Here is a 260,291-nt window from a genome sequence, read left to right as displayed (position 1 = left end):
GTAGAGGTGAAAGCCACTATGCACCAATAGGGCTATTACCTCCAGTTTTGTTCTCATGGCCTGACGTAAAGCTACCTAAGTCAACGCTGATCAGTCACTTGAGCACACTCTGGATGAAGACATCCTTGCTCTGGGAGGTTTTCACAGGACTTCTTCAATGACATGCGGGATTTCACGTGATACCAAGAAATGTGGGTGAGAAGTGGAGGAACAGATCTTAGCCAGATAACTGATGCGTATCAATGTACCTGAGACAAGGCAAGACACACATACTTCTTCTTAGAGAGCTGCAAATGTTGTGCAACTCCAATCTGTTTCTATCACTCTATCACCTTCTAACAGTATGGTATAGAATAAGTTTGTGCACCCTCAGTTGATTTCATCCCCTACATTGATGCTAGGGGAACAGGGTGCTGGATTTGGGGACAGAGTGAAAAACTAAGCTCTTTTGTTCCACTACTGCCATTGTATCACTTTGCAGCAACAGACAAGCATATCCCACATCAGAAAAATGTGAGTGATAATATCTGCCTACCACCATGAGGAAGGAAAAAAAGACAGTTGGGGGAAGGCTTAGCCCATTAATATTTCATTGGATAAATCTGATAAAACTGCAGCTGTTGGCCCAAGGGCTTCATCTCCTACGAGTTACCAATTTAGCATATGAAGACTAAATTTTCTTTCTTTACCATCTCCCACTTGGGAAATAAAATCCTAATAACAACAAACCCGTTACTGAAAGCTGGTGAACAAACTGCAAATATAGATTGTAGATGGTCTTATACCTCTTAGATGCTATCAGCCTTAACTAGCGGTGGATGACTTTTTTATGACGACAGTGAACGAGAGCGTGTGCCTTCTCCTGCTCTCCTTTCGGCTGGGACAGTTTCTTACTCAGCGCCTCTAAGACTTGAGCAGCAGAGACACAGAGACAGTGCAAAGCACTCAAATGACGAGAGCTGCATTCACTGAGTCCTGACACTTGGAGGACATTATGCTAGGGTTCGATGTCCTGAATCCTCAAGGCAGTATGGAAGAAGGATGCTTATGCACAGCTGAAGCATCAAGCCTGGGATGAAGCCCCTTGGAAGCAGTCAGTGAGTAAGGGGAGAGACAGAAAACAAGACCGGTTGAGGGAGATTTCATGCCGCGTCCCTAAAGTGTTGCTGTCCTGTCTGAAAAACTTTAAACAGTATTACGATGCTGGGCCAACAGAACTGTTGTACTCTTTCAGTATCCAAGCCCTGAAAGTTTCAATCAGTATCATACACGCCTAGTGATAATGAACAGTTCTAGGAATCTTCTAGTCAGGGTTTGCCTACAACAACAAAACCTGCAGGATTTTCTTCTTTATTACTTCTTTCTTTATTTTTTTAATTATTCAGCTCACCTCACACTCAGGGCTGGAGTAGGACCACAGTCCTCTCACTTCCACTGTGTGACCAGGTGCAATCTGAGCCCAGAACTCAGGGCTGAAGCCCTGCCAAGGCAGTGCCCTGCACAGCCAGGCTTCCACAGACACTTGGCATTTGGCTCTCTGGAGCCAAATCTAAAAAACACTGGGAGCTGTGGGTGTTCAGGAGCCCTGAAAAAAAAAAAAAAAAATACTTATAGTCTCATCATACAACCTTGGAGAGCATTTGCAATGGGATTTTTAGCATTTTGATTCCAAGTGAATAGTTTTTGAGGTGGGTTTGCACATAATAAAGGAGCAGAAAGGAGTAGTTCTTTAATAGCTTTCCAGACTGATTAATTTTCTGTATCTCCTTTCCATTACAAATTCTTCCCCAAAAATGCATATGTTCAGATCTGATTGCTTGTTTTAAATAGACAGATGAGCAAGTTTAGCTCTTTTTCAGAATCAAATCTTTTGCAATCTGATCCTGAATTGTGCAAGCATGTTTTTTATTTTTAAATCTTTACTGAGTAGTCTGATGAACACTAATTAGTTTACAAGCTTTTATGATTCAGATGTTTGCTATTCATTTTCTACAGTGTCTCGAGGTTCACTTAAGTCTTGTAGCATATTTTCCCACTCTCTGGTTGAATGAGAAGCTTTTTTAAACAAAAGGATAATGAGGGAAAAAATAACAAATAATAAACTCTTACATATGCACTCTTGACCTGGATTATCTAAAAAAAAAGATTTTTTACAAGAATGGCCATGACTTAGATGTTGTTGCTGAACGAAAACCTGCTTCAGACCCGGACAGGTGTGAAGATAATCAAACCAAACAGGTACTAGAGATCAAACTGAGTGTTAGGGAGCTGCAGAATTCAATATCACAGTGTTCATCTGGCCCTGCTGATTAGCGATATCTGGTAACTGGCAGCTCAGAGACAATACCAGCTTATCCATAAAAACAGTTTGATACCATCTCAATTTGCGGCCATCCCCTCCCCCAGAAACTACGGCTAAGGGTGCCATCAGCAGTAGGGAATCAAACTTGGCTGACCCAGTAAAGTGTCTGATTCGAAGAAACTGATTCTTAATGTCGTTCAACCAGACTTCAGGATCCAGCTTGAATTCTTTGCGTCAGCTGTCAAAGCTTTGCCTTTCAAATCCAGTTGCTGTTGATCTTTTTCAGTAGAGATGCCTCAGCTAAAAAGAAAACCAGGAAACCACTCTGTAATACTAATAAAACCATGGGCAGGACAAGGAAGACAGACGAGCTCTGAGCTCTGGAGGACAGTGAAAACTACCAGAATGTGTGTATCTTCAGCAGGTGTCCAATGGCAGTTGTTACCACACATTGCTGCATGTTCTTCCTTGGTTCATCACACGTTGCTCACAGTTTTCGAGTAACCTGGAAATTGCACACACAAGGTCGTATTAAGCATAGGGTCTGGCCCGTGGCTCAAAGACAACGTTGCCTCTATGAGGGTCAGATGGAAGAGGTTGACGAGGCAAGTAGGTATCCGCTCAGCCTGCATGAACAGCCATCACACAGGTCTCTGTTCCCATCTATCTGCGCCTTTGTCAGAAGTTCCCGATGTAGGCTTTTCTGGAAGAGCAATAACTGCACACCCTGATAGCACAGCTGCTTCTTCTTACAGACAGCCATGGAACGGGTGGCTGCAGGACGTGACTTCATTGTGGACAAGATATGGGTGGTTTAATCTCTGCTCCACCGCTAGTTGTGATTTTTTTTTTCAACTCGTATTTGTAATACTCACTTGTTAAGCCTCTCGGTGCAGAGATCATTCATCAGGGGTCTCTAGGCATTTCACACACAGTTTTTGAAAACAGTGGACTTTTCTTTGATTGAACAGCCTTGGGTTAGTCTGCCCCTTGGGATGTAGGCCAACTTCATGTGTGTAGCATGAAGCACAAAGTGGCCTGCAGGAGCTCTAGAGGTGCAGACTTAGAGGGTCTCCTGCCCAGGGATGGTCCTAGTCTATCTCAGGCTGCAGGGAGGTATGTTTGGCAGTGAAGTTGGGGAGAACTGGTCTGTTCAGTGGCCCCATGGAAAACAGAAGATTCCAGAGTTGTCTATCTCAAGCCTTTCACAAATATGACCTGCAATTTGAAATACTACTAGTTATTTAGAGTAAGAATAATAATGACTAACACGCTCATGCTAAAGCTGAGAGGAAGTCTGCATAAGTTGAAAACAATTCTTCTGTTTTGTGTGCTGGGCAGGACACAATCTCTTTTATACTAAATAATATTGCAGTGCTGGCTGGCAATAACTTTCTGTCCTTAACTACAAAAAGAAAAGGGAAAGAAATTGGTTCCGAGAATTTTCCAAATTATTTCCTTTAGGGAAACCACCAAAGAAGGTGAAAGCCAACAGTATGCTACAGTATTAAACACTCACCTCCCCCAAATGTCTCTGTGATAATACAAATACAAGCTGCTGCAGTTGGATCAGCTAAGCTAGTGTACTGACAACTGGGCTTTACAGAAGAAACAATTTTAAACAGATTGCTGCCTATTCACTAAAATGAATATTACTGCTGGCACATATGTATTCTCTTTGGCTTATGTACTGGAGCCAGAAGTGGTGGTTTGTATTCCTATTCTGCCCATGTTTTTCTTCACTGCCCTGGGAAAACCTCTGCGCAATTCTGTTTTCCCATTCTGAAACATGGAGGGATGCTCTCTGCCTATCAATAGAAAGCATTTTGGAGTCTGTGCATAAAACAGATCAATATCAACTCTTTGTATTATTATTTAAGTGAAATAGCTGCTCTTATTTACACAGCTAGGGAGAGGACTCTTGTAAATTAGGGCTCTTTTACTCTCGGTTTGTCTTAGTTCTTTAGAGCTATTGAAACAGAATGCACTGCGCTTCTGTAAAGACATCTCGGACAGAAGATGAGATGACAGTGCAAATGTTAAAGTATTTATTTAAGAGCTAGCTAGTAATTGTGGCATTCACACCAACACCTCCTCTTTTTTTTCTATTGGAAATAAGCAGTTATGAGGAAGGGCACAAAATACCATTCATTGGTTCAACTTTTTTGGCCAAACCTGCAAACAAATCCCTACGTACCAATTAAGTGAGCTGCTGTGTGAAGGCACAAAGACGCATCCGTGGCAAATGTTGGGTCAACTCACTGCCAAGCGATGGAAACAGGCAACCACATGCCTGGGATCAATGGGCTCCAAAGGGGAACTCCAGGTTTTCTGGAGAATCTGCGATCCTGTAGAGAAGATTCACTCCCAGAAAAGAAACTTTTCAAGCAGTGCTGGATGACAAATGTGTTTTCCTTTCTCATCACCCCACACGCAGCTGTTAGATATGTTTACTAGCAAGCGCAAACAAGTTACGTTTCATGTGTATTGAATGCGGTCTCCCTTAATTGCATTTCTTTTAAACACTGGACACTCTTCTAAAAGACTTAACGTTTTAGCCTTTTGAAGGTGAAAGTTGTAAAAACTTTATTTTGTGTTTCTGAGCAATGTAGATAGACCTAAAGATTTCATGAACTATCATGTGGTTGCCCATATCCGACTAATAATTAAATTGTAAAATTGCAGTTTCATATTAGGGTTAGTCTTTTCACCTGCTTTAAAATTTAAAAGTCATATTTGGTATATCAACACACAGAGAATATCCTGATTGAATTTCAAGAGCATATCCAGGATTAAATGTTTTTAAGCACTTCTAACACTGTAGTCTATAAGAGGAGCAGACACTTCTAAAGCAATGTTAAAAGTTGTCTTTCATAACTGAGTCAACAGATCATTTTTGTAATAAATTAAAGCAAATGTTCTCAATTAGAAGAGCTAGTGGCTGTTGGTATTGTACAAAAAAAAAAAATCATTCTAGTATCCAAAGGGTTAGGGGTGGGGAGGGTCTGTTTGGTTTTGTTTCTCTTTACAGGGAGTTCTTTAACATTGTTTGATGAAACTAGTTTCATTTTGAGATTGTTACTGAAGATAAAGGCTTCTGTGTTCTATGGCTGCTTGGATTCTTCGTACATAATGTCCTAGTAATGTCACAGTGCTGCTGTATCTAGATCAAACCACTGTTTTGATTGTTTTTTTGGCTTTGTTTTTTTTTTTTTTTTAATAAATTCCTTAATTTAAATACATGAAAACTATACGTTTTGCTTTAATGAGGCATGTAATCAAACGGATCTTCCTCAAGTCCTTGGGATCTTGAAGCTGATGCAGCCCATATCTTTTAGATGCCTTTGTGGCTTCCTATGTTTTAATATTACTGTCTCTTGTATTTTCTGTCCCATCACACCTTCGTAGAGATTGAGGGAACTGAAAACCAAACCGAGGTTGTATCTCCCTTTGTGGAGGTTCAGATTCTCATCTGAAAAGGGGTTGTGTTTCCCCTGAGATGTCCTTCCTCTGCCTTCCATCCTCACATCCCCAGCCTCCCTCCGCACTGCAAACTGTCAGCCAACACAACCCTTTATGACCTTAAAAATCAGTTCAAGGAAAGGCTGACAAAATCACTAGTAGGGACACAGGCTTCAGAAGACATGGATTATTTTTGTAAGTTGAGCACTCTCTGATTTACGAGGCCCCACAGAGGACTTTGCCTAAGCTCCAATTAGGCAGAGAGAAAGCGGTTAGAGAAGGAAAACAACAACAGCAACCAACCAAGTGTGCTCTTCAGTATTCCGTGCAGAAAGATCTAAAACAAAGTAAAGACTAGCTGCAAAAGCACCAGAAGGAAAAGGGTGCAGTGCTTTTTCTTTAAGAGGAGAAAGAAGAATTTTTCCAAGAGGCATAAAGAATATTTTTATGAGACTGCTAATGGCAAACAGTGTTTGTGTCGAGTTTCGTGAAAGAACATTGTGAAAACAGATTATCTGCACGAAAGCAACAGCTACGTCCAACAGCTAAACTCAGTAAAACCTAAGGTAATAGACTACATAAATTCAAGTCATGCATATTACCATTTTCCAAACAAACCCAAGCCATTTTTCACAAGATTTTAACAGTCTGAGAGGATGTGAGATGAAATTTTATTCCTTCTCTAACAGTTTTTGGTGGTTTTGTTCTCTCTGTAACTTGATGTCCTTTCTGTACAGCAACATCTAGATATGTTCCCTCTTGGGAGATGTAATCTTCCTTAGACTTTGCCACTATCTCTGGCATAAGATACACAGCTTCTCAGAGGAAAGTCATTAAACTATTTTGAAAGAAATCTGATTAAAAAAAAAAAACATGTCAGCTTTTAAAATCCCTCAGAGTGTTTTACACATGAAAAATACCATAAATGGGCCTGACTCTGCAATTTCAGGTCTATGGGGTGCTTCTAGGGGAGGAGACAATAGAAGTTTCTGCCAAGTCAGAGTCTAATTTGTTGGGGTTTGTAATTCTATTTCATATTTGGTAAAAGTAAAAAATAAACTTAAAATAGGGCCTATTAAAAATTGGTGCTCTGACTTGTCCTGAGTGGAGAAGGTTAGCTCTGCCACAGAGGCTGAGCAGCTGGAATATCCCATTTACAGATGCTTGGGTAAAGTTTACCTGATGTTCAATTATTTTTTTTTTTTTAATTACAGTTTATCACTGCTACATTTTTTATTAATTCAAGAAAAGTTTGTTCCTCTGCTGCCAGCAAACATCAGTAGCACCCTAACAGTGCAAGGATCCATGTACCTCTGTTATACGGCAGATGTCTGCAGAGAGAGGCTCAGGATGCTCCAGACCTGCTAATCTGGGGTCATGGCAGTGTGATAACGATTAAAATACCAGGAGCAGGAAGGCAGGCAGTTTGCCTTCTTTAAAAAGCTTGTAGGCGGGAAGTGACTTGCAAAACTAAACTTCAAAAGCACACGTTCATGGGTGCAAAGCCACATGCTTAAGACAAGGAAGAATGAAGGTTGCCTGTGTTCCATTAATATTGTTCCCTTGTCCTTATGCACTGTTATTATTAGGCCCTCACATAATAGTATATTATTATGCAGTCATTCCTAGAGGAGAAACTAACCTCCGGCAGATTTACAATGAAAACCAGATGCATCCCCTCTATGGCATCTGCTAATACATTATGTGTTTCAGACTTTCATTTAAATCTGAAAAAAAAAATATTTTCCTTCAGGGAAAATCTCACCTAATTGGCTGCTCCCCTCCATTTGCAGCAGAAAGGCAACTGTGAATTCTGAAAAATTCGTTTAGCCTAGGTATATAACGCTTTCTTCCCGACACAAAGGACTGAGAGCGCTCAGTATCCCATCCCAGTTCCCTTGGATCCCATTGATCCCAGGATTGGGGAAGGGATGTGAAATGAGTCTTGTTTCCCTTCCCTTTTTGGGGGGGAACTCTTGGTTGTCTCCTGAGGGGGCTGGCAGGAGGTATGTGAGAGATTCCTTAATCTGCCCTCTCCTCTCTGCGTGTATTCACTCATGCACGCTGAAAGAGAGAAACGCAACGCCCAAGACTGAGGAGGCAGTGCAGTAGGAGAAGTGTTCCTGCAAATAGGTGGGTATTGGGAAGAGGGAAAGTATGAACTGCAGAAGGGACAAGACACGCCTTGTGGCAAGTTTCACCAGGGCTGAAGAAACGGGAGGAGCAAGGAGGTAAAAGTGCCGGAGAGAAGCCAGCACTGGAGGGGATGAGGTCTTGCCAGGGGCACGGCTTACTTGTTAACTCACATTGAAACAAGTCTGAAAGCAAAGAAAGAAACATCAACTCAAACCAACGCTGTAATGAGGAATTTATTGCCGATGATACCACAGGCAGTAATAGCTCTTTCTGGAAGCTTAATGAAATTGCCCTGCTTTGGGTCTGATATTCAGTCAGGGTACTGTGGAATTAAACAGTGACATTTCACATCATAAAAAGATTCAGCTGCAGCTGACATTGTGTACTTAGATGACCACGATAAACACTAAAATACAATAAACGATTTGAAGTTCAGATTACATTAGGAATTTGCTATGTTGTTCTCATATTTACAGTAGGGAAGAGGGAAGGAACCTTCTTTCATACTTAATTCCATCATTCTCGCTTAAACCTAGCATTTTTTCCTCTTTGCCCTTGTAGTGCTTTTTAAGTCAAAGGTTTTTGAGTCTGCAAATGAAACCATAATGGCAAATGACACTTAAAAGTAAAACTTAGATCTGTGTTTGGTTCTTCATGCGTCACTTACAATGATCCACCTGGTAGTTACATGTGGCAACGAGTGAAAATCAGTCATTTCTCACCAACTATTTGCCTCTGTGCAAAACATCACCACAAATGAGTTGGGCCAAAGTGACATGATAAAAAAACCAAGAGGCTTAAAACAAGCGAAGTAACTAGGCAGAACACAACAATCTTTCTTCAGATTAGCTAACACAGATTGCACAATAAGGGAACTAAACGGCTCCTCTGACACTATTACCTTTTTTAAGGCAACTTAAGAATTCAAGTAATATGTGCATGTATTTAGAATGCTGCTCTCTGTATATTGTAAGTCACAACTATGTCTCAGTTATATGGATTCTTTGCAGAAAATAACCAAAACCAAATTTATACAATGTTAATCAAAAACACAAAATGAGAGAATATTTTCTCCCACAAACAAGCACATTTCTGTGTCAGAGTGGACTGACATACACAAACTACTTAAGTCAGAATAGTACCGAAAAGAAACAATTCTTCCTGGCTTTCAGGACTGCACAGAAAGCTGTAACTAGCAGCAGTATCACTTTTTTTGCACAAATGCTTCTAGGGGAGCAGTGATGTGCGTTGTCAAAATGTCCAAGAAGTCACCCTTGTAGAGATCCAGGACATTCTGGATTACTTCTTGATGGCCGTGTTCCATCACTTTTTTGTGGTCTTGATTTGCCGAGCTGCAGGACTCTTCGCTCTCCGTGCCATGCCCAACCGGTACCACAGCACTGCAACTGCTTCTGCGCCGAGATAATCTCCGGGTGAGGAAGGGGTTCTGGTTCTTTTCAGCAAATACTTTTGTCTTCCTATTAGACCTCTTACTTTCATAGTTCCTGAGCTCCATTAGTCTCTCGTTGAAATACTCTTGCAACGGTTTGTCATTGAAGCCACTGCTGGTTGGCGGGTGGCCTTTCAAGTAGCCTCTTGAAGAGCCCCCCAAGCAATGGACTAATGAAGCTCTGTTTGGAAAATTATTCAACTGTGATGAGGAGCTCTTTCCTCTTTCCAAATCCTGGAAAAGTCGGTTAAAGGCTGGAGTTGCCGAATAATTCCTCGATAACTATTTAAAATAGTGGGGGGAGGGAGAAGCAGGATTGGAGACAGAAGGGAGAAGGAAATCTGAATTAAAATATGCTGGTTTAAGTAGCAAAAGGGTCTTAAGTATATGGTTCCATACAGTAAAAAGTCGTTGGGGAAGAGTTTAGGTTCTTAACCCAAATTCCCTGAAGATCTAGGAGTTTGGTACCAATCCCTCTCTGGAACAGAAGTCCGTTGGGCTGAGGTTAACAATGTTGAGTTTTTTACCTCCCACTGACATTCACCTACTGCAACAGCTTCATGTAGCCTCTCCAAAAATCTAATTTTCTGAAAGAATCTCTCACCTGTCTGTATTAACAGAACTTCATGTTTACCCTTTTCAAATCTCGTTAGCCTGTAGCTGCTGTTTCCCATGGTAAAACCAGATCCCACCTGCAAGAAATTTTGTTCTTTTTTTCCCTTTTCCTCACTCCCAGGTGATTCTGCTCTGAACTGCAGTGTATTATCACAAGAATTGCAATTTTCACAGACAATACATTTCAACATCTCAAAACTATGAAGTTTATTATTATTACCCCACCGCATATTGTAGACGCACATGAAGTTTTCTCCTCCTTTCCCATCACAGGATGCCTGTCTCCTTGCTAACCAACCAATTACTGAGTTACTTGAATAGTCAAACAAAGGTCTGACCCAGCCCCCACTGACAGCAGTGGGTGTCTTTAGGTTGATTTCAGGGGAGCATCCATGCTGCAAGTCATTTTATTGACTGCGAGAGAAAATTTTGCTATAAATCCACCATGTAAAAGTTGCCTTTCCATGTCCGCAGTTAAATGTCGCTGTGTTTTCAAAGTTAGTGCTCTACCATTTCCACCTTTCTCACAGGTATTCCAGGACACCCCAGCCTGTCTCAAGCTGTCAGGGGCAACAGCTGGTTTCTGTACACCAAGTTAGACTGGATTGCATTTTTATTCCTCTGAAAAGCTTTAGCAGTTCAGCTTGAAGGAAGAAATGTTTTATATTACATTACTGTTTCAAATCAATAAAAAGAAAGACTATACTGTATGTAGATGACAGCCACAGCAGGATCATGGAACATTTTGCAATCATTTATTATGCCTGACTATGCCTTTGGTATATATATAAAAAAAAAAAGCCATCATTCATGCAGTTTTTGACAATTGCTAATTAAGTCTAGATACTTGCTAAGCGTCCAGCCACAAAGCTGATTTCAGAACCCAGCAATGTCTCAGTAGGGCACTCCATCATCAGCGTTTGGCATGTTGCTTACTGGTAATGAATGAAAAACATTGAGTGCAAATGAGAAATAGCGGGTTGGACATGCCATGTAAACTGAAAAGTAATCAAGATTTTGATCTCTCACTATTCCATCACACTTCATTCTGGAAGCAACCCAGCAAACCTAGAGTGGTTGTGCTTTTGGAATAAGTTAGGTAATTGAAGAACACTAAAACTTGACTAAAAAGTAGTCTCTCCTTCCTACCTCAAAACTTAAAAAATCGTTTAAAAATTAATAATCAACTTTAAAATGAATAAACAACTTAATAATGTGGCAGAATAGAAGTCTTTCAAGTTAAGATTTTCTATACCAAAACACAGCCCAAAACATATGATCATATTAAATACCAACTTAGCAGGAAGTAGGGGAATTACTCTAACGGAAGAATAGATAATAGTTGTCATACATTGCGAAGAGAGTTTTTGCATACAAACCTTAATGTCCTGGAAGCCTGGATATTCTGGGATGATGGGCAAGGTGCATATGCTAATACTGTTTGACCGCCTTTGTTTCATTGCCCTACGAGAGCAACTGCAGCTCCTGGAGAGATGGGATTGTCCCAGCTCCGATGGATTTTCGGCAAAATGGAGTGGTTTACACTCTTTTATAAAGCAAGTTCTCAGGCAAATAATTGAGGCAGGTCCCTCCATTTCAGCACAATTCAGAAGAGTTTGGAAGCGGTGTGTATTCCAGAATAATTCTCTCTTCTAGTTTTCCTCTAACGCATAATCTTGTACTATGGAGCCCCTTGACAATCTGTAGTGTTGAGTGCCAGCAGACACAGCAGACACTCTAACACTCTGAGCAGCACAGCTCTTGCTAAACTGGATTCTCAGAGATCATAGGCAAGTGATGCCTTCCCTGAGGTCTGGAACCCTCAAACCATTAATGCCGCTTTTATCCTCTGAGAGCTCTTCACAGAAGGTTGGTAAATCCAAATCATGAACGCAAAGGGCTCACGTGAGGGGGGAATTTGCAGGGATTACAAAGTCTCATACCGTCATCTCAGACAGCCTAATGTGACTGCTGACGCGGCAGCAATTAGAGAAGATCAACTGCCTCCACGCAGGAGCTGTCACTCGGCTTACCTCGGAGCAGGCAGGCCACTGCCCTCCTGACTAGGGATCCCTGACAACAAAACGTTAAGTGCTTTTTTGCTCAGCGAGGCAAAAGGTGAGTAAGTCAACACGATGAACCAACAGGTCAAGAAAGACAGTGCAGAAAGCTGTAATAAAAAATTCCTTCCAAGAAATCCTATGCCACTAGGCTCTCTCAATGTGGCTGGAGTTGGGCTACAGCCCTGGAGAGCCGAGGAGATCCCAACTGCCTTGCTGTTTGTGTAGCCATGTCTGGAGAGGGATGCGCTGCCTTCAAACAGCCGGGCACCAGTGCAGGTTTGGCAAGAGGCCATGGCAAGCCAAAGTGAAAATGTTCACAGTAAGAAGCCATAGCTGCCCTGAACAGCTTGCAACCTAAACATCGTAGATGGAGGGCAGTCAAGGAAACAGCTGCACGGTTTTGATTTGAAGATACGTTAGTGGTATCATCTGCTAGAAACAGATAAATGTACGTAGTTGCAAGAGTGGATATGTCATGAACTTTGGCAGGACAGGGGCTCCTTGTTGTCCACAGTGACAGCAGACAACTCCTGCCATTTGGAGGTCAGCACCTCCATCCACTGCCCCACTGTGGCCAGTCTGCAAGCAGAGTGTTGGCACTGAGGGATGAACTGCCTCTTCCCCATCACATGCCATGGATTAATTACTGTGCTCACTGGTGCTTGTGGAAGGTAGACAGAAGGGATTTACAATCCCCTCAACCTCCAGGGCTTCTAGCTTATTCAGAGTGTCCATAAATATTTGCGTGCTCTGAATACGTGCATGCAAATATTTGTGGATGTCCTGGATGAGTTAGAAATCCATATCCATCCAGGGTATCCATCAATGTTTGCATGCACGTATTCAGAGAACTGACTGCGAGCTGTAAAGAGCTTTGGCTCTTATCCATGAGACCATCAGCTGGATTCAGGTTAGTGCTTTAGACTCTCTGGCAGATGGCAGCTTGGCAGGCTCAGGGCAGAACCCTCAATAGCAACACCCACCTGGCTGCTGGACAAAAGCAGGTCAGGCATAAGCGAAGCGCTCACGTGAGCAGTTACATCCAAATGCAAAGGCGCAACACCGCTCTTTCCCAGCTCTGGCTCTGGCATTTTTGATTTGAGGGTAAAACAATTCTCAGGCAGATAGCAGAGCTCTCGCTATGAGTGACCATTTCAGCTACCCCCACACCAATGTATCACGGATCAGGGTTGGTGTCCACAGCTCTGTATGAGCCACACACAAATTCAGACATGAAGCTGATGGTAAAAATTTGCATGCAGAGTTGTCACGATGCTCACAGAGGAATAGAACTATGAGTCATCCCTGACGCAGCCCTGATTATTTGCATTGCTGTTGTATACATAATGGTACCTTAATTCACAAGTACAACGTGGCCTTGAAAGTAGTACCTGAGAAAAATTACAAAGCATTAACAAGGCTTCTTGGCACCAGATTTCTCCCTGAAAGACTCTCCTGGTCCAGTTTAGCAGGAAAAAAAAAAAAAAAAAAAAAGTATTTTTCTTACTACTTCTTCCCAGATCTTTCAGATATTCTCCGAGCCAACGTTGTCCATGGGATATGTTCCATGCAAACCTGGACCAGTAAGCCACTGTGGACAGGCAGGAGGTGGGTTTTGTCTGTAAACCCTCAGGCCAAGTCACTACATCCAGGTCTCAATTGCTTCAGCCATGTGGAGACAAGTAGTGTGCAATCTGACTGGTGGCAGGATGTGCCTTGCCTCGTAAGGAGAAGGGGGTGAAAAAAACCACAGCAGCAGCAGGAGACAAACTAATTTCACCAGCAACAGAGAGATTTATTATTTCACAGATCAAGGTATTCATGGTACTGCCCGCAGTTGTCATCTGACTCAGAGAAATAAGAACTGTGCAAAATAGCTGCCATTGACAGAGCTGCTTTAGGAGATGTGATCTATTGTAGGTGTAGAGGCTTTGCAGGGGACCTGCAGATGTACCGTTATTGTCGACACAGTAAAGAGTTCCCTCTTTCCATTTAAACTTGCAGCCTGAAAAACTCTCATTATCAAAATTAATTCCCTCTTCTCCCCTGAAAGCATTTGCCTGGTTGAAGTGAGACACCAGCAGCTTTTAATCTGTAATTGCTCATTGTGCTTCATGAATACGCGAGGGCTGCCTACAATGTGTGACTTGCACGGAGCTTTAAAATAAAGGTTCCACGTTCCTGTTTTAATGGGAGGTTCTGATTCTACTCCTGCAGTTTAAAATCGGGCTCACGGCATCTGTTCATTATAATCCCATGTTCCTTCTTGTACCATATCATTACTGCGTACAGTGGGGCCAAGGTAATTCTCTCTTCAGCAAAGCTCTCCCTCCTGTTTAACATCAAACTTTACATTATCCTTTCATCCTCTGGTGAAAAGAAACATGACTTTCAGCAATGTGTAGGTTTCCTAAGTTACTCGCCTTGTATCCTAACCTTTACACTCTTTTAAAAAGGTCTAAAAGGTCTTTTTTTTTTTTTTTTTTTTTTTTAAATTAAGTCACATTATTATCCCATTCCTCAGGTCAGAAAAGCCAGCATTGCTTATAGCAGCTTGCATGAACAGGTTGTGGCCATGCATCTCTGGTCTTCTGCCTTAGGACTAAATCACTCAAAAAAAAAAAAATCATGCAAGGAAGTTTCTACAAGCCCTACTGTTGATAACCATTTGCATTTTCTCTGCTATCCCTTCAACAAATAAGAGCTGGTCTATTTTTATCCAACCTTTAAGTATCACAAGCAAGGTGAACGACTGATAACATCTCCAATTAATCACAAATCGCAAACCAGAAATGTTTTCTTTTTCAAAGTTGCACTGAATGACATAGACGCTAATAAAAGTCCAAATCCAAAACTGGATGTGGGGTCCAAAACCAGATCCAGAACCAAGTAATAAATACTTAGTGTCACACTCTTTATCTAAATTGTTAAATTCCTTGCAGTAAAAAGAAAAGCTATGCTCGTTTAATGATAATTTGTATCACATATGTAATGTGATTAATATTTCCTAGTTCAAGATATCCAACCTGTGTTATAAAAGCGTGGATTCGTTCCCGTAGTATTGGCTTCATGAAGCTATAACACTTTGACAGCTACATACTTTTGTGCAACAAATGAGAAGAACCTCCTTCCCCACTATCTACACTAGGGTGACTTCTGTGACTGTAATCTGCTGAGCTCTCACTGACGTCAAGGTATCGTCCACACAACCAGTCATTTTGTCGGAGTGGGCTCTCGGGCTGCTCAAACGTGGTTTGCCTTCTCTTAATGGTCAGAGTCCTAAACCTGCTGCTCGCTCTGGGTCCCTCTGGGTCTTGACTCCACCACCCCATAGTCATTGCAGCCAAGCTGTCATCTGTGACTGCACTTGCCACTAAATTGAGACTAAATTTTACTTGTATTTACTTGTATAATATTGCTACTAATATCTCAGTACCATTGGCATTCCCCCCATGCCTCACCCCTAGTTTGTCTCTGCACAGTATGGCCTTGCCGTCCTCTTCACCCTTCCATTCCCAACACAGGCTGCTTTGTCTTACAACAATCCCAAATCAGCTGAATACACTTTTTTTTTTACGCTAACCACAATCAAGGGACATTTCCTATTGTTTGTTTTTAAATGAAACCAGAGGTTCCCTTCTAACTCCTTTGCTCCAGGAGCTGCAGATTTAAAAGCTCCTACAACCTGCTTCAAAATCCAGAAGGATGCTCTCGTGTAAGACTGCGAGCATGAGCAAACTCACAAAGAGAGCAAAAAGTGAATTGCACAGCAAACCCCTTCTTCCTTGCTGTTAAAGGGATCTCACTGCTACAGCCCACTGTCCTGTACCAGAAACATGCCAGAGCCTGCCTGAGGACCAGCAACAGTCTTGCTGCAAGAGCCCACAGCTCAGCAAAACCTCTCTGAGCTGCCCCGTAAGCTACAGAACAGGCTGGTGCTCCCCAGCGGCCATCGATCTTGCACCAAGAGCACTCCAGTATTACGTGATATAAAGCCTTTTATGAAGAGTTTTTGTTAAACTGTAAAAAGTGCTGGTTTATAACGCTTAAGAACAGAGACGGGGAAGGCAGCCCCAAATCATCAGTAAGCCAGAGCCAGGTGGGATTGCAGGGGAGCGAAGCAGTGCTGAAGCTCCCGTGGCAACCTCAGGGCCTGAAGCGATGCCAAGAGGTGGGGAAGAGGAGAGGTGAGCGCACCAGCTCCATGACCTACCGACCGAGGAGGTGAACAGGCTTTGCTGGTAACTATGGGAGGAAAAGAGAAGCAATGAGCTGTTCCTCGCCCAGAGATGAGTGGCTGGGGGTGGGAGCAGAAGTAGAATTGCAAAAGGTTGAGTCAAAATTTTTGTCTCCTGAGGTTACTCGGTTCCTCATTTAGAAAAGGCTTCGGATTAGCCCTGAAAAGAAGCCTGGGTGTGTCACTGCCTCTGCTTCCAGGCTTCCCCCCAGTTGGGGTGGTATGACTTTGTGCCTGTTGCAAGTATCTCCCCTCCACTTGCAACAAAAAAGCGGGGGGGGGGGGGGGGGGGGGGGGGGGTATGTGTGTGTGAATCTATTCCATTTTACTTGGCAATCAAAACCCTGATCTCGCTCACGCTCTTTTGACCTCAGACCAAGTGTCGTGCAACTCTTTTCCTTTCTCGGGTGGCTAATACTCTTAAAAGAAGAAACAGATGGCACCCGTTTGCAGATGTCAGATGCTTGCCTCACGTGGCATGGTTACTATTGGATTTTCAGCAGAGACTCCTGGCCCAGATAGCGAGATTTTTGTCATAATCACCGGCTTTAAAACTGAGGCAAACATTCACTGAGTAGGTTGAGCCACAATTACATCTATATCTCTCAGCGCTTCTGATTCTTGTTTCAATTGACTGCAGTTTGGAGTACAGGGGAGGGATTAGGGATGCTTAGAGTTCAGGAAGTAGAGTATTAGAAGTGGAGGTTAAATAAGAGATGGAAAGAGAATAAAAAAATTTATCTGCTGCACCCCTGGGAGGGGAAGTGCAATCTAAGAGCAGAGCTACAAGAGGAGAAGACCCCCATTTCTCGGTACATGTGAAGCTGACTTGGGAGCAATGCTATGGGTGTTTCTGATGAATGCTCTGATTTATACTCTGCTGTCCTTCTGCACAAACTTTCCCACGTGAGCATCTCAAGCGGGGCAGGCAGGTGTGACCCTTTGTGTCACAGAATAAAGCAGCAATGAAGCTGTGAGGTTTGCCACTGTGCTCCCCAGAACAAGGCTCTCCGGGCTATTCTTTCTTTGTTTCTTTTCCTGTTTTTGAATACAGGTTGCTGAGCTTCCTGGCAGGGTGACTGAAAGGACAGGGAAAGTGCTGGTCTCTCTGGGACGGCAAGGTTCAGCATGGGACATCCTTGTCTCTACTTGCAGCTAGTCTGTGCTAAGAATGAATTGCTCTGAACCTGTTGACAGTTTTGTAGCACATTTACAACATCGCACATCTTCAAGAAAAGCACTCTAAAAGGTACAAAAGCAGGCTCCTCCTTCTATAAGGGATTAATTCTGGAAACTAAAGGTGACACTTAATGACAGCGCTGACACAGCCAGGTGCTTCAGATGCATTAAGCTAATGTGCTTATTCCACAAGCCCAAAGTGCCTCATCTCCCCACCTTCACCCCATGGCAACTTCTAAAGCACAAGGAGGCATTAGCAAATCTACAGCTGAGTAAAATCCAGGGTAGAGGAAAAACAGAGGAAAAGTCATATTAAAAATAATAAACAAGGTAACTGCTTGTCACAAAGACAGATCCGGTCTGGTCTGCTCCACCAGATACGTTCTCTTTGTCTGTGTTCGGTACCTGAACTGTGTTGAGCTACAAACTCATCATCCCTGGCAGTGCTCAAGGCCAGGCTGGATGGGGCTTGGAGTAACCTGGTCTGGTGGGAGGTGTCCCTGCCCATGGCAGGGGGGTTGGAACTAGAGGATCTTTGAGGTCCCTTCCAACCCAAACCACTCTGTGATTCTGTGCTTCTATGAAAAGCAGATTAACCGCGCTGAAGCACAGTGTCAGTAAGGGACCCTCCCACACTCATTTGGGAATTTGGTTCAGGAATACCAAATTTCTGTCCTTCTGCCCTCATCAAGTGTTGCTTCTTCGAGCTGCAAAAGCATGAGAGCAGAGTTGACAGGTTTATCAGCTGCACCGAGCGATATCAGCAATACAGAGCCAAAGGAGGGGGGAAGGTGTACGTCCCGGGGTCCCTGCATCTTCAGCTGTGGCAACTTCTCCTCTTTTGAGGAAGTACATAATAACCCCCAAAACACAGGTGATTTCTTGTCTCACCTGCTCAAAGATGTTCTGATTCCCTGTCTGCTTTTTCTCTCAGTGGTATTTACTTGATATTTCCTGACACTTGCATGCGGAGCTTGATAACAGGTCTACATATGAACGCATCACCTTCCTTCCTCCCATCAGCTCTGTTCCCATTAACTTCTCCTCCGCCTTCCCTCCACACTCTTCCCTCGATTTCCTCTCTCTTCACACAGAGACAAGCAAACTGGCCTTCCCACCTCGTTTTCTGCTGCTCTCACAACCGCTCCATCTCGTACGTCTTTGCCACAGTTGGCCAAGACACCTGTAGAAATGGTGGCAGACAAAGAAGTTGATAGTACATGAGCTTTAGCTCTCCACCTCAGTGTGGCTGGCTGTGGCAATTGCTTTTACAGAGAGGAAAGCAAAGACAGAGAAGTATTGATGCATGTCACATCAGTGATAACAGTTCAATATCCTAACAAGTGATGCCCTTTGCCTTCATGCAGTGAGTCCCTGGCATTCTGACCATCTGTGCTTTCTGGAAACAGCTCTGTTTACAAGTCTATCTCTTTTCAGATAGAAGCAATCTCCAGTATCAGGACAGTATTTGAAAGTCAATGAAAAGCCCATCCATGATGTCAGCTTTTGTCAGTGCTACCAAAAATACTACAGGCAGAGAATAAGAGTCAAGAGCACGATTAGAAAGCCCAGGTCGCTGCTCCTTTGGTGGCCAGAAAAAATGTCATTGCTGGGACAGCATTGCTGCAACTGCTTCCTGCTGAAGAAGGAAGGTATGGGTTATGTCTGCTTCCCCTGTCAGTGAGAGGGAGGGCAGTTTCAGAGAAGACCCTCAGGACTGTTATCTCTCTTCATTTCCCAGGAGACTCTAAGCTCTTCATATAATTTTCCATGGAAAGTGGAAGATCTCCTGTGATAAATCATCTGGGAAAGAAGGAGTGATAAAAAGGCAGTTTGAAGTTAGCAAAGGAATGTTAAAAATCAGGCAGCTCCTCAAATCCACATGGATTCTGTTCAGTTTGAGGCCTGTGAGACTGTGTGGCTAATACCTGAACACAGGCAAAAATCCTCCAGAAATACCCTGTCTTGGTCTACTGCTTTCCTTCCAGCCTTCCCTGCACTGCTAAGTCACCTTGCCTTATCTCTTGCGACCTCAGTGTCACTGTGGGATCCTTCTACCAGCTACAAGCCTTGAAATGGGGGCACTGGGAAGGTGGTGTTTCCTACTCCAAAGCTCCAGCATGCCTGAGCTATAACCCCTTGCCCTCACAAGCAACCTCCGTGCACCCTCCACTGTCCCCATCAGCCAGAGGTGAAGCTCTGCCTGCAACTCCCAGGGCTAAAAGCACTTTCAGACATCACCTCCTGAGAGCCAGCAACTAAGCAAGCCTTTCCTCATGGCTGACAAGCAGCCCTGTGCAGGCAGGCGGGAATGTAGCAGCTCACTCGGTGTCTACCTGTTGGGGGAAATCGGTCCAGATCCGACAGCCCGGGAGAGGCAGGGCTGCCACAGCCCCATGCCCTCAGGTCCAACCAGGAGCATGTTCTCCCTGGGGGTAGGCACACACAGAGCACATATATACACCATGTGTATACACAGATGCATATAAAAATATGTAAATGGCTGCCCATACAGATCCCTAGACCCCATGGTCTCTCTGGCAGCGGCTGGGACTCCCCTTGTCCCTCCAACAGCCAGCTTCTCCCATGGGCTCACCCTTAGAGACTCGCGCATCCCCCCGGCTCAAAGGCAGCCACCCCCACTTGCCAGCTGGACCTGCACTAGCCCTCGCTCGCCCGCTCACATCGCTCCAGCCGCTGGCCCACAGGCACATGAGCTCCCCTGACCCTTGGTCCCACTCCAGTTGCTGGCACTTGGGTCCATTCGCTCCGTTGTCGCCAGTTGCTGCCACCACAGACGCACAGGGCCTCCGCCCAGTGCTGACTGGGCACAGCGCACGGCCAGCCCGACACGGGGCACGGCCAGCGTACCAAAAAAAAAACAATTTAGATGGAGCCAGACCGTTTTATCCCCTTATCCCTCTATTTTCCCACACTTGTGGGAAATGACCTACATCCCCTCCATTTCCCTGCCTTTGGGTCCTCCCCTGGGCATCCCATAAAGTAACTCCCTTCAGTCCAGTGCTCTGGCATCGACTCGTCCAGCGGATTTCCCGCTTGAACCGTGGGGCCGACGGCTCCCCCAGCACAGACCCGAGAAGGTGGCCCTTCCACTGAGCCCTTACTTGGCGTCCCCACCTGCCATTCTGCCCCTGAGCTCCTCTGGGCTGGTGGAGATGGACCTTTGATGTGCTGGTGGCTCCTGGGAGGGGCAGGGTGGGATTTGGCCATCTCGCCCCCCCCCCCCCCCCCCCCTTGTCCCTCTGCGCTCCATTGCGCTGGTGACCCCACCTCACACCGCCCCGTAACAACACGCAGCAACCCCTAAACCCCAAATAACACAGACATCCCCACACACACCCACACCACACCCCCCCAGAAGCCAAGCGCTGCCCGCAGCCGCGGAGCTGCCCGCACGCTGCCCGCACACGGCACCAGGGCGCCCCCTGCCGGCCCCGCCGAAGCGGGGAAGGGGCTTGGAGGAGGGGGGGGGGGGGGGGGGGGGCGGTGTGTTGTGAGGGGGTCGATGCTGTTTAAACCTCTGGAAATCCCAGGATTCGTGGAATGGAGGAGGTCGCATCGCTGGCTTCTGTCAGTTGGGGCATCTAAGGCGGGTCCCCAAAACGCCAGTCTGCTGCTGGTGCTGACTGAGTGAAACCCGCCGCAGAGGGAACGGCTGCCGCCCCGTTAAATCAGAGCTGCTGTCTGTAGAAATAAACCGGTTTGCAGTCGGGGTGGAACACGCTTTTGGAGAGCGTACCTAGCAAATTTAGCCAGGACAGTGACGACCTGCGGCACGTCCCAGTAAACGGTTCGCTGCGAGGTGTAGCCAAAGGCACTTCTGCCGTAGCCCCACCTGTACCAGTGCAGCTACAACAGAATAGACCAAAACCCTTGGTGTCCGGTCTCGTTGGCAAAAAAAAAAAATAAAGCAAACCAAAACAATACCCACAAGCAGAATATCCTTCTCTTTATTTGTAAAGAAGCTCTCTTCTCAAGGCAACAGTCACTCTATGAGCCCCAGGGCCTGCCCCAGCCTCGCTGCCGCAATTCCCCAGGCGCTCACCAGCACCAGGCGTGATTCACACGCTTCCCGCGAAGCCTCCCTTGTTGTTGAAGCTCTGACCAGTATCTTCCACTCCGTAAGACAGCGTTCCTCTTGTGCTGCGATGGGAAGCTGGAGGTCCACCAGTCTCGTTTGGCAGTGCCTCTGGCTGAGACGAGCAGGCTCTGACAGCGGCTCTGCTGGGTGACCCCCCTTTCACAGCGGTTTTTCTCAGGGGTGGCTGAGGTTCAGCACTGCCCAGCTTGAACCAAATGGATTTGATGAGCTAAGGGAGCTGGACAAGCAACTATAGGATGTGGGGGCACCCTTTTAAATTTGAGGGTGTGGTGTGACCCACCTGTTCTGACTGCGCTTTAGCTTCTTGATCTCTGAAGGACTGTTTTGAAAAATAAGTTTTCTGTACAGCTTCCGTGTATTGCAAGACAGAAAAAACGGTCATGCCCTGGTAAAGGGGGTTGTAATTTTCTCCTACGTGCCCCTGTTCACGCTCCACATTGCCACGTGCCTCTTCTGAGAGCCTGGGGGTGGCTAGCAAAAGCCCCGCTGCTGGCGACCGCAGAGGTGCAGGAATACACCAGAGCTGTGTAACACTCCCAAGTGTTAGGGAAAAATAATGATCATAGAACATGTTATGGAAGAGGTTACATCTTCTAACAAGTTAAGATACTTTTCAGTGGAAAACAGTGATGCTCAGGTTACTTTGAGCCATGATTTTCCTTCTGAGAAGCTCAGTAACGTTTACTTCTTTTCCCCATCGCTGTCTTTTTTCCCATGATGAAAACCGGTGATTTTTACAGGGTATTTAGGAGGGCTTGTGATCCATCAGCCCTCCAGAGGTACAACCACCCCTACCCACTGTGTTTATAAGCTTTGAAGGAGAGACTACAAAGGTGGGGCGGAAAGTGGTAATCCTGGTGTGGATTTTGCCTACGCAAAATTGGAGGGGTGAAGGAGCAGGGTGGAGACCACAAAGAGCGAAGCGAGGGGGAGTGTGAGGGCTGCGCATCCTCTTGGCGGTGGGTGCTTTGTTGTGCTGCAGCCCAGATGCTCGTAAATCTCCCAACCTGGTGAAGCAACAAGTGCCTTGAAGTAAAACGCTGCTTTATACGAGATTGCTGCCACGTAAGTAAAATTAAATTGGGCAAGACGTACCCATGTGGTGCTTTTGGAGACCTTGGTTCTCAGCTGAACTCATCCAGGGGCGAACTAAGAAATGATGGTGAAGGGAATAACGGGTTTGTGTGTCGCTACAGCTACCCTGCTCCAACGGTCTTGGTCCCGCTTCAGCCATTTCATACGGGAAAAAACCCCAAAACCAGTCTGAATGCAGACTAATGCCCTTTTTCTTCATTTACATGACTTCGGTCACTGCTTTGGCTATCTCGGTTTTATTTAGCACACCACGAAGGCTTCTTTGCATATCGACTGTTGTTCCCCACCCCCCTTTTCCTATCCAGTTTGAGAGCTCTGCTGGGACACCAGTGACATACACAAGGCCAGCAGGGTAACCTTGAACACAGGCGACTCTTGGGAGGACTCAGCTCTCCGGCTTTCCCTTTCCATCCACCCCCCACCCTATCCTGCTGGGGGTCGGTCGCATCCTTGGGCATCCTTCTTTGAAAATGCTGAGCCCTGGAAAAACTCGTCACTTCCAAGTTCTGTTTTTCTAGCTTGTAGCCTCTCTTCTGAAGTGGAGGGAAAAAATGAAGAAGAAAAGACTGCTTCAAGGTTTTGGCAGCCCTCCTCTCACAGAATAACATTCCACACTTGCACATGAAAGGGATTTCTTAGCGAACCAGAGCGAGGAGTCAAAACAACAAACACAAACAATTACCACAAAATTGCCACACTCAGTAGTTTTTCTGACTGCTCTAGTGGCTTAGTGAGAGGTTGGTTCATTGCCTAATCTTGAGCTCAGAAAAAGACAGTTCATCTGCAAGTTTACAGTGTTATTGGCCCAACTACAGAGGATAAGATTTCCCTTAAGTCTTTGCCCAAGGCCTAATGATGACTCCAAAAATAACAAGTCGCCTCGAGGCTGGAAATTTTGCTTCAGAGAGATTTTGTTCATGTTCCGTAAATGATACACAAATACTCATCCGAGGGGATGGAAAATGCTTAAAAGCTACATAACGTAGTGAACGAGACCAATCCCGAGATGGGAATAATTTACTTAATTCTTTGCAGCACCGCTGTCCCTCCCAGCCATCTGTTAGCCGGGGCACGGCTGATGATCTATTAAGCAGCTTGGGAGAGGAAACCTTCCGAAAGCAGAGATCACAAAGAGTTCACTTCTTTCTCTGCAGTAGAAAAGGAAGTGGGTGGGGAAAAGGGATGAAAGGATGAAACACACAGCTCCAACTCTTCTGGCTTCAGGATGAAAGCTTTGCTCTAAAAACCCCGGGTAATTTCATACTTCCTTAACGAGAAATGGTGTCAAAGATGCGGAGCGAGCAGCAGTCGGAGGTGTTCTGTGAGCCCGATTACCTTCATTACATGGTAGCCTGTAATCTTAATCCAAGAGGTCTTCTCTAGGCCTGTGGATTTCCCAAGCAGCCTGGTCGGGATGTTGAGAATCCTGGTTTTTAATGGTGGCTAACAGAACAGTGCCAGAAAAGAGGCAGAAATGGATTTCCCTCTCATTTAGGGAGCGACTTGCCCCCGCAGGAACCATCAAAACTCTGCCCCTGCAATTTGGTCACGTACCAAGGTACTCAGTCTAGTGACAGCCGGAGCAGCTTTGCCTTTTTTCCTTCAGTTTTGGGGGTTTCATACCATTCAGTGTCTCTTTGCAGACTAAAAGAGGGGCATCAAGCTCGTCCTCTACGCTCTTTGCTATCAGGGCCATCTCTGCAGCACCTCAGTTATGCAAAAAGGATATTTTATGTTGTGTGCACTGCGGATGTGAAAGAATGTCTAAACCTAGTATTCAAACCATGGAAAAATTATGAAGTCAGTAAATACAGAACAGGAACTGAGAAAAATTTATGTCAGGCTGTTCCTCCGGATTGTAGCTTGAGAAAGGACGCAAAAGATTCTAACTTACCTCCAAGTTAGTTTATTTTTGGTAACACTGGGAGAGCTTTAGTGCTGCACTTGTTAGCTTAACTTATTCAAATATTTCAAGTTCCCACCACGTCTTGTTAATGACATGGAAAAACACTTGAAATCTATCTAATCAAATGCTCACGAGCAGTCATATCCCACAGGCAGCTGAGATAGGGCTGATGAAAATGGAAACCGCGTTTGTTAAAGCTGATACAGCTTTAGCTCTGCTCCTGCCAGCTGAGCTGCATGCTGGCACGTCGCTCTGTTGGAGCCCCGGTGCCCACCACCATTTCCCCCGGGCGGAGGGGTCCGGCCAGGTGGAACAGCTCGCAGCCAAACCTGGGCTTCCTTCGGGAAAACCCCCACTGAGGGGCTGCTGCAGCCGCGGTGCAGTACGGCCACAAACTGCCAGGCTCTGCTGTAATTTATATCGCCAAGAGAACGGGAAGCCCCCGCGCGTTGCTCACGCAGCGTCGGGACACCCCGTTGGCGGCACTTTCGGCGTTCGCCCGAGACATGAGACGGTGGGTAACCCTCCCCCTTCCCTGCCCCTGCCCACACAGGCGTGCTCTCCCCAGCCAACCTTTTTTCCTGGTTTTCAGGTTTCTGTGTGAAGTGAAGCAAACTTCACAGGCCAAGATTAACGCAGGAATACAGACCGGCCGTGGCTTTGAGTTTGAGGTATGTTACCTCGGGAAAAGCTGAAGCAACAGAACAGTATGGTAGAAACAAGTGTGTAACAGCATCTGGGCTACAATACCCAGCGTGCTGGTCACTGCTCCCTTTAGGAAACGTCTTTGAGCGACTGAGATGAGCTCAGCCCAAGGCAGGGTCAGCAGAGGGGGAAGAGACAACTGCTGGCCCTTCGCTGAAGTTGTTTTGTAGCATGAAGTACGCTCGGGAGGTCATTATCTGCTCTGTAATGCCAGCTTGCACAGCAGTTCTCATCAGTTTTCTTATACACAGGGATCCCCTCAAGTTTTGGTCGTTGATCAAAGCAACGGCAACTGCCTTTAATGAAAACCAGAGCCATTTTAGTATTTTAGTGCCATATTTTACCCTAGCTGCATTCATTACCTACAGGAAGTTCAGCAAGTCCACCGCATTAGAGGGAACAAGCAGCTGTGACCTTCCTGTATTAGGAGCCCGACTCCAAGATCAGTGTCCCTACGTGTTACTCTGCCAAGAACCAGGAGAGGGTGCTGTTAAATTTGGCTATCGTTTCCTTTACCCGGAGAGCGACCCCATTCTGTAAAGCGCCTTTCCCTGCTTCTTCCCCCACCATCCCAAACCCCTTAGCGCTTTCTAACCCGACTGAAACGGACTTGCCACACCGCCCAGCCAAGATACAACAGCAGGGATGAAAAGGGTCTTTTGCTTAATTATAGTCAAGCTCCTAAACCGGAGTGATGAAAGTCATGAGGAGGCTGCTGAGCACTCGAATGGCAACACAGCAAAGCTACGCAGATCCTCTGGATAAAGGAGGCCCCGCCGCTCGCTTTTGACCGTGGCTCTGCCAAAAGAGCCCTTGAAGCCCCTGGACATCAGCTGTGTGGGATTTGAAGCAGGAGGGTCCGCCTCTGGGACACGGGAAGGAGCACGTTCACGTAAACACCCGTTCTGGCAGGTCAGGGGCAGACGTTTGGCAAAGCTGGGTGACTTTGTAAGACTTGCTGCTCTGGTTTAGGATGAAAAAAGTTGTAAACAATTTATAAAAGGGGGAATATATCCCTTGTCAGCTTTGAACCACAGTCATAGAACCACAGAACGATTTGGGACCTCTCTCTGCACCACAGACCTAGTTGGTTTTTAACCCAGATGCCAATGCTACCCGCTGAAAATCAATCTGAATCTTCAATAAAAAATATAGGCACATTCCAAACTGTCATCCAAACCTGAATATTCCAACCTTTTTCTCTCCCTCCCTATGGTTTTTCAAACCCTCCTTTTCCACGTCAATGGGTTAGCGACTTGAAGGGAGGGCGATGGAAGAAATGCAACGGGAACGGAGAAACGAGAGGAGATGGAGGGACAAGAAACATCTTCTGCTGTTCAAGGGACTTTCTGCAATCTGCTCAGACAACGGCTCGCTCGGAACTGAAACCCACCGTGTCATCCCATCTTCCAAGAGAAACAACATCCTATGACAGAACATAAGCACCTGCATTAACAGGGACTGAAAGCAGAAAATGGGATAACTACGGGATATGAAGTGATCTCGGCCCAAACCGTGTTCTAAGCATGAAACAACTGTCAGCACACAGATCTGGTGTTATTTGTAGAATATTTTAATTTTTAGCTGAGAAACACACAACAGGGTAGAGTTTAAGGCATGCAATCAGGCATGAAAGTTCTCTTGCTTGCTTTTTGTGCTCATACCTTCAGCGTAAGTTCTGTGAAAAGGAGTAGATCCATCTTTAATCTCTACCTAAAGCAACTCTGAGTACCCACGTACAGCCTGAGGTTCGATGCAAAGTTTACAGTTGCTCCTCGAACGCAGGATTTAGTTCTAGGGAAACTCAGTTCTTTTTCTGTCTGTGAGATTTGTTCTATGCCACATAGAGAAAAGGTCATATATTTCACAGAGTAAGCTTGATCAGTGACGATATCAACAGAAGCAAAACAACCTTCTCCACATATATACACGCTGCAATTACAGACATCTGCTTGCACGGTTTTACTTTGATTGCTCTTTTACTGGAAAATACACATAATCTAGTGGATTGATTTCTGCACCTTGCAAGTCTAGTTGTTGGTTTTCTTCTAAAAAACAACAAACCAAAACCAGAGACCACAAATAAGACAGCCAATGGGGCAATGAACTTCTTACTGCTGAGGCAAATGAGCAATTCAAAGATTAACGGTTTTGTGGATTTAGGCACATTATCTTAGAAACATCACAGGTATTGAAACAGACATCACAGGGGGCACTGAGATGCTGCTAAAAAAATACCTTTCCATTTGGGTAGCTTTTGGCTAGTGGTAGTGTAAAGCACCTTTGTGTCCACTCTTATGGGGCATCTGCTCTTAACAAGCAAATAAGACAGTACCTGATAGGGAGCACATTGCCAAGGAAAATGTGGTTTATAAGCAGCTACAAATGAGTATTTTCTCTCGTTAATGCCCTACCATTGCTCATACAGATTCTGGTTTTATTTTTTGTTATTATTATACAACATGATAGTCAAGACCCTTCTCCCTCACTTAGGCATTTTTAAAATCAATATGATTAAAAATGAATCTACTGTGCATCCACATGACGAATGTGGTAAGAGCTCATTCTGCATCTTTCCCATGAAGGTCCCCACCCTGCATTTTTTGATATCCCTAAGACTTCCGCTGTAATTACTGGGAAGAGACAAATCCCAACTCCTAAATGTGTTTAAGGACTTCAACGGTATCAGAAGTTCCATCCTCTGCTGCAGCAGGCATTAAGAGTTCGTAACCACAGTGAGGTTTCAAAAGAGGTAATCCTGAGATTACAAACAGTTGGCAAATCCAGAACTGGATGGTCCCATTTCCTAGGCCCCGTCACCACAAAAGGATTCGTGCACGTGTTCACTTCGTTCCCATTCGGCAAAACGCTGAAACACAACTGCAGCGTGAGGCCAAATACCACTGAAAGCGCCTGAAGCAAGATTATGTCTTCATTATTAAATCTTTTGAGAGCATAAAAGGAAGATGAACTCAGTGCGTAAGAATTACATCTTAAAACATGCATACAGAGGCACTGACCTCTTCTTTGATTTTCTAAAAATGAACAGGCCGTTTAGCTCTGGGGGAAGTCAGAACTCCCGTCCTGCTCTTACCTCTAACTAGGGAAGAGCCCATGGAAACAATTTTCTTTACACATTACCTGCAAGAGTGGCTCAGAGTTAAAAGAAATAATCAAGTCTACCAAGTGAGCTTGCATCCTTAAAATTTATACTCTAGACTTCATTTTAAAACATGGATAGCAACAACAATGTATAAAACATATCTGGCCTCCCTGACAAAAAAGGAACTATAAAACGATCAAAAGCTAACTGTGCGTGTAGATTAGCCAGCACATAAACAAAAGTTCAAGAAAAGCAGCGCAAAAAATGAAAGAGTAAATAATGTCTGTGAAACAGCTAGACTACACACTGTGAAGCTTGTAAATAGAGCACGTAGCCAATATGCCTTCCCAACTTAAACTGCAATTTAGTAACACTGCAGTGAGTTAATTAAAAAAAATAGAGGAACAAGCGGAAAATTGCATGCCAAAACGTACTTTGCAGCTCTGACACAGTCCCGGGATGATATGGAAGGCTCAGTGAGAGCATCTTCCTTTACCACCCTGACATTTCGTCTTTGATGGCTCTGGGCAGAAATAAATTCCCCTTCCTCTCAAGCTTGATGTGAGAAGGGTTAAACTACGATGTCAACCCCCTGTCCCACTGCAGCTTTCAAAAGTTACAATTAGGAAACCCTGAAATACTTCTCTGGGGCCAATAAACTCACGCCGGGTGATTTTAGTAGAAAGGTTTTAGTAACGCGAAGCCAGACTTTGTTGGCTGGTCCTTTGCCAAAGTCTCCTTGCTGCACAGAGCAGGACTGCTCAAGGAGACCTAGAAGAGACCAGATGCTTCCCGACACCAGCATCTGGCACTGATGGGATGCTGACGTGCAGGACATGCCCCGGTCAAGCTTTGCTGAAATCAGTAAATGCCCAGAGTGGGATATTAACTGTCAGGTTTCCTAACGGCTGTTAGAAGTTCTTCAGAGATTCTATCTTAGAGCTTTTGTTCCCAAGGGAATACAGGTTATTCCATCCTCTGCAGAAGGTGATTGTCTACTGCAAAAAAATGGGGGACATTTAAGAAATATAGAAATTACAACGATGACCAGAGAAGTGTTTTGATTCAACAATAAAGGCAAAGCAAATGAGATACCACCTTGAAAGAACAAAATTACATAGGAAGGAGCTGGATTCTGTTGAGCTTACCCTGAAAGATGCTGTCCCTTCATGATTAAGTTTGCTGTGAGTGACTCATCCACAAAGTAACATGAAATGTACTCCTCAATACCTTCTCCCAGCAGTTCCGGACGTAAAAGCCAGTCACAAATAAAAGTTAAGGCAAAAATAAAAAAACCAACCACCCTCTTTCTCATTTCTCATCATGATGACACCTCACAAAAGAAATTACAAATGAAAGCATTTTAACTTGTGAAATACGAAATGCAATTCATGCTATGGAGGAATACCTCAGCCTTTTAGCTAGGAAACAGTCTTTCCATGGGGGCTTGGTTAATAGCTATCATGCAAAAACAATTAGTCGTTCAAGCAATTAAGAAGGTAAGTATCTCCTAAAAAGGCTTCGAGCTTTTCAAGCCCTAAATGCAACTGCTATAAACCTAGACTGTTCCTGAGTGTAATTTAGTTATTGTATTGCCTCTCCTGAAGAGATCCGTTGTATCATGTGTTGTAAATTCTTGATGCTCTTTTTGCTGCAGTCTGGGCCTCTGGTGAATTCTCCTCTTGCTCCTCACACTTCTTATGGTTTAGGAATATGTCTGACTTTAAGAAGCGGCTGTAGCTGTCATATTTCATGAGATTGAATATCTGGTAAAAGGGGGGAAAAACACAAACACAATGACCTAAGTAAAACTAGATTTTAAATAAGAAGGACAGTACATGAATTCTAATGTATTGTTGTTCTGTTTGTACTAAAGAATTACTAAAAAGCATGACACATAAAAGCACGATAAAACACACTTCAGACTCTCAAAAGGGGCTGCACGTAGCAAACAATATTGTGGGTTCCATGGTCACTGTTTTGCAATAATGTCCATATTGCTTTAAGAATCAGACGATGGTTTTCACAATACCAGCTTTGAAAACCTAACACTGAAGGTGGGAGGTCACATGCCATGGCCACTAGGTAGGATTTTACAGCTGATGATCACGTAACTGCACGTGTGGTCAAGCCAGGACATTACCTGGTCCCCTCCCACAGCAGCCTTAGGCCTGCAGAGCCACCAGGAGTAAAACCTAGCGAGGGTGTCCTTCTGGCAGGGTAGGTGCAAGATGTTCAGAGGGACGAAGCAGAGATGAAGAAAAAGAGGTACCTTTTGGGCACCCTTCTGACTGCAGTTACTCTTGAACATTACAGAACAGCTCATTATACCTGCAGAGCACTGGGTAATTAAGAAGAGCCTCTAAATAGTTTACACAAATACTGAAACTGCAAACTGAATCCAGACTGAGAACAACTGGTTTAACCAATATTTCTTAAACTTATGCCCATCTTCCTACCCTTTTTTAGATGACTACACAACTGAACGCCAAGACTGGTCTCGGGCTGGATCAGAAACGTTGCAGGTACCCGCCACAAAGAGCTGATCGGGTATAGATGTAATTTCCCAGTTAAAATGTGGTTTAAAAAACTGGTGATGGATTAAATTTGTGCCATTAGGCTTTTCACTAGTCCAAAACTTGCTCTCCTTCTCATGGCCAGTATACAGCCAGCATGGAAGCACGAAGTCAGGGCTGAGTATAGCTCTTCTCTCCCAGGGCTTGCGTTTAGGCTCGTCCCTCAACAGAACTGCTTTCTCTTCTATTTATAGCCATTTCAGACAAGAAAGCTAGAGCTCGTTTGGAGTTTTCTGAAAACAAAAGGGCTTGGGAGAGGAGCCTGGAATCAGTTCAGGTGTCAAGGTCAGGACTATGTTTTTCTTGGTCTTGAAACAGAGGGAAAGGCAAAAAGTAAACCTCAAAACCATAACTGAGGCAAAACCAAAGCCTACATCACCCTCTGCCTCTTATTTCACTGGCGGAGTCTCTCTGAGTCATGCTTCAGGACTGATTACATTTAATGGTACTCAGAGTAACTACATTTCCAAGACGAATTTCTGGATAATCCACGTGTGGATAACTGGAGCTTTACGTTTACGGGACTCATTTCTAACTGATGGTACAACTGGGTAATACAACTGTTTGTTAGGAGGAAAAAAAAAAAAATCATAATCTCAAACTGCTTTTTCATGTCACATCCTCGAGGAACCCAGACAGATAAAGGCAAACACACAAAACTTGACTCTTCTTGTCTATGCAGTTGCTGAAATATCCCCCGTGCAAATAAATGACATGAAGCATTTTAATAACCACTGTTTGTTTACATATTTAAATATTTAAATTCATGTTTAAAACAGTAGAAATCTTGCTTTATAAGCTACCCTCTCGATGTAGGCCCAAATCCAATATAGTTAAGCAAAGTCAAATTACACCTCCTGGTGCTGGCTAACTAAAATGTAATTAAATTTATGCAGCTAGGTCAAGGGAAAAAAAAATTGTAAGGAAGATACCGCCTGTTAAAATGTCATAAGCCAGTGTTAAGAACTTAGACCCCTCTTGTTCCTGGTATCATTTAAAGCATCTCCCAGAGAGAAAGAACACTGTAAGATCAGAATCTTCTGGAGTCTGGTCGGCCAAATGCGCAGAACAGACAGATCTGATAATCATGTGCAAAAGCAGAATTCTCTTTTTCCCTCCCCTCCTCTCATCGCCTCCGTGGAGCAGGAACATTTACCCTGTAAGTATTCTGAAATCTGCAGATTTCTATGAACCGCTCTGACACCACTTCATTCAGCAAGAACAACTGCCTCCAAGCTATTTGTTTAAGGCCATCCCATGAGCACACCACCACACCCCACAAGTAGCCCCATCTAAATCAGCAGGTCTCTGGAGAGCTGAAGTGATAGTTACCAACAGACTAGACTGTGGCTTTCAAGCTCTGCCTTTTTATACTTCAGACACACAGTGCCAGCAGTAGTTAACACTGTTCTTCAGAGAACAGATTATACCACTCTTCGTAACTTTATAAGGATTGAAAACCAGAGAAGACCATAACTCTTCCTGAACTATTATCTCACAGCAATAAACAGAAGCTTCAAGCAGTGGAAACCTGCAACAACTCATAAATGCTCTGCACTTTAATTTGGTTTTAAAAGTTCACAGACTTTCTTCCCACACTAGTGGGATTCCTCTACCACTGGTCTAGCATATTTCTAGTTCAGGTATTACTAATCCTAGGCTGTTCATGTGCATGCTCATGTGTAACACCACAAAACATTTTAACTCCAGTAATCTCTCCAGCTCCAGTCTCACAATCACCCACCCTGAACTGCAGTGCTCAGAATTACCAGAACATTTTCTTTCCCTTCCCCCCAAGTCAGAAGTTCTTCCATGAAAAACTTTACTTCTTCACATGGAAACTGAGTTTCAGACATTTCCACTGCTAATGCCTTGGAACCTGCTTGTGAGACAGCAGAGCCTCTCCTCAGACCGCTTCAATTGATCCAGCCAGTGCCCAACTAACGTATTCAATACCTGAGGTGAAATGAGTTGAAAACGCTATTTAAATCAGCGTGCTGTTTCCAGAAAAGAAAAGAGCCAAATGGAAAAAACAGGTAGTCCTGAGGATGGTACAGAAATTAAAAATAGTACAGACTGCAAGTCCTGGAAAGATAAGAATGACTCACTTCGTAACTTATGTTTTAAAATAAGCTACATAGCAAGAAAATTTACCACCAAAAGACATGCCTGCAAAATGTCACCTAATTTCTACCAGACCTCCCAAGTTCTATAGGAAAAGGCAAAGCAGATAGCAGCTTTAAGTTTTGTGTGTTACCTAAGAGGAGGCTTTTCAGGAAATCATATTATATTCATATCGATATAAATACCAAAACAAAGCAAAGTGAAGAATCTTGAGCTCTCAAGGAAACCAGCGGCAACTACGGAAACAAACATCAGCAATGACTCAGCGCAAGTGCATACACAGGAAAACGTAGGCACAAAGTTAGTCAGCTGGGTGATTCTCAAGCTACCAGCAAAGGAACCCAGGAAAAAACTTCATCCAATTTTCCAGGAAAGTCCTGAACTGGAATCAGCATGGTTGCGCTGAGTCCTTAACCAACTGGCCCCAGTTAGATGGGGCCAAGTACCTGGCACGGTGCATCCACGCTCGGAGCGGCTGCGTGAATACCCCCAACACGGAAGCAACCCAGCTTCATGCCCACTTAATCCATGCCACAGGCAGCAGCAAGCAGATTCCCAACTTTTCTACACTAGCATGTGCTTAGAAAACACAGTCCATTAAAAGCAGACAAAACCTAAAGAAACTGTGTTGTTGAAGCAAATAACTTTACCTGGTCCTGGAGCTTCTGAAACATGAGAGGGTGAGGTGTCTCCAAAATGGTCTCGTTCAAACGGGACTGTCCTTCAACATTGACTTGGGAGGAAGCTTTACTGGACAGGAAAGTCATGTAAATTTCTTTAGCTTTTTCTTGCATCTACAAAAGGACATATTTATTGAAAGAATTATTTGCTGTGGGAATACTCTCTGTATTTGTTAATGTTTTGTTGGAGGCTGCTCTAGGACACCGACTTCTGGAGGTTCACATCCTAAAACCAGAACGTACTCTTAAAATTTAAAAGAAAACAAGTTTTAGCTTATTTGTGTACATTCACTTGTACTGGAGGAAAAATCTCTGCAGGCCAACTCCTGCGCTGACATCAGTGGAAGCTACGAGTATTCGGCACTTAGGTTAAACAGCAGGTTGTGACGCTTGAACCTCAGTATCCAGTGTAAAACTGCCCAGCATCATCAACTAGGCCTTGTCTTCACTATTTAGAAGACTATTTTCACCAACAGATAACCAGCACACACAAGGAAGCCAGAGGGAAAAAGCACTGTGGAACCTTACTCTTACTGCAAGGCAAAAACTAAGCAAAGTTAGCGTATCATCCGTGCTACGGATAGACAACCCTGTCATGCTACATGCCTTGTCGTAACTACGTTTTACCTCAGGGCAGCTCAAGTGCAACACTGGCTACACGATTAAAAAACCCCAAGTATTTTTTTGGCTAATGGTAAAGACAGAACTCTCAAGAGCCTCTGAAAGCTGATAAATAAGGGTAGGTGTGACTTGCATAAAGCAGTTTGTTAACATTTGCTCTGATTTCAGCAATCCTGTTTCAGTGGTCTTCTCTTGATAAAGCAGTAACAGCGATAACATTTTGACCCAACCCAGCACCTTTAAGCTTCAAAGCAGTAAAAGAGTGGTCGCAATCCTCTGAAATTCAATGCAAGCTCCCCCTTGACCAGAAGGTTGAATAAGAGAAAGCCAGTGCGGGGAGAAGAGAGCCAAGCCAGGCAGGAGGCAAGCGTCCCCGCTGCAAGCTGAGCTCTGCACGCTGAACGCCGTGGGTACTCGTCAGTGGTCCCCGTTGTACAGCTGATGAGCAGCCACACCTCCAGACCAGCACCAGCTAAAGGGCTGTGTCTTTGATGGGAAGTAGGCTTGAAGAAGGAAGCATTTAAACTCTTGCCCATGAAGAAGTCACAGAATTTCTTTCACGTTTTACAGCTGAGAATCAACATTTGGGGATAATTAGAGGAAAAGCTACATGTGTTTGACAATTCACAAGGCCTAAAGAGTTAACTCTCTCACTGCTGCAGGGGACACACATTTTCCAGGAGTATTCCTTTTAAATACAGAGTATTCATCTGGTGGGTAAAATATCACGTGCCAGGCGCAGCGGGTCACGTGTTTTACAACAATTTCCCCTCTTTCCAGTTTCACAGATCAGGGAGAATTGGTTCAGCCACATCATTCTAAATGAGCACAATACAATCGATCAGAGGTGTGACTGCTTTAACTGGTGAAGTCAATACCCTAAGGCAGACACAGTAAAACCACATAAGTGATCGTACTGACTGTCAGTCCCACCCAAATAACTTTTGAACCTGCTGTCCAATTTCAATCATAATTAAGAGAGGGGCAAAGGACTGAGAAATAATTACCCTCCTACTGATTCAATGGAAAAGAGTGGCACGAGAAAGGAAAGGGAGGGAAAAAGCAACACGTGCACCAAGGGAAAAGCTGCAGCCTATGTTCAAAAGTTATCTACTCTACTCGAACTGCCAGCACGCAGTTAATGGCCGGCTAATCAACGCACACATAGCTCCACGTCAGCCACCACCCAAGGTGCTGCTTGCCCAAGGAACACAGGAGCGAGCCAGGCACTGTGGAGAAAGAGCAGAGCAAGGCTTGAGGGGAAACATGAAACTAGAAGTACTGTGAGGAAGTTTAAAGAACGCGGGGGGAGAACAAGAGGATTGTGCGTGAGGTTAGCGAGATGGGGAGGATCTCTGGATTTCGTGGGAAGAATGACAAAGAAAGGAAGCGAGAGCACTGTGGTTGGGAGAGAGGGCTCGTTGGAGAGGTGCAGGGGACCTGACTTTATAGTAATGGGTACGCGCAGCTAAACACTACAGGTTCTGCTGCACGTGGAACAGCTGCTACGCTACGTCTATGCTTCAGTAAGAGAGCAGCAGTTTAACTACTACTTTTTTTTTTTTTTTTTCCACAAAGAAAATACAGTCAAAGCTGCCAATATGTTTACACATCCCCCAAACGACATTCAGGGAGAGCCAGGTTCAGGCGGAGGAGACAGCGATGTTCCCCATTCAGTGGGTGGCATTCTTTGTTCTGCGTCAGCCTGAAACTAATGCCTCAGCGCAGGGGACTCTACTCTGGAATTTAAACAACACTTAAACTGGGATCTTGTTCACAGGTGGTTATTAAAGTATTTCTGGCACTTTCCAGTTACATCTGTGAGCTCGCCCCAGCATCCGTGCCAAATTCCCATTTGGAGTACAAAGATCTGTCTACAGAAATCCCCCTCACTATTTCAAGTGGATACAATATTCTTTCCCACTTCCTTTCCTAAGGTCAAATTCAGCTCTCAAGCATGTGTGGTTCCCAAATGAGGTGAATGGAAGTCCCAGATGCTCATCAGAACAGACTCCAGCAGTTAGCAGCTGTGCAACGTCACCCAGCCCTGCTTAACCATTGCCACATTCCACACGCGGAGCAGCAGAAGAAACTCTTGAATAGGTACACTTTGTTCTGAAATTGTTCTCTACAAAACTTCTCGAGTTGGGTATTTTGGTGGGTTTTAGCAATAGCTGAAAAGATTCCCTGTTGTTTGAAGCATTTGTTACAATCTGCAATTTATTTTTGAAGCTCAGCTGCAAGAGAAGGAACATTTAAACCTTGGGAAGTAGCACAATGGACGTGTTGTTTTTTTCATTAACAGTCACAAATGCAACAGCATATGACTAACTCCAATAAAATATTTAAAGTTAAATTTTATTCACTTATCCCCACCACTCCCATTTCAATAATTAAATGTGTCCCAAGATGAGGACCATATGGGTGGCAGCAGAGCTCACTGCTACAAGTGGACTTGACCTAATTCCTTGCTCAATCTGTGCTAAAAATTACATTTCTATTTTAACTTCAATTTTAAAGGAATGAGAAAGAAAGACTATCCTTGTTTTAAAACTACAGAGATGTGTCTTGAGCTGAGGGGAGGAGTTTGTGCTTTCACACTGCAAGAAAATTGGCTAAATCCAGTCCATCTAAAACCTGCCTAGACCAGTAACATAGTCTGCTTGCTGTCTAGCTCTGCAGATGCTGAAAACCTCCCCTGCTCCCTGAAACATGCATGGATTCTGTATTAGTTCACCCAAACAGGAAAACAAACACAACCTTGTGGAGCAGTCTGGTCTGAACTCTATTTCTGCCTTCTCCTGACTAAGCACTCCTACCACTAGTCTAGAGCCAACACAGCCAAGAGTCCGGCTGCTTCTTGCCAGCGCTCCCTCTGGTCCCGTGATCTAGCAAATCTGCTGCTGGGTGGTTCACATTCAAGAGGAAGGGGACAGAGAAGATGTATCTGCACAGCATCTTGCAAGATCTGCCTGTGTTGGCTTGATATAAGCCAGCTTCTAGGCAGAGCCCACGTGACTGTGGTTAGAGTAACAACTGAACCAAATTTAACAAGCTTTGAGGAAAGGCCCAGGATATTTTCTCAGAATGGCACTAACACAGCTAGACAGTTTGCAACCAAGAGAAAGCGGGAGCAGAGTGAGCCTGCATCTACCTGTGAAGACCAGAAAGGACACGAGGGAAGGACAGCACATTTACTGAGCCACCCATCCTAACGGTATACCAGCCTATCCAAAACCAAACACTGCTCCAGGCTGACGCTGAAGGGGTGACAACAACTAGGCACAACAGATAATCCACTGACCAGGTGGTGACCTTTGTCCAAGTTTAAACTGACCAAGAAAAACCTCACACTAACATGCTCATGTCAAGTAAGGAAAAGTTTATCTTATACTTTAAGAATAGGGAAAATAATATCCCATTTGATCTGGGTTAAATCAAAATCAGCTTCATCTGACCAAAAGTCTAAGTGTCTATGAGCTAGTTTTTGTGGTAAACCAGTTTTAACGAGAAGCAGGCTATAAAATAAGTAAAAAGTTGTTTTAGAATACTTTACTCACATTAGATAGATAGAAAGTGACTTCTGCAAGAGTCAGTTTCAGAAGACAAATTCATGCTTCATGCTATCATAAACACTGGAAAGATTTCTCAGTGCTTTTTCTAGTTTTGTAAATTATCCAAACAAAGCCACCCTTAAGCAGTAGCTATAAAAATTTACTATAAGTACGTGTCAGCGTAAAGCACATTTATGCTAGCCAGCCGTAGTAGCTTTAGCAGTACTGGACTCCAGATTGACCATTTTGTGTAATGATTGTTACTGAATAATTAAGCTAAACAGAACCTGGTTAAGGCTCTGTCCATTGACTTGGCAATTCATTCAAGAATTCACTAAGTTACTATCTGTCTACATCAGTTTACCATTTCCTGTATGAGCATGCACAACCCTGTAATACCTAAAAAGATGGAAATTATTTAGCAAGGGAAAATACAATTATTATCCCATTGCAAAACGTGGGACCTTACAGAAGGATTTTCCCCACGTTCATTTCCATTTTCAAATGCAGTTTGATACTTCTCCAAGGGGTATCAAGAAAAGGCTACATACCTCTTGGCAAGGACAAGAAAAAACATCTGCCCTGTACAAAGCAAAGGATTCTTCCCATTTGGCTGTGGACCGTGATGCTGGCTTCTGCTTCACCAGCTCAGAAAGCAAATTATTTTACTGGAGTAGGGAGAGAGATCAAGAATACCTAGATCCCCAGCCCAGCATACCGAACATACCAGGCAAGACACTGTATGGACATCTGGGGACAAAAGAGAGGAAATGCTCTGTCACAAAAAGCATTTGTCACCGTGCTCACCCAGATAGGAGGTGGCTTCCAGTGCAACCCAGCCAGGCTGAGCCTTACACACCAGGGGAGAAGAGGACTCCTGGCCTCACTCCGGCTACCGATACTGCTGCCATCACAGTGGCATCTAGCACAGCTCCCTCTTTTATCCCATCTCATTTACTTCATTTCTCTTCAGGCCTTGCATCTTACAGAAAAATAGTCTGATTAGCTGTTCCTTTCTGAAGACGACCTGCAGGCATGGACCTTAAGGAGGGGAGGGGAGCAGCTAAATACACAAAGCTGAAGTACTGCTAAATATCACAAAGTGCGTGGTCAAATCGGACATTTTCCTCTTCTTGCAAAAATTATTATTTTTGTATTTTTTCAGGATTTATCAACACTAAAAAATATTCACAACTAAACCAAGCAAATTGTTTTGAGGGGAACGCTTTTTCAGCACAAAATAGAGAATTTTTACCCAAAGTAGACTCCCCTTTCAAAAATACATTTTGTTGAAAATCCAGGGATCTTTTTTGTTGAAAATCTGCTGAGAAACAGTTTCAGCTGACAATATTTGACTGACCTTAAGAGACGAATCCTGCAGTCCAGACACACAGCTCTCTCACGCCTGCACTTTTTAATGCCCTGTTCCCCCACTCGATTCCTGTTCCCTGACGCTTCTGACATTACTTAAAGCACGCAGGGTCCCATCTGAAGCAGGTTTAAGTGGCATTTTCCCAGCCTCACCTCCTCAGGGAACTCTGCTTACTTTGGCCACAAAAGTGCAAAAGGGGCTGGACATGGGCACCCGTTGCCTGGTGGGATTTCCAAAAGAGGGCTTATGGGATTTAGGAGTCTGACTCTCCAGGATAGTGATGCTAAGTTGGAGTTCTTCATTTCATGCTCACAGAATCCGTGTCTCAAAGAGTAAATAAATTCGGAATTTCTCAAAAAACAAACAAAAAAAACCACAAAAACTTTTTCATGAACAAGCAAACAAAACACGGTACCTATTTTAGGCGTGACTATGGGCTTCAAAGCCTAAAGGTAGAAGTGGATCCTGTGTTCCTCAGATCTACATGTAGACTACGATCCAAGCAGTGGAAAAAAACTACTGGAGGGGGCTGGTTGAAAAAGTTTCAGTAGAATATTTTCTACTAGAAAAAATATAGCTTTCATGAAAATGAAAATGCTCTGCAGGTATACATCAATTTGAATAAATATTTAAACAAAAAAGTCTAAACGGACCCTCAGTTTCTTTTGGTTTGTAACTTGTAATTTGTTAGGGCAAAACTTTTCATTTTGGTGTTGTAAAACATTTTGTTTGCGCCGTTTGTTATTTTTCCGTTCCACTAAAATATCATAATGGTGTATATTTTCATGTAATAGCCGCTATGCTTTTAAAAAAGTTCTGAATGAAACTTCATATTTTCAAGCAAGATGATGCAACATCATTGAATTAAACCTTCTGCTACTCCCAAGCAACAATAAAAAGTTCAATGTTTTCAAAACATGGGAAATACCACAATTTCAGCATTTTGTTTTGATTTGAAATAGAACCAGCTTTGTTTCCAAACAATTCCACCACCACGATTTCAGTGCAATTCCTTCAGATACATTTATTTGCACTCCCATGAAGCATGATGTGCAACAGCAACACTACAGCTCCAGCTCTGCTATGGAAACTTTGTTGACAAGTAAAATTTATTTAGGAAACATACCTGTTTTTTTCCTTGTGTTTTCTTAAATTCTTCACATGCTAGCCAGAACAAAACGTTTTCTTCACTAAATTCTTTCTTTAAAAATTCCTAGGGAAAAGAAAAACAAACAAACAAACATTAGGATCCAATTTCTCCATTGTTTTTCTCTCTTCCTACTATAGCCATTAAAACTAGAAGCCGCCTACAGCTCGCGTTACCGCCATGAGTGCATCTGCACACTACCCAGACACCAACGAACAATCCCAGATTGAAAGCACATTCCAGGAGAATGATGAGCTACATTTAATCTCAGAGCACATCAGTAACTAACATGAAGATTTCCTCAGTCTCCCTTAAAAAACTCAAGCAATTTTACAGTCATTACTCAAAGGGAAATCCAAAAATATATGAATTCAATAGCAGGTGAGTATAATGAACTATTTTAATGAGAGTCATAGATCACCTGAGATTCTCATCAAGTATCTTTCTGATTTTTTAATTATTAAAATCTCTACAAATAAAAGTGTTTCTAAACTTGATCATCAGTGGCAATAAATTCACTTAAGTAAACTAAAGCAGAAGATGTATTTGCATTCTCCAGACAGTGTTTAAACAAAGCACATTCCTCCAAAAGTGAGGCATGTTTTAAAATGGGGAAAAATGTACATCAAATTTCTTTATGAAACATAATGACTGAAATATTTATAGCTCCGAGATCATCAGTTTTTGTTTTCAAGTGTTAAGAAAACAGAGATTAATTAATGCCAAGAATTAAATAGCACCAAGATAACTTTTTTTAAGAATTCTAAGTAACAGTGTTTTGTAATTCTAGTTTACATCACTTTTCAAACTAGCCTGGCAAGAAACCATTTTATCCCAGTGCATTTTATCAGTGCTTGGTGCAGCAAAACCACACTCAAGTAGGCAGTTCCTATTCCTATAGCTAACACGGCAGAAAGGCCTTGAAAAACCAACCCACCACCCTCACCTAATTAAGCACAAGCTCACACTTTGTAGTAAACTTTTTCTTTTCAGTACAGCAGCTGCAACACAGAATAAGAGCCACACAGAGCTACCAGGCTCAGGAGCTGTTAGTGGTAACTCCCTGCTTAAGCAAGGACAACAGATGAGAATAAAGAGCGCAGGATCAGTCCTCAGTGATAAATAATGCTTGGCAAGAGAGATCAGTGGCTCAAGGACTGTAGTTTATCCACAGTAACTTGTTAATCCTTGCAGCAGCTGACAGATCCGATTAGGAAGGTGCAACCAAAAGTCTTCCACATGCCTTACAAGAGCGAGCTGCAGTGGCAGTGGGCAAAAGGCACTACCTCAGGAGCTCAGCAAATGCCACAGCTCCAACTCTGCCACCTCTCCTCAGGGTACACAACTAGAAGGATAAGTGTCCCTGTGCTTACAGCACTGGCACAGCTGCACCATTTATGCCGAGACTCACTCAGCTTTAAACCCCAATTTTGGTTTATATAAATATCCATAGTCAATATAGCAACCCTAAATCGTTTCACTCCTTCTGGATCTTCGAGGAGGCTCTCCAGTGATGTAGCCCATTTTGAGGTTCCTTTCAAGGTTTGGTGGCTGCTGCTGGGGTGACCCTCGCTGTCATTTATCTCTGGAAAAAAATTGAAAAAACCACCATCTTCGTTAGAAGCGATGAATGTCACATGGATTTCTTCCCCATTGCCCTCTGCACCCTTGGATTACAGCTGCTCTCTTTAAAGGAAACACCATAAATGTGAGAATAAACACACACACATTTTTGAATTCTACTTTGCCTGTAAGGAGGCAAAAACGCCTTGCAGTTATACAATTCATGAGCACTTAAGTAGGCACCATCACTGTTTTATAAGGAGTTCAAGCACCTTTTGCATGTGGAACACAATGACAGCAGCCTGTGGAGTAAAAGGCCCGGTTGCCTTTTGTTCTGGCACTGCCAATGACATTGGCTTCCATAAAGCAAATCCTAGTCAGTCACATGCATGAAATTTATTTTTAAGAAAAGAATCATCACTGGAGGTTGGGAAAAGGCAAAGAGAGAAAGAAAAATAACGGTTTGTTTAGCAGGAGAACAAGTCTAACATGTTAACCCAGTCTAACAGGAGGAAAGACAGCTGGCAGAGGAGCCTCATTCCAGCTGAGTCAACCTGCTATTGGGCAAGTGGTATTTGGGTGGTTTTTTAATGTTTGCTTGTTTGTTCTCAAGTCCACTGAAATTCTGCTTTTACAAGGTGTACTGGACCGTGCCCACATCTTATCTGCCAGCCAGCCTTCTCGCAGACAGAAAAATTCAAAAATATATACCACCTCTCCTATCCCAGGGACAGATGCGTTACATCCAAGGTTGATGATGCCAAAAAAATTGTTTGCTGGCTACCCATCAGAAAACCTATTACTTGGGAAGACTCCAGGAATTTTACTGCTGATCTGAAAAACTCTAAACCAGACAAAGCACTTGGCCTCCTTTCCTCTCACACATGAAATGCCCAGGGAAGACAGCAAGAGTGCAAGCCACGAGAAATCAGGCTAAGAGCTCCACTTCAGGTCACTACACACCGCAAAGGTGCACAAAACTCTCACTGTAATCAACACAGCTTCTACTTATTTTTATAACCCCTTCATTTCTGCCTACTAACTTAATGGAAATATGAATCTTAGTAATTCTGCTTAAGCTCTGTTAAAAAACCCTTCCTCTACCATGAAACTAAACCTCAGCAAGTATCTCAAAACACTATCTATGCAGAGCTATACTATCAGATGCCCTTTTCAGCTGCTGGTAGCTAGAATGATAAATGCTAAGGTTAATGCCCTACAAAATATTGGCACAACAACCAAAACTCAGCAGGCTTTGCTGACAGTGACCTGTAGAGTCTATTTGCTTTTCTAACAGTGAGATGGACCACTGTTTTAAAGGAATTAACATCTCCTCTTCTCCTTTGATAGGAGGGGTTCTTTTATACAGGAGAAATTACAACACTGGAAAAGAGGTAAACTTTCTGGAGCTGTGGATTCCATAGCCATTGCCTAATACCGACAGATCTACACTCATGCCCCAAGTAAATACAGATGTAAAAGAAAGGAATGCATCTGAAATGACTGAGCGCATTTTTCATGTGTAAATCCTGTCCTGCTCTCACTCTGTGATGCAGTTACAGCACCAATCTGAAATTTCTTACATGGCAAATGCATGACTCTATGCCTGCACAAAACCTTCCAGGATCAAAGACCATAACCAGTTTGGATGAGGACTGAGGCAGACTGGTCTCCAAAGCAGCAAGTATACCTACAGCTCTGTGTAAGAAACACACAGTCTGCTAGATAGAGGTCAAGAGTTAGAACCTGAGGATTGTCTCCAAACCAATACTGCAGACGTCATACGTGACCCAAGAGCACAGCGAGTTAACTGTGCCTCGGTTTCCCCTGCCCTCACGCAGATGGATGTGGTTCTTAACTATCGCGTGCAGTATGCATTTTCGGAATGTGACTCAAAGTATCTGGGCATCTAATCTCAGTGAAATCCATGAGATTTAAGTGGGAATAGCCAAGTATGTTGGAGCAGAACACAATCAACTCTGAGGAGCTTGAATCTCTTGTTATGATCACTCTCACCTGCAAGTAGAATGGCAGCTCTGGGCGTACAGCTGCTAACGGCCTGAAGAACCAGGCCATTCCCTTATTTAATATATGATCGAGCACAGAATATGTGGGAGTGAGATCTTCTAGTGTGTTTCTTCTCCAGCCAAATGTTAAGTGGACATTAAGGATATGCTTTGAAAAGCATATATTTCAATAAGCCAATGCAACACAGGGCAGACTCAGCGCCATGAGAACCTAAAAAAAAAATTGCTGGTGAGCAGCCAAAGGCTGGAACAAGCGCTTCCACACACCCAGGATACATCGACCTGCTTCCCCTCAGCTGCTTTCCCTGGTCTCTCATTTTACAGCTGGCCATTCTCTGTCTTCCCTGATCACCATTCTCTCCAGCTTGTTCTCACTTCCAGCCTACCCAGCACAGCCCAACTCCATCCACTGTTTGTTTACCTTCCCCCTGCTCCTCCTTGTCACCCTCCAAACCCTGCGCTCGCCTGTGACCCTGCTCCCTCTCTCCCTACCTTCTCCTACAGCCTTAGTAGAGAAAAATTTGTTCTGAAGGGAAAATCTACATGACTTCTTCCTAATGTCCACTCTGCTGAGCCTTGTTGTATGTTCAGGACTCTGTTACTCAGCTTATTTCCTCACTTAACCAGCTCCCCACAACCCAAAAAGTACTGTGGTACCAAGATGAGGCTTGCCTGTCCATTGCTCGTACAACGCAGCCCTTTCATTTACCCCCTGCCTCACTGATTCAACCAGGAGTTCCCCAGAACAGAGGCTACGGGATGCCACAGGTGCCGGGCAGCTCTGCCGGGCCGGCGCAGGAGCTGCAACCCCAGCTCAGCCCGGGCCACAGCTCCCAGCATCGCTCCACACCGAGGCAGACCTCGGGCTGCTGGTCCATAATAAACCCAAGAGGCCAGAGAACACTCTTGGCTCCTGCCATCAGGTAGAGCAGCACAGCTGTTGTCCTGAGCAGTCCCCCAAAAAACACAGTAATTGCATCAAAACAGCCTGCTGGGGACATGGCCTGGGTGGTACCACCCTGCCAGATGTGCCGAGGGCAACACGGCTGGCAGGGGCCAAAGCCATGCCAGGGAACATGCCACCAGCTCTGGAGAGTTCAAGGCTGCGCGCTGGGCACGGCACTGATCAAGCTCTCTCCCTCCAGGCTGAGTACCATTAATCCCCACGTTCAGTGTTCCTGTGCAGCCGCCATAAAACATTAACATTCCCCTGCAGCGCAAATATAAATAGGCTGCACATGATACATGACAGTAGGAAACACCTTGAAATTTTATGAGGATATTAAAACAGCTGGGTATTTTTATTATACCCCATTAAGTACACCATCACAAACATTTTTTCTAATACAGAAGTGACTCCCCCAATTAGTATCATAACTTCCCACTCCACATGCTGGTTTCATTTAGCAGCCTTGACGTGTAATTTCTATAATTTTTTTAAGAGCTTGAAAGATAGGAAAAAGGGCTTCCTCACAAATGACTCAAGAAGCTAATCCCCAAATCCATATCCCATAACACATTACTAAATTAGCTTAAAAATGAAACTTCCACTGAAGTACAATGTAATGAAAGGCTGAAACAATTTATTTTAGAAGGCAATACCGCAATAAATGCAATTACATGAACGACTCTCTTGAAACCTATTTATTTTTCTTTGCTATTTATAAAGTTAACTTTCTCCTGTTAAAATCACCCAGTGACAAAGTTACCTAATATACACTCAGAAATAACAAGCTCAATACCAATGTTCAACAACCAAAACGTGTACATCAGGATGATCGTTTCAACGGGGAAGGCAGACATTGGCTGTTACTGAAAACTGGGAGATAATTCTGCGCATCGAAGCGGGTATCACGAAATGGCAGTTCTTCCGCCAATGTTTCTGTAAAAGCACCACCCGGCACGTACAACAGATGATCCATATGCTGACTACACCTCTTACCGTGGCAGGAGAGCGCTTGCTATCTTTTATACGGCTTGGAAACCAAGGGGCAGAGAAAGCCAACGCAGCACAGTGGAGCGCCGTTGCAGAGCCTCTGCCGAAGGAAACTTTCCACTGAGCGTACGACCATAACACAGCCGCTCGCACGATGTGCGGTGGCCAGCTGCTTCTCCAAATGCAGCAAATGATTACGTGCTTATTTTAACAGCACTTTGGAGACAAACCCTACCCTAACAAACAGGCAGCGACATTAGCTGGTGCGTTGTTTTAGAGAAGAATCTTACAGAAGCTGCCTCCCCCCACCGCACAATAGCACTGCTGCATTAGGCCACGGATAAAGGCTCTTTGTAAGCGAAAGATATAACATAAGTGCAGCACTAACAACACTGTAATTATCAGCTGAAGTGTGGTATCAAAAACGGCAAATATTTGCATTCTCCAAACAGGAAGTTGGACTGAAACCACAGAAAGTGCCAATAACACCAAAATACACAACTCTGCGGGTCAAAACTCGTAGGTCTGGCCCTTGCTTCCGACAAGCACCAAAAAAAAAAAAAAAATGTGGAAACCCATCAAACTTTTTGAGATTCAGACACAGCTAATTGAGTTAGACACGCTAATCTGTCTGCCTTCCAGAAGGGCTACGCGCTACAACGGTTTCCCAAGCTGCTCTCAAACTGTTGATACAGGGCCTGCGTGGCACCGTACCAAAGAGCACAGACTCACACCCTTCACAGAAGCCCACTGAACGCAGCCCCCCTTCCCTAAATGCCCACTTTAACTGCCTCTTTCCCACACCCACCTTTTGCAAAGTTGTTAACAGAAGATAACCAGCACACAAACAGTAAATATCACAAAAGCACCACGCAAATAGCATATTCCTTATTTTACATTTAAACATTAATGTACAATGTTAAGAAAACCCTTCTCGATTTCTTCTTGAAGAACTTTTGATCACAGCGCCTGCCTTTTCCCCTTTTTCACCTGGATCATAAAGCTGTGAGCTACAAACCTTTACAATTACTTTAAAAGTACTCTGAATACCTTGTCTTTTCCTACGGTCACCAGAAAGCCTATCCAGCAACAATCACCAATCTGGAATGAATAAATCCAAGGTTATGAAGCAGTGGGAAACTTTGTAAGCAGGCAGCTGAAAAGGGAAAATTCCCTTACTTTCCATGTATCCAAGCGCCACTGGATGAATCCTCACACAACAATTTTTTCCTAGTCGCAGCTGAATTTTAGACCTTTTCACTACAGAAGAGCTGTCCCTCACACGCTTTGGTTGTTCAAAGCACGAGCCTCAACATCCTCTTTTGACTGTCTCCAGCAACAGATGGCTACTGGATTCCACTTTTAACTATAAGGAAGGAAACTAAAGGGACGTTCCGCTTTTGTAGCATCTCTGGAAGCGTTCACCAGACATATACCCTTTAAAAAAAAAAAACAACACAACTCCAGACAAGCAACGTCTAGCTTTTATTAGAAAAACTGTAACTTCTTACTGCACGTTGTGAAACGCAGTATTATTTTCTAGGATTTTGTGTTTGCAACTTTCACTCCAACTGTTTCAGCACTGATATATATTGCCCCCTTTTGAATCGACGGACTTGGAGCCTCGGAGACACACGGCGCCATGAGGTCACAGCACAAACCCGTTCCAACGCCCGTCTGCAGAGGGAAGTCTCGCATTCATCGCGCCCTAGTAACTTCCATTCCAGATTAAGGCGCTCCCTTCCAAAGGCAAACTCTTCAAAGTCAATTTAGAGCTCGAACGATCGCGCTCTGATGTTCTGCGCTATTGCCTCGCTACCGCGAACAGCCACAGGCAGCAATTAAACAGCAGCTCGCAATTAAAACCCGGCTGATGAGGCACAAGCCCGCGCAGAAGCCAGTTCCCCCTTCCGTGCAGCGGGAGGAACGGCGCTGCTCCCCCCACCCCGCCTGGCTAACGCACCTCCGCGCCCCCGGGCGGCCCCGCCGCTGCCACAAGCCCGGGCAGAGCCACCCCACGCGGGATACGCCGTGACCACGAAGGGACGGGTCCAGCGCACGGCGACCCGCCCTGCGGATGAGCTTAAGCCCGCTCAAGCCCAGCTGGCCGCGGGTACCGGAGAGCCGGGCGGAGGAGCCGGCGCGGCCCAGGTAACGGACCTGAGCAACAAGCGCTGCCGGGTGCGGGCTCGCTCGGCTCCCCTCAGCCGCCCGCCCGCCTCGGGGAAAGCCCGGCGCGGCGCCGGGCCGCCGAAAGGGCGGGAGACCCGCTGCCGGCCAGCGCCCCCCCCCCCCTCCTCCTCCTCCTCCGCTCACCGCCCCCCGCCGGCGGGAGGGGGCCCGGCCGCGCTTTCCTTCCCCGACGCTCGGCCGGCAGAGAAGCGCAGCCCTTTCCCTGCGGCGGCACTTCCTCAGGCGGGAGCAGCTGCCGGCGGGTCGCCGTGGTGTGGCTCTCCCTCCGCTCCCGCCCGCCCCGTTACCTGACGGCGGGCGCTTCCTGCTGAGCCGGCTCACGGCCCGGTTAAACATCTCGGGGGCGCCCGCGCGGCCCCGCGCTGCCCGGAGCCGAGGGGGGCGGCGGCGGCGGCGGCGCCTTCCCCGCTCCCCTCCGGGGAGGCGGCCCGCGCCGCCCCGTCCCGCCCCGCTCCCCGCCGCCGCGCGCGGGGCGCCCCCTCAACCGCCGCCTCCTGGCAGGCGCCGCGGCCGCGCCCTGCCCGCCCCGCCAGCCCTGAGGGGGAGGCAGCCCTGCCCGCCCGCCCGCCCGCCCCGGGAAGGAGGGGGCCCGCAGGCCAGGCCGGCGCGGCGGGGGAGCGGCGGTGACAGAGACCCGGGGCCTGCGGAGGGGTCAGGCCCGGCTCCTCCACAACCCGCTCCCTCAGGGGAGCAGCAGCTGCATTTCCGCGCTACCGTGGGCCGCGCAGACCGCCAAAGGCACCGTGGCGATGGTGGACCGTCACTCCCCCTCCAGCGCCTGTAGCCGCCTTCCCAACCTCAGGCCCTTCGCTGTGGGCCCCCAGCTGTTCCGCTCCCAGCCTTCTCCCCTTTCACCCCCCTTCCCTGCCCTTCCGAACAGCGCTGCTACTTCAGTTCACCCACGTCCAGCTCGGCTCTCCCTCCTCCTCCTCCCTCTTCCCCAGCTCAAGCCTCCTGTTCTGCTCCTTTCACCGCGCCCTTGGGCATCGGGCAGCTGCCCCCACCGAGCACCCAGCCACCAGCCACCGTTATGTCTTTCCTGAGCAGGTGCAAGACACAAAACCCCTTCCCTAAGACGGGCACCTTTACGAATTTGTGCGCTTTCTTAGCAAAATAGAAGTGCCAAGTTTCTTGTGCTGGGGAGACTCCTTTGCTCTTCCAAGACACGGAACACTTGTTTCTCAACCGAAAGAGCACAACTACGATTTTTAACAAAAGTATTTTCACTTTCAGAAATAACTTTTAACCAAAATATTTAATCAAAAATCCAGCATGTAGCCAGTGTGAGAAATTGGTGTAGTTGTGACAAAATTGTAAGCCATCAACAATTACCTCAGGAAGCACAGAACAGTAGTGGGAGGCAATGGGAGTGCTTAAATCCCACTGGAGATAGCCAGACAAGGCAACACTTGTTTTGTTTCCACCTAAGCCAAACCCCATCCTGAACACACAGCCATGCATTTCTAACTCGCTCTGTTCACAGAGGGAACTTGGATGGGCTCCCCCTCTCACTGTAACGTATGGATATTTTCCACTTACATGCACAAGGCCAAGATTTCATTCCTGGGAACTGGTGACACCACAACACTGAACACAAGAATAAATTGCATCTGTGCTTCCAAAATAAACAGCAGCACAATACCTTCCAGCTGAAGTGATTTGGCCTGCACGCCCCTGGACTTCTGCCTTCAGTACCAAGGCCAAAAGCTGTGTTCACTGGTGAAGATCTCTTGGCTCTTGGTGTGGATTTAAAAATAAGTTTGCTACACTCCTGTATGAGCCGCCCGACAGCTGCACATGGCATTTCCCAGCAGAGGTGCGAGACGGGCACAACGATATTTACACCACAACTGGCATTTCTGTGCAAGCATCAGAAGAGGATGGGGTAGAACCCCCAGCAGCAGCGCCCAGGTGGCACAGCTGTGAGAGGCAAGGCACCTGGACAGGAACAAGGGAAAGGGACATACACAGTGTCAGTTTTGGGAGAAGACAGCTTGGACATGTGCTCCAAAAGATTTTTCATCCTTAACCATTAACGCCAGGTACTTCAGGACAGTACATTTACACCGAAGCAGTCCTGTATCACCAGACTTTATTTAAGAATCAGGTCACAAAGCCCAAAGGTTTCGATTTTAAACGTTAAGAACTAGTACTCCTACGACAAGTACATAATCTTCAAGCTCATGTGCTGACAACAGGTTATTGGAGTAGTTTTAAGACTTAACTTCATGGATTTGGAGGTGGGAGTACGTAAGGTAAGAAGTGCAAGAATTCTCGGAGACCAAAGGTTGCGTCCATGGTGCAAGTTCCTGTGCTGGTGTCTCCCAGAAGCCCCACGGAGCCCAATGTCCACACCATCCATGTGCTGCTAAACCTGACCTTCAGGTCTGCCGCACATTTACCTGTAGAAGCCAGGACATTTTCTGTTCCTTTCCCCCCCCTTGAGACAAAACTGTTTCCAAGATTCTTGTTTTCCCCACTTTTTCTTGAAAACAGCATTTGGGCTACTCCTGCCGAGACAGTACCCCGAGGCGGGCACACCAGTGCCTGCTCCCTCAGGGTTGCTGGTCCCAACGCCTGTTCCGTGTGTTCTGCTCTCATGTTCAAGACTCCGTCCTTCATTAGACACAATGACATGAGGGAATTTTCCTTCCAGGTGACACTCAGGCGTGGTTCATTTGCTGGGGATTTGTCTTTTTCCACGGACATGCTGCGATACCTGTACGTAGCCACATGCAGCTCTAATGATGCCAATTCACGCTGTGCCAGTGTCCATGTGCCAATCTATACGTTCTGATATTGATTTCAGACCTTGCATCGCAACTCTCACCAGCCTTTCCTTAATCTCACAGGGTAAAGCTTCCCTTAAAAATTATTAAGCTAACATAACCCACGAGTTTGTTTGATAACCTTTGGCTGTCAAACACACGTTCCCCAGACAGCAGGCCACAGCAGGTAATACACAGCAGAAGATGCTGAAATTAAGATGCACTTACCGAGTCGTTGCACTTACAGCTAAGGAACTGTGCACCATTAAAAAATGAAATGCACTGAGATCCTTAGTCAATGAAAACATCCGATTGTATCTTATGTCCAGCTTTTACTGCTGCTTTCAGCGCTACTCAATAATGTTCAAGCAGTAAAGTTTGCTTAAAACGGAACATAAAAGCTTCGTGAGCCTTCTATCTCCCGCTCCAGCCTGTACATGCATGACTTGTTGGCATGTTGTGTGGCAGCAACCTCGGCCTGCTCATTATCCTCAACGAGGGCAGGTTTAACGACTTGGATGAAGTTCAGCGGATTTCCCATTGACATCAGCAGGAACAGGCCGGGAGGGGAGAAAATGAGAATGTGCAAGACACCCAAAAAGGCAGAAACACACCTGAAACCCACTTGATCTCTCTGTGATTTCAGGCAAAGATATTAAAGATCCTATTTTAAAGTTTTACTTGTATCCTGAAGAGTAATTTGGTGGACTTTGATTTAAATAGCTGGTTTTGAAAAGAAATGGAAGCAGCTGTTGCCATTGCAAAAATGTATTCTGGAACGTACTGAACTATGAGTAACAACACCGCAGTAAAATGTGCGGCTCATTTCAACGCCAAACTGCAGCTGAAAAGACTCAAAACTGATCAACAGACTACGAGAAACCTGATGTATGACTTAAAGCCCTGATTTTACCTACACCAACACAACACAACTGATCTCAGCAGAGGTACTACTTATTTACGTGACTACAAGAACTTAAAATCGGAAACATTAACAACGAGAAGAAGCCTTCAAAGCAGGAAACTCCCATCTGCTACACAAAAAAACCCTTTTAGACTTGCAAAGTTTATTTCCCAGTTGCACTGCACGTGTTTCTCAAGCACAGACCACTGCATAGGGGTTACTACACACACTAAAGGCCAGATTCACAGCCTTGGTTCGCATTACCCTGCAGTCACCTGTGCTGGAGGGGACACTCCCACCAGTAAATAGTGTCTCTGCTGCCAAGTTTCCTTCAGACGGTTACCCAGGACAGCTCTAACGCCTACCAGAGCTGCAGAGGTAGGAGCGGCTGATTCGGCACGTTCTCCAGCTGCCCTGGCAGACCCTGTCCCACCTGGAGATGTCCTCTGGCTCCCGCAACTTAGCACAAGACTTACAGCACCACCGTCCCCAGCACCACCTGCTTTGCCAGGGCACGGGGTAGAACCGACGCGATGAGAACAGAGCTCCCACGAGATGTTCGACTCCACTAGCGCGATTCAAAAGCCCACGCGCCGGATTGCTACTGGAAGTTTCCTGCTTGTACTACGGAAGCCAGAGCATCCTCGTGAGAATAGGTTTGGTTTTTTTTCCTTCTAACAATCTTGGCTCATAAGTGGCAACGAGGTTTTACGAGCTGCAAAGACAGAGAACAAGATGTTTAACGTTCCTGAAAAATCTTTAAAGCAAATGAGCATGTTGTGACTGTATTAATTTCTAAGAAAATCCATTTTCACTTAAACCCAAGGACTAACCGCTTCATCCTCTCTTTTACAAGAGATTCAGAAAACAAACCCAAACATTGCTGTAACTTTGTAACTTCAAAGGACTTTCTGAATATGGCCAACAGTTCAGCACTTTGCCCAAATATGTTTTCACACAAATTTAAACAGAAGTGATCTGTTAATATACATGCTATAGATGGGCAAACCTGGCCTCGTATGACGTGACGTTCTAGGCAACAGCAGAAAATAAGACTAGATGCCACACTGCAAACTGTACTCTGGCCAGAAAACACAAGGCATTTTAATCCACGAGAATACATGTATAAAAATCATAGACTACTCAGAGTATCGTAGGTTCAATACATAAAACCAGGTTTCAGACTTCATGAACCTTCACCTTCGCGTTCGCAACGGGTTGGCAAACACAGCTTTCAAGTTTTTCCTTCCAAATCAGCCAAGGCTGAAACGCACACAGAGTACGTGAACCTGCAGGGATTCAGATTTATTTTTTTTAATCTAAATATTTTAGCTCCTATTGTTTTTACAGTTTAAACACAAACCAGTGACAGGCTCGCTGCTAGAATAACCTAGAGGGTGGTTAAGCCTACTCCTTTTGGAGAAAGCAAGGTGATTTCATGATGTTAAGATCTGGTTTGGTTTTTTTTTTTCAGTTCAAAGCCAAGAGTCACTTTTTAGTTATACTAACCTTAAAAACGCACAAGCCATTTTTAGTTTCAAATCAAGTTTCGGAAGTCTTAACTAAATGCATTGACTACCTGAAGATTCACAAATACTAGAGTAAAAAAGCAGGTAATAAACTGTGGTTTTAATCTTTTAGTAAGATACACACAGAGAAAATATGAATGTACCTTTCCTGTAACGCACACAGCGTAAAACAACTTTCAAGAGAAACCTGGCAGAAAAACATATTCTATTTCAGGCTTGTCCACGTAAATCAGGGGAATTTGTTCCACACTCCTGACTGAACTGAGAGAAAGCCCCAACTCACTCCTTTAATATATCCAGGTATAAGGAGGTTCACAGGGTCAACTTTTATCCCTGATCCTGTGGCACATCCCCAGCACCTCCAACTCCAGCAGCGTTAAGCATGCCGAAATGCAGACTGCAGCACTGTGGCAGCGACACTTCAACACACAGGAACCCAACTACAGGCTGAGTCATTCCAGTAGTGCTCCTACCTTCTATCAGTTATACCTAGACCTCTTCATAAATTGCACTGAGAAAAAAAAAAAAAACAAGACCACACGTTTCAAAGCTTGTAATTTATGTGGGTGATTTTTTTTTTAAAAAAACCAAAGTTTTATGTTCTTTGCATCTGACAGGGAAGAAGTAAAAATGTTTCATTAGGTTAGTGTTAAACACATACTGAAGTTTGATAGAAACCTGACTGCTAAACTACCCTTACTTATCAAGTTTCTCCAACTTCACTCTACAAAGAAGAATTGAGGTGAAGGAATTTTATTTTCCTTTTTTATTGCCTTTAAATTGAAAAAAAGGCAAATATAATTTTTTTTTTTTACCCTCCAGGGTACCTGCAGGATTTAAAAACAGCTTTCAGAAAATAAAGTACCGCCATGAATTAAAACTTGAGATGAAGAAATAGGGTTTTCAATAATCAATTTTACAGCAATAAAAACTGTGACTTCGTAAAACAATATTAATATATCCAACTAGAAATTAATTCAGAAATCATCATCAAAATCTTAAAAGCATTCTAAGTCCCTCTGGACTAAATGTAGTTTAGGACTGATGGGGGGGCACAGTGAAGAAGTCTCAGTTTTTGTGAATTATGTCCAGTCTGGTGTGAACCTGAAGATACAAAACAAACAAACAAACAAAAGGTACTTAACACATACTTCCAACATCCATCCGGTAAATATTAAAACGTGCATAAAGTATGGAAATCAGATTTCTGCAACACAGGAGGGGAACACTGAAAACGATACCTGAGGTCAGTGGGTGTTTCTGTTAAGAACGAGATGCAAATGCAACAGATTGGCTCCTTGTGCATGAAAAGCAAAGCGAAGCTCTGTTGACTAGAAACACACAGAATTAAAACTGAGGAAAACAGCAGAGTAGGGCATGAAAAATGAGATACAATAGCCTTAACAATAACTGAACCACAACCCACAATTTAAGTACCCATATCTATTTCCTACAGTGAAACAGTTACGGAGGAATGCCGGTTTCTACAGCCTCGGTAAGATCTGGACATACGTGGGTACTTCTAACGAGCCTGCATCTTGCCCGCCTTTGACTTGGAAGTCACACAAAGCCTCTGGCAACACCTTCCAGCAACGCTTTGCTGTAGAAGCGTTTCAATGCGACGTCAGTTTTCCAACCCTCGCAGCTTGTCAGACACTCGTTGCTAGATGCTGCAACCTTGCAAGATCCATTCGAAGCGCGGCATCGCACACCTTGCTGAATTTCCGTGCGTACACCTTGGAGGACAGGCTCTGTGTTGTTTCTTAAAAGGCCATACAGCAAAAAGATGCTGGAAGGAATCCTCGCAGAAGTCACCGTGAGCGCAGCATCACCTTGCACGCTGGCCTAACATCTTCTTCAAAACGCAACACTGATTCAGCAACGGGTGCTGGTCCTTTGAGCTCGGGTACTGACCATTCCAGAACACACGAGCAGTGCAGCAGAACAGCTGTTGCACTTCTAGAACTTCAACGTCCCTTTTGAGAGATTTGAGAGACATTCCATGCACTTCTGTGTCCTTATCCCACAGAGTACATAAATCCAAGTAGGAAGCAAGATTCATCTAAGAAGAGTAGCCTAGAAACATTCATATTTCATTTTTCTTCAGAGTCCGTCTGAAATTAGCCGTGTTTTTAAATAATTAGTCAGAAATACAACAGAAATTTCTCCTACAAACCCACAGCATCTACCTGTAAATGAAAGAAGCCCTAATTCATACTAAGACAGCAAGAGTTCACAAAAAAATGTTGGACCTCAGCCTTCTCTGAATGTTTGCAAGTATACAGGACAGATTTATTCTCTACAGAACACAAGCTCTGCACTTAAAACAAAGCAAGCAGCAAGGCATAAACGTTTCCAGCACTCGACTGTACAACAGCGATGCAGTACGGTGGCTGTAGCATGCAACAGCAGCTCCAAGAGGTTGATTCCATCTTTACAGTCTAAGGTGCATTCGTGTAGCCTCCTTGTGCTTTCAGGTGCAAGTGAAACTCCGGCAGAAATGGTTCCACAAAGGTATATTGCAAGATTAATATGGTCCTTTTAATAACCAAGAGGGTTATTTTCCCCACAGTCAGTACCTGAGTTGCGAGATTTGAAGCAATAAGTTGTATCGATTGCTCTTTCCCATCGTGCTTGATAACCAACATTGAAGGAAACACATCATTTGTGGAATGAAAAAGATCTGCTTCCTTGAAAGGACCCAAGAAACCACAAAGAGCATTTTTCATGGAACAGCACCCCAGTAATTCTTCTCCATTTATTAAGGTCAAAGAACTAGCTACTCTGACGGAGGGCGGCGGCTTTTCACCACCTGCAAGATTTAAACTTGTACAGAGCTGGCTCTAGTCACTCCATTTCTGTCTAGGAAATGGAAGCGTTATTTAGCCTTTCATGTGGTCGACTTGTGACTCATTCAATTCCCACCCACCCCTGCTCCAGAAATTATGCATTTATAGAATGGGAAGACATTCGACAGGCAGCTGTGCGTATCTCCAACTACTCCAACCCCACAAACAACAGGGTCAATACAGGCAAACACCAGAATGCCAAGCGAAGAGGTCTAAATTAAGCAAAGGTCTACAAATTCAGATGCTTAACGCAATTTGTTTAAATTTTCTTTATTTGTTTAGTCAGCTTAGGTATTCTAGCTTGGCTGTTTAATGTGCATCTGTTTTCCCAGGAACCAAAAAGAAAACAGCCAAAGGTTAGGAGTTTTCTATTTCTGTCATTTTAAAACAGCATTATTTTAAGCAAGGCGATAAAGCAGTCTGAACAGTCACAATCCTTTGGATACTGCTGTGGTATCTGTGTAAGCCTGTCATGATTTTAAATGTGTTTGACAACGTGACTTGGCACCGACGCTGCTGCATCATGCACACCACCTCGCCTCACCGTTCCTCCCTTCCCTCCTCCTCCCTTCCCTGCAAGCGGCTGAGTAGCCGGGATCAGTGACAACCTGGGTTCGTGCAAAGAGCAGCGACAGATCCCTCGTTTTCAAAGGGAAATACTCAAATACCTGTCACTACAGAAAAGTCAGCTCACACTGAATCCCCTGACAGAACTCCATGAAGTTTTTTTCCTCCAAACAAACAAAATACCATCTACGCCACTCCGCTGTCTTACTGACAGCTTGAACACTGAGATACGCGGTAAAGCGATGTTTCTTCCCACAGCAGATCAGGAACACCAAGAAGATTCAGATCAGCTTTAATCAAAGCATGAGGGGCTGGGTACTTCAGCAAGAACAACTTGTACTCAAATCATCATTACTGATGTCAAATTTAACTTTCCGAGTCGTTACCCTTTACACGTCAGTGCAGAGCCTGTCGTTCACATCCATGATCCACATCACCATACGTCCCCAAAGACGACAGAGCCAGTGTTCACTCATCAACAGAAAGTCCTGTTTCTTTTTAAAGTAAAACATTCAGTAAACATTTCAGCATTTCCTTTGATTTGAAGTGATGGTAAAGGTGAGGGCAGGATTTTATCCATGTGATACCAAAAACCCACAAATATCTTCTACGTTATTTTTTTAAACAATCCACTGGATTCACAAAAGTTGGCTGAAATGGAACACAACAAAGATGTTCCCAGCAGCTATCACCTTGCAATTGCCTTTTTACGGACAGGAACATTATTACCCAGTGAAACCCTTAAATCTAGCGCTGTTGAACAGGCACCATGTATGATCAGAACAAGTAAATCCTCACACAAGTTTCGGAACAACAACTGCCTTTTGCTATTACAGCAGCAATCCAGATCCCCAGCTGCACCTATGTATGAAGACTCACGTTGGAACAAGGCAGTGCTTTACAAACCCCATCCATTTTTTTTTTTTTAGGTATACTGAATAAAAGACTGCCTGTATCTTGCAGTGTAAGAACAGTGCAACAAAATCTTTTATTGCTGACCGGGAAACAGTTCCATGTGATTAACACAAAGACTGGCGCCCTTGTTCAGAAACAGTCAGATAATTAAGAAGTACCAGACACTAATCATGTCCATACAGTTAAGTCTGCTTCCTTGCGTACAAACACAAGAAAAACAATCGCTGATTTTCTGCAAAACTAAGCCCTATTCACTGAGAGACTTGTTTTGGCAAGTGAAATGAAGGAAACTGTTCTGACACAGCCTCATGAAGTTATCTTAGTAAGGAAAGAGGTTCTGCAGGAAGAGTTATGTCTGAAAACGTCACAAATATACACAAGGAAGCAGGACTGACGAAAAGCTACATGTAACCTTAGATTTACAGCCTTACCACTGCAACTCTGCAAAATACAAAACTGTTTCGTATGAAAAATTTTAAATAAAACATCTTTTACATGACTGCAAGTGCATAGTTTTACAAGTTCGGCCTTGTACGCCTGTTGTCAGTTTTACAGCAAAGAGGGACAATGTTTTGACAGATGACAATACAGGATAAGCCCTTTATCATGTTTCACTTTTATTGAACATTTTCTGCAAACGCAGTTTACAACCTTGCCTCAGGTTGCACGCATCAACTTAAGCCATGATAAATCAATACTTTTTTGAAACCCAAATCCTAGTGGTGTAAGGGGTTAGGTAGTGGTTGATTTGTGTAGTTAAATTACAACAGTGTAACGCTCACTCATAAAAGCAGTATGGTGCAAGAGGCTCTTTGGTGCCAAAAAACTGTCAGTGATGCATTTATGAACGCTACCGAGTACAAAGCAATCCAAATTACAACTCTTCCTCGCAGCGCTATAAAACATTAAAGGACACTGGAGACTCCCATATCTTGAGCAGTCTGCGAAGAAATGTCACCATTAAAGAAAAGCTGTATAAAAATCAACGACAAAAGACTTCAGTGAGAAAGTATATCCTATTTTTCATCCTGAAATACAGGTCAGGTGTGGCCCAGCTCTACAGCAGGCATATTAAATAATCAGATTTAAGGTGATCTACACGCTGAGACCTGAAAGATCACTGCCTTAATCTTACACCCATTTACATGGGCATTTATGTGGCAATGTACTTGCATCCTATAAATCTTCAGCAGCGCCTAAAGAACATACTGCTTACATACCAGCATGCATCCAGAACATAGTCAAGTCAAACACCTACAATTATGTAGAAACCCCGGATTTCAAGTGAAGTCTAAGAAATCCTAAAGTAACTTGCAGTTCAGGTATCTACTGACTCATGACTTTTTTTTTTTTTTTTAAACTGGATAGGTGTAACAAAAATGCAGACTTACTTGTGATTTTTTTTTTTCCAAACTACAATGTATAGGCCGATCCTCGCGTAGATATACACATATATACAAAATTTATAGAAAAACAAGAGTCCTGTAGACAAGATTCCTAACTTGAGCGGAAAAACACAACGTATACGATAAAGGAGAAACAGAGATAAAGGGCCAATTCCGTCATCACAAGCACTTCTGGTTCCACACGAACTTCAGTCATTATTGCATGCACTAGGTGCCCAGAGTTACAAGTATCCCTGGGTACAGTTGAGCCGACTGACTAAATTGCTCTTCCAGTATATCTCAACCTGATCTAAAAGTCAAGGTACTACTTAGCATGTCAAGTAGAAGAGGAGGAAAACACCTCGTGTGATTTGCTACAGCATTACGCGTAGTTATTTGCACGACCTGGCTGGGTTTAACAAAACTGCAAGTTTCCATTTCAAAACCTATTCTAACTTGCAACACCTGCACGGTAAGAAACAGAAAAGGTAAAATATGCAGTTTCTCAGACACTCCTTTAGAACTATCACCTCTAAAATCAAACACTCCGTTTCTTTTAAAATGCAAGTTTGCTTCACTGAACTATCACTGCAAATCCTACATTATTTTTTTTTTTAAATTGTGCCTGCCTCAGTGTATTTCAGTATACAGCTGAAACACGTGCACCCCCTAGCTGTCACAGGTAAGACACAGTACTTATATCTAACTTACATTCATTTTCAACTTCAAATTTATTGAGGCAGTTTATATCAATGTATCCATAAAATAATTCAGAAATAACCCAAGTATACCATTTAAACATCTTCATGATTTATCCATTTACACACTCAGTACACAAACAACCCAGCCTCTGTACAGGTTCATCACATGCAAACCACCCATAAAGACAAAAACTTTAATTAAAAATAAGTCACAACTCAGTGTACTGTTTCAACTGCATCTCCATTTACCAAATGGCACATTGAATATTCTCTAAAATAAGATGTTTTTAACAATCTTGTTAAAAAATTCTTGGGCAAAATATTTCTAGACTTAAAAAACATCAAGATTTTTCAAAACACTCAAGATACTATACAACTTATAATAACCTTGAAATAGGTTTACAAGGTTGTTAACCAAGGTATTTACATACCAAATAATGTAAAGCAAAAAATTTGTATTTCTAATGACAAAAAGGTGATGCATTAAAGATTTATGAAATTAAAATTAAGGCTCTTTGTTATAGTTCTTTATGTAACTTTACATAATAGCCAACTTTGGAAATGTCAGTCTTGCACATTCTTGTCAATCTACTGCATTTAAAGCAGTAGAGTATATTAAGTATTACTTTGAATAATTACATTGCTACTTCTATGTTTGAGCATGCTTTCGAAACACTGTAATTATGAAGTATTTACAATGTGTAGCCTTCAAACTTTATGTAAAAGCACAAGTATGACTGTCTGACTTGAATACAAACAACATACTTGCAAAAACGTTTTTACTTCTCAAAATTAAATGCAAATTACTACAGTCTTAATAAGCAAACCAGCTGGAAAAGTTTTAATGTGTGCCTGAATGTGGACAGTAAGGTATGTGAAATTACGCAGACAGTACTGTTTTTCATCTTAGACTGAACTATTCTTTGTATCAGACTGTTTTCTTTAAGCATGTAGAAAAATTAAATATTTTTTTAAAAAAATTATTCCAAGACCTACATATACTTTCTGAGCTATGCCCACTGGTTTCTTGAAAAATCAATACTGTCTAGCAGGGTGTCACGATTGGTCCACAGTTTATTTCAGGATGTGTGTTCAACTAAAAGCAACTCGCTGTTTTTCAACGTCATTTCTCCTAAAAAGCACAGTGATATAAAACACTGAAGACAGAACAAAAAAATGGAATGGTAACCTAAGGATCGAATTCATTAGCCATTTCCCCTACTATATCAAAATTTGTAGTCAGAATTGTCTTTATTGACTTTATTTTTAATTTTTGTACACAAAGAAAAACATGTTCATATCCATCATGAACAAAAACTTAAAAAGGCAGAACTAGAAGACATTTGTGTCCTTCACCAAAGCAAAGCTGTGCTAAAGGTTCCAAACATTTCCATTTTTAAAATAAATATTTTCTTTTTCATTGTCTACATTCCAGTCTTCAGAATGTCACTGGAAACTGCAGCCTATCATGAAATACACACTTTTAAACAGAGTCCCAGCTCACTGTGTTTGGTAGCTTGCCATACCATATCCAGCTTGGTTAGGTATTACAGGAGCACCTTGTCCCTGGGCAGGTTGAGCACCAAATCCACCCATCCAGGCAGCAGATGGAGATTGGCTTAAAAAGAAACAGGATGGTTAAAAAAGGAAATGGGTGGGGGAAAAAAAAAGTAAAAGAGAAAAATAATCACGTAAGTTATTTACAAGACAACAGACTTAAAAAGAAAATCAGCATAAAAACATAGTTCCTACACTACTATTCATACCAAAATAACACATTTCTTCTTTTCTTTAATGAGAAGAATTCCAGTTAAGTGCTACAACATTTGATTCTTGAAAATATCATCAGCTTTTTAAAGAACAAAGGAAAAAAAAAAAGCCCCACAAACCTTGGGTGTTAGTTGCACAGGACAACTGCCTCCACAGGCAGGTACATACGCAGGTGCCTGTCAATCAACATCAGTGACGCAGAAACACAAAAAATTCCCAACACCTAACTGGCATGAGTTCCAGTGATTAGTTTATCATATATGTAATTGGCAAGAGATAATAGTTTTTTAAAAGAAGTATGTTAAAACAAAAAGTTGAAGACTTCAGTCTTCAAGAGATCAAGTACGAGAAGCCCACCCGAATTCTGAAACTGCCCAAGTTCAGATGTCAGTATGTAGCTGCTTCTCTCCAGGATTAGGAACACTTTAGGCAAATACCGGGGCTCCCTGGCTCAGAGTCGCCAGCATTCACCACCTCAAGTCAGAAGTCAGGAAATTTTTAGGTATCACACAAGACCACCATCCGAAACTCTACCGCAGAAGACTGTCTTTGTGCCTTCAGTCTCAGAACCCCGTACACATCAAACGTCTGATCGAGCACAAGTCAGAGTGACTCACCCCGTTATCTGGTCCATGGACACCATTAACCATAAGCTTTAAGCACGTAAGGAGTCCAGCTAAGGCTCGAGACCTTGTGCAACCCTTGCCCCAAATGAGCCTGAAACTCAGATGTAACATTCTGGGAATACCGTAAAAAATTAAATACAATTACTCACTCTACTCCAAAACCCTGTTGATTCCACGCTTGGCCATACATTCCATACGATGGTACTTGCCACCCATTAGCCATATATTGCCCATACTGTTGTGGATTTCCATATACTTGGCTCCATTGCCCCCACTGACTGTAATCCACCTAAGGAGAGAATAGTTCACAGTACTTCAGGTTCTACAGATGGAGTATGTTCCTTTTGTGCTGCTGAAGGCAAAAATTTTGGTACACCAATCAGCGGGATAAAACGAGCAATGATGAGATCAGCTAAGTAAGATACCACCGTGACTTACTTAGATCCTTGTACCGAAAAACATATTTATGTGTGTTTGAAATACCAAAGAATACTTGGTTGGATAGTCATCTAGTCTGCAGTTAGTGAGCCAGCAAGAATCAGAATTACCTTAAAGTTTCTCCCTATCTTGAATCATATCCAGAGGACAGTAACAGATATTCCATCGAAATCACTAGCCCAATTTGATGAACAACTGGAACGTAACTGAGACAGAACATGGAATTCTACCACAGAATATAGCTATTGTAACTGGGAAGGCATTAAAGGTATATACACGATTGCTTTTGTAATGCAATGAAGAGATCGCAGTTACCTGTTGGAAGTTTTTAGTCATATCAGGGGACTCTTTACCCCAATAACATTTAACGACGTGTCCTTCAATTGTGGTTCCATTAACTGAAACGATAGCATGTGCTGCACTTTCATGGGTTGAAAATCTAAAGAATGTAAAAACAAACGAATGTTATGCTTTACAGTACTTCCACCTGATTGTTAAAAAACAGTGACTCTCTACATACAGGATATCCAGAGAAAAAGATCTGCTTTCACAGATATTCATCTTCTCAGGTAAAAAGATTGGTGGCCACTTTTTAAAGTTCCAAATATTTCTATGAACATATGGTGACAGCTTTTAATGTACCAGCAGAAGTTCAATCAAGTGAAATTACAGAAAGATTAAATGTTACCCTATGAACAAAATCACGGATTTTATTTTTCTCTGTCCATACCTGACAAACGAGTAACCTTTTTCTGGAAACACCCTTATTTCCATAATCTGTCCAAATGGTGAAAAAGTCTGTCTCATAAGTTGATCTACAACATACAATGTTTTTGAATTAGTAACCACCTTGGTGTCCAAAAAGCTTCAATAATAAAAAAAGCAATAAAACAAATCATACCTGTTAGCCCAGAGGCGATTCCTCCACAGTACACAGTACAATTTTTTGGACTTGACTGATTTACTACATCTTCAAATCTCAATTGTTTTGTATTATCTATAAAGAGAGAAGGCTGTTTTTAAGCAGTAGGCTAACAGGCTAACCACAGAGTCCCAGATACTTACCTCGTACACAAGTATGAATTACACATTTAACAGATATACTCAGTATTTTATGACAGACCAGTAGGGCCACCACTGCGTTGATACAAGGTATCATAAAAACCTATTCTTTAAGATCTGGAAGTCAAGCTAAATATGTAATTAAGTGACATGATCTTGGCAACATTATGTTTTAATCTTCCACCGAACAGTAAAGTGCGAGAGAGCAAACACAACACAGCATTACACGAAGGTCTTACTTTCTTGTGTACTTTTGGGGGCTGGTGGTTTCCGTGTTGCCCAGTTAGTTCTGATCTGACGGCCTCCTAACCACTGGCCTCCCATGTGTACAATAGCATTTTCCGCATCCTAAAGAGATTAAAATAGAGATTATAACACATCCAAAGCAGTATGTACAAATCTACTTCTAACAAAGACTTGGTTGTCAGTTAATTCTGTTGACAAAACCAGTAACAGCACTAACAAGCATATGAAATGCTGCGCAACCACAGCAAGCAGACACAAATGAAGTAACATGAGGCCAACCAGTTACAGAGAACATCCTCACAAGTGATTTGGTAAAAAACTTCCTCCCACCCCCATGTTCTACACACAGGTTAGAAGCAAACCACAATCACACATGCACTACTTTTACACAACAAGCATCTGTATTAGAATATTCGAAGGGTGCCCAAAAAAGTACAAAGGTCATACAGATGCCTGAAGCAACTACCAAAATAAAACCATCATAATTTTAACTATTAAAAAAACAAAACAAAAAATATTTTGCCAACTGACTGTATTAATATAATACACAGAAGTATATTTAAACAGTAACAGATGAAGAGTCAGGAAGGACTTTCTCATCATCAAAATCCCTCACTGAAAAGTTTCTCAGACATAATTCCAGTAACACACCATGCAGTAAGAGTTTGCAAAAGACGCTGTATAATAAGATCTGAATGTGTTTTTTCAGAATCTTAATATGCACTCAAGGTAACAGGCCAAGTTTAGGTAGAAAATCTGGAAGTTCTGGGAAGGCTGAATGGTAGTTACTAAGAAACTAATCATAAAACCACAGAATGGTGTGGGTTGGAAGGGACCTTAAAGACGTCCCATGGGCAGGGACATCTTCCACCAGGCCAGGCTGCTCAAAGCTGAGCAGGTACGTTTCCTTTTAGTTGTCACTTGCACGTGCTCCCTGCCCCATCCTCTCTTCTGCTCTCTGGAGGCATGCAATGGATGTCTGAGCATAGGTCTCTAAATATCATTGTATGAACACACACACAAAAGAGTCCATGGCCCATGTGGCTTAACTTCTTGAGCATGAATTAGAAGACAGTCTTTAAGTTCACATTTTAAGCAGAAACATCTAATAACCGAGGGATAGGCTAACACTTGCAAGAAGCAATTTCTTCCCCAACTCCTTTGAAAGAAGAGAGAGGCAGAGCAAATAGTACGTGTGCTTGAAATGCTTTTCCAAGGGCACAACGCTTAAGAAAGAGAGCGCCAAGCACAAGGGACACGGAGAACATATGGACAAGCTAAAGGTGAGCGGCTAGCACTGTCCCGCCTCACACTGAAGGCTTCCAGCTATAACAGACTTGTCTCAAACTCAAATCACTCAGGACCTTGATCCTCCTAAGGTTTAATTACACAGTGCTCATTCTGAAGACAATACATAATGATAAAAAAGAAATTATGAGAGATAACCAGTAAGAAAAAAAAAAACCAAATCACCAGACAATAAAAAAATCCCAACTTACTCAAGCACCCTCACTCCCAAAACGTAACGAGCAAGTTACAAACTGACTAGGAAAGGAAACTAGCTCTGATGAATCTTGCTGCCAGTCTTGAGGATCACAGCTATGACAAAACCAGAACAGAGCCCATGCCATAGCTGCTCCAGTTCGAAGTAGGAGTTTAATTTCTCACAACTGTGGAGCGCATTAAGCTCAGGCTGGTGCACCTCAAGTCTGGGAACCCATCCCACCTCCCCAGTCTAGCAGGACAACAATAATTTCTGAAAAACAGGCTTTAAACTCAGGATGGTCACGCCATAACCCAATAGGCACAGCTGCTGTTTGAAAGAACAGCAATCAGGACATAAGTTTTAGAAGTACTTTTTAGTATTACTTTTAGAATTCATCCATTAATTTTGCAGAATGAATATAGAATTTAAATTGGAGTTTTTATGGCTCGGTCTTAAAAGAATCCAGTAACTTGCCTCCGTGTTAGAACACTTCCCCTACAGGCACAGAACCCAAACACAACCGTATGGTAAGGGAAGTGGAGGGTACAAGGAAGTAAGACCTCTATTCCTCTTGTCTATTCCGCCCGCAGCACAAATAAATGGAAGTGTAAGTGGAAAAACTCACTAAATCAAGACATTCAATTGCAGTATCTTACAGCAAATCTGAAGAAAAGGAATTCCAACTTCTTCTGATTAAGATTCAGCTCCAGATGTTACAGAAGACAGAAAAAGTGTCTTGACTTGCAGGACTTCTGACTGCACAAACAGGCTTATATGCCTAAAATCCTTAACTGGGTGTGTTTTCCCAATATAAAATATTCAAGGAAAACAGTTTACACTGTTTCTTTCCCCATGTTGTCCTAAAAGTACCTCTAAACACATACAGCTCAATTTTCCAAATAATTTTCACAAATTTCTTATGCTGACAAGCATTTTTTTAACTTCCAAATTGCCAAGAATTATGTGTTGAGTCAACCGTATTGCTATAAACGGTAGGGCACAGCACAGCACTGTTTTTATCAGTACTACACTGACTAAATTCTACAAGTAACCTCTGTAATACCTGTATCAGAAAGGGATACTAGTCACTTGTTGGAAGCATTTTTCCCTAAGCATACATAATGTTATCTGTTATGTAACACCACCCAACACAAAACCAAAACAACCTTCAGTTACAACACGCCCAAGCAAAACGCTTTAGAAGCACAGAATCAACTCTTCGCTGCAAAGTAACTAACTCAATACAAAGAACCATCTTAGATTCCAAAGCATTCTAACCACCCAAGTGAAGGACCAACCTAGAACTTCATGGAGATGCAGAGCTCAAGCAAACAAATCCAGCGCATGACACACCTGGCTGCCTTGGATCCCCAGAACGCCTGAGCTTTGGCGAACACGTGAGCCTGGCAAACCCCAAACCCCGCTGCGCAGCGCGGCGCTGAGCTCCTCGGGAGCGGGCACTCCAGGACCTCCTTTTGCAGAGGCTCCTGCCTTCACAGGGGGAACGGCACCGGGCCTGGCGCAGAGCCTCAGCTGCGAGACCCAAAGCACTGCTGCTCAGCCCAGGCGCCCACCTCACTGCAGGAGAGATGGTTCCACAGACTAAGCTGAACTACCCTAACACACCCAAACGAGCTTCCTATGTTCAGGCATCCTCTCTCACGACGTTTTTGAATCTTTTTTCACAGTGTTCTCACAGCACCACTCTCATCTGAATCGTTTCAACCCTTAACCAGAAACACTGGAAGTTTTTGACTAAAGTAAGCGTCCCCCGTGCACACACATTTATTTCCCTTGGGAAAGCCTGATACACAGTGAATACAGACATATAAACAAAGAGGCAAAACTAGAAACGGAAAATAGGCAATTATTTTAAACCTGCATTGTGACTACTCACCAGTTTGTTATAAAAAGACACAAAACCATAGCCTTTTGACTTTCCAGTTGCCATATCTTTAACTACCCGTGCATCCCTGTGAAAAGAAGCACAGCTATATGAGGGTAATATTAATAACCTGCAAAATAAAAACTAAAAGGAACCACACACACTGTATTGTGAGCATAATTTTTTCTTATAAATTCAGTTAGCCCTAAAACTACAGTCATTCCTGAACTCTCCCTATTGCTTCTTTACCTGTTAGAAAAAAGCAGTAGGACAAAAAAAATAACATGTAATAAACATGCAACCTATCCACATAACCTATGCTGGCTAAAACTAGAATGTTCAAATTTGAAGTATAAGAGAAACAAAGTTTCCTTTTCTAATATTCTATTGGCTAGGGTCCTCTAAGGTTTACTGTTCTATAAATTACTGCAACAATTCTATCTAATTTACCATGCATTTTCTAAATAGTTAAATGTCTTCTGCCTAGTGATACAAAATATATGAAATATTAAAAAATCGAAAAAGAGGAAAAAATAGGAATTAAAAGGCATACATGGCCTGTTAACAGATTTCTTTATTTTTCTTGGTCAATTCTCTACCATCATTTTGGAGTTTGGGTAGCTGTAAATTTTGAAAAATTGACATTTTCAGAAATTTAAGAAAGGAGAATAAAACTAACAACAATGCTAAGCACACCAGTACGAAAACAACAAATTTACACAGAAATTTTAGTGAGTAAGTTAAAATGATTGGAAATATAGAACTGCACTGAATATAGAATGTTAAAATGTAAATACTAAAATATGTATATATAAATAATGTATAATAAGAATAAATAGAAATGAGAAAAAATCTACAACTGAGTTCCAGTGTGCACAGTTCCTTGCAGTTAGCCTTCAAGATCCTGTCCATTCTTATGAGCAATTCTGCAAAATAACCAGAATGCTATTACTTTTAATTGTGACTTGGACTTTAGAAAAACTGCAGGTCTCAGGTATAAATATAGATTGAGAAACAGAAACCTGAATTATTCTCTTTAAATTGATTTTTAAAACAGTACTACTTACCACATTAAGAGACAAAAAGCAAAGTAAACAAAATAGCAGAGGTAAGAAATAAGATTTATGATTCATTTAAAAATATGCGTACAGAACAAGAGAAAAATAAGAATTTTGTTCTTAGAAATATATTCCTGTAAAGTAGTACAAAAACGTTCAAGTGCAACTTTGAAAGATTTTTATAAAGATAAACCGATAGAAGATTAACATACTTTTTTGTAGCAGTACTCTTAAGGACATACATACTTTAGCACTCACAAGGATTCTTGTAACATTCAATATGTTCAATTAAAACACCAGGTGATTTAGTAGCACCTGAATTATCTATGAGAAGTTTAAAGAAACATTCTCTTAACTGGCAGAAATGTGCACATATTGTAAATCCACCCTTCTTTTGTTTAAATACTATAATCTTAATTCACCCCCTGTTATTATCCAAAAAAGTAGATTTCATTCTCATAAGTATCAGGTTTTGTCAAAATGTTCACAAGTTATTCAACTAGCTGCTTCAGAAAATTATATTCTAATTGCCCCATTCTACCCTGCCTAAGAAATACAGCATGAATGCACACAAAACACACTGAGGATGCATACACCAGTTCTCAAGTCACTACTCTATACACATTCTGAACAACAAAAGTCACACTTAGGTACAGTAATTAAATTTTAATAAAAAGTTGAAGGACATTAGCATATGAATTAGGTTAAAAGCACACTGCTTTCAGCAAAACCAGAGCACAATTACATTACTGTATTTACAATCATGACAGATACTGAGATGAAATAATAACCCGTTTTTACTGCCCACCCAACACGTAGTAATTAACATCAGAGAAATTATCTAAAAAGATAAGAAATAACATTTCAACTCAGAAACAAATTTTCACTGTCACATTTTCTAACTGATATTGGAAATGTTTATTGTGATACTTACGATATTTTACCAAAAGGAGCAAATGCTGACTTGATGTCTTCTGTTGTTATTTCTGGACTTAAATCCCCAACGAACACATGGAAGTGATCTGAAAATAAATAATTTACTAATCAAATATTTAACTGCTATCTAAAATTTCAACTCCTGAGAAACTGATGCTCTGCACACAGCACTGGGAACCAGGAACGCCCAGGATTCCATCTGATGAGCAGCAGCAATTTAATCTGTCCACTCCAGTTTCCCCAGTTGTAAAGCAGAAACAGAAGAATTAGTTTGCAAAATTCTATTAAACACAAGATGGAAAGGAAAAAAGTTATGTTTAAATGCATTTATGACACATTATTACCGCGTTGTGAATTATTTGTGTAGAAGCGATACTGTGCCATTACTTTACTTACTGGATGTATCTTTTTTCTGGCTACTTGGTGTTGTTGCCCAGTTTACTTTGACCTCCTGAAAATAAGTATAACATTTAGTATAAATTCACAAAATTCTTACGTTTTTTAAGTTAATTCAAGGGTGAGCTACAACTGTCAATGTTTACAAATCATCATTCAATACAAAACGCTGTCATAATTAAAACATCACAAATAACATGTTTCCTAAACAAGACTTGCTTTTTTAAAATCAATTATTTAAAAAATATTATTCTAACAATATTTAACATTGGTAAACATCTTCAACAAAATGAATGCCTCACAGTTTTACCAACATTTTTTACACAAACCTATATTCCTTAAGTCTAAAATTACAATGTAAGCAACTTACCTTTCCCAAAATTTTTCTCCCATTCATAGCAGCTAATGCAGCAGCTGCATCTCTGTGTTCATAAAATTCCACAAAGCAATAAGGGTCATTGCTTGTATGCTGCAAAACAGAAAATCCAACAGAAGAGTTGACCCTTCTGCTATCGGGTTGCTGAGAAGAAAATCCAGGAAAATATATTACTTATAGCTAGAAACTTTAAGAATGATTTGCATTAGATTTATGAAATAGCCTTTGACATTACACTTAAATGCAAGAATTATTAAGATGGACTTTTTATTAAAGGTCTAGCAATGTCTGAAGTACAGTTTACCTCATGTGAGGGCTCAGTACTTTAAAATTACTAAGCTAAAAATAATTCAACTACCAGAAAAGTGATCTGCAGACTGGATGGAAGGGGAGAAAAAAGGGGAAGAACGGAGAGAAGAGCAAAAATGGTCTTCTGCCTCACATATACACTCAAAGCTTGAAAGGTTTACTCCCCAGATACATTTTCACCAATTTTCTCTCTCCTCCTACTTAAGAAGTCTTTCCTTTTATTTAGCCTGAAAATCACTAGCAGACAGCAACCTAGTCTCAATTGAAAAATGTTATACCCAGCAATTGGGAAATATCCCTGTAAAAGGACTCAAAATGGTTTGACTGAGGGAAAAAGATACTAATAAATTGATTTTTACTCTGTTAAATCTTGGGTATAATCTGTTTTTGTAGGATGGCCTATTGAATCACCTTTAAAAATACTAACAGACAAACAAAGCTCACTGAAGTATTAAATGTAGCAGAGTATTAAGAGCAGAGAATGTAAAAGTTTCCAGAAACATTGATCAAGTGAAAACACTCATTAGAATGGCAACCTTAACATTGGATTTAACCTGCCTGAAAGATGTAATGAGCACAAAAACTAGAGCCTTACACCAAATTATCTACATTAGCTGCTCTGCACGTACTTAGACCAAAAGATGATACACACTAATATTAAACTCAACAAATTATTTCTTGCATGTACATGGAAGGGTCTAGCACGTAAAGACACTGCTTTGGCGGCAGTATTCTTGCCTATCAGCCTCCCCCAGTGTCAGGCAGAGCACAGGTCTAACACAAGACCAGGCCTTTGGCCTTTACCAGTTTTACTATTTAACTTCTGAAAAGTTGGACTTGCTTATATGGACAAACAAATTTCAATTCCGCCCCATAAAACTGGGCTGTACATCTTCAAACACAGTTCTGCCTACACCTGAACAAGGGGAGCTATTAAGATCTAACAGCTGAACTGATCACAGGGCCTTTAGATACCTCAAATGATCAAGCAGTCTGAGATCATCCTTCTAACCACTATCAGTATGAGGTGTCTCTAACTGATGCAAAATGAACAGACAAGAGAAAATATACCTGAGATCATAAAAAAAGAATTTAAGCCACAACAGATGTGAAGTGCCCTAAAAGCACATTCACCCCAGAACAGTAAGCTTTAATTCAGCCCCTCTTCCCAGACTACTTTCCTGCTGCAAGGAAAACAAGATTTGGGAAACCCATTTAAGGCCTTCGCACATTTAGTGCAGTTTATGCTTCAACTGAAGTGCAATTTTACTTTTAGATTGTGAGGAAGTCGTCTTTAGCACCAAGAGCTTGTCTGAACATAAGAACCACCTCTTTTGCAGATGCCCAGTTCTTTAGATGTTCGAGATACCTGTAAATGCTAGTCACACCAACCCCTGAGTATTATATACCCCCAAAATAAACACTTGAAATCTCTAAACACTTGACATGTTCATGTCATATTCTACAGATGAAAAAGAGAGCGAGCAGACAGCCGATACACCTGGCTAAAGAGCAGAAAAAAAAAAATCACCAAGGGTTTGAAAACATTCAGGTATGAACTTGACTGCTGATGGTAACAGCAACGGACAGGTAAGAAGCTCTGAAATGTAACTCAGTGCCTATGGAAAGTTTCCAACATGCTGATCCGAAGGATGGAGAGCACGGACAGGTACTCTGACAGTTAAAAGCGCTGTAGCTGCAGGCTGGTTCCAGCCTGGAGTCCAACCTGCCCTGGCTGACTGCTTGGTGACAGGTGCTAAGGTCAGCCAAGGGCATTCACCTCCGTACGACCGAATATAGCTGCAAGTAGCTTTTTGTTTATCTACTTATTTCACAGAGATGTCTCACTTGTTATTTCTATGGTTATGTAAAACCTTAAACCCACAAAGCCTAAATCAAGGTAAAATGAGTGTTGGAATTTCTCATCTGGTTCTCAAGAAATCAAACCGATGCTAAGGCCTCTCTCACAGCCGTGGGCTGGAGCAGCAGCACCGTATTTCTGAAGAGCCTATGACAATCCAACTGTTTCTTCAGAGAAAAACTAACAATTGTGCTCTGTTATCCTTCTGTTTAGTCATCTTTCTCCAATAAACTTAAGAAAATGTGGCAAAGCTCTTGTCTTCACCAGAAAGTTTTAATGAAATGCCACATGGGAAATTACCAGTTAAGACAGATGAGAGTGATTAAACAAGGATCAGGAGGATAATAAACAGCTAAAACCCAAAAAAGCAGTGTGTCACACAAAGGGAAAGACCACCATAGAGGAGTTAACAGTAGCATTCCTGAAGAAGTCTGGTTGCAAGATTTGCCTTTTAATACTTCCATTAACAAAATTAATCATGCAACTGTACTCAGGAAATCTGTAATTACAAGTTAGTAGAAAGCATAAGTAGTAAAAAGCAGGAAGAGCAAACAGAAGATCAGAGTTGAAGAACCAAAGATTAAACCTAGCAGAAGTTCTGATTAGTCCCTGCCTGCTTGAAGTTTATCAGTTATAAATGCAGAAGGAAGGAAAAGTATTAGGGAGCAAGAAGCTGCCTAGGATGTGTCAACAAGATCACAGAAACGGCTACCAACCCTAAGCGCGTCAGTATTTACAACGGATAGAAGAAAGTATTAGTACTTACCAACACTTTGTACAAAAGACCTTATCTGAAATACTATGGAAATTTTGTCACTGTTTCAAGAAAAAAATGATTTAAGGACAGACAGGTGCAGACAAGAGCTATTCGCACTGGCACAGAAGAGGCTCATGAACAGCAAAACTTATTTTGAAGGTTTTTTTAACTTTTCATCCATAGTGAAGAAGCATTTGCTCAAGATGGAAAAGAATTACTGAGACTTATGTTAAAATAAAGTGAAAAATGTACAAAATAGCCATGAAGAACACCGGAAAGGTTTCTGATTATCAGAACAAGGCGGTTCTGAGAAGAGGGAGTAACAATCTTTCAAATAAAAAGTGGAGTCTCATAATCAGCCGGTAAAAGGTACATCAGGGCCGCAGGCAAAAGTACAGGACTGTACACAACACGTCTCTTCTGCAAAAAGTTATCCCCAAAGCCAAACACAATCAACCTAAAAACCCCACTACCAGTCACGCTAAAAGAAGCCCCCAAGTCCATTTATTTTGCACAACTTAGGATAAAGTTACATTGCTACCCCCCTGCATGTGGAAGGCCTTACCTCTGTTATCATTTTACAGCTTTTGCATGGTCCAATCTGGCTGAACAACTGAAGTATAAGAACTTCAGTCACATCTCTGGAGAGGTTTCCTACATAGCTACACAAGGAAACAAAAAAACCCAACATTTTAAACCAGAAATTTCATCTTTTCAAATGTAATTACAATTTTAAAAATCTTATATGACTATGAAAAATCTCCCTTGAAATATCCCAGGTATCTTAAAGTCAGTATTTACAAATCATTTCATGATACAGTTTTAATGCAGCATTCATATGGTTTCTAAATTATAAAGCTGGCCACACAATCAAGAACACGAAGCTTGATTCAGAGATAATACTGGACACTGATACCCAGGGCCGATCATTTCTCTGGCAGAAAAATGTCAAAAGCAGGAAGAACACTGCTCAAGAACGTTGGGTGGAACAAGCAACCAACTGGGCAAAGATGTTTTCACTTCCCACCGAGCATCTAATCAAGACTATTTTGTAATTAAGGTACGAACCCACATCTAACCCCCATTAGTTCAGCAGCAGCTATTGGACATAAATTGTGCTGCCTTGCAAGCGACCAACTCGGTTTTTCTGTTTTATTGAACATTTGGAAAACCAGCCCACTCGCCAATACACAGGGCAATTTATGCAGCAATATGCCACAGGAATGCTCCACAGGGCATCCCTCAAGCTACCACCTTTGTAAAACTCCCCCAAATTTTGGCAGTGCTATTTTATTATCACCCATATTTCCTGATTTTTTTTTAAATTTATAAAACCTTAGAAATAATTCCAATTTTTAAAATACCTATCAAGTTTAGATGGAGTCCTAGATTTACCCAGATAGCCAGAAATCCAATAGCAGTTTTAGAACTACTTCTAAATACTGCTACATTTTACACTCACAAAAAGTAAAATCAGGTCATAGAGATGGCTGAGAAAGACTCATGCATGCAAAACCGATTTTTTTTTTTTAAAAAGTGACTAATTTGTAATCAAATTGTAAACAAAGTGATCAGTTAAGAGAAAGGCTTGTCACAGCAACAGAACTCAAAAGTCATCAGCACAGGGACATTCATTATCTTTCCAAGTGAGCCTGTCAAGACAAAGTATTCAAACGCAACCAGTAACATGAGTAGAACTTTCGTGATTTAGCTGCTGAAGCGACATACATTTCATTCATTTCACTCTGATCTGTTATAGAATGTTGTAATACAGCAAACTAAAGTCAGTCTGAGCGGTTAATACACTTCAGTAAATGTTAAGTGTGAACCAGCATTTCTTCAGTCTATGCATAAGCCACATTCTTTGGAGTACAGCAGTTTAAGTGCACCCTTCTTTTGCTTAATGGGCATCCCTTTATAATTCTTGAAAAGCAATTTCAGTGTTTGACATCTGGACTTTCATCTACCTTAAGCAAAATTAAAGTGGACACTTTGTTTTCATCTGAACACCACACAATGATATCAACAGATTTTTGTTCATGTTGTTATTCTTTCAACAACTATGAAACAGTTCTGCTCTTTCTCAGTCAGGATTTAAAACGCTATACAAGATCCTGAGTGAGTTTCTTATATATCACATCAACTGAATGATCCCTTCAACATCCATTAACAGCTTTCATGTACTCATTACTTTCTTACTAAATATGTATGAATTAATAGAATTCATTAAAAGAAGCTACATTTACAGCCTGTATTGTTATGAAGCATTTCAGTAAAAACGTTAAAAACTGCGGAATTCTGCAAGACCCATTACAGGACAAATTGCCCACCTCATTGACTTTTCAATTCTCTATTCTGAAAACTTAGCAGTTAAACATTTATCCACACCTTCCTTCAGAAACCTTAACTAAATTTTTGTTAATCATTCACCAAGATTAAATTGTCAAACACTAATAGTTTTAAATGGAAATATTAACCTTTGCAGATACTACTAAAAATCAGATGGAAAATAGAATTACCAGTAGGAATTCCCACATAAAGTGTCAGTACCGCTGTGAACTTATTACTAGTACTTCTTTCCTTTGTATGTTGTAGACATGAAATTAAATACAGTGAAGTCCTATTAACATTATCTCTACTGCAAAATCAGATACAGTAAGGAGTACAATTAACACCATAGAAAAACAAAATCTCAGCCTCTTCTGCATAATATTAATATGTATTTTGGAAACGCAAGAACTCTGAAAAGCAATCTGAGTAATTCCTCTTGTTCTGACAGAAAAAAAAAAGCCAGGAAAAGCCATTCCTTAGAAATCTACTCAATTGAGTTAAGATAAATTACACTAACTGCTAGAAGAGACACTAGGTGGTTTTCCAACACCGCTATGTCTTCATCAAGATACCTGTGAGAATGTTGCATCATAAACTTCAGCTATGAAACAGGTTGTCTGTTCATAAGTCAGCAGTGTAATTCTGGGCCACCTTACTGCTAGATTGAAATGGGATGTAAAGTCCTCATGGTCCACAAATTCTCTAAATGCATATGATCAAATACTGCCTCGATGTTCAATGTTACCACGGTCAGAAGGCATTAATGCCTTTCACAAGTCCCTTACACTCTGAAACTTGAGTAATACACACGCTGAGAAAACTTCCCAACAAAAGGTTCACCTAACAAGGACAACATCCAGAAAGACCCAAATCTCTTGAACTGTACGTAAAATATGGGAATACAAACCTCTACAAATTGCAAACAAAACACTAAAAAAATAAGACTTGATGGTTACTTTCGTATCTTTAACTTAAAGTAGGTGGCAGTAACATTACCCCCTTCAGTACAGTTTAAGATGACTTAAAGAAAACATACAAGCCAACATCTTCAGTGTACAATGTTTGAATACTGTAACACCAAGGAAAGAAATACATTCCAAAGGTTAGGAACAGAAACCTTACCTTTCTGGAAACACAAAGCTCCTCAGCTGATGCTAATGACCTGCCACACATGGCCAGCCTAACGGGGCAGTCAGTTTTCCCCTTTCTAGCTCAACTTACACATGGTACAACACTATTTTTTATTCTACTTTATGAAACCAAAGCAAGCAGAACCAGACCTAAAAAACCATACGGCTTTTAACATGCTATTGCATGGTATTTCAGTCTTTTTGTTTTTTTTACATTCTAGAGGATATATAATTCAAACTTACTTTAAAATTAAAAAACCCAACAGAGAAGCAGCACTTACTATACTTTTATAGGCTGTTGTCTTGGTTAATGTGACAGGACAGCAAAAGTTGTGGCTTTTTTGCATACAGGCAATAGTGTTCTGCAAGTTTGAAGCACTTAAATACCAATTAATAAGCACCCAAAAAAAACCCAAACCATGTACCTATATAACTATCTCCTAATATAAATTTCAATATATTGCACTTTTGAATGATGCTGACAACACAAAGAACAACAATCTGTATTTGAAATTCAGAGATCCTGTCGAATTATCTAAATCATAAAAGAAGCACGTATCAGCAAGTAATGAGTTTTAGAATTAAACTCTGGCTTGAACAGAAAAATCCTCTTTGTCACAGTAAACAGGTTTTTATTGTGTCCTAGATAGGTAGGGAGGAAAGGGACATCTACAGCCACTACTTTTGGGTCCACAAAAATCCCCTACATACTATTTGGAGGCAAGATAGTAAATGTTTCCACACTCATGCAGACAACATGCAAGAAACGGCACATTCCTTATTTAAATGAAGTATGATAAGCAATAATATAACTGATGTGGTAAAAAGCCCATAGAAATTCTAGCAGCATCTCTGCCTAATGCTAGCAAGCTAACAGATGATACCAAGAAAACGAGACCAAGAAAAATCCACTCTGTAGACTCCACTAGCAGACCATATTCCTCTACAAGAGAAATGAACTGAAGGGAAGTGTAAGAGAACTGAATCCAGCTCCTGGTTTGCAGTGGAAGTCTTACTTATGCTCCCTATCCAAATTCCATGACGCTAAGAATGTAACATGGCGAAGCTAACGATAGAACAACCTGTAGGTATTCAGTGACTGTTCAAGAAGTTTTTTCTAAAATCATTAACAAGAACAACATAATAACTTGGAACTTCTTTTCCAGTTATCAGCGACAGCTGAGAACATTAGCAACACATTAGGTTTCTGACAGTTTAGCTCCCACTTTAAAGGAGAAACAGGACTTTGATACAGCTTCTGATGGAAGAAGATCCAACAGTACTCAGAAAACAGAGCTTTCAAGTGTTCTGTAACAAAAAAAAACCAAAACAAAACAACAGAAGCCCACTGCTCATTTTAGGACCAGCTAAAAAATTACACATTGAGAATTCTCTGTATCACATCCAAATTGTGTCCTACAAAAAGGCCCTCCTCTTTCAAGTTATCTTAGAATTGTTTAAAGCAGTAAGGAAAACTTTTTGGCAGAAAATATTGCATGTTATTCTTCACATTTCTAAAAAAGCCCACTAGTTATCGCATGTGAGAAATAAAAATGCAAATAGTGTCTATTTTCTAGATTAAGCTTCAAAAAATATTTTGAATTCTTGGACGTTCACGACTGACCTATCATGACTGAAAATATAACAGCCTTCTAAGTACTGCAAATGGAAACAATTATTATTCCTGAGGTATTTAAGATGGGCAAAAATGTTCAGTGAACAGTTGTTAGGTGGGTTTTTCTTTTTATAATTAAAAAAATTGCTTTCAAGTGTTAAAAAAGAAAATCCCTTCCTAACCTACAAGTTTAGTTCTTCTTTCCTGAAGGAATAAATGAAATACCAAAGACATTCATAAAGTGTCACTTAAAACTATCAACCAAGTGCTTATGCACGTGGCCAAAGAGCTACCAAAACAATTTGTTCTTCACTTACTTCCCCTCCCTTCATAAAAACAAACAAACAAAAACAAGGAGTTCAACTTACAATATTATTAGTTGGTTTTGGGGGCCAGTGGCTTTTATTTATAGGAGAGATCCTAATGCTCTACATGAAAAGTATTACCCCGGATAATAATCTTTGAAACACAACTTGCAATTCTAAATTTGCAGATATTTCCAATAAAAGCAGGGACAAGAGGGAGATGTAAGAAATGCCACAGTGGAATTTTTGTGTTCCATGTAAAAAGCCCTCAAACAATTACAGGAAAGCAACCCTACATCACTGCGGTTACTACAAAACTACTAGGAAATGAATGTATATGGTCTTTATTGGTTTGACAAACAGGGAGTCAGATGTGTGCAATAAAACATCTTTGGCAACTGCAGAGATGCTAATTCAGACATCTTAGTACAACTGTAACTTGGATCTCATCAGTGACTACGGGCTAGGTCAGGTCATCGACGGATGCATTAGTAAGAAGAACCACTCCCAATTAGTACCAAAACTTGTCAGCAGCAAAAGAACATTTTAAAACTTAGTCTAGATATAGAAATTATTTATTAAAAAAAAAAAAAAGAGGAGCCAATCAGGAAGAGAGGAACCTTGAAAATAAACCCGAGTAAAATGCTGTGTAACTTTGCCCTTTTCCCTCCTCTCATCCTAAGGCAACATTCTGAAAACTATGTCCACTATCAGGGCCAAGCAAACTGAGACCATTTGGGTAGTCAACACAGAAAGTATTTAAGACATGCTTATTTAAACTATGCATCTCAGGGAGCAAGGACTAAGTTAAGTACTTATACTACACCACAAACAAGTTAAAAGAACTTTTGCAGACATAGGAAGGAGAAAAAACACAAACTGACTTGAAAAGCCTTAAATGCCAAGTCATCATTTTGGTAGTGGAAACAAAATTCAGAGATATTTTAATCTGCTTCAGTAGTTTTTTTTTAAAGCCGCCTTCAATCCACATTATCTTGGAAAGCCTTTCTGAAGGCTACTGTCCCAAAAACTAAATAGACAAAGATTTCATTTGCACTGTCTTGGGCTGCATTTCTCATATGGGCAGCCTGAATGTTGCACTGTTGACACTGCCTTTCTTATATGGACAGCCCGAACACTAAACTGTTCATACAGCACGTAACATCCCTTGGCCCCTGGAAACTGAAAACCTATGAACTAGTTAAAATATCAACAACAGAATTTCAAGTGCCTAACCATACCTACTAGCCCTCCTCAAGTAAGTCAGTAGGACAAAGAAAACCCAGCAACACCATACCTGCAGAGTTGAAAAGAACTCAACAGCAACCAAAAAAGCTCAAATTTACATTTTTAAACAGAAGCCAGCCACCAACTGATTACACACTGCCTAGAGAGACACGGCCAACATGTAGTTATTTCTTTTGCCAGGGCCCAAAAGACTGTTATTGAACCGCATTGCAAAACACTGGAGAGAAAAGCAATTTTTCCTATCTGCCCGCTAAAGAGAGTCTCGTTTTACGGCGTTCCCCATCACACCCACCGCAGAGAGAACACAAAGAACTTTCTTAACGCCGGGACGGCTGCGAAGGGGGACCCGAGGACGGGCGACCCGACCGGCTCCTCCCGGCGCCGGCCCCGGGAGCGGCTTGTGCCCGCAGGCCGGGCAGCGGCCCCCCCCGGGCACTGGGTGCAGACCTACTTAAGCGCCGAGTCCCCTCGCCGCCACCACGGTGGCAGCTCCGGTATCCCCCGTTTTCCCCGCGAACCGGTGCGGCGCCAGCCCGCGCCCTCCCGGTCTCCGCTGCCGGCAGCTGCGCTCTCCCGTGCCGCCCGCTCTCCCCTCCCCTCCCGCCGCTCCTCGGCCCACACCCGCTCCCCCTCCCCACGGCCCGCTCCGGACTCCGCTCCCCATCCCTCCCTCACACGCTCTCTCCTCAGGCGCCCTCCGCTCCTCTCCCGCCCGCCCGCCACCTCCCTCCGCTCCCCCGACACCCCTACGCCCTCCGCACCCCCCCGGCCCCGCTCTCCTCCGCCTCTCCACGCACCCGCCCGGCCCGGGCCTCCCCGCCCCCACCGCGGCCCGGCCACGCACGCCTCCGGGAGCGCATCCCCCTTCTCCCCGCCTCGCCCCGCCGCCGGCCCGGCCCTCTCCACCCCTCTCCGCCCAGGGCCCGCTGGGGCTCACTCCCCACCGCCGGGGCACCCCCGCCCCCCCCCGGCCCCGCGGTTCCCCCGCGGTCCCCTCCCCACTCACAGGGTCCTGGGCTGCCCGTCGTCTTCCATAATGGTGGGCGAGCGCCGCTCTCAGCCGCACCCGGGGGCAGCGCCGGAGGGGGGCTCCGCCGCGCAGGGAGGCGAAGGGAAGGTGAGGGTGAGGGCCCCGGCTCCCCCCGCTCCGTCTCGCCCCCTCGCCAGGTCCCGACACCGCAGCCCGAACAGGAGAGGGAAGAAGCACCACAAAATGGCCGCCGCCACCAGACACTCAGGAAGCCGCGCTCTGCGCAGCCGCGCCCCGCCGGCCCGCTCCCTCTCGCACCGGATTCTCCTTCCCGGTCCCCGCCGCCGCGCCGCGGAGCGCGCTGGGGATCGTAGGCACGGGCGGGGAAAGCGCGGCGGGACGGCCCGCGGGGCCCACCGGTCTTCTGGGCGCTGTAGTTCTCCCGCCGCCCACCGCGCCGCGGGCCCACACGGGGAGCCGGGCTGGGAAGAAACTACCACTCCCAGCACGACTGGCGGGAGCGGGTCGGCGGGCGGGGCGGGCGGCGCCGCGGCCCTCGTCCCTCCCCGCCGCGGGCGGCGAGCCCGTGCGGCGCGGATTGGCCGCCAGCAGCCCGGGAAGATTCGCGTGTCTGCGGGGCAGCCTCCCGCCAGCGCCGGGGCCGAGCGGGGCAGGGCCCGGCCCCAGGCCCAGCCCCAGCCCCAGGCCGGGTCCCCGCGGGGCGCCGCCAGCGCCGGCCTTCGGGAGTAGTTGGGGAAAGCCCGTGCTGAACCACAGGCCCCCGGGGGTTTCTGCCCGGCGGGGGGGGGGGGGCTGACGTTCGAAGGCTGCGCTGGAGCGTGGCGGTGGTGTGTGCATAAATGACGAATAAAGCGATCGGGTACACCTCAGGGGGCTCAAGCTGTAAATATTTGGTGTATTGCCGTGTGTTTGCCTGAGGGGAGCCTGGTTTGAGCTGGAATATGCTACTGCAGGTCGCGTTCACAAGCAAAGATCACGACCGTTGGCATATGCTACCAAAAAATACAGCCTGGCCACCTTCAGCTACCCCAGTGCGTGAGTACAGTATCGATTGTAGAGATCGTGATTGTTGCGAGATGTGTAACGCTGCAGGGGCTCACCAAGAGCAGAGAGGATGGGGAAAGAGGTCTGTCCATCTCATTTCTGTCCATATACGCCACAATGAGGTGTTTGAGAGGAAGCACACCGTAGGGCACCACTACTTGGGACCATGAAACCAACGTCTGTCATGGGCACAGAAGAAAGGACCATTCGTTAGCACTCAGAACCCCAAACAGAGGTGGTACTACAAAGTAGAACTCAGTGACTGGGACTCGGGACCAACGGCAATGGGGTGGCGGCGATGTCTCAGAGTAGTTTTGAAAGAAGAAGCCTTGTGCGTTACCACCCTTTGTCAGCAATTTCAGCAGAGGCATCGAGCAATGGTTTCTGGAAAGTCTTCTGGAAGTGCTTTCCTTTTTACATCAAACGTAAAAATCCTTGCTAACATCATTAGACTGTTCTCGCTACAGAAAAAGGTTTAATAGAAGAATTTTTATGGTAACTTTTCTTTATCTAGTGAGAAGTTAAGTTAGGAATGTCAGTGAGGAAATGGATCAGAATAGCTCTGCATAGGCGGAGCATGAGTATCCTCACGCGCAGTTACTGCAGAACAATCACAGCACTTTTACTCTGGAAGAAATTCCATTTGTATGCATATTGAATATTCAAGTAATCTTAAATACTCTCCCTTTTCCAAAATAGTAACATCAAGGACAAAACTGCCTATATACTTTTCAAACTGGATATTTTCATGCCTGCTGCTCACACAGTAATGTTTTCCTATCTTTAACTTAAACATGCGAGCCTGTTGCCAGGCATGTATTTCTGGAAGAAGCTATTCTAGCTCATAGCTGCAGATATAGGTGGCTCAAGTAAATTTTTAAGATATATTAAAACCGCAGGAGGTTGAATACATAAGGAGTTACTGGAATACACTAACCATGGGTTTTGAATAGCCAAAGATCTGCATATAAAGAATCTGCATATCCAGCAGGGATCAAACATGTTTTTTGTCAGATGCTGCCACTGGCAGCGGCAGTGGAAGGAGGCACGAGCAACAGTGGTGGGGGCAAACGCCAGCTGCACATCGCTTTGAAGTGGCCTGCTTAGCGCCCTGCTTGCACCCGAGTCTGAGACCTGAGCTAAACCGCAGGTTTCTATAGCACGGACAAAGTGACTCCGGATGCAAACCATCCGCGTGGCGTTCGGGCGCGCCTGCACGGGGAGCTGCGAATGAACTAACGGCACAGCAGGCGTGTGCACGGCTCCGTAGGCCCCACAAAATTCGCTACCGGATCTGTGTGATCCGTACCTGGCAGAGCGAAGCCTTGGCGCGGTATATGCGCGTTAGCGATGCCTCCTGGTAAAGTCCGTGGGCTAAAAGAGTGAATGAGACTAGAGTACACATCTATACAAATAAATTAATTCCATATGCTACTCTGAGAAGAGACATTTGATTTAGAGCAGTACTGTAAAACCGCCCTCTCTTTCAGAGACATGTAGTTCTGTAAAGATTGTTACCAAAGTATTTTAATATTCTGCCATATGCAAAATGACCAGCTGTCTCGAAAAAACAACCAAAACAGCACTAAATGTTATTCCCTGCTTCCCTTAAAAAAACATTGCACTAGCGCTTCAATAAAGCTTCACACAAACCCTCCTCATTTCATGCCCTTTAAACATTGTTTTTCCCTGCTTTTTTTTTTTTTTTTTTCCCAGCATTACCTGGGAAATTTTTAAAAAAGTAGCAAGTGAGAAAGGTCATGTCAGAAGACATACACGTCTGGAAATATATAGGTATATATGTATGTATTTCCAGATCAGTAAGTGAAATTATTTATTTCGGTTATTTGGCCTATAGGCAGTAATTCACAGGCATTTTCTGAGAGTTATGATGGTTTCCAGTGCTTATAGCTCCAAGAGACGATGCGGCGTCGCAGATGAGGTGCTGCGAGCCAGAATGGCATTATGGTGCCCATTACAGACTAGCATCAGTAACACACATCACTGTCGTAACTGCCAAGTCCCGGACAGTGCAAGTATTTTTGTTTAATGCAGCAATAAAAAATACTTTTTTTAAAGGCAGGAAAAAATATTTCCTGAGTTCAAGCTTCCCAGATTGTATTAATCAAAACTCACGGCACTGGTGCTTCTGTTTTATTTCGTTAGTCATTTGAGAGTGTCGGAACAGTATGGAGAGCTGATAACGGAGATAATTTGTGCCAAATGATTCCAAAATGAACGGCTGCAAAAAGTGCTTAAAAAGTTTTTTAAACCACATCGTGCTTTTCCATCCATGAAACCAAAGAGGCGTTTGGTAGGAACCCAGCGTTGGTTCCTCACATCAGTCCAAGGTCTGGCAGAAAACCTCAACCGAAGCTGAGAATAAGGTCGAGGAAGTGGCTGGACAATTTACTAGAAAATGGAACATCGGTTGACACAAAAATTGTCTTCTTGACATGAGTTTGAAAAGCAACTAAGGTTTGTTTCCGTTTCAGAGGTACGCAAGGTCCCTGCAGCTGTAGCCAAAAAAGCGAGTGTAGATTCAATTACATCAACATCCCAGGAGTGAAGCACTTTGTAAGGCAATTATACATAGACTTAGAAATCTCAAAGTACACACTGAAAGCTACGTTTTTCTACTAGGTTTGAAGACTGACAGATTTGCAGTATTCAAAGTGTTGGGTAGCATCGATTCCAGCAGAACTTCTCTGGAAACACCGCTATGCAATTATGTTTTCCCATTAGCAAGTTACCTTTCTGAGGTTTGTTAACTAGCACATCTTCATCTGTTTGATAGGTACCTTGATGCCTTTCTATAGCTCTCATTTGCTAAACGGAATATCATCTAGTGTTACGGAGAGACGATGTACAAAAGCACAATGGCCCATTTTGTGTTTGCAGATATTTTTACCAACTAAAGCAGCGATCTCCTTAAAAAATGCCGTAAGGACTATTGACTAGGTGTATGTTCCATACAACTGCTTTTTAGGCACTGACTCCTAAATGGCCCTTTTGTTCATTTATGTAAGCTGGTGAAGGTTACATGAGTAACTGGAGCACTGGAGCACTGGAACAGGCTGCCCAGGGGGGTTGTGGAGTCTCCTCTGGAGACATTCAAAACCCACCTGGCCGTGATCCCGTGCGACCTGCTGTAGGTGATCCTGCTTTAGCAGGACTAGAAGATCTTTAGTTGGACTAGAAGATCTCCAGATCAACCCTTCCGACCCTGGCCATTCTGTGATTCTGTGAATCATTGCAGGGGTTTTTTTTGGTTTGTTTTTTTTTTAATTTTGACAAAATATTTGTGTTTAATCCATTTTCTGCAATCTCCCTACTATTCCAGAATTTATTGTGAGTATTAGTGGGATGAGAAACTTCAGCCCTTGATGATCCTTGTGTAAAAATTGTTCAGGCTGACTGATTTTAAAATTTCTTTCAAATCAATATCCTACTTGTCCAAAAGACTGCCAATAAATTTGTCAGTTGTTTACAACCAGAGCTCCCCACTGATTGAAACATATCGTTCTACTTAAAAATCAGTGTCAGAGTATCGGCCGCAGGTGCTAGATCCCACCTGTCAGAGTTAAATGATTATTTTTGCTTAAGTGAGAAGCTTTGACAGTCCATCTGGACAGAGCGTAATGTGAGCTAAATGATACCTCGTAGCAGCTTTATTACCCGAGAATGAGGTCAAAATAACTGGATCTGATTTTTGGACAAACACAATCAAGACAGTTGACCTTGCGCTGTAGTGAAGGATCGGCTTTTCAGCTCTAATCGGTCGGTTCTCTCTACTGATACAGAGAGGCTTGAGGACGCTGCCTGATTGTGCAAGAGATTTTTTTCAAACAGCCACAGGTACCATTCAGCGAGAGCTAACACTTAACATTTGTGTTTTGCCTCTCTAAAGTACTGCTTTCCTGCTTTTTTTATGAAGCATTCCTTAATAACAAGAACCTTTAGCAAATTTGTCGTTCATTACATTTGTATTATAAGTGGAAAACAGAAACTTAACTCTACAGAGAAATTTAATGTCTCCCATCTCCTGACAAACCAGTGATATTTTCCAGTAAGATACAGCAATTCTCATCTGAAACTGCCGGCAAGCAGTCTCGGATGCTCCAAGCCCTCTGTTTCAACACACTTACGGCTGAAGAAGTTATCAAATGATAAAGGAGTTAAATGAGAAATTCAGACAACGTTTGTAATCTGTGGTCACCCAGTTATCTCTGTTTTCCAGCACCACTCTATTTATTCCAGTGGGCAGCCGATGGTACAACAACATCCCCTGCAAAGAGTTTTCGCTAACTATAGACTCTAGCGAAGGAGTTGTTTTGGCCTAGCGTCCCGATTTATCTCTTTGTCAGAGCAGCTTATCTAAGAGAACTCGTTAGCTTGCATACCTTATTCGTAATTACATACGGCACGTCTGGAAGCTGTGCTGTGGCAGAGAAGCTTTGCAGAGAGGGTTTGCTAACCTGCCTTCACCTCAGCTCTAAAATCAAAACACTTTTTAACTATTTTTTATTCTACACAACCTGCATTGTACAGATTTATGGAGGGAATCAAGATGCAGCAAAGGTTCAAGTTCCTAATCGTTACCTTAGAACCCTGCAGGTCTACCCGGAAGGCAGCGCAGGCTGCCCTGGGAGGGCAAGGTGGAATTGGGAATAGGGACACCCCGGGAGGCAGAAGCCAGTGCAGCCGCTGGCACCGCTGCTTTCCCAGAAGCGAGAAGGAAGGTACAGGGCAGGAGAGGAGAAATTTTGGGCGCAGCACACTGCTGTGAATTTGGTTTGTGAGAGCACCTCCAGCACAACGCAGAGCAGCAGTGACGCTGTAAGATGCAGGACAGCCAGGTCAGAGCCCTGCTGAGAAGCAGGGGGAAGGAAACAAGACTTAAATACAATCTTTTCTTGCTCTCTGTCATCCTCACTTCAACATCAAGAGGGTTAGTCTTGATATTCAGCCCCTTTTAAATCTAATTAGTTTAGTTTGTCTTCCTTTATGGATCAAATTATCCTTCCAAATAACAGCAGGTGCAGTGAGACTTAAAGTAACTGTTCAAATATGGACACTTTCAGATGTGCAATAGAAACACCTGGGGCAAAACTGGGATGTCTCCTCATGACTGTTACCCAGCCCTTGGTCAGGCTGGTCAGACTCCTATGAGCTAACTGGGATTTAGCACAGAATTATGGAGTTCAACAAGAAAAGGAGCCTCAACTTAAATCATGTCCTGAGAACATGCTTTCCACTCCTGATCTTGGGTGGGTTTTTTTATTTCTCCTCCTAAAAACCATTTGATTAATCTAAATCAAATGTATTTATGTTTTATCTGACTTATGGTTTAGCTGAGAGGTTGACATTCACAAGAAGACGGGGATAATAGTCTGAGCTATTTGAATTTTGGCACTGCTGAGCATACACATACAGCCATCCCCAACCTCTTTCCTCACAGCAGACAGGTAGGAGACCAGAGCTAGGTCAGGACGAGAGCTGAGCAGTGTGAACTAATTAACAGTAATGCATAAGTAAATGCAAAAGGAGTAGTGAAATGAGTGAAAATTTAAAAAATGAAAAAAGCACAAAGAAGGCTCAGTTTGATGCATTGAAATGTTCTTTTATTTTAACACCAGTTACCTTTTCCTAAGAGGGAGAAATCTTACCTACGGGTCAAAACCAGAAGAGTCAGTTCTGTTCTTTCGCGTGGCTCATCAACCCCGTCAGCTCTTCTAAAACATCTGGTTGTAATGACAGACAGCACTCGGAACTGCCACACAGAAAAAGCAAATTACATTTCAGCTTTATGCTTCAGGTAAATATGTGTATGTGTCTCCCCCCATCTGTCTTAAAATTTGAGCAGGAGGCTGTGAGAAAGCAGAAGACACCTTCATCAATTGTTCCCACATAATTCCTTTGAGCTGAAAGTGTTTTTCACATGGATGTATAACTTAATCAGGAAGCATCTAGGGCCTTTACACATTGAAAGGTCATTCCACCAAAAATAAACATAAAAGAGGCTGCCAGCTTAATGGAAGTTTAGTTCAGATGCCATCCAGAATTTGTCATCTATTTGTCAACTCTGAGTTTGCAACAAGAAAACACACGCGTACCCTAAAATAAAATAAACCCTTCTGTTATGTCACACTGTTCCTATTTGATCATAGTCTAAACTCTGAAAAAACACTGGATCTGATCCCACAGGGCTACCAGGAGCAAAATGTGATCTGACAAAATCACTGAGCTAAATACACAAATAGACTGATGCAGCTCTGCTTTCCCGAAGCTAATAAAAAGACACTTTGAAGACTGTATGTCTGTCTTAACTGGAGCTGCTTTCAAAAGCTAGGATGTGCGTAGTGTCTTCCTTTCTGTTGTTAAACTAGGCAAAAATAATCTGAGAGAATATGATTCTCTGGACATCTTAACAGAAGACATCTGCTCGATGAGCAGTGAATGGAAGATGGACCAGGTCCCAGTGTCCCTTTTGTTCATCTGCAGCTCTGGTGATCTTGACCAGAGGAGCCAACTCCAAAACTCTTTTTGACTCAGGACTTCACTGAACGTGAGGTTACAGGACTTAAGTTTCAACAAATTCTTGTCAGATGTACTGACAACTGTTATATTATTTTTCCAAACCAAACTATAAAACACATAGTTTCTGTAACTTCAGTCTGTTGAAAATTTCCCACTGCCTGGACTACATAATGATTTTCTTAAATCTGCTTATCACAATTACCCCAAGCTTTGATTCTTACAGTTCAAGAGTTTATTGTGCCAAAACTGTGATGCAGAACTGTATAAGATAAACATTTATTTGCCTGTTCAGACCGAAGAGGTTATTTCAAACTACTGACATGACTTATTTTTAAAAAATATATTTGTGTCCATTATGCATATTTCATAGTCACTCAACTTTTTTGTGTCATTATGATAAATGATGATGAACAAGAATGTTATACTTGGTTCCTGTGTCTTCTTTACACTCTCATTGACTGTGCAGTTAAACCATAACGTCCTGTCACATGAACACACCGTCCTGTGAATGTACAGCCTTGTATCAAAAACCCTTACAAAGATTTTGTTTCTAAGACTTTAGTCCTGGATCAGGCAAAAAGAGGAACCATGTGCACAGACAACGGTGTGTTATAAAAACAGGATGGGAATTCTGTGCAAAACTCACCTGGCTATTCTTTGACCTGCAACCTGAAATTCTCTTAGTGTATTTTCTTTTGGGAAATCTTCTAGCTGCAGTCATGCTAAAGAAGAAAGAAAACTATGTAAGATATATTTGTCCAGACACTATTAGTTTACAGTATCCCACGCTGTGTATTCAGCACAAGGGCTCAGTCATGCAGGAGTCTCTCTTAAAACTGTTCGTTACTCTACCGAGTCTTGCTGCCTGCTTGATATTAGTGCAAACTTCGTGTGCTCAGTTCCCTCTCTTACAAGTGTTTCCTGGATGTCCAGACTTGGCATTGCTCCCAGGGAAGCGGTGGAGCTAAAAAGCATGGTGAAACTTGCAGAACTTCAGTCTCAGACTTTGGTTCTGCTCCTGTTGATTAAAGCAGTGGAGGGTAAAGCCTTAATACATCATTTTCAAAGCAAAAATTTGTACCTAATGCAGGATGGACTTCAGCAAACACAGGTATGGAGCTAGCTTTTTGTGTGTATTGCCATGTTTTGATGTCTTGAAAAGAAACTCATCGAACACACACACGTGGAGCACACTCACCTTCTGACAGAAGATAACCTTTACAGACACCATTAACATTGAAAGTATGGCTGTGCCTGAGTTTATAATGAGAAGGATTATTTGGTCATTTCCAGTCTCTCTTCCTCTCCCAAGCTCCTGTTAACATCTCCACTGAGCAAAAACACCACAGTGGATGGCAGGGCTATGCCCATGCTGGTTAGCCAGCGACCAGCCGTTTGGCAGCTGGCTTCTACTCACCTTTCCTTTGCAGGAGATGTTCGCATGGGTTTCTCTCCTCTGCCCAGCTGATGATTTCCATGGAGTGTATTAGGATGCAACTGCTTTTGAAAACGTTCTTCCTGCTCAAACTTATGTGAAAGTGGCCATGGATTCAAAGGAGTGACTGACAGACACGGGACTGCATAAACACCTTGTGGTTGGGACCAGGCTAAAGAAAGAAAAAGAAGCTGCTACAAAGGGTCCAAGGAATTAAAAAAACTCCAACATTCTCATCAGAACCTGCTGACTCCTTGAAACTCAACTTTTCTCAGGACTATGAGCTTTGACAGTAAAGTTTTCAGACAAGAGAAAAGAGAGAAAAAGCAAATCCAATGATCTCGTGTATAGAGCTCGACGGGGCTGTAAGAAATAAAGGTTAAAGGACTCTGATGTGAGTAAGAGCCAAGAGACTCGAAGCACAATCCCGTGACTGCCCTAAGCGTGGTATTATTCTGCGATGATACTCTAATTTTTCTGTACAAAACCAAAAGAAGTAAAGATTTCCTTCTCAGTGAAGATCACCAACAATCACACCAAGCAATCTCAAAAGGTTTTGAGGGATGGAAGGAGAGAGCAGGGCAGCAGACTTGTTCTCTGGCTCGCTCACCTTGCCACGGCAGCCTATTTTGGCAGCTCAGGATTTTCTGAGGACTGGAAGTGATCTACTCCAGCTAACTGCCAGGCCACGTTCCCAGCACCAGGGAACAAAAAGAGGGCTGTGCTGTCGTAAGGCTTTGCAAGGACCTTTCCATGCCGGCAGAAACCTCTGGAAATCAGATCCATTGGTTTTGTGTTTTGCACCGTCTGTGATTTTTTTTTAATAGAGGTGATATTTGAACCACAGAAGTGCCCTGGACTATTACAAACACCGGCAAAGAAAAACAGCCTTGTTCTAGTTAAAATGAGCTGAAGATTGGAAACAATCTTTTTAGCTAACACAGACCAGAATTTAGGGGGGGAAAAGAAGATTGTTATCACCATTTATAACAACAGCAGTTCTGCAAATTTAAGCATCATCTAATCTTCTGTTTGAGAAAATTGGTTAAGTTTGGAAAGCATTCCCCAGCTGCTGCAATGAACTACAGGTTTTATGCATTATCCAGGTTTCATTCTTCCTCTGGACCTCTGAACCTCTGGAGAGGCAGTTCCGACTCAGACAGTCGAGCAGAAGTGGAGTCCCAGGTTTCCTACCTCTCTGCCGTATCAGACATTACTGACCCTCAAGCAGGGATGGCAGAAGAAGATAATATGCGATCAAGAGCTACAGATTAGAGCCCTCTGTTCTAATTTAAGAAGGAAATTAGTGACAGTTCAGATTAATCTGCAGGTTGTGGACTGCAGCGTAGCGGAGACATTTCATTCTGTGTCCCTGTTGCAGGGTAGGATGCTGCAGGAGATAAAGCTGCCAGGTACAAGCAGGAATCACTGAGCCATCCTGTTCAAATTCACATGTGAACATGACTCAGAGCCACTGCTAGAGATGGGATGTTTACCCAACTCCATTAGCATGGAAAATAGAGGAGAATTATTATAATGAGGGGGATTCTTTCCTCTGAGCAGGAGAATTTTATAAATGTCTCCTCTCAATGTTGTTTTGGTTTTTTTTTTTCAGGAGCATGCAGGCTAAGATTTTCTGCTTGGATTTCCTTACTGCTGAAGACTCTGTATTAAAATTCACCGTGGCAAAACTCACTTGTTCATGAGTATACCTATAAGCACGGTTTTGTATATAATTTCATCTTGTGAAGGTTATTGTGTAAGTGAAGATTTGCCCTGACTTCTTGGCTACTTCATTACAGGCAAGGTAATGTTCTCCATTAAAATAACGTGTACCATCTGTGCCACCCAGGAGTCGTAGTTTGACCCGCTCACGTGTCTGCAGCATTGAGTGGATGGTACATGCCCACGTGGATCAGACAGCTGATGTAACTAGTGATGCTGCCCAGAAACTCTCCACCTCACATCTGCCCATCCTGCCGACACAACCGTCGAACCCCTGAATGATGGATCTCCTACGTAGCTGAGCAGTACTAGTGGTAGTACAGCCGTGGTGTAGCTCTGGGGAGGGGCCTGGAGTGAGAGCCCCGCTGGAGGCAGCTCCCGAAAGAAAGGGGGGGAGGCACTAATAACGCTTCTTCCAACTCTTCTCAACTGCTCTTATCAGTGAGGCAGCCTTGAGCAGCCAACTACACTCCTAGAAGTGGAGGGGTTGCATTCCTGGCATGGACCCAAAGAGCTCTTTGTATGGCTGGGGAATGCTAGCACTCCCAAAGCTGAATTCCCAGGCAGAGAAGGAGAGCCAGAAGGAGCAGAGACTAAAGGACATGCCTGCCTTTCTCTTTCCCTTAGTCTGCTGCCTCCTTTGAGACTCATCTGCTGGGGCAGAGAGGCAGAGATGCTATCAGCTGTGCGTCTGCTTTTTCAGTTCAAGGGAATAAAAATATTTGGAAGGGATGATTAGGGACAGAGCACGGATATCATTAAATTACTTGCAGAACTCACAGAAACCGGAGGAATACTTCTGCCGCTACACGTGCCATATTCTGCTACTGCTTATAAAAGGATCAATTTACTCCTGAAAGAGGGCTTTCAAGTTCCCTTTTCAGTTGTTTTTTCCAGCCTCTGTACCGTGCCTGCTATTGGGCACACTCAGCTCTGGAAATAGTTCTGGTTTGGACCGAGATTTGCTAGTAAACCTTGAAAAAGTAACCCAGATATCCCCGTGTACGTTTGGGTCGCTGCAGCCTTCAGTACAGAAGAGCAGTTCATCCACTAGGTGGAAGCCTGTAAATGCTGATGGGTGATGACAATGCAGCAATTAAAAAAGCTGCCTGAGACTGACTCTAATTCATTCTCCCGATTTCTAACGAAGTAAGGCAAGGTTATCCTGCTCCCTGGGTAGACCCAGGCACCTCTTACACCAGAGAGCTGTCTGCTTGGGCTTCTGTCTGACTGACTCAGGAAGACCAGGGAATGATCAACCAACAGTGCCTATGTTGTAAATATTAATTCAGCCATTCATAACATATTAGGAAAATGAGGAGTTCTAAAAATCCAAGTTGTCTTCTGCTGCTTATGTTCTGGGTTGAATTTTGCTTTCTCCGCATACAGACCACAGAAATTAAAGTTGGTTTTGAGGTGTTCACAGCCAGCTTCTCTCCCTGATTTAAGGCAGGCTGCATTCCAGGTGGAAATAAAAAGGCAAAAGGAAAAAAAAAAAAAAAAAATTTTATACTGGAATTAGCTTCTGGAGCCTTCTCCAGGTTAAAAAAATCTGAAATTTGGAAATCTGTGTTTTGTGAACACCCAGGTTTAGTGTAGTTGAACTGTGACTGCAACAGGTACATTTAAAAAGCTTTTCTCCACTTAGACAGTACACTTAGCACTCTATTTTCTCATTAGTGCTTTGCATTTTCTATTAAAGTTCATAGGAACTATATTTATCTATCAAATAATTTGCATATTATTACTGTAACTCCAATAAGCGGGTGACACGATCAAGCTATACGAACCGTACAATGGCTGCACCAGTACAGCAGTCAGCGCGAGATCAGACCATTTGAGGATGGCTGCCTACTCCATCGGCAGTTACACTAAATTATGTACCCAACATTGCAAATAGAGTCAGAAGCAGTCTGTAGCGTAAGAGGCAGATTGGCGCAAGATTATCAATCACATTGCACCTTTAATTTTCTGAAAGACCAGGATCAATTGTATCGGTGGCTCTTTTTTTTTTTTGTACTGTTGATACGAACAAGTCCACAAGTCTGGACAAACCAGGAAGACAAGCATCTGCATTTCCCTGGTTATAGTTAGCAGAGAATCCGTAATTGAGACCTTTTTTGCTTTTAGCTGAAATGGCTCGGACACCTGGGGCAGGATATTAACAAATGCACCCAGTGGAGTTCTGGGCTCTTCAGTATTGGTACTCTGGATTTGGATGAAACATTAGGCGGTGGAAATCACGCTGGTTAAATTTATCATGTCTCTCGAATCTGAAGATTGAGACACTCTGCGTGCTTACTGCATTTATTAACAGAGCTTTTATTTGACTCAGTCTTAAATGCATCCAAGAGAACTTGGACCGACGCCTGCTTAGAAATACAGCACGAGGCACTGGCCATGCACATCCCTGACCCGCAGGTTCATCACTAACACCTCGCTGCCCTACCTGATCCTGCACCAGCGTTTTCACCGATGGTCCTGACGAACGGTGCCTTTTCTGTTCAGGTGATCTGCTAAATTGCCAGGGGAACGCAGGAGGTGGAAAACCAATTTAGAGCTTACCGCAAGGCACGCTGTTCCCTGACACACCAGCGAGATCTACTTGTTTAAGCAACATACAACAATGATATTGTTACAACATACAGCCTGAGCGAGAGCTGGAGTGCATCTAGGAGAGAGCTCTCTGCAGCAGGACAGCCCACACAACCATGCCTGACCATCTCGGGTGGATCTGTCCCCAGAAAGCCCGTGTGATGGAGCACATCACCTCTGCAGACATTTTCTGATCCATCCACCACGGGAGATGTGGCAGCATGTGGTGACTCCCCGGGGCGGTCTGTGCTCTCTCTAGCTAATACGTTGTCCTGAGGTTCTGGAAACTACATACAGGCTCAAGTAACCACAGGCCATCGTATAACTCAGCAGCTGAGGCCAATTCTTTCCGCAGTTCTAAGGTCAAAATTGAGAAATGATGCAATTAATGGCTTGAGGAAGGAACGCCTTTGCGTTGACTTGGGGTCCTGCGCTACTCCTTGGAAATCCAGCTGTGCATATAAGCCTAATCATTTTCTAGCTGGTTTACCAGCCGGTTTTCAAGACAAAGAAAGATGTGAAGACCCTGTAGATTTTATTAACTCTGGGTAATTACAATTACACAGTTTCTAGCTGTATCGGAACACCATGGAGCAAATGCTTACACCGGTACTCCCGTGTGTGCAAAGGACTGTTGCAGAGAGGCACCTGGAGAAGCCAGGAGTGCTGTGTTTACACCTATATGAAGAAGACAAAAAATAGCAAATGCTTCTTGATTGTTTTCCCTTCTGAAATGGAATATATAGAACTTGAGCCTGGAGCCTCGTCTGAGATTAGCGAGACACTACAGAGACTTACTTATCTTAATAACAAATTTTCCTGAACCCAAGATTTTTGCTTGGCAGTATTCCTTATACGAACATTTCCATAAATCATTCTGATCCAAAATAAGGCTAATGACAATATAAACTAGAAGCCATATTGACTCAGGGTTGCAGTTATGGCCCAGCGACAGCGCAGTACAAGAGGACAAAAGTGAACCCCTGTGCTGCTACCCCATATAACCTACCTAGCTGGGAGTCCTTTCACCTTCACAAGAAACCAGGCTAAAACCTACCTGCCAAGGAAAACAATTTAATTAACAGAAAAAAGCATGAGGCCTAGCCATCGAAATTCAATCACTAAAATGCTTTTACTTCTCAGCCCAGACTGTACTCTCTCCAGCTGGATGCTTCTCCACCCATGGGTTTCTTTCCCACAGCAGTTCGAGTGAATCCTGAACCACCAGCCCATGCTAATTTCTGTGAAATATAATCCCCTCTGGTTCTTAGCAGGGTGTGCCCTCACAAAAATATCTTAAGCCTGTTAGATACCCCTTTGAATTCTCCTTTTATTATTTTTTCACCTACTTGCTGACCTTATTCATTACCTCTGCTGAGTACAGGGTTAGCTGTCAGCTGCAGCAAAACAAAGAAACCCCATTCTTCACGTCTTTGTTTACACTCTCTCAGCGACAAAACGCATCTGTATCACTTCCTCAACTTGCAGGAGTAATTTTCCTGCAAGACCTTTTAACATCTGTGCCCCCTGCGTCTGAATGAGCTGCTTTTGTTGATTTGGCAAAGGCTCTGGCATACGCTACAGAGAACATATGGTCTGAGCATGCCTTTCTGCTACAAGACAGAGAGTGAAATCCCTCTGTGGATCTCTACAGATTGGAAGCAGAATAAATCCCTGATACTACGCCTTTTGAGGCAACTGCGGACATTAGTGAGGCTGAGCAGGGGTCTTCTGTCACTGAGAGAGCATGAGAGGGAGCAGAGGTAGGAGATACGTCCAGGGATGGGCACCACAGTCCCGGACGGATTGTGAGGTGCGCAAGTTATGTGACTTGTTACTGTGGGAAACAGGTAAGCCAGCAAGGGTGGTGGTAATACAGCCATCGGAAGGTAAATGCTCTGGGAAATAACCATCTGTTTACAGTACTTATGGGTCGAAGGCACACAACAACGAGGACAGAAAACCAGGTCCGGGATGGACCACAGCGTGGTTCTGAAGGTGGGGGGTGTGCAGGATGGAAGAGGCACAGGAATGAAGGAGCAAGTTCGAGCAGTTACGAGATTTGTCAGCATGATAAACCCCACGCTGTCAAAGGATGAATGACTATCCGCGCTAAGCAGTATCGAGAGATCTTTGATCCTGCCCCAAGCAGGAGGAGATCCTGACTGTCCCCAGGGGTGCGAACAGGTCGTTTTTTCTGAAGTAAGAGATACTTCAGTAATGAGCATCTATCTCGGAGGAATGCGTTATCTCGAATTTCTGGAAGCAAATAATTTTGCAGCAGGTAACGTCTGCACTTGAGGGTCACCGTGCATTGACTCTTCTACTTACAGTAACTATCAACAGGCATCTGTGGCTGTTCGTGTGACTGTCAGATGACTACAAGTGGTGTAACCGGGAAGTACAGTTGCCTCAAACTAAACGCACCGAGTACATGACAGGCTGATACAGCACCTGTGGAGAAAGAGATCATTTTAAAGCTCACAGACACTTTCTTTGCCTTCAGATGCACCTCTGAGTGAACTCGAGGACCGAGACACACATTTGCAAAGCGCTGAGAAAGTTCAAACCGGTTGAATCTTGACGAACAACGCCTGCCCACACCCTTATGGGGGAAGAAACATGATTTTTGTTAGTTGTCAGCTATAACCTGGAATTATCAGTCACGGGGCAAGGAGCTTTTGGGGAGGAGGTTTGTGCTCTCGCTCAGGCAGTAGGAGGGAGCCCCCGGGGGGGGTCGTGCCCCCGCCAAAGGAGCCTGTCGGAGGGCTGGGGAGCCCCCGGGACGCCGCTTGCCCAACGGGCGGGCTGCGAGGCACCGGCGTTGGCGCTGCAGCGGGGACCGGCCGCACCACCAGCAGCAGCAGCAGCAGCGGCAGCAGTAGCAGCGGCCCCGCGTTGCCCGTCTCCTTTCCTACGGCCGTTCCCGGAGCCTGCAGCCAGCCCTGCCCCGCCGAGCGGCCCTGCAGAGCCAGCGCAGAGCCAACACTGGGGACGCCCCTCCCGGGCCGCGGCCGGTGCCGCCGGGCTGCGGCTCTCGGGGCGGCACGACCCGGCCCCCGGGGAGACGTGTCCGGTGACCCCAGGATGGGCCGAGCCGCGCTGGAGACACCCAGAAGTTTCGACCCGGCCACCTCCTCCTCCGCGTCCCTCCTCCTCCTCCTCCGTCCGTCCGTCCCTCCCCCCGGCCCTCGTCCCTCCTCCGCCGCCGCCCCCCGCGCCCCGCGCCGCCGTTTCCAGACACTTCCAGCCCCGCGCCTCCCCCCCCCCCCCCCCCCCCCCCTCCCCGCGGCGGATAAAGCCGCCGGTCCGGCGCCCCCGCCCGACACTGGGCACCCGGCACGGCACGGCCCGGCCCCGGCCCGCCATGAGCGCCGCCGCGCACTCCCCGCCGCCACCTCCACCACCGCCTCAGCAGCAGATGGAGGGCAGCGCCGAGCCGCTGCCCCCGGGCTGGGAGATCAAGATCGACCCGCAGACGGGCTGGCCTTTCTTCGTGGATCACAACAGCCGCACCACCACCTGGAGCGACCCGCGGCTGCGGGCGGCGGCGCAGGTACGGCGGGGGGCACCGATCCCGCTCCCGCAGGGGCGGCCCGCGGGGAGGGGAGGGGAGGGGAGGGGGGTGGTGGGGGGTGTCCGGGGGCTGCCCCCCCCCCCCCCCCCCCCAGCGCATGGCAGTGCAGTGAGGGCAGGAGCCGCCTTTTGTCTCTGACGCACTGCAGTCCCTTTTTTGTGCATTAAATCATTTGATCCCTCGGCCCTGTAATGTTTATTTAAAGTTGGGTTAAGTCCGGCCGGCCTGCCTGGGAAGACGCCGACCTGGATTTATATTTCGGCTGGGAACACCTCAAAACAATGAACACCCTTAAAAAACGAAAAAAAACCAAAAAAACAAACAAAAAAAGAGAAACCTAGCCCGGACTTCTACTTGTCAAGTTTTCTTTTTTTTTTTTTCCTTTTCCCCCCTGCCCACAAGCTCTCCCAGTAGCCGTCTGGTCTGGTTTTGTTCTGGAGCACGCTCAGGGAAAAGCCGTATCTTAGTCCAAATATGTCCATGGAAGGAGAGGCGCGGAGGGGAGAACGGTTGTTTTATCGGGGCCCTCAGGAACGGCCCTTACGGGTCAAATTCTGTGGGTTTTGGGGAATTCAGCCCTTGGACCCGCGCGGGTATTTTTGCGCTGCGATGGCTGTCGGCAGAAAGTGCTGGAAACTTGAGCCGAAGTTGCCCGGAGGGAGAACCCGATTCCTCGGGGCTTTCCCTGCCCTTCTCCGCCGGCAGCACGGCTTCACCGCGGGCCCGCTCCCGGCGGAACGGCCCGCCTCGGCCTGGCTCCGGCCGTCCCCGCCTGGAAGGGGGTTCCGCCACGTCCCCGGGCGAGGCGGGGGCGGTTGGCCGGGGGCCCGGGGCCGGCTGCCGCCGGGGAGGGGCCCGGGGAGCCGGGGCTGGGGCAGGAGCCGCCGCACCGCGCCGGCGAGCGGCGGCGGGCGGGGGGCGCTGCGCGGGGCGGCGGGAGCCCCCGCGGTGCGTTCGGCGGTGCGCGGATCGTACGGCGGCTGGGAGGGACCGAAATGGGTCGTCGTGGGACTTTCTGTGCTGTCGCCTTACGTAAAACGCGAGGGGCAAAGCCCTGGGTCGGGGTTACTGTTTTAAGGAGTTAATGTTTTTTGAAACTCTCCCCTTCGTGAGCGCAGACTGGGAGCGCGGTGGGAGCAGCCTGGTGTGGAGCAGAAATGAATGGGACGTGCTTCTCCGTCACAAATTAATCCCCTCGTCCAAGGGCTAGCTCATGTGGTCTATAAACAACGTCGTTCTGGTAATAATACAGAGAGGTCTTAGGAAAATGTACTTTGGTAGTATGAATAACGAGACTGGCGTAGGAAAAAGTGTTTTGACTCCTCCTTGGAGGCACCACCTTCCTGCTGCAGTGAGGCACCTGTTAGCACTGGCTGTTACGGCGGTCAAAATAATAAATAGTATGGTTTTTATAGCCATAAAACATACTTGAGAAGAAAAGCGTGCTTTTTACTCAAAGGCTTTTGTTACAGAAATACCACTTGAAACTAACCCGTTTAGCAGAAAAGTCTCATTTAAGCTGCTTTTGATAATCGTGTGAAAAGAGAGTTTGAAGCGCTCTGACGGGTCAGTGCTCTGCCTGAGCGGGTGCCTGAAACGACACACATTTCCCCTCCTAGCTGATGTGACATCTGTGGTAATGAAAAAGTGCCTCTTCTGCCAACTTGAGAGGGTTATTACCGATCGAAAAAGCTGCACCTGCTTTTGAACGGCTTTTGTGGGATATGCTTTTTTCCAAAGAGGAAAATCTGCCCACTATAAGCAGGAATGTGTGTGTGCTTTGGGATCGTTCATTGACAGAGAGAGAGAAATGCCTCCAGAGGTGAATATGGAAAGCTGTTGACTTTTGGCAGTTCCTGCCTGATGTTGTTCAAAGAAGAAAACCCGTTCAGTTCCTGGTGATAGAAGTTCTGTGTAACTGATCTCATACAGCCATTTGTCAGAGCCTTGAGTTAAGAATATCTGCTGGAATTAATGGACAGCTTCTGAAATTGTTTGTTAAGTACCAGTGTATTTCATGAGGACAGGTACTATTTAGCAAAAGAATCTCAGAATCAAGCCCAAGGAAAGTATCTTACTAAATAATAATTTCTTAGCTAGACAATGCCAAAGAAGACAGACTTCCCACTGACACTGAATTTCAAAGCCAGCAGTGATTTTTGAAGGCATTAGACACTTTTTTATTGTTTGCCTAAACAGGTAGGAAGGGTGAAATCACAGATGTAGGCAGAAAGAGAGACTAGATACGAATGGCTTTCTGACTCCCCTCGTTCTCAGTCTAGCTCAAATGAGGACTTGGGGGTTTTAGAAGTGATCTGAGGATTGTGAAAGCTGACTGCCTGTGTCAGACTTGTGTACCTCTTCAAGGATGATTACGCAAAGACCAAGCTCGTACTGACCTTATTGCTGCCTTGCTTTCGTTGAAAGCAGCCAGTGAAACTAGCAATATTTTTTATAACCTTTACAATGGTCTTTGAATAACCCTTACGCTATATCAACATTCTCTTTCTGAATATTTGTTCCCTTTCTGAAGAGACCTGGGCAAGGAAATGAAGTATTACACAGCAAGTGGGCGATGCATGGAGCACAGGACTAAAGCTAACCGAGCTTTCCCAGCTAAGTAATGCAGCTGAGACAGTATTAATGATGAAGTCCCATTTTTCGCAAGTGGTTGATCTTGGTCTTGCTCCAGGCTTGACATCAGTGTAACTGTGCTGACTGCAGTAAACTGCACCAGGTATATAACCAGGTAAAGGGAGAAATGGCTCTTTAAAAACTTTAACCCGTGATAGAGCTATTTTAAATCAAGAGAACCAGACCTTGATTTCACATTAACTATGCATTTTAGATGCGTTCATCAATTCACGTGGCGCTCTCTTATGTTCTCATTCAGTCTGGCCTTTTTTTATCCACATGAAGGATGGGTGTCCTTCCTCTGCATGTTTAGCTCTGTTACTTGTATGAAATCGTTCGGTATAAGGCTGGACTAAGGAGCCCTTCCTGAGAAAGAACAGAAAATCTTTTACCGTACTGAGTGAGAAATAAGCCATGACTTTGCAAATGGCTGAAAAACGTTTATTAACAAAACCTCTTGGTAGACTAATGATTTTCTTCCAAGTGTCTAATTAGTTAATAGTCGGACATTCAAAGAATAAGGTACAATCAATATAATGAAGCATATATACGTGTACTTTTACTAAACAAGGGTGTACTAGCAATGTCACTTTTCTTCACTTTTCTTGTCTTTTCTTTGGTGGAATTATTGATCTCCTGTGCTCACCTGTTGTTGGTATTTTCTGTGTTAACTTGTGCCATGACAGCTCAGCATACTTTCTACAAGATTGTCTTAGAATGTTAAATTGTTTACTTGGTATTCCCCAAAGTGTTGATAAAACCAGATCACTTTTAAAGAAGAAAACAGAAATAAGGCTTGTGTAAGTATTTATTGATGCCCCTTCCGTATGTTGTTTCCACATGCAGTAAACCCAATGGGAAATAATGCAACTAAAAATAGACCAAAGGAATTGACTGTGCTGAGCTGCACTGAACTAACATTACAATGATCGATAGCTCACTAATGCCTCAGGTTTGAGATAAAAGCTGTACCAGCCAGCCACAAAGTCTGGGAGCAGCCATAAAAGTGGTATATTAATTGGTTGCGATGATGACTGCACAAGCCTGAACAAAGGAAGAAGAAGAAGCCATCTTACCCTCGTACTGGAGGCTTCGTTGGTATTTGGGGGACAACTAACTGCACCGAAGTTTCCATCCTCGCCCTTCGTGGCTGTTGCATCTCTTTTCTCTCTGCTTCCCCAAATAAGTTTTAAGTCACTCAATTCCCATCTCTTTAGCAGTGAACTTATTTTGGAGCACTGACTTCTCACGTTAGAGTTGACTGAAAAATTCTTGGTAGACCAAATTAGAAATTGGATTGGAAGTTCAATACAGCCTCTCTGAAATGGCGTCTTTTGCAGTGGTTCACATCAGTGGAAGGGAATGCAAGACTAGGTAACAATTTAGGTCTCTTACCTGCAGTGCTTTTTACATTACCTATGCTGATGTGCATTCTCTCACAGTCAGGTTAATAAATTAGTTACTGGATTAAAAGGTACTGTATATAAAAGTCATAATGTAGGAGTGGTAAAATTATCAGTAGGGGATTTTTTTAGAGGGTTGTGTACTGCCTTTGTCCAGATTCCCTGGAGCTGCTTTGTGTAGTTATTTAAAGCAGCCCCCCTTGATAGAATATGGTAAGCAGGGAGTTAATTTATGGAGATACCAATTAATCTGAAAGCAAGGGGTGGATCAAATTGGAAAAAAGAGAAATGAACAGGAAGAAACGACGCTAGAGATAACGTGGCAGTGTCTGGGCAGTCACGCAAGAGGAAAAGCAAGGAAGGTCTGGCATGGTTCTGTGCAGCTCCTGACACAGCGTACCTCTTACCTAAAGGAGAAAGGAAGAATACTTGTGCCAGGTGGCAGCATTCTTACCTAGGAATCATATTTTTAACACTGATAACGTACGCAGGCAGGACTTTTCCATAACCACATGGCAAAAATAGAATTGTTCCCCCTTGAACCATGATAAGGCAGGTAACAATCCAGTATGCTTTGGGGTATGTAGACGGTATCAGTCCTAGGTGAGCTTTGTCTTCACCTTTACTGTGGCAGCTACGCCCTCTCTTCATGCCAAGTTAAATATAAAATAGAAGAAACGGCTTGTTCACACAAATGACATTACTTAATTATAGACAAAAAAGTGCTGTTTATAGACAAAAAAGTGCTGTATCTTCAAATATGTTGCAGAAGCAGTTGGTTTGATTAATTTTAGGTTTTTTTCTTCTTGGTTTTACAGACAGGAAAATGAGACATGGGGTGGTGAAGCGACTTGTCTGACCGCGCATAGGTCAGGGAGCACGGAAGTATTATTTTATGGCTGATGGCAAAGCCTTACAATTGATGACTAGGGCGCAGTGTAGCACGTGGTTTTATAGTGTTGGAAAATTGCTGTTTAAGGAGGTGAAGTCAGAAAACTGCTGTGTGCAAAATGAAATTTAGATGAAAATGTAGGCCTTGTGACTCTAACCTGTGAAATTCACGACCTACTCTTCAGTCCTTAGCTGCTTACTCTCCTTTTCTGTGGGGCATTTGCTAACTCTTGAGGCTTGTACTTTCTTCTGTGTTGCAAATTTCTGGCTTACAGCTCATAGCAGGAAAGCAACAGGTTGACCACCTGCTTCTTGAGTAAGCAGGCAGTGAACAGAAATAACTGAATGAAGTGTGTCATTCTCATCACCCTTGACAAGGATATTTCTGTTGCGCGCTAAAGGGCTTTTCTTTAACCCTGTCCATTAAAGCTGACAGGATGGGTGGTGATACCAGCTCTCCTGAGAGCGCTCTGCTCTTCATAGCAGTCAGTGCTTCTTTCTCTGAACATGTTCCATTTGGCCCATCGGATGCTTGCTGTGCCTGGGCCAACTTCCACGCTCGGGCATAAAGGGCAAGTGTTGTCATGTCTATGCCAAGGCATTTTAGCCTAAGGAAGAATCCTCTTACTGATAAAAAAGAACAGTTTTCGTTCCTGAAATAAGATTAGTCTGCAAGATAGCCAACAGGCTTGCTCCAGTAAGGCACTCTGTTCTGGGAAGCTTAGGATTAGATTTCTCCTTCAATTTTTAATAGTGTTTATTTCTAATGACCTCATTGAGCTCCATCAGTTAGAGCAGATGCTAATGTCATACTTCCATAATGCAACATGATAATTACAAGAGAGAACAAAAGGCCTATTTGCCTACACATGTGTGTGTGAGGAAATAAAGCTCAGCATTCAACAAGTAAAACATCAAAAGCAGCTTGATGTATTAAATGGGTTACATGATGTGACCGACATAAAGGTCTAATGAGACAGCTCATGCGACCGAGCTTATTCATGGTTTCCTGCAGTCATTAGCTAATGATATCTTGCTCAAATGCCTATTTGCTCAGTGTATATATTTAAGCACAAACTGGGAGTAAAAACAGTGAGAATGTAAAAGCCTTCAGTGGCTGAAGCACGGCAGCAGGGAGTTAGGGGTCAGCGCTGAGAGCAAATCACTCCCCCCACCTTCCCACTTGTCTGGTTCTCTGGGAAGCATTGATGAAATGTACTTGATGGTAATGGTTACTGTTAATATGTTTAAGCACAAAGCACTGTTGAGAAACTTTCTAGAAATACTTGGATATGCTCATTTCTATCAGTAGCAAAGCTAGTGTAGTAGATTTGATTTATGTAGTTAGTGCAACAGAGAAGGGGGGGAAAAAGGGTCTGGCCAAAAGTCAGATACAAGTGGATGTGGAATCCAGTTCTAATGGTTAAAGTTTTACCTTTCCATGACGTAAAATGGTATTTTTTTTTTTTAATAAATAGAATTGGCCCATCATTCTTAGATTTGAATATTAGGTACTGCTGGCTTTTTTTTTGGTTATTTGTGGCAATTTCTCATAAAAATAGGTTTGAGTATATGTGCAGAGAAAACTTAGTTGTCTTATTTCAGTCACTCCATTATGTTGTATTCTCCTGTGAAAAAACAGAATCATACTACCCCCTTAAATATATAGAATCTGGGCTTAAAATCGTGGGAGCTGTGTTCTCAAGTCAGATTTTGTCAGATAATGGCATTTTCTCAGTCACTTGAGCAACCAGAATACTTTCATTTGCATGATACTTTTTACAGCAGCAGCTTAAAAGTTCAGAACCGTACTAAAGTCAGTAGACCTTCTGTTTGCATCCAGAAAGAGAGATTTCATCTCCTGGTAATGCTTGTAAATTTTTGTGTTCCTTTGCTAGATAGTATTTACAAAACAAGTACAATTTAAATATTTGCACTGCTGCTCTGCAGGAGCTACAGAGGTGCTACCTGTGTGTATAATACATACCTGCTTTAGAGAACTGAATTTACTGTACTACAAATAATACCAGTACAGATCAAGAAAAATGCAAGAGTGATGGCAGCAAAACTTGCTTTTTAACTTCTTTTTCTGTAGACCATCTTGGTAAAAGAGGAAGGAAAAATGTGTTATGGAAGCAGTCTCAAAAGGGAGATTCCAAGTTCAATACAACTGTTCAAGTACTCTAGTGTGCATACAGAATATTTTGACAAATTTCACTCTATTGGTACAGCCATCTGGATGACTCCAAGGGCTATTTGCCAGCATCAGCAGTGACTGAATTTGCAGGTTTCTGTGTTTCAGCCTGGAGTAACACTTGAGCAGTCACTGGAGCACACTAGGAGTTACTCCATCATCCGCTCTGGATAGATAGTACAGCTGTACCGGGAGTTCTGTGGCAAGGTTGTGTTTTTCTCTTGCTGTCACTTCTTTTCATTCCAATGGCACGCAGCCTCAGAACTCACCTAAAATCTGAGCGAGTTTGAGGATTTTAGCGTCACTGCTGACTGTGCCCTTCCCATGGGAAGCCAAGAGTAGGATGTGGGGGTATGAAGTGTTTTTTCCAGTTGCACAACTTGTGCTGGCTGCACCTTTATTTATCATGGTGATGGCCTCACAACAGAAACGCGTGTCCCTATCCCGAGAGGTGGGAGCGCTGTCCTTCCTCCTGAGCAGATCTCCCAGCATGGCTCGGCTGTCCCACTCGCCGCTTGCTCAAAACACAGCGATGCTTTTTTTTTCCCTCTCTCATTTGACCAGCGATGACGACTCCTTTACACTACTCGGCACCTCCTGAAATAGTGGATAGGATCTGAGTTTCTGGTGGCGTTTCAGGCTACCTGAAGCGCAGTCAAAATTTCTGGGCTGCTCAAGGGAGTTTTTTGCATTTTTGTGCTCCCTCCTTTCTTGGGGATTCTGTCTCTTAAATGTAAAATAAGTGTGTGATCACGGCTGGGATTCCTGCAGCACCTGTTGTCAGTCCTGCTACTTCTGGGAAAATTCATCAGTACTCTGTTGCTTGTAATTACTCTCAGTTTTATTGTCAAAGAACTTATTGTTTCCTTGGATGAGGGCAGGAGAAATTTCCTTCAGTTTTTTCAATGCAGAAATCTGAGCTGGGTTCTTGGGGTTTTTTTATACTTAAACTGGGAAGGATGATGGACTAGGACTTGTCATTCATTTATGGGTCATACTTCTTTGTGCAGATCTGTGTTAAATGTGAGCTCCGGGCTTTTTGAGATAACACGTTTGTAATGAGCAAGAATTGTATTTGCTAGAAGGCAAATAAAAACCAAAAATGGACAGTTTTGGTCTTCTGCCTGGCTATCCTGTGAAATTTAAGCATTAAAGCATTTAGAGGGAATCCACAAATCCCTTCTCCGTAGCACTTGATGAGAATTTTTCAGAACGTGATTAAATTCCTTTCCCCTTGCCACAGTGTCCCCAGGCACACCCGAGCTTCTCCTGAAGTCTTCCAGAACCTGTTTGTCCAGGCTGGAAATGCAGGCTCCCTTGAACAACACAGGACTGCTTTGGCCAAAAGTCTCTGACTCCAGGGTTATTTGGATCTGCATGTGCTTGCTGTTTTGCTGGATTCTCACTAAAAACGAACCTGAACTGCTTGCAGCCATCTACCTGAACCCAAGGGCTCTTCAGTCTTTGATCATGGTCCTTGGTCATTCCTTAGTGCAAGGTGCTTCAAAGTACATGGAGTGTGCATGTTCATGGACATCTGAAACGGTGGAAGGAAAGGAACAGGGAAGAAGGCCTGCTGAGGATGTGGTGATACAAACTGGCTAACATAAGCAACCATTTGTAGAGTTAAATATTAACTAAGCGTTGAGGAGAACAATGCAGATCAGGAGTGGTTGTGATGAGAGCGCCTTTCCTAAATCTGATCTCTCTGCCTCAGAGGTACTGATGGTGGGAAAAAACCCAAGGGATGCTGCATTTGTTCCTTTACTGAGGACTGTACCAACATGACTGCGCTGTTAAACACACAAAAATTCCTCTGTGGGTAGCAGACCTGACTACAGGGGAAAAAAAGCCTGGAACAAAGAACTGACCCGAAATACTAACTTTCCATAGGAGCAGCACAGGTTGTCTGAAGCTGTAAGAATAAATGACAAATGATGACACTGTAGTTTGTGCTGTGGCTCTTAAAGAGGGGCCAGCGTCTCCTTTAAAAAAAAGTATTAAACTTGCCAGAAGTTTTCACTTTGAATAAAAACTGAATGGTTTGACAAAGCAGTCCAACCTGATTTTTCTTTGGTTTGGGGCTTCTTTTTCTATTTCTTACTGGGGCTTAAATTGCAGATTTTTCATATTGCTGAGGCCGTTCAAAACAAGGGCAACCTCAGTGGTCTGAGAACAAGCACAAGGGAGGGGTAGCCCATGGTCAGACTCCTAGGAGGGGGTTCAGGGAGGGTGGGAGGAGTGGGAGACCGTCCGTGTTGAAGCCTTGGCAATGATTTAACGTTGTGGATTACTCCAGAATATTGAAGGTCTTATCCCCAAATGGAGCAGTTCAAAACATCGCAGACCCCTAAAATTCCAAGAGACAGAGGAGGTGGCAACTAATCCCTTAGGGCAGGTCTGTTGTACACCCGGGTGGAGTGGAGCAAGTGTAGCCGAGAGCCGTCCCACATCAGGGCGTCTGTAGGTGCTGCTGGCCCCCAAATTCCTAGACCCTTCCCGCAGCGAGTCTGACAACGCTGCGAGTGAGTGAATCTCCTTTTTATAGCCGTGGGAGCCGAGCCTGTAGGTGGTGGGGTGGCTGGCTGTGAACTCTCGGGTTACCCCCGCAGCCCTCCGCCCTGCTCCCTCCCGTAGGAAGCCGGTGCGAGCAGCTGGTGCACGCCGGGCGCAGAACGCATCGAGTCAGCGCGGAGCGGCGAGGTGCGTCTTCCGACTGTCGAATCATCGGTTTCCCTCCAAGCTCGGCAGCCGGCTCGGCTCCGCTCGCCCGGCGGAGATTTGGCTCTGACGTGGCCTCGCATTGTTGCTAGCTGAGCGCACCTCACATTTATTTTCCGGCAAACACAGTTTGCTGGCGTAACTGCGCGTCTCTCCAGATCCCGGGAAGGGTGGCTGCCGGGAGTGCTGCGGCTTCGGGGGTGTGCTGGTAGAAGGTGAATTGGCAAATGTCCTTTTGTTGGTGCTCGGGGTGCTGAAGCCCCCAGACAGCCCGTGTCCAGCAGAGGAATGTGGTTTCCCGGTAGGGTGAATGTAAAATGACTCATCCGTCGGCGGTGGATCCCGGTGCAGACCTTGGCATGAGATCATCCTTGTTCTGCAACTGGAAAAGCCAACTTCAAATTACTTCTCTGTGCGAACTTTCTAGGCCTGGCTCTCCTCTATGCCTCCTTCAGAATTTTCCCTTTGTTTGTGGAGGGGTTTTTTTTAGTGAGAAAACATCAGGGGTCTGACTTGGAACTTGTTCCTTTCAGTACTTGTTATCTTTATGTTATTAGTTTACCTAAATAATAGCCTTTGTTCTCTGCTGTTTGATTGCTTACAGGAATTCTCAGAAATTACTTTTTAAGGGGATACTGTCATATAGTAAGAACACTCAAAATCTGGTTGGTAAAATAGTTAATGTTCTTAATGAATTAGTATGTTAATGTGTACAGAAGCAACACTAAATATTTTTGCAGCTTAAACACCCCTTTAAAAATAGGGTTTCCAACACTTGCACCATATGTCCCCTTATTAAATTCTCCTCTTACTGAATAATGACATTACCCTCTGAATGACAGAGGTGCTTGTTATATGATCTGACTTAGAGATACATCTGGAACTTGGCCCTCGTGGGGCCTCAAAATAGAATGACCCATGCAGGAAGAACTTACTAGAGGACTTGTGAGGGCTCTTAGTACAAACCACTTCCACCCTTGCCAGAGCTTTGACATTGTCCAGTGAGTGTAGTCAGACACCGCAGGGATTTATTTTATCTTGCTTTTCAGTGTTTTCTTCTTCATTACACTATCCTGTCTTCCCCTCTCCTCTCCTTCAGTATTTACTGAACTGGATCCCTGGTAGGTGAAAGTGAATATACCCTTCAGTATGCGGCATTAGTAACTCTTTAGGTAGCCAGGGGGAAGAACAGCACTAGCAAACATTGCACTTCTGATGGGATTAGGCTTCCTTGAAAGTTTCTCATCGGATGTTACCTGTAGCACTGGGTGGGTTCTAAGAGGTGCTGAGGAAATGTCTCCAGTCCCACAAGCACTTGTTTGGAGGAGCTTGTGCCTGAAGGGGGTGGGCTGGTGGCTAAATGCAAGTAACGTATGCTAAGAAAGAAATCCTGTTGTAATTAGGCAGGGATTGTAAAAGCTAAGTTGGTCTTTTTGAGAAGTGGGGGTGAAAGACTACTACATAAGCAGATATTTTTTGTTATTCTCTTCTCTTGTCTGCAGATCTGGAGTGGTAGCACCTGCTGGTAGCTACCCAGGAGGGTCTGAACTTCTCATATGCAGCTTTTAGGACAAACCTTCAGGGCAGCTTTTTTCTCACCAGGTGTACCGAGCCGAGCTACCAGCAAATGCTATGTGATGTTTTTAACTTCTAGGAAGGCCAGTCATCAGCAAACGGTCCATCTCGTGATAGCCCCAAGCAGCTGCCAGCAAGAGAAGGAACCATGGGATACCCCAAGCTCCGGGCTGGCTATATCCCTATTCCCGTCATCCACGAGGGCATCGATGGCAGACAGCACCCGTGCTTTTCTGCTCCGCAGCCCGGCGTGCAGCGGTACAAGACAGAAGCTGTGCCTACCACCGTGCAGGCGCAGCCACCTCTAAGGGGGGCCTATGCCGGCCCCGAGTCCCCTCCAAGGGGACCGACGGAGGCTTCTCAGACAGATAAACAGTGTGGACAGACAACGGCAGCTGCAGCAGCCCAAGCGCCGGCCGCACACGGACCCGAGGTAACTTGTCAGTGTTGCTGGGGTGTGTTTGCATTGGTCTTTGCAGCATTTATGACCTGAATGTCACACGGGTAGTTTATCCTTCAGAAAGCCAAACTTGCCACAGGATTACATTTTCCCGGTACTTCCAGAGTATTAAAATGCAAAAGCGCACAGTCACGGCAGCATAAATCTGTAGGGTTTCTCTAGCACCGCTCGCTTTCATTCTGACGTGAGTCTGTGGAAGTAAATGCATGTAAATGGCTTCTGCAAAAAGGGAGCCTCTGAGCCGTGCAGGTCCTGCAGCAGGGGAGGATTTTTTTTTTAGGCTTTATACTGATTCAGTATACAGACAGGTCTCTTGTGTTCTGCACCATGAGTCAGAAACCTAAGTGAACAAAATAGGAGAGGAAAAAAAGCAGTGGCCAGTTGGCTAACAACCCAGGCCATTTCAGAAGTTCTACTGCTGTGATCTTTGCTTACCCATTTAATACTTCTGTTGCATTAAGTGTATGAATTCACATTCACATATATACAGCTTTAAAAGTGAGTTGTAAAGTGTTTTTGTCCTTCAGTGGCATGTTAAAATATTTTTCAAACTACAAGCTTCTTTAAAGCTTTGTGTTTCAGAAGGTAGGGGTTTGGTTTGCCTGTTCTCTCTGGAGAATTAGCAGAATTGGTATTCTTGTAATACATATGGAAGGATCAAACTCATTTTTATTCAAAGTAAGATGAGCAGGAAATTCAGCCTTCACCAAGCTGAAAATGCATCATCAGGTCTGTAATTCAGCAGCGATGGCTTTTTCTCTGAGACCTGTTTGGAGTCTGAACAACGTAATTAAAATTCTGTTAGTAGGTTTCTCAGCTGTCTCAACTAATGATGCCTTGTCCATGCAGTGCTGGGACAAGAGGTTCAGCTTTTCCTTCTCCCAGCGCTGTACAGCTTTGTCTTGTATGCAGAGTGGCTTCAGGAACATGTCTTTTGCGCCTCTTACTGAAGTCCTCTGAGAACTCCTGAGGACCTCAGAACTTGCTGTTACAAACTTAGGCAGCGCAGTGTGGGTATTGACTGTCCAGAGCCTGTGATTGTGCCTTTAAACCCCTTGTCAGCAAGGCCAGCAGTAGTGGCAGTGATGGGTACCATAATACAAACCAGCATTCCTTTATTTATTTAAGGTTGCTGTTCCATGGGCAGCTGAGCAGTTCACCAGTACCAAAAGAGGGGGCTTGTTCCCCTTCCTCGCCTGCCTTGCTTGCCCTTCTCTTGGTCTTCTGGCTGTCTTGTCCTGCCAGCTCCAGTCTGACCTGGCCTTTTGCTGAGCCATGTAACAAACCTATCAGGAAATCATTTTTTTTCCCTCTTATTTAGTGAGTGAAACTGGTCAGAATAGCCTGACAGCTACTGGAGTTGGTGCAAAGTAGGTGAGGTGATGGATTGGCATAGCAGGAGGTGGGAGGGAGCTGCGAGCAAACAAACTGCCTTTTCTGCAGACTGCAGCCCCGCAGCCTGGAGCGCGCTGGGGACTGGATTCTGCAGCGAGCCTGGTGCTTCCTTCTGCTAACAGCGGGTCTGAGCTAGAGCGGCTCTCACGGCTGGTGCCAAGGTGTTGGAAGGTCTTAGGTGGGGGAAAGGGGGCACAAGCCATATGTGCGTTGCAAGAGCCTGCTACCGAATTACATGCTTTGAAAACAAAACAAAACAAACCCACCAAACAACCAGCAAACCAAAACAAACAAAATCTTTTAGCGTGACTGGGAGCAGAAGTCTAAATGCTGTGCACCTCTGTTAGGGGTTTGTTTTTTGTCTCCAGCATATAATTTGTTTGCTTAACTTTAGTTTGCCTCAAATTTAACAGGTTTAGACAGGAACAGCCATGCAAAAGCAGAAAACATTCTGACTGAGCATCCACTCCCTGCTCATTTGAGGGCTGGGAATGCTGTAGCTCAGGTTTCTACTTGTTATAATGATGCTCTCTCAACTTCTGTGGTTTGTCTAGTGAGGCCCTTGGCCGAAAAAACAAGGAAGTGGATCCCTTGCATGCCGGAAACACGAGCTCAGTTTCTATGACCATCTCCTTTTCTCTTTGGAAATGAAAAGTACTGTGAGCACAAAACAGTTAAAATGTAATAATGGATTTTGTTTTCATGGCAGCCTCAATCTCCTGGAGCTTCTGATTCTCCAACGGTTTCTTCTCAGTCCTCGGGCAGACCCAACGCAGGAAGCCATCAGCTTCCTCGCGGTTATATTCCAATTCCTGTGATCCACGAAAATATCCAACGGCAGCCCACGCAAGTCTACCATCAGGCACAGAAAACGCACTACCCTGCCCAGCAGAGCGAATACCAACCCCACCAACCAGTGTTTCACAAAATCCAACCAGATGAGAGGGAGCCCAAGACGACGCGAGCGCAGTCTCCATTCAGAGTCTCTCAGAGGGGCTCATCGAGCCGTGAAAGTTCACCGGCCAGAGTTACCACCCAGATGCAGCCCCCGGCCCCCATCAGAGTGCAGACAGTTGTAGACAGACCCCAGGTATGTAGAACGGGGAAGGGAATTACCTGCCAGGCACTCTGTTCAGTGTGGCTAGAGATGAAAAATTAGCTTGTACTACCAGGTACATGAAAGCACTTAAAGCAGTCTCCATTTCTGGATTTGAACAAGCTGGGAGATACTGAGATCATATTGGCAGGAAGTTTCCTTTCCACCTATCAGGACTGTGGAGTCTTTGGATCACTGAAATATGATTTAAGACACAATTTGATTTCCCTCTCATCAGAGTATAATTGGGTGTAATTACACTGAGGTCACTGATGTTGCATTATGGGAGAAGAAAATCAGGTCCGTGGGATTTGTGGCATCTATGTAAATACACCTCATTGATGTCTCAGAACCATTTGGGATAGCATCAGATGCACAAAGTAATTTTAGTTATGAAGAAAGGATCAGCAAAATCTAGTCAGAGCTTTTTATTTTTCCTACATGAAGCGTGCTCTTGCTCATAGAACATGTTGCTCATTGACATTTTTTGTGTGTTAAAATTCTTACTAAAACTACAGTTAAACACTACTGGGAATTTGACAACTGTGAGTGTGTGGAAGGGGGTGTGTATAAAAACAAGCCCTGATTTCCTCTCTGGAGAGATTTCATGTTGAAAATGACAGGAGCAGAATTAGGTTAATGTTTTTGAAAACGCAGGTGCTAGGACAAAACAATGAAGACTTCAGATTTAATGGCATATTCTAAGTTATAATGCTAATTTGTTTTTACAGGTGAGAATTTGAGCTCCCTGATCAAATTTTACAGTTAGTGGGTAAAGCAGTAACGGATTGTCAGTGCAGGCTGTTTACTTAATATAAATGTAGGTATTTTACTTCAGCTGTCTAAATCCATGAGAGCTGGATCTAGTACCTTTCCAAAACAACTGTATGTGTGCACAAATAAATGAAGGAGGTAGCAGGGGAAGAAAAATACAGATCTCGCCAATTCCAGTTTTCTGCTAAGATTTCAAAACTAATCTCAATTTCAAGAGATTTATGATTTGGTGACTGTTAGATCTGTAGTAATCCCAGGGATTGCTTCTAATTGCTGCAGTGTAATAAGATTGACATAGTAACCTCTGCCTGTAAATATGCTAAAGATAAAATCAGCACCAGCAAGTAAAGGAATGTCCTGAAAACAGGAACAGGATGAGAATAGCCCAAAATGTGATTAAAACTCAGCAAAGTAGTGAGCTTTTCAAGAAGCACCAGCTTGCACTTAGTGACACGCTGAGGATGAAATCTTGTCTATGCTGCAACAAATCTTACTCACTTAAGTCAGGTGAGGGCTTTGCTCTAAGGTCCTGCCTCATAAAACTGCTTGTAGGGCTGATTTTAGTGAGCATGGGCAGGATTTGGTGGGTTGAAGTTTAATGTCTTTCAGGGTCAACTGGTGCTTGTAATCTGCGATAGCTTAAAAACAATAACTGAACTCTTCAGCACAGTGCCTTTTTTAATCTGAAGACAGTAAAATTCAGCAATGCACAGGAAAGATAATCATCTGGCATGTGCAAAAGTTGTGCTTCTAGAAGTATAGAAAATTGGATGTTAGGTTACTTGTTCTTTAGAAGGAAGTAAGGAGCGTTGTTCATTGTGTCTCAACGCAAACTTGCCTTGCTCACCAGGTTTCTCAGCAACAAGTCCCACCTCAAGAGCTGCCAAGACCATCCCCACCTCCTGAAATGAAACCCGAAAACAAGGCAGTCCCACCACCCGAAACAGAGGCGCCGTCAGCATATATCCCGATTCAGGTCACTCACCAAGAACCGGATCCTAAACTGCCACCCCAGAAGCCACCAGCCATGGCAGAGAAGGCTGATAAAAAGGTTCCCTGCCCAGCTAAGATTGTTCCCCCGCAGGAAAGGCCTCCTCCTGAAGAAGCGGCGACACTGAAGACGGTGGAAACAGGAGAACCCCAAAAGCATCCTGGTGTTTTGAAAGTGGAGGCAATTCTGGAGAAAGTACAAATGCTCGAGCAGGCAGTCAACTCCTTTGAAGGCAAGAAAACTGACAAAAAATACTTGATGATCGAAGAGTATTTGACCAAAGAGTTGCTGGCCCTAGACTCAGTGGACCCTGAGGGTCGTGCGGATGTGCGCCAGGCAAGGAGAGATGGTGTAAGGAAGGTCCAGAACATTTTGGAAAGACTTGAACAGAAAGCAGAAGATGTCCCAGAACCTGTTCAAGTTGATGGACTTCAGCCTAATTTGCCAGAGCCCAGGCCACCACAGGAAATCATGGAGATTGAACCTGTGGTAGTCAAGAGCAAGGGAGATACCAGTAATAAAGATGCTAAAGAGGAAACCAAAATGGAAAGACATCAGCCTGAAACTAAGGAAGAAGTGTTTACCAATCTGGCCACCACGACAAACACATCTAATAATCCAACTGAACCGTAGCCACGTGCTGAAATTAAAATCTCTCAGACTTTATAACTTAAAGTGTGTTTAAGTGAATTTTAAGTTGCATGCATTTCCAGAGCTCTTTTCAACTGGTTTTTAATCAATATAGCAGCTTGGGACACAGTAAACACTTTGTGGGGGAAGGAGGGAGTTAGAAAGAAATGCATTTATCCTTTATTCTTACACTATGTAAAAGACATGTTTCAAAAATAAACCCTGTACATTAATCACTTTTAGATCAGCTGAGTGGGGAAGAAGCCAAGCCATCTACTTCAGGGTTAATATTGATGCGTGTTGTTTAGGGTGTATTCTTTTGCAGGTGATTTTTGTAAAATCAGTGGCCTGCATTGTCAGAATACCAGTCCTTCTATAAGTATAGCTACTCGTAACAGTAATGTTTTTATTTTTAATGTTCACAGTTGGGCACTTTACATAATGATGGATAGAAAGTGTGTAAGAAACTGTAGGGATATTTATATGTGTGCAGGACTTCGATGCTATATTTTAAGAGGGAAATAAAATAATATAGAAGCCTAATTTAGTCTTGTGATTTTATAAGCTGGAAATGTAAGGGCAGTAAGGGGTTTCAAATACACTGTTCTAAACATAGAAATTTCTTTTATTACACGATTGTAGTTGAAGTCTGACAGCTGCTTTCTCATCCAGACCAAAATGTGCCTCTGTCCATTCACTTGCTCCCTTTCAGTTATCGTTGCTGTATCACGTAAGTGGATTGAGGAAAGAATTTGGCTTAGTATTTCCTTTTTTTTTTCCTTTTTTTTTCCTCTGACCTGGGAGTCACTGTTTAACAGGAATGTTTCTAACACTAAGAAATCCATGTCTCCTGCTGTTGTGTTACAGAAATTTACTTTACAGCATCTTTATGATCTTAACTTGATTTTGCAGAGCAAGTTAAGATCATAGAATCTATGATTCCATCATCTTAACGTGTTCTGCCAAGTCATTAGTCTTTTACTAACAACTTCTTCTGAATTTCCAGCCAAACACACTTGGTATTCACGGAGCCAATATGGTTAAGAGATAGCCCTCTCCTTTCCTGAACAGTTTAAGCAGTACCTCGTGGTTGTTCTAGCTGGTTAGCAACTTACACTTCAGTAAGGGGCAGAAAACATACTTGAGCTACACCCCTGTAAAATGAAAGCTGCAGAGTCAGACCAGTGCAGAACAAGTGCAAGGGAGGAAGGAGTCCTAACCAAACTCCAGAAGTTACTTTTGACTTAGCATTTGTCAAATGAATAATTTTTTTTTTTACCTGATAGCGTGTGTTTACAGCATAGGAGGAAAAATTTAATATAGCTGCTCAAGGCAATTGATTACTACTGAATTATACTCTGAATCATGACATTAGATTGGAAATTACATTTAAACCCAGCTGAAAACCTGGTTTTAAGCAGCAGGTTGAGACTGGTCATCTAGAACTGTCACTCTTTATTTTAAAATAACAATATAGCATGTAAATTGTAATGCAACAAGTATTTTGAAATAACAGTTGGATTATGAACTGTCTGCTTAGTTGTAGGTAGAAGGTTGATGCTTCTTTTAGTTTCATTTTGATAGTTGACAACACCATGTAAGAATACACAATATCTTGTCACCATTTGGCTACTCCAGCTTTTGGAGCAGGCATTCTAGCAGAAGAGGTGTGAAAGTTCATCCACCTGCATAACTGCATGAACTCACTTCAGTGACACACTCCCCTTGCAGGATTATATTTCAGTTGAGGACACACGTCTCTGACATCATGTAACAAAAATACTTAATCAAGGAAAATCAGCTATGGGTTCTTAAAATGAGGCTATCGTCGGCAAGGTCCGTGGGAGGCATGAGGCCCCACCTCCTTCTGGTTTCTCTTAGCCCACTAAAGTAATTCAGATCAAAACCACCTCCTTAGCTGAGATGGTAGCGTGGATATTCAGATTACAGTCATAGAAACATCCCGTTTACAGGAAGTGAAGGAGGTGCTATCCTTTCAAAATATGTCATCTGCTGCTAATGGAGCCTGATTAATATTACACTATTGAATGTTGGTCAGAGTAGGTGGAGTCAAATGTAATTGCAACTTGGGTTTGTTTTGGTTTGTTGGGTTTTTGGTTTTTTTTTTTTTTTAAAGAAGCAAAGCTAGAGGTAGGGTTACACTCTGCTGAGCAGTAACTTTAAAAGTTGATTGTTAAAGCCAGTGATACTACTGCAGAGTTAGGTACCACTCAAACTGAAGTAAGGTTTCATGATCTGGCCTAATAAGGGAAAGTACATTTGGCTGCGCTGGAGCTGCCTAGCTGGAAGACTGTTGCTCTGAGTCATAGTCTCTCTTTTGTTTCCTCTGTTGCTCAAGAGTAAACTACACCCAGTCCAGCATATATGTCTTGACACATCAGCATAGCTACAACTTCTGCATACGGGCTGGGAGGAGGGAGTTGCAAAGGAGGAAGCAGAGGAAGGTTGCCAGCGATTCCCTGTAAGCTTCTGAGCTCCTGTTTGCAGAGCCTGCTTGCTTCCTTGCATTGGTACCAACGGTGTGGGTGGCTGGCAAGGAAGAAGATCCGTCATTAATTTGCATTTCTGCAGTATGGCACTAGCTGGTCTGTGGCTTGACCCTGGGGAACTAACTGGGGAAATAGGGCTTGGAAACTCAGAAAGTAATCAGGGTTTTAATACTAGCGATAAGAGCGTTACATCACATTACTTTTCAAATACCGCCATGTGCAACAAACAGCCAATGTGCTGTGGAATTCAAGGTGTTCAAATACACACCCTGCATTGGCAGTATCCATTTTAAAAAAAATGAAAATGCCCCCAAGATTTTCATCAAGAAAAAAATAAAGCTGCCTGTTAATCATTTGGAGTAGAGAGCTCAAGCATTTAATTTATTCAAGAAGCAAATAATCCCAAAGTCAGTGAAAGACACCGTTTCAACACATTTAAAAGTAGCAAGAGGGATATGAAAAGGCTGTACACAGAATCACAGTAAAAGCTTAGGCTATTTTCTGATTGTGCTATCTTGTCCAGCTAGTGATATTTTAAATGCCAGTAGTGGCCTGTTCTCTATATTTAAACTATCACAGCAGTGAGGCATTGTGTTTCCTACAAATATAGCATTTTGACTATTTACATACAGCCAAATCATACCATACCCTGAGGAAGGAGCAGCAAATGGTCACATTGCCCCCAGGAGCATGCTAAGACAGACCTGTGGCACTCTCTGGTGTCCGATGCCTGCCCTTCCCCGGAGGGAGGTACAAGGCTTTTACCTGGGATATGTTTGATTTCCAACTCCGTGTTAGCTCAGCTGTGTTTGCGGACAAGTTGGGGAAGGAAAGGAGTACAAGTGAAACCACCCAGAAGGCAGGAAAGCAACACAGCAGTTTGTAGAGGAAGGCTATTCCTCTGCACTCCAGGAGCACTGTAAGCCAGCCTAGGAAAGCCCATCAGTCTCAGTGTCCTCAGTGAGGTTTTCATGTGGCACTTTTTAAAATGATAGTTGAAATAGTAATTAAAAAGCAGCTTCTCACGGCTGGCATATAGCTGCTGAAGAGGACAGAGGCTAAGCAAGGTATGCTTATGAGATTTTAATTTGCTAGGTTTTTAATCTCCCTCCTTAGATGTGCATGTGTTGATCTTTTTAAATATGCGGGTAACCAAATGAAAGACACTACTGCATCATGAACTTAAATAGGACGCACACAAACATCAGGGTGAAATGGGCTTAGACTAAAGGACTAGTTTTGGGCAGTAATTTCTGTGCTTTTGGTCCTGTTGTGTCCAAGCAATGAAATGCAGGTGTCTCACAAAACTAAATCATTATCTGTAAACATTTAATATCGGAACAATCTTTGGCTTTGTTACAAAAGGTAGCATTCATCAAGAACATAGTTTTTCTGACAAGAACAAATCCAGCCCTTTTGGGCCACCTGGGTAAAGGAGGCCTTCAGAAAAAGCTAGTCTGAGCTCAGCAGTGCTGGCTGTCGAATGCAGATTGAAGCCTTAAGTTAACCATACAAAATTTGATTTTCTGGAGCCTTAATTTAAATATTAGGGCTCAAAATCCCAATTTCTCTGGATAGATAAAAATCATTAATGAAATATGAACACAGTCATTTTAGCATTAGATACAATGATCTTATTGGCACTTCCACCTTCTGTTTATGGGGGTAGGAGTATCTCCTAACGGTACATAGGAGATCCAAATGAACTAGTCTGTTTAAACCTATTTTTCTCTTAAAGCATTTGCTTAAAGATAAATGAATGACACTAAGATACATTAGCCTTGCTGCACAAAGAAAGAGCCTTTTATAGTGGATAATTTGGATTTCCCAGCTCTGCACAAACAACGTAATCATAGTATTGTGTATGGGATCAGTCTTCACTCCTGTGAACCACTAAGTGAATGTGAACGGTCTGTCCACTCTTCGTAATACTAGATACAAATGTAATGGTGTGCCAGCCAATGTGATCCAAAGCAAGGGTTATTTTAAGATGGGCAAGAAGCTGGTTACAAAGCAGTGGAAGTACCAATTCTCAGTCAAATATCTTCTCAGAATTTATAAATAAGCAACTTAAAGAGGGCAAAAATTAGAGGCTAGTTCATTTGTGGCCTACCAGAGTTTTCACTGCTGTCTCCAGAAGCTGGGAATCTGCACAAAAGGAAGGAACAGGTCCAGCCTTCAGTATCCACACGCCTCTGCACCAGCAAACTGCAGGGCAAGCAGAAGCAGAGGATCTTAACGTTAAATTTCAGATTACAAAAAGAAAAGTGCATTTGCCACGCATATTTCATAAAAGAATTCCGAAGGACAGCGATCTGTAAAGACACAGTTAATGTTTCAGAATTAAACATGGAATATAACACTTTGAAGTGTTACTACTTCTATTACGTCCACACAGTAGATAGAGGATCTGTCTGCAGAGCTGTTCAGCTGCCCTCACAAATATAAAATTTATTTTAAAAAAATGGGGTGTTGTCTTAGTTTTAAAACAGTAAAAGAACACTGAATTTAGCAACAAAGGGGTATGGAGCTTTGCCTAGCTTTACTGTATTTCTGTGGCACCTGACAGAGAACAGATTAGATTTGAAAAAAATCATCCACATGGATTACTTGAAGCCCTGATTTATTGCTTTTCATCATTTGGTGAACTTTGAGTTCCTGTCCGTTTCTGTCTTGTCAGGAAAGCTCAGCTCCTTCCATTTGCAGAAATGAGCCATTTTCTTGTGCATTTCCCACAGGGTGGGCAGGCAGATGATGTATGTTTTCTGCACCCCATATAGATCTGTGGTGATCTATATCAGTAGTCTCTCTTGCCTCTCCAAGTGCACAGTGTAAAATCTAATAGTAAGAGCCATAACATTTAACCCAGTGTGAGTTTTTCTATTTTATTTAAATAAAATTGAGATTAAATCAAGGAAAACCTAAAGCGGTGTTGCCCAGTGACCAAAATTAGAGATTTATACTTCCAAAGGATTGTTGAAATGAAAACACATCCCCATAGTTAAGCATTTCAGTAGGTGTTGGTGATTACTTGGTCCCCAGGACCTTCCCTCAGTGGCATAATTTCTGATGAGCTCTTGTCTCATCTCCATCCCTGCTCTCCTCATCTGCCCTTCCAACTACCATGAAACCTCTTTCTTTCTCTTGGCCTGTTACCTCCTAGGAAAGAGTGAGACAGCAGATTTGCACGTGAAGATTTCTCTTTACAATTTAGAGAGCTTGGTCGAAAACAGTTGGGAGTTCAACTCCAATTTATCTCTCCAGTTAAAGGTGATCTTGATCCTCAGTCATTAAATTCAAACCTTCATCAAAATTTCTGCATGCCTGCATACTGGGCATAAAGCCAGCTCTTAAGATGGAACATGCCTGGAAGCATGAGGACAAAGACGAAGGTAACTGTAATTCAATCCGAATTGGGCTTCTCTTCACCCAAAATACTGAAATGATATGATTTACGGTAAAACTTTGGAATTTTGCACTTTTGAAACATGTAAGCATCTGCAATAGTTGCTGAAAGCGCACAGAAGCCCTACCAACTTTTAAATGGCCTCATCTAAGTATTTTATTCCGTTTTGAAGATTGTACAAAGAAAGAAAAAAAAATGCTAGCAGTGCATCCTGACAGAATAATTCTTCTACATCAGAGATATTCTATCATTCTTAACAGCAGTCACTTCAATATGCTGCTCTGTGAAAAAAAAAAAGTATCAGGACTGAAATTTAACTGTATGGATATATTAGATTACACTGAATAAAGGATATAAGGTAGAAAGGGTTGTATAACAATATCATAAACAAATATTGCTGCCTAGAAACAGCAGGCATAGACACATTAAAATATTTAAGGTACCTTAAATATTAACTACCTAGCAACAATTCCCTGATTACTTCAAGGAAAATATGCACTACAAGGGAAGGCAGGAATCATAGCAATCATTAGTCTTATTAGACTTCTTATTTTTACAGTAACACTTACACACATCACTCTTGTTACATAACACACGATGACATGCAGAGGGAATCCCTGCCTTGAATAGTTTGTGCCTGACTACACTAAGAAGTAGGAAATTACAAGCTACGTGTTTGATAGAGCCGAGAAACTGCCTCTCTGCATCACCGAGTTCTAGCTCCTCCTCTGCCTCTGATTTACGGTGGGACCACGCCAACTCACTCATGTCCACACATTCCTACTTTGGTGCTTGCAATTATAACGTAGTTGTGCCACAGCACAGGCAAACATCGCCTCAAGGACGTTGCATGGCGTCGTTTGACAAGAGAACCAGGGTAGGCTGCAAGTCTTGCTTCCCCCGACGTTGCTCTTAGCGTTCCTGTGAGCTCGTCTCACAGGGGCCCACAGCGTGCTCGCACGAGGAGCTGCCCGGAGTTACAGCTCAGCACTGCTCGGCCTGCCTGCACCACCGTTACGCGTTCCAAGCCTGTGAGCCCAAAGGCAGGATTTCCTCCTGCAGTATTTGTAAAACAGCTGAAAGGACTGTGATGGAAAATGGTTTCCAGTAATAGTTAAACAAACTTGCTAATCTTGCATGTGTTCATTACAGCAGTGAGTAAACATGTTGGCAGGGCACTTTCATGCTGTGGTGGCAGGCTCTAATAGATGCCTACGTTCCTATGATTTTTTTTAAAGCTGATGAAAGGTGTCAGGTTCATGCAGGTTTGCAGGGTGTTGGAGGCCTTGGGTTCCTGCAGTTCTAGTTATAACAAACAACATGGACACACAGAGCATTTTAAAAGACGGGATACTTTCAGATTTGGCTTCCTAACTAGGTTCTGTAGAACCCTGCTTGCACATGACACTCTCAAGCTTCACACAAAACCGGTAACCGTTTCCAGTGTGGGCTCTACATGAAGAGAGTAATCCCCTAGCAGAGGGATCAGAGTTTGGTTTGCAGTTTATAAACCAAAATGAAAGCCATGGGCTCATTTCTGCACCTCTACTCCATAACCACAACTCTAATCCTCATTCTAAAGCTTAAGTCTACCACAATCCTAATCTATCAGTCTCCACCTGCCTCAAAAGACATACAAGCCTGCAGACTTGGGCAGAAGAAGCCTTGAATTTTTCCAGGAGCAGTTCTAGACTGAAATCTAGCAGCAGAAATCTTAATTTCCTGCAGGCTTGAAACTGAGCACAACCTAACCGAGGGAAAAATAAAGTGGAAAACACACTGAGCAAAAGTGTAGCTTCAAATACCTTATTCTCGGTGACACCTGCTTTTGAGGTTATTTAACAGGTCGGCTTTTATATGGTAGGCTTGGCTTTTCAATAGGAGGGAATGAATCAGCCCGTTACAAAATCAGGCCCTATATAAATGTTCATCCAGAAAAGGTTTACAGCTTTTACTCATTCACTTGAATTTGTGATTTTATTGAACGAGGACTGTGGAGTTTAGCTTCATCTTTATTATTTGTGAATGTTGAGCTGATAAACTAGTACTTCATTTCTTTACCGTAAGTCATGCTTTGTTGTTTGCATCAATTCTTGAAAAATGCACTGATGCATAACTAGAGGTGTTTTCAGACACCTGGCTCTGCTGAGGCAACAGCTGAGAGGTCCAAACTGCAACTTTTATGCTTCTGGTTTGTTAGCTTCAGGACACACTGCTTGGGAAGACTCACTGGCACCAGGTTAGCAGAGGATCTGTCTGTAAGGGGCATGCAGAGAAGGGCGATGGAAGAAGAGGACTTCATGATATTGGTTCTGGTTGCTCAGAGAGTGACGTGTTCCTTGTGATCACCACCCCAAGCAAATTACGCTAGAGTCTTAATTCCATGAAAATAAAACATGTGTTCTCAGATTTTTACAGGGAGGCTTAAAGCAATTATTTCTATAATTGATTGATTCAGATTTTGTACCGTCCAAGCTCCATCTTGAGGGTGAAATTCTCCCAATAGTGATATTTTTGCCTTTTGTCCGTAAGTTTTCCATTGGGACCTCTGTGTGAGTCTCCAGTAGTTATTGACAGAGCCTGATCCGTCTGTGTAATCCACTCCTGGTGCATCCTTTCCTGTGACACTCCTCTCACAGGGGCAGGAGAGTCAGGGAGCGTTCTGTGCCTACGATTTTTCCCGTTCTCCCTGGTGGATTTTCTGTCTCAAGGATTGCACAGCTAAAGCTTCCTTTGTTGCCCGATGTTGGAACAGAATCTGAGTACATTTATGCGGATGGTGGAGGAAAAAACCCACCAATTTTCGCGTTAGTTCATAAGGACGTTTCAGGTGCGATTCAAGCGGGTCACGGGCAGAAGGCAAAACTAAGCTCTGAGAATCTTTCAAATTTTAAAATCAAAAAAACGAAGTTATGCGGGGCTTGAGCCAAGGAACACGTTTCTAACTAACTTTATTTGCTCCATGGCGCTCTGATAAAGGCAAAATCCAATCAGTGGAAGAAACGAGCAGCGTCAGTAAGTGGCAATTTAGCATTCACCGCACGGCCCACAGCGCCGTCAAGAAAATGGGTCATTACAGCATCCTTATTGTCCTCTCCTACTATTTTTCATAGAAAAAGAAAAAATTCTTTTCCTGACGCAGCCGCATGACCTCAAGCGGAAAATACGGCCCGATTGGTCACTTTGCCGCCGTTAACCGGCGCGTCGTAGCTCCGCGCGTGACGTCAGCAGCAACGTGACGTCGAAGCCCGCAGGAGAGAGGTCCGCAGCGACCAGCAGAGGGCAGCGGAGTCCCGCGGGTCCCGCCACCGCCCCCCCCCCCCCCCCCCCCCGGTTCCCGCGGGAGGGACCCGGGCGGCAGCGCCCGCTGCCGCCCGGGTCCCTCCCGCGGGAACCGGGTGGGGGGGGGGGGGGCGGGCGGCGGCGGGACTTGAGGGGCTCGGCGGGTTTATGCAGAAATCCTCCAGAAGTCCCAGGTTCGAATGTTTGGGGGTTTTTTTAGGTTGTTTTGTTGGTTTGGTTTAACAATGCCTGCTGTCAACATAGGGAAAAAAAATCCTGTGACAGAAACAAAACTCCTTCATTTCCTTTGTTCGTGTCCGCTACGGCACTGAGAAACACAGGGTCTTGTTTTTAACTTCACAATTTTACCTGAATATGATGACACAATCAGTAGAAGAAACAGGTCACTGAGGTAGGCACTTCTGTGCCGGAGCAGGTAATGTTTGTATCGGTCTTACGGCACGTCAGCATCCTTTTCAGCTCGGTACAGGCGGTGTTCTAGCAACCCTTCAAACCTCGAAAGTACAAAATACAAGCAGGAGTTCAGTAGTTCCAGTACTTTGTATGAGAGTGATTTTTCCTTTTAAGGCACTGGGGAGCTGTACCGTGAGGCTTCTGAGGACGAGCAAAATATAGAATTTCCACTCTGCTTTTTAATAAAGTGCTGTTTCAAGTGGAAGGTTGGACTAAGGGTCTTCAGAGGTCCCTTCCAACCAACACTGGCATATCTACACTTTGATTTCTGGAAGACTCATTTTAAAAGAGCAAGACATTAAAATCACAGCCAATTATTCAGTAAACCTTTGTTTTGTCAAGGGTGCTATTTTTCAAAGCCAGGCCAGGCCAGCATTCATATAAACCACTTTTTCCCTGAGATGGAGTGATTGCACATCCTATTCTAAAGTGACTGACCTCAGCAACAAAAGCTGCCAAGAAGTCACAACCGTCTGACTCTAAGGGATGCTCCAATCTTTTTGACAGGATAGCTGATGCCGCCTTCTCTTGAACAAACTGGGCTGTAAGAAGAGGACATGTAATGCATAGAGCAAAAGTCGGTCTTTGCGTAATGGAGTACTGTCCACATAAATTCATCCCGTTATCACAATGGTTGGGGATTATCTTTCACCTCATTTCCATCTTCGCATGCTCTTATGTGTACTTATTTAGTATTTTAATGATACGATCCCAAAGTGCTTCCCAGTCACAAAATACTCCAGGGGGATAGCTCCTATGCCTATTATTCGAGTTTACAAGCGGCACGGTAAATTATTTGCAGTATCAGTAGCGTAACCCAGCGGTGTTGATTCCCAGTCCTTCCTGAATCCTCTTCCCATAGGCATTATACTGCTGTGGCAGGACATAATTTTTTATTTTTTCTTCCATAAGATAAATCCAATTTTTAAATTAAGCTGAATCCAAATACATTGAACAAAACTGAAGGACACGCGGCTACTTAAAATGACATATACCAACTGAGAATTAAATCTGTGACCACAGCTGGTTCTGTTAGCGTTAAATAGCATTTGCCTGTGGATGCTGTGCTTGATTAAGGGTAGGGTAGTAGCAGCTATTTTTAAGATTATTAGCAAATTTATGTAGAAAGTCTATATTTATCTTTTTTCATTATAATTAACATTGAGGCTGGAGGCAAATCAAATCAGCCAAACAGAACAACTGCATGCATAATGCACTAGTTGGTCTCAGAAACCTCATTTCAAATCCTTATAGTTGAGCAGGGAAGTTATTTGCGGACTTGCTTATATTTGTTTTCTCGTTTTTTTGGGGTTGGGCTTTTTTGGCACATTCGCAGCTACTGCTTCTGTAAACAAATAAGCATGGCTGAGTGGGGGAAAATGGAATGCCAGCCTTTTCCCTCTTTTTTTTCTGTTCTCTATGGGAACCTTTTTCTTTACATTGCTTATTCGTTGCGTTTTTGGCAAACATCAAAAAACGTCTCCTTCGAGTTTTCAAGTACGTTTGGATAACAGATGCCTAGAAAGAAAACATTGGTAAACAGCACAGAAAGAAACAAAATTCTTGTGAAGGAGGCATTTTCTTCTTAATTAAACAATAACTTGGGAGGCTATGGCCCAAACTTTCTGGCAAAGTATCTACAGCCATAAGGAAGTGCTACAATCCATTGGCCTGAGATTTGAAAATCGTACCATTTCTCAGGTGGACCTGGATGCTTGAGTTCAATTTGCACGTTATTTATAATGAGGCAGGTTTAAATTCAATAACCTCACAAGACGTGCGCGTAGGACATGACGTGAAAGCCATCACTCTGAAGACTCAGAACCCAACTGGAAGAACAGCAGCAAGCGAAGAGGGTTAGGTAGGATGAGCGTTGCAATTTCTGGTTAGCTAGCAAGTGTTTGGAGTTCTGTGGTGTTGCTATGCCTTGACAGGAGCTTCTGCTACTACTTGGTAGATACATGCACAAGAGAAGACAGACAGAAAGGGATGGAAGTAAAGAAGGTTAAGGAAATGTGGAGATGGGCAAAGAGACTGAGATTCAAAAAAGTAAGAGTGCAACAAATCATCATACGTTGTGAATAGGAAGAGATGACATTACCTCATTCCTGTCTTGCCCAACACATTGATAAAAACCACTAGTGGTGGATATTGCCCAGCTCAGTTCAGTGAGCAGTCTATTCCTGTGCTTATTTATCCAAATTCTTTGTTTCTGTCTAACTCATTCTTCCTGCAACTATGCTCACTACTTGCCTTATCTGGGATAAGACCTGGGATTGTTTGGGCTTCAAAAGAAAATGCTCAAGGGGGATCTTACTAATGTGTATAAATTCCTGATGGGAGGAAGAAAAGAAGATGGGGTCAGACCCTTCTCAGTAGTATCCAGCAACAGGACAAGAGGAAATTGGCACAAAATGAAATACAGCAAATTCCACTTTAGATAAGAAAAAACTTTTTCATTGTGAGGGTGGTCAAACACTGCACATGCTGCCCAGAGCAGCTGTGGAGTCACCATCTTTGGAGATACTCAAAACCCCACTGGACATGGCCCTGGGCAACCTGCTCTGGCTGAGCCTGCTGTGAGCAGAGAGGTTGGACTGTAGGTACCTTTCAACCTCAGCCATTCTATGATTCAGTGACAGTGAACAAAGAAACCAGTTATTTTTGTCCTCTTTCCAGCATTTTTTATATATTTCAAGACTCTTTTCCTGTTTCCCATGAGAAACTCGTCTAAAGAATCCTAATTCTTCAAATCATAAATGACAGCTTCTAAAATTCAGATTATCCTTGATTTCCTTTGGGCTGTTTTCAGCCCAAATACAGATGAAATTTTTTTGAAATGGTTGTATCAAACTGAACATAGTATTCCCACTGAGGTCTTACTCATAGTAGAGTAAAAGGATTATTGCATAGGTCTTACGTATAATGCTCCTGTGCATTCATTTTAGTATAACTGGATTTGTTTTGCTTTTTTTGTTACTGGTTGGTTGATCAATTTTTGATCTAGGATTACCCCAGAACTCCTGATTAACCAGCTGTTCCTGGGCTCGTATTTGTACATATGATCATTCTTCTTGGACATTTTTCTCTAGCTAGTCATTTCATTCTTTTCAGATAATTTATTCAACTTGCCAAAATAATCTCATAATGGAATCCTGACACCCGGTGGGCTTTCAGGCCCTTCTGTCTTGATAATTTACTAAATACATTTGTTATTCCATTATTTGGGCCATCAGTAAAGATACAGGATAGTACAAAACTCCTGAGTTAACCATTAGCAACCACTCTACAAGAGAAACTCCCCAACTGTTTGGGACTGGGGCGGTGTTGTAACTAGACCACATTTCCTTAGATAGCTATGGGAAAATCACAGAAGACAAGATCAAAGTTCATGTTAAGTGCAGATATACACTATTGCCCAGGACTGCTGGACTGTCATAAGCAGAAAGGGTATTGATTCAATCTTAAATTTATTACGTTAACTGCTTCTTAACACTTTGTTGTCTTGCAGGTACTTGAAAGTACATACTTTGGTTATTATTTCATATTCACTTTTCATTTAAGAAAAGGGTCTGACTGATTTAAAATTCCCTGAGTCTTCCTCCTTTCCCTTTTTTAAGGCTCGGGATGGTGGCACAGATTCCTCAATATACATAAAGCTATAACCTCCCATTGATTTCACAGACATTGGAAAATGATAGAAAGTTAGAAGCCCAAATACTTCTCCCGCTTTCTGGGGCCTTGCTGATCCTCTGTTAGTTTTCAAAGATCAGTACTTAGTTCTCCAAGGTTATCATGTCTCCACCTGGTCCTACCGGATGGATGACGTAGTACAGAGTCCTGCAACAACAACACATACTTGTAATATTTCCCTTCAATAATTGCTCATAGATAGATCTATTTCCTCCTACACTCTGTATGATGTAATACGTGGCAGGCTCATGATGCCTTAATAAATGAAATGGTGCCTTGCAATTCTTCGTGTTCCTCTTCCCCCGAAGAGGTAATTGGCTATTTATAAGTCGTTTCTAGGACATTTTAAAATTTTGCTCAGGAATGGCTTTGACCTTTTCTCAGAAACGTCTTCTGGCGAGGCTGAGTCATCTGCGTGGCTACGTATCGGTCACAGTGTTACAGCTCTCTGATTTGTCACACATAGTCATGGATCTAGGGTATAAAGCTATCACAGATATGCAGTATCTATATTGTTCATATATATATATATATATGTTGTAACATAATTAAAATATTAAATAAAGTGAAAAGCATGTTAGTAATTGCCAAGAGTTACATGTGGCTCTGATTCCACCTTGGCTTCTCACTGGCATTCCCCTTCACAAATGCAAAACCTGACTGACTCCAATGACAGCACAGAACTTCCCTGATTTGTCTGACGTATCGTCTAGTCTTACATAATTCTTTTCTTACTATTTCTATAAAATGTAGAGCTTCCTTTCATTTACCTGCATAGAAATACGAATGTAAACTCTTTCACCATAACGGTTTAAAACATTTTACAGGTATCAATATAGTCAGGCTATAATACCTCTGCACAGGAGAGAAATACTACCTTTAGTCATCTAAGTAAAAGCGAGGTATAGAGAGTTTGAGTTATTTATCCAAGGCCAAGCAGACAGGACAAAGATTCAGATTTTCTGACTTTCAGTCCTCCTTTTCTGTCTCACGTCTATCTTCTTTCCCTGAGTTTTACAATGACCTACATATCATTCTACAAGAAATGTGAAGCCAGCAATAAACTCTGTATATAGCAACGATCATCTATCCTAGTTATTCAAGTATAGAACATATAATCTCACAGGAAAATAAATTTCTTTTAATCTTCTGGTTTAGCCCTTTGAGAGTCCTAAGAATTCTAATTACTGGTAACAGTACTTAACTGAGCATCAAGAGCTTGAGGATTGCAAATTCTATACAGTACTTTTTTATCCACATGCCACAGATGAAGGAAAAGCTGATAGTGTTCTTTGACCTAAATTATTGCCTAGCAGCTGGAGATTACGCTCTCAGGAGAAAAGGATTGAGTGTCACTCTTAGAACTTTGTACATCCCTACTCTTCTCTTAAATACGGATGTGTTTATCTGCAGTACAAATGCAGCTTTACATAGAAGTTAAGTTTAATGTTGAGTTCTATTAGAGAGCAGTGGGTATGTATGTCAATAAGGTTTTATTATGGCTCCATATATCTGTTGGAATAACTTCACTAGCAGTGTTAATCACCTCTTCAGCCAGCATATCTGTGCTGGCGAATCTGGCTGAGATACAGCAAGGCTTACAGAAGACCACTCTTACTGTTCCAGTGCATGTCATTTGGGAAGGTGATGTAGCTGCCTCTGGAAAAGCTCCTTCAGACACTTCCTGCATCTCATCACAGGGCCCTGCTGCTCTACGCATGGATGAGCACATGAATTGCACTCCTTACAGCTGAAACAAAACCAGAAGATGCACTCCAGGGCTGCATCTGACGTGCTCCAGTTGCTAAGGGGTCTGTAGGCCAAAACTAGATCTAATCTTAAATAAAGCTCCTGGAACGTGCATGGTGCAGAAGGTAGATCCTCAGCGCCAGCTGTTTTGTTCTCCAAGTCCTTTCCTGCCGTACTGCACTGCTCGCTAACGGGGGCATGGTTGGCAATCGCGCAGTTGGGATATACACAGGGTCTGAGTCTGCGTTGCTTGGCAGCTCCGAATGAATTGCCAAGTGAGTGCTGCTAAGGTAAATCCCAACCCTAAAAAATTAGGCTGCTTCTGTTCATAAGGGCCAGGTAGGGTTACTGCTTTTCTAGTTACTGTTATTTGGAGTCCGGTTTCACAAGCAGTATTTTAGTAGGTTGCTCGGCATCTGCATGAGTTCCCTGAATTCGGTTCACAATATGCTGCACAAACGCTTGTGGCTATGCAGTGCGGGCATGGCACAGGAATAGAAACAGGCAGCTGGGAAGGAGGAAACGATTATTTAAGCTGGCTTTAGCAGTATTGCTGCTGAATGCCACAGCGTGTCAAACCTTCCTCTGAAAAGTTCCCTGTGGAGCATCTTCTGGGATAAGGAAAGGAGAATTTGACCCCCGATTAATTTATTGCATAGGCTTATCTGCAGCTGAACAAGTACATATGCTATTTGAAAAGCATGTTAGTCACAATATAGAAAATGAAGTCAACTAGAGTGATAAGTATTTTGGTTTAAAAATGTAATAATTGAATGGAATATTAAAGTATTTTTTCCATCACAACTTGGTGATGCTTAAATCCTGGTATACTGAGACCACGGGCTTCCAGGCTGAGCAGTAATGTCTCATCATCTTATGTTCCATCCCTTAAACATTCCATTATGACTCCTGTAATGGTTCTAAATGTCTGGAATCTGAATAGCGTTATGCTCTGGCTTTGTACAGTACCTAGCACAGTGGGGGTCCTTATCCATAACTCGAGTTTCCAGGCATGACAGTAATGTCAACAATGCATAATAGTTCATAAATATTGTATAAGATAATCAGTGCCATGAGAAAGGGGAGCAAGAGGGAAGTGATTTAAAAAAACCCAGGGCAGGTTAGACTTTTCCTGCATTTATTTTCATCAGATTCAACCGACAGAGGTTTTTGCACTGAATGACTAATACATTTCTTTTTCATGGGTCAAAACCAGGGTGAAGAGTGACAAGAAGAAATGTATAACACTTGAGTACTTGGCAACTATTGCTGTTCTTCAGGCATTATTTGATGCTCAGCCTCAACAGTATTCAGTATTCACAGCACATAAAGTTAGCCATGCAAAGAATGGAATACATATATTTTGCTACTTTTGCTATTTTACAATCAAATTGCCTCAATACTAAGAAACTGAGTAGTGACATTTATAAATAGAAAGTGTGATAAATCTTGAGGAAAAAGCTACAGTCAGTGAACCCTAATATCATTACAAAGACAACTGGGTGTTTTTTGTTTCTATAACATTAAAATAGAAAAAAAGTCAGGGAAAATAAAGCAACTTCCAAGAAAGCTACTTACAAGATCGATTTAAACTGGCTAAATGATACCAGAAAAAAAATAGACTTTTAAAACTTTTTCATTCTAAAAGACACACTAAATTCCAGTGATCCTAAAATTTTACTTTTCATCCTTTTTAAAAGCAAAAGTCTTTTTTTTTTTGAAATGTGAACTATTTTGCTCTTGAAAAAAAAACAACCTAAATTGAAAGTAAAGAAAGGGAGGTAAGCTCTTCCAAAGGGTAATAAAACCATTAAGTTGCTCAGACTGTTTTAAAATCTTAGTTTGCTGAATATACCTTCACTGAGTTGCTAATGGATTTCCATCCTATTTTTTATTCAATATATTCTGCTCCAATCCCAAGACACGGAGTTAAATACTGTTCTGTAGCTAAAACCACCAACAAGAACAAGTTGTCCTGAAATGTTCACATAGAAGCCAAACCTGTGACCTCACGCCACCCTGATAAAGACACACATGGCTGTGAGGAAGCTTGTTTTATAAACACCTGCACTGAAACTTTCTTTGATCAAACGTAGGTCTAGAGAGGAAAATCTCTTGTGAGGGAAAAGTGCAAAAGCCCACACTTGGGAAAAATAAGCCTGTTGTGTAGATTGCCTTGATGCGTTCTGGCAAATGGGATTAATGCTTAATCAGCCCTTAATCAATGAAAAGACTGAAATGGGGCTGTGGAGCAAAAACTAGAATCTACTGGGTGAGGGACTTTCTGTGTCTCAACTGGTCTGCTCCGTACACTCACAAAATCACTGCAAAACCAGCACGTCTAGGCGATCAGATGAGGAAAAGCAAGTAGAATCTGTTTTAAATTAGCTGTGAATTTTATTACAATGGCCACGAAGAGCAGCCTGTCATTTACCTCGGAGAAACTGCGAGTTAAATGTGGCCTTGGTATACTACAAACAGTATTTTCACTGATGAAGGCGGACCAACCACACACTAAGGAACCTTTTCATGTGTGATTGCACTAGCTTGGTAGCCTGCAAAGTGAAATTTGTAACTGTAGAATAAAAGAATTGCAGGCAGTCAAAACATTCTCATTTATTTTTGCAAATGGTCTCATTGATTTGATCTTAACAGTAAGTGCAACAGAGGGAAATCAATACATTACCCATAAGCCATATAGGATATTGCAGATGTTAACCACATACACATTGCTTTGAAGGGAAAATGTTCCTGTTTTCCTGTGTGCTCAGAGAAGCTCGGTGAAGTCAATGCAAATATTCTCATTGGCCAGTAAGAGGTTTTCATGGGGAAGGAGGAAACAGCAGAGCCTCCCTTCCTTTAGAGATAACTACAGCTGGCATATGAAAAAGTTATTTCAGTGGAAAGCAAGCTAAAAATAAATTCAGGCAAAAATTCTTATGCTGAACTGCTTTCCCTGTTTTTGAGAAAGTTTTCATTTTCTTGCCAAAAGCTAATATTCATGCCAGTGGGTTATAAAACACAACATACAAGTATTTTTCAGAGTATTTAATACGGAAGGTACATTTACAGGTACTTCTGGTGGCAGCTGTTGGCTGTCACAAACAAATCCTCTTTTTATCTGCTATATTGCCAATCAGAAGAACCTCCTGTGTCACTTTTGTTCTGAGGAGGTTCCTCCTCAAAGCATGCTTTCCAGAGTGACTGTTTAACGCATAATATAACCTCTCCAAAAAGCACACAAAAGCCTTTTAAAAAGAATATTTCACAAGGGGAAAGTAACTCAAGAGCCTTTTTTGCATCATAGTTTATTAACCACCTCACACAATTGGGGAGCTATCGGGTGAGTAAATATGGGATGAAGGATTAGGTAGATTAAAAATCTGATTGGGAAATTGTAGAAGCCCTGGTCCATGGACGTGATTTAAGACAGTAAGGGTACAGTGTCATGGATTTGTTATTCATATTCCTGTATTAGTAGGAACACGTGAGAACCATCTGAGTTATAGAAAGAGGCAAACTAGTTTGTCTTGTCTGCAGAAAACCAGCTTGCAAGAAAACCAGCAGGCATGACAGGAGGCCAGCCTGACGGGATGGGGAAAACCTAACTGAGCTGAAATGCAACAGGAAGCATATGGAAGCTCTAAGTGGGTAGGGACGACCTAGGAGGAATACAGCTGCATTGCCTGGGCACACAGGGACGAAGCGCAGCTCGATTAAAAACTGGCAAGGAGGATGAAGGGTAACAAGAAAGGCTTCTAGAGTTACTTTGGCATCAAAAAGGTGACTATAGAAAATGTAAGCCCACTGCTGAGTGGGGTGGGCAACCCTGTGATGAAGGACATAGGAAAGGCCAAGGGCTTTTTTGCCTCAGATTTTACTGGAGGATCTGCTTTCAGGCCTCCCATGCCCCTGTGTCTAATAGCAAAGTTGGGGTACAGAAGTCCTACCAGTGGTAGAAGAAGACTGAGTTAGGGACTACTTAAATAAGCTGACATACAAAAAGTCCATGGGACCTGATGGGGTGCATCCAGAAGTGCTGAGGAGCTGGCTGCAGTCACTGCAAGACTGCTTTTTATCACCTCAACAATCCCATAAACAACTAGACTGAATATACCTTGAATAAATAATACGGCAGCAAAAATTATTCCCAGTCACTGTTGGACAGCCAAATAAGTGATGGTTTAACCTGTCAGTCGAAGGCAAAGCAGCAAATGTCCATACTATAAAATTTGCATCAACTGCACCTGTGAACTGGTATCTCTAATAGCAAAAGAGGAATGAGCTGACTGTAACGGTATCACGCAGGCAAACAGGAGTGCTTCACATATGTTATAGGTTTATTCTCTGGCCAAGAAGATTTTTCTGAAGGTTTGTCTGGAAGCTACTAGGAGCATGAAAGCCAAACAAACAAAAAAATGTTCCATGACTACTTAATCACAGACGTTTAGTAATAAACTCACAATCTCCTCCAATGTCATTTCCAAAACTGGTATCACTCATCCCAAGAAGAGTTGTGTATTTGTCCAATCTATCCAGTCAGTTGTACTTCCAAGTATGGAGCGTTGCTAAATTGTATCATTTTCCACTAATCAACATTTAAACTTGAAATCAAGCTGTGGGCAATCAGGTAATACCGAGAGTGAGAGTGCATGACTGATGGACAGCCTATGATTTCCTTACCATCAGCTACTGACAGTGAATTGCAAAAATGCAAATTTCCTTTTCCAATTTTTCTTCCTATGCTAACTAAAGCTGACAGGCTCATAAAAACACTGCCCAGCTGTGAATGTACGGAAAACACACCGAACGTGAACAGAAAACTACCCAAGGGAAAAAAAAAACCCTGTTCAAAGGTGAACAAGGGCGAAACACAGTCTGTCCTTGAAATCCCTGCACGGAGCTCTGAATTATTTTAGTGGTAAGCCTGTGCAATGCACTACAACACTGAACTATGTGGGAAATGCAGACAGAATAGAGATGATATTGCAAGTGGCAGTGATAAGTACGTAGCAAATGACAGTGCGGACTGACCAGAAATAGAGAAAAGAGAGGGGAGCAAAGATAAAGGGTTATGTTTTGACCCATTGAGATGTTCAGTTCCTAGTCTTAAACCAGAAAAGTTCTGAAGCACAAGCTCATCTTAAAATCTGTTAATGTCCAATCAAACATATTTAATTTATACATCTAAAGTCACGCATACACTTCAATGCTGTTCTAGACTGGATGCTCAGCACCTTCCAAAATCAAGCTCTTGCCTGGGTCTTGAATGTTAAAGAGATTTCTCATTTCTTAATGTCCTTTAGTCACGTGTTTTGTAGCATAACTAATCCGTATGAGTAATATACTAGTGGAGAAAGGTTGTATGAGACAGAAACCAATCTTGTCAAAGAATGCTTTGAAAGTAGTGCTGTTCATTGGTAGGCAGTTTAATAATAACTGGTAAATATTTTTATTCACAAGCTGAAGAAGAGGCTAACCTCCTCAGTAGTCCTTCCCTGGGATGCCAGGTGCTCACCACAGCTTTACTGCCAATTTGTCTACCTCCTCCCCCCCAGCAGTGCAAGGGGAGGGGGAACGGCATTTGTGGGGAGTTCATCACACAGTGTCTCTGCTGCTCCTTCCTCCTCAGAGGGAGAACTCCTTACACTCTTCCCCTGCTCCAGTGTTGGGTCCCTCCCATGGGAGACAGTTCTCCATGAACTTCTCCAACATTGAGTCCTTCCCACGAGCTCTAGTCCTTCACGAACTGTGCCAGTGTGAGTCCCTTCCACGGGGTCGCAAGTCCTGCCAGCAAACTTGCTCTAGGGTGGGCTTCCCACGGGGTCACAGCCTCTTTCAGGGATCCACCTGCTCCAGCATGGGGTCCTCCGTGGGATGCAGGTGGAGATCTGCTCCACTGTGGACCTCCACAGGCTGCAGGGGGACAGCTTGCCTCACCATGGTCTTCACCACAGGCTGCAGGGGAATCTCTGCTCCGGTGCCTGGAGCACCTCCTCCCCCTCCTTCCTCCCTGACCTTGGTGCCTGCAGAGCTGGTTCTCTCACATGTTCTCACTCCTCTCTGGCTGCAAAGGCTGCTGCACAGGGGTTTTCCCCCCCACACTTCTTAAATCTGTTATCCCAGAGATGCCACCACCATCACTGATGGGCTCGGCCTTGGCCAGCGGCAGGTCCATCTTGGAGCTGGCTGGGCTTGGCTCCATCAGACATGGGGGAAGGTTCTAGCAGCATCTCACAGAAGCCACCCCTGCAGCCCCCCACTATCAAAACCTTGCCATGCAAACCCAATACAGAAGTAGGGCTGTTCAGTGGTAGGTAGTTTAATAATAATTGGGAAATCTTTTTATTTGCGAGTTGAAGAGACTAACCTCCCCAGCAGTCCATCCCCCTCTGTCAGCAGAGGCTTCAGCGCTCCCAGATGGAGTGTATCCAAAGGGATTTGGCTCGACAAACGGAAGCAGAAAGCTCTGGCAGGGGAGGGCAATTCCTAAAAATGGATCTGCCACTGACAGAACAGACTCATTCTGGAATCTCTGCCCTGAGCTGATAGTTCCCATACCCCAGCTGAAGATTCCCACTCTCCTGTTGTGTGACAAGTTCATGGAGCCACTCTGAGTGGGTGGGTAGAGTCCATAGCAGGGTCTTACTGTCATTTTCATATTGATTGTAATTTGTTCTTATAAGACAATATTAATCATTTCAGTTAAAGTCTTTATGGGTTTCTCAGATAATTAGCTCAATGTATATGTAAAAGCCAAAAGGCTTACATTTACACAATGAAATGAAGGCATGGTACCACTGAATAAGGTGTTTAGTTGCACTGTCCAGAAAACAATGACAAAATACTTTAGGCAGGCAGGTGTGTACAGCTGACAGCTAAAAGAGATTCTTCTACTTAAGGAGAGTTAACTTCTCAAAAATCTGCCTCACCTCCCATCTTAGCAAATCTCAGACCCAAATGCTTCTCAAATTTCTTTATTCCTTAAGGCTTCACACATTTCTCTGTGAAAAGGGGAATGCTGCAGCTACCGCCACTACGACGCCTGCTGCCTGTGACTCATTATCTAACTAAAGTACTTTCCCTCTGCCCTGCTCATAGTGCAAGGCAGGGAGGAGACAGAGAAGAGAGAAACTCAAGGATGTCTTTCAGCTGTCAACTGCCAGCTTCCCTGCAGGGTCACAGAGTGGCTTCTCTCCAGGAGAACCTGCAGCCAGGCTTTTCCTGAGCTGAGCATTTGAAAAACCTGAGGCTCTTGCTGCTCCTCACCCTTCCCTTTAGGCAGCTATAAACTGAGAGAAGGGCACGGCTTGCTTTGCACACCGGGAGCTTTCAGTCGGAGACACAAAGGATTTCCCATTGCAGTCACAGATCTGCCGTCCCTTTGGTTTACCTGAAATTTCCCAATGCCTTCTGTACTCGGGCTAGGCTTCATTGTATGGCACTAGGAATGTATTTCACTTACCAGTGAGAAACTAGCACTATGTTGTTCTGCTAGGGAACAAGCCTAGTCCATCACTGTACTGCATTTCTGTGTACATCTGAGATGCCTCTGAAAATATGTGACATTGTGCTTATGGGAAAATCAAGAAGAAACTCATTCAAAGGAGACATATTTATTAAAATGCTGAGAAGTCATCTAAACCCTTCTCTTGCCTAGTACCGGCAGGAGTGATCTGATTTACCAGCATTCCCAGCACTCTACCAGTGGCATTGACTGCTACGTACAAGCATCAGGCAGGACAGTGCTACACTGGAAGCTGTAGGGCATTCACAAAGCACAGCTTTTTCAAAATTGGGATCTGTAGCCAAGAAATAGCGTGTCTTTCTGCACACCTGCCCTGGGGAAAACGTTAAGAGATACCAGCATCTATTATCAAATCAAAGAGTTCAGTTCCATTCATATCGTTCCTATATTATTTGAGTGTACTTAAAAGAAAAAAAGCAACACCAGAGGTCAGACCTTATATTTGAAAGAAAAATCTTAAACTGCTTTCAGAATAATATAAAGCCTGTCTAGAGACATTTGAAAAAAAAAATTGATCCTTCCTTTAAGAAAGAAGTGTAGATGGAAATAAATAAAAAGATGAGAAAATTTGTTTTCTGATACTATGTAAAACTACTTACATGCCCCACTAATTTTCAAGACATCCTGAACCTGCTCCCAAATGGCTGTGTGCACGCTGGGGTGCTTTTTGGCTATGTCCATTTCTACTTCAGTTTTATAGGGAGCGGGACTTCTGTAAACCAACCAAAACTCTGGAAACCCGCGGACAAGCGGCCAGTAAGGCTGGGAAGGGTCTGTAGCTGGGACGAGTTTGCTGGTACATTTTCCAGTGTTGCCTGGAAAGGAAAGAGAGAGTGTAATTACCCTTCCATCAGGAGGTGCTTCTTTCTGTATAAATATTTAAAATCATGAGTCCTGTGCTATTTCCTTTCACCACTAGCTGATATACTATACCAACTCCTGCCTGTTTCCACCGATTATTAAAGTCGCTCCCTCTTGGGAGAAGCCGAAAGAGCTCGGGGGAGGGACACCGCCTTGGTGGTCACCGCTCCGTCCGCGGCCGCTGGCTAGAACCTCCCGCGGCTCTGCGACTTGTGCCGGTGAGGGCCTCCAGGCCCTGCGGGGGCCCCGCGCTTCTCCAGCCATCCAGAACCGGCGAGACCGGGCCAGGGGGAGCCGGGCCCACCGGGGAGCTAGGCCGGGCCTCCCTCGCCCCCGGCGGGACAGCGCCGAGGCTGCGCTCTGCCCTCACATCCTGCCGCCCCCCGGCCCCGGGCGTTATCGCCGGTTAAACCCGCCGCGGTGCCTCAGCCGGTTCCCCTCCCCGCTCCTCACTGTCTCTACGGGCACCGGGCCCTCTCCCTCCCCGCTCCTCACTGTCTCTACGGGCACCGGGCCCTCTCCCTCCCGCTCCTCACTGTCTCTACGGGCACCGGGCCCTCTCCCTCCCCGCTCCTCACTGTCTCTACGGGCACCGGGCCCTCTCCCTCCCCGCTCCTCACTGTCTCTACGGGCACCGGGCCCTCTCCCTCCCCGCTCCTCACTGTCTCTACGGGCACCGGGCCCTCTCCCTCCCGCTCCTCACTGTCTCTGCGGGCACCGGGCCCTCTCCCTCCCCGCTCCTCACTGTCTCTGCGGGCACCGGGCCCTCTCCCTCCCCGGCCGGTGCTGAGGGGAGCGGCGGGCGGGGGGCGGAGCCCCGGCGAGCGGGAGCCCCGCCCCTCGCCCTCCTCAAGCCCCGCCCAGCGCCGCCCTGCACCTTTAAGCGCGCGGCAAAGGCGCTGACGGGCAGCGTCACGTGCGCGGCGGCGGGGCCGGAACCCGAGCTCGTGCCCGGGCGGCTGAGGAAGCGCCACACGCAGGAGCGGCGCCGGGACGCGCTGGGGAACCTTGCGGCGGCGCGCGTGCGCGCCCCCGCGCTCGGCTCGGGAGCGCGCCCCGTCCCGGCCCTCCTCCTTCCGCCCGGCGGGAGCCGCGCGGCTGCGGAGCGGCGGGAGCGCCCCGCTCGCCCTCCCGCCCGCTCTCCTCCTCGTCTCCCTCTCGCCCTCCCGGCGGCGGCGGCGGCGGCGAGCGAGCATGGAGCTGTTCCAAGCCAAGGACCACTACATCCTGCAGAGCGGGGAGCGGGCGCTGTGGTGCAGCCGGAGGGACGGCAGCCTGCAGCTGAGAGCCGGTGAGCCCCCCGCCGCCGCGGCGGGGCCGGGGCGCGCCTCCGTGCCCGCTTCCTGTGTGGGGAAGAGCGGGCCGGGACACCCCCACGCCCCCCGCCCCGGGGTGCCCTGGCCGGGGGGCGGCGGCGGCGGCGGCTGACAATGGCCGTGAGAGGGTCGCTGAGGGGAAGAAGGGCGGTGGCGGAGCTGCCCTCCGAGGGCTGGCGGAGGGGGCGCCGCCGAGGGCGCCCGGTGGCGGTGCCGAGCCGCGGGCGGGGGGCGGCGGCGGCGGGGCTCGTGCGCCAGGGGCCTCCCTGGAGGTGCCGCGGGTGGGTCCTGTGGGGCTCAGCCCTGCGCGGGCGGGGGGGCGGCCGCCTCTCTCCATCGCCCCGGTGGCCGGAGGGCGAGCCCAGGCGGTGGCGGCGGCTGCCCGGGACGCGGGGGGGGGGACACGACACCCGCGGCGCCGGAGGTCACCCGTGTCCTGGCACTGGTGGCGCGGCGAGGAACGGACCCTCTGCGGGCTGAGGAGCTGGGTTCCCCTGCGGGATGCGTTGGTTTCTCTGCCAGATAAAAGTCGGGGTGACCCTGCCGGCTCGCCGTGCGTCACCTGGGTGGTTCATCGTGTTGAAATGCCTCCCGTCACCCGTGCGGGAGCATCCCTAAATAAGAAAGGGCCATCTTGTGTTGGTGTCAGCCTTATATAAGTGATGCTTGCCAGTGTTTCTGATAAATGGTGGTTGCGTCTTCGAGCGAATGTGTTCCCCGGGCTCCTCTTTTGGGAGAAGCTGATGGGGTGTCTGCGCTAACTTTTGGTGTCTGTGGGTGGTGTAAGTGGCCATTACAGAGGGGGGCTACGTGTGTTAATATCAGGCTGCAGACAAGGTGGAGGGAACAAAAATTGTAGATAGAATGAGTTGCGTTAAAGGGAATTTTGAAACAATGGTAGTTATAATACCCTGCTTGCGAGGTTATTTAGTAAAGGTGTCTATAAAATGAAATACCATCCTTAGATATTAGCTTGCTTTGGGAAACATGTGCAGCTTAGATATAAAGGACTGTGGTGTACTTGCTTATAAGTTAAAAATACTTTAAACAGCTGGATGTTTCACCAAACATGTGGCAGGTTGCACAGAAGTTACAGCTTTCTGAATCTGGGATCCATGTTATGCTGCAAAAGCCAGTTAGGCATGCATATGACCAGGTTGGCTGGCTGAGTATAGTACGCTTCATGAGCTTTTTAAAAGGCTGGAAAAACTTTATACATAAACATTAAATACCATTGTTATCTGTGTTTATCCGCAGAACTGTTTTTCATACTGGTCGTGTTATGTTTTCATACTTGAGTCATGTCTTGTCAGTGTAATCTGTTTACATCTCTTAGGTCAAATTGCAGCCTATTTTAGGTCAATGGGACTTATTCTGGTCTAGCAGCTTCACTTATCATTGAAAGCTCAGCAATACTTTGATTTATAAATCACCTCACAAAATACGTGATGTTAAGGTAGCAAACAATACTGCTATTCAATGAAATGCATGTTCTTGTGGGGAAAACCCCCCCAACAACGCAGTTTTAAATTTGCTATAATCATCTGCACAGGCATAAAAGCTCTTACTTGACTCAGAGCAATAGAAGTACAAACTAGCGGACTGTATTTCTAGGACATTGTTGTTTGAAAGCTTTAACTTTCAAAGCATTGATCACTTGTTTTCATGCAGCCATCACTGTGATTTTTTTTTTTTTTTCTTGAAGTCCATTAACTTCGTGGAGGCTTTGCCAGGGTCCAGCAGTCTGTCTGCATGCTGTTCAGCAGGATTCTGTCCTTAGCCTACCTTTAAGTTTTCAGCCAGTATACATGTGATCCCCATTGTGTGTGACCTACAGATTAATGAAAGGTGATATGATATTGAAGTCTCTTAGTCTGCTTGAAACTCTGATTATTAGTCATGCTTTCCCATTTCATTGTGTTTGTAGTTTTGTTTTTTCAACCCATTCTGGATCATCTTGCTGAAAGTGGGCTGTGGGGCTGTGAAATGAAATACCTTAGTATGTTGGAAGTAAAACCAAGAAAGAAACAATTCTCTCACAAGAAGTATTTCTTGGATCACTATCCTCAAGCTTGCGATTTTATTACATTTGACCATGTATAATCAAGGCCACTGACCGGAAATGAGTAAATGGATTATCCTGTGATGAGTCACTGCCATATTAAAAAAAAAAAACAACAACCAAAACCCAACAAAGTCATAGCTTGTGTTCATTGACATGTTTAATAGTCTGTCAGAAGGCTGTAATCTAACTATGTATCTTTACTTGTTTTTTTGGAGGCCTTGGTTTTATTCTGTCCCACAGAGGCTGCTCTGAATTAATCTTTATACATCCATGGATTGAAATAGATAATACTGGCAAATCTTGCAAAGTATTGCTTTATATGATTGGTCTGAATCTAAAGAGCTGATGCTGAGCTTTGATACTCTCCTCCCTCAGCTGTAGAGGCATTTTCAGAAATTTGTTGATCTTGAAAGCTGTATTTCTGACCTCTTTGGATCACAGAGAGAACAGCTTGAATTAAAAAAGGCAAAAAACCTCCTTGGTAAATATTTGCTTTAATGAGGTTGGCCCTAGTTTGAAGGATGTCTGCCTGTGTTTACAAGATGTTTCTGGTGGTTTTTTTCTCTGAAGTGAAAGCACTAATGAGTCACCTGCAGGAAATCCATGAATCATTTGGCATCATAGATTTTTGTTGGGAATTTAGCTGTCTGCAGTGTAGTTTTTTCAGTGTAGTGGAAAAAAGTGCTTTGTTCAACCATGCTTTAAATACCTTACATGAGGTCTTGATCAGGATTTCACTCTCTGTTTGTGCTCTGCCTGGCTGTTCCTGACTGGTAGTTCTACACAGATCACAAACATCACTTTATTACTGTTGTTGGTATAAGTTATGTATTTATATATGCATATGTATACACATAGAGAAAAGAGCAAAAGTATCAAAGACACTGAATTCTTCTCACTGTTTTCTTATCAACAGAAAAAGGAATGAGACTGGCTTATGGGGTAAAAACTTCTATTATCATTATGTTGGCCTTGACAATACTCCAAGCAGTAATGCCAGACTAAATAAGATTGGGAGTAGTTGCTGCTAAAACCATTACTAGTAGTAATGCTGGTTCCCACCACCCTAGAGAAAGAAACCTACAAGGTATTTCGAGTGATACAGATCGCAGTTACTCTAACACAACTTCTGGGGACTTCATGCTCAAAGACTCCTCTGCCTGTAAGAGTAAGGTGGTGTTAAGATATGTCTTGCCTCTAGTTATAGATCCAGAGGTAAATGAGTATTTGTTTTAAACACTTTAGGAAATTCTAGTGTTACAGTACTGTGTTTTATCTGTTGAAAATGGTTGCAACTGAAGCAATGTCTCTTAAATATTTTTCTTTTAATGAGGTATGTTCCCAAACAGTATTTTCAGAGTGTTAGGGGACAGATTTCAGGTCGGGTGTCCTAGTCTGATAGTGTGAAATCTTCTGTGAATCACAAACCATAAGGATATCTAATATTTTAGCTATGTGTACTTGCCTTATTCCTCAAAGACGTTACAGGAGTCATGTAGAAATTACTTGTCAGAACTCCTGAGCTGTTCTTCATGATTATAGACTGGAGGAGAAGAGTAGTTCCTTTGTGTGAAGTCTAATGCCTGCAAAAGCTCAAGTGAAGGCCTTGGTCTAATGAATGGTGTAAGGAGCAGTGCCACTGGTACCGACTGATGTATTGGTAGGTTTAAGGCTACAGAGTAGTCCTGAGCATGGCTTCGAGGGATGGTGGCCCAAGTGTTAACTCATGCTACTGAATGAAGTGTTTCGTACAAAACTGAATTCCTGAATTTCAGTAGTGACTCTTGGAAACTGCCTATCTGTCCTGGAGAATGAATTCCAGAGGAGGTAGTTGTAGCTTTAGAAAAATTCGCTCCCTATTTCAAGTTACTTCGTAAGGAATCTCAAGCTTTTTTTTTTGACAGGTTTTTTAGCTGTGATAGTTACTGAACTGTTTCTCACCCTCGCCTGCTCATTCTGCTCCCTCTTTTCTGTACTCTTTCTTAGTTGCCAGCACAATGTACTTACGGTGTATGTGACAAACCAGGTGTCAGAACTGATCTGTATTAGCTGCAACCCAGCAAGAATGTATGCTTAAAAAATCTTGAGCAGTTCCCTGTTGTTGCTTGCTCCTTTTTGCAAAAGACAGCAAAGAGGACTAGGGGAGAGGGGTGGGCTGCTGTATGTCCTTCGTCCTTTGAGTATTACATACATTAGTCAATTTTGTAGCTTCTGACTGTGAGGAGAGATCTTAAAATGTATTTACAGAGAGAAATTGCTTTCTACTTTCTTTAAATAAGATCTATTTTGTAATTCCATCCATGATTCTTTTTATGGAGCATAGTAAACCTAAAACTGAGACTTAAATGGGTTGATAGTATGCTACATCCTAACCTGGTGAGAATTAATAAATCTTGAGGTGAGATGTTTCTTGTTTAGCTTCCTGTTGAATCTTAGTAGCAGATGACAGGTTGAATATAATAAGAGTATTCCTTTTTTGTTTTGTTTTGTTTTTTTTTTTTCCTTGCATGAAGAGGTCTGGAAATGCTAAACGTGTCCCAACTCAGATGCATAGGTGCCTTGGAATTCCTGTCTGCACTGAGGTCACTTTAGGTTTTAAATACATGAAAAGTCTTTTAAGGTTGATGTGCTATTGTGTGTTTTTTTTTTTTGTGATCTGAAAGTTGCTCGCTTTATAAAGAAAAGCTTTTTTTTTTTTTTTTCCAGAATTAAAATGAGTCTAATTCAGGTGGATTTCTGTGGCTTGTATTCTGCTAGCAGAGGTTAGGCTCATCTTTGATCTCATGGGTTAGTATTAACTAAATGGTGAATAGGAAATTGCTGACTGCAACTAAAACATTTAGAACAGGAGGCACTAAGAGGTAGCAGCCTTTCAATTAAGAAGGGTCTGCCTCTGTCTCAGAGGCATGTGGCTTTTCAGCCTGTGAATACTGTTCTTATCAGGTTCTTTCACAGCTTAACAACGTGGGTGATATTTCAGCTGTATGTGTGAGGAAGCATTAAAACTTGAAGTGACTTAAGTTTCAAACTGCCTAAACTGCAGTAGAAGGCGACCGTTTATTTGATATGCCTTTCAAAACAACTATTGTTGATTGGAATGTGATTTTTTTTTTAATGGTCTTTAATCAATACTATTAGGCATACAGGAGAGACTCTATGTTGCTGAAGTTAAGTCCTGGAGAGAATGGTTAATGCTGTTATGGTTAATGGTAGCTGCTTAAGCTGAGGGGCTTTTAAGACAGTTGTCTGAAGGTTTTGGGCAACTTCAGGAAGTGATTTGGTGGGCAGAGGGGCGTTTGCTGGTAATGAAACATGGAGACTGACAGGAAAACACTTTCTCTTGCTGCTCTTCCAAACTGCTGTGCTGCATGGCAGCTGCCACAGGAGCCCTGGGGTGCCGAGGGGCTCTGCAGTGACTTCCACTAAAATACTTCCCTTGAACTGTGAGACTGCTCAAATGGTGGTTTAGAATTTTCTTTTCAAAGCAAATTCTTCAGTGCAATATCAAACAGGTCTCAAATATAGCTTACTTAAATATTGAATGTGTGTTTAAGAAACTCATCCTCTTAGGGTTGTGTATTGAAACTCGGGGCCTGGAGTTTGGCAGACTGTACTCTTCCCCCCCCCCCCCCCCCCAAATGTCTTAAAGGTTTGAGGCTACTGAGAAAAGCTTTTTTTTTGTCACTGTTTAGAGGTTTCATGATTCGTGTTTAATGTTATAAAGAACATGAATTTTTAATATACCTAGAGGTTTCTAGAGAATGAGAAGCAAATTGAGTTACTAAATTTGTGTCTTGAGTGTTAAACTTGCTATTTTAACGTAGCTCTGTTCACTGAATGTTCTGGATTTGTTACAGAAATGCGTATGGTTGTTCTAATTGAGAAGTTCACATGCACAACCAAATCTGTATTTCTTGAAAACCCCCTGTCCTGGTATGGTAATCTATTTTGATCTAGGATGATTTAACTCTTTATTTAAACAAACAACAACAAACTTTTCTCAGTTTATTTTCAGTCGTGATTTGGCCATATTACTTACTCTTGCAAGTAGAACTTGCAAAAATCCTAATCAGGAAATAGCACTTGTAAGAGAATATGGAAAGAGAGCCCACTGAGGAGGGGTGTGCCTATGGGTATGTGGAGGTTTTTCCTGGGCCTCCATCTGTTTACAACTTGTGAAGTGCTGTAATTCCTGGCTGTGGAGTTAACACTTCCAGCCGATGGTCATCAGTTCCATCAGCTGATCATGTTCTACCTGTATCCTTATTTGTTAAAATCATTGCATTTCACATGCCTTCATACGGAATGAAGTAATAGGAACAAGTATGAAGAAGAGAAGAAATTGTTGGGTGGATTTCTAGAGGAGAAATTTGGAAATAGTACAAAAATCTTCATGAAAGCTCTGCTTCAGTAAACAGGAATATTAATGTAATCAGTTATATATTCTTGTTCCGAACACCATTAATTCCTCTCCTGATTAAAAACTGGGAGACTACTTTTTTTCCCTGAAAAGCTGGATTGAGATGAATTGAATTCTGCTTGAAGGCTTAGGTTCTTCCTTTTAAGGAAGAGATCTTAGTTGCATAGAAGCTGTGAAACAGTGGTCATTGTGTCTTTGAAAAACTGAAAACAAGCCATTTGAACATACTTGGAACTTGAAAACTTATGCTCTGTTTTGAGAATGTAGTAAGTCTTTATCTCTAACCTGATGGAGGGTAGTAGGTAAGATCATGCTGAAGTAAATCCCATAAGATGCCAGAGTAGTGCAAAACAGAATTCTGAGCCACATCTAGAAGTATAGGACCTTGCCCAAGAGGTAGTTGCAAAATGTAAATGACAAATGTGCTGGTCTGTCTATAACTTAACTTTCAGAGTTTTTTTTTCTCCTTCTGTTTCCCACCTAAGGCTGTTGCTTAAGTTTTTCCCTATACTGAAATGTCTTCTAGTAGTGTTTAGGTGATATATTGCTTGTTGTCATTTGAGTCAATAGTCAATTTGTCTCCAACAGTTAAAGTGGTGTGTGTGGCATGAAGTCCTTTACTTTCTGTTCCTGAAACATGTGCTAAATTTTTGAGTAACTCCCTTATTTAGTGTTTGAAATGGTTATTCCCAATCCATAATTCTTTCTCTGCTTGGAGTTTGATTAGTTGGGCAGTCAGAGGAAAGTTAATATGGAGTGAGGGGGAAAAAAAAATGTAACAGTGAGGGAAAAACCTTATCTTGCTTAGACTTGGCTCACCACAGCTATACCAGTGTTTGTCATGCTTTTAAGAAGCATTAACATAAGTCAGTTCAGTGACAAAACTTATTTTTCATAATCTTGAAATCCTTCTGCTCAATTAATGTCTACCTAAATCTTTTGAGGATGGGGTAGCTTTCTTGCATTCTGTTTTGAGTATAGCTGTAACTGTTGAGCAAACTTCTTAAAACAGCGTATCTTCAGAATGAGTGAATGTAGTATTTAAACTGCCAGCTTTGCACATAAGTTTGAATATAATCTTTCTTTCTCCCGTCTTTCTGATAATTTCCTTCTTCCAAAGTGAATAGGCTTAAAAAATGTGGGCAACTTGCTGCTTTCCTATCTTTAAGGGTATGCCTGAAACAATGAGCTTTGTTTAAATACAGCTGAAAACGGGAATGTGTATTGGTCTGTAGTGATATTAATTAGAACAGTGTTGTTACTTTTAGAAGGATAAAAGGTATTTCCTTACCTGTATCCTCTCTGAGAAAGTATGTGTTTACTAGCAGAGTTCAGCAGTGGAGAAGAATAAAGGGAAATTCTAAAATAAAAAAGAAAACCCACTGAGCTTCAGTGGCTTAGCACCTATTCACATTTTAAGAGTTACTGCTGGTCACTTACCAGAATGGTCTTTACTGGTTTGTGGAGGGGGTGATTCTAGCCTCAAGCGATTGAAACTCATCTAACAGCTTGTTGCACACATTTAACCACCTACAGCAGAGGTCTCTAAAGTGGGGTGCACAAGAAAAGCCATTGGGTTGTGGGAAGAAAATATTTTATATATTGTATAAAATAAACAGAAAATAAACACCACTTTAAAATTATCCATTTAAAACTTCTATTTTGTGTATATTTTATAATGTGCATAATAGTATAGTAGGACATGTATAATTTTATTTATGAATTTACATACATTTGGGGTGCATGCTAAAATATTTTTTTTACTGATGTGGTATGTGATAAAGTTTGGAGACCACTGATCTACAGGGTCACATTCCATTTGGAGGGAAGGTGTTTCATCTGGTATCAGCAGTTTGTTACCGCTTCTAGTAGAGGAGTTCCTTGCGCAATTACTTCTAATACTGGATACTCTCCAGACAACTGAATGCTTTCTGTGTGTTTTTAAGTTTCCTGACCCATGCCTGGTGTCTTGGGGGATTTTATAATTGTGAGAGAATACAAAGAAGTGTTCTCTATCAAAATGAGTTGTAAGGATTCACTTTTGTTAGGTGCTTTCCCTGGGACTTGTGTCCTGCTTTTGCAGCTATAATACAAACTTGCATTGTATACTCCCATCCCCACTGCTTTAAATCTGTCACTTGACTTGCACTTGAACTGTTTCTGTTCATCTAGTCTAACTTTGAGATACTGAAGGAAAGTGTCCAAAGAAACCAAATCACTGTTTATTTTTTTTTCTTGGGACACAAGTGGGTAGATGTGCACTTTGTAGTGTGCAGTGCTTCTGCAGCTGAGACAGGCTGTCTGTGAGAAACTTGCCTTGAATTACTGCTTCTCATTACTGGAGGGTGAGCAGGCTTTGTAGCAAGGCTGTAAGGTGTAGTGGCAATGAGAAGACTGACTGGGATTTTTTTTCAAATCCTCCTAGTGTAACCTAGCTGTAGGCTTCCGAAGGGGTGGTGGTGGGGGGCAGATTGGGGAGTAGCAATTTAATTTCTCTCTCATAAAGCAAAGCATGTCAATTCTAAGTGATTGAGGGCTCTCAAGACTAACACAGACAGAGCAAGCTGTGTAAATGACAAAGATAATTGCAACTGGTGATTTGCTGAAGGGATAACTTGTTTAAAGTTCAGGGGGGTATGCAAGTAAAGTCAATGCTTCATGACTATTAGGAGCTTGTGCTTGTAATACTAAATGTCTTAATACTCCACCATCTTTCTGCAATTATAGTAGCTTAAATATAAACTTAAATCTGTACTGAAAGGAAACTTAATTAGCCTAAGTTTGTTTGAGTAAGTAGTACTTTATTTCCTACAAGAGAAAGAAGTTCAAGTTTATATTCTTAAATCTTCCCAGTTAATTTGTAATCTCTTAATCCTGGCTAATATTTCAGAACATTGTTCAAAGATGAGCTGGAACTGGGAAGCAGACTTTCTTTTGAAAAGCCACAAGAGGTCATAAGGGTGAATAGTGCTAAAAATAAAGTCTCTCTGTTGTCTTTGATCTACAGCAGACACATTTTAAAGGAGAAAAAAAATACTTAAAAATAGTATTGAAGTTTTCTCCTAAAAGTTAACATTTCAGGTGTCAAAAGTTACATTAGCAGAGCTGAAAGATTTACTTTGGCTATTTATAGTGCATTACTCAGGTTTTACCTTTTACATATATACGGCTATTGCTTGTGTTGAATGGTGAGCATGTGTGAGAATTGCTACTCTGTCAGGCTATGGAAAGAGTTTTTGAGAAATGGCATATATCTGTGATATATCTGTGTTTATACACTTACATATAAACTGAGCTTGAAGTGCAGCAATGTTTTGTTTGTTTTTATACTGAGTACACTGACAGGAAATACTTTCTAGCCAAGGTCCATTCCTGAAAGCCACCAAAGTTTGAGGAAGATCAGAGGAGTATACTCCCTGAACTATAGCAGGATTGGAAGAGAAATAGTTATAGCTATTTGATAGATTGAACCAGGCAGCAGCTCAGTAGTAAGGGCTGGATTCAAGTGATTACAACTAAAATCTTTGTTCTTCCTGCCTTCTCCCCAAAGGAAGCTGACAGCCTTAAACTCTTCAGACTTGCCTGGAGTCATTTAGTGTTGAGCAAGTGGCTTATACCAAAGCAGCGGTTTGTTTTCTTATCAGTGCCTGACCTGGGATCAACTGCTGGCTGTCGACTGGAGAAAGAGCTAGAAAGCAGTTTTAGCTTTTAGTGCTCTTCCAAGTTGCTTGTGTCACCTTTTTCAGGGTTATGTTTGTGTAAACACAGAGAATTAAAGAAACTTTATCTGATATTGTATGGCCCTGCATCACTGCTGGTAAGCTTTGTGGGGAGGTGGTGGAAGTAATCACATCAAAGCCAATTTTGTTCTGAATTTGTGACGGAAGTTCTATTGTGCTGCAACTACAATGCTGATACAATCACTGCAAATGGTAAATGTATCATCAGTGGCCGTTAATTCTCTGACGGGAATGGGCAAAAAGAGGCCACGCTTATTTCAATAGCTTGAATTTAGTTAGTGGGGTAGGGGAAAGAATGGGCAATTTCGTACTTCAGGACAGAAACTTGGTGAGAAAGTACATACCTCAGAGTGTGAAGGTCACGTATTAAGGCCTGTCAAACCCTGGCAATTCTTTCAAATGAAAACATGCTGAGGACACCAGAGAACTTGAGTCAGGGAAGATCTTCCCTAGGGCTCAGCTCACTAAGTACACAGCTTCCTACTTTCTGGTTTGAAGGACAATGATTGTTTTGACAGTGCTCATTATCACCAGCGGATACTGTAAGAAGTCTGTTTTCAACAACATTGTGTTGCAGTTTCAGGTTGCTAAATCTTCATTCCTGGCTGTCTGAGTTTGAAGAGATCACTAGACGGCTAGTATGACATCTATGGGAAGATAAGTCTATGGAGAAATGAGTAACTGTATTGATAAGATGTATTTTTGCATTAGGTCTCAAAGCATTCAGTCTGGTTTGGGTGTAGAGGAAAGTCCAGTGTTTCCTTTGAATAGAGCCTTGTGGTAGTTAATTCTTATAAGGCATTTATTTTGGAAAAAAAAAATAATTTAAACTTGCCACGTGTTGTTTCAGCATTCAGCAGTCAAATATGGCCACATGTCTTCTGTATGCTATCTGAAAACTTTTAACTGAGGATTTTTAGTTTTGTTTTATATGGCTACTTCCCCCTTTGCTTTAAGAAGGTGTAGATACCTTCTGTAACATGTATCGCTGCCTACCAACTTGTGCTGCCTCTTAAACTCTGCTATATTTTACAGTTGAAGACTGATCTCCTACAGGCTTGTAGCTCACTTTCTTGGATCTCTGTATACTTAAAAACATTACATAAGCAAAGATTAGGTGGTTCTAACTTTCAGACCTACAAGATGGTGCCTGAAGATGGCCGCTGCCAGAATTACCGGACAGACTAAGTGACTGCAAGGGAACGGTCTTGAACAATTTTACTGTATTAGACAAAAGTCAGGGACAGCTTCTTCCAAAGCAGAGTAAGTAGGACTGCACTCAACATGAAAAACCCTTATTCTTTGGGGGTGGGTGGGGAAACAGTAGTTAAACCTTTTCATTTGGTTCATCCATCTTGCACTTCCGGAGTGTACTCTGAGGGCAAGAGTTTCATATCAGTATTTACTGTAGTGACATTTATTCAGCATGATTGGGTGTTGGCTCTGAGTCGAGCTGTGGCTGTCCTGCAGGAAATTGAGCTGTAACCAGTAAAAAAGTTCTAATCAGAAAGCCGAACCAGATGTGTTTTATTTAATTAAAACAACTTGCTTGCTTCTATGCTGTCACACTTACTTTCCTATAGAAAGTTCTCTAGAAACAGTGTAAGAAAAATAATCTTGGGATACTGTCACTGGAGAAAGTCAGTGTGATTCCACAATTCATATTTCTTCACAGCCTACAGGCATGTCTCCTGTAAGACTCCTTGGCATCTAGGTTTTCTTGGACACTGAAAAAAAAACAGGTTAATCTCCTCAAATATGCTAAATATGTGTGTAACTTTTTTCCTATGCCCTGCCTTCTCCATAGAAAATTTTCTTGAAACAGTCAGCCTTCACTGTTAGTGGCTTGATAATCGCACTTATCTCAAGAGCGAGTGCTGCCCAGCTGGTGGATCCATGTTTGCTGTCTTTAAACTGTTAAGGTGTAATGTGTATTTAACTCCAAATGCAGTATCTTTTTCCACTCAAAGCTTGTCTATTGTTTAAGTGAACGTAGGAGTCAGAATTTAGCCAGTTCTATAGCTAGGGAGAAGTATTCCTGTAGAAGTCTTGGACACTGTGTGCATAGGGCTACAGATGTCAGAGTAACCCACAAAACTACTAGAACAGCTACATAAGACCCACTTACTCTACAGTCCCTGATACCAGTTTCCTTATGTCCTTTTGCAGATAAGTCTAAACTATTGTTTCCTTGTATTTGTAATTAAACCTCTTGTTTTCTCATTTTTTTTTTCTTGTAAGCTACTAAAAGAAAAACCTCACTTACTGTCCAGAGCTTTCCTACTAATAATATCTCTTGTCATAGCAGGGCATCAGTGGTTTAAAAAGCCTTAGATGGTGTACTGGCTTGCTATGTTTGTAGTAGCTGTGGTAAACCTTCAGTGATTCTTTGAATTCCTCCTGTGCTAGTTTTTTTTGGCTGCTTGTTGTATCTAGCTGGTTTCTAGCTCTCGCAACGGAATATGTGGAAATCAATTGCGAAGATGGGAAAAAGAAGATGAAGTCTGAAACAATGCAGCTTTAGAAAATTCCTGGGGGTGAAGATGAAACTCTGGAATTGTATAGGCGAACTGGGAAAGAAATTGGAAGATTTGGGAGTGATGAAGGCTGCCTGTGTTCCTCTTTCCTCTAAGTTTAATAGTACAGATTTTCCACTCAGCATACAGATGCTTTTGCATGTTACTTGGACTGAAACTGAACTCAGGCTGTCCTAGAACCTGTTTCATGTGAGCGTGAGTTTTTGGCATACAGATCCAAGATGAGTTTAGGTACTTCAGCAAGGTTTGAGGGTGAGTCAAACTGTTCACACTGTCATAGCCACTGTCACTTACTTCCTTGCGCTCACCTATCTGTATGTCTCCTTAAGAACTTCATTTAATTACGCCATGATTCATACTAGGTTCTGTACAGACCAAGTAACTGTCTGTAGCACCAGTCAACTGGTGAAACAGGAAGAACCAGGAGTTTCTCCTCAGATACAGTGTGTTAAATGGTACAGCCTAGTCACATGTATTATTTGTAGCTCTACACTGCCTCCTGCAAATTGCGCTTTAAATTCTGCTACCGTGTGCTCTTCGTTCTTGCTTGTCTGCATACAAGCTCATGTGATGTATCCCATTTAAATGAGTTCAGTTTAGATCTATCCTGACTTAAACCATTTCTATTGTATCTCAAGTAAAAGCTTGTATTTTATGATGGAATTAGCTGAGTCTGGTTTACTACTAAATGTTATGCTGAGAGCTAGGAATAAATGTGCGTTCTTGGAATAGCGAAGTCTCAATTACAAATGTTTCAAGGAGGATACAGTGTTTGAAAATAAGGATGTACAAAATACCAGACTGACAATCAGTTATCACCTCCAGATCTCAGACTTCCAAGAAATAACTCAGATCTTGTAAAGAAAGTGTGTGGGTGGGTGATTTGTACTCTTCTGTATCTGTAGATATGTGAGTTTGTTCTTTCACGTGTTCATCTACTTATGCTGGGAGATAAGATGCTTGTCTGGATGTTAAAACTGGAGAAACTCTTCCACCTTGGAACAAGTGAGTTTTAGTAGGTGATAACAAGCTCCTTGTCCTTCCTGGTATGGAAAAATCTGTCTCCTTTGCTTTGCGTTTGGTCTCTCCTACACAGGTATTAGTTGCTTTTAAGGATTTGTTTTCACTTAAAAGTTTGGATTTATGAAACTTGTTCTTTCGCACAGTCTCGAACTCTTGAACAGGTACTACACCACTGTTAAACTCTTACTGAGTATTAATAAAGTGTGTCTGTGTGACCACAGGATCCTCCTCATGTTTATACCGTGTTACTGGCTTGCATCAAGTGATGGCTTGAAGGCGTGCTGAGAGGCGTACCCTTCACAGATCGGGAAGTTGATAGTTTGGCCTTCCTGCTTTCTCTTCTACTTCCTATGTGGTTCACTGGAGTATCTTAACAGCAGGAGAACTAGAAACCTAAAACTTAATTTTGTTATTCCATGTAGTTGTTGAGAGTATTTTAACAAAAGTGTGTGTGCACATAAATAGAAAGAGGATGTGAAACCAATAGTAACTGGATAGGTATGGGGAGAGCTGGGGCTGAAAGTTACCATCTGCTAGGTTTTTGAAGATCCATTATTAACTTAATGACCTGTACTCAATTTCATTATAACCATGTAAAGTTTCAGTTAAATTACAAATTGTCATGGGTTTTAGAAGAACTAAGCCTGCAATAAAATTGAATTACTGTAGCCCCAAACAATTCTGTATTTTTTTTCTCTCCTGAAATAGCTGGGGTAGGGCTTTAAATTGGCAATTTAGTAATTTGGTTGTAGCTACTTGGTAACAAGTAAAAATTGAACAGCATGTGTATCTTATTCTTACTGAAGGAATCACAGTGTATTTTCTGCCAAGGTATGGAAAGTGGAGAGAGTGACCATCACTGGATTAATTGTCCTGTTGAGTTTCCTTTAAAAAAACAGGGGCTTTGTTCTTTTTTTGCAGCCACTGATCTTCTTTTGGCTTGGAATCCCATTTGTCTGGGCCTGGTAGAGGGAGTCATTGGTAAAGTTCAGCTTCATACAGGTATGTGGTTGTGTGTTTTGGGGTTTTTGGGTTATTTGTGTGGGTTTTTTTTTTTTACTGCTAATGCACTTTGTTTTGAAGTCAGTGATACTACAAATAATACTGTGTAGGTAAAATGTATTTTAATGTCCTTTGCAGTGGAGAAGTACTCCTCAACTACGCAAACTTGTCAAAACAATTATATTATAGCTGCAGGTGCAAATTCCCTCAACTTGCCAGTGTACATATTTTGGTTTGTCACTGTCTTGTAAAATGGTGAACTGCATTCACAAAGAGTAGAAACCTGTGTTTGAAGTTCTAGCTGGGGCTCCATGTGAAATGCATGAAATTCTTGCACCTTTTTGAATAATCCTTTCCAGCAGTTTTTGTTGATCTCCTATGGTACAGTACAAAAACTGATGATGGAGGATTTCACCAAAATATAAGGCTTGAGTTCTCAGTGTTGAATAACCTGAAGGATATTTACTACCTTGGTAGATGACTATTTGGAAGTAAAAGGAACACTTAAACTTGTAGTTAAATGTAAGACATAGCTCTAAATGAAAGGAGGTGTAAAATGTACTGTGACTTAGTGTTAAGCCTGTCTCTAACTGATTCTAGTAATTTTTTCCTGTAAAATAAGGGCAATGCTATTCTGTCTTTAGTCAGCTGCAAATTCCTGTAGCCATAATAAATATTTATTTTGATATATACCAGCTTTGTCTAGAAAGATTCTTCTGCCAGTAGAGCTCTGGATATCTATTTACTGACAGGTAGGAAAACTAGCCATAAACTCTGCTTCGCTTACTGTGTGCTGTTCTTCTTGTGAATGCTTAGACCCTGCATTTAAAGTAGTGCCTGGCAATATGATCAATACAGGTAAAGTTTCAAGTGTGTTCCAGGATAGCAGGATGGATTAAGTGTTGAAATGGATCAGGTGTTTGTGGTCTGTTGAGTACAAACAGGTTGGTTAAGATGGCAGTGGCACACTAGGAATAGAGGAGCGAGGGAAACAGGGACAGGTACATCACTGCATGAGCATATGGCAGCTCTAGTTCTAGGAAATGCTTGGCTGCGTAGCTGCTGTAACCCCTAGGTCTCATTTCTGAGAGTCATAGTTCAGAGCCCATCTTTTCATGAAATTTCTGGTTGTGTCCTCTTCCCACTTGCATTGCTTCATCTCCTTTGAATTTCACCTGATGTTTTTGTCTGTGCTCACCCTACAGATCTATTCAGCCATCCTTTTTCAGAGCTGATGATATGAAGTGGTTCAGACTGCCATCTCACTTTTTCTTCTCCAGGTTGTCTGTGCTGTTCAGCATGTGCTGTTCATGATGAAGGATGGCTAAACTCCAGTAATGACGTCTTTCTGCTGTGGAAAAACGCTCAATGATTGTTTTTAGCATGCTTTTGTCTGTGTGGCTTTTTTGTTGTGTGTGGGTTTTTGGTGTGGTGGTGGGTTTTTTTGTTTGTTTTAAACCGAGCACTTTGGTACACAAAGGCCTTCCCCCCTCTCTCAAGGGAGTCTAGTATAAAAGCCTTTGAAGGGGGGAGACCTTGTCATATACTTTCTGGAAGGTCTAGCATGTTATGGCAACCAAATATTCTTGCATGTTGCTTACTGTGAGGCACTTCCTCTGCTTATGAAGGCTGAGTAGAAACTTTCCCCAGCATGTGGCACTTCAACGGGTGCCAGTTTGCTGTTGTCGAGTAAATTAAGATTATCAGGTAATAAGCCTGATATCTGGTCTTCTTTCTGTGTGTCCTGTAGAGCTACTGAGTCAGCTGTGCTCATCCAGGCACTCCATTCAGTTGCTCCTTAGGCCAGTGGAAGAGTTTGTTTCTTCTCTGCCTTACTCAGATGACACCATCACAAGCTCTTCATAGACCAGCCTTGTTGTTGATATTCTGGTATTTAGTGATGCCACTGTCCTGTAAACAGACATTTATTTTCTACCTTTAAATGTCTGAAGAAAGATAGAATCTCTAGCTATTTATCCTTGCTCTTCTGCTGAGAACTACTGCTTCCTTGAATCTGCTGACAGTTGCTGATGAGTGTCCTCTGTCAGGCTGCAGTCAAAATGAGAGGGCTGACCAAGATGACTTACACTGGTCTTTTGAAACCTGTTATTGTCAATGAATTCTCACTCGATCGTGTTCAAGTGTTTTTATGTCATCATCTAGCACTCTGTAACAGGAACCTGTCTTCATTACTTATTCTTGTATCAATCCTTGTCACCTGGAAACTGTATCAGCAGAAGTTGTATAAATATTTAACATTGCTGGACCATTATCTCTGGACTTAGTAAGAGTACTGTGCTGTGGGAGCAGGGTGAAATGCTTTTCTCCCAGAGCTGATCTGGAACAGGAGGACTTGTTGCTCTGATTTGTTCTTCCCTGCCCCCAGGCTGTAAGGATCAGAAAACTTAATTTGAAGCTCTTTTGGCTAACTAGAGGCCTGTATAGGCTTGTCCTGCTTGGAACCTTGTTGTTAGCTGTTGCTGGAAAGAAGTACTGGTGTGTTTCAAAGATGCTTAGCATATGCTGACTAATACTGTAAACTGTAACTAATACTGTAAATACCCTTTTAAGAATTGAAGTTGCTACCGGTGCACTCTAAACCTGTCCTTAAGCCTGTATGCCCTTTAATGTCTTGGGCATAGATCCCTATATGTTCTTGAAAGATTTGCTTAATGCAAGAATGCTGGAGCAGTCCTAAGATGGCCTTGAAATGTCCCTGTAGTCAGTCTTGGGCTGTCCTTAATTTAGCATTAAAATACCCTTGCCAAGTTGCTGTAACTAGGGATGGGATTTAATTTAGTCTTAATCTTGCTGGTTTTATTGCTGGCAATTTGTAAGGAGAACTTGTGAGAGAGCTTCTGTGGCAGGGAAGCTGTCTCATAGAAACCAGCTAGCTGAGATTACATGGAGTATTTTTCCATTCTTTAAAGAATTTTTGCCATGAGAGGGTCAGTTTTACATGTGGATATAATTGTATGCTCACAGTGGAGTTGAAAGCCTACTTGAAGTATCATTTGGTTCTTCCCCATTACTGGATTTTCTTAAACATTAAGGTGCTTGTGGGGTGGGGGCAACCCCAAGCAACAGAACCTTTGTTGAATATCAGAATGCAAGGATATGGTCTCTTGCCTTTTTCTCTCACATCCCAAGATGTAAGAAAATGTGGAGTAAAAATGGGAACAGGAAGAGAAGGATTTTGGGATGTGTCATGGGGATAAGTTACTGAAACAGAACATTACACATCTTGGTACAGATCCACAATTAAAATTATCTTTACGTGATCTTCCCACAGAGGGGCAAACATGTCTCTTGCATAAACAGAGTCTCCTTTATAGAATACTAATTTTGTTTTGTGGTCCAGTTGGTGTGCATACATACAAAATATAAATATAGCCACTCAATTTCCTTTTGTCAAAATTTCAAATCACAACTAGAAAGACATTGTGTTATTTTTTGTTGTTAGAATAAAAAATAGACACTTTAGTCCACTAAAATGGTAATGGTAGCCTGAAATGAAATCATTTTTGATCAGAGACTACTTAGCAAGTTGATCAAATGTTCTAGTGCTAGAATATGCTGAGAGTTAGTACTGGATATCTAACTATAGCCAAAGCTGGATTTCTTAACCAGTTCCATGTAACTCATTCATTGCCACCACACATTTCTGTGTGCTTGGTCAGTGTGCTTGCAGTTTAGTGTCTGTACTTGTATCAATTAAGTGTGCTCTTCCAGCGCTGGTAAATTAAGACCCAAATTAAACGCTGCTGGCATGGTTCTGTAGGCAGTAAGCAGAAGGAAGTGGAGTTCCTCCTTCCCTACCCTCAGGAAAGGAAAGCTTTTTTTGTTTAGCATGCCTCTGAATCTTGATAGAAACAATGAGTGTTTCAACATCTGAAATATCTTCAGTGAGATGTAACTGCTGCCATTTCTGCCTTCAGCCAATCAACAACTCCAGTTAGTTGCATGCAAAAAGAATTTTTTAAGTTATTCAAGTAACAAAAAATGGTAGTGTGGAATTTCTTGGCTAAAATCAAAATGCTTGCAAAGAGCAGCATTTATAGTAAACTTACACACACTTTAAGAAGAGTTACTGTGAAAGCATTTGAGGAAACTGAATGCTAGATTGTTTGGGAAGTGTTAGAGAAAATAAAGAGCAGTGGTGTGCTGATAGGGGAATTCAGTTCCTCTTTTGCTTCAACACTGTTTTAGTGAGGAATGGGAGGTAATAGCTTGCTTTAGATATAGTACTTTAAATTAGTTGTTGTCTGTTCTGCCATAGTTCATAAAACACTAAAAATGTACATTAGATCTTAAGAGATTATTTAAAACATGCACTCTTCTGGAATGACATAGCTGTAGTGTTCTTCTGTGCACACCCTATCTCCCACACTGAGTAGACAACTAATCTTTTTTTTTTTTTAAAGCTATTCTATGGAACGACTTTAACTGCAGAAGCACATACTTTATTTAGGGATTCAGTTATTTAGATATTGCTGGCAATTATAACATGCTGATTCTGTGGCTATTGTTGAAGCTTTTACTTTAGAGCATGCTTTATCTGCATAATTGCTTCCTGACTGTGTTCTTTTGATCTGCTGGGAAATTCCTGTTTTCTTTCCATGTTAGTGGCTCTGGCTATAACACAAATACAGTTTTGAAATTTATGCCAAGATGACTTTGAGTGTAGTTTTAAAAGTCATAGAAGGACACAGAACTTGCTTAGCTGTATTAAGCTCTAAAGTTCTTGTTTATGGCTACCAGGACTTGTTAATGTGAGGTTAAACTGAAGAGAAGCCAAAGATTTTTTTTCTTTTCCATTTTTCACTGAGGAATACCTGCTTAGAAATGCCTGTACATTATACTTTTTTCCAGTAGTCATATTGATTATTTCACTGGAGCTCTAGATGGTATCCTTTCTTAAAAGAGAATCTGGGTGTTTTGTTGACATACACTGGTGATCTCCTCAAAGTAAATTGTGTGGCTAACCTTCTGTAAGTGGGAAGAGGTGAGATCATAGGACTGCCGAACAGGAATATCTGTCTGGATGCCCTATTGTACTACCCTTCTCTTAAGCTTGGGTTGCTCTGGGTTTCCAGAGACTGTTGTTTTTACCTAGTGGAAAGCAATATAGAAAATGGTAGACCTTCTTTTTAGATGAAGCTGAAGACTTCTTCAGCTGTTGCTGGTGCATTTGGCAGTATTTCAATTTTCCCTTTTTAAAAGGATCTTATTACCTATTCATTGGTCTCCTCACACTGTTGCATAGAATCTGTCTTGTTTTCCTCAGCTTCTCTTTTTTTTATTTCCATCTTACCCCCATAGTTGCTAGGTGGAATGCTGGAGGCAAAGGCAGGTATTCTCCAAGTCATGTTGCCTTTACCGATAAGCTGCTGGCAGTGAGGGTAGCTGTCTTGTTGGCATTTGCTATCACTCTCTTGTCCTTATTTGTTGTCCTTTGACGAATTTTTAGGAGACTATGCTTATGTCATGGCTTTAAGTAACCTGGTCCAACCTCAGAGCTTCCTTCCAACCTGACTTGTCTCTGATCTTGTAGAGATGATGATTCTGATGCTGTGTTCAGGAAGTCGTGCAGGACTCCTTTTAGAAGGTCACATACATTAAGTGGTGCATGTCTTCATCCCCCTTGTCCCCCTCTGTTTCTGGGGGCAGCCTTTGGTTCTCTCAGCACATCTGTGATTATGAGGATCTGTAATTTTTAAAGGCTTATTAGTACCCAGCATAAGTACATCTGTCCTCTAAAGACAGGAATAGAGAATTGAAGTAAGGAGTGTCATAATGCACTGTAGTCTATTTACAATGATTATTCCTTCTTTTTAGGTAGAAGAAGCTGTTGCTTATACATATCTTGTCAGATTTGGGTTGAAGTTTCAAGGTTTTTTTGTTTAGTTGCAGTTATTGGAAAGATTCTCATGAGCTTTAATTCTGTGCTGAGAGTATATTGGAAAATCTGGGGAAGAGAACAATTCTGAGTGTCCTGTGACTTTAAAGATGTTGTCTTGGGTTTTTCTTAAGCACTCGGGGGCTAAAATACTGCTTAGAATTTACTGAGCAAGGAAAACAGGCTTCATATTTGCTATTAAGGCTGTATATTGTATTCAAAGGCATAATATGTGACCACCTACTGTCACAAGTGTGGGAACATTAAAGTGTACCATGGCAAGCTTTTAATGTCTGTATATGACCTCTTCAGTTAAACTTGGTTGCTTCTCAGTTGGGAGAAATAGTAAGTGTATGTGTGTATCTGTAAGACTTTCTGTGCCTTTTCCATCTCTCTTAATAGAACTTTCAGTTTTGATTCATAAAAGCCCAGCATACTACTAGCATGCTACTGATCTAACCAAGGGATTAGAATCTAGGAAGCTGATGTCCAGGCACTATTCAGCAGTCAGTGGGAATGTTTGTTGTGATGTTTCTGTGTCTCTTTGAAGTGTTGAAGCTATAATTGCTGTAGATTGAATGTGTGTATGGAATGCAATTGTTACCAATATCTTCAGTAATCCTTGGCTCATTAATTTCTACACCACTTGGATGCATATACTTCAGGAATGGTGTTGTGAAGCTTTAAACATACATGAGCTTCTTTATGATGCAGTCCATGTTTGCTCACCAGAGTTCTTACCTCATGAATCTTGTAATCAGGTGGTACCTGTGTCTGTCTTGTTTGCTGCTTTATACACAACCAAAGGTACGAAGGGATAACCTTAGCTTGCTGTCTGAGCTCCAGCTGTTCTTTTGAAATTGTACTGCCACTAGTGACAGTGATGGGAATGTGCATCATCCTAGAGATTGCCTGATTGCTGTAGATGAAGGAGTAGTAACTTTACCTCTAATGGGTAAGTCTATGAAGTGGTTAATCTCCTTTTTATATTAGAAACTGAATAAGTATTGGGTTTTAGAGTTGTTTTTTTTTTTATTGCAATGCATAATAACAAAACATAGCAATAGCAAATCGTCATTCACTGAAGTCTTCTAGCCAAATGGTTCCTGGCAGGCGTTTTACACTGGGGAGAAGCTTCTGGCAGACTAATCATAGAAATGCCTGACAGACAAATCAAAGCATCTACTAATCTTTTTCCAGATTTACCGTGGTGGCTACTTTTAATTCGTCAGAAAGCATTGATTGGCAAACTTCCAGGAGACCATGAGGTTTGCAAAATAACAAAGATTGCAGTGATTCCACTTTCTGAAACAGAACCTCAGGATCTGGAATTAGAGGTATGGCTGTCGTCAATGAATTCTGACTTTCCCCCTTCTGCTTCAGTGAAATTTAAATGTGAAATGTAATAGTTAAACACATGCCTCATCTCTTTTTTCCCAGTGTATGCAGGTGTACCGAATGTTTTGTGTTTTTTTAAATACTGTTTTTTGATTAAAAGTTTTCATTTTTCAAAATAAAATCACAATTTCTGCTGGGGAGGGAAATTACAATAAATTATACCCAAATTTCATAAAGACCCTTGAAAATACCACACAAGAACAAAACTTTATTCATGTAATTAAGGAGCAGATCATTTAAGAAGAGAACTGAATCAGTGGAATCGTCTAAAGGAACAAAGGTGTAGACTAGGACAGGAATCTTGTTTTTTTTGCTTAAAAACCCCAAAACTCTGCGGATTACCTCTTAACGACTAGAATAATAAGACTTTCAGTAAATTCTAGTAATGTAGGAGGATGCATGCTGTAGTTAGTAGAGTGTTGGGAGAACAGTTCTGGCTTTGAGTTTCTTTCTTTTGTGTTTGTGGCAGGAGGGGATCGTGATGGAGGGACAGGATGACTTGTGATAGTCTGTGTGGTGCCTGTATGACAGCATGAGAATCCTTCCCTGAAGAGGGAAAAAGTAACATGGAATCTCCAAAGCTTTGGAATTCTAGGAGCCTGAAAAGCTGCTGAAGCACTGCTTCAGAGTCTGGGCATTAGAACCTCCCAGGGTTTGGGATACAAGGATGTGACTTGAAATAGAGATGTGAAACCACGCTGTTCTTGGTTATGTAGGCAAGAACATACCACATCCCCAAGGTGCTTCTGTGCCTAGAAACCTGTACAAGAACTCACACTGGCAGTGCCCTCTCCCAAGTACTTCAACTCTCTTGAGGTTATCCCCAAATATCTCTAAGATAGGGTTTCACATATGTGTGTTTTGGGGAAGAAGCCCTCTTTGCCCTCTGAATCAGGAGAGAGGTATTTCATAGAATCAGAGAATCAGAGAATACCAGGTTGGAAGGGACCTCAAGGATCACTTAGTCCAACCTTTCAAGGTAAAAATATAGTTTAAATGATATGGCCCAGCACCCTATCAAGTTGAGTCTTAAACTGTCTGATGTAGGGGAATCCACCGCTTCCCTTGGGAGATGCAAGCTGGAGCATAGGAGGTTCCACATTAACCTAAGGAAAAACCTTTTCACTGTGAGGGTGACAGAGCACTGGCACAGGCTGCCCAGAGAGGTTGTGGAGTCTCCTTCTTTGGCGACGTTCAAAGCCCATCTGGACATGTTCCTGTGTGATCTACTCTAGGCGGTCCTGCTCTGGCAGGGGGGTTGGACTAGGTGATCTTTCGAGGTCCCTTCCAACCCCTGACATTCTGTGATTATTCTGATGTCTAATTGTCCTCATGGTGAAAAAGTTTCTTCTGGAATCCAATTGGAATCTCCCCAGGAGTAGCTCATATCCATTACCACTTGTCTTTTCTGTGTGACTCCTTGTGAAAAGGGAGTCTCCATCTTCTTGGTAGCCACCCTTTATGTACTGGTACATGGTAATAAGGTCTCCCCCTAAGCCTTCTCTTCTCAAGGCTGAGAAAACCCGGTTTTCTCAGCCTTTCTTCATATGGCAGGTCTTCCAGTCCTCTGATCATTTTTGTGGCTGCTCCCAACCTGGTTTGGGATCTTAATTCTGTAACTTGGCTTCAAGGGAAAAACTTTAAATGTTGCAGAATTTTTTCCAAAAGAGAATAGATAAAGGAAAAAAAAGGCAAATAACATTGATTTACACTGTAATTTGTATAGGAAGTTGAGGTGAGTCTGGATACTGAAGTCATGTCAAATTGAGGCAGACATTCTCACAATCACAGGAGAAAAAGCCGTATAAAAAAGAGGGAGAATTATGTTATAGATGGAAACCTGCATGTTCCCTCTGTATTTGAGTGTCTCCCCTAGGTTTGTGGACACTGGGGTCTTGTTTTTGTGACTTTTTAATTAAAAATTCCTTGAACTCTTTTAAAAAGAGTATTTAAGTATTGGCTTTATTTCAATATCATTCTTTAGCTTTGTAAAAAGCACCACTTTGGGATAAACAAGCCAGAGAAGATTACACAGTCCCCAGATGACACAAAATTTCTGCTGAAGACTCTTACTCAAATTAAGTCAAATGTGTCTGCTCCAAATAAAAAGAAGGTAAAGCTTTCTACTTTTTTTGTTTTTTCAAAATGTGTAGTTGGTAATTCAAAGGTGGTGGTGGATGATCAAATGGAGTACTAAGACCTAAAAAGAGAGCTGGTGAAAAACTAGAACATGCAACTACTGTCTTGAACTTCATTTTAGTTTTTGATTATATCACTGTGGTTCTCTTGTGGTTTTTCATCTTAGTTATTCTGCCAAAATGATGTAATTACGATAGAGTGCCTTCTTACCAGGATTACCTTCTAGTGGGATTCTGAACTATAAATTGCTCTGCGTAAACATCTCCGATATAGAATTGGAGACACAATTTGGTGCACAGTTCCTCAGAGAACACCATACAATCTTACCAAAATGCTTTTAACACAATAATGGCTTAGATTAGAAAATCCAAACCATATTTATTAAAATTTTAAAACAGGTAGGTGCGATATTTCTTAGAAACCCTTGAGATTGAAACGTACTGCTTGAAAGTAAGCTCCAAAAGTTGCCGAGTCTGACTGCTTTGAATGCCCTTACTGCTAAAAGTAATAGCGTGATATATCTGAAGATGCTGTCCCTTGTATTTATCTCTGCTAGGAATTTTAAGATCCTGCTTCTCAATGTGAAAATATTTGTCCTACAAGGTTAGAAATGGCATTTAGCAAATATGGCTGGAGTCTTTGTCAGTCAAAGGGAAAGACAGAAGTAAGCCAGTACTTTTCTTTCAGATTAAAGAAAGCAAAGAGAAAGAGAAGCTGGAGAAAAGATTATTGGAGGAGCTGTTCAAAATGTTCATGGATTCAGACTCCTTTTACTACAGCCTGACCTATGACCTAACAAATTCCGTGCAGAGGCAGAGTGCGTGTGAGAAAACTAACTTACCACTGTGGCGGAAAGTAAGTGTGGTGGTGGTTTTTGTGGTGTGTGTGTGGGGTTTTTTTGGATGTTGGTTCCCCCACCCCTTCGGGAGACGTGCTGTTCAATCATAATGTGGCCCAAACTTGACTGGTCACATTCCCTACAGTAACTGAAGACCTTGCCCTGTCACTGGCTTCAGAGCCAGCAAATGAAACAAAAATCCCCAGCAGCATGTCTTGATCTGAGTTGTTATAGTCAAAAGCAGTGAACACTAGACTTTTATGTACAGTTGTAGTGAATAACGCTGGGGTCTTTACCAAAGATATTGCCAAACCTTAATTAAATATTGCAAAAACTGACTTTCTTTTTTAAATAGGTTGATGACAGATTCTTTTGGAACAAGCACATGATTGAAGATCTCATCAGCATTGATGTGAGTCTTATTTCAAACAATAACATGTATTATGAGAACTGTTCTTTAGTTTTGGTTGAAATGTTTACTTAAAAACCTGCTTGGCAGACAGGTCAGGGTCAGGGCTGTGGCCTCTGAAGCTGAGCAGCTGGCACTACCTTCCACAGCCTTCTGGCAGCCTTCTAGTTAGCCTGTGATCGTTGCTAATGAGTGAACATCAACTGAATTTAAATTTTTATTACAATAAAGCAATGCAGAATAACTTGATGTGTGATACATCTGTGCTGATTTCTGAAGATAAACTTAAGATGTGTTCATCTGTGAAATGGGTTAGCCCTTGACAAAGCTGAACTTGATAAGGAGGAAGAGCCAGAAAAGGAAGAAACTCCTGAAATCCAAAGTTTACTTGAGACAAGATTTTTCTGTTCCTGAGTGGAGAATACTGGGTTTTTTTTTTCTCTCCTTGAATAGAGTAGGTGATCAACATAACAATAGTGTAGAACAAGTTATTCTGAACAGCTATTCAGAGTAGACAAAGCCTTTCCTGGCTAATGAGCACACAAGAAACATAGAACAACCTTTCTCTTTTCTTAAATACATGATCTAGTTTCATTTTAAACTAATGCTGTAGATAAAGGACTGAGTTACTAACTAGTTTCGGCCTAATCTTAGGTTCTTTTAAAGATGACAGCAGGCATCTTAGCTTATGCCCTGCACCTCTTTCATTAATAATGTTGCATTCTCTAATGGTTATGGAGTCAGAGCAGGGTAAACTCAGGTACTCTGAAAACTTGTGTATAGTACAGGAGTTTAACTAGTTGTATTTTTCATGTTATAAGATGTAAATGGATAACCTTGATTAATAGGGAATTGGGATCTCAATTCTGTGTAAGAAATTGAGGTTTTAGGGTAACAAAGCACTAAAGTGCAAAGCCCTGAACCAGCTGGCTTGAGTACGAAGTTGGCCCATATAAAGCTTTTGCAGATATGTTTTGATGAAAAAAGGCTACAACATTACACTTGTAAATTCTTATCTACCTATGGAAATGCAATATACTGTATGTCCACACTGAGGTTGTAGAACTACCTTAAAGCAGAAAGTAGGTAACGAATTGCTCATATTTCCTGCTGTATCTGAACTGACTGTCCTTGTCTTTGACATGAGAAACTACTACTTTAAGCTTTTAATATTCTTAAACATCAGATGTAACGTTGTATTGAAGACTCCCTTTAGGGAAACTGGAAAAGCAGCTTTTAAATATTAGATGGTTTTCTTTTGTTCCTAGATAGCCAGCAGTAGAGGAGGGCTTTTTGCCTTGCCTCGGTTCAGCTTGCTTCATCTCCACAGAGAAGTTTTAACTTGCTTTCTTTTTCTCCCTCCTGATTTAAAAGCCTTATGACCAATGGAGGAAAAACACTGGTACCTCTTACAGAAATGGCAAAAGTTTCTTAAAACATGGAAAGTATGCAAAGCAAGTGTTTATAAACGTGAGAAATGGCAGAAATAATTGTAGGTAATGTAGAATCAACAGGAATGTAAATGTTTTTTGTAACCTTCAGAATGCTGAAGTGGACTTCTGGATTATACCCATCATACAAGGATTTGTGCAAATTGAAGAACTTGTAGTAAACTATAGTGAATCTTCTGATGATGATAAGAGCAGTCCTGAAACACCTCCTCAGGAATCAACTTGTGTAGATGACATTCATCCAACATTTCTGGTGGCACTTATTTCACGCCGGAGTCGGCACAGAGCTGGTAGGCAAACGTAATTCAAGGTATTGGGATTGTTCCTGAACGCTGGAGAGGGATGCAGAAGATAAAACTTGAAAGAGTGCTGTCTTGTTCAGCAGATGGTCAGCTCTTGTCCAAGTATGCACTACAGCCTTCCCTGCTTATAGGAGGAAAAGAAAAGGCTGTAGTGCATGCAGCACTACACAGCTGTCGCCTAGAGCAGTTACGCAGTGAGCTTTGCTAATCTCCTCTTGAGCACTGGGTGCATCTTTGGAGGTCACAGTTCTGAGAGAAAGTTCTGTCTTTGCAAAGAGCACTTTGATTAAGACCTTGCATACAGCTCTGTCCTGATGTATTTCGGTAGGCCTGGGTGGGAGCTAAATTTTTGGGTCGTCTTTGAGAGCTTTGACAGCTTACCCTGATATGTGACTGGCCTTTGTACTCAGCTCACTTCAATGCGTTTAATTGAGTTCCCAGGAAAATTATTTGTCAGAATAACTCATTAAATACTTGAGGGTTTCAGGGTAGTGTCTAGTTTACAATATGCCTTATTTATACTAAATTGTTTTGCAGATACAGAAACTGAATTGCAGAGGGCAAGTTTTGTATTGATTCACTCTTAGTATTAATGGCCCTATGCTCATCTGATTGCTAGTCCAGAGCGTAAACTGTGTAGAACTCTCTCCCTTGACAAAAAAAAGGGAGTTTTTAGTAGATTGATTCAATGTTTTGAAGAATAATTATAGGATTGTGTTTTATAGGATTGTGTGTTTAATGCTTTCTGTAATACGTAATTTTAGCCAAGAGTTCAAAGTGTTTTGATTTCTGAAATATTGTAGTTAAAAAAAGAAAAAAAAACAACCCAGAGGAAACCCTGATTTGAAAGCCTAAGATAATTCTGTGTGAAATACACAGATTCTTTGTCAGGCATCTTGTTTGTGATTGGAAAAAAGAAATAAAACCAAACAAACCTCCAAAATGCTGCACTAAGTTACCAACGTGCCCAAGACTTTAAGGGAAGGTATCATGAGATACAGGAAAACAGCTGCTCTTAAGCTTGAGAGAGTAAGAGCCTGGTGTCTGTAAAGGTTGAGATACCAAGAGTAAGGGAGCTGAAGTTTCCTGTGCAATGATTTAGTTTGGGTTTTGGTGTAAGAGCCACTGTTAGTGGTAGGACATAAGTAAAGGGTGTCTGATGCTTTAGTCTAAAAGCTCCTGTCTGTTTAAAGGTTGTAATACTGATTTGATGTTTTGTGACCCTATAAAGGTCCCTGTGATAGGTATTTTACATTTCTTTCCCTTGCCTATTTCTAACCTCTTCCCTTCTCTCCCATAGTCCTTAGCTAATGCCATTGAGATTCAGTTCAAAAGTCTGGTCCAGTGCTACCGCAGGAGTCAGAGGAGAGTCCTGTCCTGATTCTGTAGAACTGAATTTCCGTGCTATAAAGGGTGGCCTTGAGCCTTTCTCCAATGCTTTTTTGCTTATTCTTTCCCTATCCCTTGCTACCACTGCATCTGTTCTGAAACAGTGGTGTACTGTCTGTGTAAAGGATATGCAAACACTTATCTGTTCTGTTTAATGGTCAGATCAGAGATGGCTGGGCAAAAAACTGTGTAGTCAGAAGAGCAGTATCTGTTCTTAATGTGCAGGGTTGGTTGTACAGGTTAAAAGAAGGGGAGGGGTGGGGGGAAAAGTCTTGTGTTTTGTGGAACGTGCGAATCTTGGGCTGCTTGTGGGATCTCTTATTGTGCGAAGTGGAGCATCGGTCAGTAAGTGGCCTTTGGCTTCATTGAAAATTCCGAGCACTAAAGTGAAACTTCCTGCTAGACCTGACAGGAGTGACTTGTACCACTGACCATGGATTTTGGCAAGAACTCTCTTCTTGTGTTATTGTCAAAAACAGTAATAAAAGTTGTTAATGTTAAAACCTAATACTTACATATGAGTTGATATTCTCATTCCTCCTAGGAATGCGATATAAACGAAGAGGTGTTGATAAAAATGGAAATGTGGCAAATTATGTTGAGACAGAGCAACTGATTCATGTCCACAATCATACTCTCTCGTTTATTCAAACAAGAGGCTCTGTGCCTGTTTTCTGGAGCCAAGTTGGATATAGATATAACCCACGGCCCCGACTGGACAAGAGTAAGTATTTGAGTCGAATACCTAAAGGTTAGAGTTCCCTTAGAAGTAGATTCGTTGCAGTGCTGTTTTACCATTGGTCTTCCACTGGCACTTTATAGAGGCCAGCACTAGCAGTAATGACTTGACTCCAGTTAACTTCTACAGGAATTGCAGCTATGCAGAGCTCTGACTTCTTGTCCGTTGTAAATTCCAAGGTGTCTTGAATTTCAGTATTTAATGAAGTACCCGTTTTATGTCTGGTCTTATTTGTTGCAGTGCTTTCTGGGTTGGGAAGGGAGACAATTTGGCTTTCTCTTTTGAGAACCCGTTTAGACATTGATTCTTACAAATATCTTTATCCACAAAGTTAACTTATGCTGAAGTTCCTCCTGCATTAGGAACAGCTGTTGCAATGTGGGAAAACGTAGCTGTTTCATGCAACACTAGTTTTGTAGTGTGCTTTTTTCTTCTCTGAAATTAAGTACTATCTAGTAGGCTCTGTCAGATCTAAATTGCTTCTTTTTCCACTCAAAATAATGCAAAAGCCAAAGCATATAAGAATGTTGACAAGAGTGTGGCAAACCTGCGTGCTTATGTGAACTAGGTATTCAATAGCCTGAACTTTTAAGGAAGTTAGAGGTCAACAGAATCTTCTCTGGGTTTAGCATTGTAAAGGAGAAACTTTTCTTGGAGGGAAGCTAGTGTGTTTGTGATCTGGTATAAGCAGACTGCCACTAGGTTGACTGGCAAGCTAGATCCTAAGTATGTACTTCTGCAAGTCCAACTTGTGCGTTGGATTTGCATTCTCCTCTAGCATTAGCAGGTCTGGTCTTCTGCCACTGAAGACTATTTTTGGGCTGAAAAAAGTGTTTCAGAGGGCACTGTGATGTTGGAAAGTTTTTAAAGGACTTGGTTTTTCTTTTTTCCCGGTCTTGAGTAAGACCTAGTAAAACTGGCCTTTAAGCTTGCTTAGGAACTTGGGCAACACATGTGACTTGTAAGTTGACAAGCAGTTACTATCATTGCTAGCTTAAGGAAGCTGCACCAAGAGATTTGGGTTTCTTGTGATTTAATACCAAATAACCTGGAGATTACCAGAGAGATGAGTTGTTGCCACATCATGGACATGGAAACTTAAATGACTTCGTAAAGTGAGGAAAATAAAAATGAAACATCTCCCAATCTCCCCCCCCCCCCAAATATTTGGAAGCAACACTTGGTTAGTTCTAACTGAAAGCTTGTGCTGTGATGCCTGTTTATACAGCTGAGCAGTTCTTTTTTTTTAGTTTGTTCATCTCTTTTTTTTAATCTTTTTTTTTTTAAATTTCTAATAGGATTAGTTTCAAAAAATATTGAGGGATTACATTTAACTTGGTAGATTTACAGGTAGGAATCGAGACTTTGAGGAATCAGTGGTGGCTTGGATCGACTGGACGGCGTTTTTGGTTTTCAGTTACAAGTAATCTTGTCCTCTAGAACTAGATAAGACTTTGGGTATTATCTCTGCTTTCAAGTTACAAATCTTTCTGGCACTTTGGTTTGTGTCTTCAAAAGATGCAAAACAAATGGAAGCACACTTCCTTTGGAGGAGATATTTATGTGGGTATGTGGTGTGTATGTGGAAGTATTAAACAGGCTTATTAAAAGTTAAAGTTTTGTCCAATCTGCTCTGCACAAAGCAAAATTTAAGAATGGTGTTTCCTGTACATTATATTAGTAGTAGAACAACAAGGTTGAAGTTGAGCAAATTGTTGGAAGACCTTTAAAAGTAATTCTGGACAATGTGTTGTGTTGTGTGTCTAAGTACTAAGTGAAGGATCTTGTCTTTTTAGAGTATAGATTTGGCCATGACTTAGTACTTCGAACAGGCTGTTTCTAACATTGCTCTGCCTTGTAGGTGAAAATGAAACAGTGTCCTGTTTTCGTGCACACTTTGAAGAACAGCTGAAAAATTACAAAAAGCAGGTGAGTGCTGTATGGTAAAACAGTCATCTTATGAACATGCAGGGGATGAAAGTTACTGGGTTTAGTTTCTTGTGGTTTTTTAGAAGCTCATTGACAATTGGAAGGGTGGTACATGAATAGAATTTTACTAAGTTTTTCAAGTGGCCTTGTAAGTAACCTCTGAAACCCAGCAATAACTTACAGAAATGTGTAAGCTCCCCTTTAGTGTACCTGTCTTGTGAATTCATAGCCTCTTTGTATTAAAATTTAGGTAGGCAGGTAACTGCTGGAGCTTCTTTGATTTTTTTTTTGTGTACAATCTAACAAAGACTAACTTCAGCAAGATTACCTACAAATCTTTTAACTCTTGAGCTGTTTGTTATTCCATGGTATATTTCTGAGCAAGTTGTGTAGCAGATGACAAATGTTAAATAATTAAACTTTTGGACAGGTTATTATTAATTTGGTGGATCAGACGGGCAGAGAGAAGATTATTGGAGATGCTTACCTTAAACAAGTTCTTCTGTACAACAATGCAAATCTGACGTATGTTTCATTTGACTTCCATGAGCACTGGTAAGAAACCTTTTACAAATGTCACTTGGCATCTTTTTTTTTATTAGCATGAAAGAGTAGAAGGGAGGAGAAAAGCCATTATTTCTACTTCTGTGTGAAACAATTTTCTTTTAAATAGGAAGAACACGTAAACTAAAGCACTACAAAAGTTCAGGTTTGGGTAACCCAGTACTGCTGTTTGTTGGTCTTGTGCCCTTGACCTGTTAAATATGCAGTTATTAGGCAGAGCTTGAGTTGTTATGTGTTTCAACAAGAGAGTTTCCTTAAACACGCTATGAATGTAAAGCTGTGGCTGACCTGCTTTTCAAATGATGTAGCATTCTGCTCTTAATGCTTTACTGCAAGCCATTCTTCTGTTTCTCTTGCTTGTTTCTATAACCATATGGTGGGTGGGTTCTTTGAGGATCAGTATAAATAGTTGCTATTTTCATGACTCCAGTGTGATGCTGGCATGGTCTAGTGCAGTGTTTGTGTGCCCAAGCATGTGATTTGTCACACAGGCATGTATTTCTCATGCTTCTCTGTTTTCAGACTGCATTTGTGTATGAATATGGGGTCTAAAACCTGTTTTAATCTTAATTTCCTAACTTAATCTAGGGATTACATCTGGCCTGGGAAAGCATTACTGGCTGAATAAATATGTCATTAGTAGATATTGTCTGAGAGGGGGAGGGGAAAAGGGAAACCCTCCCTCAAAATAGTAGTGGCCTTTGCAACTTGTTTTCTGTAGGACTGTTGACATTCTGAATTGATTTGATACTTGCTCTCTTGTTCAAACAAGCTTTCATTTTAGTTTGCTTTTCTCCTAAGAACTGCTGTAGTGACCAGGACTATTTCTTTTTGCACTGTGAACATGAATGAATAGAGAACAACACTGAAAACAACCTGGTGGGGTGGGGGGGGAGGAGGGGATGGTGTGGCTGTAGGTGTATTTTCTGCAGAATCACTGGTAAAGCAGAGCAGGCCATCCCAATTTCAAATCTGTAATGGTTACTTTTGTTGAAACTGTGCCCAAAATGAGCAGAGACTGTTGCACATATCTGAATAGCCGCACGCTTGCTCTACTTTTTGGAAGCAACATTCAAGAACGCAAATTCTTGAGGATTTAAAGATCTGAATCATTTGCCCTGGATTTAGATATTGAACTTCAAAATAGTTCTGAATCTTGAGTGCTATTTAAAGTTTATTGCAGGAGAGAATTGTTTGTCTCTCTCCCACTTAGCCAAAATGCTATTTTTGTTAACATTACAAATGATATAAAATAATTAAATAAAGAAAAATCACTGCTCCAGTTCAAACTAACTTCTGTGAAATCTTGTATTTTTAGCCGAGGAATGAAGTTTGAAAATGTTCAAACACTGACTGATGCTATTCATGATATTATTCTTGGCATGAAGTGGTGCTGGTAGGTACTTAACTGTTTTCAGACTAGTGTGAAGTATTTGTAGGAGAAAAAAAATAGAACCGTACATATTCAGAGGCCTTGATTTTGTCATAACTGGTGTGTTTTATATTCCCCTCTTGGTGCCCAGCTTCTGTGTCAGAGTCTGTGTTCTGAAGCGTTGGTGTCCTACGCATGTAACAGCAAAAAATCTCAGATGCTGTTTTCTGCCTGAGGCTTACTGCATTTAACACTTGTAGTGTTTCTTACACTTAATGTGAAACACTTCGTATTTGACCCACAAACCCTAAAACGCCATCCTCACTGTTGGAAACAGTAGGCATGTCTGACCTCCAGTTTGTACTGATTTGAGTCCAGGCATTTTGGTAATCAGCGTGGCTGCGGTCTTCAATCCATTACTGTGTATTGTTCACTGTATTTGGTGAGCGAGATGGTGCTGGCGTTGTTGGCTCCTGTGTTTTTGAAATGAAATGCCTTTTGTTGAAAGCTTGTGTTGCATATGTATGAATTGAATTCAGCATCTGATCACGTATCGAGTTCCTGGCCTCAACAGGATGTATGTTGGATATCTAACGTGGATGGAAGAGGAGGATAGGTGGGAACAAGAGTAGTTAATTCTGAGCGGGGTGTGGCTAGGGTGAGGAGTGCAGCTGTGAGTAGTACTCCATGTGTAAAATTTCCTACTGTTTGTAGAAGCTGATAAATTAAACTGGATTTTAAGTGTCTCAGTGTGCTTTTGCTCTGTTTTTCTGTTGAAAGGGTTGACCAAGCTGGTGTGATTTGTAAACAGGAAGGGATTTTTCGAGTTAACTGCATGGACTGTCTGGATCGTACCAACGTTGTGCAGGCTGCTATCGCAAGAGTGGTCATGGAGCAGCAGGCATGTATAACTAATGTACTTTTTCAAGTACAGAGTACCTCAAAACTTAATTGTTACTCACAGGGAAATCTGCGAGTTTGAAAAACGCTAAGCTAACCTCTACTGAAAAGGATCTTTGCAAACTATTTGGAGAGCTATGAAGCTGAAAGTAATATGTACCGGTAAAATAACTTGAAATCATTCTTGTATCTTGAGTAATCTAGAGTAGCTTGTTTTCTTCCAGCTAATTTTCTTGAAGGTTGACTCCTACATCCATAATTAATGTGTTACTGCTGCATCTGATGAGACAAAGTTTAACAATGAATTAGTGGTTCGTTGCTAACAATTAATTTAAATCTGACAAATTAGCAGAATGGGCTCCTTTCAGATCATATAAAATTTAACAATTAAATACTTGGCAAGTGTTCCCATGGCAAGTGTTCCCATCTTCTTTATTAAGCTCTGATATTGAGAAAGAGGTTTTCAATCTTGAACTTGATATTAATGTGCATGTCACATTCCAGCTCAAAAAACTGGGTGTGATGCCACCAGAACAGCCTTTGCCAGTGAAATGCAATAGAATCTACCAGATAATATGGGCCAACAACGGAGATGCCATAAGCCGGCAGTATGCTGGCACAGCCGCCTTGAAGGTAAGGTGTGCAGAGTGCTGTCTCTTCGGGTGGTGAGCAGCACGTTATGGTACGGGTTTTGTGTCCAGTGGAGAACTCTGGTATATGTAACCAAGTTGGCCAAATACTCTGCATGTTTTGGTCTTGAAGAGACACCAGGACTTTCAGTAGAAGAATATTTTGTATCGCACTTACTGTGAATTGGAGAAGACTTGAGTGTCCAGGTGTCCTGTGGCAGTGCTGGCTGTGTTTTAACCTCATTCTGTTGGTTTCACATCTAGATACAAAACGTAGCTGAGTTTAAGGTCTGTATTAAGCATTACTTCTGTTTAAATTGAAGCATGTTTATAGTATTTCTAAGCACTCAAAACAATACTCTGAAGGACTGCAGATCAGGATATGTAGGTAGTAGGGTGATACTAATTAGTTATATTTTCCAAAGACTTTTCTTAATTAGTTGTAATGCAGTCTGTCTACCAAGATCAGAATTCAGGCATGAAAGTCCTTACTGAACGACTTTTAGTATTCCTGGTATTTGGCACTGGAAAAAAACTTTACAGTGGAAATGTTTAACACTTAAATCTCTTTTCAAATATCTCTACTTAGCTTTGATTAGTCTATTCCATTACTTTTTTAAAATAATAAAAACCAGCCTGATGCACTTGTCTTGATTGTGAATATTTAACTTTAAATCTGAAGCACAGAACTCAGTTTATATATCTAAACTTTCTGCCATTCTGCTTGAAGATTGCTTTACTCACTGCTGAGGTTCATGGATTAAATTTATTTTCAATTTAATTGTGATATTTATTTTGAGTGAAACGCACTTGAAACGTTCTTCATAGTAGCTGGCGTACTTTCAGAACTGCTGAGTCCTCTGAGTGTCTCTGAAAACAGAATCCTCTGACAAAATGTAACTACCAAAACTGCTTTTTATTCAAATTCTAAGCCTTCTGTGACCTAGAAACTTCCTTTTGTTTCTGAGCTTGTGGGGATATGTAGTATTTTCAGTAGGTTATGCTTGTCTTTGGTAGCAGAAGAAGAGAAGATGAAAACCCATTTTTCAGTAGGCTCTGGTCTTCTCCATTGTTCCAGTAGTGTCCTTTTACATGAAAGGCTGAAAAAATAAGTGTGTGGAATTTTTGCGGTATTCAAGCATCCCAGTGACTTGATGTCTTGAAAGTTCTGCTTTAATGTTATCTGGCATATATGTCCAGATTGCCATTTTCCATTAGGACTTCATGTGGAATCATGTCTGTCAAAAGCATAAGATTCTCTGCAGAGTCAATGCCATGAGAAGTAAATACTCTTTGAAAATTCGTATTTTCTTCTATGTGAAATAGTTACTTTGAACCTAATTTCTGAGTTGTCACCTATTCCGTTCTGAGCTTCAGAGCGCCAAAGCTTTTGAGCTGAGACTACTTCAAAGTTGTGCGTGTGCATGATTCGCGTGTTCTGTGTAACAGGGTGACTTCACAAGGACTGGTGAAAGAAAGCTGGCAGGGGTGATGAAGGACGGAGTTAATTCTGCAAACAGATACTACTTGAATCGTTTCAGGGATGCTTATAGGCAAGCAGTCATAGGTAAGAATACAATTTCAACTAAGCTGTACTATGGCATTTAGAAAAGTTTATTAAAATAATTTTGGCTTTATCTTTCTGACCGTGTTTTTTTTTTTCCTGAAGTTTAAAAGCACCTTGAGTACATCTAACATTCATGTCTATGTAGTGGACGCCATATGGAGCAGTTATTCTCCATTTGGAGATTAAACACCACTCAATTCGGAGTACGTGCAGTGTAACTCACTGTAGAATTTGCTCCTAACTTCATTTTAGCATTAACTGTCTTGTAACTGTCTTTTGCTACATGAATTTAACTTTGTCTAAGTGTTTCTTAAAATGGTTTCTTAAAACTCTCTTGCTTTTCACTGAGGGAAAATCCTGTTATACCGACTGAGATTTCAGTTTCAGGGCAAGATTCTAATCAGAGTAACTGTTTTTCAAGAGTATCTTCAAATATGAAACATTTGGAAGGGATTTACAAAGTAATCAACAGACCACTGTGGTATATCATTTCTTTAACTGTTTTCTTTGATATTTTGTTGGTTTTATTTAGATTTGATGCAGGGTATCCCTGTAACAGAGGATCTTTACTCCATATTTACGAAAGAGAAAGAGCATGAGGCCTTGCACAAGGAGAACCTGAGGAGCCATCAGGAATTGATCAGCCAGCTGTTGCAGAGCTACATGAAACTGCTCTTACCAGATGATGAAAAATTCCATGGAGGATGGGCACTTATTGACTGTGACCCAAGGTTTGTGGAATAAAGTCATAATTGATCAGCTGCTACTATGACACCTCGTGTTAATTACCAAAATGATTTTGATAGCCGATGTCTTGACAGAATACAAGTGGACAGTTTTGTAGAATGACAAGAGTCCTTGAGGAGATTGAATACTTGTAACTGTAAAAGAAAAGGTCCTTTAACATGTGTTTTTCCCCAAGTGCCATAAAAATGATGCATGCTGGAGTTACCTTTGAGGCATCACCTGGAAATGCATGTATTCAGTTGATATGGCTAAAATGTGGTAGGCACCACGAAGAGAACTTCTAACTACACGTAGTTCTCAAAGGGGCTGTTTGAGAAGCTGTTGTTCCTTATTGCTTTATAGGGAGAGTGTAACTGGACTTCAAAGCTGTATCGGATCAGATTAAATTCTTGTGTAATGAGTCAGTAGTAGGAAAGCCTAGATTTCTGTTTGTGAGAAGTAGCGAGCATAAAGTCTAACTTCCCTGATAAGTCTCCTTATCAAGTTCAGAGTTCACGAACTTATAAAAGAAAAATAGTAGTTAGATCTTCTGCAAGTTAAACTTCATCTAAAAGTAGCGAAGCAGGATGTCGTGCTAGCCAGTCAAAGCACAGACTCATCACCTTAACGGACTCTGAGATGTTTTTCTGTTTCTCTGTTAGCGTTTCTAATAGCTTGTGGGTGTTCTGTTTATTTTTGGACCTGTTGCTGCCCTGTTTGAGCTACTGGGTAACTCCAGGTTTAAGAGTGAGTGTTGCTTATGTGGATCTGCTTGTTGTGTGTCTAATGACGCATCATGTTTTGGCTTGTGGTGTCTCACCTGACTTGGTTTTTCAGTGGCTGTGAAGAGGTAGCAGCATCGCCCAAGATAACGTACTACAATTGAAACCTCTTGTTGTGCCTTCAGTTGTGACAGTGTCCCTGAAACACACGGGGGTGGGTTACAGCTGTGCAAATAAAACCTTCTCCCCATACTCATTCTTCTTCTCATTCCTTAGTCTCATTGATGCCACCCATAAGGATGTGGATGTTCTGCTATTGCTTTCTAATTCTGCCTACTACGTGGCCTAGTAAGTTACTGCATTCTTGTACTATGTGTAGTTCTTGCAGCTTTGTTTCAGTTTAGTAGGAAGCATTAAATTCTGATTTTTTTTAATTTTTTTGGTTTTGTTTTCTAGTTATGATGATGAAATCGACAAGGTGAATCAGTACCAAAGGTTAAGTCTTGAAGCTCTGGAAAAAATAGAAATAGGTGAGAATGTAATCGCCATGTATCTTTCTTGAATGCTCTTAACAGTATAGCTTGAGCACTGGTCAAAACGTCCTACAAATGCGTTGAGGGGCGAGCTTTGATGTGTTGCCTGTATCCCGTGTAGTCCACCACAGCTGGAAACGTGCTTTCTTGCTGGTAACGGATGCTGGAGTTGTTGGCGTTCCCTCTGTCCTGTCTTTTGCTACTGCTTGAAATAGAAACTTGGCTCACTGGTAGGGTTCTAAAATTTTCCTCTTTTCAAACTCTTAAACCAAACCAAAACCAACAACAAACAAACACCCCAGCAAACCAAACAAAAAGCCCCAAACCCTCTGGATTCCTCAAAACAAATTTAATTATTTATCAAATGGCAGTAACAATTAGATTAACTTGTATAATGAATCGCAGGTTTGTTCATTCAGTGTGCTCTCTGATCCAAATACAGCAGCTGGTTCTGAATTGTACCTCAGATCTGTTTCACAGCTTTTTAAAACTCTTCTTTCTCAAGGTCTGACAAGAAGCATGCTGTTATGGCATCACCTTGTTGTGCTGATTTAACTTATTTGTGGACTAAAGAATGTAACATCTGCAGGCAAAATCAGCGCTTTCCCCTGGAAGTATTAAAGATATGCTATCTCTGACTGTACAGATGAAAAAGGTGTTCCCATTGGAGAGAGAAACTTTTGTGGCCCCTTCCCTCCCCCACCCCCGGAGTTTAATCCTCCATGACACAACGCATAGTGATTTCATCATCCCCTTGCTGTAACCTTCACTGTGTCTGTGCAACTCCTGGGAGTTCATGGAAAGGTCTCTCTCTCTCTCCTGTGTGTTGTGGAGACCCGTGATACATCCTGAGGTACAGAATACAGTTGGAACATCTAGACCAAACACCTTATAAAAACAAAAAAAACCCCAGCCTGTTTAATGCTGTAGATCTGAGGCAGTGGTGCATAGACGGGTCAAAGGGCTTGGTCTAAATCTTGAAACCTACGTGACTTCCACTTGGTAAAAATGCATTGGCTTTCCCTTTAATCCTTGCAGGCGCATACCCTAAAACACAGGGTGCAATTTTTTTCCTTCTATTTGAAAGGGTGATCTGTAACAAACAGTAAGGATGGATTATAATCGAGAGTCTAATTGCTTTTTGTAAGTAATCGATTGTTTAGCTATTGTGAAAAATCTTTCATTTAAAACATCTATCCTGCTCTAAAGAAAACATGAAGATTTTTATGCTGAAAGACTGTCAACAGTTACACACTTGTAGGTATGGTCTTTGCAATGTCTCTGAGTGCATGGTCAAAGACTTCTAATCTGCTGGTTTATTTCTCAGGGCCTGAGCCTACTCTCTTTGGGAAACCCAAGTTCTCTTGCATGAGGCTGCATTACAAATACAAAGATACAAGTGGATATTTTCACACTCTCAGAGCTGTGGTACGCAGCCCAGAAGAAGATGGAAAAGGTTTGTTTCCTGTGTAGAAGTCTTGTACGTAAAAGTTCCTATAGGAAATGTTTTTTCCTTTGCTCTTAGAATAACTTCTGAAGAAAGACAAATTTTTATATAATCCAGTTGTACAGGGTGGGGAACCAGCAAAACCCCCCCTGTATGTGGCTTCCTGCCTGAACGCTAGAATCTGAGTGTTTTAATACAAAGAAAAATAAGTTTCAGGTACAGATTTAAAGCAACATGTCTGTCTAGAATTGAGACCTTTCCATGTCCAGGTCTTTAATGCTCCAAAGACTGATAAAATGAACTTAAAACTAGCTCCTGAAGAGTGGAAGAAACCGATTTAGTGAAATCAGTATCTAGAGATGTTCTTGCTTGTTGTTTAACTGAATTAAATGAACACTAATAAGGGAAAAATACCACTTTTTACCTGGAGCACTGAGTTTTGTTGACAAGGATTAAAATAAATATAACTGCTTCTCTTCCTTCCACAAATGATGAATCGTGGCAGTGATTCACTTGGACCTGGTATTTAGGGCTTACGGGGGGGGTCTGTTCTTTAAGCTTATTTTGTAAGCTTGAAATCAGAATTGGAGCTTGTAGGGTGCAGCTGTTTTGCAGGGTGAAAGGAAAAAAAAAAACCCCATGAAACCCAACCTTAATGATGTTAAAATTAAACTTCTTTCTTTGTGGATTTTGGAATGTGGGATTTTAAGGGGTTCTTTTAAGGGTCTGACAGGCTGTTACTTGGATTTCAGACACGCTTCAGTGCATTGCGGAAATGCTGAGAATCACAAAGCAAGCGATGGGACTGGATGTGCCCATTATTGAGAAAAAGCTGGAGAGGTGAGCACTGAACCGGCATGAACCTCCCTGTGCCTGGTACGGCCGTGTGGGCGATGCCGGGAAGGAATGGCTGTGTCTTGCTGCTGTGCTGGGAGTTAACTGGTCCGTGGGCTGCTTCCCAGAGTACCTGTCTGCAGGCGCTTGCCTAGAGGTGTAAGCAGGGATACTGGTTTGTACGTGTGTGCTTACAGACAGCCCACACGCCGGCTGTAAGGAGCTTACTGCAGGTTGGAGGGTTCACCATTAGTTTGTCAAATTTAATTTTTCCTATCTGAACTAAATCTCTGCTGCTGTAGTAAGATGACGACCTGTGAAATGTAAATCTGGTTTGGCTTCCACTGCAGCAGAGCGGTTAACAAATCCAGAAAACGTTACAGGTCGTCTGTGAAGGAATGGCTGAAGTTAAACTTCTGAACTCTGAGGTGTCAGTCGGAATGGCACACAAGTTTTTGTCTGGAAAGCCCACTAAGGGAAGAGGGTACATGAAAGTGTAGCTGATAATTAAAGGTACATACTAGAATCTTTTTAGAGAAAACTCCCTAAGTCAGCTGTCTATAATCAAACAGAAGTAACCTCTATCTGCAAATACAGGTGAGGTGTTAACAGTAAGGAAGCTGTGTGAAAGGATGACAGAGTAGCAATAAGAGAGGCTGGCTAGCTGGAGTTTAGCACGTTTTACCAGCTCAAGCGTGAGCTGTTCCATTCTTTCAGACCCTTCCAGTTCAGATTGTTTGAAAACGTGTTGTGCAGCACAATTGTGAGTTGTCGAGCAAAAGCTATTAGGGCACATACTTCAGTAACTTTCTTCTGCATTTGATGGCTGAGCTGCTTTTCCCAGCTGAGTAGGAAGCATAGCAAGAAAATCTTGCTCTTTTTTACAGGTGCTGAAGACCGAATACTTGCTAAATCTGGCTGCTGAGTACAGCATACACAGTCAGGGCTACAGACATAGAGAATTCAAATCCAGCTTCATCGAAAACTAAAAATGCATGCAGAAGCTTGCTTTTCCTCTTGTTTGGCTACCTTTCTGTAGCAATCCTCCTAAGCAAATTCAAAACGACCAACCCAAAGCTCATATGAGTACAGTTGTGTAAGGAAAGGGTAACCTCGTAACGGCGATGTCTGTCTCTGCTGTGGAAATAAGACTTGGAAGATGGTAAATACTTGGTGCTTATAAATGAGACTGCCTTGATTGTACCTTTGAGATTTTTCTTTCTTTTTCTCCCAGGAAGAGCAGTAAACCTCATGAAGACATCATTGGCATTCGGTCTCAGAACAGAGGGTCCCTGGCCCAAGGCAAGAATTATTTACTGAGCAAGTTCTCCTCTCTCAATCAAAAAGTGAAGCAAACCAAATCCAACGTGAACATTAGCAATCTTCGGAAGTTAGGCAGCTTTACCAAACCTGAGGTGAAAGTCAATTTTTTAAAGCCAAATTTGAAAGTGAATCTTTGGAAATCAGATAGTAGCCTTGAAACGTTAGAGAATCCCGTGGTGGATACCAAAGTCCATACTGAATCTGACACAGAAGTGTCCGATAATGATTCCTTCCACTCCGATGACTTCCTGACTAATTCCAAATCCGACGAGGACAACCAGCTGACCGACTCCCTGGAGAACCTAGGGCAGGCAGACTATGTGCTGCCTAGCTGCGGGATCATCGCCTCGGCTCCGCGCTTGGGCAGCCGCTCCCAGTCGGTGAGCAGCGCCGACATGAACATCAGCATCCGCGTTCCCTCCGAGCTCGGTGGCTCTCCGGCTGGCCGGGCGGACTGCGAAGGCGTACCCGTGCCTTCTGCTGACAGCGTGGAGCTGGAGCTTGCCAAGCCGATGGAGGTGTATTGCCAGAGGTTTGTGCACGACGCTCAGAGTAAGATGTCGGGTGTTTCGGAGGCTGAGGCTGGTTCTGAAGAGCCCCATCACATCGTAAATCAAACCAGCAACAATACAGCTAAGAAGGCAGAAACCAAGGCTGACGCTGTCAGAGACGTTCCTTCCAGGCCGTCTAAGCTGGATGTCCAGTCCTCTGAGCCGAATCCTCAGTTCTTAGCCGTTGGTGGCACTGACCTCACTAAATCTCATCAAAGCCCCGGGTCTGTGTCTGGTAACCTTGAGACGGGACTCCACATGACTCCTTCTCCAGCTGACGGCAGCAGCAGCAGAGCTGTATCTCCTTTTGCTAAAATTCGCAGTTCCATGGTCCAGGTTGCGAACATCACCCAAGCGGGATTGACTCAAGGGATTAATTTTGCTGTGGCAAAGGTCCAGAAGAGCCCTGCAGAACCAGAAGCTATGAACGAGATCAAACAGAAAGAACTGAAAGAAATGTTTACGCAGTGCCAGACACGAATAATTCAAATCTAGTAGCTAATTTAGGAAGCGTTCTTCTAGTTGTGGCTCTTAATACAATACTAAAAAAAATTCCATCAGGACTCATTGTGGCATGAACTGCTGCTGAATACTGGGATCAATAATATGGCTGACTTGTTTACAGGAACTGAGAGGGGCAAATGAATTTGGTTCTGACCAAGCTTCACAATTCCCTCAGGCAGCTGAGACAGAGGAACGGTAAACCATATATGAACAGGTAGCTTAGACACTGGGATTTAACAAGCATGCTGTCTGTCTTCAGTGTGTTGCACAGTTATTTTTTTGGAGACTAATTTTGTAGCTCTTCTGACTTACGTAGGAAGTATTTATACTATAAAGGTGATACTGCACTTCTTCTGTGACCTTACTTACCTTGCACTGCACCAGCAAAATAACTTACCGGCAAACTACACTTTATTTATTTTTGGACTAGTGTTTTTACTTGTTTCCATTGAAGTTTTAGATGCAGCTTTCTATGAATTGTGCCTCTACAATGGGAATTGAAGCGGTTTTGTTGAATTTAATTCTGTTAACCAGGAATTAAGATATCTTTTTGCTGTCCTTTTTTCTTTCCACACATCCTGGGACACTTTCAGTGAAGTCAAAGCCTATAGATCCAATCTGAAATATCCATGGTCCTGCAGTGCAAACTTACTTTGTACATCTTTTTTTCTCACTTGTTTTGAGGTGAGGGGAAATGGAACAAACATCCTCTAATTGTCTTGCCCATACTAAAGCTATTCCTCTTTCCTTTTCTCTGAATTCCAAACACTGGCAACTGGCTCTTAATTTTTTTGCCCCTGTGCGCAGCAAGACAAGCCGGATACTTGACCTTCAGGCACTGTGTCCCTCTGTGCTAGGATTTGTCTTTTAAGCTATATTCTAACTGCCCAGAGGCAAGTAGCTTCTAAACCAGAAGGCAAGCGTGCTGTTCCCTAAAATCGGTGTTGCATTAGAGCATCATTGTCAGCATCTAATCAAAACCAAATTCATTACCAGCTCAAGCTTTGCATACTTGCAGGATAAGGCTAAGCATCCACTCGTGCTGGGAATGGGATTAAAAAAACCCTTATCTGTGTGTGTGTGTGTGTCTGTGTGTGTCAAAAGATTAAATCTCTCTATGTTACTCTTTCCCAGAAATGCCTTGCCATGCCGTTCTAGTACAGGACATTATCCAAAAGCTACTGTAAAGCAGGATCTTACTATGCCGTGGTTTGTAACTAGAACCACCATTATAGACCCAGTGCCTCCGTGTTCTAGTCCATGTACTGTAGATAGGCTGCACGTGCTGTTCCAGGCAAACGGTGTCATAGGGGTAGGGTAGTACGGTGTCTTAGGCCTGATAGTGTGTCTGAAGTGATTATCATCTAACCCTGATGGTCAGCAACTTTGATAAACAAATTTGATTTATTTATTTGTTTTATTGAAGTGATGTGGGTTTGGGTTTTTTGAGTGTCTATACTTGTGGCTATATTTAAAATTAAACTACTGTATTTTAATGTGAGCAATATACATGAGATATTTTAATAAAAAAAATGGAACCAGAAGATGGTTTTTGGTGTGTGAAGTGATGTGGAGCTGGGGGGCTGTAAATTTCAAAGATAGGTGGGTTGTTTTGGCTTTCTCTGGCTTAGGAGTCACAGAAAGGCTGAAGGGACTGCTGGAGGGCAGCTAGCCCAACTCCCTGCTCCATCAGGACACTCTGGAGCTGGTTGCCCAGGACCATGCCACATGGCCTCTGAGTATCTCCAAGGATGGAGCCTCCACCCTGCTTCTGGGCAACCTCTTTTAGTGAAAAAGTGTTTCCAGATGTTCAGAGGGAATGTCCTGTGTTTCAGTTTGTGCCTGTGGCTCTTGTCCTGGCCCTGGGCCCCACGGGAGGGAGCCCAGCGCTCTCCTCTCTGCAGCCTCCCTTCAGGCAGGTACAGACACCATCAAGATCCCCCATCCATGACTGAAGTCCTTTATCCTTCTGGCATTGCACTGGCTGCAGGGGAGGAATAAAAATGGTCATAGAGAAGTTGGAGGACAGTCCTTAACACCTGCTCCAGCTTTTGGCACGTGTAGAGGGGCGGGAGGAGGGAGAGGAAATTCCCAATACTTTGCCATTATTTTAGTAGGAGAAAGAGGAATGGGTCTGTACAAACACTTACAGAGCGACTGCTACAGCCTGAGAGCCCTGTAGGGCAAGGGCACCACCACCTGTAACCTCACTGTTGTGTTTAAAGACTGGGGCCTAGTCACCAGCGTGGGGCCTGTCTTCCTGGAAACAATTCCTGATCTGCCATCTTGCTTCCTTGCTTGGTGACCCAGCTTCCAGTCCTTACAAAACAGTGGAGAGAGTCTCCAAGCAGCACTGTAAGACCAGCTTACGTCATCTATGTTTTCCAGCCAGGCTGCCTTTTGAAGAGAGAGACTTCATTTCCTTCCTGCACTGGTGCAGTTGCATAACTTTGTATTAATGGAGCACAAGTCAGCTGAAACCATGAATATTCATGATAAGTCTTCCAAAAAAGCAGCTGTCAGTGATTTGGAAGGGCATCACACTGGGCTCAAGTTTAAGATACACAAAAATGGTTTATCATAAATACTCAAATTATCAGCAGTGTGCAGAATGGAAAAGGACACTTTCAGGCTGGCTGTACAGCACAGAACAATGTCATGATTGGAGTAAGAAAAATGCAGTAAAAAAGGGGGTTCCTGCTCACCCCATCTCAATCATGAGAAAGCCCTAAGTAAAGGTGGTATCAGCCTCATGTGAATTTGGCAGGAGCTTCTTTTTCTTGTTCAGAAAAGGATTAGAAGTGAAGCACAAGGCAGCATTAGCTCCAGCCCTCGCTGTTTCCCTGCTTACTACTCTCACGTGTGCACCTCTGTTGTGGTTCAGCATTTCAGTGCTCTAATGAGGGCTGTTTAATGAGTTCTGTGGGTTGTATGAGGGGCGGTGTGGCCTCTGGACACCAGCTCACTACTGACCAACATCAGTGTTCCTTCCCGCTGCAGCTGCTGGCAAGCGGAGTTCAGCCATTCAAGAATTAGAGCACACACTCACACCAGAATAGAGCCTACCACTCCTGCGGGGGAAGGGCTCGGGGTTAAATTTTCTTATTGAAGGAAATAACTTTACGCAACTTCAGTATTAAAGTTTAATATCAAACAATTTGCTCATTGTTACCAATTTTCAATTACAAAACGGGCTCCAAAAAAATTTCATAAAATATGTTTAACTGGCTGAACAGAGTTAAGGGTGTTCAGACTGCAAGGGTAAATATCCATAACTTTTTGGTATAAATTATCTACAAAAACTGGTATAAACAATATTCCAATCTTAGTACGGGTTCCATCTAGGATTAGACAAATTTTCATAGCGACATCCACAAGATACTAAAGTTCATTCCCATTAACGCATTTTTGCTGCTGAAGCCGGGCTTTACGCAACGCCTCCAGTTGTTTCGCTCGCAGCCACCGCTCTCGTGACAGCGTCGTCTGTCCCGCGCTGAGGGACAGGAACCTGGGGAGCAGAAAGAGCCGTTAAACAAGCGCTTGTTCGCACGGGAGGAAAGGGGGGAGGAAATGCTTGGCCTAACTAAGAATCCACGTCGAGGACCCAAGGAAGAGGAGATTCCAGCTTGAGGTGCCAGCCTCGTGCATCTGCAGGCAAGCCGCAGGCTACGGGCATTGCCTGAACTCGTTGCCAGATTCGGGCAAGGCTTGGGTCAGGGCAAGCTGTGCTACCTCCCTGGCCACCGGCCGCGCTACCCACCTGGCCACCAGCAGTGTTCTGTGCAGATCGTCGCCTGTTACGCTCTCCGGGTCGTTCTTGCGCATTTCTACGAAGTCTTCTTCTACTGCCTACAACCAGGACAGCGTGTGATTAAGAACCGTCACTACGAGATAAGCTTTTAAGGAGCAAAACGTCACAACTGCCCTTAGGTGGGAGGAGAAACACTGCTGTCGGGAAGCGAGCCCGAGTACAAACAGGCCGCTTATCTGAGAAGAATTAGTTTTCAACACGAGTTTCAGAAAGCAGGGTGCATGTAGAGCACACCCAGAAACACTCGAGAGTAGAAACCCTTGAAGGGACATTCAGGACAAGAAAACGCTTCTGTTTGTTTGGTTTTTAGAAGCCTTCAAGGAGAATCACTGACAGGCAGAGCAACGGGAAAGCCCAGTAGCTTCCTATAGTCTGTCTGAACATAGCTGTAAACATACCAGCGTAGTCTTCCATACCTTGGTCACTTCATCAGATATACTGTAGTCCAGCAGCCTCAATAAACTGAGATAAATTCGGAATTTGTTGAGCACAGAGGGGAGCACGGCTGTTAGGAGGCTGTTCATATACTCTTCCATGTTTGGTGGAATTATCTGGGGCTGTAAGTGGACTTGGCAATCTGACTGAAAAATAAAATCACACATCATCTCTTTCCACATCCTGGTTTTTCCTATTCCAAGGCAAATTTAATCTCTAAAGCAACAGAAGTCACTATTTCCCAGAATTAAGGTCAGACAATTCATTCGGTAAGTATTGAACAGTTCCCTTTTGGAAAACCAGCATGAAGGCCTTGCTGGGAGCCCCGTTAGTAACTTGGGTGGCTGCCTCGCCGCCACGAGGCTGTTCGGCCAAGGAGGAGGGAAGGGCAATCCCTCGGTTTTCCTCTGAACAGGTTTTTGGCCTGGCTGCAGCCGCCAGCGAAAGGCAGGAGCCACTGCTGGTGGCACACCCAGCCCTGGGCACTAGGGAGTTTTCCCGTCTTTCCCCATCTCTGGAGTGGCGCGCTCCTCCCCCAGATTCAGGAAGGCCCTGCCGTACCGGTAGGAGTGATCGGCCCTCAGAGGTGATGAGAACATTAATATTGCACGGGAATTCCATCTGGTGGTAACTGAAGTCATAATCCACCTTCTGCCAAGTTATCAGATTACCCAGGGCCGTCACATTATGTACACCTAGAAAAGCAAGAACAAATTCTCTGACAACTGGACCAAAACATGTAACATCTGATTTTCCCCCCCATCTGCTTTCAATGAGCAGCTGGTAGAAAAATTCTTGCAAGCATCCTGCTGCTTCTGGCGTCTGTGGTGTCTTCCAGATGGACAACCCTTTCTTAAGACCAAAATTAAGAATTCTTGAAGGATTTCAAGCCTAAATTTTATCTGACCTAGTGCAGGTGGTAGTAGCTATGTCTTCATCAGCCCTACAAAGCCAGGTAACTATTTACAGAGGAAAAAAAAAAAAAATCTCTCCCCAAAAGAGGACAAAGCACTCCTGATTGTCTGACAGAGCGTGTCACTTCACAGTCCAAGGTGGGGGAGGAAAGTCTTGCTGGATAAAGAACACATTAGACAGGCAAGCAGGGCCAGAACAGCGGAAAACCAAGCAGTATCACTTTGCTAAACTGTTTTGAAGTCACTTGGCTTTCCTGAAACCAACCGATTCTGAATCTAGAAAGTTCAGAGTGACAAAGGGACTGGGTAACTCGTGGAATTCCCCCTTTGAAACCCCGCAATGTATCCGACAATTTGAACTTCTTTTCAGCAGCGTTGCTGTGTCAAATGACGCCTCTGCTGTTGTGTTTTCGCCTTCAATGAATTTGTATTAGTTTACTCTACTGTAAATAAAGGCAAAGTTAGTCAATAAAGGCAAATTTAATGTTATGGTTTACTTCCGGGACATTTTCCCGTTTGAAATCTCCCAGCTGTAACCTCCAAGAGTTCCAAACCAACTAGATCTGAAGACACTTACTCTTCTCTAGGATTAGATTTTGTTCCTAACGTTGCTACAAGAAATTGAAGATTACCAAAGTCTCAAAACCAAGTGAATAATTTCAACTAACAACTTTTAATAGCAGCAATTAAAAAAAAAAATAAAATAGAATCAGCCTGAAATCCAAACCTCAGTAGTTCTGCCAGACTAAGCGGGACTTGAATGGGACAGATTCCTGGTACTCATCAGGGAGACCCGACAGGCTTGGGGCATCACGCAGTCGAGCGGGTTTCTCAAGGTGAGTTTTTTATTTAAAAATAAAGTAACTTCCAGTGATTTCCCAGTTGTCTTCGCTTGGAATCACCACAGACATCCCTGCGATGCATTCTCCAGTTACTGAACCTTTAATGGGTACCGCAACTCCCCACTTGAGTAGGTTGTAATTAAACTAATTGTCTAAAGCTCTGTAGAGAGCGTGCTACACAGCGCTACGTCAGCTTACAAGAGAGAATCATCACTCTGTTCCACACAGTAACACCTATTTTATCATCTCCAGTTTTTAGTTGGGTTTTCAGGGATGGTTTCTACATACACAGGGCAAGTATAAAGCATAAGGCACCAGCATATGCTTCCCTGACTCCTTCATTCATTACCACAGGAAACTGAAAGGCCATTCTAATGAATCAGAAGTTTTTTGGTCTAAAGAGTTATTCAAATTAGCAGCCTCTTCCACTAAGTGACAAAGACACTCTCCAGCGTTCTCTGCGAGGCAAACAAAGCTGCACTAAACAAGGAACCATCTCGTTTCATTATCGGTCACTTGTGGTCTGGGATAGAGATTTTGGCTCAGGCATTTCTGAGAAAAATACCAGGAGCTCCCAAAAAGTAAACGAGGGAAAAAGCCCCAAGAGATCAGGCCCTAAGTTGCCCGAGAAGGCTGCAGAGCAGCAGGAAGCTAGTTTAGGCAGTGAAATGAGACGACAAACCACAAACAGTTTTGCAACAGAAAATCATCACTGGGACACAATTAGCATCACAGTCTTAAAATACATCAACTTTTAACCTTCCAGATGAGATTTTCTGGGTTTTTTTTGTTTGTTTGTTTGTTTTTTTTTAAAAAAAAACCCTCCCCAAATGCCTACCTGTTGTGTCAAGCTGTCCTTGCTCCAGCTGAGTCTCATCTACCACGAGGGAAGTGTTGCTGGCAAGCTGCAACACTCCACTGACCAAGCGATTCGCCGCGTAGTCTTTGTGTGGGATAAACCGTGAGTGGTTCATGTTTTCAATGGTCATTTGCAGGCGATAGGACTGCCGGGAGAAAAGAAACGGATCAGCACATTTCCCCTCCTCCCCACCATCAGAAACATGAAAGCACTGCAAGGCCACGATTCTTACCGCTGGCACAAGCTGCTGGATGATGCGGTATATGTGCTCTGTGAAGACGCTGTTCCTTGGACACCCGCTCAAGTTGACGGTGAATTTTCCCAGGGGAAGCACATCTCGTCTTGCATAACTGAACCAAAGAGACCAGAGGTTAGGCAGGCACCCGAGTAACGTGGGGACTACAGGTATCAGCCAGCTCCAGGGCTGTGTAGGAATCCCTGGTAGCGAGCAGGGTTTCACACTAATACACGCAGAACCAACAGCCACCTTTTCTTCCTTGTCCAAGGAGCTAAGTTAGGCTGCAGGCTGCTTTGGAAGGCGCTGCAGCATGGCACGCAAGCAGTACAGTTACAGATCCTGCAATGGGCCTTCCAGATGTTTCTTCTCCTTGTGCTCTAGTGTTACTCAGTAAATATACTTCATCATCTTCCTTTCTCGTTGACCAATCTCAATTTCCCTGCTTAAAATGCTTGTTCACTTCCTTTACCTGCCCTCAGCTTTCCTCTCCCTCTTCTTACTGTACATCTTCTCCCCATTCTTGACAAAGTTCACCTTTTTTGTGATATCAGCTAAGAGAGAAAATACATTCTAGTCTAAGTGTTAGAGCATTCACAGTCCCGCTAGAAAGAATGAAGAATAAAAAAGACCCCGTGTGCTGGTACTGAAGTACTTGTATTTACGTGGGGACAAGGATTCAGGGCAGACTAAACACAAACCCACCATAACTCTTCTCAGCCCCTGATTATGCTGCCATGGCATTACGGTGGGATCTATCCTGATACCACTGCTCTTGCTGAGAGAGATCTTAGGGCTTTTTACACATCAGCTGCACGTACGAGAAAGGCGAGATGCTGAGCCCCATTACAGCTCTGTAAACCCTTCTGCTAAACAAATACGGGCTGTTCTAGGCACTTCTTCATAGCAGAATGGAATTTTTGAAAACCATAAACCAAGCCATTTATTTACCAAGAAATTGCCTTTTTTTTTTTTCTTTTTTTAGAAAGTGGAACCCGTTTTCATTTTGAAGAAAGAGTGAAGTTAAATCTGAACCTGACAACCGTAACTGTCTGAAGTTTCACACCTGAAATTTTGATGAGTCAAAGGATGCTGCTCTTTCCCCCAGTGACAGTTTAACCCAACATAACATACGCAAATCCACTAGAATCAGCCTCGAAGACAGACCACAACGCAGAGACAGACAGACCACAACGCATGCCCGTCCGGCTACAGCATCAGCTCAGGTGGTGAATTTTGATCAGATGCTAAATGGGGGTCGCTTGACCTGACCATTAAACAGGTGTCTACGTGTAATTAAACCAATTCCCACAGTGTACCTTGCAGTACCTAAGCAGTAACTACTGCAGTTAGCCCAGGCCACCTTTGAGAAGTCAGCTGCATGCCCTATTCAAGAAAAGCAGCTAGAGATTACAAAGACGCTTTCATACCTCCGTTTAAAAGTGTACTTGGAGATTTTGCCCAACTCTCAAAGGAATACTGAAAGGACATACTGCCACAAAACCGGCCTTTTAACAAAACCTACTGTTATTTCAGACAATGAAATCTGTTTGCTGTGTCTGTTCTGACAGGACAACCCCAGCTGGACAAACTACTGCTGGAGTAAGTACTGTTTAAGAGCGACGCCTGCCATTCATTTTCAGAGCGGTGAAGAACCCCATAAAAGGAGATTTCTTTTGAAAGATGAATACATAAATTCTCAGCAAACATCTAAATACTTACACTGTAGAGATGAGATGCAATATAAGGTATTCAGCAGCCAAACTGTCCCCCAAGAGGGCGTGGGTGAGGAACCCAAGCAACTCTGCTCTCACTGGCGACAGCTCGGACATGAAATTAGAAACAACTGATGAAAGAGCAGAAGACAACAAACATCAGAAAATGTGCCGTTCCTCACCCCCTTCCCTCTGTATAAATCTTACTTTCCATTACAGTTTGATGAAGAACAATAGTTACTCTAGGAAAAATAAACAAACATTCATTGGTTTTCCAACTGAGCAACTACTGGCTTTGGATAACCTGAGTCACTCAACATTTCCTCGGAAATGCTTTCTTTTTTTAAACTGGATATCGTGTAAAGCATTTGCAGAAAGCTGTAAAGTTTGGAGCCAAATTTCTAAAATCAATAGCCTATCCATGCTATATTAAAGGCATAAAAAAAAAACCCCTTACATGTAGCACAGCTCAGGACAACTAATACAAGGCACGCAAGGAAGAAAATGATAAATATCAATCAGAGGATTGCATGCCACAATTGAATGACAAAAACCCAACAGTCAAATAGGCCACAAAGAACAGCACAGTTGCTTAAAAACAGAATTGCCTTATTTTCTTCACAGTATCGATTCTTTATGCTGTTGATATGTTTCTTTATCTTCACTGTTACACTAAATTGGAGATCCAGTTTTCCAGCAATTCACTACTCCATTCAAAAATAAATAAAATCTTATGGCTGAACAACTTGGTAAAATCTTTGGGCACGTAGAACGCAAAACCAAGCTTCATGAAACTCACATTTGTTTCAGAAAAATAAACGCATAACCATCACACACAGAGTGGCATCTCACCAAGTTCTGCAGTGTTGAGTGGTTCCTCCATTTAACAAGTTTTAAAGTCAAACCCTGCCGTTCACGCGCTTGTCTCGGAGCAAAGAAGTACCTGTTCACACGTACTAGGAAAGCACACGCTTCCGTGTGTGCACAGAGAGGTCAAGTTCAGATACTCACAGGTTTTACTCTCCTCTTCATTAAGGCAGGCAGGCAGCAATGGGTTAATGTGTTGCAATTTCTGGGCCAAAATCACATGGATTCTGGGGACTAAGGAGGCTGGAGGACTGCGCACCCTCTGTTCTTCTGCCGTGTCCATGGACTCCATAGGATCGAGGGCCGAGCTGTCCCTAGGAACGGGCACAGCACAACCGGACTTAGAAACATTCCCCACAAATTTCTCTCCATCTGATGAGGAGCAGCTGGAACCAGGCCAAGAACAGAGCACATCGGCTCCCAGCTCCGGGTGACTCCTCCCCTTTCCACACTACCTTACGAGTTTTGTAAACATCACAAATCCCGAATCACCCTTATATAACGACATAGAAACGCCAAAGTATGCTTGACCAGCAACATTTAGATTCTACTGTTTTCAGAATATAATCAAATCTTACTTTTCTGGGGAAAAAAACACCAAAAAAAGCCCCCAACAAACCCCAGAAAAAACTTCCACACCAAAACCCAACACCCCAAACAAAACCACATTTATTATTTGCTGCAGCATTTAAGAAGGTGTAGCTTCAAACAAAACGTTACCCCGTTCTGTCCAGCATGTACTGAAGGATGCCTAAACAGTAACTTTTAAGAAAATCAGGTAACGATCTGTTACATTTGTCTGTGGGGTTTTCACACTGCACCAGGTTCCAGAGCCTGAGAACAAGATTTTCCAGGCAGTCACGTAACAGCTGTATCACTGGCTGAGTGAAAAAAACGAGTAAATAAATCGTAAGGTACCTCAGCTCAAACTTGAAAGTGTCACCTCTTTTATCAGAGTTCAGATACACGAGATTTGCTCTCCCTGATGATGCCTGACAAAATTCCTTCAAGGTGCTTTTCATTTGTTATGTAGAAACTAAAATCCCTGCAGTGACTCCATCAGATGACAGTAAAGTTCAGCACAACTTTAACCAACTTGCACTGGTTTTAAGAGCCAAAAGTCTTTGTAGCTTTGAAGCCCCTTCAGCAGTCCACCAACAGACTACCCTCTTTCCATCAAAAGAAATTTCTTTTGTTTGCATTCAAAACATTGCTAAATGCCACCACGTTGTCTATTTATGATAGAATGACACGCAGGAAAAAACCCCAACCACCTATGACAGAGCAACCGAGCTGCCAGCCTGGGATTAGCTGTCAGACAGATGATAACCGAAAGCAGCTGACCAGGCTGGGTTAATTTTTAAGAAGCTGGCACTAAAAAGGAGTCACACTGCACTTTCGCTATGGTACTTATCAGACAGAGCAACAAAATCACCACAGAAATAATGTAAGCCATCAGCATACATATGTTAGATCGGTCAAGAGTTTTATTTTAAAAATTTACTTCTCGCGTCCCTCTGAAGTAGTTTGTGTTTTGTCAAGGAAGCAACTGCAAACAGCAGGTGAAACGGGAAGTTTCTACCAGCGGTATAACGTGAAGATACTCCTTAATTAATGAAAAAAAAAATCAACCCAGTTTTCACTCATTTTGGTCACTTTCACTCTCCACGCAGACATGCAAACTTTTTTTTTTTAATATTGTTCAGAACTGCTTATAGTAACAACTTTCATGGGCTTCGAAATTATTTCAAAAGGACATTTTATAATTTTAAAGCTTATCTGAAAGCTTTGTTCACTCTTCACTCTTTCACTGAAAGTTTACTAGGCATGAAAGAGTACAAAACATTTAGCTACAGAAGCACTTTCTGCTTTACAGACTGTACAACCACCTAAAAAAAGATGCACTGTGTATCCAAGGGTTTGGGTGCACCAGAGGACAATGGACTTCGGTTTACAGGACGGTGGATCTAACACCTTCTAGATCAAGGTTCTTTTAAGCCACAAGATTCACCCCTTAAGCACAACAGTTATGTATTTACACGTTCCCCTGTCTGTATTGAGGAAACAGCCAAACCATTTTGCTTGTTGAAATAAAACTTTCCCTCATTTCAGGGTCAGGCATCAGGGGGAGCCTTACCTCTCTTCGTTGTTCACTATGCTCAGCACGGGATCCACAGACAAAATACCGTACACCTCCAGGACATCATTGACTTTGAAGCTATCCCAGCTCTCGTAGACCTGCCACAAAGAGAAAAGAATAAAATGCAGAGGCAGACGGGCCAGGTGCAGGACAGACACGGAAAAACCTGAGGAGACTCAACTGCAGACACCAAGAACAGGCTGTGTGAAGCGGGCTCTCCTAGCCCTCACTGTCAGTGAGCTCACAGGGGAAAAAGGAGTTTCTACGATCGCATCCTTTTTCCTATTGGCACTCTTCTGCTACACAAATGTACACAATCGTATCTAATCTGATTCATCAAGACTTGCTGAACAGAAGGGCATTCAGCACAGAAACAGCATGCAAGTTTTGTGTGGGGAGTTTCATACGCAATATAGCATACTGGTGAATCAAAGATTATTTCAAATACAATACAAAAACGTGTAGTTTATTGGGTTTTGGCTCGGTCCATCACAACTTCTTTGCCTTTAGAGGACAAATACTAAAAGCAAAACACCAGGAGTCAATACCAGCTACACCCTCAAGCATCTAGTCATGGATTTCTTTCTTTCAAACGCAGTGTAGTGAGACAGTGCAAGCTCTAACAAACGCTGTTGAAGGATTTCAGCCATTCAAGCACAGCGCTATTACATTGTTTCTCTTCACCAGTGAAGAGGAACAGTGTAATTATCTGTATAAACAAAATTCTGGACTTGAGAGGCAACTTCTGTGCCCACAAACCAATGCAAGACTAACTACTTACATTCTAACTTCAGATACTCTCTGCCTCACCGAGGCCACAGCCATGCTCATCATCTCTCCACTTCTGTTACCTTTACAAGACATGCTGGTCCCTTCTCTCCTGGCAATGGAAAATTTAAGTCAAGTGGAGGGGAGCAGTTGGGAGAAATGAGATGATGACCTGCAGAAGCTTCTGTTTCTAATCTCTTTGGCTCCGCACATCCGTGGATGTCACCTCCACTGCCTGAAAAAGACAGGATGCAAAGGCTTTTCAAACAGAAGGAAAAGGTGAACAACTCCCTTCAGCGAGCAGCACAGAATCAAACTAATTTAACAAGACATCTGAGCCAAAAATATTTTAGAATTTTTTTTATTATATATTGCAAATAAATTTGCAATAAATGCAATACGTTTGACAGAAGATATTCTTAATCAGAATGAAAAAAAGGCTCACAAATGCCTATTTTATATTATCAAGCTAGGTGTGAGAGAGAGCACTGGTAAAGAACTGCCCGTCTCAAACACAAACGTGGCCTGAAATCTGATTTTCAAAATGTAATGCTTACCCCGTGTGAATGTTTTTTCTCTAAATTCCACAGGACTGCAAAGGAAATGCTTTTCTCCACCTCATGTTCAAAAAACTAGGTAGGTCTTAGAGACGAGAGTATGCATCAACAAAAAAATTTACATTAAGAGTCTCTTTAAATTTTCAGCAATAACGAAGTTATAAAAATCTATTCCAAAATTGATCAGTCTGAGTATGAAGACAAAACAGCCTAAACTATCTTGCAAACAGGTAGGCACACAAAAGGAAAAACCTGAATTCAGCTAACGAACCCGATACACATAGAACACCGAACAAAAGAAAGCAAAGGCTTCTACAATTCATTTTTTCTTTAGCAGCGCTGTCAATTTTAAACTAACCGCTTCCTCTTCTTCAAAAGAAACCTTGCCAAAATCTCCAGGGAAACCCTCACGCCAGTTTAAGTGGCATCTCCACAGATGAGCATCAAACCAAACAGTTCACAGACTGACCCAGCATAAGAATTGCACACACCTGAACACTGCTAGTGTGGGAAATACCATCCTCTTAAAAAGCTGTAACGGCTTTCTTCAGGGTGCTACAAGTGCCTGCTATTTCCCTCGTTCCTTTAGGAAACTGGATTAGTAAATCACACTAGAAAAAAGGCACGGCTGGAAGGTATTTTTCAGATCTATAGGACTGTTCGTACCAAAGTGGCACCCGACTGACGCGTGGTTCCGCTTCAATTCACACGGTAAGATCCACACGCAGAGTGCGAGAGAGACAAGATTACATAATTTCCCCCAGATTTCCATGAAATCTGCAGTAGAGTAGGAAATCAAACAAGAACTCCTAAATTTCAGCCTGCTGCTATGAATTATTTGTGTGCTGTTACATACAAAAGGCAATACACAAATGCTGCTGTACAAAACGCTAATTTTAGGAATTAACTCCAGAAAGCAACACCAACAAGTGACACAACATACGTGCAACACCCTAGGCTCTCCCATGCTACTTCAGTTTAAACCACTGATGACTTCAACAAAGCCACCAAATCAGTTACGAAGGCTGCGACAGCACTGCTGACTCAAACAACGGCAAATAAGTCCATTTTTGAAAATTAAATTCCTGCAAATTCTGGAGAGATACCATATAGTAACTATTTGTCAATAACGACCATTACCCATGTGTTGCTCCTTCTGTTTAGATGGATGTAGATCCATATCCTCATCTTCCTCATAGCTCCTCTTGTGGCGACTCGGTGTGTAGGACGTCGAAGGACTAACTCGGGCTTGGCTTGCACTAATATATGCGTACGATGAGGATTAAGGACAGCCACAGGCTCCGTTGAGAAAATTCAAGCAAAGCAGGTTTTTTTTTTTTTAAATGCTATTATCCTGGTTTTTAGCAAGACATTAAAATAATGATTCCAATCGTTCTCTAGACGTCATCTTTAGATACATACATAATCCGCTTAGGAAGTGTGCAGCCATCACTATCTTCAGAGAAAACGTTCACGTACTTGTACGATACAAGCAGTACTAGTACTTGTACACTTGTAGACGAATTTTGAAAAAGCTAATACACTTTTCCTTTTCTTAGCATGATGGGCAAACATTGAAACTGTGTTCACTATTTCTGTAACAGTCCAGCTCATTTTAAATTTCCATTTAAATGCCACACTCTGCTGCAAGCTCCATTCAAAGACTAACTCCTATCAGTCACTTCATTACAAAAATTGTGTTAGCTGGATTTTAAAAGTGCATTGGCATTCTGTGCCAACGACTAGTAGTAGTCCTCTTAAATTCTGAACTCAAAGTATTAAATATCAAATCATTATAGACTTACCATCAAATTCTTATCTTTTTACAAAATGCAACACACCTTAAGTTTTCTAGACCTCTCTCCCAGGCCCTTGGGGGAGAAGAGAATATAAAATTCCCAGGTGTTAAAATAAGCATCCTGTACCCAATTCACTCAGGTAATTCAACTTCCAACTACTAGGAGAAACTAAAGATGATTTTTTTCTCCCCAAAATGTTTCCTGTACTCATTGAGAAAATGACATACTGTGGTCAAACTATTAAAATCACAATACTTCAATTTTCCAGGAATTATTGTCTTAAGATGTGCAGCTACAGGTGTTTTTACAGGTTCTTGTAGGGGACCCTCACTATGTAACAGTGTCCTAATTTATCAGAAAACGCCAATGGAATGCCCACGGCTCAACTGAAATTTCTCTTTTTCTAAGCATTTGCAAAGAGAAATTAACAGAAATTTTCAAGAGGCTTGAGAAAACACGAAAACCTAGTCTAAATCCCTACTAAATCAAAAAGCAATGCTCCTACTAAATTCATTTGCACCCTCTTTGTGCACGTAGCACACCCCAACTTTTCCTTTTTACTTTTTCCACACCTACCACCTCTCCTGATTCACTCAAAATAAAAACTTTAAATAAACTTATCTAATTAAATCTAATTAATTATCTGGTGATCACTGTTGGTGCAGCAGAGCCCTAGCTCAGTCAGAAAGGATATTTCTTTCACCCAGGCCGATTCGCCAGGCACTGGAACGCAGTAGAAGGTCTGTCTCTCCAAGGTGACTGTTTGTGAGGAGTTCAAATCAATTTCCTGCTGAGGCTAGAATAGCAACAGAAATTTTGTTAAAAATCTGAGTAGAGTTTCTTTTCTTTTTGTTTTTGTTTTTTAAGCTAATCCCACAGACTCGGTTACTCAGCCAGAAGTTACAACGAGCACACAAGGCTACATACTCATGAAGCAGCGAATCCAGTCTGTATCTATAATGCTTCAGCTCTAATTGCACCGCACTACCAAAAGTAAGTTGTTTTCCACAGCAAAAAGTTTCAAGATCCAGCACTTCCCCCCTCCCCTCAAGCAAAACAAATTCTAAACACAACAGACACAGCTTGAAGCCTGCTAACTTTGAGTGCCCATGAGCAGTTAAGAACACCTCGCTTTCCAAAGATTAATTTTGCATTTCGAGAGCAGCATCTCCAGGAATCCACGGGCAAGTACCTAATCAGCTATACTGCCCTTACAAGCTGCAGCTTTCTGTCTAACATTTCATCTCAAAATTCACTTAAGTTGTATAACTTACCCCACATTCCGCCACATCTCTGTATTTACCAAAATGCAAAACCTGTCAGGGAGGAAAAGGCAATGCAATCATTCTGTTTCTGACTGCACCCTGAATATCAATTACTTACACCAAAGTCACGGCAGTCCAAAGCCCCTCAGACATACCGCCGAAGCTGTCATTATTTTAGTAACTTTTATTCCTCAACAGAAGTGTAAGAAGTGATGTATTACTGATGCCATTTGAGCCACACAAACAGAGTTACTGTTAAAAACCTGGAGGTTTAACTCAGAAACTAGAGAAATACGAGGACTAGAATGGATAAAAGGATAAACATTTACTAAAATAATAAATTGACATTTCACTTACACGTGTGTTTGTGTTTGGGTCAACTGTTTCATAGACTCCCATGTAAAACTCAGGATCAAACATGTCTTGAACCATGCAGCGAAATTTCACTAAACTGTTGGGTTTTAGGTAATGTACAGGAACATCATTCAGTGATGGAACCTGTAAAAAAGAGCTTGTTCTAAACAACTCGAACATATTAAGAAATGCTCTGAAGTCAATCAAACTCAGCACAAAAGCTGTCACCAACTTATTCTCTGACCAGTCGGTATATCCTACTGTTAGTTACTTGCCTCGAAACCCGTATGGTTGTTGTTGAAATGATTATTTGCCCCTGACAAGTCGGTGCCTCATTGGGCAACGTACTTAATATTTTCTGAGTCCGCCTCCTGCCCTAACCCGAGCAGGAACAAAGCCTGTATATCGCAACACCAGAAGTTTCTGCAATAGCTGTTTCAGGTAATCGTCACGGTTACCAGACACTTCATAGTTCCCAAATTCTTCCAGCTCCAAAGCCACCAGCCCCATTCATTTCTCAATCCTGATATTGGACTATAAAAGAAATGCCTTTCAGTCACTGAAACCGGACGAAAACTGTACAGCATCTGAAACTAACTCTTAGACTGGGAATTACGGCAGCTGCAGTATTAAATAGGATTTATTACTTACTTTATTCCCACTTAACGGCACTTTTACATTGTATTATGTACCAGTGGTACCATAGCAATTGCACGCACAATTTCTTATAACAAAAGGCTGTGGAAAACCTGTCTGTTAATTTCCAAGCCCACACTGGGGGAGTCTTTTTCACATGCTTACATGACAATGGAGAAACAGAAGGAAAAAAAAAACCCAACAAATCAATGCCTAGGCATGTGGTATAACTTTAAATAATGAGACTTGCAATAAGATAAACTCTTTTGTTGAAAAAACCCCTCCACATCCAATATTAAAATGCAACAAAACCCAGACATGGCCCTATAGGAAATGGCATTTTAACAAACATATATACATTCCCTCACGTTTCTTTTGAGTAAGAAAATGCGCTTTCAATTCCTCCTAATGTTGTAAATTTAACACGCTTTTGCCATCTACACTTTGATTTAAACTGTCATTGAAATATTAATTACCGAATACTCTCACTGAGAGAGGAAGAAAAAAAAAGAAGGCAAATAATTTTCACTTGTTTTTTCAGCCATAAGTAGAACAGATTTGATACGAAAGTTCCTAATCCACTTAGAGTTCCACAGCGCTGTTTTCACCACAGCCATTTAGAAAAACATCAGCTTTTGAACTCAAGTGTGCATGCTTTGTTTTTAAACCCATAGCACAGCTTCCTTGCTACACTGTGAAAATCAGGCCTGATCCAGCCCAACGAGGCATGGTTTTAGCAGGTTTTTCCTAAAACCTGAAAGCCCAAGCAGCTATTTACTCATCCCACACCAAGTCTGCAGCATCGCGACAAGAGCATGAGAGGAAGGGTTTATAAACAGCAGTTCAGAAACTTGTGTTTGTACACGACTGCAGACTCACAGTAGACAGGGCAGGCATTAACACTTCCAAAAATCACAGTATTTGTCAGCTCCTGCCATCTACTGGATTGTACTACGAACAGGCAGCGCTCAGCAGTTATGGCCCGGGGCAAAACAGCACGCTGAAGTCAAGTGGGCTTCTCCTGCTTCCGTCAGGATTTGATCTCTCTCTTTACACGCAGTTTAAAGCAACTGGGATGTAAACAACGCATCACAAAATCTAGGCCTAAAACTGGAAGTGTACTTCTCACGAAAAGGAAGAACTTCTCGAAAGCACGTCACTGTAATCGTTAAGAGCCAAAAAGAATGAAACTTAAGAAAGGCGTAACTCTGAAAGAATGAAGCAGTCTTACCCAGTTAGTAGCATTATTTTCTTTTAATTTCTCCTTGAAGTATTCGGTTACCTTCCTCTCCCAATCAGAGTTTGGAACATTTTGGGCTACAAACAAAACACATTTACACGTGTATCAGCATCACATAACAGACTTCTATGCAGCACTCTCCTAGCATAGCAATCAATTTAAACTTTTGCTTCTATTCTGGGCAAATGACTGCATTTTAGACTACTTTATGCCTCTTGTCATTGCACCAACTTCCCGTCTCACACCCTTTCAGGCAAGCTAAGATGAGCACAGCCGCCCTTGGAAGCGAGGAGAAGCTCTGAAACACTGCAACACACCCAGCTGGAAGGCGGAGGAGGCGAGGTACCGCTTTCTGCTTTATGTTGACAGCGGAAATTTTTATTTCAGCGTGCTCTTAGTCAAGATCAAGCCTAGCACAGAAATAGCTTCAGCCGACAGCACTGGTAATATCGCTACTGATGGGTTCTCCACGTAGCCAGCCCACATTGTTCCCGAAACCCAAAACACGCTTTGTTTTGGTGGGGTTCCCCGCCACCCCGCCAACGGGCCGGCCAAGCCGAGGCAGACCTCGCTGCCCGCCCGTGAGGGGCCCGCACAGCTCCGGGACGGGACGGAACGGGACAGGACCCCCCGCCGCCAGCGACGGCCGCACACCCCCTCGGAGGCCTCGGGAACGCGGCTCCCGCCCGCTCCCGGCGGGGAAGGAGGAAGCGGCCGCCCGCCCTCGCTGCTCTTCCCGCTTCACCCGGGCGCTTCTCTGTCCCCGCTTCCCGCCGCCCCGCCGGGGCCCGCCGCTCTCCCGCCGCCGCCCCGTGAGGGAAAGCCCCGCTCCGGCCGCCGGCGCGGCTACGGGCGCCCTCACGGCGGCTGCCGAGAGGCTCCCGGCCCCGCCCGGCCCGCGCTCACCGAAGATGCCCTGCACGATGCTGAAGGGGTTGTTGAGCCAGTCGGCCACGCACGGCATGGTGGGGGGCGAGGGGCAGGCAGGGGGCTGCCAGCGCCCTGCAGCCGCCAACTCCCGCTCACAAGCCCAGCACGGGGGCTCCTCACTTCCGCCCTCCTTCTCCTCCTCCTCCTCTTCCTGCGGCAATGGCGGCGCCGCCAGGACCGGGCCCGCCTTCTCCTCCTTACCCGGACGCGGAGAGGCCGTCAGGGCGCGTCGCCGCCGCCGCCATCTTAGAAGCGGGCGAAGGGGTGAGGGCGGAAAGGGCCGGGCCGCCGCGGGGGAAGGGACGTGGCCGGGGTGCAGCGATGGCGGCGACGAAGTCCGGGGCTACCGGCGGCGGCGGTGGCACCAACTTGCTCTTCTCTTCTTCCGCTACCGCGTTCAACTTCACCGTGCCCTTCATCCCGGTCAGCCAGGCTCCGGCTGTACCGCCGGGCCCCGCTCTCCTGGCGGCCGGTAGGGAGGGCGGCCGCGGGGTGCTGAGGGGCCGCTATGGGGGAAGCCGGGGGCCCCGGCGGGCAGAGCCCCCCCGGCGCCGCTGGGTAACGGGCTGGGGGGTGGGGGTGGGGGTGTGGGAGCCCTGAGGAGCACCCCGGGGCCTGCCAAGGGCGTCTGGGCCCGCTGCGTGTCGGTGAGACCCGAGTGTTCGCTCCGTAGGGCTCCCTGAGCTGGCGGTCGCTGCCAGCTGGGGGGTGGCAATCCTTCAGGAGAGACGAGCTGCTTGAGACGGGGATGTTCCGCTTTCTTGTGCCTGCTTGATACTTATGTGTTTGGGTTTTAGTCCTGTGTCTGAGAAGAGGGGGTGATGATCGTGTTTTCCGTTGATTAGCGTATTTGTTTCAGCAATTAAAAGTTGTCAGTGCTTCCATTCAGGTATATACTTTGTGGTTTTGCTTTTTTTTTAAGCCCATCTTTTGTGTTATCTTCAATAGCGTGTTAAGTAGGCACCTTAAATTTTAAGGTTTTACCCTGTGGTTTTAATGTCTTTTCCTTCTAAAGCCCTCATGGTGTTCCAGTTACATGCATGTGCAACTATGAATCTGATGCTCAAACAGGTTCAGATAAAGGATGAGATTTTACTGGAAATGCGTTCAGTCTGGGATTAAAGACCTCAACATTAGAAACGCATCTAGAAATCAGATATTTTAAATTTTACCGCATTGGTACATGTTGAGTCCAAAATCCAAGACTTGATTTCAATGCTGTTGTATCTTAGCTAAAATAAGTATTAATATCGCTTGAAATCAGTGGAGTACATCTCCATAGATCTAATAAAATGCTTGCCAAGTGTGGCTTTGAAACGTTTTTTTAGATCAGCTATGTTTTTTTTTGGGTGGGAGGAAGAAAAGCATGAGAATATTATTCCTACTTACTTCAGGTATTTAGGTAGCTGATATGTTTACTGCTTCCATTGTGCAAGCCATATAGTTTTTCTTTCTTGCAAATATTCCTTGGTTTTAATTTTTCTTTTTTAAAGTAACTTTTAAGTGCTAGTCAGTCCAGTAGCTTTGCACAATGTGAATCTTATACTCTCCATCTCACTTAAAATTTGATCAGATGAAGATTTATAGTTTTGTAGCTGGAGTGAATTTTAGTACTAGAGGTTGTGCCACACTTTGTGCCTATCCAAGTAAGGCCCGAGTCCTGCTAAATGTTCTGTTTCCGTGGTCTGTTGCACTCGCCATTTGCCCAGCCAGGTGTCATAGGGTTCTGGCTGCTTCGAGCAGTTTGCATCTTGAATCGTCGTTTGAAGCGGGAAAGAACAAGCTTTTGAGTTTGAATTTTAAATTGTGTGAAATGCAGTAAGAATTGATCTCGGGAACTGTTTGACAACCAGCGTTAGGAAGCTGTGTGCAGTCTTACATTTGTTGTGTCTCCAAGAGGGAGTAATAAGTGTTTTGTGCTTTGCAGTTTGATGGTAGAAGATCCATTCGCTGGCTCAGGTGTGGCTGAAGTAGCCGATACACTTACTGTAGATAGAGAGGAGTGTTCCCAATGAGGAAGTGGACTAATGTCACTTGTGGTTGTCAGGTGACAATCTGTGGATGACAAGGTTCGATCTTGCATAGGGAGGGATATACAGGAGGTTGTCACACAGTCACTGTTGAAGAAAGACTGGTTTGTATATGGGAAGAATACTGCCCTTGTATGTCAAAGCTGTACGCTCACTGGAAATTTTTGAATTTGTATGAAGTGCTTGTTTTTCTGCCAGTGTGGGCTTATGCTCCAACGCAGCTTTTGCAAAATTAGAAAAAGGCAAAGTAGAAAGTAATGTATTGTGTTGGAAACCTGTGTGTGCTTGTGTATATATATATACACACACACACGTGTAGTTTTTGGTTTGGCAGAACTTTAGTCAACTTCGTTTTGCAAGGAAAGATACAGTTACACTAAATCTCTGAAACCTAGTTGAAATTGGAGAATAGTAGGTGTTTTGTGATTGGGATTTTGGTAAAGGCCTTGAAAACTCTTCAGCACATTGCTGCGTGTTTATCTGACATGGTGAGGTGACTTGCCTGCTCTGCTACCAGTTATTTTGAAAAGCTGAAAACTGACAGCCTGTTATACAGATGCTTCTTTCTATTCCACAATGTTTATGACATGTGAAAGGAAGAAGAATTTTATTGTTTAGAAGTCGAGACCTTTTATTTAGTATAAATGGCTATTCTGCTTGTAGTTGGGAGATAAGCCATAGGTCTGACTTCATTAGTGGTCATTGCTTGTAAATGGTTTTAATATTCTCCACACAATGGTTCACAGACATAGATTTTGGATTTTGTTGCTCAGAATGGGATAAAATGCTATAATTGGAGGTAAGAGAAATTGATAAATGCAGGTGATGCCTCAAATTGACACCATCTGAAAAGACTGTTAAATAAAAGATGGTTAAAATAGTCATTTTTAGCCATGGCAGCTGCTTCTTTTATGATTAATTAATTAGAACATCAGCTTCCTAGGGAGACTTCTGTGTGGATTCCCCTGTGCTCCCTTGATACTCTATATTCCAGTTATGTTAGCTGCGGATAAAGACATTTGTTACTGTCTGCTTGTAGCTGCAGAGATGCTTGGTCTCTCTCTTTGGCCGGGGACTGAGTAGCAGAGATGCAATGATAGCTCTGTGGCTTCTTCCCCACGGCCTGGGGATTATTTGTTTGCCAGAGCGGATGACAACACTCTTGTAACTCCTGCAAATTGCATTGGTCACTTGCGAGGTGCTGTTCCCTCAGCAGGCAGGCAGTTTAACTGAGCTTACTGTGAGACCTACGATAATGTCAAACCACTTTTTCCCCTCCTTGTTACGAGGTTGCTGCAAAGCAGAAAGCTGTGATTGACCGGGACCTGGTTTATGTGTTTTCTCAGTGCGAAAGGGCAGTCATGGCCTTGCACCTTCTTAAGCCCTCTCCTGCAATTATGCAGAATGGGGGCTTATTTTTCTGCACCAGAAATTTAGCTCTTGTGCCAGTCTAGAGTAGGATTTTGAGAGAGAACTGGAGTGAGGCCTGCACATTAAATGACTTGGAGTGGTGAGTTATGGCCACCTTGCAAGTCAAACGAGAAACCTTGCGAGGGCTCTGCCGAAGGAGCAGGTGAGAATGGATTGGTTGCGATAGGTTTGGCCCGTTTAGGAGTGTCCTTCAGCTCTACTCTTCAATTTGATCTTGGAAGTCTAGAACTTAAGAGTGTAAAGTCCTGTGCTTAGTAACTGTTTTCGTGGTGAAAGGAAATGAACCAAGGCTACTCTTGCATTTGGTCATCGTAAGGGAAATTGGAAGGGATTTTAGTGCCCTGGAAGCAGGGATCCTTGCCAAGCTGGCTTGGGAAGGTCCTGACTTCAGTCATACTTTGGTCTCTTATTTCAGATTTTTAATTTTTCTTGCTTTATCTGTGTACGCTGAGTGGCTTTTATGGTCCATTGTAAGTGTTCTTGAAGACTTGGTATTTTTTTGTTTCACTTTGACACGTTTAATCATCGAGGATGTTTAAGGTTTGTCATCTTTTGGGCTCGATGAGGGCCAACAGTTTTGGTAATAGCTGATAATGTTACCGCACGTTTTGACTACGTACACTAACTGGTTTGAACCTCTCACAATATCTCTCGTGATCTTTTTGTTTTCACAGATGATTCTGCAGACGTTGGTGAAGAGGACAGCTTCTTGGGTCAGACCTCTGCCAGCCCCAATCCGCCACAGACTTTCAACTATTTCTCTCAAGTACCTAGTAGCAGCGATCCATTTGGAAGTATTGGGCAGCCACCCTTAACAACTGTTGCACCACCTGTGGGAGCACCAGCCTTCTCCAGGCCCCCACCATCGCTTCCACTTGTGTCTGGGTCCCAGGATGGGCAAAATGCCTTTTCACTGCCCGTTCCGAAGTCGCAGCCCCCTTACAGCGCCCCGCCTGCTTCGCAGGTGGGCATCACGGCGTTCCAGACTCCTCAGCAGAGCTGCCCCCCGCCTGCAAATGCAGCTGCTCTTCCCCCGGCAACGGCTCAGCAGGGGTATAACCCGTATCGGCACACCACCCTGAGCAGCAGAGCTAATCCCTACCTTACCCCGCCCCAGCTGCAACAGAGTCACGCGCCTGCTCACCCGCCGTCCTCTGTGCCGCCTGTCCAGATGTATCAGACACCTCCAGGGTCATTGACACAGGTATATAAATCATTCCTGATGTCCTGGTATCAGAACAAACCAATTTAAGTCACTTTCCTCTTTGAATTGCATATTTTTATCAAAAGATTGCTCTTTTATCCACTGGAAAAATCCAGAAAAAGTCTTGAACCATTTCTCTTAGCAAAATGGTTTTGCTAGAACTAGCCTGGACCTGTTGCTTTAGGAAAACTTCCTGATCTTTGAAGTGAGCATGCCCTGAGGCTGTAGCTGTGTGAGCCTCTGGTGTCAGAACCAAAACCAGGTTGTGAAGTTCTGTTGCTCTTTTGTGTCTGGTACGGAGTTTGCTGCCATTTCAGCCGCGCTGCTGCATTGTTTGTGCTTCTGCTGTGAATCGGGTCATTCAGCCGTTTGCAAGATAAGGGCTAAAAATCTTTTCAGGCTGGTTTTGCTGGTGAAACCAGCGCTTCTTGAAATTATGATCTAAGTCGCATAAATCCTCAGCAAACCCTTTGAAACACATTGATTGAGGATTTTGTGTGATATAAAGCGTTAATCTCCGTTCTTTTTTATGTTCATAAAGCATTATTAAAATAATGTGAATGGGTTAGTAATAACCTGACACGTTTTCCTTGAAAACAACAAAAATCATTTTTATTTTGCCTGAGCTATTGCTGTATTGATGCTATTGTGAATAAAGAATAAAAAGATTATATAATACAAAAAAAACGTAGGAAAGGCATGGTTTAGCGAACCTAAACAATCTGGAGTTTTACATTATGAATTTCAGAACTTTTGTTTGCTCAATTTTTACATATTATGGGTTTTTTTTCTTTAAACGTACTGACCAGAGCAGTTGCTACTGCTGACATCACTTGCTTTTAGTTGTTCCAACTGGGGTCTTTATGCAATTCGTATGAGATCAGCTTTATGTAGGCTATAGTCCCTTTCAAAATCAGTTACTGCGTCACTGAGACTGCATTTGAGTTTGAAATCTGCCTGTCCTGATCACTTTGCGGGAAGAGAGCTCTTATTGAAGGGGCCACTTGTTAAAATTGTAACTGTGTATGATTGTAATTGTGTATAAATGAATAATATGCATGAATATTATACCGTGCATTTTTATTTTCATGTCAAATTTGGTGGCCATAAGAAATAAGCTCAGCCTGAGTTTTGAAATAGGATATTTTAAATCTTACTAGTTTTAGGTAGTCAAGGAGCTAGACCATAACAGTTTTTAACAGTATTTGTGGGAATGAAAGTCATATCCTTTCTCAGTTTGAAAAGGTGTAAGTTTTCAAAAACATGATGAAGTGGACACCTTGTCTATAGCGTTTTTAGAATGAAAGATAATCTTCTTGGGGAGGAAAGCATGTTAGAAATAAAGGCTCAGAGTGTTCTCTATAGTGAAGTGTAGATCAATTCTGTGAAAGCTATGTGAGGTTGAGGTGATGAGCCTGTTTGTGTCTTCAGCTTCCACAGCCTCAGCCACAGCTCCGAGCTCCCAGGCCTGCAGGTCCACTGGTCCAGGCACCTCCTGTTCTGCTGCAGAACCAATACGAGCCAGTTCAGCCACACTGGTTCTACTGTAAGGAGGTGGAGGACAAGCACGTGTGGATGCCATTCAGCATTCTGGATTCTACGAAACTAGAGGAAGTCTATAATTCTGGTAAGTTGTGCCTTAGAGATGAAGAGGACTAGAAGGAAGATATTAGAGTAATGCCACTCACGTATGAGTGTGAGATACGGCAGTAATAAGTAGTGTTAATGCATAGCTCGAAGATGTAGTTTGTGCCACCTGATTTATTGCACTTGTGTTATCTGTGGCTCGATGCTGTCGGTGTTAAGATGTACATCAGCAGTGGCTATCACATTTTCACATAGAACTCCCAGTTATCTGTGTCGTGGTTTGCCTTTTTGTTAAACTCTGTCAGCTCTGGAATAAGTATTCGTGTTTGGGAGTTGTTCAGAGCTTTTTTTGTTGTGTACAGAGCATGTAGAAGCATTTTAGGAGCAACACAGTGGTTTCCTGATGCTGTGAAGCTTCTTTTCCGTGGTATAACTGTCTATCTTAATGACCCAATATTCATCACAGAAGTGGTAGGGGCTGGGACGAGAGAGAAAGGAGATTGTGCTAGTATTGTAACCGAGTGTGACTTTTGTGTCGTAGTCCAGCCTGATCCTGAGAGTGTGGTTCTGAGCACTGATGGGGGACGCTATGACGTGTACCTGTATGACAGAATGAGGAAAGCTGTGTACTGGGAAGAGGAGCCTTCCGAAGTGAGACGATGCATGTGGTTTTATAAGGGAGACAAGGATAGCCGGTTTGTTCCTTACACTGAGGATTTTAGTGATAAGCTGGAGGTTAGTATTACTTTTACATAAACTTCACGAAGAACTTGATAGTTCTTTGTACTTATGACCTTAGAAATCTTAGAAATACTTTCATGTTTTATTCAAATGATTTCCAGAACGCGCTTTTTGGAACAGAAGTAAGGAAATCCTGGAAAGGGAAGTGGCTCGAGGGCCACGTTGCTCATGTGTAGGTCCTGCAGTGCTGTGACCTAAAATCAACTTGTGTAGTGCTTCACTTGTCACTTGTGTAAAAGAAGTGACATAAATTGTAACCTTAACATTACAGATGATGTGTAAGGCCAAAAAATAGCGTGCCTCTGAAGGGATACTGACTTTGTGTAACTTGTTTGCTGTTTCAGGCAGAATATAAGAGGGCTGTAACTACAAATCAATGGCATCGGCGACTTGAATTCCCAAATGGGGAGACAATTGTTATGCATAACCCCAAGGTAACAGTTTTTGTCAATTGGTTTTCACAGAATTCACTGGGTGTGAATAAGCATACGGGTGGAACGATAAATTGAATGCGGTCTTAGGCTTGCTTGAAATGTACTTGTTGATTATTTTGGATATGTGTGAATTAAAGATGATAAAGTTTATAGAACGCTGAACTCCTGTGTGCTTCGATGTGCTGCTGTGTGATTAAAAGACAATGCTTTCTGAAACGTAAGAAGATTAAGAGTTTGCATAGTAAATATTTCGACTAAGCATAACTGGCGACAAATGGGAGGCAGTTTGAATTGGTTTAGCCTCAGTCTGTACCAAATGGAAGGTGATTTAGACTGAGAGCTTTCATGTGGAGAAGAGCGTTAATCAAACTATAAGGTAATTAGTTTGTGTATCTAAGCCATGAGGAGTCTTCTACTGGAACTATTTTTAGGCCATGAGAAAGTATAGCAAAAAAAGGTTTAAAAGTTATTCCAAATACTCTGCTAACAGCCCCATGTGATTAAAACGTGGACTTCAGCCTTATTGACCAGTGCTGTTAACTGCTCACTTATCACAGATGCAGTAATTAATAAATAAAGAAAATAATCCAAGGGCCAGAAAGGATCACTGTTGCTCCTACTCTAAGCACTTATTAATGCTGGTTAAGGAGTTCTGTCCAGTAAAAACCTAGAGAAGGAGTGCTTTGGTGTCATAAATACGAGTTCAGACTATAGCAAGTCAGTGTAAGTCTTGTAAACAGCCGTGTTACTGAATTCCTCACTGTCTAGGGTTTCTGGGCTACTTTGAATGTTGTTGTCCTCTGAAAAGCATTGAAAAGGAAGAGTGGATACTGGGGTCTGGGAAAGTGCAGCTTAAATAATGCTTGTCTGAGGAGTTTAAATTGTTAAGAATCACTGAGCAGGCCAGCTTCTTCAACTAGTGGTTACTTTTGTTTAAGTCATCTGGTTGTTTTTCACACTAATGGGAATTATCTGTGTTATTTTGGAGTCTAGTTTTAGCGAAGCTGTCGCTGCCACAGGGAATAGCCCCAGGGTTTTCTGAGGCTTTTCTCTGCATATGTGCTAACTGAAGAAAATAGTTGAGTCTGAGATGCAAGGTAAAGCAATCAAACAAAAAGTGTGTTAAAGCATGCAATGCTTTCAGTCTCACAGCACGAATCATAAGGTTTTTTATGTTTATAATTGGGCAATGTATTTCTTTCAGGTCATAGTTCAGTTCCAGCCTTCTGCCACACCAGATGAATGGGGCACCACTCAAGATGGTCAGGCAAGACCGAGGGTAGTGAAACGTGGAATTGATGATGACCATGATGACATTCCTGATGGTATGGAATTACTGCCTGTGGGTCTGAGCTTGAGCAGTCTGTTCTGTTCTGTGCAAGAGTTGGACAATAGTGGGTGGAGTGGCAATGCACTGTTTGTGCCTCGAGTCTAAAGATTAAAGTTATTCCTTAAAATAAGCTGCGTGAAAGGTTATCTGGGTTTGGGGTTGGTTTTTTTTTTTAACCAGAGGAGTCCTGTGGGCTATGTTATGTCCTGAATCGCGTTACGTAATACGTTTTGTAAAGCAAGTATATCTTAAAGTTGCTTGACTCTGAATCTCACCACTGCAGTACATATTGCCAATCTGAATTTTGTCTTTTCTGTTTCTACAGGAGAAATGTCCCAAATTGACCATCTAGTATTTATGGTTCATGGCATAGGTCCTGTGTGTGACTTGAGATTTAGAAGCATTGTTGAATGTGGTAAGTTTTTGCTTGTCTAATGAGCAGATGTATTTGTAACTGGTTAAATGTGGGTCTCCATCTTGTATTCAGATAAGCTTGTCTTTAAAAAAAAAAAAAAAGAAAAAGTCTCTAATGTTAAGAAGGTCGATTTCAGGTAGAATTTTTTTTCCTGATTATTTTCCAAAAGCAGAATCTATTTTGTCAGACTTAACTGTTATTATTAGTTCTCAGTATTAGACTTGCAGAGTGGTTTGGGTTTTGAGGTGTGGGATTTTTTGTGACATGGGCGTATGTGTTTGCTTTGTGTGGTTTGGGTGTGTGGTGATGTTTGTGCGGGGTGGTTTTTTGTTTGCTTTTTTTTTTTTTTTTAAATACAGCCCAGTACAACTGAGTAAATTAAGAAGGCCACGTCTGGTCATGGAGTAAAAATGCATTTGTTGTGAGATAAATAGAAGCTTACTAGAAAATCCACTTTTTAAAAAGTATATTTTCTTATGGCTAGAGGAGTAATACTTGAAAAGCTTTTTCCATTTTGGAGTTTGTTTCGTTTGTATTCTGACTGTTTCTGAAATAGGAGTGGGGAAGAGTATGTTTGTAATTGTGTGTTACCTGAGTACTGCTACTATCAGATTTTCATTACTCTTCTTCTCTACAGTTGATGATTTTAGGACTGTTTCTCTGAAGTTGTTGCAGACTCACTTTAAGAAATCTTTAGAAGAACGTAAAGTGAGCAGGGTGGAATTCCTCCCAGTTCACTGGCATAGTTCTCTGCATGGAGATGCAACAGGTGTAGACAGGTGAGTGTGTTGTTTGACGTGGAGAACTTTGTACAGGCTGCATCTTAACGGTTTGTGTAAAGTGGATAAATCCAGAAGTTAATGTGTTCATATGAATAAATGTATGACTGGGTTACAAAAGAGAATTGCTGATTTTTTTTTTTAGTTAACATTTTGATGAGGAGTATAGGGAAAGCTGGAAAGGCGTGTGGAGTATTTTCTCACGTTTATTTTCATGACACCAAGTGACAGGATACACATACATACACGGTTTTTCAGGACTGCGTTTTCATAGAAGTGGCTAATGCGTTGGCACGTAAGTGGGTGTGTAGAGATAGTGATGGTAAGTATGAGGTGGTGAGCATGGAGATGTGTTGTCCAGCAACAGGTATGTACAGTTCAGAGTGGAGAGTTTTGTCTCCTGTACCTCCCTGCAGACTGATTGAGTCTGACCGAGGAAATGTCAGTGTCCCCTTTCTGAGGAAGGCATTAAGCCCTCTGTCCAGTCCTAGAGTAGTGCCTGAATTGTGATCAGGTAGTAAAGCCAAGATTTTTTTATTTTAATTTTTTTTAACAAAGTATCTATGTTTGAGTAGGAGTGTTACAGCATTTTAAAATCTATTTTAAAACCACTTCTTGGAGCCTATCCCTTTGCTGTCACATGCCATGTCAAGCTCTTTTTCTCTTGCTCAAAGATGAGGAAGTAGAAATTGCGAGGGGAGCGCACGCTGGTGTTGTCCAGACTGTTGTAGCTCAGTAGAGTCCTATTGCTTCCCTAGAGTCATAGTCTTTTATTCACATGTGAACGCTCCGTTATCGTGAAGAAGCATCCTTTTTCTGTTTATCAAACCAGGCAATGCTAACTAGGGCAGTCTCAGTTCTCTAGCAATTCCATTACAGCTGTCTTCACTCTAGGCAGGCAGATGGTGATGCCAAGCTTTTTCCTCAAAAAGGAAGTATTATGTTGCCTGTTACTTCAATTTCACCTTCAGTTTTTATATGCGAGTTCTTTTTCTCTTCCACTTTGACCAATCTGCTCACAAAACTTCCCTGTTACTGCATGAGAGCAGTATTGGAGCAGAGAAAAGATATTTTTTTTTCAGGCATCCCTTCAGCCTGGAGAGAAAAAGGGAAGCTGTATCTTTCTCAGCCATGTGCCGTCAGCAGATAGCACTACCGCATGAATATGCCACGAGGCCAAAAGTCTGTATGTTTTTCTTAATGTCTGCAGAGACCATATCTGTAGTGTTTACCTTGCAGTTCTGCCACCTGTCATTTCAAAAGTTGACAAAGTTCTTACCTGCGTTTCTTTAAAGGCTTCATTCCTGCTTCTAATGACTTTGTGTTGCTAGGAACATAAAAAAAATCACTTTGCCGAGCATTGGACGCCTGCGCCACTTCACCAACGAAACGCTCCTGGACGTCCTGTTTTACAACAGCCCCACCTACTGTCAGACGATTGTGGACAAAGTGGGGATGGAAATGAACCGTCTGTACGCGCTTTTCATGAGTCGCAACCCGGACTTCAAAGGAGGAGTCTCTGTGGCTGGGCACAGTTTAGGTAATTACGTAAGGAGCTGATCTGGGATGAAACCAGCATTCCTGCACTAAGGGAAATGGAACCTTCATTAAGCATAAGGCTAAAATTAGCTGATAGGGCATGGCTGTCCTTCAGAACATGGCTGACTGAAAGGCAAACCCCTTTCAATAGCTAAATTTATAAAGCTTTGAGAGAATTAGTACTTCATGGACCATGCATTTCCTTCTGCCCCCCTTTAGTTTTCTTCATGAAGACTTAGTGTCTAATTTGTGTTTTAAAGTTGACAGCTTATCTGCTGTCTCTCACAAGAGTGGGTAAATTCTGTGGCTCAGAACCTGCACTTAGTAATAAGAAAGATACTTTTTTGGAACATAGGATAAGTGTTATAATGGCATAGTGGCTTGGGCTGATACTTTTCCTCCAGTCTGGCAAGCAGTCTAAGATGGTTAAGGAAAGATAGTTTAATCATGACAACTACATAAAGCATGAACAGGGGGGAAAAAGTTTGCTTTTTGCTGAGAAATGGTCGCGTTCAAGTTAGCATGTGGGTATTTTAATTTTAATTCAGCCATCTTTTTTGATCAATCAGTCAATATACATTGCTATTACTGTTGCATATAAATCTCGGGAATCAGGGACAGGAAAATCTGACATTTTTCCCAAGGCAACTTTAATTCCTGTTTCCAGGTTCCTTAATTCTGTTTGACATATTGTCTAACCAGAAGGACTTGGCTTCATCAGTAAGTGCTGGACCCTTCTCTGGTGTTAATGGGACTGTAAAGGACGTGGCTGTTCATGATAAGCAGGTAATTTGCATGCTAGTCTTTCCAGGCAAATAGATCTGATATTTTCAGCAACTTTTTCTTAATTTTTCAGTATTTATTAGCTGAAATGTGGTTGTGGGTTCCGATAGTACATTTTAACGTATTTGTGGAAACATGGAGTTTTGTAAATATTGTCAATTCTCCGGACAACTGTTTGCGTCTCTCTCAAGTTCCAAGTAGGTCAGTAATGGGATTTGATCATGAACGTGAGCTTTGATCCTTGTGGACACTTAATCTTGATCTTAACAGTAGCTGAATGGTGGGGGAGATGTGTAAGAGGGAAAGAATCTGTGTTCAGGCTAGAAATGACCAGTTGTTTGATGATTAAAAGGGAATATTTTTAGTGTCAGAAAGCTCAAGAAACCTTTTGCCTCTCTTAGCCGTTTTTAAGTATGTCTTTTGCTAGTCTGTTATGAATGGAGAATCTATATCCTACTTCACTAAAAATGGGCATAAATTTACAAAGCTTACATAATGTTTTTAAGAGAAAGTAATTAAACTCGTTTTTCCTTGCTACATATTGGTTTTTCACTGTTGGATGACGTGATTCTGTTTCTGTGCTGTTTTGTTGAGATGGCTGAAGATACCAGTTCCTTGGGCTCCTCAATTACTACTTCTGGTGATGACCTTTGTGAGCCTGAAGTAGATGATGATGTTCCTACTCTGCAGAAGACTCTGGAAATGCTCAGTTTGGCAGAGTATGCAGGCACGTTTGAAAAGGAGCGAATTGACATGGAGTCTCTGGTACAGTAGTGTTCACTGGACTTACGGGGATTGCCCAGGGTATGGAGGTTTGGGTTTTTAATTTGAGTTTAGTGTACCATGAGGCATGAAAGTGGTTGCAGAGGTAAGATAATGCATGGCATGAAGAGTAAATGTTCCATGACTCTGTTTTTCTTGGTATGGTATATCCACCCTCCCTCCCCGCCCCCAGTTATGTTAGGACACTTTGTATCATGTCTTTTTAATTTTTCTTAATTTCTGTAGCTTTATGAAATGTCTTTTCTAATTCCTAAGTCTTACCAATAAGACATTATATATGTTACTAGAAAAGTTACAAAGTATGCTTTGGGGTTATATATGTGTGTGTGTGGTGTTGGGTTTGGTTTTTTTTCTTCTTAGCTTATGTGTACAGTTGATGACCTGAAGGAAATGGGAATACCTCTTGGACCAAGAAAGAAAATAGCCAATTTTGTAAAAGACAGAGCAGCCAAGCAGGTAAATATATTTTTCAGGAATGAAATAAGAAGTTGTTAAGCAAATGTAGCCGACTTCCTTGCTGTGGAGTAACTTCTGTTCTTTAACAAACTGGTTAACACGGGTATATTAAAGGAATTTTGACGGCTGCGAAATAAACTTTTTTCTCTGATTTTGAAACTTTTCTCGAAAGGAACAAAAGAAAATGGTGGCAGAAAAGAAAGCAGTGGTGGCTGCCACACTCCAAACTCAAGAAGATGCCCAGAAAGCAAAAGAGACAGTTACTTCTGTCTCCCCTTCAGAGTCCGGTCAGCTGCACTCAAAGAGGAAGCTTCCAGTTGGTGCCTCTGTTTCTTCTGTGAACATTGACTATGAGTATTTCGAAGTTGGAACTGGCCAGGTGAGACTGCACAGATTTGAATGATTCATTTGGAACAATGCCGTCCTTTTGCTTGGGTTTGGTTTTTTTTATCGTTGATGGCTTTGTGCTACTTCCCTTGATCGTTGTACAAACGTTATGTTCATATCGAACTTTACTCTTTGGCAGGAGGGAGGGCTGGCAGAGTGGGTTAGGTTACTGAAGAACAAGACTTGCTATAACAAGGGTGCCACTACAATTCATTTTTTCTTTCAGCAGTGAGTGAGCTCTAAACATGGTTCTGTCCAGAAGCAGAACTGTGTGGATGGCACAATATCGAATGGTTCTGTGGCTTTACAGTTAACATGGTAGCCTAAACTGATCTGTTGATGCTGATACATTTAAGTTTGAGGTAAATTTTATTTTAACCAAACCTTGAAGACATCCTGTTTTAAATCTATTTTAAAAATGTTTTTGTACTTTTAATTTTTTTCTGAAATGAAAAAAAAAAAAAAAATTAGAGTATTAATATGTACTAGTACTGTGGTGTTAGTATGCCAGAGGATGATGCAGCTGAAGCTTCCTGGAAGTACTTACGAGCATGTGCTTGATTTAATACACACCTTATTTTTGATTCCTAGCTAAGCATTATGTTAACTAGCTGGCAGTTCTGAGAGATGATATATCTGATTTCTGTCTGGTAGGTTTCTGTGGTTTACAATGCATTGGACTTTGAACCAGATATTTTCTTTGCTCTTGGTTCTCCTATTGGCGTGTTCCTTACTGTGAGAGGTGTGGAGAAGATTGATGAAAACTACAGGCTTCCTACCTGCAAGGGATTCTTCAATATCTATCATCCAGTGAGTAACCAGTACTTTTGAGATTTGATTTCAGTTGGTGCAGATGACAACAATGCAGAATACGAAGTTTTAACCTCTGAGCACTACATCTCCTGTTCCCCTGCGTACATTTCCTGAAACACCCTTTTTAAAAAAAAAAATGACCCAACTGAAATATATATATTCCAAATATTTGTGGTCTTTACTGCAGAAGTGCAGTAGAGCTGGCTATAGGTTCCATACCCAGCATTCAAAGTATGGGTTGGCTTGATAATATTTGCCCAGTTCATTTTCAGAGCTTAAAGAATTCTGCCCCTACCCCCCCCCCCCACTTTAATTTCAAGCCACTCGTGTAGATTTTTATAGAGTGTTTGAGCTGTTTACAGGACTTTTCTGAGTTTCCAGTTTAGATTCTGGAACATTTAGAAATCCTTAGAGGTTTTGCAGTGCATGCAGTACATTTGTCCTCTTCTGTCCCATCTTGTTAAACAATGAAACAGTGACATGTTGGTAGAGATCATCAGAGGGCAAGAAAATTTTTCTGCTCTTTCACTGTTGTGTTTCCTCTTCAGAATCTGTCTGCAAGAGAGCAAGAGCCTGTTAATGAACCTGCTTAATCTTACAATTAAACTAAATAGTCGTGAACTGAGTTTCTGTAAACTAAAATAGAACAGAATTCAAGAATGGTTCTCTATTCATCATAAATAAGGAGGTTTTTCACTGAAATGGGATAATTAGAATGATTTTTAAGATAACTAAATGTCAATGTGTTGTTTCTTAACAGCTTGATCCAGTAGCTTACAGGTTAGAACCAATGATCATTCAAGACACGGATTTAAAACCAGTTCTCATTCCGCATCATAAAGGCAGGAAAAGACTTCATCTAGGTAAAAAGAAAACTTACTTCATGTGTGGATTTCGTTCCTGATTTACTCATTTGATGCATTAGAATATTGTAAAATTTCAAGAGACTAATGAATGTTCCTGGATATCTGACTCCATGTTTTTCCTGAACATCAGAGGAGATTCTGCAAGAGACATTGGCAGAACTTCTGGTCTCTTCTGCTGTGCTGGAGTTTGAAACTAATCTCTCTCTACTTTTTCTTTAGCGTAGGATGTTAGGAGTGATCGTGGGTGGTGGTGGTGGTGAGGGATTGGCTGGTGTAGCTATTTTTGTGGACCCTTCTGGATTTGGAGGCTGTTGGACTGTTTCCTGTGCTAGTAGGTTTTAACTCGTTGACCCATTCAGTGAGAAATCATTTGTGTATTAATTACATTTCACCTAAACTTTTTGAATGGAATAGAGAAGCAAGAAACACACTTTCATGACGTAGCTGGCATGTTTCTTTTAGCGACAGGGATATTTGTTGAACAGGGTTTTGTCGTTCTGGTTTTAGTGTATAATGTCAAATCCTTTTACTATGGTGATTTTTTTTTTTTTTCTTTTTTTCTTTTTTTTAGAGTTGAAAGACTCTCTATCTCGCATGGGATCTGATCTGAAACAGGGGTTTATTAGCTCTTTGAAGAGTGCATGGCAGACCCTTAACGAATTTGCACGTGCTCATACATCTTCAACTCAGCTACAAGCAGAACTGGAGAAAGTAGCTAACCAAATTAAAGAGGAAGAAGAAAAGCAAGTGGTAGAAGGTCTGTGGACACATTATTGTTTGTCTTATAACTTATTGAGCTCAAATTAGTAGAAAATTGAGTATCCTAATGATTGCTTGATACTGATTTTCCTTACCCTATTAAGGAGGCCTCTGCTGGACACCAGGTACTCACTGCAGTGGCTCTATCACTCCCCCTCCTCAGCTGGGCTGGGGAGAGAAAAATATAATCAAAGTCTCGTGGGTCGAGATAAGGACGGAGAGGGATCCCTCACTGATTACCATCACAGGCGAAAGAGACTCAACTTGGGGAAGTCAGTTTGATTTATTACCGATCACATCAGAGTAGGATAATGATAAATAAAACCAAATCTTAGGATACCTTCCCCTCACCCCTCCCTTCTTCCCAGCCTCAGCTTCACACCCAGTTTTCTCTGCCTTCTCCCACTGAGTGGCACAGAGGGATGGGGAATGGGAGTTGCGGTCAGTTCATCACACGTTATTCCTGCCATTCTTCCTCCTCAGGGGGAGGACTCCTCACACTCTTCTCCTGCTCCAGCATGGGATCCCTCCCACAGGAGACAGTCCCCTATGAACTTCCCTGACATTGAGGCCTTCCCACGAGCTCTAGTCCTTTACAAACTGCTCCAGCGTGGGTCCCTTCCACGGGATCCCAAGTCCTGCCAGCAAACCCCAGCCTGGGCTTCCCATGGGGTCGCAGCCTCCCTCAGGCACTTCCACCTTCTCCAGCGTGGGGTCCTCCATGGGCTGTAAGGGGACAGCCTGCCTCACCATGGGCTGTGGGGGAATCTCTGCTCCAGTGCCTGGAGCACCTCCTCCCCCTTCTTCTTCCCTGACCTTGGTGTCTGCAGAGCTGGTTCTCTCACATTTTCTCACTTCTCTCCAGCTGCTGTTGTGCAGGTTCTTTTCCCCTTAAATCTGTTATCCCAGAGGCTCCACTGCCGTCGCTGATGGGCTCGGCCTTGGCCAGCGACAGGTCTGTCCTGGAGCCGACAGGGCTTGGCTCCATCGGACATGGGGGAAGGTTCTAGCAGCTTCTCACAGAAGCCACCCCTGTAGGCCCCCCACTACCAGAGCCTTGCCATCCAAACCCAATACTGGAGTATTAATGTTAAATGTAAGATCTACTGCTGCATTTTTTGTCTTTTAGGAAGGGAAAAGTTAACAGCTTTTACTGAAGGATATTTTAGGCTTGAGCAGCTGCTGGAAGAGTGATTTTCTAAATCTGTTGTGTTTTCTTTCCTCTCAGGGCAAATTAATAGAAATAAGTATTCGTGAGATTTATTCTCCTCAGTAGTGTTCTGCGGAGTTTTTGGGATGAGCTAAGAAGCATTTAAGTATGTGCTCTACAGAAAAAAAAATGCTGTTGAGGAAAATAAACTTAAGTCAGATATTTGTATTACCCCTAATGATACCAAAGACAGGCTTTCCAGTTGTGACTTATCTGTCAGTGTTTAGTAATTCTGGCTTTGTCTATACTTATGAAGATGAAACATTCATCCTAGTTGAAATTGAGGGTAGTGATTGACTCTATGCGAGGGGGATGTAAAAAGACATTATTTCAGGTCATTTTTGTGGAGTGACTGGGTCAGTCTATGAATAAAGAGTAGGGTTTATTTTTAAAATTGCTTAGCTACTACTTCATGTGAGCTATTCTTCAAACAAACACTGTTTAAACTATTACAAAAGAAATCAGCCTGTAGTTCCGGTAACCTTTCTGAATCTCACAGTGGTGTGCTAGTCAGTTGAGGTTGTTACTCTTGTCTTATAGCAGGGAAAATGGGTGATATTTCTTGATTATAGTCAAGCAGGCTGTGCTTGAAAATAGTTACATCTTAAACTCCTTAATTTTAGCTGAAAAGATCACTGAAAGTCCAGACCCTCCGAAAGATGAAGATTTTTTAGTGAAGGTTGGAATGCTAAATGGAGGTCGTCGTATTGATTATGTTCTGCAAGAAAAACCAATAGAAAGCTTCAACGAATACCTTTTTGCTTTACAGAGTCATTTGTGCTACTGGTAAGAGGCAATACTAGTGATTCCATAAATGCTGCTTTTCTGGTATAACTGTATCGTTAAATGTTGGTAATGACATGCCTGCCATTTATCTTACTCCTATTGTCTGTTATTTACCTGTGACCAGTGTGGTAATAGCTAGAATCATGTTTTCATCTTAAGCGTTTCGTAATGAAAACTCAGGTGATCTTTGTCAAAAATCATGCCCTAGTAGTGCTTCACTCCAAGTGAGTTTTGACAAAAATAACTGGGTTTATATACACAGATCTATTTTTCAGGCTACTGCTGATTTGAGAAGTTAAACGTTGCAAAAGGCCCAACCAATTATAAAGCTACTAGAATAGGAGTTCTTCCAGAGGTTGATGTGTATGCATATAACTTGGGAGAGCTGAGTGTTCCGGGTCTTTGTAATCTTTGAAACGTTTGGTAAAGACGACTGCCAAGTTGGCTACGAGTCCTTGTCACTTAATTCTGAAATGTCCTCTCATTTGGAAAGGTGTTGCCTTCCCACACAGGCATACTGTAAAGCGAAATTTCTTGTACTCTGTGGTTGCTTAAGTGTTACGTAATTGAGATGATTTGAGTATTAAGGTAAACAGTGTGTATGACTATCCAGAAATGTCAGTCTCAAGCTGTTGCACCTAGATGTCACTATTGGCTAATCGCATTTCAAAATGAGATTTAGTGTTAGCGCAACGCGAACAGACCTGTCGTCCTGTTTGCAGTAGAGACGCTGGTTACTGTTCTGTTGAATGTTGGCACTCAGAACGCACACCTTTAGCTACAATCATTTAAAAACAAGGAGAGCCGGATGAGCGTTTTGACAACTGTAGTTTTTCAAACAAAAATATTAATGAAGTAATTCTATTGACTACAATACACAGTAAAACATTATTACCTCTGCACGTTGGAATGAAATTGCTGGATAGTGATGCTCTGCTATCAAAGATTAACAAAAACAGGGAAGAAAAAATGCAGTGGGATTTCCTGTAGATTTGGATGGCTATGATTTACCATGTGTGTACAGTGATTCCTAGTGTACAGAACAATTCATAGAATAAGAAGCAGAGTTTGGTGTCATCATGTAGTCAGAGCTGCAGCACACCATTGCCGTTTCTGGATTTGGATTTATTTTTTTAAGCACTTAAATGTTTTAAATGGAGAGAGATAGAATTCCACTTATAGGAAGAGATGTAACTATTGACTGGTTGTATTTGCCCTTATGAGTTGCTCTCTCTTTTTTTTTTGGTATGTCATTGTGTATGTTTTATTACTGTCATAGAATTGGGGGAACACAAAAACACACAAGATGTGGAATGGTAGAGCAAAGGATATGCACACTGTATTTGGCAACATGACAACACACCTTTATATCATAGAACGGTTTGCGTTGGAAGGGACCTTAAAGACCACCCAGTGCCACCCCCCTGCCATGGGCAGGGACACCTTCCACCAGACCAGGTTGCTCCAAGCCCCATCCAGCCTGGCCTTGAGCACTGCCAGGGAGGGGGCAGCCACAGCTTCTCTGGGCAACCTGTGCCAGTGCCTCACCACCCTCACAGTGAAGAGTTTCTTCCCAATATCTAATGTAAATCTCCCCTCTTTCAGTTTGAAACCATTACTCCTTGTCCTGTCACTACCCTCCCTGATCAAGAGTCCCTCCCCCCTTTCAGCACTGGAAGGCCACTAGAAGGTCTCCCCGGAGCCTTCTCTTCTCCAGGCTGAACACCCCCAACTCTCTCAGCCTGTCCTCACAGGGGAGCTGCTCCAGCCCCTGAGCATCTTTGTGACCCTCCTCTGGACCCACTCGAGCAGGTCCATGTCTTTCTTGTGCTGGGGCCCAGAGCTGGAGGCAGCACTGCAGGGGGGGTCTCACCAGAGCAGAGCAGAGGGGCAGAATCCCCTCCCTCGACCTGCTGGCCACGCTGCTCTGGATGCAGCCCAGGATGAGATTGGCTTTGTGGGCTGCGAGCGCACATTGCTGGGTCATGTTCAGTTGTTCACCCACCAGCAGCCCCAGGTCCTTCTCCCCAGGGCTGCTCTCCATCCACTCCTCACCCAGCCTGTGTCTGTGCTTGGGATTGCCCCGACCCAGGGGCAGGACCTTGCACTTGGCCTTGTTGAACTTCACAAGGTTTGCACGGGCTCTCCAGCCTGTCCAGGGCCCTCTGAATGGGCTCCCTTCCCTCCCGTGTGTCCACCACACCACTCAGCTTGGTGTTGTCGATCCCACCGTTCCCATTGCTGACAGAGACGTTAAACAGCACCAGTCCCAGTACTGACCCGTGAGGAACCCCCACGTGTAACAGACAGGCGCGGGTGTCAGTTGCTGAGCTGCGCGAAAGCTGTTGACAAGGGAGCAGGGACTAGTCTCTTGTTTTGAGCTGAGCAGGTGCTGGATGAGGGGTGCTCTACGCTATGTTTGAAGGTTTTGGTTTTCAATAGCTAATAGGTTTTAGAAGCAGGAGTTTTTCCAGAGGTTAAAATACGGATTTGAAAGCATTGCCTGAAGGATCTTCAATTAAAATCCCGATCTCTTGCGTTGTTAGAGGTCAGTCGCTGCCGGAGAAGGGATTATCAAGGCTGCAGTGCTGATGTGTGCCAGCACTACCGAGCTCTGGCAGGGCTCCCCGAGCACTCGGTGACCCAGTGGGGGCAGTGCCGTTTCGCGGGTAGGGTTGAAGGAACCAGGAGTTCTTTTCCACAAGGCGGCAGCTGATCGTTGCCAGGTTTTTAAAAACTTGCTACCCGTAGCTTGTTTTGTGTCATTCAAGTCCGGAAGATAAGCATGATGATTAATGACCCAAATAGGAGAGTGTGTAGTTTTTGAAGGGGGGTGGTAGGGAAAACCTTCAAGGAAATGCTCTGTGTGTTAGAGAGAACGGAGCTTCCGTGTTGCTGCTTCTGCTCACTTGTTTGCTTGCTCGTTTAATAGCAGAGACCCTAGAGAAATGGGGTTACTATCTCTGTGCTCAGTCGTGGAAAATATCTGTAGTCCCTTAGCTTGCATGTTTAACTCTGTATTGAGCTTCTGTAAACGATGTTCTCATGTTTGGAGGATCACAGTTCTGATTGTCTAAATCTCCTTTACTGTCTCCCTATGTCCTTTTTATTAAAAAGCACAGGAAGCTACTCTTACCTAACTCCTGCAGCTTTGGAACATTGTTAAAATTTGCCTATTAACTTTGTCGTTTTTTACAGTGGTTGTTCCTCTTTTATACTGGTATTGTTTTTGTGTGTTTAAATAACACTTTGTAGACACATAAAAAAATGGAGTCTTCAATGTTAGAATTAAATTTAGATAGCCTGAAGCTTGGATTTTGAAAAGAGGGGGGAAAACAGCAACTTCGAAACATGGCACTTGAATTACATTGATCTTTAAATTATTTGAGAACTTCCTTCCTTTTCAGTGGTAAGGAAGAGAGGAAACCTGTGAGTGTTTAACACAGCCTACTTCCAAGAAAGTGCCAGCCAGTTAGGGGAATTAGAATATTGCTGTTGGAACTGGCAAGGGTGAGTTTGGGTGCAGTGGAGGGAGCAAATGCACTGCAATAGATGCAGTGGGGCAAGTAAAGGAAGAAAGCCGTGACAAGCAGAACATATTCTTGGTGGAATATATTCAGGAGCCCATTGCAGACAAGGAGATTATTTGAGGAGGCTGAAGCCAAATGAATAACATCAGAGAAGTGGATAGAGAAGGGGATTTAGAGTTGCAGCATAGTAAGTGGGGGAGAATAGAATGGGGGAAAAAATGCAGTAGAAAAGGTAAATGCATAGGTTAGCAGATAAAAGAAATAATACAAAACTGATGAAGAATTGGAGCTTGAAGGAAGTTGGTGGAGGTAAGGTCATGTTCCCGACAGGTAAGTGCCAGGGCGGTAGGTTGTGCAAACTTTCTAGAGAGCTGGAATGGAATGCAGTGTGGCTTACAAGAATTAGAACGTGGACCATACTAAAATAACTTTACTTTTTTTCACATTCTTCGTAGGGGATCTGAAGACACTGCCTTGCTGTTTCTCAAAGAAATATACAGGACTATGAATATCAGTCCTGAGCAGCCACAGCATTGATGTATAGAAACATGAATTTGTAAGTTTGTTGTAATATAACTTGTGTACTCGCATAAAATTCAGCTGCAACTTAGATGTCTCTACTTTCCCTTTTTCCTCTGAAGTTTGAATTACGAAGCAGGCAGCCACAGATTGTCATTTTGATTGCAAAAACAATTTCTAGACTTCACTGCGGGGGAAGGCTTCAAGTTCTTTGCTGCTTCATTCCCAAAAGATACCTGATATTACAGTTTTTAGTATGGGATAATAATTGTTAGTACAAATATGTCAAAAAAATATGGTCTCTCATTATCATGTTTCTCCCCCAGTGCAGTTGTTCAGTGAATGTTCACGTACAGGAAAGCTTGGTGGTACTGGAGGTGATGAAACTGTGTTTACGGTGCAGTAGATTGAAGAACACCAACAGTGTTCCACTCTTGTCGTGTCCGTATTGTTGTGTTCGTGGTGCACGTGTATGCTGGGGGAGAAGCTGCTTGTCTCCTAAGAAGGTGTTAAACGTTGATATTGATGCATTACTGAATGAGACCTCTATGCGTGCCAGCATTTTCTTTGTGTAGCTTAAGAGTTTCAGTAGAACCAGAGAAAAAATGTGGCGTGGGACTTGGTTCACTGAAAAGAAATTAAATACACAATATAATTGAGTATCTTAGATCTGAAGTGTACTTGCAGATATCTGTATTTTAAGATGTTATTGTCCCAGTGTGCATCACTGGATGTTGTAGAAACGACTATATTCTCCTTTGAGAGGCAAGGAGGAAGAAATACGCACCTTGCCTTTTGGAATTGTACAAGAAGATAGTTTCTAATGTATTTCTCCGTTTTTTCAGAAGAACTGATAGTGTCAAAGTACATAAATACCCAGTGTGAAGAGAAATATTTGATATTTCAGAAGAATATTCTAGATATCTTAAACTGCTATCGTACAATTTGAGTAGTTTTTTATGACAGAATGCTACTGATGGTCAGTTGATGGCATCTTTTTTTTTTTTGTGTGTGTTTAAAATGAAATGCCATAGCTGGTCAAATGCATATTTTAAAGCATGGCCAAATAATAGGAAAAAGGCACCATCTGGCTGTGCAGCTCTCACAGTGGTGTGTCAGTTATCACAATGGCTTCTGCAGAGTTTCAAGTCATAGTTGCAGAATTTTTTCTCTGCTTTTATTTTTTTATGACCACTTAGGGTGAAATGGTATGAACCTTATTGCTACAGAAATCACTTTCGGTCTCATTGGGTGGGGAGGGGCTGGGGATAGGGAATGGGATGTGGTAATTTATCACCACAGAGCTGAAAGTGGGTTTGTAGATAATTGTGTTTTTCATTGAGAACTCCACAGTGGGAGGGTGGTTTAGCAGGACGTCATGCAACAAAAGCACAGTCAAGGAGGTCTGTGTGACTGTAATACCATTAGGAATTGCTCTGTACTTCTCTCAGCCCTTGCTTGACTGAGCAGCATTTCAGACTAGAATTCATATCCCAGAGACTACTCAAATGGAAGGGGCAGTTAGGGGCCCCTGGGATGCACTTAGTGACAAGTGGTATCTTGGGAAGGCATGCTGCAAGACCAGGACCTTTTTTACGTGAGAAGAAATGTCTCTACATACACTGCGTGAAATATTATCACCTAAGTCTTGCAGCAGGGGAGAGGAAAATTGTCCCCCAGTGTTAGGCAGTAGTCAGGTAGGGTTGGCATGTGGGTTTTTTTCTTTTTCCTTTAAGACCTTCAAATGTGAAGGGTGGCATGTGAAGGTAGTGGATCATGCAGCAGTGCCTGTGACAGCAACATCTGTGTACCTATCTAGAAGCAGGTTACCTGAAGAAACAGCCTCTCTCTGTTTGTGGGCTGCTCCAGGGAAAGGGTAGATGCCAACGATAGCTCTGAGCTCCCTCTTTGTGCTTTTTGTGTTAATCGATTGAATGCTGACACCAGGCCGCGTCCCTGCTTGGAGCTGCCTCTTGCTGTCCAGTTTAATTTCCTGGTGCCTGCTGTCAGCAGAGGGAGAGAACCAGAATCTGCTAGCCTGCTTGCCCCTTCTCGGGGGTGTTGATCTCTGTGGTGCCGTTGGCCAGTGCAGATCCCTTTAACTTCCTGGGGACTGTGGTAATTTTGGAGCAGATAAAAATTTAGCAGAAGCAAGCTGAGGGGGAGCTGGATGTTTGGTTTTGTCTCTGGTCTGAATTAGCTGATTGTTTTCTTTCGGAGAGTTGGAGGGAGCTGGCCAAAGAGTGTTCTTAAACACAAAAGAGGGACTGAGGTGGCCACTGTGCTTCATCACACGGAGGATAAATTTTGAAAGCAAAGACGGGTGTCCCTGATGCACAGCATGTGCTGCATAGCATGTTCACGTAGGGTTCTGGCTTGGGATGTTTTTCTTAACATCTGCTGGTAACTTCTAGCTAAGTCAAGTCTGTAGTGTCAACTGTCTTAGCTAGAATCACGTATGAGAAGAATTTGCTGCACTTAAAATTTGTGAATATCTACAAGTATTGTTTGCTTCTGCTCACTGATAAAATAGTACAAATGGTATTAAAACTTCTTGAGTTCTACTTTTTGTTTTGCACGAGTGACACGATTGAGCTCTTCTAGATCATCTTTGTGAAACAGTAACACAGAGTTTCATGTAAACGATGTAAAGAAGTGCTTGGGACAACTTTAACACATAAATTGTTAATTTCAGTTTCTGTATCTTTTTTTGTAGCTTTGTTGAAAGGAAACTGAAAACGCGAAGGTGTTTTTAATTGACTCCCTTGCAAATGAGAATTTTGTCCTTCTTTAGTAAAGCGTGGCCACTACTGGCATCTTATTCTTTTTATTAGACTCACAGGAGTATCTTCACTGTGTTGCTTAGAACATTCGTTGAAGTCACTATATACTGCACATTATTTTTACAGCTTTTTTTTGCGGGAGGAGAATTCACCAGCGTGTTAAAGCTCAGATGTATAAACTATTGCATCTTTATTTCTGTCTCTCTTTTAGAGTAGGATAATTTATGACCATAAGTCAAAGAATCTAGTAGCTAATCAAAATGTATAGTGAATGATGTCCTGTGAGCCGTTGTTGTCTGTTTGTAATTGTAATCGCCAATTTGTGTCCAAAAAAGTATATTTCAGGAGTTTATTGTATTAAAAAATTTGATTAAAAATGTGTATGGATTTTTAGATCTTTTTGAGTTCTCTTGAAACGGAATGTTGGCATATTTAATTTTATTAGTACTACTGCAGGAATAGAAAACTTGATGTATTTCGTATTTCCCATATGTACATGTTCTGTTTTCTCTGCACAGCCATACCTGTTGCTCTGACGGACCTGGTGAAAACCGCTTTGAAGAACATCTATCAGGTGTATTTTTGTAGTTACAGATGACAGGATAAGCGTCAGACTTTTTTTCTGCTAGTCCAGAACTTGCTCAGATTCTACCTTCTTGGGTCACTTCAAGCAAACTTAAATTTTGAGATGATCAGCACTGTCATTCAAGAGATGGATGGAATGACACAATTTCGATCTTAAATCAGTTTAATTGTACAGTTGCCAAGTATAAAGTGATCGCCGAAGAAGTTTGGTGTGTTTTTGACATGCAAATCATTGCTTCGCTCCTTCAGCTATCCTGTCTCAGCTGGCTGTCACACATGCTTTGCCTGTCAAGGCAGCATGTCCTTGTTAAAAAGGACTTGTTGAGAAACAGCAATAATCTGCTTTTCTTGACACTTCTGTTGGTCCACCTTTTAAAAACAAAATGTGAACTGTAGTTATAACTATCTTTAATACAGATTGCACAAACCAGTTCATATTTACTAAAAACTAGCAACCAGAATAATTTTCTTACTGTTGTAAGTGTGATGGAGATTATTTTATAAAGAACTTTTTAAGCCTCTGTTAAGAGTTTTATTGTGGGTTTTTTTAAAGTAAAAATGAACCTTTGACTTGAAAATGTTACAAGTTTGTTACGGCTCGTTCAGTATTCACATCTCCTGAAATGAAGAACAATTTAAAATAACGTTTTGGTCTGGTAGTTAAGGTAATTTTAGTGAAACTAGGCTGCGGCTGTGAGAACTAAAATACTTACCTTGACCTTGCAGTTTAATGTCTCCAGACAGTTCATGTAAATGTAGGAATCTGAAGCTTATGGGTGCTAGATGATAATCTAGCTCCAGCCCTGCACTCCAGATTCCATTTTCATGTGACGAAGTTGAGATGAGTTGGGTAGTATGAAATCCTTTGAATTCACGTCTCTGAATACTGAACTTCTGTAGCTTTCCTCTGGCTTCAACTTACCTGCAAATTGTGGCTTTTCTTTAATATTAGTGACTTAACCTTACTACTGACTATTTGCCTCTGTTACTGCAGTAAATGAACTTTGAAACGCGGTATGTTTTGGGTTTTTTTCTTGGTGTATGTAAGATACACATTATTGTGTATATATTTTGGTTACTATCATTAAACATACCTTGCTTCCAGTGGGCCTTTACAGCAAGGTTTTGTATTTCATCACAGAAAATAGGTTGGAAAGGAACTCTGGAGAGGTTACTTAGTCCAAGTCCCCTGCTCGAGGCAGGAGTGGCTTAGGGCCTTGTTCAAGGATGGAGATCCTTCACCTCTCTGGGCCCTATTCTGATATTTCACTGCTATGATCGCGATTTTCTTTCCAATATACGATTGGAATTTCCCAGATGGAGTTTGCGTCTGTTGCCTCTTGTCCTTTCTCTGTGCATCTTCAAGAATAAAGTCTCTATTTTCTCTTGTACTCTCACGTTAGATAGTTGAGGGCAACAGTAAGATTTTCCTGTTTGGCTTCTCAAGACTGAACGCTTTCCTTAACATCATCTTGCATGCCATGTGTTGCCACCCCGAAGTCGTCTTGGGACTTTCCGCTGGCATTGCTTTAGTTTATCAAAGCCCATCTTGTTCTGGGAAGTTAAGTTTGTGAAAGGAAACTTTTTATCCAAAGCAAACGTATTTGTCTTTGTAAATTAACTTCTGAAGACCAAATTTTCTAAGCTTTAAAATCTGCTTTGTTAGCTAGAATACAAATAATATATTAAAAAAAAAAAAAGGGCAACAAAAAGTCACAAACCACAACCACTGGCCTCATTTTCATCCTAAGTATCATAGAGTGGAAGGTTATACAACACGTGTTTGTCGACTCTGTATAACACTGAATAATCTGATGTATATTCTTAAATAGCTCTGACGGTGTCTTGTTCACTTCCTTCTTTTCCTGTAAAGCTGATGGGCTGTGATACAGCCCCCTGGGAGGGGACAGCAGCACCCAGGAGCAGTAAAATCTTATGGGTGTGTGAGAAGTGTTGTTGCATGGGGGACCCTGGCTGGCAAGAAGCTTCCTTTGCAAGGAAGGATGCACAGGAGGATATTGCAGGTGAATGGGGACCATCTGGAGCGGAGAAATTGTTTTGGGAATATAGGATTGAAATCAGTTCTAGTTATATACATGAAAATTTGACTGCAACCACAGTAACTAGCGATACTTACGTCTTAGAAGCAACTGGAAGTTCAGGCATTAAAGAAGGAAAAATGACAGGGTAACCAATGATTATATAAAAGAAAAACTGCAAAACAAATGGAGTTTAAGGTGAAACTGTCTAAATTAACTTATTGAAAAGTAGATGGAGGCTGAAGAGCAGGCAGAAGTGGGGGAAGGACAGCTGGGGTTCTTGGTTCTGCTACGTTGTTGGTACTAGCAGCATTCACAGCGGTGCCCTTGGGCGAGGGGCTCTGGGATCCCCTGGAAGGCATGGTTCATCCCTGCTGGTCATTTTAAGCTCTTCAGGGTGAAAATGTGTCGTGGTTTAACCCCAGCTGGCACAAAGTGGAAGCTGAGACAGTTTCTTGAGCTGGGGTAGATGAAGAAAAAGACATCTCATTCTCTTCTCTGTCACCTACCTCTAGTGTCTCTGTAGCAGCTGGGCTTTAACTTACTCAAGATTTTCTTGTGAGAGGGGTAGATACTGGCTGTGTTCTGCAGCTCTGATCGTGTGTCTGCAGCGGCCAGAGGTGATGGGTGTAATGTGAACATACAGACTGCAGTCCTGAGCAGTCCTGTGTTGAATGCAGTTGTGCTAGTGGGCTCCTGGAGGTACTGAGAAATACGGGAACAAGTGTGGTGTGAGGTGCAAAGTGATGTTGGCACCATCTGCCTAACCCAAGAGAGAGCTCCCGTGGGGCAGTTGTACTCTTCAGTGCTTAAAACATCCTTGAGGCACCACATAGTAGTTCCTGCAAAGACAGAAGACAGCAGGTCACTTGTAGCAGACGGGCAAAACCGTGTGACTCATTCTTGCTGACGGAAGCCACCCGCTAGGGTGCAGAGTAGAAGATGCGTCTCGCCCCATGTAGCTCTGTGACTTTCCTAAAGCCGTTTTATTTCCCTTCCTACTCCTGCAAACCTGCAGTGTTATTTGGGGACAGATAGTCATCATTAAAGTCTTAAGCAACAACAAGCTGCTCTAGGAAATGCTGCAGTCACGCAAAACAGGTCACCTGGGGCCGTGAACGAGCTGCTCTAACTCCTGCCACCTCTGTCCGGCCTGCCGCTGAGAGGCTGGCTCCCTCATTTCGGCAGCTGAGGTTGGCTGAGCTGCTTTGATCAGTATGTCCTACCGTGAACACGTTCACGATAAGTGATCTCCGGAGGATCTTCTGAACTCGAGGCTCACTCCCTGCGCTGCTCGGACACAGCCTGGCTTTCACTTTCAGTGCCTCTGTGCCCTAATGCGTGTGTCCGAAGATGTTTATGGGGATCTGAAGACTTTTGACAAGATACGGCGCTTCGTTTAGTGAAGGTGTTGAAAAGCAAATGCCTTTACTTTCCTTCTGTGAGGAAACTGCTGTGTTGAATGACATGCAGTGCTTCCAGATAAACACATCTGTAACATTGTGTTGATCTTATTTTGTATCTACAAATCTGTTAAATTGCACATTTTTTTGAATATATGTTCACTGCAGATGAAAGTGTTCTGACTGACTTTTGCACAAGCACTTCATCCTCACAGCATTACAACAGGCAATGTGGCCCCAAAGCCACAGAAGTGAAGGGCACAGACAGAAAAAGTACACAGTGTGCGGAATAAATTGAGAAAAAAACAACCCAGAAAAGTGAAAACCTAACCTGTTGCCATGGGAAGGTTACACCTTCCAGATGTGAATTCAGACTCTGATACAGTCCAGTTTTGCATTGAGGCCTTATGTGGAAAATTAAATTTCAGGTGGAAATTTTTACAACTGAATTCCAAGGAAAAAAGTCAGAGCCTCTCTTAAGAAATCCAGTACCTTTCCAAAAGATTCCCATTTGAATGAAATGGAATCTCTCATGGAAAACTTAGTTCTTTTGAAAAACCTTTTGGCTGCTGCTCCTCTCCCGCTGCTTCAGGAGCCGTTGCTGCTGCCCACAGTGAACGTTGCTGTTCTCTGGGAACACCGCCTCGCACGTCTCTTCGTGAAAGAACAGTAGTCAAATAATTTCTCCTTGTGCTAGGAAACGTCTTGCATAACGCTGAAAATCTTCAGTAACTGCTTTTGGAGTTGTCCTGGTCCTTTCCCAATGAACGTTATATTAATATTTATAACTCTGTTTCTGCAATATGACAAATGTGTTACAAACTCTGTCTAAAATGCTATTTCCATAATAATATTCTCTCTGATTCCTCCCTGTATGTTTTCTTTTTTCTTGTGATGAATACTAAAACGTAGCATTTCGTTTTTATTTAAAAATGATCAGCAGTTGGTGCCAGCGCCAGGGTGCTGGTTGGTGGAGACTAAATGTTCAAACCTAACAGGAGTGGGCACTGGGGAGCAGCCCTTTGCAGGGCTGCGTTTCTCAGACCGAGCTGAGGATTCTTGGACTGGTTTTTTTTAATCATCGCTTTGAATTAGGGTGTGTTCCCCAATGTTGAAATAAAAAAGCCCATGAATCCTGGCTTAATAATGGGAAACATTATTTCAAATGCCTGTTCCCATTTCAGTACTCTTTGGTGTATCTGTGTTTAACTGAAATGGTGTAAGTCCTTGATAGCTTGCTTTGATTTAATAGGAGCAGTCTGGTGGTTGTTTTCAGACCCTTGTAACAGCAACTCTTAAAATAAAATACGAGCTTGGCTCTAGATTTCTATCTGATTTTCATAGTTGTAAATCAGGATTAACTTCCCAGAGGCTAATGGAACCACCCCAGTGTAAATACAATTACAAACAGACCTGCTGGGACTCAGCATTTCCACTGAGTCGATAAGGGGGTTTTTATTTGCTTTGGATGCAGGTTACTAGTGGTCGCTTCTAAAGAATGACCGTTTTCCCATGGTGATAGGAAGGAGGTGAAGGGAAGCAGAAGACAGGCCCTGGGTGCCACACAGCTCCTGGGTGCCTCCCAGACAGCGCAGGGAAGGAGGCTGAGGAAAAGCTGGGATCTGGTGCATCAAAACTGGGAGTCGTTTAGAGCATCCTTGACCCTGCACGTGGGAGTTTGATCAGAGAACCTGGAAGTACGTGAGCCTCACGTTCCTCTGCTGCGTGATGCAAACGGTGGTTAAATAAGCAAGAACGTAGATGTTATTCGCACAATCACCAGGACCCCAGGACCTTTCCTGCGAAGCTGCTTTCCTGCTGGTCAGCCCCCAGCCTGAGCAGCGCCTGGGGTTGTTCATCCCCGGGTTCAGGGCTTCGTAGGTGCCTTTGCTGAACTTCACGAGGCTCCTCTTTGCCCAGTTCTCCAACCTGTTGACTGGCAGCACAACCATCAACCAGTACTCCCGTTGCCTGCGCTTCCTTTCAGAGTTTATTCCTTGGAGGGTACAAGAACCCCATATAATGCATCTTCGTGAAGTTAAAACGCAATTCTCCAATATGCACGAGGAATGGTGCTTTCAGCTCGATGATTCTCAAAACCTGGGACTCTCCAGGCTTCCTTTACATATGGAGGCTATAAAAGAAGGAACATCTTTTATAAGTTCAGATCCATACAAATTCAGGCAATCTAAAGTGAAGCTTGTCTGTTTAAGAGATGATAATAGAGAAAAAAGGTCTGAGAGGAGAAGAAAGCAAGCAGTTGACCTTGTATTTCCATTTCTGCCAAAAAAATGTTCAAATAACTTCTAATGTAATCTTGTTAAAATGTCTTCTTGAATGCAACCGAAGCCATAATTATCCTTGAGACTGCTCTGAGTGCATGAGTAGGGAAAGGGTTCATTCAGAAACTAGAAGGAGCTCGCCTGAGTGTAGGCAGGTCAAGTTTTCCTGAGCCAAGGCTTGTTATGGGTATTGTGGAACGTTTATTCGTCTGTTTGTAACTCAGGGGATTCATGATGTTCTCTGCGTTGCAGGATGCTCAGATATGATTGTCCTTTCCCCAGTTTTTCCGTCTGCACAAAGGACTAAGAAAATACAGCTCTGAATTTCTAAATAATAGGCTCGAGCGGCAGGAGCCTCCAGGGAGGGTCTCTTAAGTGGTGTGGGAGGGGAGCTGCGGAAGGGAGCTGAGGGAGAAATCTCAGATTTCTGCCAATATAAAGTAGCCAGCCGCAGGAAAAGGGCAGCACAGCTATGTCATGACAAATACTTGCTGGGTTTTCTCCCCTTAGCTTCTCAGTGGAAGCTACGTGTGGAGAAAATAATGACGGTGCTGCTGCGTGAAAAACGGGGAGTTGCAACTCTAGAGGAGAGACGAGTAACCTCAAAAACTCCTTCATGAAGAAGGTGGCAGTGTTTCTGCAAAATATCTCGGCTAAATGATTTGTGAAGAAATCATTTTTTTTCAGAACAGAGCTCTGTCAATAAACAAGATCAGATTTGTTTTTCAGACCGTCCTTTGTACAAATATACGTGGTTTTAGCCACTGGAAAATCCTTCGCTGATGGGGTCACGGAACAAGACTATTGAGTGAAATACAACGACATCTCATATTGAATGATTTGTGAACTCTTCTCAGGAGATAACCCACTTAGAAAAGAGTGATGCCTTGACAGTGGTATAAAAAGAGCTATTAACAGAAATTAGTAACTGAACTGAGTAACTATTAGAGGGCTAATTGTTAGGTATAAATGCACACGTACCTTGATGCATGGATGCATATATACCTGTTACGTGGGTGGTGGCAGGGGTCAGTCTGACAAGCGTCGCTGCGGAGGAAGGCGTGGGATGAATGGGAAAACGCAGCAGCACTTAAAAGTGAAGCAAGCAGGGAAAAGGCAAGGTTCGGGGTGAAAACCTTGCCCAAGCAGAGAGGCAAAAAATGAAGCCTGGTTATAAAAATGAGAGGCGCGTGCGAAGATGGCCTGTGTGCCACCTGGGCCGCGAAAGGGGCCTGCGGCTCCTGAGGAGGAGCATGTTGATGAAGGTCCAGGTATTACTTGCTAGCGATAATAAAGGCTGAACTAGGAGTACCGTCTGGCTGTTAAATTGCCACTGGCGGGTGAACTGATACTCCTCAGAGGTAAAAACCAGCACTGGATCTTGGCAGCCTTCGCTGTTGACGTAGACAACTGCGCGATTCCTTACCTGTTGTGCTTATTGCTAACTGCAAATGCTTAACGTTATTTTTTAAAACTCAAGCAGCACGAGGTTATGTTCTAGCGTCTACCTGAGCAGAGCTTTCTGGTTATAATGCGGTGCCACAGGCAGCTTCTCGGAAACTCCTGGCTGGCACACTGCAAGACCGACCAGGTAATTCAAGGTCGTTGCATCTCACCTCCCTACTAAGGTTAGCTGCTGCTGAAATCAAGAGGCATTTTCTCTGTTGGCTCTAGTAGGAGTCAGGTAAAAGGCCGTTGCCACAGCAGTGTTAGCTTGCACGTACACTGTGTATTCACTGGCCAGTTTGAGACTGCATAAAACCTTTTCTGCCCAGATTTCTCAAGTCTGAGTCTCTCAGTCTTAAGGTGATGTCCTGTTCATCAGTATCTAAGCTGAGAGCATGGTGAATGAAATGGGACTGAGGCACCTGTTGGAAAAGTCCTGGCTTTTGAGGACAGAAGAGGCATCTCTCCTGTAACATCGATGCTTGAGTTTTGACTGCCGAAAACTTCTCTTTGCACTGGAAACTACATAACATTTGAAGCAGGAAGACACTGCAGCCTCAGAGCTTACACACATGCAACTGCCCAAGTAGGAGCTGCCATAAACAGGTTTGTTTTGGCTCTCAAGTCCTCCTAAGCTGATCTGTCTGTGCAAAACTGCTCTAGGCACCCAGGTGTTTTATTACTGAAAAACTGGAAGATGAAAAAATGAGGTGCCAAATACATGTGCAGACTGTGGGTTGCTTCTTCAGCCTGTTGTCCTGTATTTTGATAAAAGATCCCAAGTCTAACCTTTCCTCCAAGAGAAATTACACAAGATGTAAATCCTTTAAGATAAATTGAACTGAGACATACTGAGCTATTTTAACATGTCCTCAGAATATTTTTAATACGACCTTGACACGGTGCCTTTCTTTTGAATGGCATTAAGTTCAAAATGCCAGCCGCAGCAGACCACTTTTACAGCATAATTCAAGGTAGGGGTGGAAACACATTTGTGCTGTGTTCAAAGGGCTTGTGTCAGGGCTGGTTTTACTCTAGTGTGGCACTTACTTGACTCAATGGACTCAATTTAGTAATTAATTCTGCAACCACTCAGGTGGTGTTTTGACAGATTTTAAGTAGTAACGTCACCCTTAGGAGCTTCTTCCCCTAATTTGACCACTCAGCAGCTTACGTGGATGTGTCTGTGCAGCCGTTCGTGAGGCCGCCTGGTGAACTGGCCCTGGGTTAAACATAGCCCAGAAGAAAAAAAAAAAAAAAAAAGGCTTTTTTATCTAGTTCGGCTCCTTGTTCTGGTGAACCAAACTTCTCAGCCACAACAGAGGAGGCGGCACGGGGATGGGGTACTTATGCCAGCAACACTGCCAAAAGAAAAGGCTTGCCAAGCCGTTCCTTGGGAGGGTTATCTGGCAACAACTGGTAATCCTAAGTCCCTGGATAAATTTGTCCACACTTTGCAAAACACCCATTGTATCGTCCTCTCTCAAAACATGCCATATCTGTTAGTGTACATCCAACACGGAAAAAATGCAGGAACTGCATTGACAGACTGGGAATAGCACGTCAGGGCACTACTAACCATCACTGAAGGTTTCAGCTGTGAAACGGCAGGATGCTCCCTCCCCCTGCGCTGTGAACCAGCTGCTGCTTGCCAGCACCACCCACCCCAAAACCCCAGACTGATGGCGAGGAGGGGGAACTACCTCGCCCTCCTCCTCACCAGGGCACGAGAGGCTTTTCCAGGCTCATGTCCCGTGTGAAGCTCCCCACACCCGCCTCCGCAGCAGCACGAGGCTGTTTGCCCCGTGCAAATAATCACCCCTCGCACATTCTTAGCTGTTTTATCCCAAACATGGACTTTAAATGCTTCAGGTATATCCAGTCCCAGGCTGGACAAGCTGTGTTCTTGTCCAAGAGACAGCGGATGTTGCTGTGCAGCTGGAAGGTCTGTCTCACTCTGCTGCAGATGCTGTTAGAGCTCTTCTGTGGGTGTTTGTTCCCCTTGCTCACTGCTGTGCTCAGCAGACGTACTTGCAGAGGAACTGTGACAGGGGAACGTGCATCTGGATGGACCAGATGATACGTGGCTTGTGGCTACTGCCTCCTGGCAAAGAGAAGCGCTGGGTGAGCATGCACCAGCCCGGAGTGCTTGGAAGGAGGGGAAGGCAGTGCTTGGAATGGTCAGTTGTCTCAGTCCGTCTTAGTAGACAGGAGTATGGTTTTTCCTGTGTGAAAATGGGGACAACCTAACTGGGATCCAATTTACTGACCTGTCGTCTCTCACTTCAGGAGCTCCTGTGTCTCCTCTCCTGACAACCCAGCAAAGGGACACGGTGGATTCCAGAGCCACGTGCAAATCACGTTATTTTGGCTTTGTGACAGAAAGTGGAGTGGTTTTTGGGGGTGTGTTTTGGAAAATGTGTGCCTATTCTGCTCATATTTCCTTAATAGCAATTGTAAATAAGAGTTGAGGTCAATGAGTAGCTATGGACAAAAACAGAGGACACTGTCCAAAGCAAACTCTGAAGGTGTGGCCAGTAGGTGGGAGAGGTTCTGAGTTGGTAGCATTTGCATGGGAAAAAGCCAAAACAAAGAGTTTTGTACCTCCATTGATGCTGCTAATGTTTGAAAACCAGAAAAGAGGGTCAGGCAGTAAGAAGCTATGTCAGGCTATAGAAAATATGTAAGGAAAATGTATGTTGATGGTGACAATAAACATTGAAATGAACTGAGTGAAACCTGCTGAAAATATTTACAAACTGCACCGTTCTATTGTAAAACATCCTTAAAGGAAAGGGATAACAGGGCACATCTGGTGCAAGGGTAAAGAGGAACCAAACACTTCAGAAAACACTACAAACAAAAAGATTGCCTATGTGTATCTGCAACTGCAGGGAAACACATTGCAATGAAAACTGTCCCTTACAGTGTTTAGATCCGAATGTCACAGCATTTTAGAACAAAGATTCAGGTCCAGAAGTCTTTCTTTTTTACTGTCTGTGCTAAGAAACATTCAGGAGAGAAACAGAGTGTATGATAATTGTTAGATGATAACTGTGAACATTCTGAGTGGACTATTTTTTTTTTTAATTATTCTGAGTAAAACCTTGTAACAGTTATTATCTAACAACCACTAATCAGGATTCATTTGACCAGTATCTGTGCTGACTGGACTTCTTACCACGTATCTGTTTCATTCTTTAATCCGACTTACTTGTTATAATGTGTAAAGCATTTTTGTACACCAAAGTCCATGGAAGGTTTTAGCCAGACAGTATCCTGTTGACTACAAGCATATATCCCTAGCAAAATAACAGGTACCGTTAGCACGCTAGTAAAAACCCTTTAGACCGTATGCGTGCGCTGAACTCACATTGTGCCTGATTTGCTGATAAATGTGTCTCGTTAGGTACCATTTTCTCTAGATATGCATTGACCTTTCCTTGGATGTCAGCAGGAGGTTCATAGTTAAAGTACAAGATAATTAATGGCATAGCTAATCATATCAGATGTTGCACTGGAAACACTGAGGGTAAAGCAATTAGGGCTCAGCTAAGTACAAGTTAAAATAATCTGCAGGCTAATAACAGTGCAGGGATTGTGCTTGGCCACCAGTGAAACTTTGAAAGTTGGTAGGAAGGACAGAAGTGTTTCAAAACAGGCATAAATTCAGTGAGCTCAAAACCAGTGCTCTGTCAGCCACAGCCCTGGGGAGAAGCTTGGAGGATCCTGTACTTTTGCCTACCGGGGTGTCAGGATTACGAAGTTCACCAAATTAATTTAAAATTGAAGCCTATGGCAAGAGGGGGAAGGAAATTCATAAAACCCTAACTTCTGAAGATATTTAAGAAAAACAACATGAAGGATGGATTTGGGGGTTAAATTTCAAAACCCGTTGTGGAAAACTAGTCTCTGCAGGCAGCAGGACCCTCCTCACCACCCTCCTGTGGCTGAGCAGCTCCTGATCTTTACCTGCCATGGTGGCTGGGATGCCATTGATGGGAGTGTCTTTGGGCCTCTGTTTGAGGACACCTTTGATGGGAGAGCTGGGGTGCCCATGGCCCACACCACGTTGTCCCTCCGCCTGCTGCACCCTGAAAGGTGACGATGGCTCCAGAGGGGTCCCCCTGTGAGGACTCCATCTCCACAGCTGTTTCAGCCATCATGTACTGTCCACAGAGGTTGCCAGAAGCAAAGACTTGAGATGAGGTCCTTTGCTCTCTCCCCCTCTTGCTGCCAAGAGTGCCCAGCACTTCCCATGTGCTCTGGGCTTCTTGCCCCCTTATCCTGCCAGTGCAAAATGCCTGATTTCAAAACGCCTGCCTTGCCTGGGGCAGAGCTGCAGCATCTTGTCTAAACTGATTCCTTCTTGGTCACAGAGTCAGGCGTCTTGTCTGCAGGATCGGCTCAGCTCTGCCCACGCCTGTTGTGTCTGCAGAGGAATGAAATAATATTTTCCTTTTACTGCTGTTCATTCCAGTTGCCCGCATAAGTAACACAGACGCCCCAGTGCATTCTTGCAGCACCTTGCTGATCAAAGCAATATTTTGTGACATTTTGTTCATACTGCCCACATTTATTATAATAGAAATTTCACTGGGAGAGAGCAGCCAATGCAGCAGAATGGTTACTGTAAATGATCATGGATCTGGGTAAAACAAGCAGGAGTCCAGAACGTGGACTTGGAGATGATGTACTATCCATACTAAATTAAAATACTGGGGCACTAACATGCAAACCATTAGTGCTATGAAGAAGGGAGTTCCTACCAGCAAATGGTGATGGAAAAATCTCCAGTGTCTGGCTTAAACTAGATTTGATCATTACAAATCTCCAATTTACAGACCAAATTAGGCTTTTGAGTTGAAAACATTATTTCTACCTTAACATATGGATGTGGAAGCAGAGAAAACACCAGAAGTAGAGACAGATGGCTTGTCATCTTTGTAGGCAGTTCCCTTAGGAATATACCAAGTTTCAAATGCAATGAATGTATGCCACGTGCCAAGATTTGTTAAAGAGCTCCACAACTCCCTGCCTCCAGAGCTATGCAGACAAGGTCTATGTGAAGAGCATAGCTCTCTGGGTGAATGTGTTTTGAGGCACCAAAGAGAGTGATTGAAAAATCCCATTGCAATACAAAAGGGGGGAAAAAGTTGGTTCTAGATGCCTGGTAAACCACAGAAGTCATGCACGGCACTTCTTAGGACAAACAATAGTAGCATTTCCTTTGTGCCCCCTGCAACTTTTGATATGGCTCTAAAATATGTTGCCAGTGTCTTAACAAGGGCTCGCTGCCGATAAAGAGTGTTCCTGTCCAACCTTCCCCATTACCCAGTGGTAAACTTCATGTACCAGTGCCAACCTGCAATGCAAAGGTAGTGAATTTCTCATTTCTTGCTCTCTTGAGTGCACTTTAAAATAACAATGAACTCCACAAGCTTTTACCTTTTCGTGCTGAGCTTCAAGAAAAGATTCCTTCAGAAGGGAAAGGGCATAGGAATTTCTTAAAATTCTCTTTAGTAAGGGAATTTCAGAGCAGATTATGTAGGACTTCACCTCCAGCACAGCAATGAGTTAAAGACTTCAGGCGAAGCTTTCTGCTGATACATGTTGCTGAGCTCCAGCTGTAACAATGGAGCTCTAGCAATGCCTGCCAGCAATAAAAGCAAACCTTGTGTTTATCTTGGCAAGACCTTCGCTTGCATTCTGTCCAAAGCTATAAAATGCTAATATTAGCCCTGAATCCATTGCTTCTGAGCAATGAGTTTCCAGATTCAATTACTGTGTCATTATTAATATGCACAAGAGACTGATTCTAAGTATCATTCTTCGTAAAAGATAATGACAATGCCTTTCACTCAAGCAAGGGTTGTATTCATGAGGTGTCTTGCCCTCCAGAAAAGAGGCTTTGATACTGTGAAGGTGTCCGTGGTGCATTCTGCAAAAATACCAATTATCTTAAACATCGCTTGGCTGTGTATCCAGTGACGTACTCGAACACAGCCAACGTGCTGCCTTTCACTGTATCTCTCGGCAGAAATGTGGTGCTTGCTGCCTAGTTACCAGCAGAGCAAACTGGTATGCACTGGGCACCAAAATGGTCTGTCGCTGGTTTGGGTAGGTCTGTGCAGAAATGCCTCCCATACGGGCAGAAATCCTCACTCGGGGAGCACGGGGACAACCAACGCTCGCTGGTCAAGCTATGGCTTGGCGGACTTCATGCTGAATGGGCAAAAAGTCATGTTTTCTTTGAATATGCTCTTTGATAAGCAGCAGCTGCACAGTTGGCCTGGCATCTCACCTGTGAGCTGGAGGAAGGGATGCAGTGTGATGACTATCAGTGGGTTCCCCTGAAGTTTGCGTGGCAATATGACTTGTATAACATGACTGGGAGTGCTTGTTGCTCTGCCTGATCTCCACTGCCACCTTCTGATGGTTTCACAGGACACATCACTTGCAAAACTTCAGTTTAGCAGCGAGATTTTTTCAGAGACTGTTTCCTTCACGTCGTGGAGCTGCGAGCAGGTGCTTGAGCTGGCAACAGCCTGCGTTAGCCCAGAAGCACACACAGGCACCAGGCTCCTACCGGGGGCTCAGCCCTGCAGGCTCTCGGTGCTGTGGGCTGAGCTGCTCAGGGCCACAGCACAGAGAGAAATGAAGGTTTTAATGCATTTCTATTGCTCCATGACCTTAAGGTGTCCTTTAGCCTCTGCATAAATCAAACAATCCTTAGGAGTTCAGTTAAGGTACAGGTGCCTTCTGTGGGCTCATAGTACTATCTGGTGTGTCCGCAGCACCAACACATCCCCTTCTTTCAACTCAACTGCACCAGATACACAGAAGGGTCTGGGAGCAGTTTTACAACTCTGCTATTTCCCTCTTCAGGGGAATAATGGCTTTTAGGAGCTCTGCTAACCCTTTAATGTAGCGTATTGGCCATTAAATATATACTGCAGAACTTGGTTTAATTCTGTCTTTTCTGAGTGTGCTTGAGCAGAAATTAATTAGCTATTTTTGACACCCAGTACAGAATGTGGGAAGTACTACATAAAATAATGATTAATTGTTTCAGAAATGGAAAGACAGTTGAAAGAGAATGATTTTTCCTGACAGAGAAAGGCGTTTGAGGAGTTCATTAGTGCTTCAGTAGGACTTTAGATCTGCCTTGGGTTGCTTCAGGAAGGCCAGTCCTACTGACAACCTCCTGCCCGTCTCTCCATGGCCAGTTCAGTTCACACCTCTGCAAAGGCAGTTCACAAAAAAGTAACAAGACATGGATGTCCAAAAGTCCTGTTTGAATGTGAAAAGAACTGTGACAGGTCCTTCCTTGTAAGATCCAAGACATAAAGGGGAACAAAAGTGTTTATTGGCATTAAATAATCAGATACAGGAATAAAGGAGGTCAAATAAAATAATAATGCCTCCATCTTGCTCTGATACAATCATTTGTTTGGCAGCACAAATCCAGTATGCTCACACAGACTTTTCCTGAGGATCTTCATCTGTATTTTGATTCAGGAATAGGGAAATAGAGTTTTTTCTTCTTTGACATGAGAAGGAAAGACCAATTGCAAGAAGTTTTTCTAGAGACAAAAACGAATGGGTGTGAAAGACGTGTGGTCTGTGCCAGTCCCCCAGCAGAGAGCAGCACCCTCCTGTTCGGAGGGATACATCCACAGGGAAATTCCGCCTGTTAGCACTAGCCCTAAGTTGCTTTGTGGAGAGTGGAATTTCCCAGGGGGTCTATCCTGCTTTCCTCAAGCACTTTTGCTCTGGCAGCAGATCGTTTTTTGTCAAGAGGCAGAGAAATAAGAGAAGCACAGGAAAGAGCCATGTCGAAATTCAATCCATTCGTCCTTCCTGTCATCCCTGTGCAATCAAGCTCTCTCATATTTCTCGAGGAGACATGAGGGCCATTTAATCCCTTGGAAGGAAGAGGTGATGAGCCGGAAAATGAACGGATTATCAGCAAGTGCAGACAATCCATGGGAGAACAATGCACGCAATGTTGACCTTGTAGTAAGATAATTTGTGTGTGAGACGTAAAAACAAAAGTTGACATTTTCTTTCCTCCTTTAGTTTTAACTCTAAGGAGTAAGGAAAGAATACAAGCTGAAAGTCTACTGAAAAAACATTAAAAAAAAAAAGATATCCTACTTAAAACCAGCTCGATACAGTCCCTCCTCTGTGCACATGGAGTAACATCCCTTGTAATTTAAAGTAGATTCATATTTGCTGCCATTGCAGTGTTCACGGGGTTGGGTATTAAAATTCTCCCCCTCTTCTGCACATATCTCATCTAGTCAGGCTGCAGCCTCCAGTGGATGACTACTGCCCTGCATTTCTGCTGTGCCAGCAGCATCTCCCTGTGCTTTGTCCAGCCCAAGCCTAAGCCACAGCTGAGACAGGGCTTCTGCTAAGCTGCCAAGAGCACAACACCAGCTACCTCTGAAGTTCTTTGGGATCTCTTGCCTATAAATCCCCGTTTACATTTCTGAACAGCAACAACCCATCCATTTCATCTTGCACATGTTTCCTCCTAAATGGTACGGATGTACATGTGCGTTTCCCGTAATGCCTCTGACTGTCTCGTGGACTATAGCCCCAGTCTGAAGTTGGCTTTTCCTGGGGTAGATCCTTCAGCTCATGTTTGATCCTGTCCTGATTTGGCTGGGACAGAATCCCAGCCCAGCCGTGCTGGCAGGCCGTTAGCAGTTCCAGTCAGCCAGGGCAGCTGACCTGAGTGAGCTGCAGGGGTAGCCCATCCCGTAATGTCATGGGCGTTATAAAGGGGGAAGGTTTGCTGAGGAAAGGGAGTTCCTGTGGGGTTCCCTCTGCTTTTCCTTTGGCTTCTTTCAAGGGCTGCTCTCCAATTGATTGTGATGACTGGATATTCACTTGGCTGAGTACAACTCTGTGTATCTCTCTTGGCATTGATGGTGTTTTCATTAAATCTGTTTCACTTCTGCCCTTGGGTCTGCTCTGCCTTTTCCCATTTCCCCTCCCTGGCTGGTGGGGGGTTGTTGGGTGGTAGAGTGACTGTTCTAGTTTAGCCTTGGGTACAGGCTAAACATAAACAGATCCTTATTCCATAACTTGAGTCCTAAGCTTGGTACTTACATGCACATGAGTTACCAAGTATGAGTGTTTGCAGATGTTCACGTTTTCACACAACGTGCTGATAACTTGGTCTGGTCTTCCACTTGAAGGAAGCGGAAGACTAGAAGAAAGAACAGCCCCTTGAGCATCCCATAGACTATCTTGTGCTCAGAGGATTACTGGGAGTTTACATAGTCTTGGACTTAAGCAAGTTGAATTTTCATTCACAGCCTTGTGCTGGGTACCAGAATTTTTATGTTTGGACAGCCTGTGTTAATTATCATGTCATGTCAGCCTCTAAAGCCAAATTTCAAAAGTTTTCTCTCTCAAACACTTCAGTTGTCTCTATCAATGTTGTCAGTTTGTTTTGTGAGAGGGCAAAATACATTTTACAGGCTCTAATATTGATGAAAATATTTTATTGTATTTTCATTTTGTTGAAATGAAGTATTTGTTTACAAACCTCTCTCCGCACTTCACATGTTACAAAACCCTGTTAAAACATGACATGCCAGAAAGCAAAGTACCTACAGATATTTTTATTGCCCAAGACATCTAATCTGTGAGTGGTAAATTACTGAAGAGTAGATGAGATTGAAAAAAATTCTTTCAGATTTAATAACAAGCAATATTATCAGCAGCACAGGTAGGATTTTGGTTTAATGAGATTTTTTTCTCTTGTCAGTTTAAAAAAAAAAAACCCAACCTGTAATTTATAGGCAGGACAGCTGCCACAAGATGAGATGCCAAGCAAAACAAAACCCTGTTTGAAATGAGAACAGTTATCCTTTTTCTTCATTTCCATGCTTAGCTGCATTTAATTCCTAGAACTATTCTGTTCCTGATTACAATTTACATCTAATCATAAAATCATTCTCTTTGGAAACTCTGTCTTTTGGCATGTTGTCTAACTAACATTATTCATGGAAATCCTAGCTCAGTTATGTGCCCATCAATCACTGCTTCTTTTGGTTGCATTTTTTGGAGTTGTTTTCATTCTTTCTTCTCTTGATTTATTGGTTTCTTGTCAGAAATGGAATATTGTGTGACAGCTCCATTTATATCTGATGCAGAACATGAAATGGTGACATTTCTATTATCTCATAAGACTTAAGATGTAGTAGTTGCAATGTGTTCTTGCAGAAACTATAAAATTACATCCAAAACATTTACATGAAATAAATGGAAGCTGTCTAATTAACATAGCAAACTCAACACACATTAAGATTGAACTTCATTCAAAATACTTCATTAAAATATAACTAAAGAATTAGAATAAAATCCTTAAACTGTTTGGAAAAAGAATGTTGCCCAAATGCATTTACTGTATGATTACATGTACTGATGAGGAAAGTACAGCTTCTACAATTACCAGTCAGCACAGTATGATGTTTTCTCTCCAGTACAGCTGAATCATGAAACTATAAACTCACCTGTACAAAGTGGCTGTGACAGAACTGACAATATCTAAGCTGTTAAATGCAATCTTTGGATATAAGAAAGAGCAAGGTAATTTTACATTGCCTTCCAGATCCTTTATAAATGAAGCTCTGAAAAGAAGTTCAGCCAAAACTTGTTTTTCAGTCATGCTGGTTATACAGGAGCAACAATTCCACTTTCAAACAACTCAGCACTTTCAGGCAAGGGCAGTAGACAGGATGAATCCAGTTACACTTGGTGATCTGATAGTAGTGTGTGGAATAGGATCAGTTTTCTCCTTCAAACTGAATAGCCAGACAAGATGGCAAATAATATTGCTGTAGGTGATCTTTGCAAAATCATTAATCATCACTTTACTATCAGTAACCATTTTTTCATTTTCTTTCATATTAACACCATGAAAATCATGGAAGACTGTAGTATCTTTCATTATGCCATGAAATTTTTAGAACTAACAAAACTTTTCTCAACCAATCTTAAGAAGTAAGAAAGGACTTTCCGTTTTCATTTTCCTGTTTCAGCAGTCCTTTCTTGTAACACAAGCCATTAGCACAGCTGCCACGGAGCTTCAGGGGCAATTGCATCTTCTATGGCTACCTTTATAAGCTGCAGCTGGGATTTACAGACTTGAAAGCAAGATCATCAAAAATTATAACCCAAATCTCTTTTTGACTGCTCTTGTCCTTTATGTTACTAGCGAGTTATTTGTAATTTCCACCAGTGCTCTCTGACATGTGCAGAACCTTTGGCATGTGAAGTAAAGCAGCTGAGGACATACAGAGTCTGTCTCAGCACCTTCTCACTTCCCTCTGCCTTTCACCTCCTGCAAAGGAGCAGCTTAAGGCAATGGAAATTAATTCAAAATGCTGAAGCCTGCACTACTCCTAAAACAACACTAGAGCTAATTTGTACCACCCAAGGACCCCACCCAGCTTCTCTGCAGAGAGCAGAGTCTCCTACAACATGCTCCCCTGGCCCTGAACATCAGAGGGACCAGTGATGCACAGCTCAGTGTATCACAGCTACTCTGCTCCCTCTCATCAACAGTAAACCAGACTGCTATGCTGGCACATGGGCCCTCTTCTCCAAGCAAATAACAGACACAGCTTGATGGAGAGCACCTCTCAGGGTCCTGAGGGCACCAACCAGCCTCACCTGGGGCCTCCAGCCCTGGGCTCAGTGATTCTATTTAAGCTCAGCCTGGGCCCATTAAGGGTGTAATAACCCTATAGCTCAGCCCTATAATTTGGGTAATGCTGCAGGAAGGTGATATCTCCAGTTCCACCACAGAAGTGCTCTACATGACTACGGAGCTCCTTGATCTTGTCCTCAACTCCTGAGCTTACTTTCTGCCTTGTCTTATCATTGTGGACCTGCCTGATGATCTCTGGCCCTGAACCTGACCTATGGATTGCATTCCTGGCTGAACCTGGGACCTGCCCCATCACTGTGCTGTTGCATTGTGATATGGGCTCTTGCTTGGACCTGGCTACTGTCTCTGGGTCTTCTTTGCTTGGGTACCGTGGGTGGGCCCGGGTTGGTGAGGTCCCTGCCCTGCTGACCTGGGGATGCCCTGGGCCCCCTTGTCATTTAGGGAGCAGCCAGCACTCACCATGAACTGGCATTGTGTTCCCAGGTCCGCTTCTGATCTGATGAGCAGATGGCTTTGGACAGGTCACTTTCTCCTTGCCTTGTTTCCCATCTTCAGAAGGTGGGGCATCTACTGTCTTCCTTTAAAGCTTAGGAAAATCTAGAAGTGGAAAGACTCATATAAGAGAGACGAATTTACTTAATTAAGCAGAGCTTAAATGTGGGACATGAGCTGGGTGTGGTGGTTGTTTGTAAGGTACCTCTTGGGGGACTTTTTGGTTGTTGAAGAGTTGTTAAAGACAAATACTGCTCAGGCTGCTGAGAACTTGCTTTTACAAGCAGCGACACAGATAATAACTCTTAGAATTCACTGAAGTGTTTCCCTATTGAGAAAGAAAGGCAAGAAATTGCATTACTGTTCCTTGTGCCACTTATGTCCACTAGTGAGTGAACTTTAGGAGTTTGCTGGTTATGGAGGAAGGACTTCATTCGGCCACTTCAAGGTCACCTGACTCCACAGTTACTGAGAAGAACGAAGTGCCTGAGTTGCAAAAAATCCATTAAAAAGCAGTTTGTTTCTACATGTTCCTTGCCCAGGAAAAACCTTGTAAACTGTATCAAATACTACATCTCAAAATTTAATGATGAAGGGAGGATGAGAATGCTGTCACCCACTAGAATATTTGTCCTGTTGGAGTGAAAGCCAGGCTAAAGTAAGGGGTATACAGTTAACAGGTTGTTTTTGAAGGCTGATATGATAAGTAGTGGTAGAGGTTTTCCCCCAAGGGCGGCCTAGAAGTCGAGATATGGTGTCATCCTTTAAGGCAAGGTTTAGCTAAAACTAGAGGAGACCTGTTGGCTGCATGACACTGATGATAATCCTTTCTGGCTTTAGAGACCATGGATATACAAATCCCAAGGATAACCAGAGCTCACGTAACTATTGTGCGCCTTCAGCAGTCACCATATGCCGGGTTGTTTTTGCTGGTCATAAGAAGCTCGTTTATTCAATGACCACTCACCCTAATGTCAGTGGTCTGCTGATACTAAAGTGGATCCGTCCGTACTGGGAGTACTTTGCTTTGCCTGGCAGCTGCCCAGATGGCAACCACAATCTGTGCCACAAATGTTTGTTCCGTTCTCTGAAGTCATCTGTGTTTATTCCTCTTTATTGCAAGAAGACGCAAAGAAATTCCTGCAAAAAAACACACAAAAGCCCCCACTCTAAGGCGTAATACTTGTTTGGTTTGGGCATTGTAATGTTTTCTGCTTCTCACAGCTTTTGACGTGTTAGTACTCAAGATTTTAAGTCTGTTGTAGAAGGTCCAGATGTTTTAAGGCTCATGTTCTGCAGAATAAATTTTTTGGTGTTCTTTTTGGCCTGTGTGTCTGTTGCATAGTTGACTGCAAAATTGTACACTGGCTTGATGACTGTACACTGGTTGTTTCTTCAGGCTACAACGGCCTATGCCTGCTCCTGGGGAAGTTAGGGGCAAGACTGTGAAGGAGATCAGCGTGAATGAAATATGAGAATTCCTCATTCAGGAATAATTTTGGGCAGCTCAGTTATCCCACTGAGGTGCTATGACTTTCAGTCAAAATTTCAGTACTAGAGAAAGCATTCTACAGCCCCAAAACATCAGAAAGTGGGAAGCTGCCTCAAAGCCCAGACAATATGGTATAGGAATCGATTAAAATGAAGCAGTTGCAGCAACATGTCAGTTATGCTGATGTACCCCTGTGTCATTAAAGCTTGGGGGGAGATATTTAGGGAACTAGTGAATTGCTATAATGAATGTTTGTGACACTCAGAGCAATGTATGATATCTCATTTTAGTTCACTCCCTGAAATTCTCTCTAAACTCATCGTATATTGCATGTTCTGCTGCTGACATTTAAACCAGAGCAGCATACTAATGAATCCAGGAGTGGGGAGAAGTAGAGGATTTGCAGCTGCGGTGGACTTAGCAAGAGAAACAGTGCTGAATAGCCTGCTGCTTCTCCAGCCCAGATTCATAGGTGACTTTGGCAATTTGCATAGTGGCATTGAGGGTTTGGGATTCAGTTGGTGATTTACAGAGTAATGGCTCGTTGCCAAAATCATTTTGAGTTGCTTTCTTCTACTGCCTGCTTTACTGGAATTGCATGTGTTATTATAGAAACAACACTCAATTAGAACAGACAGGGATGGCATCTCGTCAGGAATCTGTCTTTAGCTTATCCCTCTGAAGTCACTACAGCAACATGAAGGCCTACCAGCTTCTTAATCTTCAATTAGCTCCGTCTTCAGGTTACTGTGGGTTGTTTACAGGCAATCCTGTGTGTGTGAATCGGTAAGCTCTCACACATGTGTGTGCCAGCCTGGGCACTGTATTCTCTTCTTACAGTATCACAAAGACCACAGATGTTATTTACAACAGGTAGCTACCTAAAGCAGATCTGGTATTCCTTGGCGGCCACGGATTGCGCGCAGGTTACGTCTGGGGGTACTCTTTAAATGCAGCCTGTGAATGACACGGTTAGAGCAAGGCAAGGGCTGTGCTTGGGGGCTGCTTTCTGCCGAGCCCTCCCTGGGAGGTCTGGGCTGCCTGCTCAGCTCAGTCCCCTGCGGGGCTGCTGGAGGGACGTGGAGCCTTTCTGTCTGCCCCCTCCTTTGGGACAGGCAAAGGGAGAAATGTCTGCACTTCCCCAAAGGACCTGAGGGAACACAGCATGGCCGAGGATGAAATTGTCTGCCTTCCAAGGAATGCCACTCCTGCCCGCCTGTATACTTGGCGTATATTCACCCTGCGCTTTGGAAAGGCCTCTGAGGTCATTCCAATGTCATTATTGCTACCGGGAGTATAATGCAGGTAAATACGAGCCTCATATTGCCTTTCTTGAATGTGGAGTATTTTCTTATTTGCAAATACTAGGTTTAAAAAAAGAAGGAAAACAAATGCAAAATTCTGTCCAATGATTCTTATCACATTCCAGATAAAAATCTGTCCTAGAAGACTGGTTAAATATGCTTTTTTGGGTACAGGGCTCAACCTATGATACAATAATTCCCAGGGTCCAATGTCTTTTAACATCAGTAAAATTCCTACCAGGCTGATTTTATCACCAATGTGCTAAATACTGATGTGTTTATTGTATGTCTTTAGTCTCAGTCTGATGTAACTCTGGGGGTCACTGCATTCCGCTTGATGTACTCTAGAATCTCTCCTTTTTTGTTCTCAATAGGTATCAAATCAGTATAATTTTTGCAAGCTTTGAGCTACATATTCTATCCTCTGAATGTACACAGAGAAAAATTTCTTCAGGTGAAGAATTTGATGAATAGTTACTGTGAGGCTTTGTTTAAATTAAGAATCATGCCAAGGACAGAGATTAGAGCCCCATTGGTTGCTATGCTTTTAATATTTTTTTTTTTTTGTTTGAACACTGTTTTCCTCCTACTAGCTAATGGTAATAAATCAGCTGCCAGTAGCAATCCTACCACCTGTTGAGCTTCATTTCTCATACTCTACCACCGACAGCACAAACAGCTCTAAACAGCTACAGCAAGCAACTGAAGAAAGAGAAAAAGGAAAGCAGGACGCCTGTGTCCAGCCCTGCTGTGACTAAAACAAGGACAGAGGACGGCAGAGGAGTGTCGGGGAGATCTGCACCCCAGCTGAGCACGGACCCAGCGTACTCAGGCAAGAAGTGACCTTGGAAGTCAACAGCAAAGCTAAACATTTCTAAGCAGAATAGCAGGTATATGGTGCAATGTTCAGCTGTTTGATCACAGCTTTTCATTTCAAACATCAGCATTTCTGTGCTAGCCGTTAGAAAAGCAGAAAGTACACTTCATTAAAGCATCAGTGTTTACCAGGCTACCGAGTTTGGCTTAGCACGTTACCTGTCGTAGTCTCTATTGTCGAAATGGAAAATGCCCGTCTGGCATATTTACCTATTAAAAAGAGTAATTATTTATACCTGAAGGCAGCTAATAAAATTCGATTTATTCTTAAATGCAAGGTACATGTTTCTTCATAGAAATTCCTGGTCAGGAATTTCTTTCTGTCCTTTACTAGGACAGTTGATTAAGGGCCAAAGATACGTGTATAAATCCCTTTCTTGTACCTATATATAAAAAAACAGTCTCTAAGAAGGTGCAGCATACATAGCTTACAGAAAAAGGACAAAATCAGTAAGTGGAATGAATTGAAACATTGCTATATATCACTATGGCATCACTATAGCAAAAAGGATTGGAAGTTCAAGTCCTAAATGCATTTATCTTGTAAAATATGGTGTTTGGTGTTCTGTTTCTCCTGTAAAGATTAAAAAACCTGGTTATGTAAAAGCATAGTTACAAAGCTGAATACTCTTATACTTCCAAGAAATCAAGATTTTTTCCAAGGAAATCAGTCAATAGTCCAACTTCTATTGTTGTTTTTCAAATGCACATGAAGAACTGCCTGTAACAGCTTTATTTTTGCTTCCTGTCACTGCTATGATATGATACTGTTTTTAAGGCCAGAGTATGAACATACTGGAATATGTAAGTTACTGGAGGTGTTGGAAGGCACTACATAATGGTAAGTATCTAGATCTGATCACAGTGTAGTCAGTTGTTTTGTAAGTCAAAGCCTTCATCCAAAACTTGCTCCCATTTTCCCTATCAAGACAATGAACCAAAACTAACAATCAATCGGCTTTTATCATTAATACCAAAACCAGGTGCATTTAATAATAAAACCAAAATGAACGAAACCAAATTAAAATCCTACTGTTGAAGCTAAAAACAACTACAAAAATAAAGGCCAATAGGAAATAATTGCATTTCCAACTCTAAATTTGACAATCAAATCCCTCGGTATCATGATATCATTCCCTGCAGACTCTTGCTCTTTCATTTTTGCATTAGTGTATCTGTTTTCTGTCGCTCACAAACCCAATAATGTGCAAAACTTCTTTCTGTGCGTGCATTAATATTGCCTTGGGACATCACGGCCACAGCTGCATGAGGCACATGTACGCTGTGCACCCCCCTCTTCAAAAGGTGAGCGCACAGAAATCGCACAGTTTGCAGGGATGGAAATCAATCACAGGCTAAAACTCTGACATTGGTGAGGAGAGATGTCTTCTTCCACATTTGCTGTGAGATTTTTGATTCTTTGACTCTGAACCTCTGCAGTGTCAGGCCCCATCCAGTTCTCATTAGCGTGAGGAAAAGTATTTGATACTGAGGAGAACGTCATTAAAGTCTAAAGGATTTTGAAGGGAAAAGAGAAGTTGTGATTATGTGCCACTTAATTTAGAGCCCAATAAAAAATCCAGGAGTAAAAAATTTCACCTAAGGGAACACAAACAGTTATTAATCTTAAGCAGAACTTTTCTCCTAAGCTGTTAAGTAATACAGTGATTAAACCCATTGGATCATTAGTGTAGCTCAGCAATGCAGTATGTACTTAACAAGGGCAAGTAGAATCAAAGTGCAACTGCTTATTCTAAAGCAAGGTATTGAACCTGGTTGTTTCTTCTGAGATTTCTTCAGTCACATGGATGAGATGTAGAGGCCATTAAAAGATCCCAGGATTAAGGATTTGTACTTCAGGTAGAGTTTGCTCCCAAGTCTTACATCTGATACTGTCTTTCAAAGAAAGAGAGAATTCTGTTCATCTGATTGATACTGGTCTCTATTAATTTCTGAATTACTACATTTGGAGAGGAAGACACACATGCCCTTGGTATGGAAAAAGCTGAAATATCCAATTAGATAAAAACTTTGGCTCTTCTCTGGGTATTTCTCTGTCCCTCGATGTCATTCTTGCAGATTAGAAAAATACACAGAGACATGTCCATTTGGGAAAGATGCTCTAGCTTTAAACTGTGCCCTCTTGAGGTTCCTGAGGAGACTAAGTAAGAAATAGATGGCTAATATTTAATGGTTCTGTATTGTCTATTAACCATCTGTTCTTTGATATACTTTAAACAGAGAACTAATTAAAAGTTCTGAAGCAGAGTGATGCTCACAGAAGCTTTGAGTCCTTTAAAAAGCACTTTAATAGCCTGGGCTTTTGTAATTACTGGTTGGGGTTTTTTTTTTAATTTCTTCCTATTTGCCTACATCCTTTAAGACACTGGTTCTAGTGGCCTCAAAGTTAAGTGCATTTTGGAAACTGTAAGATAATCTTTCGCAATTTTGAGTGAAGGAATCACTTTTCATTGCTAAATGAGGGAAGAAGAGGAAAAGAATCAAGTTCTTTCCGACCTAGACATAGCCTGTTTTGTGGGGTACATGCAAATGTTAATGCTGTACTTTTTTGTGTAGGCAGCTTGCATTGTTAGAGATGGATCTAATTCATCAAAGCTCAGGTCTCGATCAAACTCCGAGGGGGCTCAGATCTGGAGTATGGACTTGGGACATTTGCAATCTTTGGATGTTGTTATATTGGAAAGAACACTTTCTTCAGTCACGAGAATGGGTAGCTTCTTCCATAAACAACTGCTCCTCTCTTTTTTTTCCTATGTGCAAACTCAGTTTAGGCCTTTTTTGAGTAATTTCTTGGAATTCTAGCTGCCTAATTCTGTAAGTTCCCCTGAAGTGAAATAGGGGCTAGACTGAACTGTCTCTTGATAAGAGTCCTTGTATGAACTTGTTTTGTGTAATTTAGAACTGTTTTGTGATTTTCTGCAGCTCTCTGAATGCATTGGTAGGAATCACTGCCTTGCAGATTCAGACCATCATAGCTTGAGACAGGGAGCAAGATTCTGGTCTGCAGCCAGTAGATTTACTCCTGAAGCAAGATCATCTCCAGGATTGTACAAGACTACCTGAAAAGAACAAAACCTCCTGAAGAGGCACATCATAACCCTTTGAATGTTTAATAACTCCATTTTAGTATATACTAGTTTATATATTTATGCCAAATATATCACTAATAGTAGAAACAGTGCAGCCCTGAGTAAATAACAGACAGTAAAATTTCACATCTGTCTACATTTAGCTGGTATCCAAGGCTAAACTATAACAGTTGCTCTGTCACCTGATAACCCCTCACAGCCGGGAAGGGGAATTGGGAAAAGGAGAGGAGACCTATGGGTTGAAGTGAAAACAGACTTCATGAAATAGCATCAAATTCTTTTCGTAAGAGAAAATACTACCCTATCGTGCATGCACTGTGTTTTACTGCATTCTTCTATCATGGCATACACCACTACCTTTCAACTTTTGCCCAGCTACTGGACTAAGAGGAACCAGAAAAGAAAAACTCACACACTTGCAAAAGAAAAATAATTGTGAGGAACCATGCAGGTAGGTGAAAATAACTGCTGGCAGTGACAGAGCCCTGGAGTGGTCAGCTGGAGCAAGACTGTGAAAGAGGAAAAGGCTCTGGTAGTTTCAGCCTTCTTCAGTTATTGGCCTTTCACAGTTGAAGATGACCCAGAATTAGGTGCAGCCTGTGTAAAAGGGGTATGTCTTCTAGATTCCACCTTTTTCTGTTGCTGCGGTAATATTTCACTTTTTTTTTTCCCCCTTAATGGGAGATTGTGAATATCACTTTAGAATTTTATGGAGTGATGCTCCCTTTACAGCAATAGCAGGTCTAAACTACCTGGTTGGGTAAGATAAAGAAAAGGTAGCACCGATTCTCAGTTTTGTGTGACAGCACTTGCTTTGAATTCAAACAGTTTCTAAGGGCTGATGTTACCTTGTTGAGTGTCCGTACAGCTTAAAAGTCACCGCTATTATCAAAAGCATTTTCTTCAACTTGTTTTTGTCTTCTGCTGTGTTGGCCTCCTCTTCTGGGTTAGAAATTCCAGACTAGAAGTTGCTTGGTACTCGTTGCACAGATGAGCTTAAAATATTAAAGCTTATTTCACTGTCTAACTTTGAAAAGGCACTTCCATATTCTTATGATACTTTTCTTCATAAATAATCAGAAGCAAGTGTTTTGAGCTCTACAGAAATCATTTGACACTCGCTGTCAAACTCTACTAACTCTATGTCAGGTTCTTACTTAGAAGCCATTCAGTTCTATCATACCAGCTTCAAATTCACTTTAGTGACCTTCTGAACATGAAAGGAAGTCAGACTTTTCTTTCAGCTGCTCAAGACATCAAGGTTTTAATTGCTTCTGCAGCATCTGTCACAAACTCATCTAGCAGTGGCTCCATTATGATTGTTCTCAAGACTTTTGGGTCTACAAAAGCATGCAAGTAAGAAATCTTTTTGATACTAAATGAATTAAAAAGCACATCTTAAATTTTTAAAACACATGCCTTTCAGGGGATCATTTTTAGTCCATTAAAATGAATGGCAATCCATCCAACAGCTTTGATGAATGTCAGGCCAGGCTCTTGTCTCTTAGGCACTTTCTGATCTAGCTAGATACAGTAAATAAAAACTAATGAGCTATAATGAAAATCACATTGTTTGATATGTATTACTTGGCAGAGACCCTTTTTGCTTTCAAGTTAAAGTATGGTTCTGTTCTGGAAAGTCAGTCTAAGAGTGTCAGTGGGAAATGACATATTTATGTGTCTGCTCAGTTCATAAGCAAAAAAAGCATTTCTTCTGCCTTACGGCTTGCCCTGTGAATGCCATACTTGAAATTTCATAAATAATGAAATTTAAGCCGTGTCCTTCGCTGCTTACGATTCATCATCACTGAACATGGTAAAGCTCAGAGAGATCATAGCTGAGATCAAAAATTTAAATGCAAGGTACCCGTTGTAACCCTGAGTTAAAGATCTGTCAGTGATTTGGAATGTAGCTTTCTACATTGACTTCAATTATCTTTCCATCTGGTGTTTGGGAGCTAATTCTGGAAGTGTTTATACATGTAGTTAGTCCTCATGCTGAAAATATCACTGTCAACTAGTGGAAGCCCCATCTAGTCTGATTATGGCAACTCTTTCATTTTTCACTGGTGTCATAAACTTCAGCTGTAGAATGGATGTTGGGGGGCGGGGGAGAAGAAAAAAGTAAAAAAGGAAAAAAAAAAAGAAGAAATCCTTCTAATTCTGACATTGTATGTACCTCACATCCATCTGGTTATCCAGTTGACATTTCCTAATCACACATGCTTGCTGAGGAACACAAACGTGGCCAAAGCAGCCGTACAATGTGGCTGATTGCCTTCCCTGCTGACAGCTTCTGCCCCTGGTCCCAAAACTGCTGAGGGCATAAGCATCCTCATGGACCTGAGCTCAGAACTTACAGAGCAAGCAGGAATCTGGCTGACAACGAGGTCACAAGACACAACCAGAAGCAAGGAAATGTCTCCAAGCGGATGTATTTGTGTTATGTCCTGCAGAGACTAGTTCTTAGGTCTTTAATTATTAAAAATGAAAACAAAATCATCCGTGACTGGTCCATAGGTTGAACAGAAGTAGGTGTTTACACAGTACCTCTGCTGTCGTATTGCAGCTAGGACAGTTACCAAAGGGACGGCAGTGATGAAAATAAAAATTATTAATGGGTAATTTCAACCAGAGTGAGTAGCCAGAGTCCACAGGGAGCTTCTGAATGTTCAGTGTGTGCTGAATGCCTGTGCTGTAACCTGCACCACTGCTGCTCTCACCTGCTCCTGTGATCACCTGGCTTTTACTGTAACATGCAGCTGCACACCAAAATTGGGAAGACAGTGAAGAGTGAAAAATGGAGTAATTACTGTGAACTAAGTCACACTTAAATACACTGTTGCATTTCTTTCCATCAAAGACAGTTCTTTAAAGCAAAAATCTAAGTTTTAGGCCCAATTTAGGGGTTTTAATCCTTCATTTATATGAGCTCAAAGGCAGAAAATTGTTGCAATGTAGACAAAGACATAACAAATACTTGAAATTATTTTAATTATCCATTAGACATCTGAGTATACACATCTGAGTCCTCTAGAGCACAGTTTTTTGCTGACGGCTGCCCTTGCCATTCCCCCAAGTGAAACTGTTCCCAAGTCACCACAACAGTTTTTAGGATCACTTCAGGGCTGCTGGAATTACACAGTAAAAACATTCATTTAGAAAATTCAGGGACCCTCTCTTTCACCATCCCTTCACAGTGACACTAACTTGGAGTTTAAAACTGGCTATTGGGATGAAAAAAGACAAATACAAGGAGGAGAAAGAGCCTGAGGGCAGTTTGGCAGCTCTTGCCTACCAAAACCCACTAAATTACAGAGTGGTGGTGCCGGAGCAAGGCAGCAAACTGGGGGCGACGGGGATTAATCAGCCCTTTTTTATCTGGACTCCTTCTTGCCACTGGAGAGAGGCTGCTCCTCACAGAGCCAGGAAAGTGAATTTCAGCATCCCTGGGAAGAGCAGTAAGTTTGGGTGGAAAAGAGGGGACTTATTAGTTTGTCACACTCAGAGTTATTAAAAGCTTCCAAAGATGGCACTATCTAGCAGCCAGAAAGGTCAGGTTATTTCCTTCCCTCTGCCCTGGGCTCGGTGAAGGGCTCCCTCCAGGCTTGGACTCGCTCAGGCACGAGCCCAGGCCACCATCACCCTTGGTCCTGATGGTTCAGGAGCTGCTCTCTTGTTCCTGAGCGGTGCAGAAGCCCTGTCCTGCCCAGGAGGTCTGTGCATCCTCACAACAAGAACAATAGATATTCACCCACTGTGTGTGTTAAAACTCCCTTTGTAACTGACGTCCACAATATTCCTTCAAACTCGTCTTTAGGAGCTCTCCTGAATTGCTCTTCGCTGCTCAGCTGATGTTCGTTTGTAGTCAACAGTGTCTGTGCTTTCTGTGGAGCAAGATTTAAGCTGAAGCAGTTGTAACATTCACAGGACTTACAGCCCTGCTGTGTCTGCTAAAATTAACGAATAGCATTTGGAGCACTTCGCAAAAGAAGGACTAAATTATGTTTTATGTACACATCTGTGCAAATAAAGAAAAAAAAACCCAACAGATGAAGCAAGTCCCCGAGCTCTCAGATGAAAAGACAAGTTAGAAGGTGACAGCATCTGTAGCAACTGCCTGGGAACACAGCCCTAGCAAATATGACAAGACTTAAAATCGATCTCCTTTATTGATGAGAAACACATGCTAACTCAAATGAGCTGCCATTTGCCTTCGGGTAGTCCCATGCACACTACATTAACACTGATTAGCTGACCTTAACACAGCCTGTGCTCTCGGAGCTGGATGCTGATCGGTTTGCTGATCAGATTGGGAGACAAAATTATGAGTTGAGAGAGTTATTAATCAGAGCTTGGAGTGTCATGTCCATTCCCATTGGGCCTGAGGGCTTTCCTCCATGTGTTGGATGTGCACATGTGCTGCTGTGCTTCAACGTCCTGCAAGGCAATGGGGGGAGAAGGAAGGAACTGGAAATGAGGAAGCAAATGCCTAGTTTAGGAGAAATTCCTGAGAGTCTGGTTACAACTATCTTTGTGTCCATTTTGTGAATGAATACTATGCAGCGTAAGTCAGAGAAGATGGAGCCTCCAGTTGGCTGTAGAAACGTGGTACCGATGGCTCTGGCACATGTCTACTTTTGGATGTAAAGCTGATTTTTCTTCAAGTTCTATCACAACCAGATTTTAGTGGCACAGTGAAATACTATGCTCTCCATCAGGTAACATTTTGCTTTGAGCAGGCATACTTCTTTATACTTACATTTTCCTCCTCTGAGAAAGGAGGGCAAAGCAACCCCACTGAATGGCAGCAGAGTGCTCCGGGGGAGCTGAAGATAACTGCAAGGCATCATCTGTTCGCTGGCAATGCCACTACAAAAAAGTGCATGAGGAAAACCAACTCTTCAGTCATATTTCCTAATCCAGAGGGACAGGTGGGTGTGGAAAATAATGACAGCCTGTAATAGCCTTGGCTGGCCATCTGGTAGGGTTTTATTTCCTCTGTAAAATATAGTGAATTTAATACTGTGTTTAGAAAAAATTGTGCTAGAAAAAATTGTGCTGTCTGAAAATTCAGTCAGGAAAAGAGACTTCAAGGAAGAGAGGATTTCTTCCATCCCAAAAACATTTGTAGGTATGGAGGTACTGTTTGTGTATATATATATATATATATATTTATGTGTACACACATATATATGTAATTTCTTTAGAAAATTAACAAAGATCTCATGAGTACATTTGCTAGCAGTGTTGGGTTTTAGGGGGTTAAAGAGCCAGTCACAACAATAGGGAAGGTTTGAAATGCAGCCTTTTTTACACACTGAATAAATTAAAAGACATATGGGGAGGAACTTAAACACAAATCAACACTTTTGAAAGAACACTTGAGAAGCTGCAAAATCAAATACTCAAAGTCACAGAAATGGATAGGTAGCACAAGTATACCTACATGGCATTTCTCAGCCAGGCAAAGTTGGTCCATATGCAACTTTGAACACCAGTTTACTCTGAAGGCTGAGCTGCAGGAAGGCTCGTTCTTTTGGCACTGCTTACCTGTTCAGGTCTCCATTAACCTGCAGCTATGTCATTTCTAGCTCAAAGCTAGAATTCACTCATTTGAGGAGTCTTCATGGAGCTGCTTTCATTTGGAAGTAAAACATGCAGCATATTGTGACCCTACGGTTTGTTGTGCACAACAACAACCCAAGGCTTGCCGGCGCTCTCATCGTGTTTCCTGGTGCACGCTTTGCGCCAGGTTTGAAAAGCAATTTCTAGTGTATCAGAGTGAGGATAGATCAGTGAGAAATGTACTTGCTCTGGTTACTGTAGTCTTAACGTGATTTCTGCTCCCAAGGAGGTGTTGGGCCAAGCATGGTCAGTGGGGTAAGCGCACCACCTGAGTGCAGGCAGATCACTCTAGTCTGGAGTGATTCCTGAGAAATTTGTAGATGCCAATTGGCAAAAATGCAGGTGTAAAATGGAGAACTTCATTGAAACTGTCTCTGTGGTAGCTTGGAGCTGTGGCCACAGCTGTACTCACCTCTTTCAGGTTAGCTCCAGGTTAGAAATAGTATCCTTCTGGAGAAGGACAGAGGAAGGACATGGTCTATGCAAGCAAAACAACTGAGTGAAATTGTGGTTTTCTCTGTGTGTGGTTTTTATTTTTTGTTTGTTTGTTTTTTAAACTTTTATATACCAGGTGCCAGCTGAATTTTGTTCCCAGTGCTGGGGTCTTTAATGGATATTTGGATTGTTGAGTGTTGCATTTAAAGTGGGATATGGGTTTTGGTCAAGGACTGCAAAAAAAAGTCTCCCACATTACTATGTTTGTAACCAGCCATTCCAGTTATTGCCCAGTGCTGTATGGCTGCTGAATACGGGCTGTCAATCCCATACACTGGCCTAACAAAGAGGAAAAGATGATGTTAGGGGCCAACCTCAAATGAGGCAGCCAATGGTTTCAAAGAAATAATCAACAGTTGCTAGTTCGGATTTTGCTTTTGTTTTTTAAATAACACTCCTTCCAGTGAATTATGCACAGTAAGTGACGTGGGACCTCTGTGTTAATGGTGGCTGCCGTGGGGATGTAATTGCCCGGCTGGCGACCGAAAAGGGTGAGGAGAGGACTGCTCTACTGTAATGTCTGAACGTTGACTGCTCTACAGACAGGCATTATCACATTAATCTTTTGCAGGTCAGTAACCACAAACCAGAGGGTTGCTGGGATTTAGAAACACCTAGAGGATGCACCTTGATTTAAAAAGGCTGACGCATGAACGACTTACCGCAGGCAGCAAAACCAGCAAAATCTGCCGTGCCCCAGCCTTACTTGTGACTCTGTTACAAAGGGATGGGTGTGAAACTTCTGAAATGTCTATGGCACTAAATAATTGCTTTTTTTTTTTCCTACTGGTTGTTGTGACTTGATTGTTTGTTCTTACTGATGCGAAGAGTCTTGCCATCTGATTTGA

At 42.8% G+C, this 260,291-nt stretch overlaps 7 protein-coding genes across 18 annotated transcripts; 3 read left to right on the top strand and 4 right to left on the bottom strand.

Moving 5' to 3' along the window:
- Positions 1-9,104: 9,104 nt before the first annotated feature.
- LOC147415314 (uncharacterized) lies at positions 9,105-11,560 on the bottom strand. The gene is made up of 2 exons (XM_086466489.1): positions 11,345-11,560; positions 9,105-9,632 (listed from the first exon to the last, which is right to left on the bottom strand). Exons 1-2 carry the CDS (start codon positions 11,558-11,560, stop codon positions 9,105-9,107), a joined length of 744 nt encoding a protein of 247 aa, XP_086322615.1.
- An 18,115-nt stretch (positions 11,561-29,675) lies between these two features.
- On the bottom strand, positions 29,676-48,505 carry RGS10 (regulator of G protein signaling 10). The gene is made up of 5 exons (XM_086466639.1): positions 48,457-48,505; positions 41,917-42,035; positions 40,430-40,516; positions 33,727-33,870; positions 29,676-30,142 (listed from the first exon to the last, which is right to left on the bottom strand). The coding sequence occupies exons 1-5, from the start codon at positions 48,503-48,505 to the stop codon at positions 29,996-29,998; spliced, it is 546 nt and encodes a 181-aa protein (XP_086322765.1). The 3' UTR covers positions 29,676-29,995.
- Positions 48,506-58,298: 9,793 nt separating this feature from the next.
- TIAL1 (TIA1 cytotoxic granule associated RNA binding protein like 1) lies at positions 58,299-80,699 on the bottom strand. Of its 3 annotated transcripts, none has more exons than XM_086467261.1 (12): positions 80,629-80,699; positions 73,559-73,655; positions 70,061-70,210; positions 69,691-69,745; positions 69,293-69,380; positions 67,313-67,388; positions 63,923-64,031; positions 63,523-63,618; positions 63,352-63,436; positions 62,937-63,060; positions 62,333-62,472; positions 58,299-61,405 (listed from the first exon to the last, which is right to left on the bottom strand). In XM_086467261.1, the coding sequence occupies exons 1-12, from the start codon at positions 80,655-80,657 to the stop codon at positions 61,288-61,290; spliced, it is 1,167 nt and encodes a 388-aa protein (XP_086323387.1). In that variant the 5' UTR covers positions 80,658-80,699; the 3' UTR covers positions 58,299-61,287. The 3 variants fall into 3 exon arrangements, with proteins under 3 accessions (XP_086323387.1, XP_086323389.1, XP_086323388.1); XM_086467263.1 differs by having other exon boundaries at positions 62,931-63,060; positions 70,061-70,159; XM_086467262.1 differs by having other exon boundaries at positions 70,061-70,159.
- A 16,620-nt stretch (positions 80,700-97,319) lies between these two features.
- On the top strand, positions 97,320-114,836 carry BAG3 (BAG cochaperone 3). Its single transcript, XM_086466687.1, has 4 exons — positions 97,320-97,508; positions 109,027-109,380; positions 111,512-111,892; positions 113,523-114,836. The coding sequence occupies exons 1-4, from the start codon at positions 97,320-97,322 to the stop codon at positions 114,294-114,296; spliced, it is 1,698 nt and encodes a 565-aa protein (XP_086322813.1). The 3' UTR covers positions 114,297-114,836.
- Positions 114,837-138,990: 24,154 nt separating this feature from the next.
- Positions 138,991-182,055, top strand: INPP5F (inositol polyphosphate-5-phosphatase F). Of its 9 annotated transcripts, none has more exons than XM_086467509.1 (20): positions 138,991-139,087; positions 153,819-153,899; positions 160,999-161,135; positions 163,181-163,309; positions 164,023-164,190; positions 164,529-164,585; positions 166,125-166,323; positions 168,269-168,448; positions 170,325-170,392; positions 170,823-170,947; positions 172,275-172,352; positions 173,109-173,229; positions 173,733-173,861; positions 175,307-175,424; positions 175,957-176,155; positions 177,149-177,220; positions 177,329-177,402; positions 178,733-178,861; positions 179,605-179,692; positions 180,921-182,055. In XM_086467509.1, the coding sequence occupies exons 1-20, from the start codon at positions 138,991-138,993 to the stop codon at positions 182,053-182,055; spliced, it is 3,384 nt and encodes a 1,127-aa protein (XP_086323635.1). The 9 variants fall into 9 exon arrangements, with proteins under 9 accessions (XP_086323635.1, XP_086323634.1, XP_086323641.1 ...); XM_086467508.1 differs by having other exon boundaries at positions 175,307-175,440; positions 175,952-176,155; XM_086467515.1 differs by lacking the exon at positions 175,307-175,424 and adding an exon at position 174,253 and having other exon boundaries at positions 176,011-176,155.
- A 3,138-nt stretch (positions 182,056-185,193) lies between these two features.
- MCMBP (minichromosome maintenance complex binding protein) lies at positions 185,194-201,480 on the bottom strand. 2 transcript variants are annotated; one of them, XM_086466445.1, is made up of 16 exons: positions 201,408-201,480; positions 200,493-200,578; positions 198,629-198,769; positions 198,281-198,322; positions 197,701-197,802; positions 196,348-196,477; positions 194,734-194,885; positions 193,880-193,980; positions 191,887-192,056; positions 190,883-191,006; positions 189,158-189,275; positions 188,905-189,070; positions 186,872-187,005; positions 186,292-186,456; positions 185,825-185,913; positions 185,194-185,572 (listed from the first exon to the last, which is right to left on the bottom strand). In XM_086466445.1, exons 1-16 carry the CDS (start codon positions 201,463-201,465, stop codon positions 185,446-185,448), a joined length of 1,905 nt encoding a protein of 634 aa, XP_086322571.1. In that variant the 5' UTR covers positions 201,466-201,480; the 3' UTR covers positions 185,194-185,445. The 2 variants fall into 2 exon arrangements, with proteins under 2 accessions (XP_086322571.1, XP_086322569.1); XM_086466443.1 differs by having other exon boundaries at positions 196,339-196,477; positions 201,408-201,472.
- A 272-nt stretch (positions 201,481-201,752) lies between these two features.
- On the top strand, positions 201,753-228,198 carry SEC23IP (SEC23 interacting protein). Its single transcript, XM_086466573.1, has 19 exons — positions 201,753-201,903; positions 205,567-206,096; positions 207,528-207,723; positions 208,225-208,418; positions 208,769-208,858; positions 210,063-210,183; positions 210,514-210,603; positions 211,241-211,382; positions 212,714-212,922; positions 213,589-213,707; positions 214,299-214,469; positions 214,848-214,943; positions 215,116-215,322; positions 215,985-216,140; positions 216,904-217,006; positions 217,581-217,766; positions 219,602-219,764; positions 223,750-223,850; positions 227,115-228,198. The coding sequence occupies exons 1-18, from the start codon at positions 201,753-201,755 to the stop codon at positions 223,829-223,831; spliced, it is 3,006 nt and encodes a 1,001-aa protein (XP_086322699.1). The 3' UTR covers positions 223,832-223,850; positions 227,115-228,198.
- The last annotated feature ends 32,093 nt before the right edge of the window (positions 228,199-260,291 follow it).

The sequence above is a fragment of the Leptosomus discolor genome, chromosome 6 (genome assembly GCF_034619465.1).
Source record: "Leptosomus discolor isolate bLepDis1 chromosome 6, bLepDis1.hap2, whole genome shotgun sequence".
NCBI classification, from domain to species: Eukaryota; Metazoa; Chordata; class Aves; order Leptosomiformes; family Leptosomidae; genus Leptosomus; species Leptosomus discolor.
Note: the sequence above shows the minus strand (reverse complement) of the source record. Positions and strands in the feature narration are given on the sequence as shown.

Excerpts from the sequence above, each read along its gene's own strand:
- MCMBP (XM_086466443.1), bottom strand. The coding sequence starts at position 201,465 with ATGCCGTGCGTGGCCGACTGGCTCAACAACCCCTTCAGCATCGTGCAG. Across the intron at positions 194,886-196,338 it reads GCAACACATGGGTAATGGTC|GCAGTGGAGGTGACATCCAC; the intron begins GTTATTGACAAA and ends TGTCTTTTTCAG. Across the intron at positions 192,057-193,879 it reads ATAGTGAACAACGAAGAGAG|GGACAGCTCGGCCCTCGATC; the intron begins GTAAGGCTCCCC and ends GCCCGTTCCTAG.
- BAG3 (XM_086466687.1), top strand. The coding sequence starts at position 97,320 with ATGAGCGCCGCCGCGCACTCCCCGCCGCCACCTCCACCACCGCCTCAG. Across the intron at positions 97,509-109,026 it reads GGCTGCGGGCGGCGGCGCAG|GAAGGCCAGTCATCAGCAAA; the intron begins GTACGGCGGGGG and ends TTTAACTTCTAG. Across the intron at positions 109,381-111,511 it reads CGGCCGCACACGGACCCGAG|CCTCAATCTCCTGGAGCTTC; the intron begins GTAACTTGTCAG and ends TTTTCATGGCAG.
- INPP5F (XM_086467508.1), top strand. The coding sequence starts at position 138,991 with ATGGAGCTGTTCCAAGCCAAGGACCACTACATCCTGCAGAGCGGGGAG. Across the intron at positions 164,191-164,528 it reads ACTTACCACTGTGGCGGAAA|GTTGATGACAGATTCTTTTG; the intron begins GTAAGTGTGGTG and ends TTTTTTAAATAG. Across the intron at positions 175,441-175,951 it reads ATAGGTAAGAATACAATTTC|TTTAGATTTGATGCAGGGTA; the intron begins AACTAAGCTGTA and ends TTGTTGGTTTTA.
- TIAL1 (XM_086467261.1), bottom strand. The coding sequence starts at position 80,657 with ATGGAAGACGACGGGCAGCCCAGGACCCT. Across the intron at positions 67,389-69,292 it reads GCTCCTTTTGGTAAAATATC|GGATGCACGGGTAGTTAAAG; the intron begins GTAAGTATCACA and ends TTCTTTTCACAG. Across the intron at positions 64,032-67,312 it reads TGTCTTTTTATAACAAACTG|GATGCGGAAAATGCTATTGT; the intron begins GTGAGTAGTCAC and ends TAATCTCTTTAG.
- RGS10 (XM_086466639.1), bottom strand. The coding sequence starts at position 48,505 with ATGTTTAACCGGGCCGTGAGCCGGCTCAGCAGGAAGCGCCCGCCGTCA. Across the intron at positions 42,036-48,456 it reads CAGGAAGCGCCCGCCGTCAG|AGATAAATGACAGCGAGGGT; the intron begins GTAACGGGGCGG and ends ATTTTTTTCCAG. Across the intron at positions 30,143-33,726 it reads TTCAGAAGCTCCAGGACCAG|ATATTCAATCTCATGAAATA; the intron begins GTAAAGTTATTT and ends CCCTTTTACCAG.
- LOC147415314 (XM_086466489.1), bottom strand. The coding sequence starts at position 11,560 with ATGGAGGGACCTGCCTCAATTATTTGCCTGAGAACTTGCTTTATAAAA. Across the intron at positions 9,633-11,344 it reads CAGGCTTCCAGGACATTAAG|TTATCGAGGAATTATTCGGC; the intron begins GTTTGTATGCAA and ends TATTTTAAATAG.
- SEC23IP (XM_086466573.1), top strand. The coding sequence starts at position 201,753 with ATGGCGGCGACGAAGTCCGGGGCTACCGGCGGCGGCGGTGGCACCAAC. Across the intron at positions 201,904-205,566 it reads CCCCGCTCTCCTGGCGGCCG|ATGATTCTGCAGACGTTGGT; the intron begins GTAGGGAGGGCG and ends TTGTTTTCACAG. Across the intron at positions 208,859-210,062 it reads TTGTTATGCATAACCCCAAG|GTCATAGTTCAGTTCCAGCC; the intron begins GTAACAGTTTTT and ends TATTTCTTTCAG.